This window comes from Sciurus carolinensis, chromosome 6 (genome assembly GCF_902686445.1).
Source record: "Sciurus carolinensis chromosome 6, mSciCar1.2, whole genome shotgun sequence".
NCBI lineage: Eukaryota > Metazoa > Chordata > Mammalia > Rodentia > Sciuridae > Sciurus > Sciurus carolinensis.
In genome coordinates this window covers 40,046,747-40,335,104 of record NC_062218.1, presented here as the reverse complement: position 1 = coordinate 40,335,104, position 288,358 = coordinate 40,046,747, and the positions used below count along the sequence as shown (strand labels likewise).

General features: G+C 36.9%; 1 protein-coding gene, 1 non-coding gene and 1 pseudogene across 5 annotated transcripts; 2 read left to right on the top strand and 1 right to left on the bottom strand.

Moving 5' to 3' along the window:
• Nucleotides 1–55,245: 55,245 nt before the first annotated feature.
• Nucleotides 55,246–55,317, top strand: Trnav-aac (transfer RNA valine (anticodon AAC)). Its single transcript has one exon. It is a non-coding gene; the product is annotated as a tRNA-Val (tRNA).
• A 25,254-nt stretch (nt 55,318–80,571) lies between these two features.
• Nucleotides 80,572–258,746, bottom strand: Parp8 (poly(ADP-ribose) polymerase family member 8). 4 transcript variants are annotated; one of them, XM_047555098.1, is made up of 27 exons: nt 258,199–258,743; nt 258,010–258,111; nt 257,018–257,072; nt 158,123–158,160; nt 149,181–149,270; nt 148,537–148,607; nt 146,995–147,072; nt 145,700–145,794; nt 137,208–137,268; nt 136,711–136,801; nt 128,749–128,815; nt 123,675–123,800; nt 122,613–123,177; nt 121,019–121,069; nt 120,820–120,915; nt 108,989–109,081; nt 103,974–104,099; nt 102,930–102,995; nt 100,073–100,140; nt 98,450–98,498; nt 97,205–97,317; nt 96,911–96,983; nt 95,495–95,564; nt 92,765–92,838; nt 91,595–91,664; nt 90,648–90,732; nt 80,572–82,264 (listed from the first exon to the last, which is right to left on the bottom strand). In XM_047555098.1, exons 1-27 carry the CDS (start codon nt 258,302–258,304, stop codon nt 82,162–82,164), a joined length of 2,682 nt encoding a protein of 893 aa, XP_047411054.1. In that variant the 5' UTR covers nt 258,305–258,743; the 3' UTR covers nt 80,572–82,161. The 4 variants fall into 4 exon arrangements, with proteins under 4 accessions (XP_047411054.1, XP_047411058.1, XP_047411057.1 ...); XM_047555102.1 differs by having other exon boundaries at nt 258,517–258,743; XM_047555101.1 differs by lacking the exon at nt 90,648–90,732 and having other exon boundaries at nt 258,199–258,746.
• LOC124986622 (40S ribosomal protein S2-like) lies at nt 176,590–177,478 on the top strand (annotated as a pseudogene).
• Nucleotides 258,747–288,358: the final 29,612 nt, after the last annotated feature.

Here is a 288,358-nt window from a genome sequence, read left to right as displayed (position 1 = left end):
TCTATTCTATTCCATCAGTCAATTTTTTTTGCTTTTTTATTTTTATTTATTTTATTTGTTTATTTTGCCAATAATATGCTGTTTTGATTACCATAGCTTTGTAGTATGTCTTGAAATCAGGCAGCATGATATTTCCAGTTTCTTTCATTTTGCTCAAGATTCAAGGGCTCTTATGATTCTATATGAAGTTTAGGAAATTTTTTTTCATTTCTGTGTGAAAATGTCATAGGAATTTTGATAGGGATTGCACTTTGGGCAGTTTGGATATTTTAGCAATATTAACTTTTCTATTCCATGAATATGAGATTTCTCCTTTCATTTGTTTGTGTCTTAATCAATAATGTTTTATAGTTTTCAAGTATACAGATCCTTCACCTTCTTGTTTAAACTTATTGATAAGTGTTATTTTTATTTATTTATTTATTCTTTTTGAATATACATGACAGCAGAGTATATTTTGAAATATTATACATACATGGAGTAAAACTTATTCTAATTAGGATCCCATTCTTGTGGTTGTACATGATATGGAGTTACACTGGAAGTGTATTCATATATGAACATAGGAAAGTTATGTATGATTCATTCTACAGTCTCTCCTGTTCCCATCCCCCACCCTTCTCTTCATTCCCCTTGGTCCGATCCACTGAACTTCTATTCTTCTATTATTTTTAAACTGCCGTAAATGAGATTGTTTTCCTCATTTCTTTGTTCGGTGGTTTATTGTATATATACTACTAACTTTCATATATTGCTTTTGTATTCTACAACTTTAGTGAATTATTAGTCCTAACATTTTTTAATGTTTTTGGTGGAGTCTTTAAAATATATATATATATTTATATATTATATATATTTATATGTATATTATATATATGATATTAAAAGTATATTTATAAAGTATATATGGTATTAAAAGTATATACAAAAAGTATATATAAAGTATACATATATATATATATATATATGCAAACAGAAAATTTTACTTCTTTCTTTCTAATTTGGGTGCTTTTTGTTTTTTCTTTATTTCTGTTTGTAGAATTTCCCAAACCATTTGAATAGAGTGAGCATCCTGCTTGTTCTTGATCTTAGATGAAATGTTTTCAACTTCTAACCGTTGAGTATGATGTTTACTGTGGGTTTCTTCATATATAGCTTTTATCACATAGAGGCGTGATCCTTCTATGCCTAATTTGTTCAGAGTTTTTTTTTACCATGAGAAGTTTTATTTTTGTCAAATACTTTTATTACATTTACTGAAACTACCATATGATTTTTACCCTTCATTCTATTAATTTGATGTGTCACATGTATTATTTGCATTTGTTGAAATACCTTGTATCCCATTGAATTAGAGTGTGTGATCTTTTTAATGTGCTGTTGAAATCATCTGATTGGTATTTATTTCATTGAGGATTTCTGTATCTATCATCATGAGGCATACTGATCAATCATTTTCTTTTCTTGTAATGAACCCATCTGGATTTGGTATAAGGGTAATGGTAGCCTTACAAATGAGTTTGGAAATGTTCTCTTCTGTTTTTTGAAAGAATTTGAGAGAATTGATAGTGATTCTTCCTTAAATGTTTGGCGAATTCACCAAAGAAACCATCAGGTCCTTCCTTTATTAGGGGATTTTCTGCTACTAATTCAATGTTCTACTCATTATTGGCATGTTTAGATTTTGTGTTTCTTTATGATTTAGTCTTGGTAAATTGTTAATTTGTATGAATTTACCCATTTCTTCTAAGTTACCTGATTTGTTGGCAAATAATCACTCATGATTCTTTTTATTTCTGTGGTGTCAGTTATGATTCTTCTTTTTTATTTATAATTTCATTTTTTGAAACATCCCTATTTTCCCATATTCTAGCTAAAAGTTTGGCAATTTTATTTTTAAAAACCTAACTCTTACTTTCATCAATCTTTTGTTTTTATAGTTACATTTCATTTATTTCTGCTGTGATCCTTATTATTTGCTTCTTTCACTGAGCTAGTCTGTTTTCCTCATTCTAGTTCCTTTAGGTTTAAAGTTAGGTTGTTCATTGAAAATTTTCTTCTTTCTTAGTATGGGTGTTTCCTGCCATAAACTTCCCCCACAGATTTGCTTTTGCCATACCCCATGTGTTTTATAAGTTGTTTCCATTTTTCATTTGTGTTATGATGTTTTGATTTCCCTTTTGATTTCAGGATGTCCAAAATGTGTAGTTTGGTTTTCATAAGAAGAGTCTCCAAATGATAACAAAATCTCATTCTTCATCTCTTGATTTCTCAGTGGTGCATTTTCTCATAATTACAGACTATGATGATAATACTTGAAAAACCTCTTTCCCACAAGAAAAATTAAGTAAAATGAATTTCAATTAAAACTGTAATTCATTTAGAGTTGGTCTGCTTTGCCTTTCTTTTACATCTCATTCTCCTGGAAGTTCTTCTCCATGTTCCAAAGGAACGGGTGTAAGATTTATGTAGCATGTTGAATCTGGACAGTTAATGCGTTTTTGCATCTGTTTACATATTTAAAATAAGTAGATTCACTTAAGTTCATGTTACTTGAAGGGATTGATGGCACACAATCCCAACTACTAACCTCTTAGGCAAGAGAAGAAGTTAGGAAACTATGCTTATCACTTTCCAGATGGTGAGTTCCCTGTATCTTAGAAAATAGTTCATCAGCTCTTTCTTGAGGGTACAATTTGGGAGTGGATAAGAAGGAGTAATCAATAGGACAACCAACGCCTACAGGGATGACAATGGACTACTCTGGAGACTGTAAGTGGAATGAGGACGCTGTGGATTCATAATTTTGCATTTTTATACAAAGTGGGTGTCCTAGATATTTCTTGAAATTGGCTAAATTCACATTTGTTGCAGGCTAATCTCTCTTGCAGTCTCCTTGTCACTACTGTGGTAACTCTGCTGTGAAATACACAATGCTTCGTGTGTGTGTATGATAGCATTTCCTATGCCAAGGTATACAGGGAGATATTTTTACTTTATCTGTAGTAATATGGGCGGAGAAACTGAGTTCTGCTCAACAGGATGGCAAAAGAGTTGGTACACACTTCTTGAGCAGAAGCCATGGACGCCACCCTTTCTATCAAAGATGCATTTCTTTTAACCTTTAATAATATTTGTTTGAGAAGACAAAACAGCAAGATGGAAGCAACCTAGATATCTTTGTTATCAAACAGATAGATGGCATCTGGGGAGTAACCTACTTTACAAATTTTGTGAATGAGAAATAAACTCTGTTGTGGAAAACTGGAAAGATTTCAGGATTTATATATTACCACAGTATAAACCATCCTATCTTGAATAACCTACTTGCAATCTGTCTTCTACTTCCTGATCCACAAACTCGTGTCTTTGTTGATAAAGCTCACTGGTTACGCTTTCAAAAGGTATTTGCATCTCAATGAGATACTCAAGAGGAGTCCAATATTATCGAACCGTAAAAGAAATGAATCTCTGATAGAAAAAAATTGAGAACTGTATACGAAGAATAAGAGAATCTCAAAAAGAGAGAGAAAGAGAGTTCAAAGGAAACTCATTTACAGAAATACCTTCTGAGAGCTTCTGTAGCTGTATCATTTACACCAGCATTATTTAGACTGTCCTTTTAAAAGTCATATTTATTCCCCATGTTTCTATAGTTGCTTTCTCTTAGTGAAGTGCTATTTTAGCAGGGGACAATAGAAGGAGAAATAATACTTTTTTTTCCAGTCTGAACATTTTTGACAGTTGTAATTCTTTCAGAAGAAAAGATTATAAAGTGATTTATTCTAACAGGAACATGCACCAAATAACTTAGCTTTCTTAAAATAGTTCACATTCAAATAATTTATATAGTAGGCATTGTGTGAGTTTGGTATTATGTTCAGAATCCTTTTGTACTTCTCCCTTTGACAGAAAAGTTCTTACAAACAAAATTCCAGACATCAGGTCACAGTCTTTTGAATTGCATTCTCCATAGTTCCATTTTTGCATCCACAATTTTGCAAGACTGTTTATTTTGTCTTAATGGACTGTAAGAGACATTGGCTATAAAAGTGTGGAAGCATAAGGGTTTTGACATCAGATCTTCGTTTAAATACCATTTCTGTCTCTTACTATCCATATAATTTTCTTAGAGTGAGTCTACAGTTTTGATTTCTTCATCTGTTAATATAAGGAGAAAAATACTTATTCCATGAGAATTTTTAAGACCATTCGTACATATCACTTATAAAGGCACCAATGAAATACCCAGTGTAGAATAGGATTTCAGTATATGACAATCAATTCATTTGAGAATTGTTTTCTGTTTCTATATAAAAATGCACAGATAAAGATTTTGATAATTCCATATGTCATAAAACCACCACTCAAAACAAGATGTGGAACATTTCCATGACTTCAGGAAGTTCATTGAAATATTTCTCCAGTTTATTCCACTACCTCCTACTCTCTACCCCAACCTCCCCAAATTAGGCAATCACTTTCTGATTTCTATCATCATATAGTTGCCTGATTTGGGCAAATTAAATAACAGTATGTGCCTAGCATCCTTTGTTTAATGTAATATTTGTTTTTGAGATTTATTCTTCCTGTTATATGCAATAGTGTTTTTTCTTGCTATATAATATTCCATTGGATGACTATAACACTTTTTTTTAATCCTCTAAGATGACAATAAGCATCTGAATTGTTGTAAGACTGCAATGAATATTTTTGTACAGGTATTTTGTGAATTTGTATTTTCAATTTTACTTTATAAATATCTAGAAGTAGGTATTCATACCTTCTGGGTCATGGAGCAGATGTGTATTTAACTTTATAATAAACCACCAAACAAATCTCTATGCTAATGTATGATTATTTTAGTTGTGCTATAGCCTTGCCAATATTTAGGTTTATCAAGGTGGTTTTTTTCTTCTTCATTTAGTCATTCTAATGGGTGTGAAATGATATTGCATTGTTATTTTAGTTTTCAGTTCCTTGACAATTAATGATATTAAGCATTTTTCCTGTATTTATTGGTCCTTTGTCTCTGGTCCTTTTATAAGTATCTATCTACATTTCCAACTTTTAATCGAGATGTTTGCATTTTTAAATTTTATTTGCAGGTAGGTTTTAAATGTTCTGGATACAAATTCTCTACCATATATATGCTACAAATAAGTTTCCCAGTCTGTGACTTGCCTTCTTTTTTTGTAGTGACTTTTGATTAGAAAATTTAGCTTTGATGAAACTCATTTTATTTTTTTGCCTGTGTAGTTATCACTTTTAGTATTTTGTTCAAGAAATCTCTATCTACTCAAAGTTTTCTCCTGAATACAATATGATACTGAATTTTTTCATTTAGACATTTGATCCATCTTGAATTAACTTTTGGGCACAGAGTGAACAAGAGAATGAGTTTTATTTTTTCCACTCAGATAATGGTGATGATTTAACTCTGGACAAGTTTGAGTCTTATTTTTGTGTTTTAATACTAAAGGCAAGGCACAATACATTGTGCTCAAAGTCCATGAGGTAATATTAAAAATTTTCAAATTTCTGAACCAACCTTCTTATATTAGTAAAATCTCTTCTCAAAAATGTTTAAACAATGGGGCTGGAGCTGGAGCCTAGTGGCAGAGCTCTTGCCTAGCACGTGTGAGGCACTGGGTTCAATCTGTAGCACTACATAAAAATAAACAAGTAAAATAAAGGCATGTCCATCTACAGCTCCAAAAAAAATTTTTTAAATGTTTTAACAGAACCATGTTTATGCAAAATTCTCAAGTGAGTGACAATTTCCATGGAAGTTACGGCAACCTCCCCCCACGGCCAGTTTGTTTATCCTCCAACTTTTAAACCTTCCTGGCACTCAAGTACCAGAGCACTCTTGCCTTGTCTGGTAATTCATCTGGATCAGTTCTCCACAGCATGGTCTTTGTTCCAAATATTTCTCCTTTTTGTACCAGGTGACAGCAAATTTAAACGATAATAGAAACAAATGTGTTCACATTTTCCACCTCATTTAGCTAACATATCTCTACATAAATAAATCATATTTTCCAGGTATGATGTCAACTCCAACAACAGAATTTGATTATGTAAATTTCAAATGTTGATGGGAAAATCAATTTGGGATTAGCCAACTCTTTGATGATCCTCAGAACCCTGTTTCTTGCCTTTTCCTCCCTCTCACTCCCTCCTTTCCCCCTTCATTTATTTTTCTTCTTTATCTTTTTGCTAGTCCATTATTTGACTTTGCCTTAACCTGGTTCTGATGTTTTAATATAGAATCTCCTTTATTCTTGTCCATGCATTCACCACAGACAGTACTTCTCTTGATTTGATCAGAATTCACACTTGATTACATATTACATCACCTATAGTAACTTCTACAAGGGCCACAACCTTGCAAAATGAAATGTCTATTACTTTGGCTGAGTCTATAAAGCTAAAGAGAATTCAAGGTCTATTAATTATATCCTGGTTGCTTACTATGTGGCTAATATAAACACATAGAAAGTCAATCTGTATTATTTTGTACCTGTGCCAAAAAATGAAGTTCTAGGGCTGGGGATGTAGCTCAGTTGGTAGAGTGCTTGCCTTGCATGCACAAGGCCCTGGGTTCAATCCCTAGCACCATCAAAAAAAGAAAAAAGAAAAGGATTTCCAAATTCAGTCAACTTCAAAAAGCCTGTTATGGGAATATTATTTCTAAAATGTTCACATTTATCTTCTATACAATCTTGATTTGTTCACTACTATGACCTTAAATACATATGGTGCTTAGTAAAACCAAGAATATTGTGCAAATTTTAACATTTAATATAGCCCTTACTAAACTTCCAATGCCATCTTTCATTGTAGTTTGAAAATGATTTTTATAAATTTGTTACTGTTTTATTGAGGATATTTTCTTCTTCATAAGCCTAGACTTTTCAAAATTCTTCACCTTCTGCACATTCACTGTTGCATTTTTATTACTCCAAAGACTAATCAGGCAGCCATTTCTTGTCAACAGCCTCTTTTCCCATTATGAAAAACTCAAATGAACACATGCATTTGTATCTCCATTGCTGAGGGAAGACATCTACCTTGGGTATTGCTTCTTGCAGCATTCTGAAAAATGTTTCTATACATCAAATTCTGCCACTGATTCCCTACCCAAACATTTTTGCAACTGTTTGCAGTAAGGAAAGGACAAAAACAACACCTTCAATATTTTCAGTCATTTGGATAAAATCCAGTCAAACTTTAAAAGTAGCAGTGTTTGTTAAAAGTAGCAGTGTTTGTCAATTTCCACATATTCTTTTTTGCCTCAGATTCTGATTTTATTCTATCTATAGTTCCTGCTCCAATACCCTGAAATCCAGTTTTACCACAATCTTACTACTAACAAAGGAAAATAGCCTGATAAATAGGTTCACATTGTAACTTTGGATATTACTACTACTGAAACAAGAACAATACGTTTTTAAAACTCCTACACAAAGCCAGCCACACTTTATCCATTCTAATTATAAACAAACACAACTATAATCTCATTTATTATTTAGACCCTGGGTATCGAACCCAGCGTCTCATGCATGCTAGGCAAGTGCTCCACCACTGAGCTAGACCTGATTTTATTATTATCATGTTAGTAAATAATTCTGCTGATATTATGTTGATGATGCTTCTGATCATAATAATTAAAATAATAATATTGGAATCTTACACTTATTCATCAGTTATTTTGTGTCAAACATTATTTACAGAGCTTTTGATGTATTCATTCTTTTATCCTCACAATAGCTGTGTAAAGCAATTAGTATAATTATGAACATTTCATAAATAAGGAAATCAAGGCACAAAGTGATTAACTTGTCTAAAGTCACACGCACTGAAATGAGTGCTTTCTGAACATTATGTCCTTTGGTTTCATAAACCTTGTCAATAGTCACTAGAGGAAACTGGAGCTCAGAAAGATCAACTCATTTGTAAGTGGGAAAAAAAAAAAATGGAGCCAAGTGTGGTGGTGCAAGCCTGTAATCCCAACAACTCCGGAGGCTGAGGCAGGAGGATCACAAGTTCAAAGCCAACCTCAGCAACTTGGTAAGTCCCTAAGCAACTTAGTGAGACTCTGTCTCAAAATAAAACAAAAAGGGCTGGGGATGTGGCTCAGTGGTTAAGCTCCTCTGGGTTCAATTCCTGATACCATTAAAAAAAACCATGGAACCAGAACCAGTTCTGTCTGGCATCTGCTTATCCTAATTATTATGCTGCTTCACAATCTTGTATGAGATTACTGTTTTTTTTTTTTTTTTTTTTTCTCTAATTTAAGAACAGGAAATGGAAGTTTTGTTTTGGGTCCATAGAGGACAGTATTACAGGATCATCGTATGAAGCACATTCTTTTTATTTGACTTCTCAGTGTGAATAGGCTTTGTAGTTACCATTGTAAATATGCTCCCCCAAAATATCCGTTGTCTCAGTGAGGAGTTTGCTTTAGGATAAGACAGAATCAGTACAAGAAAGGAAGTATCTACAATGAATAGGACAGGAGTCAAGGAACTTCACCACCACTGCTCAAAGCCCGGGGTTACCTCTCCAGCCTAACATAAAGGTAAAGATGTTCAACCTCCTAGAACAAAACAGAATGGAATTCAACCAAGGTCATGGCCAAGAACGTAGCCATAGGAGCCTAGTGTAAATAGGTCAGCTTGAATTGAGCAACAGAGAAATTTTCCCATCGAGGCTAGAACTTGTTATATGAGCAAATGTTATTTTTCAAAAATACTTTTCCTTTCTAAGTATTGACACCAGTAAGATGCATAAGATGATTCAGAAGCTCAGAAAGCTAAGCATTAAAACATGTACACATATATTTGGAACTGGTACAAAGTCCAAAATACTCTGATTTTTTTTTTCACTGATCTTTTAACAGAACATTTTCTTTTATAATTATTCCTATTTTTTCTAATTTTCTTAGAACATCAGTCTCTGAATTAGGAACCAAAATCACAATGTGTTTTACTCTCCTTCATGTTTTAAGGTAGAATTATTTTCAGATTATCTACTTAATAATCTGAATTATTCAAATGCTTGGCTTACTAATTTTTCATTGTTTATGATCATTTGTTCTGATTTTGACACATTTTGCATTTAATACCTGAGGTAATAAGTTGTAGTAAAGACAAATGTTCTTGTTTTCTCTGATTGTTTGGGGCTGGGGGAAATTACTTTTAGTCCTTTGAGCATTCTTTCTAGAAATTACGGTATCTGTGTTTTTAAGAAAACCTTATTCTTAGAGCCACATACTGATTTCTTTAAAAGTTAGTCATGACTCTATGAGGCCCTTGCTTAATGCTTTATTTATTGATTGAATCTCTTCACCTTGAAATATACAAAACATGAAGCAAAAGTTCTCATGTATTAAAAAATGAAGTACTGAGGAATCATAAACATGCTTTTTATTAGTAACAATTCTTATTGAATGAGTTCAAAGAACGTACCTTCACATATACTTTTTCTGGGATAAATTTTTCATTTTCTTTTTCTTTTTAGGTTAATGGAAAGACTCAGATGTAACATTATTCTATTTCACTCACTATTTTAATTCCTTTAAACTTCCATTTCCTCATCTTTGAAATGGAAGCTACAATACCTACATTGCTGATAGGCTATTTTGGAGATCTGGCATAATCTTCAAATTGCATTTAACACTATAGCACTACTGCCAGAGTCTTCAGCTTATATAGTTACTCATCCATGGCTGTCCCATGGCTACATTTTTCTTTTCAGAATGGAATCCAAATTATAGAAATTTTTAAATCATAATTTCCTATACGTGACCTGGGTTTGTCATTACAAAGCACCACAAACTGGGTGGCTTAAAATTAGGGGAAAAATTTTATTCTTTTACAATTCTGGAGGATGGAAATTCAAAATTATGTCATAAACAGGGCCAAGTTTGCCCTGAAACCTGCAGGGGAGACTCCTTCCTTGCCCTCACTGGCCTCTGATGACTGCCAGCATTCCTTGGCAATTTCTAGCTTACAGCTGCAATGTGTCAATCTCTGCCCCCGTCTGTCATCACATGGCACTCTCCCCTTGTATGACTGTCTCTGTCTCTTTTCCTCCAGGACACCAGTCACATTGGGGTAAGGACCCATCCCACTCCAGAGTGACCCTTCTTAACCAGTTACATTCTTAGTGACCTGCCCAAGTAAGGCCGCATCCTGAGGCACTGGGAGTTAGGACTTCCATGTATCTTTGGGGGATACACAATTCAACCCTTAATAGAAAGCAATAAACCAATCCCACAAATGTTTAAGTTTTAGGACACCAATCACTTTACTTTTAGAATACCTCTTTCACAAAAAGAAGGATTCATAAGACACATATTTCTTTTTGTGCAGTTCTTTCTGTAAAGACTTTCCTCCCTTGGGGCTTTTCCCCACTAAAGTCCTAACTCCACCTTACATCAAAATCATGTTATGACTTTTCAATCTGTTGCCATCTCACAGAAATCAAGGTTTCTTCTAATATAATGTCCTCTTGTTGGTTGATTTTCTTATCAAGTGTCCAACAAATACCTGACCCTTTCTGAGTCCTAATAGTTCATCGCAATCAGTGGTATTACTTTGAGTTCACAACACAACTGTAAAAATTGGATCAGCTCCTAAGGTCTGGAGTCTCTTCAGTAATTGCTCACCATGTTCTACATCCCAATCAGACTGTGACCTCTTTGAGATACTTTTCTATGTTTTGATTATTGTTTATAATATGAATTATACGAGCTGTTATAATCAAAGTAATGTAAAAACATGTTTTAAAAACATACTTTAAAATATTACTTGTAGTCATTTTAGTTGTATTTTACCTCTTAACTTCATTTCACCTCTAACTATTTACAATCCTTTTTGACCTTCCCCTTACAACGAACACCTTGGAAAAGTTGTCTATACTCAATACCTGGGATTTCTCTCCCCTTCCATCATATTCTCTTCTGAACACTCTTCAAGTTTTACCCCCATTATTCTAGCATAACTGATTGTGTCAAGGTCATTAAAAAAGAATCCTGTGTGTTACTAAACCTAATGGTTGTCTCAGTCCTCACAGTACTCAGTCTAGTGTTATTTGGTGTGGTTAACTACTCTTGCCTCCTTAAAATAATTTCTTTCCTTGATTCCAAGATACTGTTTGCACCTGGATTCCCTCCTTTAATTCTATTTCTGCTCAATATCCTTTACTAGGTTCTTCGTTGTTTCCCTAGACTTTAAATGTTAGAGCATGCCAAGATTCAAACCTTGGAGGTCTTCTCTTTTCCATCTACACAAAGTTCTTAAAAGACCTTATTTCATCTCGTGGCATTAATTATCATGTATGTGAGAATGATGTTCAACTATTTCACCAACCTGAATCTCTCACATATATCCTGACATCACTTGAATGTCCTAGGCATTTCAAGTTTAATGTATAAAACTGAAGAACTGAATAACATGCCTGAGGGTGGGCTGCAGATGGGAACTTTCCTCTGCTGTAATTTTTCCCATTTCAGTTAAACAACAAGCACCTACTCTAAAATGATCAGCCCAAAATACTAGAGTCTATTTTTATTCCTTTCTCTAAATCTCTGTGTAAAGAATGTCACAATATTTGTATGGAGTTGGTCCCATACAAATGTTGAAGTTGACTGCAGTTTCAAAAAAACTTGTTGATGTCTCCCATATGACCACCACAAACAAAGCCAACATCATCTCTGAACTGAACAGCTAAAGTGACCTCCCAACTAATCTTCCCGCTCTTTCCCTTACCACACTGCAGCATATTTTAACAAAAGACTGGGTGGGGTGGCACATGCTTGTAAATCCAGGGGCTCAAGAGGCTGAGATAGGAGGATCTCGAGTTCAAAGTTAGCTTCAGCAACTAAAAAAAAAAAAAAGGCCTGGGGATGTCAGTGGTTAAGCACCCTGGGTTCAATTCCCAGTTTAAAAAAAGAAAAAGTATATTTTAACAATGGACAAAATAAACCTGTTAAATCATAAATTATGTCATCTCACAACTCAAAAAATTTCAATGACTTCCCATTCCTTTCAGTGTCTGTGATGGTTGGGATGTGAAATGTCACCCAAATTCTCATGTGTGAGACAATACAAAAAGGTTCAGAAGAGAAATGATTGGGTTGTGAGAGTCTTAATTCAATCAGTGAATTAATCCCCTGACAGGGATTAGCTGAGTGGTAACTGAAAGCAGGTGGGGGGGGTGTGACTGGAAGAGGTGGGCATTGGTGGTGTGCTTTCGGGGTATATATTTTGTATCTGGTGAGTGGAGTCTCTCTCTCTCTCTCTCTCTCTCTCTCTCTCTCTCTCTCTCTCTCTCTCTCTGCTTTCTGATCATCATGTGAGCTGCTTCTCTCTACCACACTCTTCTGCCATATTGTTCTACTTCATCTCTGAGGAATGGAGCCTGCTGTCTGTGGTCTGAGACCTCTGAAACCATGAGCCCCCAAATAAACTTTTCCTCCCTTAAAATTGTTCTTCTTAGGTCTACTAGTCACAGCAGTGAAAAAGTCACTAACTTAGGGCTGTATAAGGCCATCTACAATTACAAAGGCATTAACTCCCCATTAAACCCTAACTTTATCTCCCACCACAACCACCATACCGACCATCTTGTAATTGTGAGAACTCTTTGAACACAATCCTATTTGGGGGGTTTTCTGTTTTCTTACTGACTTTGCCTAGGAGTCCCTTTACTGAGACAACAGATGACCCCTCTCTAGATATCAGATATGCCTACTTCTTTCAGATGTTGATTAAAATCACATTATCTCAGTTTTATACTGGCACCCTATATAAAATTTTACATACATACACACACACACACGTGCACACACACACACACACCACTTTGCTTTGTTTCCTCTTAGCACTTATCACTAACAGAATATACATTTTAGTTAGTTAAAATTTTTCTCCTTGTCAACTAAAAAAATAAGCTCCATGAGGACAGAGAATTTTTTTCTTTTTTAGTCCATTATGTACTCTAGTACCTAAAGTAATGCCTACAACATAATCATGGCCAAAAATGTTTTGAGTGATCTACTATATTCAACATTGTATTCCCAGAATTTAGAATAGAACCAAACACATAGTAGATGCCTAGTAAATTTTTTGAATGAATGAATACCCTAAAATACCTAGTGCCTTGTCTTGTATTTAGTAATCATTTGATAAGTATTTGCTGAATTATTGAGTTAACATCTTAAAGATTTTTAAGGCTTAAAAAAAGATTCTTAAAGCCTCAATTATATTTAATTAAATAATAATGGTTATTTACTTAAAATTGAGTTTGAATACATTTTTAAGTAATCTTAGATAGCTTTCCTCCCTATTATTTTGTATGGATCATTAGAGTATTTCTTTTTCCTAATCAATTAATATACTTAGAATATAACTATATTTTAAATATTTATTTTATTAAATATATTTATATTTAATAAATGTTATTTATTAAATATATTTAACATATTTTAGAATAATTTAACAATTATTATAAAAGCCAAATATTTATATTAAAATCACTTAGGTAAAGCAATGTTATTATGTGACTATTATGTTTTGAATTTAGATTTTCTCCCCAAAAGTTCATGTGTTGAAATTTTGTTCCCCAGTGCCACAAGGTCCAGAGCTGGGGCTTTGGGGAAGCCATTGGATTATGAGGGCTCTGAGCTGTCAGTGGATTAATTCATTCATATTGGATAGAATACTGGGCAGTGGTGGAGACCGTAGGCAGGCTGGGCGTAATTAGAGGACTGGAGATGTACCAGTGAGGACTAGACCTCCTCCACCCCTTTATTCCTGGCTGTTATGAGCACAGCTGCTGTCCTCTGCCACACCTGCCTTCCATGATGTTTTGCCTCACCTCTATCCCAAAGCAGTGGAGCCAGCTAACCATGGACTCAGGCCCATGAACCAAAATAAATCTTTCTTCTTTAAGTTGTTTGTGTCCGGTGTTTGGGTCACACACACAGTGACATTAAGAAGAAAAAAGCTATGCAATTTCAGTTTTAAAAAAAAATCATTGGTAAGACGGTAGAATGAATCAGACATAACTTCCCCATGTTCATATATGAATTCACAACCAGTGTAACTCCACATCATGTACAACCACAAGAATGGAAAATTATGCTCCATGTATGTATGATATGTCAAAATGTATTCTACTGTCATGTATAACTAAAATAAACAAACAAAAATAAATAAATAAAAAATCAGTGGGTTTGGGATCATCATCTAAATGAGATTTCTACCCAAAGAAAATCCATATTATCTCATTTTTTGGTAATATTACCATTTCAAGATTTTTACTAGGAACAACGGTATTTTAGATATATTTACAATAGCTGATCTAAAGGCTTACAATAACAAAACCTAAGACTAAAATAAAATAAGTAGTGTTTTCTTCTTTAACTAAAAATCCTATTTATATAGAACAGTGAATGCCTCAAGACATTCATTTTCCATTTTATTGTGCTTCTTATTATGGGAATCATAAGTAAAATATGCATTGATCAGATTTGCCATTTCCTATATAAAAATGCACAATTCATTCCATTGCAGAAATGTCTATTCTGGAAACATCACTGTAAATATTCAGTAAAACAAATACACTCAATCTACCAACAAAAGTTTATTTGGAGATGGTATATAGATAAGATACACATGTGATTAATGGTCACTACTGAGTTTCTATCTTGAGAATTTAGTGCTATTCCCAATTTTTATTTAATCTCAGTGTTCTGGTATTTTCATTTTACAAACCTTTTCTGTAGGAAAAGATGCAAAATAACCAAAGCATTCTATCTAGTCAGAGAGGTATCTCTTTTTCAGGGGGTGTTTTATATGTAAAGCTAGAAACAGTGATGACCTAGAAACAAGGAAAAGAATTCTAAAATGCAAAGTCAAGAATGTGTCAAAGGAGCTAGACCATTTTCTCAAGGATCATACATCTTTTTTTCAATTACAAAGTTAATACCAAGTCATTGTTTAAAAACCAAAAAGTGCAATATAGAATTATGTATAGAAATAATTAAAATTTTCTCTTCTCAAGTCCTGTACCTATCCCCATTCCTTATCCAGAGCTATCGTAAACCATTTATTTTATACTATTCAAGAACTTTCTCTATGTATATACATTATATATCTTAGTAAACAATTTTACACTATTTACACAAAAGCAATTCCCAAATAATTTTAAAGCCAAAAAGAAGAAAGAGGTAGATCTCAAAAAGCAAATCAGCAAAATAATTTACATCTATATATATATGTGTGTGTGTGTGTATACATATATATGTGTATATACATATAAATATATATGTATATATTTATCTTTTTCTGAAAGAAGGCAGCAGTGAAACATGAACAATGTTACCTGACAATCAAATTGTCAAAAATAACATAGTTTTTAACATTTAAAAAATTCATCAAAGTCTTCAGGGTAAAGAATTGCATGGAATAAGAGACTGCCTCAAGAATCCATTCCAATGGATAAAGAAATGAGGCATATATACACAATGGAGTATTACTCAGACATTAAAAAGAATGATTTTATGACATTTGTCAGTAAACGGACGAATCTGGGGATTATCATGCTAAGTGAAATAAGCCTGTCCCCAAAAACCAAAGGTCAAATGTTTTCCCTGATATGTGAAAGCTAACCCACAATAAGCAGGGAGAGGGGAAGAACAAATATTTAGTAGATTAGACAAAGGAGAATGAAGAGAAGGGAGGGGATCCGAAAAGGAAAGACAGTGGAATGAATCTGACATGACTTTCCTGTGTACATACATGAATACATGTATGTGAATCTCATGTAGTGAATCTCACTATTGTGTGCATCCAGAAGAATGAGGTCCTAATTAGCATAAGATAGGTTCCATGCTCTTATTTTTTTTATAAAAATGGATTCTAGTTGTATAACTAAAAAGAACCAATTTTAAAAATCCATTCTAAATGCCCAGCACTTTAACAAGCAAAGAGTGAGACTTGCCTATGCACCTGTACAGCACACCACAGACTCCTGTAGTCCTCACAGCTTGGGATGTCGAGAATAAAAAACACCCAGGTTTGTCCCTTATCAAGTGAAATATTCACATAATGTTATTAGGTACATATTTGGAAGAAATAAAAAGAGCATAACTTTCTTATGTATATATATGAATATAACACAGTGAATCTCAACATGGTATACATCCACAAGACTGGGATCCTAAATATACTCCCTCCTTGTATAAATGTTATGTATAACTAAAAGGAACGATTAAAAAAAATTTTTTAAATCTCTTTTTATATGAATATCCTATTGGTTCTGTTTCTTTGGAGAACCCTGGCTAATATGCCAAGATTCTATATGGAGGCATGGAAATGACAAAACTCTTCCAGACCACCAGATAGATCTATAGAGATCTAAAGCCTTCGGTGATAGCTGCTAAAAATTGTCACGTGTTAAATAGGAATCAGCCAAAAGAATTTAAAAAGTATCTTCACACATCCACACACACAAATGTTCATAGCAGCAATATTCACAATAGCCAAAAAGCAGAAATAATCCAAGTGTCCATCAGTTGATGGAATGTTTATCTGTACAATAAAATATTGTGCAGCCATAAAAGGAAATGAAATACTGATATATGCTAAAGCATGGGTGAACTTTGTGGGGGGCGGAAAAAAAACTCAACTACAAAAGACCATGGATCATATGATACCTTTCTATGACATGTCTAGAATAGGAAAGTCTACAGAAGCAGAAAGTAGACAGTGGTTGACTACAGCTGGGGCAAGTGACTATTAATGGATATACAAATATAAGATTTTCTTCTGGGGATGTTCTAAAATTAGATTATGGTAATGGTTGCACAACTCTGCAAAACTATTAAAAACCACTGAGTTTTATGCTTTGATGTCACCTCTGCTGGATGATTAATAGACTATGTGCTAGATGCTGAGGGTGAGACATTTCAGAGGAGCCACAGGAGGTTTTCCCAGCAAGACCAATGCTCAGTACCTGTATTCCTGAAGAGTTGCTGAAGGACCTAGCAGATAATTTGCCTCTCACTTGGCTTCCTAGGATTGGCAAGAATGGTACTTGATAACAGCAGAAGTTAGGCAGTCTCCTAGAGCTGATCAGGGACCTTCAAGTCTCTCTCTATTCTTTCCCTATGATGTAAACTTTGGATATTTGGTACTCAAAATATTCAGGTTCATTTATTTAAAAGCAATCTGTTGGCTGAACTTATCTCAAGTTTATTTTTGAAACTCGAAGTGAGCAGTGAATGACTCAGCAGGTTTACAATATAGCCATACCCTGAGGCTAAGGTCTACAGAAAACTTCTGACCACTGCCTGAATGGTAATAGGAATTTCGAGAGGCTTGTGATGATGAAAATTATGGTTATCCTGTTGGAACAAAATATTTGATTATTAAGTTTACTAATCAACTGATAAATTTCTATCATGGTTTCTTGAGAATCTGTTTCCTGACTTGGAGATAGCCTGATTTTAAGGGTGGCTAGGATGGGGTTTTTTGACTCCAGTTCTTATTTATATCAAGGAAAAAAGATACATTGTATAGACTTCTTAACATAACACTTTAAAGTGAGATGTAATGATACCACAGCAAATAGAAATTCTCTTCCAGTTTTTCTTCTCATTAGGATGCAAATAAACCAAGTACTTTTATTCTTCTGTTCAACCATTAGGTTTCGAGTTCCTGGGGAGCAGCAATTCTGTCTTTTAGAGCCTGAATAATTATCCCTAATGCTTAGATGGTATTCAGAAGAAAGGGGCTGCTATTAAAGGTTACTGCCTTTTTAGCTAATTAACCTGGGCCATAGAATTCCTCTAACAACACACACTAAACAACTTTTTCTATATTTGCTTATTTATTGCAAAAAAAAAAAAAAACTTTCTTTGGAGCTATTTTTAATATACATTTAAGCCAACACTTAAAAAAAAAAAGTAAAGTAAAAGAAAAAAGAATAGTTCCAAAGTTTCAGAAGACTATGCTGTTTAATAAAAAAAAAAAGAACTCATTTTCCATAGAACAAACAGTCACACTAAGTAATAAAAGCACAGCAGTAATGAATTACATAATGTTTCACTCCCTAACTGGATCTTTTCCTTGCTATTTAAATCTTCCCTGTTTTTAAACAAACAAATAAAAATCTCATTGACCTCATTTCTCCTCAAGTTAGTCTCTCCATCCTTTTTCACAAACTTTCCAAAACACCATCTATGTTACAATATTTCCATTTCCTCCCCTCCTTATCTCATTAAAACTGTTCCTTCTTGAAGTTTGGGTATAAAACTAGCATCTTCAAGCCTCATATTATTTAGCTTTTTAGCACATTTGTGCTTACTCTGTACCATTCTTGATAGGGAACACACAGACATGACATTAAGGGAATAATTCTATAAACTGGGCCCACTGTGCTGACCCCTACATGCATTCTCTTTTCTCAAAAGCAATTTACCTGCAGCCCTGCCTGGCTTAAGTGAACAGGATGTGTTACATACCTCAGCAATCTGTTATCTATAGGAGAGATGGAAGTCTGAAACGCCAATAAGAATATAAATTACCCTGAGGGAGAGACTTGTGATCCTTACACAGACCAGATTCAGAACTCAGAGAACTAAGGGAGAAGAGAATAATTCCTTCTAATCATAAAATATGTAAGAACAGGATCCAATTAGAACTGGTCAGCACGGGCCTTAATGACCTAGAGTTGTCATGCCCAGTGGGGACTTGGAAGTCTGATGTCATCCTGCTGTCAATCAACAGTTGAGAGGTGGACCTGGTTGAAGCTCTCTGGAAACTTCCCTGGGACTCCCCACTAAAACTGGAGGTCAGGAGGGCACACTGTCCTTCTCCTCTCTGACAAGACCCCATCTCTCCCTTGAGAGTGTCACCTTTTCCTCTTTCCTGTCCCTTCTAACTAAACTCTTGCCTGCTTCTCTGATCAACATGCTTGACATCTTTCTGGCCTGTCACAAGAACCAGTGGAAAGGGGTCCTCTGCTGCGGCCTCAGCTCCATGCAGCAGGCCCCTGCCCCATAACAGTTCCCTTCTTTTCGAAATTCTCTCTTAAAACATTCTTCTCTAAGCTTCTTTGACGCATTTTCTTCCCTTTTTTGCAAGATTACTTAGTCTTTTGGGCAAGATTATCTTGCAAATACTAAGAGTTGAAGTATTCAATATCTTGGATTATGTCACACATGCTCACTGTTTCGATTGCCTTACAGGTCAATGAGTCTTTGTCCAGCAGAGACTTATTGTCTTAACTTTGAATGGGTTCGTGCAATGTTACCTGATACCTCCATGTGGTTAATTGTCTCTAAGTCTCCTCCTAAATGTTTTTCAGATTTGTTCATTTCTAGATTTCACCAGTACCATCCAAATCTATACTGCCTACTTATTTCTCTGTGACTACAACATTGCATTTCTAACTTGTTTGCACACTTACTTTTGCCCTCTTTGAGACCATCCTCCAAATTGAAGTGACAAAATCTTAAACAATCTGATCATTTACCTCACATCTTTCTCAATCTTGCTTCAATGGTTAAAACCTTTCAAGAGGTCTCAGTGCTGCTAACAAAATGCCCAAATATTTAAGGGTCTGACTTCCTATTCAGCCCCACCTTAATTGATTTTCCTTCTGAACCAATGGTACTCTTTCAGCCCCTTGAATTCTTCATGTTCCTTTTCCTCACAGGCATTTGGGCAGCCCCCCTATCATCTGGGAGAATTCTTCTCCTTCTTGTGTCATTTCCAGAGCATTTTTTTATTCTGCTGGCTAACCAATTACTGCAAACAGAGAGGCTTGGCTCATGCCTGTAATACCAGCAACTTGGGAGGCTGAGGCAGGAGGATCAAAACTTTGAGGCCAGCCTTAGCAACTTGGTGGGGCCCTCAGCAACTTAGACCATTTCTCAAAATAACAATAAAAAAGACTGGAAGAACTGGAGATGTAGCTCAGTAGTAAAAAGGCCCTGAGTTCAATCCTCAGTACCAAAATTTTTAAAAAATATAGAAGCTTCATTTAACACACATGTATTATCTCATAGTTCCATCAAATCAGGGGTTTTGATACAGGTTAACTGAGTCCTCTGCTCAGAGTCTTACCAAATTGAATTAAGGTGTTGACATGTACAACCTCATCTAAGGCTCAAGATGCTTTACTTTTCTGTGCTCATTCAGGTCATTGGCTGAATTCATTTCCTGTGGTTGTAGGACTAAGGTTCTCATTTTCTTTCTCTCTTTAATTTCAATAGGTGAATGGATTAAACAAATCATAATATTGAGTTGAATATGACTCAGCAATAAAAGCAGTGAATTATTAATACACACAATAACACAAGGGAAACTCAAACTAACCATTCTGAGTGAAAATAAACAAAAAAGAACACATATAACACTATTCCATTTGTATTGTGCATGTGGGGGAATTAATATCTTGTCCTCAACCTTGGTGAGGCCCATGTCTGAGACCCCTATAAAAAAGACAGAGGAACAAGAGAGTATTATGTGATATGGGAGCCTTCAGTGACAAAGACCCAAGGAAAGGATGAAGTCCACATACTTTTATGCTTAGGTTTGATGAGAGTGGGCAGTTGTGCAGAAGATTGGAGAAAGAGGATGAACTCTAATGGGAATCAACTGGGGGAAGCAACTGGAGGAAACTTAGCCAGGGCTGTTGTTTGGTCAGATACTCATAGGCATCTGTATCTTCAAGGATAAGGATATTCCTTTCCTCTAGATGTGGAATATAAATAGAGTACTTCCGGAATAAGAGTCCTATGACCTACTTTAGAAGTCAGCTAGGCTTTATGGCCTGCATCAGGGGAGAAGCGTTAGGGCAAGGTGAGAGTGACCTTCCTGTTTCTGTGGCATTCTCAAATGCTAAAATACCACATTTTGGGGTAGCATGTCCTACACCCTACCAATATAAACTGCTAGAGAATTCATTCTATCAGTACAGTAAGCAGATTGGCTTGGGAATGGGACAGCTGAGAAGTGAAAGGGAGAGTTACATAGAGGCATGAGGAATCTTTAAGAAGTAATAGATAGTTCATGATCAAATTATAAGCTTTAAGTATGTGCACTTTATTATATATTAATTACACATTTTTAAAAGCTGTAAAAAAGAAGTAGAGAAGAATCATGGGGTGCTTTGTATGTTTTAAATTACTGCTCTATTTTACCTGACCTTAGGAGCCCCAGAACTTCTTTTGAGTATCTAGCTTTTCTCAGACCCCAGGACATCATCTTGGGGGTACACTTTTCCAGGTGGCCAGCCTTTGTATGAAATCCCAATTAGAGTGCTGGCAAGCATGGAGCCTAGGACAGTTTGCAGAACTGAGTAAGCCTTCATCTTTACCAAAGAGTCATTTTATGTAGACTTTCAAACCAAATGGCACCTTGAACCAAAAATAGAGAATACTGAAGTTTGCCGAAGGTAGCAATGGAATTAAATTCAATTTATAAAATTATTTTGTAGTCACCAATAAATCAGTTCAAACTAAGCTAAAGGTATTCCCAGTATGTGCCCAACAAATCAAATTTAATTGAAGTCAAAGTTACATGTTTTCTGAAACCACTGAGAGGAAAAGAACTAGAAATGTTCAATGCAACACCCAAGTTTATTTGATTCAGGTGGTTTAGGTCTTTGCCCTGACTTAGTTCCCATCGTAGGTAAAATAATGCCCATGGTTTGTAGACATCACAGTATAATTCCCATTGGGCGATATCTTGGTGGAGAGAATTAATGTAATTCCCCCAAGGTGAATGGAATAATCAGTATAGCTGATTAAATTCTAGTTATAGACACACTGGGCTTCCAAGTACCACAATTAGAGTACAGTTTCACCTCCCAAATCTGAAGAAAAATACCTATATGGAAGAAAACTCCAGTTACTGTCAACCACATAAATCAAAGTACTTGAATACCACAGCATGTATACAATTAGCTAATAAACTTCAACTCAATAATTATCTGAAATTAGGAAAGTAGAAAAGAAAGAAAGGAATGTTCTGCAAACCAACTCCACATTTTCCCCTAAAAGCATTGCTTTCCAGTGGTGACAGTCACAACATGTTTGGGAAAATGTTATTGGACCTCATGGAGTTAACAATATAGTGTGGCTTTCAGCTAGGAGCAGAGCTTTAGAGTAGAGTCATAAGAATATTGTGGCAATTGTGTTCAACACCAGGGAAAAGAAGTAAAACAGCAAGATGTTGAAAATAATACACTTTAATGGAAAGAAACATAAAACAAACTTCACAATGGTGCCCTTTTAATGTACTCTCGATAGCTGTTAATTTTGAAAAGGTAAGTGGACTGTTTATAACATATTCAGAAGTAGAAGGTAAATGTTAAGAAGGACTATTTGGGAATAATAGAAAGTATGGTACTAAATCTTAAAGTAGTGGCTACTTAAAATCTTGCCATTTTCCAAATTTAGTCTGTGACCTAGAAAACTTGAACAGCTCGATGCCTGTGAGCAGCCTTATGGCAGATCAAAGAATCAGCTATGCATTTGGACTTTTAATCAGAATAATGGATTCTGCACAAGTTAAAGACATCAAACCTTGAAAACAGCAAATTATTCAAACATGAAATGAACTGAATGATAAAAAGTCACAGAAGTTTAGAACTGGAAAATCCTTTACAGATAATCTAGTGCAATTGCCTTTTCATACAAATGGAAAAAAACAAGTCTCAGAAGATGACAAGCTTTGCTCATCAAAAGCACCTAGGAGAAAACTTTTACAATCATGGCTTTTTTTTTTTTTTTTTGCACCAGGAATTGAACCCTAGGGCCCTTAACCACTGAGCCACATTCCCAGTCCTTTTTATATTTTATTCACAGACAGAGTCTCACTAAGTGGCTTAGGTCCTCACTCAGTTGCTGATCCTGGCTTTTTTTTTCTAAATTTTTTTATTTGTTCTTTTTAATTACACATGATGGTAGAGTGTATTTTGACATATCATACATACATGGAGTATAAACTCCCATTCTTGTGGTTGTACATGATGTGGAGTTACACTGGTCATGTATGCATATATGAACATAGGAAAGTAATGTCCAATTCATTCTACTCTCTTTCCTATTCCTATCCCTCTTCCCTTCCCTTCATTCCCCTCTGTCTAATCTAAAGTACTTCTGTTCTTCCCTCCCCCAACCCCTTATTGTATGTTAGCATCCACATATCAGAGAGAACATTAGGCCTTTGATTTTGGGGAACTGGCTTATTTCACTTAGCATGATAGTCTCCAACTCCACCCATTTACCAGCAAATGCCATAATTTCACTGTTCTTTATGGCTGAGTAATATTCCATTATATGTATATACCACATTTTCTTTATCCATTCATCTGTTGAAGGGCATCTAGGTTGGTTCCCTAGCTTAGCTATTGTTAATTGAGCTGCTATAAACATTGATGTAGCCACATCACCGTAGTATGCTGATTTTAAGTCCTTTGTGTTGTGTATGTACCGAGGATTGGGATAACTGGTCAATTGGTGGTTCCATTCCAAATTTTTTGAGGAATCTCCATACTGTTTTCCAGAGTGGTTGCACCAATTTGCAGTCCTACCAGAAATGTATGGGTGTACCTTTTATTCCACATCTGCTGAGTCTGTCTTTGAACTTGCAATCCTACTGCTTCAGCCTCCTGAGCCATTGGGATTACAGGTGTGCACAACCATGTCTGGCTAGTCATGACTTTTTAACAAATGATTTAAGTACAGGATGCTCTCAGTAAGTATTTGCTGAATGAATATATAGGTAAGTACCTGAGCCTTTCAAAACCTATTTAAGATTTAATTATGCATATCTGTATATTAGGCAATTGATATATATTAGATGCAAGATGCTTTGTCATTATGCATAGTAATGAGAATTTTTGAAATGCATGATACTGTTTAATTATTAATTTTAAAACATAATATTTGTAACTAGTGTGGACAAGATTAGGGTCTCTAAATAGAAGACCAGCCACCTACTCTCTCTAAAACCACTAAGGGAAACATGCCCTGAAAATAAGGTGTTCTTGGGAACCAATCCCACTGCAGTCTCTTCATGAACTGTGCTGATCGTGCCCAGGTACTGAGCATTCTCCTGCCCTTAGTGGCCTGTCCTGTGCTCTCCTTCCCAAGTTCTCGACTAACGTGATGAAAGAAGTCAAGAGTAAGATTCATTTCAAAGAGTGCATGTCAGGTGGACTGTAGAATAGGAGAAAGAAGTAAAAATCATCAAAGCACATAGGACTGATAGCTATTTGTTAGTAAATTGAACAGTCTGGTTTTGCTGAGAGAGAGAGACAGAGAGAGAGAGAGAGAGAGAGAGAGAGAAAGAGAGAGAGAGAGAACCATGAGCATTGTGTCTTCAAGTTCTCAATGCACTGACTGATGATATGACCTAAAAAATATGGATTTTGGAAAAGCATTTGTTTGCCAGGGCTACTATAATAAAAATTCCATAAACTGCGTGACTTTAAGAACAGAAATGTGTTGTTTCATAGCTCCAGAGTCTAGAAGTCTGGAATGAGATATCAGTTCCTTTGAGAGCTATGAGGAAAGGACCTGTCCAGCTCTCACCTTTTGGTTAATAGACTGTCAAATTCTCCCTGTGTCTCCATATCATCTGTGTATCTGTCTTTATGTACAAATCTCTCCTTTTATAAGACTTCCTGTCATATTGGCTTAGGGCCACACTAATGATCTCATTTAATTTGCTTATATCAGGAAAGGTTCTAATGGTGAGAATCTTGCTCAGAAGGATAAAGAGGGATCTGCCAACAATTTAGAGTGCCTTAGTCAGTTTGGGCTGCTATAACAGATTCCCATTCACCAGGTGACATACGAGCAACAGACTTTCATTTCTCACCATTCTGGAGGCTGCAAGTCTAAGATCAGAGTGCTGGCGAGGCCAAGTTTTGATGAGGGCTGTCTTCCAGGTTGCAGACTGCTGACTTCTCATCGTATCCTCGTATCCTCGGGTGATGGAGAGCAGAAGGAAGCAAGCTCTCGGAACTCCCACGGGAGCACTAATCCCATCATGAGGGCTCTGCCCTCCGAGCCTCATCTAAGCACAGTCACCTCCCAAAGGTCCCGCCTCCTGACACCATCACAACAGGAGTGGGAAGGTTTCGTTGTATGAACTTGGAGGAGGGAGCAGAAATATTCAGTCCCAGTCCATAACAGAGAAAATAGAAAATTGACAAAGTGGTAGCATACTTACTCAAACCTTGACAAAAGGGTCAAAAACACACATTGGAGAAAAGATAGCCCTTTTAACAAATGTGCTGGAAAAATGTGATAGCCACATGTAGAAACTAGATCCTTGTCCTCACCCTGTACAAAAATCAACTCAATGGACCAAAGACCTAAATGTAATATCTGAAAACCTGAAACTGCTAGCAGAAAACATAGACAGAGGCAATGACTTCCTGAATAAGACTCCCAAAGCCCAAGAAATAACAGCAAGAAACAACATGGAATGGTTTCTGGTACAGCAAAGGAAACAATTAACCAAGTGGAGAGACTGCCCACAAAATGGGGGGAAATCTGTGCCAATGACTCTTCCTACAGGTAATTAATAACCAGAATATATAAAGAACTAAAACAACTTAACACCAAAAAAAAAAAAAAAAAAACCCAATCAATAAATAGGCAAAGGAACTTAAGAGACACTGGTCAAAGAAATAAGTTAAAAAATGGCTAATAATTATATGAAAACATGTTCAACATCCTTAGCCATGGGGGAAATGCAAATGGAAACTACATTGAGATTCCATATCACTCTGGTCAGAATCCATGAATACAAAGGTCAAAAGTGCAAATAGTAATAAATGCTGATGAGGGTACAGGGGAAAAAGAACCCTTACACACTGTTCATGGGACTATGAATTAGTACAGACACTTTGGAACTATGTGGAGTTTCCTCAAAAAACTAAAAGTAGGACTACCATATGATTCAGCAACACCACTCCTGGTACATACTCAAAGAAATGGAAGTCAGTATGTTATGGAGATTCCTGCTTACCCATGTTTATCACAGTATAATTCACAATAGCCAAGTTTTGGAACTAACCTAGGTGCCTGTCAATGGATGAATGGATAAAGAAAATGTGGTATACATACACAGAGGAGTATTACTCAGTAATAAAGGAGAATGAATCATGCCACACGCAGGAAAATGATTGAAACTGGAGATAATCCTGTATTAAGCAATAGAAGCCAGATGCAGAAGGACAAGTATCAAGTGTTTTTTCTCATTTGGCATATGGAAAAAAAATATGACATGAAAGTAGAAAGGAGACTCTAGAGAAGAGTAAGGGTCAAATTAAGAAATTAAATTTTTAAAAGGTCAAAATAAATGAATGAATAAATTTGAATCCAACATCATATTAATAAAGTTTTAAAATATTTTTTTAGTTGTAGTTGAGCACGATATGATTATTTTATTTATTTATTTTTATGTGGTGCTAAGGACCAAACCCAGCACCTCACACGTGCTAGGTTAAGTGCTCTGTCACTGAGCTACAACTCCAGTCCCATATTAATAAAGTTTTAAATTTTAAACCTTGTGAATCAAAGGATACTCAAAAAGAAAACAATTTAGAACTAGATTCATCTCACTTTTTGTAAATTTATGTGGAACATTATTTGGGTTATTAATTTATCCCAACAAAATATTCATAGTTTCATTATAGGCAAGATTGACCTTGCTACCCTCAAAATTTATTCATAGCCTATTAAGTTAATTTGTAGATTTTCTTTCCTTTTTTTTTTTTTTTTTTTCCTTTTGTACTGGGGATTGAACCCAGGGACACTTAACCCTTGAGCCATATCCCCAGCCTTTTAAAATATTTTATTTAGAAACAGGGTCTCACTGAGTTGCTTAGGGTCTTGCTAATTTGCTGAGGCTGACCTTGAACTCAGATCCTCCCGCCTCAGCCTCCCAAGCCACTGAGATTACAGGCATGTACCATTGCACCCAGATAATTTTCATTTTTAAACTAAATCTACTCCCGTGCTTAAAAAAATACCAATTATGTAAGTACAAACAGTGTGGCTGAGTAATGTAAACATACCAAAAAAATCACAGTTCTTACATAAGCTAATGTTCAGCTATATCACATGGTAAAAACAAAAACAAAAGTATTCTTTTTAGAACTACAACTAATAACTTGAAATGCTTTTGAAACCATAAGTGAATGGTAACCCCACTTACATAGCACAGATAAAGATACAGATTATGGCTTTGCCCAACAATAGAGAATTACCCTGGGAAAAATTCTCTCCAATCAAAGCAAACACCTGGCTGTGCTGAAGAACTTTTAAGAAAGCTTGAAGATCAGGAGAAGAAGCAAGGTTCCTTCACTGACTGTTTACATGGAGGAGGCAGAGCCGGTGACCAGTCAATAGTTGTGGATTCTTCATGGGCCCTGAGTAGAACCAGTTTTGCAGTGATAAACACACAGGACTCTCAGCAGTCAATCCCTGGCTTACGTTTCTCACTGGGAAAGAATTCTCCGATTTCACCATTAACAAAAGCTCTATATGAAAAGAGAGCTATATCCATTAGTCACATTTCCTTTTTAATTATAATAATTTCCTCAAGCAACACATGAATCATTTTTACCTAGATTATCAATTTGTGGACAGTCACTCATGTTCACTTTTCAAGTAAATCTTCCTAACCCATATTTCCCTATTTTATTGATAACTCCTTATTGCAAGCATAATAATTATAAAATGATATATTTCTAGAAATTGGTTTTAAAAATGATTTTGTCCAACCCTTTCATTTTGCTAATGAGAAAATTGATATCCTGAAAGGTTAAGTGATTTCCTGAATGTCACATATTTAGTTTATAGCTAATGAAGGCTTTTTGACTTCCAGCCCAAAAGTCATTGAAGGGTAATAAGTCTTCAGAATAATACTAACATGCATTATATTAAACTACTTAACACTGAACTTCTAAAAACTTCTTTACTTAATTTTCTACCAAGGAAGAAGATTCCCTGAGGTTAGCTATTGGAAATTAATGTCAGCACTGACACCTGTTTTCTTAAAAAATCTTCTTTCACAGTAAGAACTTGCAAATACCTATCCTATTGGCACATGAACAAGTACAAATGTTCCTATCCAACCTAAATTTAAAATTAAATCACAGTAATCTTGGTTTCTTTAAAAAGCAAAGAGACCTCTAAACTAACAGTATAGCAAAATGAAATTATGTTGATACTTGAGTCCTTAGCTAAATTCAACTGATTGATCAATATGATCATCTTACTGAAAGATACAGTAAAAGACAAGGATGAAGGGAAAAAAAAAAAAAAAAGACAAGGATGGGTTTTAAGGTAATAAAATCTGTCCACACTGACTCCTCTCAGAGACAGCCAAGCCTACAATGCCTTGCATTATTTCTTTCTTTGTTTTCGTAAATAAAGAGATTAAAAAGAAATTGATGTGATTTCTATTGATAAGGTTTCTAATGATTCTCACAAGTCAACTTTCCCAAGAGTTTTCAGAGTTTCCCAGAGTTTTCAAGAGAGATTCTTGAAATGATGAGAATCTAAGTAGGACGCCAGTGAGCGGAAGCATCTGTCCTTCTTTGTTGGGAAGAAGTGGGTAGGGGGGAGCTGTCTGGTCTTTGTCAAAGATGTGCTCCTAGAATGTGTGAACTGTTGGCAACCCAGGTGCCTTTTCCAGTATTATGGGAAATGCAGAGGGAAGATATCAACAGAGGAGGTCTGTGGGCACTAACAGGAGGTGCAGAGGCAGCAGTTCAGTCAGAGATAGTGTAAGAAGGTGACAATAGTGCAGGGGTATCATGTCACAGGACTGATTGTGGACTTACAGTTGGGAATGGGTACATAGGCAAACATGTTAGGGAAATCAAACATTGAATGAGGAAAACAATTTGCTTTTGTAAAATAAGAGTTCAAATGGGGGCATAGAACACCAATTGATTTTATCTCGCCATTTTGGCTGAGCTTGCTGTTTGCCACATTTTCTACAGACATGTTCATAATGAATGAGTAGACCCAGACTAGTTTACAAGTGTGTTGGCCGTGGTCAAATTTTTATCACAGTGACCAAAATACCCAGTAAGAACAACTAAGAGGAGGAAAAGTTTATTTCGGCTCATGATTTCAGAGGTTCATTCTACGGTGGTCCAAGTCAACAGCTCGGTGCCCAGAGTGAAGCAGAACATCATGGTGGAAGGACAAGCAGTGGAACACTGCTCTCGGTAATGGGACCAGGAAGAAGAGAAAGAGGAGGGGTGGCTGGAAGTTGAACCCTTCCAGAGCATGCCTCCAGTGACCCACCTCCTCCAGCCACACCCCTTCCTGCCTACAGTTGCCACCCAGTCACTAAACTGGGAAGGACTGATTAGATTATGACTGCCGTGATCTGATCATTTCACTTCCTGAATTAACACAGGTGCTTTGGGGGAACTCGTCGGATCCAAGTCATAATGCAGAGCAACAGACATGGAACGTGACTCTTTAGTTGTAGGTATATTAACTTTAAAAAATGTAGGCCGATGCATGTTGATCGTTGAATGGAAGATCTTCCTAGATAACCTCCCTATTAATTTGGTCTGGTCGTATTTCAGACATGAAGCAACTATCTTTCTGTAACACTATGCCATGTTTATTGAATATATTCTTCCATCATTTTTATTCATTTCATTATTTTGTTGGAGCAAATATTTTATTTTATTTTATTTTATTACGGTAAGAACACTTAGTATCAGATTTACTCTCCTAACAATTTTTTATGTACTATATACTATTGTTGACTATAAGTACAATATTGTATAGCAGATCACTGGCGCTTTATTCTATCATGACCAAAATTTCATGTCTGTTGATTAGTAATTCCTCTTTTCCCTCTGCTTCCAGCCCCTAGCAACCACCGTTCCACTCTTTGGTTCCCTGAATTTGCCTATTTTGGATATCTTATAAAAGTAGAATAATATGGAATTTATCTTTCTGTTACTGGCTTATTTAACTTAGAATAAGTTCATCCTTATTGTTGTTTATGGCCGAATTTCCTTATTTTTAAAGGTCAGATAGTTTTCTATTATGTATCAATGCCACATATTCTTTATCCATTCAACCTAGGTTGTTTACATGTCTTAGCTATTGTGAATAGTGCCACAGTGAAAACAAGAGTGATTTCAACTCTTTTGGAGAAATAGCCAGAGTAGGACTGTTGAATTCATGGTAGCTCTATTTTTAATTTTTCAAGGAACCTCTGTACTGTTTCCATAGCAACTGCGCCATTTTGCATTCCCACCAACAGTATCCAAATGTTCCAATTTCTCCACATCATCATCAACACTTGCTGTCTTTTGATTTTTGGAGAACAGCCATCTTGATAGATACAGGTGATAGCTCATTGTGGCTTTGATTTGCCTTTTCCTGATAGTAACAGCACATTTTTTATATACCTTGTGGATATTTACATGCTTTCTTTTTCTAATAGTTTTAGTTGTAGATGGACACAATATTTTTTATTTTATTTATTTTATTTTTATGTAGTGCTGAGACTCTAACCCAGTCCCTCACACATGTTAGGGAAGCACTCTACCACTGAGCAACAATCTCAGTCCCTTATATGCTTTCTTTTTTTTAATTTTTAAAAACATTTTTCAGTTTTGGATGAATACAATACCTTTATTTATTTTTATGTGGTGCTAAGAATCGAACCCAGTGCCCCACACATGCAAGGCAAGTGCTCTACCACTGAGCTACAACCTTAGCCCTTTATATGCTTTCTTTCTTTCTTTCTTTCTTTCTTTCTTTCTTTCTTTCTTTCTTTCTTTCTTTTTTTTTTTTTTTTTTGGGCGGGGGAGGGAGAGGGTGGAGGGTTACCGGTAATTGAACTCAGAGGCACTGGACCACTGAGTCAGGTCCCCAGCCCTATTTTGAATTTTATTTAGAGACAGAGTCTCAGTGAGTTGCTTAGTGCCTCTCTTTTGCTGAAGCTGGCTCTGAACTTGACATCCTCCTGCCTCAGCCTCCTGAACCTCTGGGATTACAGGTGTGTGCATATGCTTCCTTTTGATAAATGTTTATTCATGTCTCAGGCTCATTAGAGAAATCAAAATTCCTAATTTCAAAATACATTACCAGGTGACAGTAATCAAAACAGGATGGTACTAGCATAAAGTCAGTCATATAGACCAATGGAACTGAATAGAGAGCCTAGGAATAAATTTATACATATTTGGTCAATGGATCTTTGACAAAGGTGCCAAGGATATACAACAGGGAAAGGACAGTCTCCAACAAATGGTGAAGAATGCAAATACAAAGGATGAAATTAGACCCTTATCTTACGCCACCTACAAAAATCAACTCAAAATAGAGAAAAAAAATTTAAACACAAGCTTGAAACAGTAAAATTCCCAGAAGAACACAGGAGGAAAGTTGCAGGACATTGATCTTGGCAGTGATTTCATGGATATGACATCAAAAACTCAGGGGGCAAAAATACAGACAAACAAGTGGAACTGTATGAGTCTCAGAACCTTCTGCACACCCAAAAACAGAGTGAAAGGCAACCTATGGAATGGAGGAAATATTTGCAAACTGTACATTTAATAAGGGGTTAACTTACAAAACATATAAGGAGCTCCTACAATTCAAAATCAAACAGAAACAACAAAAAACCTCTTAATAACTCCATTTTTTAAAGGAGCATATCTTCTAATAGTTACCCATGAGCAAGGGGATATGTGAAGTTTTTAATTTTTTTATTTTTAGATCACTTATGGGTTATGTATTTTTTACAACTTTATTGAGGTATAATTGATATGCAAAAACTGCCTATATTTAATGTATACAATTTGCTGACCTTGGACATATGTATGTGCCTGTGAAGTCACCATGACAATCAAAGTAATAAATAGATCATCATTTCCAAATGCTTGCTTGCTGCATCCCTTTGCTTTCCATGTGTGTGGTAAAAACACTTAACATTAGTTCTATCCTCTTAACCATTTTTAATTGCACACCACCATATGTAAACTATCGGCACTAAACTGTACAGCAGATATCCAGAACTCATTCAGCTTGAAAGACCATTTGTATCATAACATCTATTTCTTTAACTTCATATCTGACCAATAACTTAGTTGATCATAGAATTCCAGGTTGGATTCATTTTCTTTCAAAAATTTGAAGACTGTTTTATTATGTTCTAGTTTCTATTATTATTGCTGAGAAGTCGGGTGTCAATTTGATTGCTGATCCTTTCGATGGGCATATTTTTATTCTCACTGGAAACTTTTGAGATATTATTTGCATCCCTACTGTCTGAAATGTCATCACAACATGAGTTGCTGTGTGTCTTTTCTCACTTCTGATGTTAGGGTCTCAGAGGGTTCATTCAAGCTGAAAACTCATAGCTTTTAAATCAGGAATATTTATTATAATAATTCTCATCATTAAATTTTCCTATATTATTTATTTTTCTGGAAATCCTATTATTTGAATGTTGGACATCTTGGATAATTGATAATTTCCATGTATTTGGACTCTTCTATTTTTAAAAAGTTTGGGGTTTTATTTTTTGACATATATCATCCTCAATATTATATTCCAAAACTATATTTAATTTTTTATATTAAGTGTTATGTCTTGGTTTTTCTAAATTTTTTCTCGTAATTTGCTCATTTCTTTTTTAAATGGCATTGTATTATTTAATAGATGCAATAGCTTCTTTTATCTCCCATGCCACTGATCATTGCTCTGAAGTTTCCTTACATTCCAAACATTATTTCTCTGTCCTTCAAATTCCTTTAAGTTTCTCCAGTTTTCATTTCTCTCTTTCAAGGAGGGACTTTTACAAAATTAGCAAAATGATGATTGAAAACCCTATTCGCTTGGGTAGGACTTTTCAACTGGTAGACTTCATCATAGGGAAATTCAGCAGAAGTCTGGTCATTTCATCAAGGATTCTACAAATTATTAGTATCAGTCAATATTTTTGCCCCTCCCCCTTGGGAATTGTTTTGTTTCTCTAGAAAAGAGTTTGTCAGTCCTCTTTCTGGGATATGTGATTAATTCACAATAGTCTTGAAACTGAGAAATGCTGAGTGACTGAAATTCTCTCAGAGAATTTAATTTTATTTTCAGGATGGTGCCCCTCCTTGGTTAGGTGCTCCCTGATGTAGACATTTGAGCTTAATTTTTCTACAGGATCCCCAGTGTTCTCCTTGGGTGAAGGATCAATAGCATGGGACATAATTGAACTGTTGAGAAACTTACAAAGGATGTCTCTTATTCCAGCCTCCTGCCTAAACCCTGCTGCACTATCAAATTAATTAATTGACTTCTTTCTTTTTTTATTCACTTTGCAGGCAGCACAGTATGGTTTTTTTGAATTCCTACATTGGTTGAATACATCTAATAAGTTTTCATATAGAACATGTGTCTTTAGCAAGACTTGAACTTAAGTTCAAGATTTGAAATAATGCAGTGAAGGGAAAGAGAGCATCGTGTGGAAGGATACTCCACTAATAAATTCAAGCAGCTAGAAGGAATACAAGCGTTACATACACACCACGAGTGGGAGGGGGGATTGCAAATGCAATGGGAAAGCAAGACTGACAGAAAAATAAGAGTTACTTTGAGAAACTAAAGAAGATAGTTCAATAGGAACCTGCAATTGGGAGACTTCAAGACTGAGTTGCAGAACCTGAAACAGGTACAGATTTATATAAACTTATATCAAGGCTGCCAGAAGAGAAAATAATTGCACATGCAGAAAGACTGCCTGAATATAGCCAGGTACCAAGCATAGAAGTAAAGATGAAATGCTTTTATTAAAAAAAAAAAAAAAAAAAAAAAAGGTAGGTATGAATGCCAGCTTAGGAACTGACTTCCTTAACAAGACTCGTAAAACAATAGAAGTAAAATCAAGAATCAATGAGTGGTGAATTCAGCAAAGTAGCAGGATATAAAAATCAATATCCATAAATCAAATGTATTCCTATACATCAGTAATGAATCCACTGAAAGAGAAATAAAGAAAACTATCCCATTTATAGTAACCTCAAAAAAATAAAATAAAATATTTGGGAATCAATCTAACAAAAGAGGTGAAAGACCTCTACAATGAAAACTACAAAACACTGAAGAAAGAATTGAAGAAGACCTTAGAAGATAGAAAGACCTCCCATGCTCCTGGATAGGCAGAATTAATATCATCAAAATGGCCACACTATCAAAAGCATTATACAAATTTAATGCATTTCCTGTTAAAATCCCAATGACATTCTTCATAGAACTAGAAAAAGCAATCATGAAATTCATTTGGAAAAATAAGAGACCCAGAATAGCCAAAGTAATCCTAAGCAGGAAAAGTGAAGTAGGAGGCATCACAATACCAGACCTCAAACTATACTGCAGAACTATAGTAATAAAAACAACATGGTACTGACCAAAACAGACATGTAGACCAATGGTACAGAATAGAAGACACAGAGACAAACCCACATAAATACAGTTTTCTTATACTAACCAAAGGTGCCAAAAACATTCACTGGCAAAAAGATAGCTTATTCAACAAATGGTGCGGGAAAATGGAAAGCCACATGTATCAAAATGTAATTAAACCTTGTCTCTAACTCTGCATGAAACTCAACTCAAAATGGATCAAAGACTTAGGCAGTAGAACAGAGGCCCTGTGCCTATTAGAAGAAAAAGTAGACCCAAATCTTCACCATGTCAGCCTAGGATCTGACTTCTTTAACAAGACCCTAAGCGTAAGAAGTTAAATCAAGAATCAATAAATGGGATGGATTCAAACTAAAAAGCTTCTTCTCAGTGAAGGAAACATTCAATAACATGAAGAGAGAGTCCATAGAATGGGAGAATATCTTTACCACATGCACATCAGATAGAGCACCAATCTCCAGGATATATAAAAATCTCAAAAAACTTAACACCAAAAAACAAGTAACCCAATCAATAAATGGACTAAGGAACTGAGCAGACACTTCACAGAAGAAATATAATCAATCAATAAATACTTAAAAAAAAATGTTCAACATCTCTAGTAATTAGCGAAATGCAAACCAAAACTCTCACCACATGTCCAGTATGGGCGAGGGAAAGGATTTCTGTTGGAGGGATGGGCTGGCTGTAAATTAATTGCTAAGAAACTTATTTAATAGGAAACAATTATCTTTGAATCCGGGGGTGGGATGGATTGAGACTTGGTAAGATGTGGCTCTAACAAAGATGGAAGAGTCCACCTTTCCTTTATTTATAGCCATAAGGTAAAAGGGGGCCCAGGAGGAGTTTCTTCCATGAAAAACAGGATGGGGCAGAGTTAAGGAAGCCATTTTGCTCTAGCGGCTCATGTGGCATATCTAGGACAGGCAGATTCTGGGGGTGAGCCACTCTGCACTGAAACCACATACTTCAGGCCATCTGAAACAATCTCTCATGACTATCAGTTCCTGAGAGCCAGATTTCCGTGTCTGATGGCTCCACCAAGCCTGGTTTTATTTGCTAGTCATGGTTGGCGCTCTGCACAAAACTACCCTAAGATTTCATCTCACTCCTGTAAGGAAGGCAATTATCAAGAATACAAGTAACAATAGATGTTGGCAAGGATGTGGGGGGAAAGGTACACCCACACATTGCTGGTGGGACTGCAAATTGGTGTAATAATTATGGAAAACAGTATGGAGATTCCTCAGAAAACTTGAAATGGAACCCACAATTGAACCAGTTATCTCACTCCTCTGAATGTACCCAAAGATTTAAAATCAGTATGCTACAGTGATGTAACCACATCAATGTTTACAGCAGCTCAACTCACAATAACCAAACTATGGAACCAAACTAGATGCCCTTCAACAGATGAATGTGGTATAAAGAAAATGCGGTATATATACACAACGAAATATTACTTAGCCATAAAGCAAAATGAAATTCAGGCATTTGCAGGTAAATGAATGGATCTAGAGACTATCCTGCTAAGTGAAATAAGCCAATCTCAAAAAACCAAAGGCTGAATGTTCTCTCTGATATGTGGATGCTAATTCACAATAAGCGGGGATGACTAGGGGAAAATAGAGGTACTTTGGATTAGGCAGAGGGGTATGGGGATAGGAAGGATAGTAGAATGAATCGGACATTATTACCTTATGTGCAGATATGGTTACATGACTGATGTCACTCTACATCATATAACTAGGAAAATGAGAAGTTATACTTCATTTATGAATGATGCATTCTACTGTAATGTATGACTAATTAGAACAATTTTTTAAAAGGTAGGTATGAGAAAAACAAGGTTAATTCTCAAAAAACTATTAGTTTTGAGTGGATTGATTATTACTATAGTTTTAGACATAGGATTATTAGCCAGTAATTCTTATTTGAGTATGAATAAGATTAAATTAATAATTATGGACCCGTACTGGTTTTGCCAGCACCAAAACAGTTTTGAAGTTAGGCATATTTAATAAAAAAGGTGAACAATTATAGGAAGATTTTTTTTCATGAATTTTTGTGCATTTGGAGGTGTTTAGTCAAAAGTTCTAATTCAGGTATAAACTTGTACATTCTTAAAATACATTTTTGCTCCAGTCAAACCAAAGCTTTGCTCCTGAAATTACAATGGTAATTTAATCAGACATGGTGTAATCACTAAGTTAGCATTTGGTGGGAACATTAGGACCAACAGCTCAGCCCCCAGGGAAAATAACCCTTGGTTATTTATGGACCTAAGTGCAGGTGCTCAATTTAATCTCATCTGAAAGGCAGCAGGTTCAGCAATTTAGCATCTCTTGCCACCACAGCAGGGCGTTGATTAGTTTGGTACTGAAAAAGGAAATGCCATCTACAGAATAATCAGTTCTATTTCTTTATTGGTGGGTAAGAGGGTATGGGTATCTGCTCTGTGCCTGACTTCATGAGGAGGAGAAGGTCAGGTCACTCCCTGTTCTTTCTACCTGCCTGTTGTCCCTTCTTCTCCCCACCACAATGACCAGACCGGAATTCCGGGCCAGCTGCTGCAGTCTACTGCCTGGGGAGTGAGGAGGAGTCAGGGTCAGGGTGTCTTCATTCTTAATCGCCTTGGACACAGAGTTACGTGTAACTTCACTGCTACAGAGGACCTGGAAGGAAGCGTAGATGAAGTCAGGTAGCACTATCACCCCCAACTTCTACTGAACCCTCCTTTGTTAAAGGAGGTATCTAGTTCACATTTTCATCACCTCAAACCTTTTTTTCTTGAGATTTATCTTTTTAAAAACATCAATATGATCATTTTACTAATTGGCCACAGGTGTCCCCTCACTTACAGGAGGTGTTATCACGGACTGGAATACCCATGTGACGCCACCACAGGTGGCCAGCGCAACCTCATCCTCCATCCCTACCTACCGCAGTCACTCTGCTCAGGCTAGGCAGCTTCTCTGGGTAGCACCAGCTCCCGGGCTCCTTCCCGCCCTAACAGCTTGCAGCGACTGCTCTCTAAGTGGAAAACAGCCCTGTCCCGCTTTCACCTGCCTGACTCTTACTGACCCTGGAATCTGTTATGCCACTTCCCAAGGAGGTTGTCTTTCATGGCCAAGTTCAGATTTATTTCTACTAATGTACCTTCTGATACACTCTATTTTTCCTTTGTGCACTTAGTAAATATGTTGTGAAATAGTTTCTGGTAGGTAGTTTGTTTTTGTTTTGTTTTGTTGTTTTTTTCTGTCTCTCTCCTACTGAAATGTAAGCTTCATGACACAGGGATGGGATCTTCTCTGTCACCACCATAACCTCAAAGCTCACACATAAGCAATGCTGGCTAAGTACTTGGGGAAGGTAAGATTCTACCAATTCCTTACATTTCCTTACCAGGACCTGAAGCAGTAGGAATATTGTTAGTATACAGAAATACTCTCCCACCAAAGAAGGTAATGCCCAAAATTCCATTTTGAATGGCTACTTTATTATTCTGTCATGACAGCAGAGGGGAAAGTCTAGACCGGAAGTCATTTAATGACACTCACACTGTCCTTCCAGCATATAGAATACGTATTTGAGAAATTTAATCAATGATGGTTTGTAACCAATTTGCTGAGAAATAGAGTTGATGCTTCCTATGTTATCATACTCTTTTGGCAAACACTGTGGATGTGAGAACATCCACACTTTTGGTAATTTGTGTGTGTGTGTGTGTGCAACATTAAAACTGCAGACTGCTGGGTGTAGTGACACTCACCTGTTATCCCAGTGGCTCTGGAGGCCGAGGCAGGAGGATGGCAAAATCAAAGCCATCCTCAGCAACCTAGCAAGGCCTTAAACAACCTAGAGAGACCTTGTCTCAAAATAACAAAAAATAAAAAGGACTGGGGATGTAGCTCAGTGGTTAAGCACCCCTAAGTTCAATTCCCTGGTACAAAAACAAAAACAAAAACAAAAACATGAAGTCTGTCAAATCGACTCAACCTAAACAGGTTTCAACCAGAAAGACAGGAGCAAATTTCAACTACATCTTGGTTGTCTATAACTAACAAACTATCCAACGTTTGGTGACTTAGAACAATGATTATTTGTTTTGCTAGAAAAAAAATCATAATTTGGACAAGGTCCCACGTGGACTGCTCACCTCCACTCCCCTCAGCAGCTGCCAGAGGGATCTTACCAGCCCTGGAGTTTCCACCTCCCAATGGCTCATCCGCAGGGCAGCAAGTTTGTGCTGATTGTCAGCTTGATAGTCTGCTGGCACTTTGAGCCAGGGCCCTTGGTGGATCTTTCCCTGGGACTGCCTGGGATTCCAGGTGAAAGTTCTAGAAGACTGAAAGCAGATGCTGCATTCTCTCAAAGTTCTGGCCTAGAAAGTGGCACAGTGTTATTTCTGATCTATCCTGTTGGTCAAAGTCGTCTGGGCTTGTCTCTGGAAAGAGGCAGCTGAGTAATCCAGTACCTGTGCTGGTCTCCTTGGCATTCAAAAGAGAACCAGGGACTTGACTGTCACTCACTGCTGGTGTTGCTTTTGTCTTGTTTTCCCCTCTCTTTGGAATTTTCAAGAATCTTTTGAAGTAGCTGTTAAAAAGAATTGTCAACAAGATGAAAATGGATCCTGATTACACGTAGTCCATCACTTCATCACCTCTAGGCCTAATAAAACTAACAGCCAGAACAAAATGATGTTGTACTTTTGCTCTCCCCAAGCCTTTTGCCCCAAACAATACATATTTAATCTGGACTTGCAGAGAAATGAGTCAAATAAAAACCTCATCTCAATGGTAGGTTTTACAAAGTCTGCAGCAAGACTGAAGACGTGCCTTCAAAAGTTAGCCAGGGCCCCATCTGTGTGCAGAGGAAGAGTGCAAAGAATAAAATATGACTATCAAGACCGCGCCAGGCTCCTGGGTCTCAGTAAACTAGGAAAGAAAGTCTTCTTGAAGCAGCTGAGGCTTGGATTAAACCTCGCATGGCAAGAGGGCAAGGATTTGGACAGGTGTAAAAGAGGGGAGAGGCAGAGGTTATTCTAAGCAGTGGGGTGTCTAAAATTAGAAAAGAAGTTTTGGCCTAAGCACAAAGTTCCCACATGGAGAGGGAGACAGACTGGGGAGGAGATTGGGGTCAAATTGTTGAGGACCTTGCATGGAAGTATAGAGCTTCAGTACAGTGACAGTAGCCGCATCCATCCCCATCCCCAGGAAGTGGAATCAGGTGCCTGGCAGGCATATGGACTGAGCAACAGAAGCAAAACCAAATGGAAATGGATATTCAAGAAGGGATCTAATGACAACTGAGACTGCACCAGAGTCAGGTGGGTAGCTCTTGAGCGGAGATCAGATGTGGAATGGCATTAAAAAGGGATCTGAAGGCCAGACTGGTCTGTTACATCATGAGACAGCCCCTCAGAGAAATGCCTAGATAGTAAGAGTGGAGAAATGGGAGTAGGAAGGACCTGTGTGACACTGTTGAAGACTCTGCCGCTGGCTGATGTGGAGTTTAAATCATTCTGTGACTTGTTAGTAACCAGGCTTGGGAGGCCTCAGGCCTTTCAGATTACCTCCACCAAGCAGTGAGGTTCTTCCCTGCTGCAGAGCCTAAAGCTGCTCTGTTCCCTGCTATAAAAGGGAGGTATATAGTAGGGAAGTGGCAAGCTAAGAGTTTTCCTTCAAGATTAACCATGTGATCCAGGTCCAGAGGCACACACCTCTTAGGTGGCAACTGAGGAGGCTGAGACAGAAGAATCAAAAGTTTAAGACCAGCCTCACCTTCTTAGCAAGGCCCCCTCAGCAACTCGGTGAGACCCTGTCTCAAAATAAAAAATAAAAAGGGCTCAGTGGTAAAGTGCCCTGGGTTCAATTCCCAGTTTAAAAAAAGAGTAATCATGTGAACAGACCATGAGTGACATATCAATTCTGAATAAATGAGATCTTACATCACAAATCATATAGAGGTGTAAAGTATTTTATATATGGAAATAATGCAAGGTATCTGGAAACTCACAAAAATCTGATTAAACAGTTAGAATCAGTATGAGTCATTCCTTTGGGCCGAGGAGGAAAATGCAACATTGGCAGCATAAGAAGCTCGTCTGAATACTTCACATTAGTAGAGAGTACAACTCTCTAGTTCTGATCACTTTTTATTCAGCTATGATTATTTGTAGATATACCTGAACTCTTGTGCAGTTTGGTGCCCATCAGCTTCGGGAGTATACACAGATCAGTTGGGGGACAAGATGGCTCTTGGTTAGAGTGAATCACCTCCAGTTTTTCCCTGCTGCAGAGCCCAAAGTTGTCCTATCCTCTTGCACAGACCCGAAACCTCAATAAAGACCAGAGGACTCACCAGCAGCCAAGTTCACATAACTACCACAAAGATAATTAAAATAAAATACCTTTCTAGAATAGTGATCCCAGAAGCTCTCAGGTATAGCTGAAAAAAAACATAACAGTCATATAATTTCTCACACGTTATAGTCCCTTCATTTTATAGGAAAAAAATACCATACTAAAATCCAAAGGTAGAGAAATGCAAATTAAACTACACTGAGATTCCATCTCACCCCAGTCAGAAAGGCAATTTTCAAGAAGACAAGTAACAATTAATGTTGGCAAGGATGTGGGGGTAAAGTTACACTCCATATGTTGCTGGCAGAACTGCAAATTGGTGTAATCACTATGTAAAGCAGTAGGGAGATTCCTCAGAAAATTTGGAATGGAACAACCATTTGACCCAGCTATCCCACTCCTCAGTTTATACCCAAAGGACTTAAAATCAGCATACTACAGTGATGTGGCCACATCAATGTTTATAGCAACTCAATTCACAACAGCCAAACTATGGAACCAACCTAGGTGCTTTTCAACAAATGAATGGAAAAAGAAAATGTGGTATATATACACAATGGAATATTACTCAGTCATAAAGAAGAATGAAATTATGGTATTTGCAGGTAAATGGATGGAACTAGAGACTATCATGCTAAGTGAACTAAGCCTGTCTCAAAAAACCAAAGTCCCTATGTTCTCTCTGATATGCAGATAACACACAATGGGGAGTGGGGCATTAGGGAAGAATAGAAGTTCAGTGGATTAGAAAAAGGAGAATGAAGGGAAGGGAGAAGGAATGGGAATAGGAAAGACCATAGAAGGAATCAGATATAACTTTCCTATGTTCATATGTGAATGCACAACCAAAGAAACTCCACATCATGTATAACCACAAGAATGAGATCCTAATTAGAATAAGTTTATACTCCATGAATGTATAATATGTCAAAATACACTCAACTGTCTTGTATATCTAAGAAATTTTAAAAGTGAAAAAAAGATCCAGGGAGGTTAAGTGAATTATTTAAGAGTTCACAACTACTTACTGGTGGATCCAAGGTTAGAATCAAGGTTTTCAGGGCTGGGGATATAGCTCAGTTGATAGAGTGCTTGCAGAGCAAGCACAAGGCTCTGGGTTCGATCCCCAGCACCACAAAAAGACAAAAGAAATCAGGGTGTTCTGTTTTAAGTTATGGTGTCAATGATGGGTCTTTTAAATTTTTGCTTATTCTGTCTGTTGGGAGGTTTGGAAGGCCAGAAAAACAATTCAGAATAATTCTTTATTGATCCTGTAGATCTCCCCTAGTCTAATGGCATTCTCTGATTCTGTAATAGTTACCACAATTACAAAAGTTACCATTTCCTGACTGATTTGCTTGAAAGAGTCCTATAGATTAAGATCTAGTTAAAAGAGCACATCAAGCCACCATAGATGATTATAAACAAATTGGCCCTCTTGACCTTCCTTTGGGAGTTCTATAAAGTCCAGAAGATTAAGACCATGACTTTTGTGTTTTTCTCTTACCTTAATGGCAAGTTTATTGGAGATACTTGATAAACACTAACTGATTGATTAAGAAGCAAAAAGCCTCCCTGAAAAATCCAACCCTGGAAAATGCAGTTGTAAATAGGCGTCCATCCTGATCCAAAGACCTGCTTTCCAATGTTCTGATCTATGAGCTGACAATAGGGGCATCAAATATGGTATGAGTTAACCGTCCCTTGAGGTGGTGGTGTGGTTTTGTGAACTGTGTGGAGAATGAAGGATGAGGATATGTTGAGGATGAGGATGCAGAGCATGGGGGTTTTCCAGAACTTTGGAATTTATTTTGAATCATTGCAATGACCTGAGATGGGGTGGGTGTGGTGGCACCTCTAAATCATCATTGCAGGACTATGTCCTGACATTAAGTCTCATCTCAAATTTTCCGTGATAGAATTCACTCAGAGACTAACTCAGATCAATGTTAATGGAACTGGAGAAAGGACTCACTCCAGAGACAGTACCAAGAGGGTGATGATATGGCATTTCAGTGCCATGAGACTGGCGGCCTCAGAAGGCGGGATGAAGAAAGGAGAAAGGAGATGTACAGCAGTGGAATGTCACTTTCATTCTTCCTGGTTTTGGTCTGAGTTCTCTGATCAAAATTCCAAGCGTGTTAAGGTGCCCTACACTCAAAGTCTTAAAACTTGGGTTTACTGCTTGATCAGCTATGACTTTTGGCAAGGGACTTAACATTTCTGCCCATTGGGTTCATCACATGTAAAACGGGCTTAACAAAATCTACCTTGGATGTTTGTTTTAAGGATTAAATGAGGGGCTGGGGAGATAGCTCAGTTGGTAGAGTGCTTGCCTTGCAAGCACAAGGCCCTGGGTTCGATCCCCAGCACCCAAAAAAAAAAAAAAAAGGGGGGGGGGATTAAATGAGTTAATGGGTAAAGAATGCTTGCTTTGGGACCAGCAGTATATGACCAGTGAAGCAGAACAGAGAGCCTGGAAGTAAACCTACGCATCTAGAACAAACTGATGTTTGACTAAAGTGCTAAGAACATGCATTGGGAAGGAGCAGTCTTTTTAACAAATGATGTTAGGAAATTTGGATATCCTTATGCAGATGAAACTAGACTCCCGTCTCTCACCAGCTACAGAATCCACTAAAAATGGATCGAAGACTTAAACTGACCTGAAATTATGTAAGACCTGAAACTATGAAACTGCTGGAAGAAAACATGGAAGATGATTCAGAACATTGGAATGGGCAAAGATCTTTTTGGAGAAGACCCCTAAAACCCAGAAAACAAAAGCAAAAATAAGCAAATGAGGTTATATCAAACTAAAAATCTTCTGCAGAGGGAGGAAAACAATTCACAGAATGAATTTTCTCCCAACCTACAGAATGGGAGAAAATATTTGCAAACCACACATCTGACAAGGGGCTGATAAGTAGAATTTATAAGGAACTCCAAAAACTCAATAGTAAAAACAAGCAACCTGATTGAACACTGGACAATAGAACTAACTAGAAATTTCTCAAATGAAGACATGCAAATAGGACAACAGACATATGAAAAAAATACTCAACATCATTGTATGTTTTCAAACTTAAATGTCCCCAAAGCACCATAGGCTAAAGGCTCTTGGTTGTCAGCCTGTGGTGCTATTGAGAGGTGGTGGAACATTTAAGAGGCAGGGCCTAGTGGAAGGAAGTAAGATATTTGAGCTCCCATCATGACACTGCCTTACTATAGGCCCAAAGCAACAGGGTCAAATGAGCATGGACTGAATTCCAAAACCATGGTAAATAAAAATTTCCTCCTTAGAAGTTTTTTTTTTTCTTTTTAATCTCAGGTAATTTGTCATAGGTACTGAACGATAACTAACATGATCACTAATAATCAAGAAAAAGCAAATCAAAATCACAATGAGATACTACCTCACCCTTGTAAGAATAGCTTTTATTGGACTGGATATGTAGCTCAGTGCTTACTGAGCATGAGTGAGACCTCGGTTCAATCCCCAGTACTACCCAAAAAAAGAGGCTATTATCAAAAAGACCAAAGATAACAAGTGCTGGTAAAGATATGAAGAAAAGGGAACACTTACACACTGTTGGTGGGAGTGTAAATGAGTACAGTCATTTAGGAAAGCAGAATGGAAGTTCCTCAAAAATTAGAAATAGAAATACCATATGATCCAGTAATCTCATTTCTGGGTATAGAAGTCTGTTTATCAAAGAGACATGTGCACTCTCGTATATATGGCAGTACTATTCACAATAGTTGAGAAATGGAAACCACTTAAGTGTCCATCAAATGATGATTAGACAGAGAAAATGTGGTACATACACACAATGGGATGCTACTCAACCATTAAAAAAGGAAATTCTGTCATTTGCTGTAGCTTGGATGGATCTGGAGAACATTCTGCTAAATGAAACAAACCAGGCACAGAAAGGCAAATACTGAGATCACATGTGGAATCTGAAAACTTATTACTGCTGGTTGTCACTGCTCCCCTTTGACATGACATCACTTTGGAAAGAAGGAAACTGATGCTTAGAACAACTAGCAAATGTGGTGCCTCTGATTCAAACCCACACTTTGTTTACTCCTCCATCCAAGTCCTTAACCAATATGTGATGTCTCCAATGACACTCAGCATTGTTTTAAACCTCCACTCTTCTCTAAAAGGATGGGCACACATGATTCTCAGAATTCAAAGTAATATCTTTAATGGTAAAAAATAAAGTCACATTTATAAAGGTTTCCAGCAGAGTTCCTGATACCTCTTTGGCATTCTAAATTTTCCTTCTTTCTCCTTCTCTTTCCTTTCTCTGTCTCCTTCCCTTTCTTCATCCACTAACTTAATGCATCTAGCTCCTAAACTGTAACTGCATCTGTATTTCTATAGATTATATGAACAGTGTGGTTCCATCAAGGACAGTAATTAAAAATACTGAAGAACTCTTATCCTACAGCAGAAGTTGTGATTTTGCAATTCATTTTCAAACTGTGTCCATGCTTCTGGGACACAAACACACACACACACACACACACACACACACACACACACACAAATTACGTCTTGGAAAGAAGTCCTATAGTACTTTGAGTACATTACAGATAGTCCCACTCTTTTGCCTCCCTCCTCCAAGGCTTTCATAATGCCAGTCCTAAACTGCCCTTTGATTCCATGTAGAGAGCCTTTTATGTGATTTCTGATTCATTTTGTTTCGCCAGTGGAAATCAATCTTTCTTTCTTTCTTTCTTTCTTTCTTTCTTTCTTTCTTTCTTTCTTTCTTTCTTTCTTTCTTTCTCTCTTCTTTTTTTCTTTCTGCACCCTTGTGTCTCCACTTTTGTTTTCTTTTGACTCTTTGGGCATGCCAGGATTTATGAAGGGCATAATGTTCCAAAGGCTCTCAGAGATTTAGGTGAATTTATGACCCTCTTTCCTCCCCTGCTCTCACCAGTCTTTCATTTTTCAGGCCTCTAGTGGAGCACTTCCACTGCGGGTAAGAACTTCAAGAAGGTTTCCATGCAAGGGGCTCCTGGAGTACTTCAGCAAACACAAATCAGATTTTCAACAACAGCTAAATTACTTCTTTCCAATGTTGAGCCACTGACATGTACCAGAGGAATGTTTATAATAGCTTTCAGGACCCATACCTCATAGAGGAAAGATTCATTTCAGCACACTTCTTTTTTTTTTTTTTTTTTTTTTTAAACATCCATAGTAAAAAAGCCCACTCTTTTGAAATCCTCTCTTAGGAAAATTGTTCCCTTGCACTTCAGTTTATAAAAAAAGTTGTAATGCATGTTGATTTATAATAAAATACATAATAGAAAATAAATTCTAAGCCTGGAGAAAACACAAATAAGTGAAATTAGCTACCAAGAAATACTTTTGTGAATGTTTTGGAAGGAGAACAAATATAAGACATTCATAACTTCTCAGAAATAAAAATTTCAGACCCAGAAACACCACATGAATCATCTTGTCCAGATGCCTCATTTTACAAACAAGATCTTGAGAAGGCAACTGATTTCACCAAAAGTTGCCAAAGTTCCTGGGCAGTTGCATGACATTTATTCCAAAACACAAGTACCTCTGAATGAAAAATAATCACTGTACTTTATCTTTGGTTACCATTTAACAAAACAATTGCCCTGGAAATGTAGCCCCTTGTTTTTACATGTTTGCAAGGATCTTAAGCCCAACTAATCGTGGGTACTAAAGGGATCACTACAATATCAGGAACTCAAAATTCAAAATACTCTCCTCATCTCATGGATGCAAATCTTATGTCTTGAGGTCTTCAGGACACTCATGTCAGTCTGTGGACACCATCTTCCTTTTGGCATCTACTGACCTGATACTCCAAGTTATTTCCTAATATTCTTGAACTCTGTCAACTACTTGCTGTGCCCTGCATGAGAGTACTGCTATCAGTGCCAAGGGTGGTTCCACATTAAGAACTGAACTGCCTTTCTCCTTTCTAGGTTGCCCTTTGTTACATAGGTTTATAACCTGTGAGCTCGGATTTTTGGTGTGTCTATTTCACTCTTCTTTCTCCCTTAGCTAACCAGATTTTTTTTAACATGGCAGACTACATTGCTGTGACTACAACTCAACAATTTATATGATTCACTCCTGGAGAAACTTCCCTACTGCCCTGAAATCCCTTCAATTCCAGGTTCTCATAAAAATCAGAAGAACCCGTGTTGTCTAGGATGTCCACTTCAGTCCAAAATGATTGTTTAATACAAATGTTTCTGCAAGACAACAGCCTTTGGGGAAATGGAACTAACTTCCAAAGAAAGGGAAATAGCTCATGGGCTAGGCAGAGATCCGAACAGGTCCACTGTGGGATTCATGTCTAAGTCAGACATCATGATACCCATTCCTGTCCCCATTTCCTCTTTTTCTACACAAATATTTTCCCCTGTGAGAATTAAAGTAGGTGAATGAGTAGAAGACATTCCTGAACATTTCTGAATATCAGTAGTGAGCCAAACTTGGCCTAAAGCGTATACTTTATTGTATAAATTAGCTCACCTGCCCATATTTAAAATATGGCTGCATAATTCACCCAGAAGAAAAATCTCATCCATTATAATAATCTGAGCATAGACTTAATTTTCATGGTTTAACTCTCTTGAGAAAATACCCAAAGTCAATAGTGATTATATGTTGGGTAATAAAGTTACCCTTTAGCCACACTTTCTCTAATCTACGACATCTCCTATAAAATCCCTGTCTTTGAACCATGCATCTGAGCCACACCTTCTCTCCAAAATACTTAAAATCCTTAAGTGTTAATTGAACTGGTGTTAAACACTGGTGTGTAATTATTTACAAATTAATTATCTCATTTATTTACTGGGGAAACATAACTTGTGTTCATAGACTGAAAAAGGAAATATTTCCTTCAACTCAAAATTTAATTATCCATGATAACTTTGTATTCTGACTTCCTAGATTTGAGACAGACTTCTTTCATTCCACTCAACCCACAAGGTACATACCCGACTGTATAGCTCCCAAAGGACAGTGCCCTCACCAGAGGCTCACAGCATGGACTGACTGAGGCCAAGTAGCCTCTCCAAAGAAGAACAATTTGCAAAAAGACTCATCTTGTTTATTGTAAAGCATGAAAATGCAATTGTGTAATTTGCAATTAAAATGAGTCTTCCAGTCTTTAAATTTGAATTGCTGAGTCCCTTAACATATTGCCTGATATATTTTGTATTTCCTGTGATTATATCTCCTCTTCCCTGTGATGGCAGAGTCCATACATTAAACTTCAAATCCTCCACAGCTATTTTTATCTTACCTTATGCATTGCAACATCAACTGCCTATTGACTTAAACTGGGTGCAAACCACTTACATTTTAATTGCATTTTTAAAATTAAATTGGATCCTCCAACTGAACTCTGAAGGGCATAAACACAAAGCTATTTACCATTCTTTATTTTCTGAGAGTTTATTTTGGATTTTAAGTGATGTTTATAAAATACTAAACCTTCAGCTTCCTGTCCAATCAAAGTTATTTGAAATAAAAGATAAAAATTACATCATGACTAAAGCAAAAGTTGCAGTCAGCAGTCTTAGGTTCTGTTACCAGTTCCCGAATTGATCACTTCTACTGAAGTAATCTTCTCTAATTGGAAAGATCTTCTTAGAGGGTAAGTGGAAACACCCACCAAGAGGTACTGATACAAACTTCTTCAGGCTAAATGCTACTGAGGTAAACTCTTGGTAGAAATGATGTCACTGAAACTCAACTTAGTCACTCAGGGACATTCTCTTCTTGGGCTTTCATCATCAGAGTGCAACAGAGGCCAGACCAGCACTCTAGAAGAGTCAGACAAGAGTCAGAGGGAAGAGCCAGCATCTTCCTGCAGAGTCTCTTATACTGAAGACCCTGTCAGTGATGAATCTCTCTGTTCATATCATCCATTTTTCTTTGAGTAGAAGAAAGAGTACCAAGGAAATACCAGGGTTCTGACCAGTGATAGGAAAGATGAGAGGGTCTGCTTACCAGGGCTCCATTTATATAACTGTCCCCTTGACACTTGATGTCAGTTACAGATATTATTTGAGTCATCCTTCAAGTTGGGCCATCAACAAAGACCTCTAAAATCTGCTGCCTCTCTTCATTCATTGGCAATACTGCTTTGGGTCCAATCCTTCTTTATAGAATACTTTTTAAAAAAATATTCTGCTTCTAAAGAAATCTACTCTTCAAGGACCAGTAAGCACCTTGCATTTCCCATGGCATTTTCACTAGTTAAAAGGGTAAAGAAAGCTCTCCTTTCCACACTGCACTTTTTTGTTGTTGTTGTTGTGCTGGGGATTGAACCCAGGGCCTCGTGCATGCAAGGCAAAGCATTCTACCAACTGAGCTATCTCCCCAGTCCTCCAGACTGCATTACTATAGCTAATCATGGGCTTTGTGATTTTAAGTCTTATTCCAAATGACATCATAACACTGTCATGTATATCTAATCTCCTCAATTAGAGCATACATTCCTGGTAGAAGGGAAACAGATCTTGGGTGGTTTTGTTATCTGTTGCTATTCACTATAATGTTATGTTTAGTATTTAAGAAATAAACTTTTCCAAGCTTAAAAACATTAATGAACACACACACACACACACACACACACACACACACACACACACATATTTTTTACTAAAGTTAAGAAAAATTTATACAAATAAAACACCTAGAAAACACATAGCCCAAAGCCCTGTCCTTTCAAAATCCCTTTGTAATGGTTACACTGCATCTCTGCACAACTTTCTCATCATTTTCAGGCACCAAAAATAAAGTTTCTTTTGAAGATTTTTTGGATGATGATATTTTTAATAGACTAGAAAATTTGTTTTCAGAAAACTGAAATAATACTTTGAAGCATCCTCCATGTTGTATCCCAAGAATTCTTGTTCCCTATGTCACTCATATAAACCTCATTCCTGCAATTTCTATAAATAGAAAAGCCAAAAAGAATGTTAACACAAATGTAATAGTTGCTTATTTTAAAACTACTTTAGTTGCTTTAAATTTCTATTCTGCAGGTGATGCTGAGGTCAAGGACACAGAGACCAGGCTAGCTGAATTAGCCAGCAAAGTAGTAGAGATCCCGTGGATCACCTCCACATCCCAAATCACATGCCTTGGGGATGGAGGGCCTGGCGTGCATCCTCCATTCACTCATCCCTTCATTCATTCATTCCATGATTTTATTGATCATCTACTGAATGCCAGAGAAACTGCTAGATACTGGGCATACAATGATGAGTAAAAATATCCACTATTAAACCTAATGGTACTTTCCTATTTAGTGGGCCAGTCAAGCAATAAAGAAGCAAATGGGCAACTATAAATAAAAATTGTGAAACTAGGGGTGGAGCTCAGTGGCAGAGCATTTACCCAGCTTGCATGAGACCCAGGTTTGATCCCCAGCACTGCCAAAAACAAAATGAAACAAAAAACTGACTAGTTTGGGCCTTGAGGAAACCTGTGTTAAAGACAGTGTGGTCGGTGTTAAGAAAGTACAGATAAGTTGTTACCTGTAGGATGAACAGTCAAACACACGGTGATGATTGGGAGGAGCATTCCTGGGACAGGTATGAAGGCTATTAAGTTCAGAATCTTTGGGGATGGAAAAGAAGCCAGAGAGCTGGCGCCTGGACTCGAGGGTGTGTTGCAGAAGTGAGTTCAGAGCAATGGAGAAGAACAAATCCTAGGGTTCACTTAAACCATGGCAAGTTGCTTAGATTCTTTTTTTTTTTAAACATGAAATGAAAAACTAGTGAAAGTTCAAAATAAGGAAATAATTTGAATCAATGTATATATTTAAAAGATTTTAAGGCTGTTTTGCTGGGGTCAGAAAGACAGGAAGGATGGAGCCATCACAGTCTTCAAGATGCAGGGGAGGAAGGGGTTGAGGAGCCAGAAAGAAATGGATGGGCTTGAGGTGTATTTTTCACATTCATGATGACTGACTGGTATGGTCTGAAAGTTTGTGTCCCCCAAATATTTGGGTTGAAATCCTAACCCTCCATATGATTGTATTAGAAGGTAGGAGGTGATAAAGCCTGAGGAGATGTCATGAACACAAGTGCCCTTACAAAACCAGCCCTAGGCAATTATCAGGAATACAAGCAAGAAAAAATGTTGACGAGGATGTGGGGAAAAGGTTCACTCATACGTTGCTGGTAGAACTGCAAATTGGTGCAACCATTATGGAAAGTAGTATGGAGATTCCTCAGAAAACTTGGAATGGAACCACCATTTGACCCAGCTATCCCATTCTTCGGTTTATACTCAAAGGACTTAAAATTGGCACATGCAGCTTAACTCACAATTGCTTACTATGGACCAACCCAGTGCCCTTCAACGGATGAATTGATAAAGATAATGTGATATATACACACAACGGAATATTACTCAACCTTAGGGAAGAATAAAATTATGGCATTTGCTGGTAAATGGATGGAGCTGGAGAATATCATGCTAAGCGAAATAAACCAATCCCAAAAAACCAAAGGTTGAATGTTTTCTCTGATATGCGAATGCAAATTCACAATAAGTGGGGGTGGCTAGGGAAGAATAGAGGCACTTTGAATTAGACAGAGGGGAGTGAAGGGAGGATAGGGGGTATGGAGGTAGGAAGGATAGTAAAATGAATCAGACATTATGACCCTATGCACATATATAGCTACATAACTAGTGTGATTCTACATCATGTACAACCAGAAGAATGAGAAATTATACTACATTTGTGTATGATGTGTCAAAAGACATTCTACTGTCACATATAACTAATTAGAACAAATTTTTTTAAATGCTTTAAAAGCTTTTTTAAAAATATAAAAAAGAAACAGGCCCCAGGGAGCTTGCTGTCCCTTCCACCTTGTGAGGCCGCAGCTTAGAAGCACACTAAGAAAAAAAAAGTGCAGCCTCACTAACCTGGAATTTGCAATTACTTGGATTTTTGAATTCTGAGACCTCAAAACTGTGATAAATAAAAATTTTTTAAACCACTCAGTTTACTACATTTTGCTACAGCAACCAGACTGAGACAGTAGAATTTGTGTCCCAGTAACTTTTTCATACAGGTACAGACACACAAAGATGCATAAACGTGAATACAAGAAAGATTATCTTTTATTTCATCCTTGAAACAACAGAATTATTTCCTAATGGATTGTGTGTGTGCCTTTCACTACAGCACAGCATCTCAAGTCTTGGAAACAGGCACTACCACCTATTTCCTCTTTCATAAGGAATTACGCTGGAGATTGAACCCAGGGACTCATGCATGCCAGGTAAATGCTCTACCACAGAGCCACATCCCCAGCTGCTCTGCGTGCTTTTTATTACAGAAATCTCAGAAAACTTGGCTTTTTAAAGACATGGTATCATTAAGAGGAATGTAGTACAATCCCATGTTGAAAATGTCCATATCCTTAAGCCCATAATATGCCTGTGGCAGACATTTATTAAGTGCTGCCTTGTTTTCCTTAAAATTTTGAAATATCCTGCTGTACCCCTAAGAGTTCCTTGAGGTTCCCTGGGGCCCCTAGGCACACAGTGTAGGAAATGCTGCCCTAGAGGGCTGCAAGAAATTTTATGTTATTCTTAATCCATTTTCACAGAGCAAAGAGAATTCAGAATAAGCATGGGCCATAGTCCATTTCTAATCTTTAATCTCCTCCTTCTCACTCTGTGGCACCAGGTTACCATGACCATTTGTTTTTCCAAAGTCATTTCCATGATAAACTTCCCACACTCAAGATCCTCCTGTGGGTTCCACTGATCTTGTTGGATTTAAGCACCAAACTTGGACGGACTTGTCTCCTCCATCAATTAAATGTCCCTTCCATTCTTCTCCAGTTCCCTGCTCCAGCTCTCCATGAACCCCCTCATCCCTGCCCAGGACATCTTTTCCCAGCTATTGGGAATTGTGCTGAGGGAAACTGAGCTTATTCACAGTACAATCTTAAATTACCTGACTTCCTAAGCTTCTGTTTCCTTAACAGTAAAATAGGGAGAATGTCACCTACCACAGAGGAATATTGGGGGGATTAAGTAATGTCTTCCTATACAATGCTCAGATCAGTGCCTGGCAGGAAAGAAGAAGTCAGTCACTGTCAGTCACAGTGGTTATTGTTGTTTTCATTTTTTCAGTTATAGATGATCCCTCTTGCATGTGCTTGCTTTTCTGCAAATACAGTGAAGGTGCCTTCTCAAAGGGAGGCACCAAATTCTGATGTTGGGCTTTATAAGGAAAATAAAGCCCTTTCATAAACAACTGTAAAACAACCATGTAACTGAATGCATTATTTAATCAGCATTCTGAGTTTTATGTAAGTTGTTTTCCCAAACTTTTACCTATACTGTATGCTGAAACCTTTTAAAAAAAAAAAAATGTTAACCAATCTATTTGGAATCCTCTGAAATGCTTCTGTGTCCTCTTTAAGGGGCTGCTGGATATAAATTAAATTAGTTTTGATTCATTATCAGCAACACATACATTCATCACTAAGCAGTGATTCTGCCTTGTGACCTCCCCACCTCTGTCCTCTGCCATTTCTCTCCCCACCATGTTTCCCTGGAACTATCTATTCCATAAGTCAAAGGAAGGAGACCTAAGAGGCTATTTAGTTTATAGCCTCACTTTTCAAGCAAAAGGCTGGTTCACTGCCACAATATGTTATGGCCTGAGAAGGCACATAATTGGGCTTGGTGAATGATAGAATAATAAGTTAGGACCAATAAGGCCGCACATGGTGACTGAAACAATGAAGCACAGTTCATAAAGCAGGTGCTTTGCAGTAGCTACTTAAAATTATCAGAGAAAAGGTAATTTTTTTCATGGTTTTGTTCCGAAGATAGGATATTACCAGTAGGTAGACTATGGAAGAAACAGGCCTTTCCATATATTTACAGAGTGGTGTGTTGCAGTAGTGCGGGGAGGGCCAGAATGAAGAAGCCATCTGTACCGGGGCTCTCAGTGCCCCATTTCATTATCCCACATCCAAGCATTTCATCTGAAAAACGGGGTCAGAAGCCCTCTGCCTCTAGAATGCGAAGCTACTGCTTCCAAATGAGGATGGGTCAGAAGGCACGCCTTCCACTATGGACGTGGATTTAAAAAGTCAAGTGAATGCCGAGAAGGGTCGTGTGGCCCTGCAGCTCAGGAGGCGGGCATTGCTTCACAGAGCGTCTCCATTCCTAGTGTGGCTTGCCTGCGTGTCGGCACACGTGGATCACTACGGGGCTGTTCGTCTCCACATGAGCACGGCTGCACGACAGCGGCGGTCGGCACTACTAGGTCACATGCCCAACAGCGCGAACCTGAGCTGTGCCACGAGTTGCCTCCGTGATGTTGTCAAATCCACCGTGATGACATATCAGCTCGTCTGGGCTTGGTACCCAGTAGTTTGGTCAAGCAGCAGTCTAGATGTTGCCATGAAAGTATCGCGTAAATGTGATTGACGCTTAAATCAGTAGTCTTTGAATAAAGCAGACAATCCTCTAACCAGCTGAAGGTCTTAAAAGATTGAGGTCCTCTGACGAGTGTAGGAATTTTTCCTCAGACCACCTCTGGACTCAAATGCAACCTCCAATCTTCTCTGGATCTCCAGTCTGCCGTCCTGTCCTGCATAGTTTGAACTTTCCAACCTTTACAATCATGCAAATCCTCTCTCTCTCTCTCTCTCTCTCTCTCTGTACATATATATACATACACACACAAATATAATATATATTATACGTATGTATATATATGTATCTCTATATACGTAAAATATATATAATTATATATAATTGTTATATGTATGTCATATATATATATATATACACATATATATATAATTTACATAAACACACACCCCACAACCTTATTGATTCTGTTCCTCTGGGAAACTGTTTGAAGTATGTACCAAACCTAGCTACTTCCAGTCTGGCTTTTCTCTCTGGTTAAGTGTGGAATATTTCTTTTCAACACACCTTTTCTGATGGGTTGTGTATACCCAGAAGACCAACAAGACTTCAATACCTGACCTTTAGCTGCCTCCCTCCATGGGTTGATTTTATCCTAAAATGTTATCATTATTACTTAAAATAAATCAAAATGGAAACATGGTACCCACGTTCCCCCTAGATGCATTGAGTAATAATCCATCCTAGGTCAAAGGGAGAATCCTTTCTGATTTCCTGCGATGCCACTTCTGCCTTACTCCAGAGTAACGTTTCAGTGTTTAGATGGGCGATAACCACACCATGTGAGAATAGATTCATTGTGGCTACCTGATAAGGGTTCTGTGTAAAATGCAGAAAACTGAAAATCCCATTTCAAACTCTAGGCCTGGAGATGTAGCTCAGTGGTAGAGTGTTTGCCTAACATGCACAAGTCCTGGGTTCAATCCCCAGCACCACAACAAATAAAAAAGATAATAAATAAAACTCTTTCTTTCTAGAGCAAGCAAGGTTTTTCTGGCTTTTTCCCCCAACAAGAGTTAAAGTGGCCTTCTAGTGAAGTCTTGATAATCTTTTCAGATGATGGAATATTCAGGCAGATGCATTTTATTTCCTCATTCTTCAAATTGCATTTCTTTGGAACAAAAAGTAAGAAGAACAATGTGGAGAGAAGTTCCTGTTCCAAAAAGTTTTGCAGCTACCCTGAGAATGTACAGCAGTAGATTGGCTGAAGGAATGTTAAAGAGGTAGAAGAGTGAAAAAGAGAAATTAGAAGTGAGAAATAAAGATAAAGTTGTAATAAGGACACAATAATTGATATCTGTTTTAAAATTAGGCCTATAAGCATTGGTGAAACTTGAAATAGTTTTGGTTTTCTTGTGTCAGATCAGCAAGTGAGGTCATATTTTTTCTTACAAAACAGAAGCATCAGTTTCGTTATAGATCTTCAAACTCTGCAAGTAAATGGTTGGGTGAATTTCATTTAATCATCTAAGGGTTTAAGCTGAAATTTACTTCAGGCAATAAAGTAAGGATATGTCAAATTCTCCAGTGGCTCATGATGAATTCTTAGAGGATGAAACTATTCTGTGTTGTTTGTAGATAAGGACTTTTCAAAGTACTCTGTGCATTTAAGTAACAAAGTGAATGGAAATTTTCTCTAAGTAGGGCACATTTCTGATGACTAAGATTAGTACATGATGTCTACTCCAAACTAAGTCAATAATGGATTGTTTCCAGATAAGCACACAAAGAATGGTTATAAGTAACTTAAAGCAGACATAAATTAGCTAATTTAGTTCAATATAGAACTGGTCGAAGAAACCAAAAAGTAAAAATTCCCCAAAGACCTGAAAAATAATTGACTGGGACATAGCATGACTTTCATCAAGAGATCACATTAAGGTCATTAATAAGTGCAGGAAATGACTAACCCATTCATAGTTTCTGTGGAACAGTAAGTGGTATGGAATCTGAATCGCATAATGCAGTTTATCTCTCACATTTTCTTTTTTTTTTTTTTCATGATCCAAGTGAAAAATTGAGCAATCATTATGTGAAAGTCAAGCTACAGAGTGTGTTATAAATTCACAGAGAGCTGTATTAGAAAGTACATCTTGAAAGTGGCACCGCTGTGATTGATGGGGGAAAGTTCTTAAAATCATTGTAAACAATTTTTCATTAAATACTTTATACCTTGCAATTTTGTTTTCAACAAAAGTACTACTGTTTTCGAAAGGGTCTCAGAGGATAGGAGTTTAAATAACAACTTTTCCAAAGTCCAGAGAAATCAAATTCAAACATAATTTTATCTGAAATAGAAATCAGCATGTAATATCCCATGTTTTGCCTCCTTCCATGAGCAATCCATGATAGTAGGTTCATGCCTTATTTTTTTGTGTTTTAAAACTATAAACTGAACATCTCAGAGTTTTTCTAAGTATAATTAAAACCAAGAAATAGAAGTGAAGGACCACAGCCTTCCTCTCATGAAAATGGTAATTATAACTTATCAGAAACTTGTTTCACTTAGAAAATATAACATGTTTATTGACATGAAAAGGGAAGGTTTGGAAGATTCTTGAGGGGAAGGGGGAGATGGAAAGTGGACCAGAAATAAAAATACAAGAGAATTGTTTCTTCCGAAAATATTTTGTGAAAATACATTTTGGGCCACTTAGTAAGAAACCCAATACCTTGACTATAATGCAAACAACCCTGGTGATGAGCCCAAACCCATGCCTTGTGGCTCTGTCTCTTTTATTGCTAGTGAATTCATGCCCATAACCCACATCTCCATGCCTCAATTTTTAAAGTTGTCAAGTACAGAATCTTGTCTAAATATTTTATTGAGTTGAGGAAAAGAAAAGTGAGACACTGTATAAGAAGTAGAGAAAATGCTACTTGATTGCAATATTTTTTATTCTGATTCATCTATAGAAACGACCTCCACTTCAATAGTTTTTTAGATGTTGGAGTTCATTTTCCTTTTCCCACTGCAACAACAAAGCAAATGTTCCATAAACTCCAAAAGAGAAAAGACAACTCCTTTCACAGATTCCTGAATTTGCTACTCAATCATATTCTAATAGATCAAGGTAAAATTGATTCCTACAAGTCTGTGGTCCCATTAAAGAGAAAGAAGCCTACTGTTGGAGTGAGATTTCAGTTGGTCAGAGGGTTGTGTTAATGTTGAACATGTGTAGATCTTGCATACACATAGAAAATTCTCCCCATCTTCACTTTGAATCTTCATCCAGCCTCTACCTTGAATCCATTTGCGGTCTCTCTTCAATCACAAACAGAAATCAAAATTACATTGTCTTAGTGAAAGCAGACACAATTTTTTTATGAAAAGCCACTGCTCTTTTGTCAAGTTATGGGCAGAAGGGACTTCAGCAATCATCCAGTCCAGTGCTTCCCAAATGTTTTTGGCATAAACTTTCTTTGATCAAATGAGTTCTTACCCTGCACTCTGATCTGTAAAATGATCTGGAGTAGCTCTGCTTGATTGACACAGGCAAAGAGGAAGTTCACCCACCCAACCCCCTCATTTGTCCCTTGGGATCACTGTCACATCCACAGAACCATGAAACAATGGAGAATGCAATCTGAAAGTCACTCATCTCCTTTCTCATTTTACCAACAAAGGGCAATAATTCACTTTTCTGGTGGAGGATCCAGAGACCACATCTCTAGGCTGCATCTTGATGCTCATTCTATTACACTGGCTCTTCTTCACTTCTTCTAGTTTCTTATTTCCCTTGAGCACAATCAGTGAAGCCTCTATGGACATAGTCCAGGAAGGAACTTGGGACAAGGGAAGAAATAGAGTTTACAGACAAAATAAAAGAGATCAATTTAATGTATTCCTTATAAATAAGATTGAACCACCCAAAGGTAAAGCACACTGGAGAAAGAACAGATTAAATGAGAGTCAAGGAAACTCAAAGCAGTGGATCACAAATTTTTGGCTTCACTTTAACAAGGTCAAAATTATTGAGTACTCAAAAAGACTTTAGCTCATCTCTTGATATCTGGCCTAAAAATAAATAAAGCCGAGAAATTTAAAAATGTGTACTAATTCATTCACTTTGATATCATGTCACTAAACCATTGTTACTGATTTAATTAAATAGATAATACATTTTAAGAAAGTAACTCTGTTTTCTAAATAAAAGAGTGGGAAATAGTAGCATTGTTTTGCTTATTTGCAAATTTCTTTAATGGCCAGCTGAAGAGAAGAGAGATGGATCCTCACATCTGCTTCTGCATTTGAGCCATTGTTCCATCACATCTTGTGCAGCCTTTGTGATCCCACCATAGGATCACAAGAGCATGAGCCCAAAGGCAAATGGCATTCTAATAGTGATATAAATAATGTTGGTATCATGGCTCCCTGAAAGAGTCTCTGGGATCCAGACGAGTCCTCCAACCACAGTTTGAGGAGAGTTAGAAAGCACAGATACAACATCATGAGCATCAGGTCAAGTCAGATAGGAAAAGATGGCACTTCTGAGTTCATCTTTCACAGGTCTCCTCTTGGAAACAGATCAAAGCCTCCAACAATCAAAACTAAAATGATGTTCAATGCCGAAGAAACCATTTTACTTAAGGAAAGAGCAGACTCTAAAGGTCTTTGTAGTTTGTCATAATGTGAAGTGATTTTTATGTGCTCCCAGAAATGCAGGTAGAATATGAATCATTTTTGGAATGACTTACATGTCTTTCAGTAGGGACACTCTAGATCGAACAATAAACATTCTATTTCTATTCTCTTTCCTTTCAAAAATGGATGCATGCCGAGCTAATCCACATGTCACTGTTTCTTAATGTGTCTTTTGTGTGTTCCACATATCTAAATTCTCAAGCAGTACACAGCCATATGCCCCATAAGACAACGTAGGAGGTCCCTGCCGGGGCAGAGGGCTTACAGGACTCAGCCAGAGAACACTGGACTCGTCCTTAAATGGTGACAGGCTTAACCTGAGCATTCTTTTTGGTTTCATGGAAAGGATGTGTTCCAAAGTCCCACTCTGCTGGAAAACAACCATCATACATTTTAAAATCTACAGATGAAGATGTAGCCTCTTTTTCTGAGCAAATGGCCAAGAGAATGATCAAAAGAATGATGTATTAGAAATTCAACTTGTATCTTGCTAGATACCTATTTAAGGTGAAAATTGCTAACAGAAATAAAAAGGGAGAAAAGTAGTAGAGAAACTACATAGGCAAAAACTTCCTGAAATTCAATTTTCTCTTGTTTCTACCCTCTCTTTGTAAAAACCACTTCAAGCCAATAGAAATATGAAGACTTTGAAGTTGAAAGAAGGTTAGAAGTATCTCTTTGATTGCTTTTGAAGCTTCAAGACACCAATATTTATTTTTATGAGTTGAATTTTCCTGTGTCAGAGACAACATTAGTATTTGCAGAATTCAATAGAGACACAGTAGAATAATATAATTGCATGCAAATAGAATGTCATAACAAGAAGAAAGTGGCAGGTGAATAGTGACACATACCAGAATACTGCTGGCATTTAGGGATTACTGTAATATGGAAAATTAGTGAGGCAGGCAGGGAAAAAAAATAGGTAGGCAAATGTTTCCTAGAGAAATACTGACCTGGAAAATTTCATTACCCTTTTCATTTTTCTAAACTAAAAATATATAGTGTAGTTTTACTGGAAATTTTTGTATGCATATTTTTAATAGGAGGAATTGGTTTGCCATATAAATTACCCATCAGGGAACAAAATAAGAAAACAGCTATAGAGTGAAAATGACCTCAGTGGAAGCTGACACAAGACAGAGGTGAGAATTTGCTGTGTTCTGTCATTGGTACCCATTGATCAATACCAGAAGACTGTCCCCTCCTGGGCTGGTGACTGGAGCTATGGCACCAGACAGGGCTTTCTAAGTGATATTTAAGCAGCTGAGAAAACGTGACTATAAATAAGTTAAACCCAAGTTGAGTTTAGGGAAGTAGAAAATTTGGGCTAATTCCTAGCTAATGTGAGTCTTTCTTTTTGGGGTTCCAATCTTTCCCTTTCTTCTAGAAGGATCATCCTGTTTTCCCTGGGCATCAGTTCAAGAATGTGATAGTTTATATAACAATATCACAAGTTTTTATAAGGCTTTGTTAAAATCCTTAACTAAGACTTGTAACCAATAGGATACTTTTCTTAGTAAATGTAAAATAAATACATAACCTCTCCACTGTTTACATTCAAGGACTTTTCACAAGGTACTAAAAATGTCTGAGTTTAGTTGTTTTTCAGATAGAATCGATCAATGTTCTCTACCCAGAGCAATGAGAACAGGTCTAGGACCTAGTAACATTTTCTCCCTGTTCTCACCCCCTTCTATTCTCCCTTTATATATTTTTAAACTCTATTCTGGCTCCATGGTGCTATTCACTTCTGTTTGTCAAATAGCCTTTTTTACTTGCACCACACCCAGCTTGAGCTGTGTGTGTGTGTGTGTGTGTGTGTGTGTGTGTGTGTGTGTGTGTGGCCAGTATCAGTATTTGCCTTTATTTTTCATGTATTACCTATGAAGTTTCTCTCTGCTGTCTTGCAACAATTTATTGCAAGCCTTTGACTAACACTTGGGCTTTGCTGTTTCTGTAGTGAAGTGAACAACTCAACTTGCCCTGGAGTCACACACAGATTGCAGATAAGCCTTCTGTCTGCACCAAAACTTGCCCTCAGGAGAATGCAGTGCTGCTGGGGTTTTCTTCCCAGCAAATTCTTGGCGTGACTGAAGTCTCTAGCTGTCCCCAAAGAAATTCTGTCTCCTGGGTTTCCTGGCATAGTGCCTCTGTGTAAAAGACACCACAAGGAAGCAAACCTACCCTGCTGGAACTTTCTGGTTTCATTGGGTTTAAACATCCCTGCCACAGCTTAGAGAACAGCAATGGTCTCCTCTGGGAAATAGCAGAAACTCTTTTTATCTTGTGTTCTCCTCTGTCTGGACTTTGCTTAGCAAAGAATGCTAAAATTTATAAAGCACTATAACATTTGACTTATTTTTAATCCACCGTTGGGTTGTGTAGCAATAAAAATGCAGGCAATGATGAGGCAACTTTCAAAAAAACACTATTTTATTGCTGCAGAACTAGGACACATGAACCCTACTCTAAAATCAGTAGGACTATAACTCCAAGGAACTAACAACAAAGGACATTAAAGTAATATCCTCTTTTATATAATCTCCTCCTTTAATTAATAAAAACATAAAAATGTGATTTTTAGATATTTTCTAAATGTGCAATATTACATCAAGTTTAGAACAAAAAAGAAAAACCACTTGAAAGTTACTGCTATCATAATTTCTGTTTATTTCTTAATATGGTGAGCATACTATTTTGCCTCTTGATTTGGATCACTTGGTGGGTCCTAGAAATATCTTACAGCATTCCATGGCTGCTTTATAATTGTCCCACTTCAGCAATGAGATTCCCTGTAATGGTTCCATTTCTGAGTTGAATTACAAATTCTGTCTTCTTTACCATGAATTAGGCAGAGAAGAAATACTGTTTTATTCAGCCTATGACTTTGATGAAGACTTAAAAGCATGGAGGAAAAGCAATGGCAGAGAAGGACTTTTTAGTAGTATATCTGCTACCATGTGATTCCTTCTAGGTATCTCAAAATGACAGGACCACGCTGGCCCATTGTATCTGGGAAATGGTCACAGCATCCTCTAGCTTCCAAATAAGTGGCAAGAAGAACTTTGGCCCACGGATGGAGTACCTAGAAAAAGCTACCATTTGCAAGGGAAATCAAAGGAGCCATAATGTATCCTTGTATGTCGGATCTTGCCTAAATTTGAAGCAAGGTGCTTGAAGTAGATCACTTCATTAATAGTTCAGTGAACTATTTTCTGTTTCTGAGCTTGGAAGGCAATGTTGAGTGACAGGTGACTTGGCAAGATGCCTCAACCTATATACTCTGGTATTCCAGGTCAAGGCATCCTTCACCATCCACCTAGGCTTTTCACTACCATTTATCTAGAGTGCTGAAGCACAAAACCACCAGCTTGTTCATGGTTCCCTCCCCTTTGAGCTAAGTACACATATATAGTTGGGAAGGACTGGCAATGTTGATTCATGTAGTAAATAACAGACAAAATCCCTAGTTACTTCAGCAACATTTTGAACTGGATTGAGGTTATTTGGACATTTTCAAGTTTTTAATACAGTCAATAATTCCTTCCCTGAAATCATGGTTCAAAAACTCTCTCCCCCAAAAATCATAGGGCAAAATTAATTTTCAGATGGATAAAAGAATGAAATGCAAAAGAAAATGAGTCATTTTTATAACTGAAAAGAAAATCTGGACAAATGGATAGGGAAGGATTTTTTTAAGCTTTGTATAAAGGAAAATCACAAAGGATTTGTCTACATAAATATTAAACTTCTACATAGGAACACTGTGAACAAAATTCAAGTCCATCAAAAAGCTGATAAAATATTTGCAACCAATATAAATTGTTAATGATCTTGTACTATAGTAAATAGGTAATGAAGTAAAAATAGCAATGATAATCTGATAGTTAAATATGTAGAGATCATAAACAGAACTTTTTTGAAAGAATAGAAACAAATTTTTCACACAAATGGGAAGGAAATGGACTTTCACTTCCCAGAAGATGGAACAGACATGTTGTCCCAATTCCTCCACCAAGTACAACTAACGATCCTGGATATTATTCATAAAGCAAGCATAAGAAGTCTATGAAAGATGGAAAGAGAAAGACTAGAGACCTAGGAACCGAGGGGACAAACGAGTTGTTAGTTTTCCAGATTTTCTTTTTGCATCATATATTCTAAACTTGCAACTGAAGAGGTCAGGAGCCGGAAATCATCAACGGACACAGACTAGAAAAAAACTAAACAAATGCCTAGTGTTTCTAGTCCAAGGACCAGGAGAAGGGCAATATATCAAGAAAGAGAAGTTTACATAATGACGCTCAATTCTAGCCAAGCAACACTCCAGAAGGGCATCATGAAGAACCTAGACTTCCATTCTCACTCCCTGTAATGAGGTTTCCCATCCACTCTCTATTGGGGAGGTGCCAGGGGATCCCCATTTGACTAATAGATAAGGGCTTCCATCATTCCCTGATGGTGATGAGAACCAACCCTTTCTGTGATTTCAGGTGAAGTCATGTAGGGAGCAACATCATGGCACTGCTAGCTTCCCGGCCAGGGAGGCACAAGTGGAGGCCTCGTGAGAGCCAGACTCACACCCAACAATAGCTAGGAGTCCATCTGCTTGGAGGCCATGGAGGCCCTGATCTGGCAGTAAAGATGCAGTACTCACCCCTTCCCAAGTAGAGAGAAGAAAGAAAAAGGAAAGAGGAAAGGAAGGAGAAAGAAATCAGGGCAGAGGGAGGAAGGAATGAAAAGGAGGAGGGAGGGAAAGAAGGAAGGAAGGAAAAACAGAAGCTTTAAATAAATCCAGAATCTTTTAAGTCAACACCCAAAATGCCCACATTTCAGTTGAAAAATCTCTTCAAATACAAGAACCAGGAACATCTCAAACTGAATGCAAAACAGTCAGATGTCAAAAATCTAGATGTCAGAGATGTTAGACCTCTCTAACAAAGATTTTAAAGTATCAATTATAAAAATGCTTCTGTGAACATGGTAGAAACAAGTGAAAAAAATAGTCTTACAAAGAAATAAAGTCTCAGCAGAGACACAGAAGATACAAAGAACAATTGAAATGTTAGACCTGAAAAATACAACTGGCATAAAAATCTGTATGACAGAGGAAATAATCAGAGACCTGAAAGATAGAAGACTAGAAAAGACCCAAACTAAACAACCAAGAGAAATAGAAGGAAGAACTAAACAGTACCTCAGGGAACCTCGGGGCTGTAACTGAGATCTCACATTCACATCCTCCAGGTCTCTGAAGAGGGGAGCAAGAGGGCAGGGCTGGAAATCTACTCAAAGAAATCATGGTTGCAAATCTCTCAAATTTGGCAAAAGCCACAGATTTGGCAAAAGATTCTCAAATTTTCAAATTTGGCAAAAGAACTTAAGATGTTTAAAACAGAGTAGTATCCTCAGTGATGAGATCACTTGATGTTGATCCCCTCTGCTGGGACGCTTGACAAGTTTCTTCCTCCTTTGAATTAATGTGCAATTTATCTAAGCTAGAATAAAGAGGAAATCATTTGGGAGGCTGGATATATTATCACTTAAATTCCTTAAGTATTGTAATGAGGAAGTTGAAACTTCCTGGCAGGGATCTCAGTGCAGTGCCAGTAAGGAAACCCCCATGACAAGTGCTGAAAGGACTTAGAACTTGCTGATGTTGAAATTCAAGTCTTTGTGCTGCCACGCTGTTCTTGTGTGTGTATAACATGCGGGATGGCCGAGTTCTGTATCTGCACACAACCATGTATGGCCAGAAACAGCACATGTCCGAAACCAGGAGGTGACGGTGACCTCTTTCCTTCAGTGATCTACAGAAACATTGAGTCAGATTTTGCATTTTCCTAAGACACAGGCCTAGGCATTTCAATCAATCACCTCTAAAGTTCAAGGGCACAAGGAGGCAATCAAATACTTTTTAAAATCCTTTTGAAGCATGTGGTCCCACAGAATCTGTGCTGCACAGATTCAAATCACAATTATTTGCTCTTACTCTTCTATAAGTGTAGGCAATGGCATAGGTTTTTCCTTCCAGCATTTGGAGCTGTAATGTATACTAAGCAAAGGTTCTAGATTAACATATTTGCAAAAAAAAAAAAAACCCACTCAGCTACCTGATAACCCTGAAGTCTCCTTTCGCAGTTTCTAGTCTGTAGATGCCATTCTTGTAGAGTTTTAGGCAACTGTCACATTGCAACCATCTGGCCATCAGGGAAGAAGCACACCTTTGACACTGTAAGTTGATGCATCAGTGGTAACAAAACAAAACAGAAGGTGGCTGAGGTTTACTGTAATGGAGCAGCACAAAACCTGAGGGTATTATCTAATTAGTATTCATAAAAGCATCTTCAAACTGAAGCATCCACTGTCAGTGAAAATCAACCAGGTGAAATGTTACAGAGAAGTGCCTCAAAAATAAGCAAATAAACAAAGTGTACACATTAAACTGATCATAAAATGCATAAAATTTATGTAATTTTCTGGATTCCCATTTTTTATTTGTTCTACTTAGTTATACATGACAGCAGAATGCATTTCAACTCATTGTACACAAATGGAGCACAACTTCTCATTCCTCTGGTTATACACAATGCATAGTCACACCATTTGTGCAATCATACATGTACATAGGGTAATAATGTCTGATTCATTCCACCATAATTACCACCCCCACTTCCCTTACACTCCCTTACTCCCCTCTGTCTAAACCAAATTTCCTCCATTCTTCCCTAGCTCCTCCCCTATTATGGATCAGCATCCACATATCAGAGAAAACATTTGGCCTTTGGTTTGGGGGGGGTTGGCTTACTTCTCTTAGCATGATGTTCTCCAACTCCATCCATTGACCTCCAAATGCCATAATTCTTCTTCAAGGCTGATGATATTCCATTGTGTATATATACCACATTTTCTTTATCCATTCATCTATCGAAGAGCATCTAGGTTTTCTAATAATTCTTCAGGATAAATCCAAACTCCAGTGTGAACATGAGGTCCTTTATAATCTAGATCTGATCATCTTTTAACTTAATTTCCACAATCACCAGACAGTAATTTGATACCAGAGCTGGTCCCTGAACTTTCATGTCTCCTTATCCTTATTCACGTGGTTTCTCACACTTGGAAAGCATGTTACCTACCTACTGCTCCCCTGACAACCTCTTCTTCCAGACACTAAACTCTCAAAACATACCAAGAAACTCTTTTTCTTCCACCTTCCAGAAGTGCATATTCATTTCATCATTTCTAATGCATATAATAATTTGTAGACTCCTCTCTCCAATATACTCATTTGTTCATTTAGCCATGTGATAGGCTTACAAATAAACACATGGTAGACTGTTCTAGGCACAAGAAATACAGCAGTTATATTAGCAGGGTCTAAAGTAGAAAACATTTTTAATATTTACAACAGAAGAGGTTCAACCCAGGGTGTTTGGGGTAAAGAATTCAAACAGGGTGTTAAAGTTCGGATGTGAGGTATTCCCCAAAAGCTCACATATGAGACGATGCAGGAAGTTTCAGAAGAGAAATGATTGGGTTTCAAAAGTCAACGCAATCAATGAATTAGCCCCTGATGGGATTAATTAAAGCAGTAGGGTGTGACTGGAGGGGATTGGAATTGGGTATGGCTTTGGAGTATATATTTTGTATCTGGAGAGTGGAGCCTCTCTCTCTCTGCTCCCTGATGATGTGAACTGCTTCCCTCTGCCACTTCTTCTGCCATGATGTTCAGCTCACCTGGAGCCCCAAAGAATGGAGCCAGCCTTCTATGGACTAAGACCTCTGAAACCTGAGCCCTCAAATAAACCTTTCCTCCTCTATAATTGTGCTGGACAGGTCATTTAGTCACAGTAGTGAAATAGCTGACTAAAGCACAGTATGAGGAGGCTGACCAGAAATCAAGAATTTCAGGGAATCACTAGCATCCCAAGAGAAGGAAGTCTGAAAGGATCAATGTTAAAAGAACCCAAGGGTTGGGACCATGTCCACCTGCCTGCAGGAGGCAACTGAAGACTGGGAGGAGAAAAAGCTCCTGCTGCAGGCTCCACCTCAGGATCTAAGGAAGGGAGACTTCTCCCTGCTCCTGTTCTTCAGTCTGTCCAGAGTGCCTCCCACTGTTCAAGACCGTTAGGAAGCCAGCCAATAAAGGAGCATGAGAAATACACCCTGTAGTTCAGCTCCCCCTGAGATACACCACACCCTGAGACAGAATGCATCTGAAGGCACAAGGACCTGGACTGGCACAATTCAGAAGAAATTTCTGTCCTCATGAATCATACGAGCATCTCATTTTTTTACCTCTGTATTCCTAACTCCTTAATCGTGATTGCACATAAAAGACAAATATACATCTAGATTGTCTTAATTGATGTGCAAGACAAATCATACAAGATAAGATCTTGAACACAAGGTTGACAGCTGGATATCAAGTGAACACAGCACAGCTTCCACTTCACACGTGGTACTTGAGTTCTAGATTCAATACTGTATTTTCTATGATGTTTGCTTTGGACGCCGTAAATCTGCTATCATTCCAAAGTATGAGGACTGAGGCACTGTCATCTTCGTGTCCACTCAGTCCCTAGCAACTGACATTTTTCATTGTTGTTATATTGAGATGTAGTGAAATTCCTCAAGTTGCCTACTACGTCCTATGAGAAAATGCCCTAATTTCCATCAAGGGTAAGAAATACTGCACGTGGCATCTCAGCCTCTAGTTTTTCTCCTAACTCGCTCACTCTCTTTTCACTTCAGCTTACTTTTTCGGGAAACTTTCACTTTCATAGGAAAGTGAAGATAATCTGGGAAACCAACAAATGAGAAAGGCAAATTAAAAGCAAATAGAATGAAATTGGAGAATATCATGCTAAGTGAGATAAGTCAATCTCAAAAAACCAAAGGATGGAGGATCTCACTGATAAGCGGATGATGACACATAACGGGGGGGGGGAGGGGGGAGGGGACAAGAATGGAGGAAGGAAGGACTGTATAGAGGGAAAAGAGGGGTGGGAGGGGTGGGCGGAAGGAAAAAAATAACAGAATGAATCAAACAACATTGCCCTATGTAAATTTATGATTACACAAATGGTATGCCTTTACTCCATGTACAAACAGAGAAACAACATGTATCCCATTTGTTTACAATTTTAAAAAATGCAAAAAAAAAAAAAAAAAAGCAAATAGAAAGAGAGAGAAGCAAAGGAAGACACAAGCCCAGGCCCCAAAAGCATAAATGTCACAGAACGTTGGATTCCTCCTTGCTAATGCTTGCACGCTGTAAACATTTCCACTTGTGTAGTTCCTGTGACTTAGAAGCACCCAAGGATGTCCTTCAGTGGGACCTGCAGGAATATTTTCACACAGGACATAATTCCCAAACAAGCTTAATTACAGCTGCTTAGAGACCTCTAAATTTGATCTTCTTGTTTGCTGGTATTAATTCATGTCTGCATTGTATGACTAGCTGGTTTATTAGGGTGTATTGAGAGCTTACTCTGCAGCAGGCACTGGCCTAAGGCACTCGAGACAGCTGAATACCTCCAGGCTTTGACCTCACAAAACACCAAAAGGCATCATTATAAATAAAGAGATAGTGAGATAACTTTAAACAGAAGAGTTTCCATGTTCTGTGTGAGCAAAGAAGTATGTGTAATGAAATGATCTATTTTAAAATATGTATTTTTTGACTACCTATCTAGTCTTCTTCAAACTCGAACTTTTTCATTGTCTTAAAACTCAATGAACTGGTCAATTCAGTATGCCCATTCAGTAATTACTTATTGAATGTTAACTATATGCTGAACCTTGCATCTAAAATAAACAATGTTGTTTTTTCCCCTACTCTGGACTTCACAAAATAGTAGGCAGAAAAAAATAAAACCCTCACAAAGCACCTCTAAACAGTCCAGCTGATAGTCTGGCAAGAGATCATGGAGCAGGTCCAGCCGAGTTTAGGCCTGCAGGTACAGAGAGGAGATTGGTATGCGGAAGAGAGGGGAAGAGGGAGCAGGGTTCTCTAACAACGATAACTTGGGAACCTCATGAGAGGGCTCATGGTGGGTTGATGGGACATGAAATAAAAAGAAAAATGACAGAATTCAGGGTGGTGAAAGGGAGAGATAATGGCATAGAAGGTTGGATTGATGGAAGAGATCAAAGTATATGGGGACAGTAAATCTTAGGGGAAAAAATGTAAAATGAATTACAGAGTCTAGTGCCCACTGTGTCTAGTATCCCATCCTATACTTTCCAGAAAAACAAAAAACTATAAATGAGAATAGGTTTTCTTTGACAAACTGAACACACTAGAAAGTTCTACTGTGAAGAGAAATTGATGTCATGTAGCCTGAACTCAATATTTAACTTCTTGTCTTTGCCACCTTTATTAAATGGCAGTCACTGTCACTGGCTGTGAGCATTTCGCTTGACCTCTGCCATTGTGAGGTTTGTGGTCACATGGAAAACTGTGCTGGTTACCTGGATTCCTAAGTTGTGTTCACCTTGCTCACCTTTTGTCTGGAGCTCCTAAGATGATGAAACCTTGTCAACAATTCACAACCCAATATGGGCCAACCTTTCACCTTGCCAGCCTCCAGACCGACATTTTAGACAATATGTTAACATATATGCTTGGAGTGTGGCTGTGGAGGTGGGGGTGAGGGCAGAAGCATGGTTATAGTCATGCCCAGGAAAACGCTTATTTATATACGTTATAAATAAAATGAAAAATGGTAGACTAATGAATGTGAATTTTTTGACACAAATAACAGATGAATTGAAAGAAACAGCAGCAGAAATATGGAAAATACCGAGAAAGTTACTGAATGTTTAAACAAAAGTTCACTCTTATGTATAAAAAGTAGCTTGAGAAATAAGTGTGGGTCAGTCAGGACCAACAGAGAGGGCTGAGAAGCCAACTTTTCTCTCCAGACCTGCTGGTTTCAGAGGGCTCCCAGATTACCCAAGAGGCCTCCTTGTTTTCCCTTATCCCCTCACCTAGGAGGCCCCTTTCCTCTATTGGCTGTGTATTAGATGAAATTCGGTTCACGTCCTCCCCAATCTAAAGAAAACAAGGAGCTACACTCGGTTTTCTGAGGATTTTTTCCAATTATTTAAGACTTCAACCTAGTAGGAACCTTTTCCCAATCCTCTTTCTTTTTCACCTACCAAAAAAGAAAAAAAGATGTAGCCTCATGGACAACTGAAGGAAAGAGGTAGCTTCTTTTAATGTCAAAACGAATCTCTTAGAGAATCTCTTGAGAATTTCATAACTGATGCTGAAACAGGACATTTCTACCTAATGAGGATGAGGGGAGGAACCATCAGGGAACCACACAGCTCTAAGGGAAAGCAGAGTTTTAAGGGTTTCCCTTTGCATGTTTATCCTGCCCAACCCTGGCCAGACTCTGATGAGAAACAGATTGTGAGGAAGATATCAGATCACTGTTCTTTCAAGACAAAGTAGGGAACACAGAGAACAACCAGATCAGGCTGGGTTCAATATTCTCAGAGAGAGAGAGAGAGAGAGACTTCCAGTTACCATTCACACAAAAGCCAAATACTTTGCTATACAGAATTTGAAAACCAAAGCATAGACATATTGCTTTCCCTCAATTTACAATTTCGTATCACTGGAGTGGAAGGACAGAAATCATTTAAGAAAATGCCTGTCACACAGAATAGTACTGCTTCACTTGCAAAGTTTTCAAATCAAATTTCTTATTAAAAAATATTTGCTGCTAACTTGCAGTGTGGAGGATACCCAGAAATAAAAATATACATGGTTTCTAACCCAGAGGAACTTCCAGTCTAGCCAAAGAAATAAAACAAGACTGGTACTGTGGCTAGAGAAGAATTTGATGTCCCCATAAGGATTCTGTAATAGCCATGAGATTGTACAGAAAAAAAGAGACAGTTTGTAAAAATAGGCTTCAGAGAAAGGTAAGCTTTCCTCAGATTTTAAATAAAGAATTAAAATCAGTTGAACTGACGGAGGGAATGGGTAGAATTATGTAAGCTGAAGGCCACAGGGCGAGGAAAGGCATAAAATCAAAAGAACACACCATTTTGTGGATTCATGAACTAATGGGACCCTGCCTCAGGTGAAAGTAAAAAGTGAGTGAGCGATTTTATCACAGCTGAATAAAAATGGAGAACTGCTGGATTTCTTCAAAGAAGCTTAAGTAACTAGGCTATGAGGTGTGTCCAAAGAGCAATGGAACTCACAGGGTCTTTTCAGCAGGTGAGTATCTTCACAAGTTCTTCCAGGCTTCCAGTTCTTTATCTAACTGGTGGAACCATGCATCACTCTAAATTGCAGCTGCCTCTTACATGGACTCTTACAGACTGGAGATTCCTTTAAGGCAAGACACATGTCTTGAGGGTGAAGGACCAGTTTCCAGAGAAGACCTATCAGAGGCTGGTAAATTTCATATGAATAGATAACAAATATTATAGATTACAAATATTACAGCTGGCAAATACTCAGGGAAACTGAGTGCATGCGGTGGGTCACGGGCGTGATTTTCAGTCGGATAACTTTAGGAATGGAGGTGCTATGAACAAAAATAAGGTAATAAGACATCAGCAAGCTATTTTGAGGGGGAAATGTCTGCGACTCTCATTTTTAGAATCATGCAAGTTGAAATAGCCTATTTGACCCCTGTAAAGAGATGACATCAGGCAATTATTACAGAACAAAATCAATAGGCTCATGAAATTTAATGTTTGCCTACACATACTTTTAAAACTTTTGCATATTAAAAGATGAACTTTATAGTTGGCAGATGCTTTCTGAATGTCAATATGCAGTTGTGTATCGTTCCTCACATCCGATGGGCAAACAGTTTTTTCCTCTCTGAGCAAATTAAGGAAACTCTCATACAAATGATGAAGATAGTTGTGGATCTGTTATTCATTAAATTATCATTTTATGACATTCAAAGGTAACTCTGCCCTATTACTTCCTCCAAATCATCTGGTGGAGGTAGAAGTGGAAAAGGTATCAAAGAGATACCTTTGGCACCTTCAGTCCAAATTTGCTATTTGTACAACAGTATTAATAGCAATGTGAAAGCTACTGAATTGCAAGGTTTGAAAAAGCTAAACAGCTGGGTTTGGTGGTGCATGCATTGTAGTCCCAGTGACTTGGGAGGCTGAGGCAAGAGGATCACAAATTTAAGGCCAGCCTCAACAACTTACAATAGACCCTATCTCAAAAAAAAAAAAGGAAAAAGGAGCCTGGGGATTTAGCTCAGTGGTAAAGCACCCCTACCCCTGGGTTCAATCCCCAGTACCATAAACAAATAATAAAGAGCATTTTGCAAATTAAATCTATGTAATTAAACATAACGTTAATAGATAATCTGTGGTAGAGAATAGTGCTGAGGAATGCATTTGTTTAAAACACAAAAATCCTAGAAATAGTAATAACTATATATCCTGACTTCAAGAGGATTACAAAAATTGTTGCCAAAATTTGGAGCAGGGAGATACCTTTTGTGCTGAATGATCAAAGAAGTATTCATGTATGTGAGGATACCTGAACTTGACCTTGAGTTATGGGTAGATTCGCAACAGGCATCAAGTCAAGGTAAAAAGATTCCAAATAATAAACTGCAGAAAGCTAAACTACTCTAGGGCTGCTATATAGAATTAGAAAACTGACTTTGCTGTGAACTTCCAACTATTAAGAAATATGCATCCCAGAAGCGAACCAGGAAACACATAAATTATAGAAATGTGCCCAATTACACAGCTGCAAAAATTAAGTTAGAAGTCACAGAGCACTAAGTATAATAAAATTCAGGTTTGTTACAATTTACACCATGATAGAAGAATGCAGTTCCTTTGGAAGGAGACTTATTTGCCCATCGACTTATAATTACAGATAAATTCAATTCCATCACTCATTTATTTTTATTGGTTATATTAGTACTATAGTTTAAAGTACCTCACTTCCCTGTATGTCAAGTAGTTAATGACCTGTAAATGAACTCTGAAATATGCTAGGGAAGCTCATTATTTAATGTAATTATTTAGCAAAGCAACGATCCTTCAGTTATGCAAATCACTGACATTAAATTATAAATTTGTAAGTATCTGGTTTTATGTTTCATTCTGGGACCTCAAAATGACCTTCTGGTCTGGTACTACTTGATCTAAAGTTAAGACAAAACTGCATACTTCAAGGGTGATGCGGAGAGATGTTCCCAAAGCCTAGGGACACTTGTATTTTTGTGCAGTCGAGCTGGAGTTGCACTTCAGGATGATGACGACGAAGAAGAAGAAAATGACTTCGGCCTGCTCTGTTTTTCCCCAGTGGGTATTCATTTAGATTCATGAATATATTGTGCCAATCAGAAGACATATCCTAAATATGTCCACCTTTAAAGTCACTGAGTTTGTCGGGAGGCTGAGGCAGGAAGGTGGCAAATTCAAAGCCAACCTCAACAACTTAGCAAGGTCTCAAAATAAAAAATAGAAGTGAGCTGGGAATGTAGTTCAGTTTTTAAGTGCCCTTGGGTTTGATTCCTGGTACCAAAGAGAGAGAGAGAGAGAGAGAGAGAGACACTAAATTTGAAGCTCATCTTGTCAGGTGGACATTTTATAATTTTGTATGTGTGTATGGCCACCAGGTGCCAAACGTTTACTAAGTGCTGGTTTGGTGGTATGGAGAAACAATGGCCAAGAAAAACAGGCAAAGCAATAAAACCTTTTTCAATATTGTGCACTAAGTGGGGTTCGTGAACCACAGTTCATACTTGGAAAAGATTATGAGGATCAACGTAGTGTGAACTGGGAATACGAAGAAAGGTTTGGGAAGAAGTGAAAGCAGAGTGAGGGTCAAGAGGAGAAGCTGGAGATGGAGAGTGGGGCAGGAGGAAAAATTCGGTGAGGATGCAAGAACAGTGGGCTGTTCTCAGAGCTTTCAAAGATGTACGTGATTCCAAAGCCAAGCGTAAAGATGGTGAAATGAGGTTGGGAAGAGAGAGAGGTACATAAGAGCTAGACCGTGGAGGGTCAAGTGTGGGAAGTTTGGTGAGAAGTTTTCATTGAGTTGAGAAATTGGGAGACACTGAAGATTTTTAGAGGAGTTACAAAATCAAATCTGCATTTTAGATCACTTTAGTTTGAATGTTGTAAAAGGGTGGAGGCTCAGGAAGCGGGTAGCCACCCACATATTCAAAATACCTGGTTGACTATTTTGCAGAGTCCATAGTACAAGAAAAAGTTCCAACAGGTGTTGAGTTAGCCCTTTAGCTACTGCATCTGATTAATACGGAACACAAGGTGTTTGCAATGGTGTTCATACAATTGTGAGTCATACAGGTATCCAGTAATTTACCAATCTTAAACTTGTACTTACATGTTCTAGCTAAATCTGTTCCTGGCAGAGGGTACTGGACTCAGTAAAAGGGAGCCATTTTTTAATATAACTCCCTTAATACCTAACGGGATTCACAGTTAAGATGCACAACAAGAGAAAATAACAGGGTTTGGCTATGGGCTGGATGGTGGAATTGAATAAAAGGGACAATAAGAGATGACTTGTCTCCTGGCTTGAACCAGGTGGATGGTGAGGCCATTCATGAGTTCATTGATAGGCATGAAAGAGAAAAATGGTGAGGAGCAGGGTCACTGGTTGGTTTATCTGAAATTTCTGTGGATCATTGAGAGAGATGTTTGCTTGGTGGTATCTGATCATGATTTTGAAGTTCAAGGGAGAGAGAGGAACAAGAACTGCACATTTAGGGTTCATTAGGCTACAGACTGGTGCTGGAGTCATTCACACTGGTTTGTCTTCCAGGAGTGTAAAAACTAGGATACCACCATTCAGGTAATGAGCCTTGAGTGTTCCCCAGATGACAGTGCAACACACACCACACACGTGTGCACGTGCACACACACACGAATTTGACAATCTCATATAGGAAATGATAAATCATGTTAAGACACGGGACTTACTGGACGACTGCACCACTCTTACACGGATCCCTATACAACCCCGATTTATAGGTGGAGGGTAGGTTCCTTCTCTGACGTCCCCCCTTGTGACTCAAGAGTATCCCTCCTCTGCACGTCTCCACCTGCCTGAATATGTACTTACAGACCTCTTGGTGTAGTCTTACCAGGTTGTTTGTCTTTAACCTTCTTTTCCCTTCTTTGAATACTCAAAAAATACAGGAAAATCCTAGTTGAGCTCCAGTAGGAAAAATTAAGGGGGAATTATTCTCAATTTATATAATTATCTCTTAATATATAAAATGAATTTATTTCCTAGTTGATTGCATTTTTCTCAATCCTCTTCTATCCCTTTTCTCAGTTCCTCTTCTGTTGGCCATTGTTCCTGTCACTTGCTACCTGTCCAAAAATTTTTTTCTTGCTTCTCTCTCTCTCAAATCCTTTCTGATAGCATGCTTCCAAAACCCCATTTCCATGTCATTCATCCAAGGACTGCCAATATTCCCATTGCCCATTATATTGGGTGAAGGCTCCTTTCTTTCCAAACTCTCCAGAATACAATCAGCCCCAGTCCATGCAACAACATTACAGTTCCCTGACAGAACTTTTCTGAGAACCCAATCTCTTCTGGACTTCCCACTAGCCTATTGTAATTCCTACCTTTGTTTTGCCAATGTAGAATCTCAGCAATACATTTATTTTAAAAAGCTCAGAAATGAGATTCAGAAACCCTGACACTAGGTTGGAAGCATAGTGAACTCTTTGGCACGATACTAACATATTTCACAGTGATTTTGAAGGGGAAATTAAACGATCCATGTGGAAGTATTCTTGAAAGTGTTTTATAAAATAAATTCTGACTAGAGCCTTCTGAAGACATTCCAAGGCAGTACGATTTGTGATCTATTTGGAAATCTGTATGGATAATACTTCAAATAAGACACCCTGTTGGTTTAGATTGGATGTTCGCAAAAACATTTCAAAGAATGATAGAGCTAACATCATCTGTAAGTTTTTAATTAGTTTCATCCACTGTATAAAACTGGTTTTCCTACAAATAGGTTTATATATGTGTTGGAAGACTGTAAAGGAATCAGAATGGTTTGTCATGATTTCTGCTTCAGTGACTTTAGGGTAAGTTGAAAGTCCTAATCTCTGGCGCAAAAAAAAAAAAAAAAAAAAAATCCTGTCTAAATTTTCTCTTCTATGAAATTCAAGACTACACTGTAGAGTTTTCAACTATGTTTGATATCTTTTGAAATGTGAGTTTTCTTAGATTCAAGCTACAAGTTATTGGTATTTGAAATAATTTAAGAGGAACCTAGAATTTAAGAGTGCAGGCCAAATTGACAAATTCTCAGTGATTTTTAACACTGACCTTACAATAAAGCAGTCTAGAAATGGGTACTTTTATCAGTCCAGCCAGTTGTCACTAAAGGGTTGGAGTGAGGGTGGGAAAAGTAAATGAATCTAGAGCTCAGAACTAAACACTGGCCAGCTTCTGTGAGAAAAAAAGTAGGCAAGTGTCAGGGAATATGATCCTGCAGAGCAAAAGTGAGCATGACAGATATCAGGAAAACACCAACTATGCCCAGAATCAACAGAAATTTAATACTTCTAACATGAATCATCAACAATAATGGCATCTTGATATCAATTATTTTAGAAATACTCATTAAAAGATCTAGTATGCATCTGGATATTCAACGTAAGGGTTACAGAGTATCGAAACTGTTAGAATTGTGAAAAGCATCAAGTAAACGGAAATTACTAGCACACTACTCAATACTTAAAAATTCAAGACTACTGGGAGTGCAGTTTTCATTTTAACAAATGCAAATACCTAAGAGGTTTTGTTGGTTCACTCAAGATCACTGCATCGTTAAGCCTGTTCCTTGATGTCCTAATCTTCCTTTCTTTGTTTTTCTAGGCCTGAGGGTAGGGCGTCTCTTATACTTGAATGTTCTACTATGCCATGGGAATCTGTGTAGTACCAGGAAGCAGATTAGTTCCTTGCCAGGGTCTAAGCTAGCATTTGTCTTTTCCACTCAGCTTCACTGGCTTTGTGTGATTCTCAAATTACTTTCAAACATTATCTACTTCATTTTCACAAACAGATGGAAGGCTTCTTCAGGGCAGCAGAGAATCTAGCACTTTCTAAGTCCTTACAAAGACTGTGAAAATGCAGAAAAATTCTCAACAAGTACTTCTCAAGTAACTGAAATCAATTCAATAAATAGAAGTTTCTTCTTAAAAGTACCTCTGCTATAAATATATCCTGAGTAAAAATTATTTTATTTCTTATGGGAATATAAAGTTAGCTCCTCACAAATATTTGCCATTAATGTCTTTAGAGAACCGTACATATTTACGGACTAATGTCTTATACTGTTAATGAGATACAGTTTGTAAAAAATGATGCTTTGAAAATCATTTTCCAATTACTAATCAGGTCAGAAAAGCTTGCAAAATTCATTTCTGTTCATTTGAAATGCTCCTTTTGATATTATGCCCAGAGATGTTATAAATAGAAACATAAAAAAATACAAAAATCCTTTGTTGCAATCATATACTCCTTGACAGAACTTGAAATTAAATGGCACTCTCATGACCAATTAAATCTATTGCAACTCTATGAGGAATACTGGTAAGAGCTTTTCCTTTTTTCCCCTCTTCTTTTAAAAAGTCTTTTTAAGTGAAAAGGGCAACATCATTTTTAGAGTCTGTCCAGACCTTCTGATACGTAGTCCCCAGAAGCAAGATTCATCAAAGTAGTATCTAAGGCCTACCCAAGGCTTCAAAATACTGCCCACATATACCATATTTGTTGAACAAATTCAGATTTATTGAAAGTAAACATTTACATTGGCTACAATGTTAGAACTATTACAAAGCTGGATAAAAGAGGCTTAAGTAGCAGTAGAAAGCAAGTGCAATAAAAAGTGAATAGAGAAAATATTTGGCCTTAGTGATCTCTTGGCAGTATTTACATTATATACATACCATTAAATATTTATAATAACTCTAAGGCACCAAAGGCTAAATAGCGGTTGCAATACTATTTTGTGCACAAAAGTCAAGAAATTTATTGTAAAGAAGATTGTGTAGTTAAAGAAACATAGGCATATCTTAATGTTTACATAAAGGAGTGGCTGCATTTTTTTAAAACCTCAAATGATACATTAAATATTGGGCAGATTGAAGAAAATATTTTTAGAACATTAAATTATATATACTATGTAAATAAGCACTATTTCTTACTGACTTGCTGGTAAATGTGTAATGTAATCTATTCTTCAACATAGCTTTTTCAACACTCATGGGTATGTTTTGTCTAAAAACTACTTGAAAGACTTTTGACCTACAAAAACTTATTCTATATTTTATAGCGTATACAAAATCCCCAAGAAAAATTTGCTGGGTAATAATACACATCAAATCTATATATAATTGGACAAAAATTTAGCAGGCATTAAATGCCAAGATACTAGAATGTTCTGTCTGTCATTCTGGCATAGCAGTTAGGTTTTTTTTTTTTTTTTTTTTTTTTTTTTATCCTTGCTCTCTAGACAGGGCAACTCTTTGTGGCTTTAGGTGAATGGACAAAAAGTTGTCCCATGTAGACAACCAATCTTAAAGGGAATTAATTAATTTCAAATTTTGCAACTTGAAACCTTTCGACCAACTGACTGAGTGTTAATGAGTGACTGACATATCCATGACATAGCATAGCTAAGAAGTAACTGACAACATCTATGGCCAGCATAGTCTTACCTGTTGAATTATTTGATGACTACTATTTGTAAAGTTTTATTTCATCCTTACACCGGAAACCCAATTTACCTTATCAAGCGATCTGTCATTTGTCTTGAGGTAGTGCTGTAATGAAGAATTCAGCAAGACTATGGTGTTTTTAAATGTGCTTCAAATGCCACCATATAATTCATATATTTTAGATGGGAGGTGGTCTGAGGTTGTGTGGTATATCATGACGTATTAATCATTCTCTGATGACAGCTATCCTGACTCCTTCACAAGGAAAATGAGTCTTCAAAACTTTCTGAAACCCCATGCTTTAGACAAGTTATGGTTTTAAAAAAATATTTTTATTATATAAAGTACTGCTAAATTCTTCCAGTGACATTTATTTAAAGATTCATAGACTTGCATTTAAATTTTTCTTTTGGTAAAGGTAAGAACTACTGAGGAATTTCTTCTCTGAGTGCTTCAGTTTTCAATGAGAAACATTCATAGCATTATCAGATGTTTGCGTTCAGTAATCTGAAGGATGTGACACTCTTAAAAATTAAATTTTAAATCAAAAAACATTAAAATCCAACATTTGAGATTTACTGAACAAAAATAAAATTATTCCAACATAATGCATTCCATACCACTAGATTATTTGCATATTTTTCCCTTTTCAAATATGAAGTAATTTTCCTCCCTTTTTTATACGGTGAAATAAGACACACTATTCATAGTGAAATGTTTACAAAATCAGCAATGCAGGAAAAAGTAGAACTAATAAATTAAGGATCTTCTACTTCAAGAATGAATGAATGATAGCCTTTGATTGGTTGGTTAATGTCTAGTAGCAATGTCTAGTAGCAATCCAATCATTATAAAACATCGGTGCACAGATTTCCAACAAGAATTAAAATATAATAGCAAATGTCTGAAATCATCAAATCAGTCAACAGATAATACCTTAAGAGAGTGACTGGCATGATAACAAGTGTTTAAATCTCCAATTTTAAGTACCTACTGGATTTTAGAATCATGATATTCATTTACTAATGCTTTTAAAGGAAATTAAATTCTTTAAGAAATAAATATCTTCATCAGTGTCTCATAGTATTCCTAATTTCAAAAAGTCAATTAAAATATTAGCTCTCCTTCAAGTATTTGTTCTGACACAATTTTTGAAAACAAAATCTGTATTTCTGTATTGAAATACAACTCAATTAATGATCATTATATTTTATTTTATTGACATAAAAAATGCCTGTTGTCGTGTTGTATTTAGTGGACACTGAATTAAGAACCACTTTCTTTCTTGGATATGTGAATCTAGTTTATTCTTAAATTGGCAGTAGAGGTTTTTATTATGTCATTTTTACCTCCTCTGAATGTCTCCCTTGAGTACTACAAGTTATCTTCCAGTTCTGATTCTAACACTGTAATTCTTACAGATCACTCAACTGTTAAGTAAAGCCATAATGGATTTGGTGAATGGCTTTTATATGCAGCTGGGAGGTCCTCTGCAGATCTGGAGGTGCCTTAGTAGTCCTAATAGCCTAACAGATGGGGTTCTAAGACGCCAACTCTCAAATTCTGGTGGTATTACATCTTCATATTTATGTCATGTATAGAATGGCCAACAAAATTAATATGAAAAAACTAGTTCTGTTGCCTAAAAATGTTTCTAAAAAGATAGATAGAATGATATGGGAGACTTGGGGAGTCTTGGCAGAAAGAAATAAGTAGTCCTCTTGCCCCAAAGCCCTCTCAAATAACTGGTCACAGAACACTAACTTGGCCTTACCATGTTAACATTAACCCTCAGTCTGGTCCCTAATTCAGAGGCACTAGTCAAAATGGTCAATGTCTTAGGCAGATACTATCAAAATGATAGTATTCCAACCTCTTTAAGACTTTTTTTTTTTTGCAGAAATAAGTGGCTTATCAATTATTTACAGTATAAGAAAAACAAATATTAGTAAATACTTCCTTAACTGCAGCCCTTCTCAATGTGTATGACCTTTTTCTCACCTTTTATGCCAGACAAAGGGAATAAACACAGACGTTATCACATTATACTTGCAAACAACCATACATTGGTATTTTTTATTTCCACATCAATTAAAATCAGATATGAGCCTTGATTCAGAATTAGAATGGAGTGGCAGACTCACTAATTAAACTGCTTTCATGAATGGCCTGATTCCACATACATCATGTAGGAAAATAAACACTGTCAGTTAAAACTTAGAATGAACAAGAACTCTAGGACTCAAAAGAAATATAAAGGTTTTGGATGGGTACATGACTATTGAAAGGGAAATGCTGAGAGCTGGTGTTATTGTTCTCTATAAACTTATTTGTATTCTTTTAATATAAAAGAAGCTTCAAAGTTTGTCTTCTTTCTCAATATGAAAAAAATAAGAAGAGGTATTAAATGAACAAATATAAAAATGCTGGTGTGGTATAAATGAATTTTTAAACATGTTCCATTGTAGAAAATAAAAAGTATACACAATTTCTTTCCATTCTGAGTTCTTTTAAACGTATGATCATTTGAATATAGATTTAGTCCAATGGGGCACTGATGTTGCCCAAAATTACTTTCGGGTAGTATTTTAAATGACTTAAAACTTAACCAAAGGAACATTTCTTTAAACCAATAGGAAAATTGTCTGCAAATACTATTTGTGAATGAATAGTGGTAAATTTGGCTCATATCTTGGTGTTTATTCAGAATTACTACTTACTGAATATTCTTTTTCATCAAATGAGGATAGAAAGGTGAAGTTATGTCATCTCTGTTGTCAAATGTGAATATGCACACACATACGCACAACCACACATCTTGATGTGTGAATCTACATATGTGTACCACATATTTTTGGCAAAACACTGCTCCTAAGACCTGTTTTTTTTTAATAAGGAACAATAGGAGAATAGACAATATCCCTCCCAAAACATTCAAATGTTCATCGACTAATTATACAGCACATCAGAATGTGCAAACATTATACTTATTGCAAAGTATTTGATAGATTTAGATGCCATTATAAAATGTTCTCAATTCTAGTTTGGTACCCTAAAATGTCGGTATATAATACCAAATATCCAATTAAAGAATTTAATATAAAAATATCAGCACAAAACTGTTTTTTCAATCTGTTTATTGTGTATGCAACCCAAACTTCAGTTTACGTGCTGTTGTGATTTTATTACTAGATTCCATACCCCTACAGCTGATAAATTTATACCATTTTAGGTATATAATGAGATACTTAGAAATACTAAGAAAAAAAATCAGTATTCAAAGGGTTAATTTTGTTTATAATAACAACAAATTATTTTATCATCTTCTTCAGTTCAAAATCCAGCTTTGAACACGAGGAAGGCTTTCAAATCATGTTAATTAAATGGTGGTCCTTTAACCAGTAGCAGTTTGATTACCAATTACTCGGAGGATCTCTTTGTGAATGCCCCCTTCCTGTGTGTTAATATTTGCGTCTCCCACTTGGCCATCTTCATAGCTAAAACAGAAAACACAAACACATACAAATATATTAAAAGACGGAAGCATTTAAAAAGGTTTCAAGATGCTATATGACAACAGAATATAGTCCAAGGGAATTAAAAAGAGAAGATAGCAGTTATTTACCAGTTGTATTTAATAATGTGTTCTCTTGACTAAATACACAACCTGTTATTTCATGTCATGCCTTAATTTACCCTTTCCTTCCACTTTAATTTTAACGCGTTCATCCACACATAAAAGTACTGCCTGAGCTGCAAGAAGACCCCCAGGACTTTGGAACTGCAAGCATTTCCCAGAGGAGTTGTTAAGAAGCCAACTGCAAAAGAATATACTGTTTTAAATTGTTCCTCAGGTCCTAGACTTCTTAATCCACTCCTACTATAATAATTTATTTTTTTTTCTGATGGACAAAACGCACTTCACTTTCTACCATTGTTTCTCTGCTATGCCCACCTTCTAATTATTATTCAGTTCTGATCAATGTTGCAAGTTTTACTTATCACTCATTACTTGCTGTTTAGTCTAACTGCAATACATTTTTATCATAAGAATGCAAACCTGCTAAGTTTAGCTTAGCAATAAAAGTGAAGATAGGGGATAAAGGACAGAAACCACTAAGTTCTTTAGAAAAAAGTTACATTTTAGAAAATACATTTCCTCAAATAAATTTAGTTGGGCAATAAGAAGTTCCAAAAAGTGAATTTTTAAGCTTTCGTAGTAATATTGAGAGTGAAGTAAGTGATGAATTAATTTTACTGCATATAAATGATTTCAAGACAGAAGCTTTAGAAAAGTAGTAATTACTTCAAAGCAGACAGAGGCTCAAGCAGTTTCTCAAAGATTAATGTATTCCACTTCTTTTCTGTACCATACTTAAATTCTCCTGAGATAGTACGACATAGAAAAATGAAACCAATGACATCCAGCAAGGAGAACTTGGCTCTTTACATAATTCATAAATCAGTTACCAAGCTTTATTGTTAATTCCACTTGTACCAAGCCTGAACTCCAAGATTATGGGAAAATAAGTTTGCTATTTTAGATATATTCAGAACATCTTTCTCTATAGATGTGTTTAAAGACATTTGCATATATATATATATATATATATATATATATATATATATATACACACATATATATACACATCTCACATTACCCCACAGTCAAACATTACTATAAGATAAAGAATGGACTATTTAGTACACAGCTCAGCTATAAATATTTCAGGAGATCCAACAGTAAGTGTTCTGTTAAGAACTAGAGATGTTAAATAAAATAATTTAGAGTTGCTCAAATGGAATCAGTGTTTGTGGTAGGTTGTGTTAAGGTAAATTTTATTGATTAAGTAAAGCATGTTGGCTTAGTTTTACTGGACCAAGGGCAAGAGCTAAGCCATTTATATTCTAAGCAGAAGGAGGGGATGCAGACTGGTTTGAAGATGCAACAGGTTGATAAAAGTGCTTTACCAAGACAATTAGACTAGCTCTCTCTAGGATTTAGATCATGGATAATAAGACAGACTGTCAAAAACAGAATGGAACAGACATGGGTACATTTCTAGGAGAGAGGTGGAGGAATAGGCCTTAGAATTTTTTTGGTTCTTTATGGCTTTCCAATTGTTTTACTCCTGAATCTAAGCAGGTTTTTCTCCTCTTAAGTGTTTTCATTTTTCCTTCTTTTAAAAAACCCAGTCAAGCACATCATCTCCCTGTGAATGTCATGCTTGTTAACATGACATAACAACCCACATGTAACTTTACACTAAACTTCCCAATTTAGGTCTGCTCTATCTCCATTAATTTCTTGGTAGAGTCAACATACTTACTACACCCTACATATTTTGATAATAATGTTAGGTAAGGCATGCTCAGTCCAACCCATACCTAGTCTATATTCTTCCATCTCTATCTGCCATTTAAAGTTGATGTTAGAATAAGATCTGTCTGAAGATCTCTATAACTTGCCGTTTTTGCTTCCATCATGGGTGGTTCTTCTTCCTCCTCTACTACTCTACTAAAAAGTGCTGACAAAGGTTACCAAGGCTTAGTTGATTAATTCACTTCACAAACAATGGGTTGTTAACATAACAGTAAAGTTCACTTATGTCCAGAAAGCAACAAACTTAATGAAACAAATAGAACAAGCATGACATTCACAGGGAGATGATGTGCTTGACCGGGTTTTTTAAAAGAAGGAAAAATGAAAACACTTAAGAGGAGAAAAACCTGCTTAGATTCAGGAGTAAAAAAAAGATTACTAAAATGAAAAAACAATTTGCTTAAAAATACTAGAGATGATAGAACTTAGCTGCTGGAAATCTCTCAGGTATGTTAGGAAATTTCATTGATAAAAACTTCCGAGGGTATCCACATTTACTCTCAAACTCATAGAGTACTGTGAGAGTTGAGAGATTGGCATGTGTAAATTTGTTTCTGTTTCCCCAAATCCAGAACCCAAAAAACTCTGGTACTGCTTTTCCACAAGCAATAAAGAGATGTTCATTGTGGATTTTGGGGACTAAATGACAGCCAAACTGGTCTAAAGTTCCTATAAGAACTCTAATGTTGTAGGTATACGGTCAACTTCATAGTCCATGCACAGATCATTAATTAGCCCATGTGGTCTTTTGTCAAAGCTTTCATTCAGTATGTATGAAGTACTTCTGTGCAAGTCATAAGATTCTCAAGCATGGAAAGAATATGCACTGAAGAAGGAGAATAGAGAATTACACAAATAACTGTAGGGCAAGGCAGTCTGAGGAGCACAAGAGATTAAAGACTGGTGCCACTTCTGACTGGGAGGTTGGGGAGACCCTGTGGAAAGGATCGCGTCTGAGTTGGCTTTGAGAGCTCTTCTCTACCATGCAGGAGTCCCTGGGTTCAATCCCCAGAATTGCAGAACAACAACAACCAAAAAAATAAAAACAAAACAAAAAGTAATAGCTATAGCCTTGGTGCTAAAAATGAATGAGCAAAGGTAAAACAGTAGGGAAAATAAACTCAAGTCATTTTTAAGAAATAGTTTGGGGATAACAATGAAACAACTTAGAAAATGCTGTCATTTGATCAGAGATTCGTGTGTGTGTGTGTGTGGCTTTTAAGAGTTTTACAGTTATATGTAGCAGTTGGGTTCATTTTGACAAACTCATAAATCATGGAAGCAGATTTCAGTCAGATTGGTTCTTTATATTATCCTGTCCTTCCTTTCCCCTTTCCTTTACTCTAGCTTCCACCTATGAGAGAAAGCGTTCAACCTTTGAGTTTCTGAGATTGGTTTATTTCACTTAGCAAGACATTCTCCATTTCTTCCATTTACTAGCAAATGCCACAATTTCATTCTTTTTCTATGGCTGAGTAGAACTCCATTGTATGTGTGTATCCCAATTTCTCAATCCATTCATCTACTGACAGACACCTGGGTTGATTCCATAATTTAACTACTGTGAATTATGCTGCTATAAACACTGATGTGGCTATGTCACTGTAGTATGCCTATTTTAGATCTTTTGGGATAATACAAAGGATTGGGATAGCTGGATCATATGGTGGTTCTATCCCTAGGTTTAGGTATCTCCATACTGTTTTCCAGAGTGGGTGTATTAGTCTGTAGTCCCACCAACAATGTACAAGTGTACCTTTTCCCCCACAACCTCACCAGCATTCATCTAACCCAGTCAGAATGGTAATGATCAGTGGTTGACACAGGTGGCCGAAGTGAAGAAGAATGAGCTCTACACTGCAAAATGCTGTGTCTTTACTTATTAACTGTTATGGAAATGAATATTAGGAAAACTACTTTAGGAAAATTAACATGGTATAAATAGTGTGATCATAAATTTTATTTCCATACAAAGGTAAGCTCCACACTAGAAGATTGGTTGCAGTTAACTCTAAGAGGGAACAATATGTTAATAGTCTCCTTTTTGTCTTCAATTAATAAATACTAAACGGTATCACTAGGGTAATGATGGTAATGTTTAATGAAAATGGCAGTATACAAAATAGGTTGAGGGTGACGAAACTGGAAGCAGGAAGAACAATGAATAACCTTTTGTGCACTCTGAGGGATAAAATGATGAGTCTATGGGAATATAGGGATGCATGGGAGAAAACTGAAAAGATAAACTTGGGAACTGATGAAGATGATGAGCAAAGAAAGACATTGAAAACTACAGCTCAGACTTCAAGTCTTTTGACATATGAAATCACTGCAGAGATGAAGAAGTGGAGAAGTTGCTTAGGAAAATTAAATAATGATTTTCACTTGGTACATACTGACTTAAGGTATTAGGAGACCCTTTTCAAGAGCAAGCAGCCATCAAGCCATACAACACAGGCATTTCATTCCTCCCTATCTGCCAAGCACTACACTGTGCACCCTAAGACAAATGAGCCATACAACCAATGACTTCAGTAAGTGTGACTGTGATGGGGACACCCATACATAGGAATGAATACCCAACCATAGAAACATGCCCAGGGCATTACACAGTTCATACCAGGAAGGAACAAAAAGGAGTCAAGGGTAGTTTCTGAAAGGAGGAACTAAAGACTAAAAAAGGAGAGGGAATAGATGAATGGGTATGAGAGAGGGAGGGGAAGGGAGAATCCAAGCTGGGTGGAAAACGTAGCATACAGTTCGGGGAGTAGAGCTAATGTCCCAAGGTGGTAATGAGAAACGGTGGTCAAGAGGCTGGGAACTAAATCTCCTTGATGTAACCGTGCAGTGGCAGGAAGCATGAGCAAGGGGCTGGATGAATCAAGTTGTAAAGGCACTGAACTTTATCTTACAGGCAATAAGCAGCTGCTAGACTTCCAAGCAGTGTAGTAATGGGGCAGCTTAAATATTGGAAGAAGTTTGGGGTTAGACTCAGAAAAACTGGATTTAGTGCAAATGGGATGGAGCAAAGCGTCTTGATCCTATCAGGTTTTTCGGGGGGCAGGGGGAGGTGGTAACCAGGCATTGAACTCAGGGGCACTTAACCACTGAGTCACATCCTCAGCCCTTTTTTCCAACAACTAAATGGTTTTTCCTCTAATGTTATAAACAAGTCATCTCTCCATGGTACATGCAGTTGAAGGCTGTCTATCTCTTGTACATTCATAACTAAAGATAACTCATTTGACTTAATGGTCATTATACATTTCTTATTTTCTACATTTTCTTTCATCTGCAAGAACTGCAAAACTTTGTTTTGACCTCAAATTAAAACTATACATAATCCAAAATATTTTCTTTCCCTTTTGCCATTATTTTTATTCATTCATTAAAATTTCACTGACAAGCCACTACGCATTAGGAACTGTGCGATGTGCTGCAGGAAATGCAGAATAGAAAAGGATGGGACAGAGTCTTTGAAGAATACATAGAATTTAAATAGCCTTGCAGCCGTATGTTACAGGAACATCAGGAAGTCAGATCACTTTTGCCTAGGACCATTGTGGAAAAGGAGGTATATGAACTACATCTCTGAAGATAAAATAGATTTTGGATAGACATTCCTGAAATTTATTTAGCACTGAAATCTGCTTGACTCAAGGACCTGAAAATGCTCAGTACTATTTTTCTCAGTTGGAATGTTTTATGTTCTTAAATTTCTGAATTTCCTAAAATGTTTTGAGAAATGGAATGGGTATGCACCCTAAATTTATTTAACAGTCAAAATGTGGAAACAATTCATTAGTAGATTTACCTGCTCTAAACCAAGAGTGAAGTATTATACACAGGTTGTCATGCCTGAAAAAAAAAAAAAAAAAGGCAGAAAACCCAGAGGTTCTGAACCTTTCCTTGATCCCTAGACAGCTTAGCTACAGGATGTCTCCCTCCCTAAAGGAGACGTTCACTCTGGCAGTTATGGGGAGCTGGGGTACCATGAACATCTTGCCAAATCATCAATTTATCTTCTCTTGGTTTATTATTTTACCCAAATTTTAAAAAGAAATCAATATTAAGTTTTCATCTCTACTCCTTAATATTCCTCACTTTTGTTATATGTGGGCTGAATATAATATATATACTACCTTTTTGACATATTCTTGGGTAAGCTCATCTTCTGGTTCTTTAGAAAACAACTTCCCTGTTTCTACATATGGGCCTTACTTTCCTTGGACACATAGTTCTCAAGGTTATTAATGCAGTCAAGCTTTGCTAAGAATTTCTAGACACTAATACTTGGCTGGAATCTGTTCATTACATCTGAAATATTTCATTTTGCCTGGAGCATTTATATTTAATTAGGTTTGTTCATTTCAGAATCGACCAGTAAAATTTTTTCAAACTTATTATCCTATTTTTTTTCCCTGAGAACTTTCATTTCTTCTGATACACCAGTTTACTCCCCAAAATACTTCCCTGAATTTTTCCTTATTCTGTGTTAGTCATTGGAAAGAATGTAATTACGATACTAAATGACTTTATTACCTCCTTGTCTCTAGAAAAGCAGATTAGCACTGAAGTTATTTTGAATTAAAATTTTCACCTACAACAGATTAAACAGAATCACATTAACTTATACCCTAGCAATCAGGCAAAGTCTCAAACATCAAAGATGGCATAATATAAAATATAAAATAAAATATAAAGGGGCTAGGGCTGTAGCTCAGTGACAGAGTGCTTGCCTAGCACTGGGTTCAATCCAATAAATAAAATAAAGGCATGCTATAAAAAAACAACTATAAAAAAATTAAAATACATATATATAAAAATTTTAAAGTTGAGTTTGCCTGATAACTCAGATCATTCTCATCGTTTATTCTTTTCATGGACATTGCCACTCATGAGGCACACCAATAGAACTAAGTTATCGTATTTCTTATAAAGAAAGAAACTGACAGTGTAATTAGAAAGGATTCTCCCTTTGATGTGTTTTGAATTTTATCAGTTTTCCTTAATGAGTCTCTTGTCTCCTGAGGGGGCAAAAAAAAAAAAAGAATAAAATCTCATTTGTGTTCACAAAGGAATGAAAATTATCTTAAAATATTTTCTTCCTTTTTATTATTTGGAAAATGAGTGTAGTCAAAGCATTTTCTATTTTTTTCTTTCTTCATTGGTGCAGAAATTCTCTCCAATAAATGCCCCTCCACATATATATCCCTACAATTGCATTTTATGAACAAAAAATTTCAAAAAAATATTGGAAGTGAACTGCATACTTCCAGTAGCCCATGGCTTCCCTGGAGCCCCGCTTTATGCTCCCTCTGCCCTAGGAGGCTGATCTGCATGGACTGCATTCATACCATTGTCCTCCAGCGAGGCAGCATGGGATTCCCTTCTTTGTCCTTTGGATCTAAGGTGTCTAAGGATTCTGGTGCTAGCAGTCCCAATTTATTACACTAGACCTACGGTTCCCATAAAATCACACCACTGCAAATAATCTAATAGTGGATGATAAAAATTATGTTTTTTCATGGGCTGTTTGCTGTCAGACTTCCAAGTGATACATGTAGGTGTATTATTCTCATTTGACTGACAACATACAGTTTGGCAAATGTCATCTAATAATTTGTATTGAGTTCAGACTAAAACTGTCTGATCATTGGGAGGGCTCTTTTTCCTGTGCTCACTGATAAAAATTATAGCCAGTAAATAAGAAAGCCTATGGTTTTCATAGCATCCAAAATAAAAGCAGGTCATCCACAAAAGTTTCATTGTAAACAATCTGTCAGCAAGTTAATGGAAGGAATGCTGAATGCACAGGGTACCGTGGATATACAGTGTATTAAAACAATCTTGATGCTGTCACTGTGACATGACTTAAAAAATAAACCTGATCATTTTTTTGGTTGTTTTTAGAAACTACAATAATGTATAAAACCAATATATTCAACCCTTCCCTGAAATCTTTTCTGTGCCAAGATCATGGATGAGGTGGAACAGACAGGGGAAAAGGGTTGGGCTTCAAAGACTGGGGTGAAAACTCAGACTAATCTATTGTACCTATTATGTAGGAATGAAAAATAATGGTTTGGTATTTTCACACAAATGTTCTGAAACAACTCTACCCAAAAATAACAACATCAACATTCACTGTATTGACAGATGATAAGGGATATCAATCTTTTGTATTGACAGATGATAAGGGATAGAAACTTTTCATCACTGTCTTCTTCATTCCCAGTTCAAAAAATGTTTTAATCTATTAATAAAGTACACACAGATGGTTAAAGAGACAGTGCTTTACTTCAGGGCAATACTAACAGCTGCCTTTCTTCAGTTCTTCTAAAGTGACAGCATTTAGCCACCAGTTTTCAACCATCACTTTTTCCATTACTCTCATTGAAATAAAACAAAAGCATTACGTTGGTGATGCATTCAATTACCTACTACCTCATCTGTGAAGAGGACAGTAACACACAAATTTGAGCATTTTCACTTACACAAAAAAGAACCGTGTGCAGACATGATCCGTATTTGGGACAACCCATATCTCCCCATGTTTGTGCAGGTCAGGTGAGGTGATCACTGTGAGTGAAAGATAAAATTAAAGAACTACTTTACTCTAAAGGAATGCTAGTCCATTCCATGTAATTATATTCCTTCTCTTTGAAATCTAAAACCAAAAACACATACAACTCAGCATATGAAAAAGAGTTCAACCTAATTAGCTTTTAAGAAATGTGGGGAAAACAATGAAAGGTCATGTAACAACTTTATGATCTGAATGAGAACTGGTATAAGAGGAAGAAAAAGTCATTTGGGTATCATCGAAAACAAACAGGTCCTCAATAAGAATTAGGTAGAGAGCAACTTGGTGTCCTATGGAACCATCAAGTTGAAAACTTAAAACACAGTTGACAGTGGCTACTAGAACTCCTAACATAAGAAGAAAAAAAATGAATTTAAGGTGAAAGTCAAATTTTAGAACAGAACAAAGAAAACTATATGATCTTGCAAATTACCTATCGATTTTTCTGTCCTAAATCCAGAATTGAAAGAATAATTTCAGTGTAGGAACAGAAAGACCTACTGGATTCTCTTTTCAATGTTTGGTTCATTTCTCAAGATTTTCATTGCACCATATATCAAAACACCAACTTAGACAAGAAGGTAGAACATTAACAAAAGAGATAAGCATTACTTGATCAGAAAGATTTAATTTCCATTTTGAACTATCTGCCAGGAATAAAATATAGTACTGTCTGAATTCCTGCCAATTCTGCAATTTGGTTTTAACCTTTAAGATCTCTATTATACTCATTTTCCATTTGGGCTTTCTGAGATGGTCACAAGGAACAATGCTTTCACTGTTCCATCTCGTGCACTTTATAAATGTACTTGCATTCTTAAATATAGATAAGATAAAAAACTAACCTATGACACTTACCTTCACATAAGGCTATGCATTTTAAGTTACGGCTTTGCAGGAATTGGGATTGTTGTCCTTTTTTCTGTGACTAAATTCCAAAACAATTTAAAAATTAGAGTAAAAATGGGGCAGTCACCCTAATGAAAAAATTGTTTATCATTAAGAATTAATAGTCATAAGATGGGGGGAAGTCCTATCTAGACTAGCAACAAACAATATCCTTACACTCTCCTAATGTTCAGCTATTTTTTGTTTTGTCAATTTCCCTTCTGTACATAATCTCTATTAGATTACTCACAAGATGAGTGAACCAAAACAACTCTAAAATTAGAGTTCAATAGTCTTGCAACACACAATTGAAACTCAAACTTATTTTACTTTTAAGTCTTGCATCTTTATTTCCAGGTAAACAAAATTAAATTTGCATGATCTTTTCAAACATTATAATCTATCACTCCAGATCATCTAACTATCTAAAATTGACTCATTTTTATAGCATCATTTACTAAGCCACAGAGGCTTCAAAAACGTATTATACAGAAAATCTGGGGTTTTCTCTTTCGCTTCCGAATACTAAACTAGCTACACTCCTTTTAAAATCACATTATTTATCAATGTATTTTTAATTTTTCTAACATATACTGTTTTCTCTGAAATAACACGATATTTTGCTTACCCTTTTCTGACTAGAATGTTCTTTTCCCAGAAAGACACATGGTCCTACACTCAACATGTGTAAGACTGAACTCAAATGTCACCTTCTCAGATAATCGTTTCTGACCCTCCCACTTAACATGCACGCTTCTCTACCACAGCATTAAATGTCTGTTTTCCCTGATTTATTTTTCTATACTATCTAGCATCCTATTTATCTAAGTATATTTTTAATTTGCTAATAGCCCCTCAGTAGAATACAGGAATGTCTGTCTATTTTGGATCTTTGTTGTCCCCTAATGCCTAGGAGAGTCTCTGGAATTAGAGTGAGAGATCAATAAATATATGCTGAATGATTATTTTATAGAGGCAATTCACTTATTACATTTTTGGGTGAGTTTTATTCCTCTATGAATAATGACCACTTAAAATAATTTTTGCAGACTCAATGAGCCTGAGTATTTATGGAAGTCTTGCTGGTTAACGAGGACATGGTTCACTAATCGTGTGCAGTCACTTGAGTCACTACAACACCTGTGAAGCACTGCTGCTTTTACTGCTCGAAGCTGGCTCGTCCTTGGCTGACACCTTCTGCTTCTTGTTCATCCCTGAAAACATCAGCAAAATGATAATTTAAGGACAAAGCAATGTGAGGAAGCTCAAAGTATAAATCATCTATGTTGCAAACTCTACTCTAGGCAAAAGTCTGATCACATCAGGCCAGACGTGGTCTCAATAGGATCACAAAGGAATACCTGCTGGGCCCTGGAACCTGGGGTGGATGACCACAGCTTTGGGAAGTCCTGGGAGAGCTAAAAAGTCAGAATCTCAGTTTGTTTTGCCTTATACAGAAAGCAGAGACAGGAAATTCTTTTGCATAAAAATAGAATATTCTTAAAATATAATTTTAAAAAGATTAGTTAACTTTCATTGTTGTAAAAGAGGATAAGAACTGGAAAATAAGAACAATGTCAGAAAAAAATATACACTTACACTGCAACTTTGTGAATTGTCACATATTCAATTTTGTGTAGAATTTACCATTTCTTGTAATAAGAAAAATTATTGCCAAGCATGGTGGTGCATGTGTGTAATCCCAGTGGCTCAGGAGGCTAAGGCAGGAGGATCACAAGTTCAAAGACAGCCACAGCAATTTACCAAGGTCCTAAGCAACTCAGTGAGATCCTGTCTCTAAATAAAATATAAAAAAGGGTTGGGGATGTAGCTCAGTGGTTGAGCACCCCTGGGTTCAATCTCTAGTATTAAAAAAAAAAAAAAAAAAAATTTAAAAAAAAGGAAAAAAAGAAAAAAAAATTATCTTAAGTTTTTTGTTATTTGGCCTATTATTTGTGATAGTCACAAGTCTTCACTTAACTTAGTTAATGAATGATTTCTTACCATGAAAGTTTAGAAAAGCAAAACTGAAATATTTATCTGTTTTGAATAGACTTACATCAAGACTTTACAAAGTGTTCAATTTTCTAAACCAACAACTTCGTTCGGATCAAATGCTGGGCCTTATGCATGCTGGGCAAGCACTCTACCTCAACTACGTTTCCTACCCATATACCCATACACTTACCCAACCCATACACCCATACACTTACATTTTTTCAGAAAAAGAGCCCTTCAAGAAGATGATAAAAGCTATTCTCTCTCTCTCTCTCTCTCCAGATAACTGCATACAGACAAAACTGACATGCATTCCCAGAGTACCTCCCAGTCCTTGCTATGAACCTATTTAAAGAGTCTGTACATCAGTATAAGAAGCAGAAATTGACAGTATGTTGAGGATTTATTTATTTAAATTGATGTTTTAGCTTTTCATATTTTAATAAAATTTAGAGTCTGGTTTAAACTGTTTTCTCCTTTAAAATTTGGTGTTTCGTTTCCTATCTCTATACAGTCTTTTATTAGCTGGTATTTATCTCTTGGTGCTATTCTGGCCCTATTATACTTCAAAGATCAACACAACAGTAGTTCTCAACCCATACTTTAGGGTCACCTGCTGGTGTCCAATTCCCCAACTCTTGAGTACAGGGCTTGTAACTGCTTTGACCAGGTGACTTTTGAAAATAGATTAGAAAAGCTATCTGAAATCCATATGCTGCTCTTGGGGCACTCTAGAAAGTTCAGGTAACCTTGGGTCACCACATTGGACAGGCCACTCTAGAAGCTTATGGTGTTTAGTTCTAGTCCATTCCCACCAAGGCTCCTAGCCTGTGCTTGAGCACAGCCCATCCACCAGCTGGGCACCATACAGTGGACACTTTTAGCAGTAAAAGTAGTTCCCATGCCAAAGAAACTGATCTATGAACATAAGAAAACTTGTTTAACCCCAAATTTAGGGTGGTTTGCTACACAGTAGTAGTTACTTTTTTCATGACATTTCTTATTCTGGTTTTCCTTTTTTTCATTACCTTGCAAACGTAAAAATTTTTTTAAGTTTTCTTTCCATTGGCATTTTCTTACATTTTTATCACTGCTATTGTTTTCTTTTAATACTTCCAATTACAAATCTAGTTTCAAGTGTTGTAGTTTTACTCCTCCATCAGTAAGAAACAACTTGCTATGGTTGCAAGAGCATAAACTTTGGTAAATGTTAATTAAGACTAAGGGCCTGGTTAACATTCACCTAAGTATTTTCTCCTATATCACAGGGATACCAAGATTTAAAATTTTAGGAACCATAAGAACAACATCTCCTGAAACTATATAACGAGATCACACGCGCCTTTGCACACGCGCACACACACACACACAACCACACAAGCAAAATCAACTGCATGGGCAGCAGAGTGAATGTGACAGCACTTGGAATAGTAAAGGAAAATATCCCCAACACTGAGGTTATAGGACACTAGGGAAATTTTCATTTGTTACTTTAAAGATTCTATGCGATTTTAATCTCTTAACAAAGAGCATAAGTGCTTTATGCATTTAAAAAGTAGGAGGCAATCATCACAAATTCTGCCACACAAGCAGTCAGTGCTAACAATTTTGTGACCACCCTTTACACATTTTGAGCTTACCAGGCTCCCCCTTAGCACATGTTCTCAATCTATCCCTAAATACATTTTCTCCACAATTTCATCAAAATATTAGCAGATCATCATTTGAACTTCTTTCATTTATCAAATGAATTTAATCCAAATATATCTAAATAAATGTCAGTCAATTAATAGTAAACTGCTCCTAGAGCATATAACAATAAGTAAATAAGAACCTAATTAATTTGAAGACAGAAATAAAGTACAGAATTACCTGAGTAACCAAATGATATGCTTGACATTGGACTTAGATAGATTCCACTTCCATACATTGCACCATGGAGCTAAAATGGGAAGACATGGGGTAAAGAGAGGCCAGTCAACATTTCAGATGTTAATATCAAACACAATAAGGCAATCAGTTTCATGTTGGAACATTAAGTCTTAGAAAAATGATAGTGCTCCTCTTCCAAGGTCTAATTTGAAAATAGTACTAATATCCCTGTACTCTTAAAACTTAAGAGTTGATAACTGAAAAATGACAGCCAGAGGAAAAGGAGCCTTGAGGAATGTTTCCTACCCGATCAGTGATGGTACTCAAGTGGATTTTTATGTTAATGAATCTAAAATTCCAAAACAATTGACTGAAATACATGGGAAGGCATTTTAATTAGTACTCACATGCTAGGATATAAAATCCTCCTCAGATTTTCATTATATAACACTGTCATCCTACCCTTACTGCCTTTTACATTTTTCAAGTTATAAGGAGTTTCATTAATTGAAAATCTTTAGTCTAAGGAATAATTAGACTCCAAATAATCAAAGTCTTTCTTATTATCTGTTCTAAGGCCCTTACACCCTATTTATATGAACTGAATACTAATTCAACAAATGTGTACTTATTTTACACTTAGCTGCATTATTTCAAATATCACTGTATTGTGATGATAATGAAAAATACAGCTGTATCAGAGTGAGTGAAGTACAGTGTGCATGAAGATGAGGACTACAGTCATTAGGATCCTGGTAATGTCAAGTACTATGTAGGATTCTGAAAAGCAGGTACCAGATGGCTCCTTGGTATCCAATACCTACTTTGCCTATTGCTACACTTTCTTTTACTCTTTTTATTCTTTGGTACTATGGATTTAACCCAGGAGCGCTTAATGGTTAAGTCATATCCCCAGACCTTTTTCAATGTTTTTATTTTGAGACAGGATCTCACGAAGTCACTTAGGGCCTTGACAAGTTGTTAAGGCTGGCTTTGAATTTGCAATCCTCCAGCCTCGGCCTCCTGAGCTGCTGGGATTTTAGGCATGTACCACTGTGCCCAGCTCCTATACTTTCTCCTCCAAAAGGATTCACACTGAGGCACAGTACTCAAAAAACATATTTTGGAATAACAGATAAAATATCTATATGATTTTACTTTGTCATGATAATTTTTCTACTTAATTTCAAAGTGTGATTTTTACTGTTTTCTCATAGGAAACTCACTTTTCTTTCCGTATTCATTAGATATAGATCAACTTTGTGTCAAGTATTTTATGAAAATGCACTAGTGTGTATTAGAAATTCTATACAATGTTTTAAAGTTTACATGCCTCCCCTTTTCCAAGTAACCAACAGGTTGTTACTGAATCTCAATACTGAAGAATAATCTTATTCAAGCATTCAGAAACTATACCTGCAGACGTGTATTAGAGGCAACAACCAGGCCATTCCTCAGGATGGAGTGCCAGTTTTCAATGTGTGAGCCACTAAAAAAAAAAAAAAAGGATGGGAAGGAAAGAGCAAATCCAGAAAAATCAATGATTTTTTAAAAAGTAGTTGTTATATAAGTCATAATGCCTCTCTAAGTCCTGAGTTTCTAAGTCAGTGTGTAGTTGACCCTTCAATGTTAATAAGTCAACTACTGATTCCCACACATTTTTGAAAGACTGGGGGGAACACACCTCCATCAACATTAAGCCATACTCACTGAAATGCAAAGGTGCTTCCAAAGAGTTTTTTAGCAGCTCTGAAATTGGATTCTTTGGCTGGTGGACTGCTGAGAAGCAGGAATTGATGTGGAGTGTGCATAAACTTCAATTGCTGCCATTTAAAACAATGACAAATAAAAATGTCAAATTTAACACATAAGCAGATGACAATTTCAAATTTAACTGGTTTGAGAGTTATCCAATTTCAACATATAGTAATTTTACACTAATCACATAAAAAGTTAATTCCTAAATTATATTAAAAAACCATGCATAAATGATAAATCACATGGAATTGCTTATATGACTGATAATTCTGTAGACTAATGGAAAAGAACAGCACACAGATAATCCAAAGTCACTTACATTTATATTTGGAATATTCAATGGAATCATACTCAAGATCTGCTTTCTTAATTTAATTTTTTTCAAGATTTTTTTGATTGACTTTTCTAAATGTATACTACCTATTCAACTGAGGAAATATTTGGGAGTTTACTAAGCAGAAAGTTTAAAAAAAAAAATTTAATTCATTATTTTAAAATAGCAAAAATTACCACTATGCTTTATTTGCATGTATTTATAAAACTGAAAGTTACCTACATTCAAATACAATTTTCCCCTTCGATCATGAAAAGAAAGCAAAAACTCTTTGGATTAATTGCTTGATAAAATGTTCTAACTATTTCCCTTTCACCTAGGAACATATACAGATTTATACACAGAATTGTACACAAGGAAACAGACTGTTAGCCAATACTCTCAGGTGATGAACAGAAATGAAGTCAGAATCCATTAGCTATTCATTATTATTTTTTTAACCATACCTAACATATTATTTTTTAACCATCATACCAGCCTGATGAATAAGAAACTGGAAACAATACCTTCTTAGTCACAGGAAGGTACAATGAACCAACATGAAACTAACAATGATTAAAAAGCATATTCACTTTCCTCTGATAAATCTGCAGATAATACTTTTCTATCACTTGTAGAACAACTATATTATATTGATGGTTGTTTCTGTTTAAAAGATTAAAGCAGTAGCCTGAATTTGCATTTGATATCTTAATTTGTTAAGTTTTAAAGTGATTTCATATGGCAATTTCAAACTGATGAATTAGACTTACCCTGAGTCTATCTCTATTCTTGGAGAGGCTGCCTAAAAATCACAAGGGTCATTTTCCCAATTACTAAGTTCTCCTCCCACATTAGTGTGCATATATGAAGAAATCACTTACCCTGTTAACTGGCAGTTTCACAATATGTGACCTATTACTTGAAATAACCCTGAAATTAAAAAACAGTCAGTTACAAATATATGCCAAATACATGTAAAGTTTTTCTTCTGGGTTAGCAGGTGATTAAAACTTATTTTTCCTGTGCCACATACTAAATTCCATAATACTTTCATTTCATTTGGTTTACTGAGACAATTAAAATTAACAGATACAGTTTTTAATAAGCACAAACTCAAACATGAACGGAATCAGTGTTTCTAGTTACATAGTATGCTCAGATAATGATAATTCCTACAAACATTAGAAGTTGACACATGCATCTCATTCTGCTTCTCTCTACCGTTACCTAAATTAAGAATGAGTTCTTATGGAAATTCATTTTTGTTTAACTATTTAAGGATCTCTGTGAACTGATGTGTGTCATCATTTATATAAGAGTCAACATATTTAGAGATTAAAGCTGAAAATAATTCATGTATCTGAAAAACTTGTTTTATGCTTTTCAGTATATAAAATAGTAAGGTGGGGGGACACTCTAAGGAAGGCATTTTGGCAGATTTTCTTCTCCTTGAAAGAAGGACCAAGAAACTGAAGGTTCTGATCACAATTTAACAGGCTGACTTCAGGGGGAAAAGATACAACTAGGTATTCAAGACTTCTACCTTTATTTTGAATATGACAATAAGAAAATTAACACTGTTAAGGAGACTTAATTTGTCAGAATTTTAATAATAGATCATAACAAATTAAGAAATGTTTCTTATCTAATTTTGTCAAGGTCTTGTTATACTAAGTATGCATTATAAAATTTTAATTAAGCAGCAGTTAAATAAGAATCTTAAAGAAGCCAGTTTTCCTTTGCCAGCATGTATATTTTAAAAAAATCTTCCTGGTTATAAAATGGAATAAGAGTTCATCTCGCCCCATCTCTTATAATCCTACATTTGTTTGCTAGTAGTGGGAAATCCTATATATCTTTGAGGTTTCAAAGAGCTGTGTATACAAAATCCTTATAAACCCTATTGTCTATACTTTGCAAAGGGGAAACAAGAGGGCAAATGATTTGAAGTGAGCATGACAACAAGGTGAGTCCACAGCCCCTCTCCTCACTGCTGTCTGGCTCCTTCCAGAATTCAGGCTGGACTATTGCTCTATCCCCCTTCAGGCTCTCAACAGTGCATCTTCAGCAGTGATCAAGCTAAGGAGTTAATCAAATGTATACTACTGTCTTTGTTAAGGAAGCACGATATACAAAATATACTGACAACATCTTGAACAAAAAGAATTTAAAGTCCTCACTGAACTAGAAAATTAAATGAACCAAAATGCCTTCAACACGTTATCTCATTAATCACATCTTTTGAGACTATAGACAAACTGCTGTCAAATGCATTGTATATCCTGATAGTGCGTGTGGCAGCATTTTCTTCCCCTTGTGATGTATATACGTTTTAATTAAAGTGAGAGTCATTAAGGGCTCCTGGATTGTACAATCACCAGGTCTCATAGGCTTGGGGAACTGTAGCATTGCAGGGATTATAAAATAGGCTCCCTGCCCCCAACTCCAAGTAAACAGTAAAAGAAGATGCTATTTTCATTAAGAGGAAAACTAAAATTTTATACCATTGCAGTAGGGGATGAGCGAGGGGGTCCTGTTTATCCATCTGCTTCTTGATTTCCAGATATGGTGCCTGTAAAAAAGGTCATTATCGTCCTTGATTTTTCTTTAAAATTCATTCTTCCTTTTCTACAATAGGAAAATCAGACTCAATGACGTGCCTAGTCTACTTAAAACGGAAAATCTGTGGCCTTGTCATAGCAATAGCAGCACTCACCCTAGTCATGTTCCCCAAGATGATGGTAACCATGAATTTCCATGTGGCACAAAGGACTCACCTGCCACACCTGCCCTAGACTGTGTTCCTAAAGGTTACCCTACCCAGACCACTTGTTAAGTCCTGCTCAAGAAAATGCAATGCTTCAAACCACAAAATACACATTGTACCCACCACCCTGCCAAACTGTTTTCAGCGATTTTTCCACTTGGCCTTTTCTGTGCTGTTCCATTTCCACATCATCCCCCTACTCCATTCTTTTTTCCCACTTTTTCACTAGCTCAGAGCCCCATTTGGGTTTTTCTTCTCCCTTTAAAAACCTCAGGTTCCTTTGTCTTAACTGGAGGTGAGCTCAGTTTATGCCACCGTCTCTCCCTTGCTGCAGTACTCTGAAGAGAGTCTATCTTGCCATCTTCAATGCCTGTTTTTAACAATGATTTTAACTAACATTAAAACAAAACTTGTGACCGTGACTATTCATGCTCATACCTGGGGATACAGACTGAGGTATGGATCTTTTTATAAGAAAACCATTTACATAAGAACAATACTTCTCTTAAAATAGAAATTTAATTTACCCAAACAATTAACTGTTTTATAGAACAAAGAGAGTTCTGTCTATAACAATTTGGAGTTATCTGTAGGACAGTATAATGTTATATTTATATATTGGAAAGGTTTAAAGAATCTGATGTGATAAAACCTGACAGCATCCCTATGTAGTACTCTCTGCAAGAGGGTGCAGCATTACTTTTTCTACCTTGGCAGCAAAGACACTGAGGCACTAAACAATTAAGCAGCTTGCCCAAGGTCACAAGCCACATCGTTGTGGAGCCAGCTCTACAGCCTCTGACTTCCCAGGCTGACTCCATCGTCTACATTGCCTTCTATTAAAATAGCTTACACATGACCCAGAATACAAGAAGCAATTTTTGGCAGAGAGCTGATTTCAGTTTGAGCTATTTTTAAATCCAAGAATGATCTGGGTCTAGGGTATAGTATAAATACCCTATGCCAAAGTCTTTTTCATGATTAAACATGTTTAACTTTGTGTAGAGACACAGAATCAAAGTTCTTGGCCCACCCCATAGGAACACATTTTATCGTTTTCTTTGGTTATACAAATAAGAAATTCTTGTTTGAAGAATTCAGATAATATAGAAAGGTATGGAAACAGAAAAAGGCATGGTAGTTTTTAAGCAAACATCACTTGTAAATTAAAGGATCTCTTTATTTACCATGGTCTGACACATATCTGTTGAATGAAGAATGAATATTTGACTACATGAATAAATAATGATCAAAAGAACCAAGAATGAAAGTTGGAAATGTAAAGACATACTTTTTGAGCACAGTCTTCAAACAGAAGAGTAGAGGTGACACCAGGTGGAGGAGGAAGTCATGCAGAAGCTCAGGGAGGCCTGGGGCAAGAGTTATTCCTTCTCCAGAGAAAATTAATGGCTTAGGATAAGGCTCGTCACAGGCCCACAAGGGTCAGTCCCTCATGCAGTGCAAGCCTTGTCTAATGGTTTGAGTACGAGGAATCCCACAGTAGTTCATGTAATACACAATGCAGGAATGTTCACGAGTGAAATGATTAAAGGAGAACTGTGACCTCACCAATGGACTACTTCATCTGATGGATTAAAAATTTGAAGAGACTACTGAGTTTTAACTGTAAATAGATAGAATGGGGCTGCAGTGCTTGTGGGAAATATACCTTCTCACCCTCTGTATTCCTCAGCTGCCACAACTGAGCAGCTTTCCTTCACTATGCCCTTCTGCCATGATGTTCTAGCTCACATTGGGCCATTCAATGGACCGTGGACTATACTGCTGAAACCATGAGCCAAAATAAACTTTTCCTCTTCTAAGTTGTTTTTCAGATATTTTAGTCCAAATGACAAAAAGAAGACTAACATACTTTGAAGTTTTATATACAAGCTGTACACACAGTGGGTGTTGCTAATTTGGGATTATTTTCTATTTATAATGAGTTTTAAGCCTCTCTCCAAATCTGTGGAGGGGAAAGACCTCATTAATTCCATGGCATGTGTCTTTCCAAGTGCTGGACAGCATACAGCCCAGGGATGTGTCAGGTCTCCACAATGAACCCTAATCCTCGCTCAGCAAACTTGTCCACCAGAGCCTTGCTAATAACCGCAAATATAAACTTACATTCTCAAGGGAGTCTGGCATTTCTAAAGAAGCTTTAGGTTCTGTGTTATATTGAAAATAGGCATGTAAAATTTGCATCTTAAAGAAAATTTGTTATTTTAACATAAAAAAGTTTTGAACTTACAACTATCAATTAAAATTGACATTATAAGAAGATGGTACTAGATTTCACTTCTTCTTTAAGTATCTCAATGTACCCTCATGTGCTCAATGTGCTTTCCTTTATGTGAAAGCACAGTATTAGGGTTATAATTGTGTACTTACCCTCCCAAAATCACAGCACGCCAAGACACTGATATAGTTAAATAAAACATTACAATAAAAAAAATTTATAATTTTAATTATACCTCATACAATAGGAAAATCTACATTTCACTACATGATCAATACTCTCATGATCAATACTCTTAAAATATGATCGACTCAAGCATACCGAACAGTATAAAGTCACGTGACAGTATACTTACTTGTGTCATTTCTCTGATAGAAGTTATGCTATCCAGTGCTTTCATTACTCTATCATAGTTCTTCTTCTGCATAATGAGAAAAAAACAGAATTCAATTAAAATCTTTGAGAAGCTACATATCACTAGAGAAATACATTATTTCTATACATGAAGTTTCCATCAAAATCAGTGTGAGAGCAATAATCGTTTTATATACATAAAAGGGAAGACTGTAATAAGATGGCTCAAGGATTTATAACTAGATCAAGGGAGGAAAAAAGAAAGCAATGCAATTCCTTATATAAGAACAGAAAATCATATTTAGCTTATGGGGTAAGTTTTAGAAGTACAAAAGCAGACACTGGGTTCTTGATTCACGCTTCATCACTACAACAATGGGCAATAAAGTAAGCACAGAATCCTTCTAAAACACAAAAATCTACTTCAAATCTCTCAACTGCTCTTATTTTCTTTTGATTGGAATATTGTTACCAAAATAGTATGGGACAGTGTACATGTGACAACACACGCCAACTGATAATTCATTTGTAAGCATAACGTAAATATGGTCCCTGCTACCACTTCAAAAAAAGGTGAGTTCTTCCAGGGAAATATTATATAGTTATAAAATGATTCCAAGATGAATAATAATACTATTAACTTTGGCTCTCACGCAATTTGAAATTTTTCTTATTTCAGAAGGATTCTGCCTATGTCCCAAAAATATTTAAAAGACATTTTTCTTGAGATATGCCAGTTCATTAACAATATCAGTTCAGCTTTCACTAATCTTCAGATAGCTGAAAGAGGGAGAGGAGAAGAGGATAAAGAGGTTAAAGTAAAATAAATAAATAAATAAATTTTAAAAACCTAGACTTTTTCCCTTTCATCATGATCCTTAAAATTAAAATGAGGTTACATAAAATCAGAATCCCCCCAAAAAACTAAAATAAACTTTAAGAAATTGTGGATCTGCTTGATGACATAGAACATTCAGAGAGAAAGAGCAAATCTCATTTACTATTATCAGAAACTGAGTGCTGAGGGGTTATGGTGCCTACTTACCCTGGGGTTGAAGGCCAACATCTGAGGATCATTAGGATCCACCACAGAAGGATATGGCTCGAAAATGACAACTTTTCTAGGAGATTCCAATGCAGATCTACACATGGACACCAGCAGATCTACCACCTTGAAGCACACCCATGAGACAGTTACTTTCCTTAGGTTTCAGCAAGCGTTTCACCACTGCTTCTCCTCTCACTGTTCTCCTCTCACTGGTTCCCCTCTCACTGCTTCTCCTCTCACTGCTTCCCCTCTCACTGCTTCTCTCCTCTCACTGCTTCTCTCCTCTCACTGCTTCTCTCCTCTCACTGCTTCTCCTCTCACTGCTTCTCTCCTCTCACTGCTTCTCCTCTCACTGCTTCTCCTCTCACTGCTTCTCTCCTCTCACTGCCTCTCCTCTCACTGCTTCCCCTCTCACTGCTTCTCTCCTCTCACTGCATCTCCTCTCACTGCTTCTCCTCTCACTGCTTCTCTCCTCTCACTGCTTCCCTTCTCACTGGTTCCCCTCTCACTGCTTCTCTCCTCTCACTGCTTCCCCTCTCACTGCTTCCCCTCTCACTGCTTCTCCTCTCACTGGTTCCCCTCTCACTGCATCTCCTCTCACTGCTTCTCCTCTCACTGCTCCTCCTCTCACTGCTTCTCTCCTCCCACTGCTTCTCCACTCACTGCTTCTCTCCTCTCACTGATCCTCCTCTGCTTCTCCTCTCACTGTTCCTCCTCTCACTGCTCCTCCTCTGTTCCTCCTCTCACTGCTTCTCTCCTCTGCTTCTCCTCTCACTGCTCCTCCTCTCACTGCTTCTCTCCTCTCACTGCTCCTCCTCTCACTGCTCCTCCTCTGATCCTCCTCTCACTGCTTCTCTCCTCTCACTGATCCTCCTCTGCTTCTCCTCTCACTGCTCCTCCTCTCACTGCTTCTCTCCTCTCACTGCTTCTCCTCTCACTGCTTCTCCTCTCACTGCTCCTCCTCTCACTGCTTCTCTCCTCTCACTGCTCCTCCTCTCACTGCTTCTCTCCTCTCACTGCTTCTCCTCTCACGGCTTCTCTCCTCTCACTGCTTCTCCTCTCACCGCTTCTCTTTTCACTGTTAGCACAAGTTCATCAGGAAGCCCAAGACTACAACCAATCTCTCACACCTGCAACTCTTGACTTTAGACCAAATTTGGCCGAACTATACTCTTAAATCAAAATAAAAAACATGTGCCATCTTTAATAACTCACATTCTAATAAGCCTCTGTCATGAGTACGTATTATCTGCTAGCTTGTTCAAGGCCCCATGGTAAAGACAATGAGAAAGACAGACTAGTCCATAGGCAGGTGGTGTGTACAGTCTAATGGAGGAAATGCATCGTAAAAACTCAAGTTAAAAAGAATATATGCTTCAGTAGAATTTCTGGTACTTTTAAAAGCTATAAAAATAAAGAGGATGTTAAAGAACAATGCAGAAGGGAGTGCTGTCTTTCAAGGTCAGGAGGGGAGAGATGCAACTATCTGGAGTGAAACTGTTTCAGGTAAAGGAAGTCACACAACACAGGAAGTCTGGCACACTCAAAAAAAACAGCAAATTGCCTGGCATCATCTTGGCTCTTCCTATTCTCCTCTGTCAATGTCTTTTAATTTCTCTTGATTTGTTTTATTCCTATATTATCAATGATCCTTTTGCACAAATGACTAAGAGGCAGCACTTACTACACAGTAGCTAAACTGGCTCCCATCCATGGTTCCCAAAACAATGTACTATATTTCTGGCAACTGGATATAGGAAATTGATACTGTCTAAATGGAGAAATGACCCAAACAGACACACCTAAATGTGGACATTAAAAAGGAAAGCTGTTCCTAGAGTTTTAAACAGGTGTTTTAAAAATGCATAGTAAGAGATGGACAATTTCTGATTCTTCTGTTTCTATTAGGGACATTGTGACCTAATGGCAGTTGCGCTCACTGTTCTCATGGACTCACAGAATATACCCATTCATCACAATGTTCCAGTTACCTAAACTAATTAGTAAGCTTGCACAAGTATACATACATATATGCTCACAAAACTCCTTCAAAAAGCCTAGATATGTAACACCTAATGTTTCCAACACACGATTTCAAACAAAGAAATAAAACTGTTCCAGTGGAATAGGATTTGAAGGCCTGTAATGGTGGTTGTGTTTCATGGACCACAGGACACTATTGTTCCAGCCCCGTATCCTGCAGTGGTGAGGAGCATCTCTATGTCTCCCAGAGCTCCTAAGAGCACCATCAACTGCAAAAGTCAACGAATAGAATGAGACTACTGAGACAGTTTTGTTTTGTTTTGCTTTTCTGTTTGATTCTATGTAATCTTCAGGGTTATGACCAATACTGGATGCATGTTTTAAAAACTATAATAGTTAAAAGGAATGCTCTCTTTTAAGTAGAATAAATTTTCTCATCATGAATACCAATCTTAAGAGTAAAATCAATAAACTTATTTGATCAAGCACTTAAGTTTTCTAACTACCACTAGATATTTTAAGATCCACTTTAAAAACATTATTTTCAGAAATGTAATGATGATGAGAAATATCTCACCTATTGTTTTATTTAACATCCCTAACATTAGCATAATTTCACTTTTTCCTTTAATTAACATGTACTATTTCTAGTTTTCAATTGTTTTATTTGAGGGAAATTTTGCATCCAGCAAAATGTACAAGTTTTAAGTGACTACTTGAGGTCTTTGGGGATTTTTCTGTTTTGTTTTGTTTTGTTCTGTTTTTTTCCTACTAGAAAATAAACCCAAGGGTGATTTCCCACTGAGCTGCATCCCCAGTCCTTTTCATTTTTATTTTGATAAAGGATCTTGCTAAGTTGCCTAGCCAGGCTTTGAACTTGAGATCCTTTTGGCTCAGCCTCCTGAGTTGCTAGTATCACAGGCATGGGCCACCAAGCATTTTTAGTAACTATGCACATAATACATGTAAACCTATGATATAAATATTTTTTTCATACAACCCACTAGGTAAGGTTTTATCAACATACATTAAAATATCTTTTATTTTCAATATTACTTCCAAGGGATGAGAAAAACTTCCACATTTAAAAAAAAATTTTATTAAAAAAAGGAGAGAAAAGGAAATGACTCATGGTCAGATACAGTTTAAAAACTTTCTCAGGATGGACTAGTTAATTTTTTTAGTTTTAGGGATTTTTGAAGCCTTTAATATACAAACCGAATATGCAAGGCATAGGGGCAATAGTAAGCTGTACATATGAAATTTATTTTAATTATGAAATCATTTTTCTACAACGTAAGATCACAGTTCTACTGTGGTAGTATTTTTCATTTATAATTAATTATATAAAAAAATATTGTCCTTAGTATTTCGTCAAACACAGCATCATAATTTGGCTAAGCAGTGAAAGGGCTAGGTACTTAGGCTACAGTGTTAATTATCTACTGTGCATCACCTAGTACAGGGTTCCCTGTCAACAAGATATCCCATATTGAGTGAGTGAGTGCTGCTCTTCTCACCCATCTCTGTGAAGTTCATAAATGAAAGATTGGTAATTCCTTTTGCAATTATCTTCCTGTTGATTTTTAATGAAGCTGAATGTTTCCTCATGTTTCTTTACTAACTACATGTCCCTTTTGTGAATTCATGTTCATTTTCTGTTCATCTGTTATGGCCCTTGTGTTTTTCTTCTCTAAAAATGTTCAGCTTTTATATAATTATGTTTGTGGAAGTAAAGAGCTTTTCATACTTTTTTGGGGGGATGGGGGTTCAGGGATTGAACCCAGGGGTGCTTAACCACTGAACCACATCTCCAGTTCTTTTTAATTTTTTATTTAGAGACAGGGTCTTGCTGAGTTGTTTACGGCCTCACTAAGTTGCTGAGGCTGACTTTGAACTCGAGATCCTCTTGCCTCATCCTCCCCAGAGTAGCTGGGATTTCAGGTATACACCACCGTGCCTGGTTACTTCATTCTTAATGTTCATCATTTCTTCAAGGGAATCACATAATGTGAAGAATGGCATTTCTCCTTAGGATTTCCAATGACAGCATAAATGCACAAGCCTGGTGAACCATCTCAGTTGGGCGCACTCCATTTTACTCTCCTCTAGTCTGCGTATCATTTTTTCAAACTACTCTTTAAGGTATTTGGTATTTGTTTTCATAAACAGAGTACGATAGAGCTAAACAGATTTTTCTCCAATATTGCAGGTTCATTGTTCCTACTTCACTTATTAAATAACCTCCTGAAGTCAACAGCATTGAAAGCAAAAGAAGATGTGATCCCTCTTTAACAATATATTAGATTTATTTATAAGGACTGGCTTTTGGGATAATCTGACATCCTTTTCTTTGCCAATACTGTATTTGTTTAAATTTTATAGCACTCTATGCTTCTGAAAAGTTGGCATCTCTTAATTAACATTTATTCATTTTTAATGTTTTAATTTTTTTCATACATGAATCAGTAATTTAGTTACACTCTACATGAGAAACAACAATTGAAATTTTCATGGAATTGCATGAAGTAATACATTTTGGCATCCTTATCATTTATTTTTTTCCTTTCTAGAAACAGCATGTTTCTTGATTCCAAGCTGTTTCTTTTTTATATTTTTCTTCTTATCTCCTATAGTCTTCTCTAAAATGTACTACTCTTTTATTTTATATTCTTCCCATTATCTTTGAACTTCAGTTTTAAAAATAAACTGATTTCCAGTTTATGGCAGTATAACTTTACAAACATGTTTATATAAAGCATGTATTACCATTTCAGTATCTCAATTTCACCGTGTAAGAATTAAACTAATTCTTAAAAAAAAATTAGTTTAATCTCTCCCCTTGCCAACTGCAAAATGACAAAACACACAAAATGAAAACAGAAAATTTAGTCTATATCTAAAAAATATCAAGTGCCAGTCTGCCAAGCTCTTGAAAATTTCCCACAAAGAGTTACAGAGTGAAAGTAACTAGTGGACTAGCACAAATTTTTGAATCAAAATAAGGAATAATTAGTATCAGTTAGTACCTGAGCTCCAGTTGCTATTTCATCAGCAGCTTCATTCATTACTCCCAGGGTTTGAAAAGCAAAGACACACAGCTCTCGTTCACATACAGTAGGCTACAAAAGAAATGGGAATCAATTACAGTACTTTCCATTTCTCAATTTTAAAATTAAATTGATGACTGTCTACATAATAAACAATGTTAAAAAAAGAATCCATACTATTTTGTTTAAAAAAAAACTGATTCTTAAATTTAGTTAATAATTAATAGAGTCCTTTACTAATAAAGAGTTGCAAATATGATAAGAAATGATCCATTTCAGTTAGTTGCGGGCACTTTCATTTGAAACAATTTAGTAATAAATGAAAATATGTTGAAAAGAAAAATTCCTATCTCTTGAAAATACACATTTGGCACATGAAATGCATTTTTAGAAAAAGTAAATACTAAGGTTAAGATGATAAATAAAAACGAGGTTATACACAAAAGTTCTACAAGACAGATATACGGAGAACTCACTTTTTCCTAGCAAATTTGTTCGGAAGAAATAAGCATGACTCTGCTTACTTGCTACTCAGCTCTTGAAAGATTGGTTTTGCTGCAAAGACTTTGGACTTCAATAACCTCCTGAAGTCAACAGCACTGAAATATACACTCTGCAATTACTTTGGAAAAGCTCTCATCTTTCAAATCTAATATAGTGTCATCTCTTTGATTTATCTTATCTCCCTGGTTACATTGCATTAGGTAGCTGATGAAGCCTAACAGGAGGCAATCCATGGTGCCTCTCCACAGCAGACAAAAGGCATTTGTTAGTGCCCCTGCTCCTGTGCTCACTGCTTTTAGAGGACGGCTGGTCTTTTGCTTAGCCAGTGGGGAAGTACTGCACCACTCTGAACATCCTGTCTGTAGAGAATGAGCCCAGATGTGTGGCTTTATGGACAGAAAGGCTGAATGATCACAAACATTTCTGGTTCACTCTCCCCTGAAGAGAATGTTAGAGGAAAAAGGAATTGATATATTCCTTTCCTTGTCGGCCTTAAAAGTGCAGTCTGGTTCCATTTCAGAAATATCAGAACTGTGGGAGGAAATTAATCTGAAAAAGGTCTCCAGTCACAAGCTATACACATTGCCATATATATCTGGATATGCATATGCATACAACAGGCTTTTCCATTCCACTTCTTTTTCCTTAACTTCAACGTGTAGCTGAATCTTCTGTTTTGTGGGCATGCATCTGTGTGCATGTTACAATCTCAATTTCTCCCAAGGACATTAGACTGTTTCTTTTGTTCACTTCATGAGGCAAAGTGCATGGTGTGATCGAAAGTAACAGCAGCAAATATTTTCTGAATACTGACTATACCCTCAAATGCTATACTGATGTCTGAATAAAACAAAAATATGAACAAACAAAAGTTTCCAGGAAAATAAGAACCTTGAAAATCACAAAGTCTCCAGGAACTTATTCATGTACCAGCTACCCAAAATTCAATGAGGAGGGAATGGTGACAGGGAAGGTTCTTCATTTTGAATCACACTTCTGTCAAACAATGCATCACTGTTTTTATGACTAAAATTCATTAATCCCAAAAATGAGCAACAAGGTAATGCTTATTTAGTGACCTAAGTAATGATTAGTTCCTTTTGAACAATGGACAATCAACTATACTTTGTGATCATCAAACCATGTGTGTAAATATGTACACATGTGAGATATTATATGTGCATATAATCATGCACACACATTCCAGGAAATATAACAACAGAAACTATAGTACCAAATTATATTTTTACAGAAATATAAAATATCATTAAAGTAGATTTAAAGGTTAATTTTGAAAAATTCAACACAAAAAAATTTCAAGGACATGGGGGAAATTATAATAGACACAGTTTTGCATATCTCTGTCACAACACATTATTGCCAATGCTGGGTATTCAAGAATATTCTGACTTGGTCTCCAATGATTTTTAGCAATTTCACCAAGACCTCCCTATTCTCTACTTCTCAGGCCTTTCTAAAATGCTTTGTCTGCACTGTTTAATCCCCTGAGAGACCTCTTTATGCTAACCTCTACAGCTCCAAATCACATGAACTTGCCAAGCGGCCCATTATTTTAAGTAATGAACCTGCACTCTTATAATGAAATGAGGCATTATCACATTATGGACACTCCTTTCCCTTTTTGTACGATTTGTTTGAAAGTAGCATTCCTTCCCAGACCCAAACATGTAAGATTCACTTCTTAGAATATCTTGCTACTATAAGTTGAAAAGGGGCGATTAGGCAAAAATCAGGCATGCTAGAAAACCTGCTGACAGGTCAGAATATACATTACATTCTTATGTAAATAAGTTTATCTTTCCTTCTTTTTTGGCAGTGTTGGGGAATGAACCCAGGGCCTTGTGCTTGAAAGGGAAGCACTCTACCAACTCAGCTATATCCCCACCCCTCCTCCTTTTTAAAATCAACTACAAATATAATAAGGTTCTCATTAATTTATATACCACACCAACGCCACAATAAGTAAATGTGTCTGAGATTATAAAAAAAAAAAAAAATTCTGTATGTTTTGTTTGTTCTTATGAGAAAGTTCAAGGAACATTCAAAATGTAAGATGCAAATTACTTCAATTTTCAAGGAAACATTTTCATATTTATTTACTTTTGTATATTAACAATCCTTTCTTATTTATTCACATTTTATTTGAGAATTCAAAATGTCAACACAAGATGGCGCACTCAAAGAAAATTCTCCAATAACACTAAGTGATCAAGACTAGGTGTCTGCTCACAGAAGGGGCATCCTGTTCAAGGGTGAGAAACTGAATCATTTTTCCTTAGTGAAACATAAGTACTTATATTTTGGATTAGCATTCTCCTGCCATGAAATGATTCCCATCTAACCACCACACCAACCTTCACAAGCTGAGCTATGACATTATCTACACAGAAAACACTAGCATTTATTCAAACCTGCACCATCACTAAATAACTGTTAGCAGGTAAGTGTAATGATGAATTTTATTACCATACTTTCATACAAATTTATGTATGCCTGAATATAACCAAGTGTGTATCATTATTTACTAATTTGTTTTTTACTTTACCATATATCTACTAGTTTGAATTTGTAAAATACAGTTTGCCATTAATGTATTATTATATTGTCTTAAAATAATTAATCCATATAACTTAAAGACCATAAAACCATGGCAAGTCCTCCATTATCAACATAAACATATTTACTACACAATATTCATTATGTACCATTTAAAAGCACAGGTAACTTTCTATGTGTCCCTAAAATATAAATTATTTTAAAAGGTTTCAGCTAAGAAGAATACATTTTTTAATCAGAGAAATTTAAATGCAAAAAAAAAAGTTTCAAAGTTTCTTAAGCCCTAAAGAATATTTTAGAAACTAACTATACTTTAAAAAAGTTGTGTTATCAAAGAATTTAAATTATCCTCTTATCCCTGAAGAGAAATTGCAACTCTACAGAATTTAGCTACATATTTACAAATAGAGATAAACCATCAAGAATGGTTTTCAAACATTTCTGCTATCATCTTTTTGTCCAAAGTATTCTGTGCAAGTTCAATATGTAAAACACATAGAAGTGGAGCCTGCTGCACTTGGAGCACATGTGTTTATCTGATTCCCTAACTGTAATGAGAAGAAAAATAACATCTAGCTGCCTGAGTTGATAAGAGGACCAAGTGAGATAAGGTATGTATGAAATCTCCTTGAGGAATGGAGAGCTGTTTAAGTGTTAACAATATAAGAAACTAGACAAGCTGTCTGCCACAGCTTTAACTCAATGCATATACAAAGGTAAATATTTCATAAAAGAATACTTTGAAGTACATTATGCAGTCTTTTTATTTTTGTATACAGTTTTTTTATCAAAACCTCTCAATTTATTGCTACAATCTTTCTTACAAAAAACAAAAATCGATTTAAATATAAATTCTTCACTTAAAACTAGTGTTTAAAAAATTAGAATTATATTAAAATTTTAAGAGCCCAAACCTATAATCCTTTAATTCTCTGTATTTTTAGTATACTAGTCAATGCTTTGAATTTTTTTTCTTTCTTTTTTTCCTTAGTGAAACATAAGTACTTATATTGTGGACTAGCATTTTCCTGCCATGAAATGATTCCCATCTAACCACCACACCAACCTTCATGAACTGGACATTGATTTTTGTTTTTTGTAAGAAAGATTATAACAATAAATTGACAGGTTTTGATTTAAAAAAAAAAAAACTGTGGATACAAAAATAAAAATGCGGCATAATGTACTTCAAAGAAAAGTAATGTCCACTGGAGAGACAGAAACACCATAGGGACCAAGGCAGACCTCAGGAAGGCAGAGAGACCTGAACAGAGTCCCTATTTGTCTTATACAACAAAGATATTGTTTGAGCATTAAAATCAATGTCAACCCAACTCGATAGGGTATTTTTAAAAGTCATGTTTTTTAACTAAAAGTTTCTGGGAATGATTATTATTTTGTTTTGTTTGTGTTTCAGAACCTGAAATTGGAAGTTCCATATTGGAGGGGAGTTTCCAGAGGGTGTTAGTATGATGCACTTTTTTCATTCACTCTTCAAATACTAAAGTGAGACCTAAATACAAGCTCTACCTAGTTCATTCTTACAAGATGAAATGGGAATACTCTGATTTACCCTCCATGCCCAGTTTCTCCAGGTTTTTTATGGGCATGTCTCAAACTGTGACCAAATTATAACCGAGTGTTATTAATTTCATTTAGAAAATAAAAGTCTTAATTATAAAGACCAGTCTAAAGGCCACAGCAAGGAAGATACACAGAAACATGGATTGTCAGGTTTCTCAGATGACTTTGCTTCAGCAGGATTGCCATTCTGCTCAAGTAAGTGACAGACACATTCAAACATATTGAGAACCACTGGACTAGATCAAACCACTCAGAACAAGTAGCCCAGGACTTTTCCACATGGCAAGAAAAGAGAATGACATCATAATTATTGTTTCATATGTTGATGTGGAAAACGGGGAAGTCTGTTAACCAGGGACACATGAATGAGGACCATGTTATCAGCGACAGAGGTCCAACCCTGTAGGGCCATTGATTCACACAACCACATTGTTTTTATCCAGCATGGTACAAATGCTTACGTGAAGGAGGTGAAAGCACGTAAGACAAAGAAGAGATGTAAGGTCACTGATCCAAGACAGGGGTGTTCTCAAAGTGAATGTAACAAAAAGGCAAGGACACTAGGAATTTAGAGACCTTGGGGCACTAAATTTTTCTTTTCTTTTCAAAACACTTGAAGACACAATATAACATTTTAAAACCCTTTCTAAAGGGGTTTGCTGCATTAACCCTCTACAGAACTACTCCTTTGGTTTTCTGGCAATAATCCAACTGCACAGCCAGTTTGAAAATCCAGGACTCTGAACAATTCTCTTAATGGTGATGGGAGTGTTACATAAAGTGTGCTGTCAATGATATCTATGAGTTTGGTAACGATGAAGAGATGACTAGAGTATTTTTGTGGTACCCAGGATTGAATCTGGGGCCTCAAGCACTCTACCAAATGAGCTACATCCCCAGCCCTCTTGGACTTAAGTATCTTAAGACTTTAGGGGCATTGGGGTTTGGGGGGAGGGTGGGTGTTAATGAGTTTTAAGGAAAGTGAGATGTGGAGAAAAGAAAAAAAAAATATGAAAAAGAGTCAATTTGGAAAAAGAATGATCTAACAAGTGAGAAAATTATTAGAATAAAATTCTAGAGAAAACAACATTTTATCTAATCTATGTAATCACCAATTTATCATTTTGGGAATTTGTTACAGCTGGTAATGTACCAAGTGAGCTGAATAAATAGTCAATGAATCAGTTCACTGGTTAATATCCCAAAAAAAAGGGTGAATTAAAGATTTTCAATATTACTCTTAAATTTATAGCAAAATATATTGCAATGCAAATACTAAAGAGAAATAGAAAAAAAAAAAAAAATGAGCGTGCCCAACCAACTTAGGTAAAGCATCTGTTTAACAGAATCAAGAAACAGATCTTTCTGTTTCACTCTTTCTCTGAACATGAGAAGTTTCTCTGAATTTCATTTCCTAATCCAACTTCAAGTCACTTATCTTACTAATAAGAACATCAAAGTTAAGTTTTCTGATTTTCTTAGATACCAGTCTGCGTCATAAAGGCATTAAACCATCTGGTGAGTAGCTATCTCATATTTATTTACAAAATGTCTTCTCTCTTGCTCACAAAAATACATTACTTCTACAAGAAGCCAGCCTACTTCATTGACACAGACATAAAGTCAAACAAAATTCAGAATACAGCATATTAATACAAACTATATCAATTTTACCACTTGCTTTATGAAGGATGCCAGTCACTAAATCACACAGAGCAAACTCCCAACAATGTGTGCAGTATGTAGCAGGACAAAACACTGTCAGTTCAAGCCCACACGTGAAGAGCAAGAACCCCAGGCTGGTGCCATTCTGCCAGTGTTAAAATTCTGTCTTACTGGCAAAATAACACTGAAAAGAATTACTGTTTTCCTCATTTGTGAAGTGAGGTTGGTAATAATACCTACCTCACGGGTTTTTATGAGGATTTGACAATTCACGGAAAAGTCTTAGAGCACATAATCACTCAGAGCATTTACTACTGATAACACTACTATGATCTTTTGCAGTGGAAAATGCATGACCATGGACCAACCAGTAGATCAAGATGAACACATGGACACTAACAAAACTCAAAGTGCTGCTCCCAGGTGGGGTAGGCTTTGATGACCAGAGGATTTGTCCCAATTTCATCACTGTTACACGTTCCAAGAATCAAAGAGCAGAAACAAAATGGCACAATTATTTTTTTAAAAAATTAGTTATTTTTAGTTAATTTGGATTTCAGAATAACATTATACCTCTGAAAGAAATGCTGACTACCACCACCACCACCAACAACAACAACAAAAACAAACAAAATCAAAAACTGCATACAGGTATGGGGTGGGGTGGGGTGGGCTGGGGTGTAGCTCAGGGAAAGAGCACTTGCTTGGCATGCTGAGCTCCATCCCCAGCAGAGGGGAAAATAAAACATGTGTACTGCAAAAAATAAAGTCTTTCTTCAGATATGCTTTTCTTAAGACAAAACAACTGTATCACAAAATTTGACAGATAATCATATTAATAAAGTGGCTGATTATACATGATTTTAAAATGTAATACTTGACCATACAAAATAATTTCTAATAAAGTTATTGCTATCTATCTAGGCTTTGTGACTTGTCTTTCAAACATGTGCTTAAGAGAAAAAAAAGACTTCTCTTAAAAAGTCTAACAATGAATCTAGCATTGTCCTTTCTACTTATCAAGCCTTCAATAAGTGTCTAAGATGCAGAGCTTTGAAGTCAGAAGTTTCTGGTTGGAAGTCAAACTTCTGCCTACACTACCTGGACAGTGTTTAACAAATTACTTAATCTCTGTGAATCTTAGTGAATCTTAAACTTATAGGCAACAAGGGAGCAAATATACCTAAACCAAAAGAGTTTTGTGAAAATCAATTAAGGAAGCAATATGCAAAATATATCTGCATGCAGTGCCTAGTACATAGTACCCAATAACTGCCTTTCCTCAGCTAACCCTACTAGGTATTGTTTAATAATCACCTTAATATTTACCCACATTTTATTGTTTCTCAAAATACAAAGCTGAACTTTACTATGCACATGTGCTTATTTAAAAGTTCGAAATGAAGGTTGATGTCAGCAAAAATGGCTGAGTAAGAAGCCCAAGTGTTCACTCCTCAATAAAAACCTTATAAATACTGGCAAAAAAAAAAAAAAAAAGAATCAACTTTTCTCACATTCTGGAAATAAGCTTGCAGTCACCCAACAAGCACTATTAAAGAAAAATGGCTGAATCCTGGTAAGAGCTATAAAATTTGTTGTTTAAGCATGCCATAGTTCCATCTCCCATTTTTCACTTTGGTAGTAGTCTTAAAAATTATAGCCTACATTCTTAATACTAGAGCTCATTCAGAAAGAACTGCTATTACTGTATCTGTGGTGGCTTGTGAAGACAAGTCCAAAATAATTGTCTTTATTTCTGCCTGACTTGGAATCTACCCAGTATTAAATCTAATACCCAGAGTAGGGATTGAAAACATTTGCAGTCACAATTTTAGTCACTGCTGTCTGAAGTTAACAAATAATAACGGAGGCAAACAACAAACTAACCAAAAAGCTCAAGGAGAGAGGCTAGGGAGAGAAATGTCCCTAAGGACTATGAAAAGCTTACACATATTCCTGTGAATCTAGAGGGCCATGTGCATGTTTAAGAAAGGCCTAGGAAGGCTTAGAATCTCCCCTCTGGCTGACCTGAAGGTTTTGTATAAACAGGAAATACAGGCTGAGGTCACTGTAAACTGCCTGGCTAGTACTGAAGGCATACCCTGACATTACCCACAGAGTCCCTTGGCAGCAACTGGAAGGGGGTTTTCATGTGCTTTGATGATTAGCTGACCACTAAATGAACAAAACCTGAAGGGTCAAACAAGACCATGAATGGAGACTGCACATAAATAATTTGGGGAAAAAAAAAAATCAAACAAGGAACTACAACAAAATAAATCCTAAGGACAGCAGAAATCTGATTCCCAAGTGACTGCATTATCATATTCAAAAAGTCCAGTTTCCAATAAAAAATGATGAGGTATAAAAAGAAATAAGAAATATATAGGGAAAAGGTAATCAAGAGAAAGGGTAACAGAGAAAGCATAGATATACTTACTATGCTAAACGTTTTACATTAGCTATTTATGAAATGATCAAAAAGCTAAAGGAAACCAAAAAATAAATGGATTAATTAATTTAGAAGAAAAAAAAAAGGAAAGACAATATCCCAACAGAGAACCAACACACAAAATTCACGAAAAATGAACCAGAAATTCTTCAGCTGGAAAGCACAATAACAAAAATGAAGAGGGGGGAAAATCACTGAAAGAGTTAAGAGCAGACTTAAGGAGGCAGAAAGAAGGATCAAGTACTTGAAGGTAGGTCAGCTGAGTCATAAAGTAACAGCAATAAAAAAATCATTAAGAAAAGTGAATGAAGTCTTAAGAGACCTAATGGACATCATCATATACAAAATTACAGATTTGGAAGTCCCAGAAGGAAAGAAGCAAGAAAAGATGCAGAAAGAATATCTGAAGACAGATATTGAAAAAAAATCAATGGTGTTGGGGAAAAAAAAAAAAAACAGCCTCGAATTAATGAAAAATGTTAATCTGTACTGCCAAGAAACCCAATGAATCCCAAATATGATGAGGTTGAAGAGATGTATGTCCTAATCAAAATGCTCAAGACAAAAGACAAACAATAGATCCTAAAAGTAGTGAGAGAAGCAACTCATTACAGAAAGGAGGAGTTGTGTAATCACCAGAAGGCAGTGGGATAGGAAATTCAAATTGCGATAGAGAAGAGAGCTTCAAATCTGCCCCCAGCCCAGAAAACCTATCAACCAAGCATCCTATGTTCAGCATAACTATCCTTCAAACAATGAAGGAGAAATTAAAATACCCTCAGATCAAAACAAAGAGTGCATCACTGGAAGCCAACTTCCCACAGGAAACAAATGGAGTTTTTCAGGAGGAAATAAAAAAGAACCTGGACAGTACACAGAAGGAAATAAAGAACGGGGGGTAAAGTAACCACATAGGTACATAGAAAGGACTGCACAGTGTTTTTATTTTTTAACATTTTGAATTTTCCTATCTAGATTAAAGGGAACTGCATAAAGCAATGAGTATAACCTGTGTTGATGAACCCACAATATAAAAATGTAATTTTTCTCTTTATCCATAATAGTGTAAGGGAGGGAGACTGAAGCTATTTTGGAATGAGGTTTTTATATATTATTAAAATCTAGGTGATAATAATCCAAACTGGATTTTTAAAAATTAAAATGTTAATCATAATTCCTAGAACAATTATTATAGAAATAAATCAGAAAGTTACCTGTAAGGAATTAAAATGATACACTAGAGAAATATCTGTTTAGTATATAAAAAGGGCAATAATGAAGAAAAAATAAAATAAAATGAATATAACTGACCCAGAAAATGAATAGAAAAATGGAAGAAATCTTTCCTTATTAATTATTTCATTTAAATACAGAGATTAGCAAAATACATAAAAGAACAGGATCCAACCATTTGGTATCAAAAAAAGACTTTCAGTTCAAAGACACAAATATGTTTTTTTAAAAGCATGGAAAAAGATATTTCATGTAAATAATAACCAACGAAAAGTTACAGAGGTTACACTGATGTAAGACAAAACATTTTAAAACAAAAACTCAGGAACAAAAGACATGAGAAAAGCCTAGAAACAAAAAGAACATGTAACATTTATAAACATCTGCTCCTAACAACAGGGTTCCCCCAAAAAAACATGAAAGAAATATCGAAAGCACCCAAGACAGAAACAGACACCTCAGCAATAATAACATGAAATTATCATACTCCTACTTTTGTAAGATTGCAGAGAAAAAAAAAATGAAATCAAAAGAGAGAAACTATAGAGAAAAATAGAGGAAACACAGAACCCGTTTTTTAAAAGGTACATAAAATCAGTAAGTTTCTAGCTTGAAAAATAAAGAGATAGTTATGATTTAGATGTTGACATTTCCTGAAGGATTGTATATTGACCGAGTGGTCCCAAGGGAGGTGCTCTTAAGAGATGGCTGAATCTTTCAGAGGTGGGGCCAAGTAGAAGTCCTTAGGTCACTGAGGTGTGCCCTTGAAGGAGACTGAGGGACCCAAACCACTGCTCTCTCTCTTCTGCTTCCTGGCAATGAAGTGAGTAGTTTTGTTTCACCATATGCTATTGGTGTGATGGGTTGCCCAGCTCAGGCCCAAAACCACAAAGTCAATTGAAACATCCAAAGCTCAGTCAAAATAAACCTTTTCTCTGTATAATTTGATTATTTCAGATATTTTCTTGTAGTGATGGAAAACCATCTGACAAACACAGAAATGACAAATTTTCAAGATCAGGAATCAAGCATATAATACTACAAGAACTCCACTGATGTCAAGAAGATAATAAGAGGGCTAGGGTTGTAGCTCACTGGTAGAGCGCTTGCCTAGCACGTGTGAAAGCACAGGACTCGATCCTCAGCACCACATAATAAATAAATGTACCGTGTCCATCTATAACTAAAAATATTTTTTAAAAAGATAAGAGAATATTAAAAAACTCTATTCACGTAAATATGCTACCATATATTTAATAGAAAAATCTGGAAAATTTTTAAACTGAGTAATTCTCCCCCAAAATGCACATATGTACAGTGATTATTACTGCCATATCTCCTTGGTAATATCCCAAATGTGTCAAGCTGGCAATTTTTGGAAATCGTTCTTCTGATTTTCCTAAAGCTCCAGTGTACCTCTTCCAACCAACATAGGGCATACAGTCTCCACCATACAGTATGCACCTTAAATTGTGGAGTTTTTAATAAACACTGTTTAAGTATCCTTAACCTTACAAACAGTATTTCTTAAAAGTCTACAATACATGACACTTAACATCAGGATAGATATAGGTATAAATGGATAGACAGATAAAAGACAAATGAGAAACATTTTCCCAATACCAAACTACTTGCTCTTTCACAGACTCCTTCAGAAATACTAAATCATTTCCGTAAATTATACCCTTTAGTGTGTTAACTAATATTTAAGCTGCATTTCTGATTTATTTTTACATTTCGACACTTTTCATTTATGTTCTAAGTCAACACTGACACTCTACCAACAAGAACTTACCCTAAGCATGGGGCCATTTTGAAACACATGTGGCTCATCACAAACCACACAGTACTCATTCAATACAGGGATCCGCTGCTCAGCAAACTCAATTGTCTGAATAAAACAATAGAAAGAAACAATTCAGTGGTGCTCATAAATGTTTTGAAAGCCCAGTAAGGACTAAAATACTTCTACAACTGGTAGTCTTGACTCATACCTGCACTAGGAAGCCACGGTCTCGTATTGGAATGCATTTTGCACCATTTGGCTATTAAAAAAAATAAAAATAAAAAAGTAAAAGAACCAAGTAATTTTTTAATTGGGAAAATGTATGAATTATAGCATTTAATGTTTTATGATTATACCCTTTTAACTTTCTTTTTAATACAAAAGTGATCTTTAGAAGATCACATGAAATATCACTGATTATGTTATCAAGATTTTACAATTTCTTTGTTCTATTATAATACCCTTTCTGTCATTGCTACTGCAATCTTTACCTAAACTAAATAATAGCAGTATCAATTTCTAATCTTCTAAGTGTTATTGGCATGTTTGCATGATGACAAAAAAACACTGCCTCTATTACTTAGCAGCAAAAGCTCATACCTCCTAATAAGAACGTTTCAATCTTATTTTACAATTAGATACAATTATTCCTCTAAGGAAACATTAGACAGTTAATGTGGCACATCACTAAACTATATATTATACACAGCTATATAGAAGAACAGAACATTTGGACATTTTCTTTCATAGAATATCTGAAATTATCTTTCTTGGAAAAACTGCCGTGGGAAACATTTAGCTATGTAATTATTTAACATCACTTTCTCAAGGTCCTTAAAACTTATCTTTGAATAGAAATGGGTTTTTAGGATGTTCACAGGAAATTATCAACATACATAGATTTTCATAAAGCAAATGTAACTTACAGCATAATTTACAGTTTGATTTTAGAAATAAAAGTCTACAGAAGAATAACTTTCTGAAAGTAGTATCTATTTTTATCAACTTCTTTTATGGCTGGATGTATTCATATTATGGGTCAAAGCTAAACATGCACCCCCAACATATATGTAAACATTATCTAGAAAAAGCAAACAAAAGTTTTTATCAACTATTTTGAGAATGTAAATAATATAGTCTATTTCTTTATCTGAAATGAGCTTAAATGGTCATCATTCTAGAAGTAAATTTTGTTTAAAGAATCTCCCAAAGAACTTAAGTTATTACGATAGTCATCTCCTGGCTCCAGGAGGACCAGAACAGTTTTAATATAATGTGAACACTAAGATCATCTTCAAGGAATGCTCTGGGGTATACTTGTCAAAGTTGCTTCTCGCTACCAGTGACAACCGTCATGTGCAAAATTCCCCTTCTTAACTGGAAGGGGATTATTCTTAATCTAGTTATAAGACAAATATGATCCTCCATGTGGAAAAAAGCAGAGCTTAGATAAACATACTTAATAAAGCACTCAAATCATATGCTTTCCTTAGGCTTTAGGAATTCAATTAACTTCCTACCACTTTTAGTAGCCATTCATTAGTATGGAAGAAATTTGGAATGGACCTAAAATCAGTAACTACATTACTTTTTCCAGAATTAAAACCAACTATTCAGGTGCCAGCTGTAAATGTCTGGCGTGCAAGGACAACATTCAAATATCAAAGAAAATAGCAAAATTTTAAAATAAAATCCACCAATCTCAGTTCTTCCCTCCACCAGAGCTTATGGAGGAAAAAAAAAAAAAATTCCACTGGCCCTCACGCAACAGTTAAGAACTAAAGATGAAAATATTTACGCACAGCAGGCTGGGAAGATGAAGATGAAGATGGTGTTAAGATACCAATAAGCCCTGAGGTAAGAGAGAGCCTCCTGCCCTCTGCATTAGGTTCCTTGAAAAGCTCAGTTTTGGATGACTTGGGGGCATTGGAGTAAGACTTGCTGAGCAATTTGTGATTTTTCAGTCCATACAGCTCTTCCATTCGGAGATTGCTGGAGTAAGACCTGCTTAACAGTTTATGGGGCTTCAAGTTGGTGTTGTGCTCACATCGAGGGTCTCCAGAACATGATCGAGTCAATAATTTATGGGACTTTAGAGTGAGGCAGTCCTCTTGCTTCACAGCTGCAGTGCAGGGACGGTTCAAGAGTTTGTGCGATTTAATTGTTGTCATCGCCTGCTCAGCCCTAGGGTCGCTGGACAGCGAGCGACCAAAGGTCCGGTGCGACTTTGCGGCGCACACGTCGTCAGCCTTGACTGTGCTGGAACAAGTCCTCCGCAGCAGCTTGTGTGTTTTGGAGATTCCATCTTGCTCGGATTTCAGTTTGGATTTGCTTTTGCCACAACCAGGGGGAGGATAACTTGGCGACCTTTGAAATGAAACAACAATCAATACAGGGAAACTCATGGGTTCAAAGGGCCATGGAGAAAACCTGCCATGCTTAAACTGCACCCACGTGTGGTGCTCGCTTACCCCCTCATTTAGGTATAACCTACCTGTTTAAAACTCACATCAAGGATACCTGCAGGGTGATCAAAGGAATTAAATCACATTTTTCCTCAAAAGCTAAAGAAGATTCTACAGTTTTTCTCTGTCCTACCTACTGCAGAGCCCAGTAGGGAAAATTCTGATAGGGAGCTACACAATTAGGAAATAATTTAAACTTAATTGATAGGAAATAAAAACTCTCAACATACACATGAACATCTATGCTTTTTATGAAATAGGTGTAACTTAAACATTTCCTTGAACTCATAAAGAAAATAAACAGATGCTAAGATTATACAAAGAATATAAACTGAATGACAACAGTCTATCACAAACTCATCCTCCAGCAAGGCAACAACAAAAGTGCCTATTACCAACCTGCGCAAGGTAGAAAATAAATGCAGGGGAGACTTCACTTTCTTCTCTGACAGTTTTTTACTATGCAGGCAATTGGACTTTTCTTTGCTTTGTTTCCACTGCTGTGTAACAAATGTCTGCATGATTCTGTCAATTAAAAGGTAATTCTGTTATCACAGTTCTGAGGTAATTAAAGCTAATATTCTATAGTTATTACGCTGAGAAGACACTTATCAAAGGAAAAGCATTCAGTAATCAATGGGTGCTAATTTAGAATCATACAAGATTTTTCATATATAGAAATGCATTATATAGCAAACTACCAAAATGATACAACTATACCATAATAATTCACAATAACTACTCAATATTAAAATAATTAAATTATACTATTGCTATGATTTAACAATCTAAATGACTGATGAATTGATGGAGGAATAAAAAGAATGAGAATAGTCTTAAGGATCAGCAACTTTAGCTTAAGTGGCAAAAAAAATCTGATTAAGTAAAGTCAGTTTCTTTTACTTAATTTTTTAAAATTTTCTTCATGTAAATGAAAACATATACAGAATTATTCTGTGTCCTTTGAGTAGTATAAGTGTTGAGAAAAAGAGTAAAGCTGCAATGAATGATGACTTAATTCCAAATTCACAGTAAATTTGCATTTAGAATTCAGGAAAAAGGGAAATTTTATTTTACACTTCAAGTTTTTTCACCCAAAATTTCAGCAGGATTTAAATGTAAGAGCATTATTAGGATCATTTCCCCCTGTAATGAACAAGAACTCTCCAGTGACAATATTCTTTGGACCAAGCAGATGTAGATTCTTTTCCTCCTATAAAATAATTCCTCTTCCTATACACCATTCTCTAAGAATGTGAGGAAATGTTCCTAATCTGGTTAAATCAAGAGGATAAAATGGCTAAAATTCTCTGACTTTCACGTTATGTTAGCATTATGAAGGGTGACTTCAAAACCTAAAATAAGAACTCTTAAGCTCTCATATTCAGATTACTAGTTTTTCTGAGATGTAACAGAAATTAACTGTTTCTCAGAAGTCATTTAACAATAGTGGTAACAGGAAGAGTATCTACAAACCCATTTGGTGTAATGACCACCTTCTCACATAGAGAACCACTAAAAGATGTAAGTATTCACACTTGATAAAAGATGTAAGTATTCACACTTGAGTCTGGGTTTACTAATGTGCCAGCACCAAGAAGAATTTCTACAATTGCCATGTGCTGATGATAAAAGAGAAAAATCATTTCAAGGTAAACCATACATCTGAATCAGGTGACCAGTAGACAATGTCATGGCTAACTTTGGGAACATAGGTCCCAGGATCACTTAAAGAGAGAAAAGTGAGTACACTTGGACAATATCATGTTGCTGTCAAAAGACCGGTGTTCAAGAGAGTTAGTACTACCCTCAAATGGAAGCAGTGAACTTCAGTAAAGCAATAGTCATCAAATTGAATTAATAGCATGAATTTAAATTTTGAGTGTTTTGTCCTGATTTGCACTTAAATTGAAAATTACTTTTATGTTATAAATATGAGACACTATATATGAAAAAAATTTATCTCTGATTTTATATTGTACACATTTGAGGCAAAATAGGATTTGCAATATTTTCCCCTCATAAACACGAGTTAACTTTGATCAGTGTAGACTCAACACAGTCATACAAAGTTCAAGATCATTTTCACTGTCTCTGATATGCTCAGCCTTCAATGATACCAAAAAAAAAAAAAAAAAGAAAGAAAGAAAGAATGGAAGAAACTCTAGGAGATCCATTGCTGATTCTGTTTCAGATCAACAATGAAAACAAATGTATTTTTTCTTTTAAGCTGTTTTAATGACATCACATTCTCCCACTATTCAACCAGTATCAAACATATATTCCTCATCTCGAAGGGAGATCTAGGTTTATGTAAGCAGCAGATTACCATGTTGGTTAATAGAATCAATGTGAGGTCAAATTCTGGCTCTTCCACTTTTCTCACTTTGTGACCTTAAACAAATTGCTTAACCTCTTTGACCTCAGTGTCATCCTCTAGGAATGTAACGGTAACACTACCTGTTGTACAGACTTGTGATTTAATATAAGTAAAGATTTGGGACAGTGGATGACATATATAATAAGCACCCCTTAGCACTTGCTGGTGTTACTGTTAAGACTCTACCCTGCTGCCAGAAATACATCAAAACAAAGGATCACAGAAATGTCCAACAAGTGTTTCTTACTCACTGAAAACAAACTAGACAATAAACAAATAGACCAGATTCTAAACTTATATTTCTTCTTTTATGTTTCTGGGAAAATAACCTTTTAATATTCCTATTAAGTACTGTGGAAATGAGATGACATTTTTTTTTTTAATTATATAATTTAAGACTAAAAGGGACCCTAAGGATCACAACCAAATCCAGTTAAGGAAACTTAAACACGTGTCAGACTAAACTTTATCAAGGATCATGAAAAATATTCTACTTTATAATAACAAAGTTTCAACATACTTAAGATTAGTCTATGAAAAAAAAGCAACTTTAGCAAACAACCATTTGGATAGGAATATTAAAAAAAAAAAACATGGTACGCATTCTACTAGGAACAGTGGATTATATCCACAATATTTTTTTCCTGAGCCCATCTGATGTACTCAGAAGTCACGAAGGGGTGAAAGTCATTTATTCCTGGACCTCTGGACTTTTATAATTCTTAACCCCATTTTACTTTTAACGAAAAGTAAAGTTCATTTGTGTTAGAAAAGCACATTAAAGAAAAGCACATAAAATAGGATAGCATAAAACAAAGGAAGGGAATTTGTTGAAGAGAAAAAATCACAGAAAGAGTAAGAAACAATGCCAAAGCGTGGTGGTGCCCTCCCTGCATGGGCAGGCTTCATGAACTCTCCAAGACATGTGAAACTTGGAATCGATGCCGGAAAAAAAATCCAATTGATTCAACAAAACCAATGGCACTGAAAAATCATACCTAATCCTAAAACAGGAAACTGAGAATGTCTCCTGGGGGTCCTTAGAAGAGCACATTGCATAATATAATGTGCTGAACATACACTGTAAATTGACCTTAGTTTCAGAAATGGAGAGTTCTAAACATTAAGGATTTGTTAACTAATTCTACATTGTACATATCTAAACTCAATGGGGACTGACAGGAGTCCTCCCTCCTTTAAATGTGATCCATATAGACAAAGGAAAACTAGTCTGTCATTTAAAAAAATAATGAAATCATATCCATGGAAACATCATGCATAAAAGCAGAGATCATTATATGAAGTGAAATAAGGCAGGCACAGAAAGACAAGAACCATGTGATTTCATTCACAGGTGGACTCTGAAACTGTTGCTCTCAAGAGATGTTGAGAGCAGATGATAGAGAGCAGAGGCTGGGGAGAGGGGATGAGTAGGGGTGGTCAACAGCTCTAAGTCAGAATTAGGTTAGAATAAGAAGTTCTGGTGTGTGACAGGGTGACTAGAAACAACAGGTATGTACTACATATTTCAAAAGTTTACAAGAAAGGATTTTCAATGTTTTGCCATTAAGAAATGATAAATGTTTCAGAGAGATACTTTAATGTGATTTAAACATTATATAATGTATACATGTATCAAAACATCACACATACTCCATTAACATGTGTAATTTTCATGTTTACAAATGTTAATTAAAAATCATTCTAGAAAAATGGAAATGCATTTGTGAGACAGATTTAACCATCACAAAGTGTATTTTTACTTCAAAATATTGTGTTATAAATAAGCACAGTGTTATCTGTCAATTTTTTAAAAACTGAAAGTTAATAAATACAGTAAAAATGCCCTGAGGTCAGCACAGGTAATTTCATGTCCTCCTAATACAGGTTGGCTGATCAAGACTGTTTGAGAAAGAAGCCACATTTTCCCTGTGTGGAAGGTCAACAAAGGGGAGCACGGAGACAGCATCATTATTATCTTCAGGAAAAACCATAATGAGCAGAAGCACAGGCTGACAGGCCCCCAGGCCTCTGCCTAGCTCATACCAATAATCATTCGATTTTAGGAAGAGCTGAAAGTCAGCTCTTGTGTCTGTAATTTACCACTATTATTCTGCTCAAAGACATCACTTTTTTCTGCTACCCTTGTTTTTGGTTCTATCAGAGTCTTTGTTTGAGTTTTAATTTTAAAACCAGACATAAAAATCAGAAAACAAAAACAGATTAGAGTTGAACAATGAAAAAACTATCAGTAAGCCTCCATGAGATTTTATGAGGTCACACATAAGAGCTTCACTCATCTTTTCCAGGTGCTCAAAATCTACTGCCATTTATTTCCACTTCAGATCTACTGAAAATAACAGAGTGTGAAAAAAATCCTAGTGACTACATAAATGGGAGTGAATGTGTACTAATAAAGACATATTGAAGAATGTCTATAACTACATACATATTATATTTCTGAAGAACCAAAATCATTTATAAAACATGAACTGTCATTGTATTAGTCAAGATCCAAATGGAAATAAAGAGCTTACTTTCAAAAAGGAATGTTAAACAGGTGCAGGTACAGGAAAGGACTGGTATAGTCTCAGGGCCAGAGGCTGCTTTTCTGTTACCACTCCAGGTCCCAAGGAGGTGGCAGTGGAAACCACCATAGAACCTGGTAATGGACAGTCATGTAAACATTGCATCCTGGAGCCAAACAGGAAGCTGCTGATAAAAGACTAGTCAGCTCAAGGTGACTGGGGAAGAAACCAGGGCAGCAAACATTCCCATCTTAGGCTCTTGTTCCCTCTGTTGGTGAGGTTAAAGACACCAGACCCTGTGTCCACAGGGGCCAGACTTCCTGGTAATAAACTGCAGGGTGGGGAAAGGAACACAGTGGATCTGGGCAGGCAAACAGAAAGACCCTGGACCAGACCAAAAGAGAGCTATGCTAACAATGATGGAAGCAGCACTTGGCATCAGGATGATTTCCTCAATTAAGGCATTCACTTCAAAAACATCTTAGTAAAACACTGAAAATGAGCAACATGAGAATTCAGTTCTCTTGAATAGAAATTCTTTTTCATTTTTCTTTTGCAGACTTACTTTTTTAACTGATGTCCCAATCCAAATCGCTCTTTTGTGGAAATCTGAAACACATCAACAGTGGGCACTAGAAAGGAAAAAAATTTACAGTCAAGTACTGAATTGAAACTCAATCTTCAGCCAGGAAAAAGACCAAAGGAGTAATATATGCATGTATACACAGGAACATAAATAGTGTGCACACCGTTGTATATATTGCTATTTACATTATGTGTATGTGTGCATAATGATAATGATCATTTTTCTCATTATTGATGTAAATACACATGGATGTATACCACATACAATTATAATCTCTAAAGCAACAGCTTAAATAATCACATATAAAAAAAGTCAGTGTACAAATCTGTAAGTGGAAGAGAGACGTTGTTTGTATAGAATAAAACAATGAAAGGAGGCCAAGGCATAGGAGACTGAGTTTTCACTACATACCCTCTCATGTGATTCATATTTTAGTCAGATTTCTTTCTTTAAATAAATAGCCATTTCTTGAAATTAGCAACTCGACTCAAAAAAAGTTTCTAAACAATTATCATTCACTAGTTTAGAGTATTTATCATGCGCCCATTGTGCCAGTCATGATAGATGAAAGAACAAAGGACTGCAATGTATTTCTGCCCCAGGGAATACTGCAACGCAGTCATGGGAGGAGACAGACCAAAAATGCATTAAGAAAACAGACACAGCTGGAGACATGCATAGAGAGAAGGATGGACAAGCAGCGTTTTTGGAGATGGGGACAGAGGACCATGGATGGAGATCTTTGGGATCTCTTAAAGGGCAAAAGAAGTAGAAAATCATTCAGGAACTTCCTGCAAAGACAAGACCTATGGTGGCTTGGATCAGTGGAGAGGATGAACATTTTGGATCCATACTTTCTAGGACAGCTTAGAGATTTCACTGGGTTAGATTTTAGATTCGAGAAATAGAGGAGTCAAGGGAAAAGGCAAAGATTCTAAGCAGGATGAAATTTAGCAATTCCTAGTACATGGAAAACTGCAGGTGGAACAAATTTCAAAAGGTGATGAATTTGGTTACTCAATCTTAAATATTTTAAGTTTGAGATGCTTCTTACACTCAAGTGGAAACATGGGTAACTGGACAGTGAAGGCTAGTACTTAGACATTCAGGTAAAAGAAATATACTAAAGATACAAACTTAAAATAGCCAGAGTATAAAAGTATTTAAAGACATGAGCTAGAGGAGAAGCTACTCAGTAAATTTAGATGGAGCGAAATCTGAGGAGCAGGCTCTGAGGAGCATGCAGAGACCCAGCAGGAAAAGATGCAGAGGAATGGCCAGAAGAATACAAGGCTTCAGAGTGCTCCTGCTCTGAACACAAATTCACAAAAGCTTTGCAAGGACAGGATGAGCAACCATTAACAAATGCTGCTCAATTATGAAGACTTAAAATTGGTGTTGGGGCCATTTAGCAATATTAAAGTCACTGGATACAGAGACAAGAGTAGCATTTGTGAAATGATGTTACCAAAACCTCATCTGACTGGATTTGAGGAAAGAAAAAAGGAAATGAAGTTGCCTAATGAGACAACTCTAATGATGAAACTATAACAGCCAAGAGAAGCAGAGCAGTATGGTATCAACTGAAGAAGAATTTCAGTGTAAGTTGGTTCTGTTTTAAGGTGAAAGATATTTATTTGCCAGTGGGAATCTTCTAGGAGCAAAAAGAGATGTGACAAGTACAGGAAGCAAAGTGAGAAATGTTGGAATGGTGCCTTAGGTAGGTGCAAGGGGATGGAAACCAGTACACAAGACAAGAAATGGGTGTTCCAACAGTGTCAATCACTGTAAGGGTTGGATCAGGAAAAAAAGAAATTACATTATAAATCAAAATGGCATCTGCAGAATGCCTCACTCCCTGTTTTGGCCAGTACTCTGAAATGCAAACATAGCATTGATCAGAGAAAATGTGGTGTTAGTATTACCAGGCAATCAGTTTCTTTCCTAGGAAGAGTCTAATCCTTTTACAAAGAGTGGTGAAATAGAGTAGACATCACTCCAATCCACCTATTCCAAACACAGGGTTATCAGAATTCAAGAAGGAACACAGAAAATCTGATCCAATCAAAAATTCAAAAAATAAGATCATATTGTGCTCAATCTAGAAGGTACAAAAAAAAAAAAGAATTCCAACAATCAACAGTATATTGCTGTTAAAATTAGTGCAATTAATTACAAAGATAGTAATACCTCAGAGAAAGGTACAGAAAGGAAAAGAACTCTATACTATTTTTATTTCTGTACAGTTAAAAAGATATTTAATTAATTTTTAACAATGCTTTTTCAAATTAATAGCTTCCTGCAAACCAGTAATGCTTACTGGGAAATATACAGACCATAAAAGTCTGGTTAAGAAAATAAGCACTCAGGAACAAACACTGAAAATGAGTGAGCTAAGCACTCCCTTCCTAAAAATACAGTACCAATATATGTAACTAGAAATGACAACAGACATTTCTGGTAGGCATAAGAGTTTTGAAACTTTGGAAATGTTTATTCTTCCCAAATTAATTTACAAGTACGAGTTTACCTCATCTACAATCCAGTTCCCCACAGGGTTCATTTTGGGTGGCAAGGAAATAAAAATGTCACAGAACGAAATAAATTTTCACATTTACAAAAAGGTATAAGTTAAAGTAGTCTTATCCTGTAGGCCAGAAACTGGACTGACACATCGGCAATTTTGAAACATACACATATGTATGTAGGCACATAGTGTCATAAAAATCACAACAAATTATATCATGTCTTTGCTTATATTTCCCCATACATGATTTTTAAAAATTATTAATTTCAAAGTGGAAAAACACATGCATTTCTCCAATTCTCCTCATTCTTGTTCATTCTCATATATTGTCTGATTAGCCCTGGTCACATACTATAGTTCAAATCAAGGTTACTCATACATACATTTCCAAAATGCAGGAATAAATGCTTTTAAAAAACATGTTTTACAAGCTTATTTTAATATAAATGCTAATACCTTCAAAGGCACATTACAAAATAGTCCTTTTTATTTGGTTACAACAATCAAAATTATAAACTATGATAAAGCCTAATAATTTCTTCTGGAGTAATAAATTATATGTTCCTTTTCAGCAGCATTATCTCTAATTCTACTCCTATATTACCCATTACTGCCCATTTTAAAACATGCTTTCCCCCTCCAATTATCAACAAGTAAAAAAAAAAAAAAAATAACCTTTTAGGTTATTTACTAGTGAGATGGATGTGAGTAAATACTGATGAACAAGCTCCAATTTAACCAGTGCATTAAAAAAGAGGAGAAAACCACCAAAAGGACCAGAAATGTAGAATAATTCCATCCCATGTAAGAAACTGCCAACAAATTTCACTATAAAGACAACAGATGGAACCAACCAATCTTCAGGGGCACTAAATGGTTGCTCCTAAACTCCCCACTCCATAGAAGAAGAGGAAGCTAATGGCAAACCACCACTAACGCATCTCAAAATTAAGAGGGCAAGTGAACCACGACACAGTATATGCTCCAGCGAGTTTGCTCAGAGTATGGCTGTACAGGGAGCAAAGAGCCAGCCTGAGAGGCCTTCCTTCCTCAGCAGAAGTTGACCCTTTTCCTGACAACTGATCCAGTCTTAAAACTGCTCTCAGAAGAAACCAATAAAGGGATGTGAGGAATGCAAGGAGGACAGAAAAGAGTGGAAAGCTCAGCAAGAGTACAAACTAAGGTAAAGCCCCAGCTTCAACCCCATGCTGTGAGTAACACTGAAGCATAAATTACACATCAACATTTGTCTAGCTTTCAGGCAAAGTAGCTAGGCCACTATACTCCCACTGGTGTTCACACCAAAAGGTTGGGGAGAAGAAAGAGAACTCCCAAGGGTGTAGCTTTTCTTCCAAGGATGAGTGATTACAGATAATTTGCTAAAGACATGAGCAGTTAGCAGCAAAGTGTGCAGGGCTGGAGGATAGGTGCACTAAGCTATATAAAAAGGTGTCTCAGGGAACCAGGGCACAAGAGTTCCCTGTCCATCCCCACTAGCTATCAGATCTGAGAAGTAATGAATCTAATGTAGACTAAGACTAAGAGTAGGATTCTTCCACTTCCTCTGTTTTTTTTTTTTTTATTTTTTAAATTTGCTATTTAGATATACATGACAATGGAGTGCATCTTGGCAGAGTATACATACATGGAATGTAACTTATTCTAATTAGGATCCCAAACTTCTGGTTGTGCATGAAGGGAAGTCTCACTGGTTGTGTGTTCATATATGAACATAGGAAATATCAATTTCTTCTTATTAATGGAAAAAAATCTATACACAGAAAACATGAAATTCTGAAAGGAGTGTACTTCAACTGGAAAACAAAATACTATCCTTAGGAATATGAAAAATCATAGACAATTACTGATTAATGTTGAAAAGATTCAAAATGATATTGAAAAAACAAAATGAAAGCAACTAATGATAAAGAGGGTATAATGTGGAATGAGCAGAAACTGTGATGAAATTAAAAACCCAGTGGGAACATTAAATTCAAGACTGAATCATGAAAAAAATTACTTGGTGGAGTGAAAAACAGATTGGAAAAACACTTATGAAGTACTCAGATAAAAAGGATGAAGAAATGAGAGAAATGCTAAACAACATGGAAATCCAAGCGATTAGAACCAATCTACATACATTAGGACTAGCAAGTAAAGAAGGAACAATAAATAATTACATAAAACTTTTTTTGAGATGAATTAAGACCTATGTTATGCAAAAACAAAGATGTAAAAGAGCATCAAAAAGAAAAGAAAATAGAACTGGGGTTGTAGCTCAGTGATAGAGTACTTGTCTTGAACGTGTGAGATACTAAGTTAGATCCTCAACACCACATAAAAAAGATATTTTGTCCTACTACAACTAAAAAAAAAAAAATTAAAAAAAGAAGAGAGAGAGAAGAAAACAGTCCAAATAAACACAAAAACATGAACAAACCATAATAGGTTTCTTACAAATGAACAAAAGCAGAGATTCCTAAAGCATTTTTCCCTTTTTGGGGGAACCATAAATTATAAATTATACTTGATAAAGTTTGTTTCATTCACAAAACAAAAATGTCAGGCATGAAAAAACAAACTCTCAGATTTCCGTGGCTTACAAATTGCTAAATATGTAAATAAATCAAGAGATTTAAAAAAGGATAGATACGTTATGATACTACTAAACAATCAAAACAATTAAATATGAATTTAAATAATAAAACATTTATAAAACTATGGAAGTGAAAAAACTTTAAAGTGATATTGTGAGGTAAAAATATCTCTAAAATTCAAGATTATATAAACAAAATAGTGATAGTAAGATTACATAAAAGTGACATTTTGATTACACACGGATGGCATTTGCAGAAATACATTGACTCCAATTCATTTCTAACTCTAAATAGAAGAAAAAGTTGAGACTTGAGAGCTTTGTTATGGAAATTCTTTTTAAAATTATTTTATTTATTTATTTTTTGTGGTGCTAAGGATCAAACCCGGTGTCTCACACAGGCTAGGCAAGGGCTCTGCCACTGAGCTGCACCCTACCCCCCCACATGAGAGTTTTAACCACTATAAAAGTAAAATCAGATGGGTACATCATAAGTCACTACAGTGCCACGTGGCAGAAAATATGTAGAAACATCAAAAACCCATATACCAGCCAGGCGCAGTGGCGAACACCTGCAATCCCAACAGCTCAGGAAGCTGAGACAAGAGGATCATGAGTTCAAAGCCAGTCTCAGCAACTTAGCAAGGCCTTAAGCAACTCAGAAAGACTCTATAAATAAAATATTTTAAAAGGGTTGAGGAGGTGACTCAGTGGTTAAGCACCCCTGAGTTCAATCCCCAGTACCAAAACAAACAAACAAACAACAAAAAGAAAGAAAACAACAACAAAACAATACCCTTATACCTACAGGCTGGAATACTGTGTGAACACTACAACTCATTTGCTTATAGAATATTTAACTTCTTGGGAATAATCTAATGACATAGCATTAAGGTGGTTATTAACAAGAATAACCAATACATGCACAGAGAACAAAAACACCAATTGTTTTACAGTTTTCTTAGTATGGAGAGATTATGAGGAATCATTTTTTCATTACCATATTTTATATATTTGAAATAATTAGCATTCATTTCTTCACCATCTAGCATTAAACCCCATCAGTTACTACATGTCAATTTGTACTGAGTTAATTAATTTAGATAGAATGCATCGTATAGAAACAAAACAGACAGCCAATTTTCAAAATAAAAGCTTTCCTGTCCATAAATTTAAAAGAATAAGTAGTTTTCTTTAGTGAAAACGAAAAGTAGGACAAACATGGTGGCGCATGCCTGCAATCCCTGAGACTTGGGAGACTGAGGCAGGAAGAGCTCAGGTTTGAGGCCAGACATCGCAACTTCATGAGACCCTGAACAACTCAGCCAGGCCCTGTCTCGAAATAAAAATTAAAAAGGGCAAGGGGGATGTAGCTGAATGGTACAGTGCCCCTGGGTTCAGTCCCCAGTACTGAGAAGAGAAAGAAGGAAAAAAGCAGGCAGCAGGGTGGGGGGAGAGGACCATCACTGAAAGTAAATATATGTTCCTTGATGTGTCTTTTAAAGAAAAAAAAAAAATGGTGCAGGTACCATATTAGCGTATGTGTGGCAGGTTAGAGACAGTCATATCTTCAAGAGGTGCTATGTACCACCCTCCCTTGATTTTTGGTGGGCTCTGCTTTGATAAACAGAATACAATGGAAGATTCTCTGTGCCTTTTCCCAGAAGCTACCAAATCCTGTCTGTTGAAAAACTTGCTTGTGGACTTCAGTCACCTTGGTAGCACAAGGCCACACCACATGAAGCAATCACATGTGTGGCAGGCACTCTAGTAAGTAATGCCAGCTCGGGGCCAGGATGACACTGAACCAACCACTAGTCATTTTGACATGCAGCATCTTCTGCCTCCTAGCGAGAAGGTCCTTAACGGCCACCAGCTGCACCCACCATCTTACTACAAAGTCATGGAAGACTCCAGGCAAGACCTGCCGAGGTGGGCCCAAGGAGCAACGAGAGATAACATATAATGAAGCCAAGTTTTAGAGTGGTTTGTTATGCAGCAGTAGATAAATGGATTGATATCAATGGATACAATTAAGTGTTGTGTGTATGTGTACACACACACAGTAGTTGACTGGAAGACATTTTTCCCAGGGTGCTGGGGTACCTTGTTGTAAACTGGTATCTGTTAAAATACACTGACATCATCCATGGAGAATTCTAAAAATGAAAGTACTATTATAATTTCATTTTCAAAAAGGAATACTTTATGCCCCCATTTGTGTACAATGAATCAAAATACAGTCTGTAAAATAAAAATAAATTAATTAAATGTTTAAAAAAAAGAATACATTATATTTAATGGGGCACTGGTAATCAAAGGTGGAATAAAGATTAAAATTAAATATCACATCAGAGGGCTGGAGTTGTAGCTTAGTGGTAGAGCATTTACCTAGCATGTGTGAGGCACCGGGTTCAATTCTTAGCACTACATAAAAATAAATAAATAAAATAAAGGTATTTCTCCATTTACAACTAAAAATATTTTTTTAAAAATTTCAAATCAGAAAGAGAATTAAATCTAATATTAACCCTGAATATAATTACTCAGTTTCTACTACATTCAACGTACTTTCCCCCCAAGGTTTTTTTGTGCTTGTTTCACAGTAATGTGTCAAATTTCTAAAAAATCTGTACAACGAAATGTTATATCTTTCTATTTTCACAAGTTACATGGGCAATGAACAATCTTAGACTACTAATTTAAATATCACTACCAAGGTATTTAACACTATGTTCAGAATCACCAAATGAATACCCATCGCTTAAAACAATGTGCAGCTAATTACTATTCAAAGTAATAGAGAAATAAAACTAACCTGGGCCATTTAAGTACTGTGTAAGTGAACAGTGTAGTCGGACAATTATAGGCTCTGTTCGAATGACTTCCCAAGCCACAGCAATCTCCTCCTATAAAAATATACTCAAAGGATGAATCAGTCATCTATTAGAGTTCAGAATGGAAAATAAAAGTTTTAAAAACTTGTATTCTAAAATTGCCTAAATCATGAATGTCTACAAATTATCTCAAAACCCACTCAAGGAAGAGAAGGTCAAAGTACTTGAAACTTCTGCTGTAAAGTATGAAAAATAAACTGAAAACTTGTATCATGAACTACTATAATAAAAAACCATGAACTTCAGAATATATGAAAAGAATTACTGCCAAAGAAAAAAACACGTATCTGCTTCTTTGATCAGTCATAGCAGTCCTTCATAAATCACTAGAGCAAAGCCATGATGTAATTGTATTATAGACAATCAAAAATTAAGATTCTTCCTAGAATAAATATACAGTATAAAAATTGATACTTACATCAAGAAAGCTAACATCGATATGCAGATCAATATCTACATCATCAATAGCTCCATATTCCCTGAAAACAAAGGGTTAACATTAATTGTTTTACTTCCTTAAAAGGTTGTGTACTAAGTTATTTTAATTAAAAATTCAAATTTAATTCAAAATTCAAAAATTCTGATCCCTGATTTCCACTGACAACTCAGAACTGGCCATGGACATAAACTAACTAACTCCATGTAGTTGAGCTGTCGTGTTCTGTGACCTACTTATGCCACAGAGACATCTTTCCATCTTTGTGTACATGCATACTACGCATACATAAATTCAGAGGGTGGCTTGCTTCATAGTTTCAAACATTCCTTGTTCCCAGTGGCAAATCTGTCAGTCTTCCCATGTTACTGCTCTGCTTTACACTCTGAAAATTAAGAGCTATTTCTAAAGGCAAGAAAGGAGTTTCTGACATGAGGAAGGAAGGAGGGGGGGACATATGCAATAGAGTCTATACATTTTCCTTCCTTGTTGGACACTGGTGGTTCAAAAACTGATCCAGTTCCTTTTGCTATTTAAATGTCACTGTGTTTGGACAGGCAGCTCTAAGAGTCTGACACATCAGAACTGAAATAAGAATAGTATATTCCACATGAAGGAATATACTTTTATACTGTTCAGGTGGTAGCATAAAGCATCATAGTTTTCTAAGTTAATGAAAGAAAAGGAAAACAATAATTTTAACATCCTACAAACACACACACACACACACACCTTTTTATTACCCATAAAATTCTGATGTTACAAATATTATATATGGTGAGAATTAAAGCAACAGAAACCACTGAAAAGAGTTAAGAAATAATATTTATTCTACTTAATTACCAGAAATTGTTCTAAGGATTTCATATAGATGTGATCATTTGACACTCAGAAAACTACTGGTGCTGCTATTATCGCCACTTTACATGTATATAAACTAAGGCCTACAGTGATATAGAAACTTATTCACCACTGCTCCGTAGTAGAGTTGGGACTTGAATACATGTATTCTAGTTATTTACGCTTATAACTGAATTGATTCAATATCTGAGAAACTACCCCTTTGAAACCAAGTTAACCATTAACAGAAAATCTTAAATAAGGTCCCCATTATAGCCTTGTGAGGTGGATAATACGTTCATTTTACATAAAAAGAAAATTGAGGCCAGGGAAGTGAAAAGAAGTTGCCAAATGTAAAATAAATCACTGGGGAATTCAAGCAATAAATTCATCCACATTCAACTTCAAAACTATGTACAGAACAGTATCGGGCACAGAGCAAAGATTCAAAAAATGTTGTGTATTATAAAAGCAAGTGGAGGGGAGGGGGGAAGGGAAAAAATGGCAGAATGAATCAAACAACATTACCCTATGTAAATTTATGATTACACAAATGGTATGCCTTTACGCCATGTACAGACAGAGAAACAACAAGTATCCCATTTGTTTACAATAAAAAAAAAAGCAAGTAATATAAGTAAAATACATAACTGGCATTTTTGTGTGGTTCAGAGTAGAAAATTTTAATGATTTAACAGTTTTACGTAGTATAATAAATAAAGGAATCGGGGACGTCATTTCATTTTCTGTTATCTTGACAAAATACGGGCAGTTATGAGAACGCAGCAACATAAAACTCTGGCTTTCTGCATTTTAGCCTTACAAGACATATCAAAACATTACATAAAGAAAAAAGTGGTTAAAGAAAAAAAAGAAGTAATGCCAAAAGACTACAGTTTTGGGTTAACAACTAGGAGTACCATTTTGACCTATTTTATGTACATTCTTATGCACATAATTACAACAACCACGACAATGTTAGTAATATAATGATAATGTGATGAATCAAGTTATTGTCTGGAGCCTTTTAAAAGCATCTCTAAACCATATTCTCAGATATCACTAAAGTTTTACATCTTTTATCTCTTGTTTATCCTCTACTCATATATTATTTAGTAATTCAATAAAATGGTAACTATTAAAAAAAGAAAGAAAAAAGTGAAATTGTTTACGTAGGTATTTAATTTTTAAAAAGCACCACAACAACATAACATCTGTGGTAGGATAGGATAATTGCAAATTTAAATTACAATTGAACAGAAAGGATAACAAAAACAGGACCAAGGAAATGAACCATGGAAAGGGTAAATATTTTAGACTTTTCAGGCTATATAATAGTCTCCATCACATATTTCTCTTCACTTTTTTTGTTTCTCTTCCTCTCTCTTTGTAGCCCTATGAAAAAGCAAAACCCATTTCTGGACCACAGGTTGATTGAAACAGGCCTCGCAGTCCAGAGGTGATATTTGAACACAAGAAAATGCTGAACACAAGAAAATGGATCATAAATGTAACAGATCAATGCCCATTGCTGGCCATGTAAAAAGAGCAATGACAAGGTTCAAGAGACATTTCACTGGGGTGAAGAGGCCTTGACTACACCTACAGGAGTTAATCCTAAGAAAACAGTAGCAAACACCTGCAAACTTTACCTGAATCAACCTGTGCAGCAGCAAAATTGGAAACAATTCAACTGAATATTCAAGAATAAGGAACAGTTGAGGTATAGCATGTAGCTTGTTGATATAATTTATTTTTTAATTACCCAATGCTAAGGAAGTTGATACAAAAATAATACCTCCCAACCTATTCCAGGTTCTTGATACATGCTGCCTGGTCGTTTTTAAAACTCGATGCTACTGTGCATTACACTAGCCAGGTTACCACAGTAACCACTGTCCACATCCTCGTCATCACATTTCCTTTCTCTCATCTTTACCAATTTCATTGGACGAATAACTTTTATTTGAATTTATTTACACTGGCAAGACTTAGCTTACATTTAGCAGCACAAAGGAAGGAATCAGAGATAACAAAAATCAGTAAGAATTTTATCCACAACAAATTCTCCCTACACTTCAGCAGATCATGTCAACAGAACTCGCCATAAAGCTATCACCAGAATGTGACATATCTTATTTTAAAATGTTTAACTGTATTTTAAAGTATTCTGTGTAGAGTTTCTTGAATTTTTTTTTTTTTGGGGGGGGGTTTAGTTTAAAGTTAAGTATTTTTTCCCAATTTCTGAAACTATCAATTTTTCTGAAGTTCCAGGGCCAGCCTCTGCAACTCTGAGAGACCCCATCTCAAAATAAAAAATAGAAAGGACTGGGAATGAACAGGTTCAGTGGTGAAACACGCCTGGATTTAATCCCCAATACTGTACACACACATACACACAAACATGTGGGGAGGTGGTGCAGTGGATATAGAATTAAAAGTGCACTTCTTCATCACAGAATGTGAATATGGAATTCAAGGCAGAAGCCCTGAGAGGTTTGCAATTAGCTGGACTCTGCAGATGTAGACCTGTAAATAAGCGTTTTTAAATTTTTATGTCACATTTTAAAGAATTCACGAAAGAATTCACATAACTGCAAACCCATTTCAGTTATGATACCCTTTCTCTATAATGCCAGAAATTTCACGTTTCCCGCTGTGTGATTACAAAGTGTGATTACAGAGCCCCAGTGATCAAGATCACTTCTATAACTGAATACCTTTCAGTAGCCCAGGAACTCATGAATAGCAAATGCAAAATCAAGGCAAAAGCTTGATATATGAGTCCAACTTGAATTTGGGCTGTGTCCTGAATACAATTTCAAGCTTATAATAACTCAAAATAATTTCACCAGAAAAGATCATATCAAATTGAACAACTTCTCTTTTTTTAAGATGAGGAAAACAACACAGAAATGATCTGAGGCAGCCATTCCACTTTGGAACAGAGGATCTGGAAGAAACTACTACAAAAATGACCTTTCCTGATATTTAGTGAGACTTCCCATTCAGGATGAGCTAATCCTAGAGTCTATGTATCTTAAAATCTGGCCATTGATTGAGGATATTCACATGTGATCTAGATTATTAAGAACATGTACATGAGGAAAATGGGTGGAACTAGAGATCATTATGTTAAGCAAAATAAGCCAAATTCAGAGAATGGGGGTCATATGTTTCCTCTCATATATGGAAGCTAGAGAGGAAAAAGGAAAAGAAAGGAGGGTCAGGGATCTCATGAAAATCATAGGGAGATCAGTAGAGAAAAGGCAGCAGGGGGTGGGAGGTGGAAGAGAGGAAGCAAGTGTTGGGAATGATAATTGTCCAAATTATATTGTTATATTGTAAGCATGTGCAAATATGGAACAACAGAGTCCATCATCATGCACTCATTATGTACAACCATAATGCATCAATAAAAAAATGCTGAGGGACAGGTGCTGTGGGGCTCAGTGGTACAGCACTTACCTAGCATGTATGAGGTACTGAGTTCAATTCTCAGCAACACATAAATAAATAAAACAAAGGCAATGTGTCCATCTACAGCTAAAACTATATATACACATAAAAATGTGGAAAGACAAGAAAAATATGAATGTAGAAAGACCAAAAAAAGGTTCATGAAATAACTTGGTCAATAAACATGTACTTCTGAAGATACTCAGAATTCTTGGCAATTCGTTCTTCTATTTTCAAAGGAACTAATCAAGAAACATCCTCATTAATGAGATTCATTATGTACTCACAATACATTAAATATCAGACCATCTGTATTGGTCTTCCTTTCTCTATAACTTTAGGTTATTCATTATACTACCAAGACATCTTACAACAGTACCTGATCAAAATCAGCTGAGATCATGCTGATATTTTGAATGTCTAATTTTTCCTTTTGAACTGTCAAGAAAATTATATGTACACACATACACACACACACACACAATTCTACCATAGACTCTTAAGAAATAAGCCTCTTGCTATTTCATTATTTGTACTTTCAGCAAGTGGGCAGTGATATTTTGAGAAGATATTCTGTGAAGAAACGTACAGATTCCCGTGATATCTGAAACTCAACAGCTTGCATGTCTATCTCTGCATGCCTACTCAATGTGTGTTTTTGCCCAGTATGGGAGAGATGTTTGTGAATGGGCCAAGAAATATGCAAACTCAGTAGTCAGGAAGAGATCTTGGCAAGATTAGGACATTTGCAAGACTATATCCAAGGTAGCTATAAATTTCTCTAAAAGACAACAGGACTAAGAAGAATTTAAAAATTTAGACAAGAAGGGGATTTGATCTTTTATAAGATAATAGTATATAAGATGTACTGAATAAATAATTGCTACAACTCCGTAGTCAGCTTCAACATCCTTGGTTTTCCTTAAATAAAGTTCATGCTTTGGAAGCAGAGGTGAGTGCCCAGGATCTGAGCATCTGAAGCTCCATCTAGATTATTGCTCCCACGTCTTTGGAAAATACTCTCCCGTTGGTTTCTTTTCCCTATGCCCCTCCTATCATCGCTTTCCTGATTATTGGTGTCAGACTGTTTCTTCCCCCACACTCAGAGGCAGAAGGTGGAGAAGCAATATGCTGGGAAAAGTATTACTAACATCCGATCCAAGATCTTGTTTTGATAAATGACACCCTTCAATGTAGACTAAGTTATGCTGTGGTAACAAACATCTTCAAAAATCTCAGAGGCATAACACAAAAAAAAGATCTGTATCTCACATTACATGAAATAGGTGTTGTGGGGTGATTTGCTGTGATGATTAGGAATCCAGGGTGACCCCAAGGGAAATCACTCTTTCCCACTTTGTGCATATTTCACAGACCATCATAAGTCCTAATGTTAAAGAGAGCAGGGAAATGCAATCAATCCTACCACATGACCAGAACAGGAGAATCAGATGATCTGAAAGGATTCCTGTTACCCACTACAAATGGAAATTAAGAAATTCAGAGAAATTGAAGTGGTCAATTCTGATTTATGTGGTTTTTTATTTCCTTTCATTCCCCTTTCATCTTTCCTTTTTTTTTTTTTTTTAAGGCAATACATGTTTGGTGGGCACAAATATAGTGGTACAGGTTCACAAATCACCCAAAAGTTTCAAGCACTCTTTTTCTCCAACTTAAAAAGGCCTTACTACAATTGTTCATCCACAAAAAGGGATCAAAATACAAATGAGCCCAAATTTTGGGAACTTCCAGCCTCATTATGCAACATTAACAATAAAAAGGTCAGATTCCTCATCAGTTTGAATTTTTTAAATGAAAGATGGCAGATCATAAAGCAAAGCATTTTTTACATGAATAGAAGTTTCAAATTTCAAAAGGAAATGATCGGAAACATTTCTCTCCTAACAGAATGGGAATTTCTGACCTCTAATGTCCTACCATTGTAGAAGTATCAACCCCAAATTCGTCGCAAATGACACTGATCAATATTATTTTACAAGTCTGACAACGGGGGTACATTCATAATGCCTTCTGTTACAAACTCAGGTTGGTCACAGGGTTTCTTCCACAGAGATCTAACTCACTTCAAAACTGTTACCAATCTTCACATGTGTGGGTTCAATGCAAGCAGATTTTTATTTATGGATGGCACTGCGAGGTAGAGCTGTCGCTACATATTTAAGTAATAAATCTATTATGGGTCACTTTTTCTGTGCCTTCTTTTATCCAGTTTTTAAGAGAGTTTTTCCTCCATCTAGGCAATCAGCACTTCCATCTCTCACAGAGAACTCAGATGTGGTTAGCTGCCTTTCTCATTAGATGCCGCATAAAAAGATGACACCAAACAGCCTATTGTGCATATTGAGGTACTTCTGCTCTTCAGACTCCATTAAGTTCTTATAAGCCTCAATTAAGTAAAAGAACAGCTAATTAGAACAGTCTGTTTTCAACAGACTTAGAACTTTGCAAGGAAGATGATTCTAAGACCTTATGCCTAACTGCCACTTTACCCATGTGTCCAAGTCTCAGCATTTGAAGGCAATGCACAAATTCATCTTTGTTTATTTTAAGTAAATCAAAGTAGTCTTACTGTGATTCACCTTTATACCAAAGGCCTCTGGGAAAGCATTTATTCTGGAGTCATCCTTTGAAGCTTGGGAAAATCTAAAGCAGGCTAGAATGTCTTACATTCATTAAGATTTAAATTGTATCAAAGAATGTTATAAAAGCAAATAGGGAAGGGGGGAACTAAACCTTTTATGACTTTGGGTACTTCATTTGACTGAAATTTCAACAGTTAACAAAAACCACAAATACAGATCATCCTAAGTACTTAATAAATATTTGGTGAAGGAACAACTTACGTACATAATAATTTAACCAGGGCATAGAAAATATTAAAATGTGTTTTAGAAAAGCCTTTAACTATAAAAGCAGTCAGTAAGTACTAAGGCTAGCCTATTTGCAAAATATTTATTTTGAATGAATACATATTAAATTCTATGTTGTATTATGATCGTTAAATATATTTCATAGCCTTTTGCTTCAGTGGGGTGGATAAATCACTGTCTTTTTTCTGAGATGGTATCACTGAAAACAGTCAAAGATCCACCATAAATCATGTATTTCACGTACATGCTATGGTACATATGATAATGGAAGAAAGAATAAAAAACAAACAAAATGAAGAAAATAGTACTATCTCAACATTCACAGAATTCAGTCTAGAGGGAGAGAAATAAACTAATCATGAAAAGACAAATGAAGCATAATAAATAAGACAAAGGCCAAATAAATATGTGGGGAATCCAGAAGGCAAAATAGCTAAACTGCATTGAACATTCAAAGGCTCAGAGAAATGGACGTGCAGACGGGCTTGAACAGAGACAGCAATGGGGTTGATGGAAGTATGCCTTGAGGAGAGAACTGCTCTGAAAATGCCTGCAGTTGTGAGGAAATACAGGGCCTTTGGGTTGTCTGGGTGGATAAGGGAGAAACAGGCCAGACTGCCAGGGGAGTGTGGAATTCCATGGAGACTTAAAGACTAAACTACAGGCAAAGAACAGGAATCTACCAGAGTTGACTACTGGAAGCTGCTTTAATGTCAGAGAAGTCTTTTTCTTATATTACAGAAAGAAAAAGGAAGGTAACGAAGGACAATGAGGTCTTCTGAATGACTAAATATAATTACAATGGTCTGGAAATTTATCACCGATTATTAGGTTACTGAAGAACAAAATACATTACCATTCAAACAAGCACTGTGCAAATTTATATCTTCTGTTTTAAGGATCATATCACAATGTGATTTGATTACAAATGGCTTTGCATTATTTACTTTTATTGCTCATAAGGATATGGCCTTGATTTATGATAAAAAAAGGATGAATCCAGCTGACCAAACCTACTACTGCAATTAATTACCACAACCTTAAAACTACTCTTCAATTAAATCTCAAAAATATCTAGTTTCGTTTATGTACTCACTACAATCTTAGAGCAAATGTACAAAAATATAGCATAAATATGCCATTTTCTATAAACACACACACAAAGAAACAATCTCTCAAACATTTTGAAATACAATGTTCCTCAAAAATGAAACTACTCCGACAGAGAATCTCAACGGCTTACCAAATGATTTTAATTTTTATTCACTGAAGTCACTCATTTACCTGAGCGAAACTGCGTGCGGCCCATATATCTCTCTCACAGCCGACAAGTCAGCTTCCAGCTGTGGGTGCTTGTGCAGTTCCCCATCATAATTCACCTGATGAAAGGGAGAATTCAGAAGTGACTGAGGGGTAACAAGAATTACAAGAACCAAATCACTATCTTTTGGACAGGTCACCTGATCTGTTCTGCCATGAATATTTTCAGCTTCATAAATGTAAAAATAAAAATAAAATAAAAAACAGATGATTCACTAAAGTTCTTAGGTCACATATGGCTAGAATAATTACGTTTAAAAGTTAAAATTACACTATTTTGACATAAAGAAAATGGAAACGTTAAAAAGGACTGAAATAAATGCCTGCCAGATGATCTCAAAAACTTCTAGATGAACATTTAACTAAAGCATTTACTTCCCCTTTGTAACAATCAATACTGTAACCAAAAATCAAACTGAGAGGAATTGTTTTGCATGCTGTTCAAGTATTATATTGGTTAAAGAATCTTTTCATTAGGAAAACTATCCCATTACTAGAAAATTATTCCCTGAAGAGAAGAAACCTGGTTTTATTAAGTTCATATTTCCAGTGCCTTGCTTATGTTTGACAGACAAATTACAAATTTTTTACTCTGAATTCTTTTACAGGATAACTTCTGCTTTAATGGCCCTCTGTACTACCCTCTTATTACACTGCCCAAGTTACAAAGCACATTTGATCAAGGGTGTTAAACAGAACATATATATATGCTCATTTTCTAAAAATCAAGTGTTTGGTTTTAAATTTTAACATTACCCTGGAAAACTCAGATGAGATATTTCATATATGTAGCTAGATTATTTTCATATACTTAAATTATGATATAACTTCATACCAATTTTTGAACACTATGAATACAAATATAAATGAATAGGGAAGATATTCAATAATCAGGGACCACGGAATTTTATAAAGGTTAACAATCGATGTGCTTTTGTTGTGTCCTACTTCAAAACACTAAATGCTATATACTTCATCAAAGTAAAATTCAAAAGCATAAGAAAATGTTATCTGAAAAATTCTGTAATAAATTAAGACAACTTCAAAGTAAAGGAATGATTACAATGTTAAAAAAAAAAAAGCAAAGGTAATCTTCTTTCTGAGGGTATGTACAAAAAGAAACAGATCAATTATATAGATTTTTCTAGTTAGTACAGAACCATAATCAACTCCTTAACTCTCAGGCACTGATTTCTACTAGGACAAACATGGCTATCAGAACTTTTGAGACTGGGTATTTGGAAGAAAGGTTTTCTTACCTGTCCTCCATAATAAAATTCTTCAGAATCATTATCACCTTCAGAATCATCTTCCACTGTACTATTTTGTCTTGATTCCTTAAAATAATCAGAGTAAAAAGACAATCTTAACGCTCAAACTACTTTGCCTTCTTTTGAAAATAAAGTTGCCATAATAGGAACCTTTTATGCATAGTAAAATATTTTATATATAAAGCTTTTTTCGTGTACTATTACAACAAATCAAAGAGTACTAAGAGGCAGTTTTGCAGGTGCATTGAGCTCTTCATAAACTATAACTCTTTGAAAAGTTTTCTTTCTCTGATCTTAATATTCATAATTTGGTATCTGATGTATATTAAAAGCTTATGTATATTAAAAACATGTATAACAAATTGTATGTTCCACTCTTCTGATCAAACATTTGGCAAGCTCATACTAATTCAATTTTTATTAACAAGTTTCTTAGTACTGTTTATTCAAGACTGTTCTCACTTCCACTGCTGACACTAAATTTTGAAAAAAAAAAATTGAATGATAATATAAAAATCAAATTATAAACATAAATGTGAATCACATTATGAGGAGAACTTTCAGTATATAGAAATTATTTGTTTTAGAATTTAGAATTCAAAGGGGCATTTAACATGCTTAAACTTGAAGTTTGAGTTTTTAATTAACTGAACAAATTTGTTATGAGGACCAAGTACAAAAACATGAAAATTCATATTGTTATTTCTATTACCAGTCTTATTATGAACAATGTCAAACAAAATGTAACTTCTTTTGGGTACAAGAATTCATGCATCCAATATTTTATGAAATATTCATTGCTAAATTTCAAGTTCTAAAGGAAAATAAAACAACCAGAAAAGGTGACTTTGGACTTTATGAAATTACAGTAACATTTGATCAATAACCAGTTTGGTGCAAGCAACAATTCTCACTGTGGACAGACAAGGGAAGAATCAATGGCACAACACTTAACAGGAATGGAGAGTTGTATCGAGTGCATAGCTTTCAAGGAAAGACCTGCTGTCCTGCTGCACTTACTTTTCTAAATGTCCTGGTATTTATTCATAGACTCAAGTGAATTTTTTTAAAAGGGGAGAAGACATAATTAAAAAAAAAAAAAAAATACTGGACAACAGTAGGACTATACCTATCCTTTATGTTATTTTTTCTAAAGAGATCATCATTTACAAACAAATTCTCAAGGGTCCCATTAAAATTATGTATAGCCAAGTAGAGTTCTATGTGATGTAAACGCTCCTCCATCAGCTACATTATTTGATGAAAGAATATAGAATGAATTGTGTTTAGCATGCATTTTATTTATATTTGAGCCAGATGTTCTTTTCTATCATATTTAAGGGAACTTCATTCTCAGAATTATTTTAGGTCACTCCCCTTACCACACAAAAAGTCCATAAGTCATGAGCTTGATTTTCATTCACATTCAATTCTAATCTAAGTAACAAGGGGATATTAACTCCCAATACATGGTAAATTTAAAACATATGTATGCTGTTTACAAAAAAACAAGAAATATAACTTACATACCTCCCCATTTTCCTTTTGCAGTTTGGATTTTATGGATAAACAACAGTTAATGTCATTTGTTTTTCTTAATTCTGAAATAAAGTTATAAGTTTAAAAATTACTTCCATTTTCAGGACATCACTCACCAAGTATTCATGAGTTTCCATCTAAAACTACCTGTTCCCTGTACTTTGCAAAGAACTAAAGGATATTTCACAATTTTATCATATTGGGGAAAAACCACAAAATGTAAGCTATTCTGATTTTTTCATTGTGCATAAAGATGTTACCAAACTAAAGAAACTAAAGCACCAGTATACAAATTTCTTCAGCTCTCATGACATATTTCACAGTATCTTTTACTGCCATTGAGTATGGCTTCTGTACTTGATTTGTATAGCAGTTCATTATGGAGGGAAATGACTTTATAACAGCAATTGTCAACATAGTACACTTAAACAAGGGTTTTAAACTATTAACTCACGTGTTTTAAAAATTATAACAAACTAGTGCTTTTTAAAATGGAGGTGTACACAAGAGAACCAGATTTATAGATGCTAATGGTGAATATTTGTTACTTCAGTTAAAAGACACAAAGAAACAAAGTTACATACAATTAAGAAAAATCAACCTTGGATGGAAAAAAAAAAAAGTATTACTATTACCTGTTGCTATTCTATGAAAAATTACTGGAATTGGTTCTGTAGTAACTAGTACATCTTCATCATTTTCTGAACTTGACACATATGTATTGTCTGCAAAAAAATATGGATAATTAAAGGCATGATTACCTGAAAGAGTACATCCTTTTTAAAAATAAGAAAGTTCAGATCACTTCAGTTCCAACTGTGATAAAGAACACAACATACTGCTATTATAATTAAGCTCTTAAAAAAAGAAGCAAATTTCAGATTTATGTATAAATGGCCCGTTCTAAGATGTTTAAGTCTCCTTGAAAAATATGGACATTGGATAAAACCTATCCAAATACATTTTTAATATCCTATGAGAAAATGAATCTTTTGGATGTAACCAGTTTTCCTCAACTGGCTCCTGCTATCAATATCTACCACAAGGAGCAGGGTGAGTGAGTGGAAGGAAAAAGCTCATGAACACATGATGCAATTAAAGAAATTCACAATCAAATCATCTAAGATTCTGAGCTGAAAATTCTGTTGAAATCATACCCTCCATATTGCTCTACTATATATTTTTAAGTTGATATAAATCAAGTCTCACAATTATCATTCTTCCCCAAATTAATTTTATGAGTATGGAGCACATTAAAATACTCCAGTTCTTATTTATTGTTTGTTTATTCTGGAAAAATAAAATGTTTATAAGTTCACTACTTTGTTCTGATAGATACATATCTACAAGTATATGGAAATATAATACCCAGGTACTTATTGTCCTTTTCTCATTGCAGACTCCTGAGCATCTGTAAGACAGCTATTTAATGAACAGTTCACAAATTCATTAATGATGATTCTATATTACACCCAACAATGACCTACCAAACTGTATAAATAAAATATTACTAGTGAATAAAAGAAACAAGGATCAATTTCCGCTAAGGGAAATTAGTGTTGAGATGACTGAAGTAGTACATGTTACAAGATCTTTCTAAGTCAACTTTTCATAATATTGTGTCAGTACAGTGAGAACATGATTCTTAATTGATAGTTATCTAAGTCTCTACTTTATTTCTGAAAAAACATCTGTACTGCTTTTAGACTCTGAGAATAAGTCAATGATAGTAATATGTACCTACAGCTTAGCTGCAAAAGACTCTCAACAGACAAGGCTTTATCAGTTATTCAGGAAGGAGAGAGGGTTGGGAGTAGATTAGATCTAAAACAAAACAACTTTGCCGCGTAACTTTAATTAATGCTAATCACAAATATTGCTTTATTTAATGTTAAAATACCATCAAGGAGGATAGGAAATTCTCATGCCTATCAAGTGGGACCACAGATTAAGAAACACATATAATATGATTTATTTTAGTTAATGTTTTAGCATATTAGTTGGGATGTTGACCATTTAACAGGAATCTCTTCTGGCCTTAACCTGTACTTTCAGGTAAACATAAAACCTTTTAATAAGAGCCAGATTTTATTTTCTTTAAGCCTTCCCTGTTACTAATTCAAAGTTATTTACTACTAAATCAACATAATTATGTGTTGTCCTTATGTGGAATGTATTCACTGGAGCAAAGTAAGGAGAAAATGAGTATTAAAAGGGAGGTTTATTTTCCCTACAGCAGTGAAGGAGTTCCTAGAATTAGAGGGGTAAATGAAGTCAGAATTGGGGACAGGCAGTTAGTGTAGAAATAGGGGATCAGTCAAATCAAGGAAATGAAGTCCATGAAAACCATCTGCCTTTGGAAGTCTGGAAGAAGAATGGACTTTTTACATCTCACCTGCAAAACCAACCCCAATCACTTAGGCAGGAAGGAGGGAGAAGGCTTCAAAAAGAACTGGAGAGCAAAAGATTTTCTTATAAAAAAAGAAATGGGGGAATGTAATGTATAAAGCTGCTCCCCTGCCCATCAGGTACAGTCATTTTGCCCGCCTCCCAACCACCTGTCAATCTGTGAACATCCTGGCTAGCTATTGGTTCATCAGTCAGCTTGCAAGTATCCTTCTCCGATATTGGTCCGCTGTTAGCCCGGCAGAATTCAACTGTTTTACTGTAGCTTCCCCACCATCTTTTTCCATTCTTCTTCTGTCTGTCCTACACACTTTTCTCTATCCTCCTGGCTTTCCACTCTCTCTAGCACACGCTCTTTTCGTCTCATTTTCTCTCTTACCCTGCAGGGAGACACTGTTTGCTTAATAAACTCCCTTATGTGAAAAATAAATAAATAAATAAATAAATAAATAAATAAATAAATAAATAAAAGGGAGGTTTAGAAAAACAAAACTTAGAAGCTGACTACCAGCCAGAGGGATGATCTTGAACAATCCATAAAGTTGGCATCGTCATGCAATCCACAGCATTATGATGACAGAGATTTTACTGAAGCCATCAGAAAGCAGGCAAATGAAGATATTCTTAAGAAAGCAAGAAGTTTGGCGGCCAGGTATGTGCCTAGCCCTGGGTTCAACCTCCAACACGATGCTCCCTCCTCCCCAAAAACAGGCAGATTGAATCTTCATGAACTAAAATTGATTTCCAGTATGCATTCATTGGCATGAACCCAACTACTATGTATAATTACTAAGTTCTAAGTCAAAAAAATAGAAAATGGAATAAACAGTGAATAACTTAATTTAAAGGATTTTGTATCAAAATGGCTTATGTAAAGTAATATATACAACTATTCTCTATTCATTATCGGGGGGGGGGAGCGGAGAAAACCTATTACAATATAAAATCCACCAAAAAATGTACAGGTAAACCATAGGACAGTGATTTGAAGCAAGAAAATATAATCTGGTGAATATGTATGTGCTTTAAGATAGCCAAAATCAAGACAGTCTCAGGTTTCATGTCATGAACTATTAAATTACCATTATGATATAACAGGCCTCATCAAATCACAAAGGCACATCCATTTTATTTTTTCTTTTTTTGATTCCAGGGATTGAAACCAGGGACGATTAACCACTGAGCCCACCTCCAGCCCTTTTTATTTTGAGACAGTCTTGCTAAATTGCTTAGTGCCTCACTAAGTTGCTGAGGCTGGCCTCAGCCTCCCAAGCACTGGATTACAGGCATACACCACCACCTCAGCTCACAGAGCATATCCAAGGTGTGATCAGAAATGGCACAGGAAAAAGGACACATGAACTCTAGATTCCTATGTGGGGTTTTTTTTGGAAGAATTTAAGGAGTGGCAATAATTCCATAATTGCTTAACAAAATTCACCTGGTAGGGTTCTAGGTTTTTCTTTATTGAGAAGTTTTGATTACTGATTCCACTTGTCCCTATTAGTTTGTTCAGATTTTCTATTTCTTAATGATTCTGTTTTAATAGGAATTTTTCCATTCCATGTTATCCAGGTAAGCAGTCACATCTGGGCTTGCTAAATAAGATGAAGTAAGTATGTCCAAGAGATGTCCACAGCCACATTTGTACTGTAGCATTATTCACTACAGCTAAGATGCGGAATATCCATTAGGTGACTGGATAATAAAATTACAGTACGTATATACAGTGGAATATTTCCATTTAGGCACCCAAAAAAAAAAAAAATGCAAGCAAGAAAGAAAGAAATTCTGCAACATAAATGAACCTGGAAGATATCATGCTAAGTGAAATAAGTCAAAAATAAATATTCTATTTCATACACATGGACTCATAAAAACAACTGAGCTAGAAAAGGCAAAGAATAGAACAGTGGCTATGAGGACCTGTGGGTTAGGGGGAAATGGAAAGAAGTTGGTCGAAGGGAAAACAGATATTTCTAAAACATTCACCTGTAAAATGAAAACGTTTCAAAGACCTAATATACAGCATGGGTGATGATGGATATGTTAATTTCATTGTACTATTCATTATGCAATATACAAATATATCAAATCATCACATAATACACCTTGAATATATTCAATCTATTTAACAATGTGTTTAATTTTTTAGGAAATCTTGACACTGATACCAATTGTAGTCATGGATTTCTTTTAAACCCCCCACCGTATTAGCTAAAAAGTGAAGAGATTCGAATTTTAGCTATAAAACAAGAAGGTATGCTGATGATCTCTGAGGTTGCAAGAACAGTACTAATCCATTCTGTTTTCTTTTTTTGTTGTTTAAATAATTATAAATCAGCAGGGCCTGGTCGCCCATGACTGTAATCCCAGGTACTTGGGAGGCTGAGGCAGGAGGACTGTCAAGTTTGAAGCCAACCTCAGCAACTTAAGAGAGATCCTGTCCCAAAATGAAAAATAAAAAGGGCTGGGATGAGGCTTAGTGGTAGAGCACACATGAGTTCAATTCCCATCACCAAAAATAAATAAGCAATTAATTAATTATAAATCTTGCTGGGGCTGGAGTCGTAGCTCAGTAGTAGAGTGGTTTTCTAGCCTTTGTAAGGCACTCAGTTCAATTCTCAGCACCACATAAAAACAAATAAAATAAAGGTCCATCGACAACTAAAAATATATTATTTTAAAAAAAATTGTAAGTCTTCCTTGCTATCTATAATATCATCATCATTTAAAGATGGGAAAGTAGGACAAAATCAGGGTTAAGGAATACATTTAAGGTAACAGAATCAGTGACAGAATAAGGATGTTTTCAAAATAAATTTCCTCATTGGAATTCTATTTAACCCCAGAATTGTCAATTTTGTTTTTGTTTTGGATTTTTTGTTTGGTTGGTTTTGGTTTTTCCAGACCTCTGGAGACACGTTGTTTAATGTGTATGTTTTGTAGAGGACCAACAGATCTTTGTTAAAGCTGTTAACAATGTGAGTATTTTCTCTTCATTGCCTACCAAAGAATTCACATATTATCAGAACTTTTATAGACCAACTGGGAAAGATGAGTAGAGACTACAGAAAAGCACCTCTTAAACTACTGCTTTCATTCTACTTCAAACACAGCATAATTTAAGTCAAGTCATTCCATTCTTCACTTCTATGTAATTTAAAAGAAATGACAATTATAATTATAAGCAAATTATATAGATTTGGTATCATCCTAGATATTTGCCTTGAATTTTCTACGTAATTTCAAGTCATCTCCCAAGCAAGTCAAGTATTATTTCTATTTTAGATTAGTAGATCAAGACTGAGATAAAGTCATCTGTTCAAACTGTTTAAGTAATTATACAAGTATTATACAAGTAGAAAGTGATGAAACTCATGTCTTTCTGAATCCAAAAATCAATGCTTTGTCATTTTGTTTTAAAATAACACTGCAATCTTACAAAATATAAATGCTTGTTTAACATAAACACAATTGTACTTGTTTCTAATTTAATAGAGACTATATAGGATTCTAATTTTCACATGGTTTATGCAGAAAGCTATACAATGTTCAAGTATGTGACCCAAGTCAAGACTTTTTGGATTTACAGGAACCAGAGAACCCAGAAACTGACTCCTCACTCTTCTAGATCCTATAGTGAGGAATATAGAAGAGGTGAGAGGGAATTCACTCCCGTCAGTAGGTAAGCCTCCTAATTAAAGGTGGGAACAGATGAGAAGGAGGACTTCCACTGTTTTACTATAGCACAGTCAACCTGTGACTTATAAATATATATATCTGCTCTTTATCCCATTACCTCCAAAAAAGGTCTCCTCTATAAAATCTACAAAGAAATTCAAGACAGGCAGCTGATCTATTCATTCACTTTATTTTGAAGAGTCAACATATCATTTGGTTTCTCATTTACGTTCTTGTCTGTCGGGGTTTCCGGGACCCCCAGCCTTGGGCACGGTCAAGATGGCGCCTGGCGCTGAGCCAAAAGCGGCCAGCTATACAGTAAACAACCAGTGAATTCCAATGATTGGCTAGTTAACGATGTGATTAGAGCATGCCCCCCTCGTGTACCTATTCTATGCCTGCAGCTGTCCGCGCGTTTACCTCGTGTGCTCTCCCCTGATTGGTTGAAGTGTATATAAGCTTGAGGGGTGGGGGAGTAGGGGAAGAAGCTGAGAGTAGGAGTAGAAGCGAGGAAGAAGAGTGCGAGCAAGGGCGAGAGCCGAGTGGGAGAAGCGGAGCGGCCGAAGCAGGCGTGAGCCGAGCAGGAGAAGCGGAGCGACCGGAGCAGGCGAGAGTTAAGCAGAGGGAAAGAGAGCGAGAGAAAGAAAAGAGAGAAGGGGATAGAAAAGAGGGAAAGAAAGGAAGACTGTGCACAATAAACTTCCAAAGCTTCAGACGTTTGTCGTGTCTCTCTCTGCGGGCAGAGGGAACGCGATACTTGTCATTATGTGTGCCTGACTCAATAAAAGCGGAATTGTAATTTTCACAAAAAGGACTATGAAGTAAGTGTCAATAGATGCCACAGGCTAACTAGCAGAGCAAAATTGTAAAATGATAAATCCATCCCTAGGGATATAAGCTAGGGAAACTTAATTCATGCTCTGCAAAATAATGCTGATACATTTGCATAGAGCAAAGAAAATCTCATACTTCCAAACTTAGATAATGAGCTAATCACTGAAATACATCATCACAAAAATGAGAGAAAAAAAATCCTAAAGAACGTTATCAGAAGGAATCAATAAAGGTAATGTTGAGATTAACCACACAAGTACTCAAAACCAACAATAAAAAGAGCTGTTTGTTTGAAAAAATTTCAATAGGCAAATGTTTTAGAAGACCAACCAAAGGTGGAAGAGGACAAGAATATAAACAATCAAAAGGAGAAATAAACACACAGACAGAAGACTTTTTAAACCTCAAATCCTTAAAATACTGTTTGCTAAAAAAAAAAAAAAGAACATTTCAGCAACATAGTGACTTTGAAGAAGAACACATGTTAAAAGATGTCTAAGAAACAGGAAAATAGAACAGCTGTGGTAGAGAAGTTGTCTTGGAACCATCCCTAGGATTTGGACAGATTCACTTGCTCAAATATAACAACTGATTTCCATCAGGAACCAGAAGTCTATCATGCCAAAGAATCTCTCACAACCACATAATCTTTACGACCATTAAGACACCTGGAAAGTAAAGTGTCACCTTATTTTTTAAAAGAGAAAATACACGACACTGTAATATGACCAAGTAAGAAGTTAATGAAGATTTTCTAATCCCTAATTTTTTAAATAAAAAGTGACAAATGAGAAAAGGAATGATACTTGATTATGCGAAAGAAATTGGAAACATGCTAATTTTGAGAAAAGGTAAAAAGCTGCCAGCCTTCATACCTATTATTAAAAATTATTCCAGAACTTCTACCCATGCCAGAAAGGAAGAAAAACAAAAACAAAAAAGGGCACAGGTATGAATATTGGAAATAAAGAGCAAACATAATTTACATAATACTGTCTTCTGAAAAGTCAAGCATGGGGGCTGGGACTGTAGCTGGGGCTGTAGCTCAGCAGTAGAGTGTTTGCCTTGCACATGTGAGGCACTGGGTTCAATCCTCAACACCAAATAAATAAATAAATGTATTCAAATAGTCAACATGACTTACAACTCTTTGTAAACATACACATGGATTAAAATTGAATAAAGATGGAAATGTTATCATATTAATGTTCCCTTTGAAGAAATCTCCACAAAAAACTAATACTGCTTCTTCCCAAGAAGGAACAGGAATCAAAACTGGATTGTGGACTTTTTTTAGTCACCAGATTACATGTCCTTGGGAAATATTATTTAATCTTTCAGCACATTTCTTCAAGTTCAAAGGTTATGACTGCCCCTGTTTGGCCTGCCACACAGACAGGATCACATGAAATTGTGTATGTGGAAGTATTTGGTAAACTGGGCTGTACAGTGTTTTGCTGTACTAGACACATCAACCAATTCACTATTCTGACCCTGTACTTAAACCCCAATGCTCTCATCTCCCTCCTCCCTCCTTGTGTTTCACTGCAGCCTACCTATACCAACTTTTTGATCAAATAGGTCAAATACAGTGTTTATTTACACTCCTTCTCTTTGGGGATATCATTTGAAATTCACTACAATTTTGTTCCAAAACGTGGATTCAGGAAAAAGAACACAACTGATATTGAAAGCTTTGTTCTAAAATTTCAATTTTTAGATACTGATATTTCCAAATGCTTCTGTGAAGTGTGGAAAAAGCCCAATTAATACATCTTGGCCACAAGGGGGAGCTAAGCATTTGGTACACCTGGTATACTAAATGCATCTTCTACCATATATCTCATGCCACAGAATAACTCACTTAACATCTTCAAGTTGGGCTTTTATTTGTGGCATTATTTTGAGCACCTTGATTTAAACTTCTGCCCCTCTCATTACTAAAATCTCTCCAAGATGCTCAGATGAGAAGCACAATCATTACAGTATTTACAGTAAGCAGCAGGTCTTTTATTTTTCAAGCATAATTCATAAACATTCAGCATCCAAAATATATATCATAATAAGTACACTGACTTCATTTCCAGCTATCAAAAAATGTTTCCCCTTATAAATATGTCAGTAAAACATGCCTAGAATGCTTTCCATATTAATCTTTAAAAATAGGCATACCCTTAATGATGAACAACCTCCGCTGTATTACTGTAAAATTGTTTTATAGAATATTACATTTAAAACATATGGAGAGCATCAAAAAATAATTTTAAGTAGGGAAAAGAGAGGAAGGGAAAGAGAATAGTGTTACCTGTATTTTCACATTACGAAAAGTCAAATGATGCCAAAAAACTAACAACTACACCAGTTCAGACAATCTTCAACTGTAATGATATAGCGATACAGGAGGCAGATAAGCTCTTAAGCTCATATGCTCATATGAGTGACTTTTCAAGGCAACTGTTTTGACTCTGGACTCAGATTAACACATGTACTTCACAAGTAATCAACAGAGTTCTGTATTTTTTTTATAAGATTTCCTCTGTTGACACTCCACCACTCAATATACTCATATATATACATTTTATATCTCCAGAAGAAAAATAAATCAAAGAAGTCATGACATGAATATTTGTAATAAAAAGAAAAATAAGCATACCTGGGTAATCTTCAGATACATGTACTGAGTAGGATACACTGTTAAAATAGGAAAAGAAAGGTTCAAGTTATTGTGAAGGCAGACATGATATTACAAAAGCATAACCAACCCAATATTATACATTCATTTACACAGTTTAAAATAAAAGTATAAACAGATAAGATCCTAAAAATGTCATTTATCTGTGACATGGGGAGCTTACAGATTTTTAATACACACTTGCAGAGTTTAAGTTGGTCTTTCAATAACGGTTTTGAAATTTCTTTCTTCCAAGTCATACATTTTCTAGCACAGATAGGTCTTTTTATTTCTGTAATCTCTTAAATCTCATTTATAAACATTTGTTTGGTTTGCTCAGATTTTCATATCAAAAAGCATTTCTCTGCCAGGTGTGATGGCACATGGCTGTAATCCCAGATACCTGGGAGACTGAGGCAGGAGGGTGATGAGTTCAAGGTCAGTCTGTGCCATTCAATAAAAACCTGTCTCAAGAGAAAAGTGCAAAAGGATTGGGTGTGTGGCTCAAGGGGAAAGCCCCCTGGGTTCAATGCCCCAGTAGGGGAGAGAAGCATGTATTCCTTCTATTTAATTCAAGAATTAAAACTTCTAATAGATACGCCTCATCAATCAATCTTTCATCACTACTCTATACAACAAATGTACTACCTCCTATTCTCACAAGGATCGAATTATTTCAAAAATAATTTTTAAATTGCATTGATGCAACTTCAAAACTCCTTTTCTCAGTAACATCATTGTTTCTATGAACTTAACTAATTAGCATATAGGAATTTAGCATATGCATTAGTTCAATTTTTTATGTCAATCAACCAGTAGCCTATCTCTTGAGGTTATGGGCTATTTATACTTGTAGCATAGTCACCTATTTTAGTGCATGACACAGAGCACATACTCAATACTAGCTATTTGAGTGAATCAATAGAGCAGTCACCAGCCACAGAAAAGTCAAAATTCCGTTTGAGTTCAGCAAAATCATCTGCCAGTTAAGGAAAAAAAAAAAAAAAAAGAATTCAATTCTTTTGATACAGCTTTTATGCAAGGTATATCATTCAAAAGTGAACCCATTTCAATCCAAAATCATGTGATCTGTGCACAAAGAGGAAAATATAATCTATAGTCAGATGAAAAGATGATCCAACCCAAGTGATGGAATTATCCCACAATGATGTTAAAACAGTTATGCAAACTTAAGGATGTAAAGGAAAATTCAATCAGAAAAGGAGAAAAACAAACATAAAACAAAGCATCAATGTGAGGCACAAGCAAAAGAGTAAACAATTTGTTTCAGAAGGCCTAGGAAAGAACAAGAGAAGAGACAATAATGTAGGAAAGAAGAGCTTAAAATGTCCCAGTTTGGATGAAAGACAGGTGTGTGGTTCAACGAGACTCAGAAAACCCATGCACAACAGGAGAGTGTAAAGACAATTACACCCAGGCACACAAGTCAAATTCCTGAAAACTAAATATGAGAAAAAAAAATTTAAAGTCAGAGGAAAGAAATGATACATTACATGCAAAGAAACAATGATAAGCATCAGTGCTGACTTTGGAGAGGTGAACAGCTGTCAACCTAGAATTCAATATCAAGGAAAGACCACCTGTCCATCAAAAATGAAGGCAAAATAAACTTTTAGACAAGAGAAAAATCTGTCCACAGCAGAACTTGCTATATCCATAATAAAGTTTTCCTTTTCTCTTAAAAGTTTTTAAAATACAGATGTTTACTTAAAGTAAAAATTTTAATACTTTATCGCAAAATTTCAAGCATAGGTAAATGTTCTATGTATGACAATTATGGCATGATGGCTATATCTCATAGAGGAGTGACATGCCACACACAGTTGCAAGTCCTTGCATGTTATAAGAACTGGCATAATAAAGACCCTAAACAATAACTCAAAGAGAAGTTAAGGATATATAACAGTCCTAGAGCAAACACATTCCGGTACGTACATAGCTACTAAAAAAAAGCAACTGATAAACTAAACTGGAATTTAAAAACTCATTTTGGAACATATAACCCAAATGATGGCAATAAAAGAAGAGAGGAACGAAAAACAGAAGGAACAAATAAAAAGCAAGTAGTAAATGAAAACTGAATCTGACCATACCGATAAAGGCTTGAAACTTTAAGGAACTAGACATACAATGTAAAAGGACAAGACAGCCAGATGGATTAATAAAAAAAAAAAAAAAAAAAAAAGCTGTCTCTAAGGGATCCATGTAAAACAGAAAACCACAGAAAGACAGAAAGTAAAGGATAAAAAAGAGCCTACAAAGAGTATGCATGAGAGGCTGAAGACACAAAGGGACTATAAACTGATTAGGTTAGTTTATAGGCACTGGGTTCAATCCCCAGCAAAACACACACACACATACACACACACAGAATTTTGTTTTTAAAAAGATCAGTTCATCAGAAGAAGGTGTAATAATCAGAAATATCAGAAATATTTATTCACCTAATAATAACAAAGATACAGATTATAGGAAACAAAACTTTACAGAATTACAGGGAGAAATAAACACTTCCACAATCACAGTTTGAAAAATCGACAGAACCAAACCAAAATACAAAGAAAGAAAACAATAAATCATTAAAAAGACACAGAAGATGTGAAACATTTTTCACAGGACATTTTAACTTCAGAATACCAAGAAAAACCATATACCTAGCTACAACAATTCTCAATAAATTTGAAAGGGTAGAAGCACAATTCACCATTGCTCCTCTTCTGGGTATCCTGATTCATCTTTATCTCATGAAGCTGAATCTAAAGTCCTCAAAAAGTTCCTGCCTTTTAGTATGTGCGATTGGATTTAGGGCTTTGAGACTATGGCCATGAGGCAGGGCAACATCCCAGGCAAGTCCAAGCCCCCATGATTCCACCATCAAATTCTTGGCATTCTGCTTAGTTCTTGAAAAAGTTTAGGCAGAGACCAGAAAGACCAAAAACTTAGTAGGGAAGAAGGATGATTAGTAATGAGACCAAGTAGTGATATACAGCTCTTTCCCAAAGCATGTTTTTTCAATGGTTAATTCAAGTGATTTTTGGTAACCTGGAATAAGTCAAACATTCTGTTAACATCAAGTAATACTGAAGTAGAAAAAAGTCAGATGATTTTGGACAATTAATCCAGACAGAAGCACAGAATATGAAATAATGAATATGAGAGACAAAGGAACTTTTTTTTAGTTATCGATGGACCTTTATTTTCTTTATTTATGAGTGGTACTGAGAATTGAACTCAGTGCCTCACACATGGTAGGCAAGGTCTCTTACCACTGAGCTACAACCCCAACCCCAACAGTTTTTAAAAGCACAGCAGGTTTTCTTTTTTAATTTTTAATTTGTTAACTTTTTTTCATTCTTAATTTGTTAACAGAGATTCACAAGAAGTTAACAAAAGTTGTACAAAGAAGTTCCCTTTATCTTTCATCCAGTTTCCCATACTACGTACACATTATATACCTACAGTAGAACACTGAAGCCAGGAAACCAATATTGTGTAAAGTTTGTGTGTTGTTTTATATCATTTTATCACACGTGCCTCACATATCCAACACCACAAATCAAAATACAGAACTATTCACAGATGTCCATCAGGCTGGCTACCCTTTTAGAGGAACACTTCTCTCCCTTTCATCCTAACATTCCTAACATCAGGCAACCACTAATCAGCTTTCCATCTCTACAGTTTTGTCATTTCAAGAATATTATACCAAAAAAAAAAAGAGTATAAAACACATGATTGTAAGGCAGAATTGGTATTTTGAAAAAAATATTCTAGTAGACAGTACTTAGGATAAAGAGAAGAAAATCAGATTAAGAAGGTATCGCAGCAGCAAAAAATAAAAGCAAAAGCAAATGTCATTGGGAAAATATGTAATGGTACTGAGAAGGCAGGAACAAATGGCAGATGCTGGACCCCAGCCAAGATCATAGCTTTCTTTGGGAATCATGGCCCTGAGTCAAATGCCAATAATAAGCAGATAAAATGTCCGTGCCAGTGGTGCCTCAAATAAGTTAGGGGAAATATACGCTCTGACCTCATATGGAATTTATTTTCCCATGGTTCACGTGTTTACACAGTGGAACTGTCCTACGTAGAAACGAAATTATTGATCAGAGCACCCCTTCTGATCTGGCAGTATTATGTGGCAGAAGTCCGGCAGTTTGCCAAAGATTATACTCAGTACTAAGCTGAATTAATTCCCGACAGCCTTCCATCTCAACCAACAGCAGTTGGCTTCGTTTTTCATTCAAATTATGCCTGAAAACAAACTGAAGCCTGAATTCATTCCTTTATCTACCTCCGATTATGCAGTTTGCTGTAGCCTGAGTCACACAAAAAGGAGTCAAATTCTAGCTTTGAGATTTAGTAGCAGAGTGTTATAGGAAAGGTTTCTTCAACACACTCAGCTCCAAATGCTTTTCAGTGAAATGGGTGAATCCATCCCTGTGACTTCCGCACCTGCTGTGATGATTTAGTGGTTTAACAGGTGTAAAGCCCCCAGGACAATGCCAGACACAGAGCAGCAGGTGCTCAGTAATTTTAGTCAGTCCCAGCACAAGTAAATTGAAATTTACATTAGTGAAATTTTACATGAATGAATGTCTCTGGGGAACTCAATTTGCTTTAAAAAAAAATTGTTATATATGTGTGTGTATATTTATATTACATATAACATATATGTATGTTACATTTATCAGAGACCAAAAGTAACATTGAGGATTTTATTGTATGCTAGTATTGTACTCATGATACTGAGAGACATGATCATGTTCATAACCATACCTAACTGTTCAAATACAAGGAGAAAAAAAAGCACTGCAAAATGATTCATCAGTTCCTTGGGCTACAGCGTTTTCTCTGTAGAATACCAGAAGGAAAATCACCACGACTGGAAAATCCTAATCAGTTTCACTTTGTGGCTTACCGGGTTCGAAGGGAAGCAATCCAATACACGCAGACATGCATGATGACACATGAGGATCAAACAGGCAGGACCAAAAAAAGTGCAAAGGGCAAAGCTTAAGTAGTTTTCAAAGTTAGTGTGTGCTGCACCTAATACTAAAAAGCAGGCGAAAGAAATCGTCAAGTGGATGCAAACAAAACTGAGCCTGAGAAGAAAGAAAACCCTGGATCAAGCTCTGTAACTCCTATTCCTGGGAAAGAGGACCTTTGAAATTCTGAAATATGCTATAATATGATTACATTAAGGTGCTCTGACAGAGAAACTCAGGTGAGTCGATAGGTGTTTCATACATACTTACTTGCACAGCACAAATAAGATGTTCTTAAAAATCACATGTTTAAAACTAGACTCTACCAATTATTTCTAGCACCTCAATAATTTTCAAACAAAATGGTTATTTCACCTCTTCTTCCTCTGAAAGCATCTGACATCTCTAGAGAATGAGTTGACCCAGAGGCGGGCTTGGGGGAGCCCTCGGGTGTTCAATATTTACCTGATCTTGCATTTTGCTTAAACAGTACATCTGTTTACTCCTGTAATTGAATTCATTCATAAGGTCATTCCTGTATTTTAACTCACCACTCGCTCCTTTACCATCCTTCTCCTTATGAAATGTCTACAAACAGCTAATAGTTTAGTCCTCATGCCATCCTCAAGTCCTCATAGCTAATTCTTCAACAGCAGGAAGTTGATGGAATATGGTAGTTTTAACATAAAAGATATGCTAACTTGGATTGAAGATGAAGACCTTTCCAGGGGCTACATCAGTGCCTGCATTTTACTAGTGGGATCCACAATGACGTTCTGCCATCCAAACAAAAAACTCCTGGACTCTGAGCTTGTGATTTTTCAACTACACCCAAAGTGTTGCAGAAGGAAGCAAACCCAACATTCTGCTACAAAAATACCTTTGACCTTACCTCCTCTGAAAATTAAAACTTTACCATAAACTACATCTTCACATCTCTTTCTCTCCCAGTTGGATCAGACTTTTAGAATTTACATGAGAAAAAAGCAAGTAGCAGAAGCTAACAAAAAATGACAGCCAATGACCAGCAATCCTCCAGTGTGGCTAAGATGCTTGTTAGCACAGATCTCAATGTTCTCTGTTCACATGCAAGTCAGCAGCTGAAATCTGACAACAGATGAACCCCACACCTCAGCCCCTGACACCCTGCAGCTTACTAGAACATCATCCATGCCAGCACTTAGAAGTCTGTCTGCCTGCTCTTCAGTGCCACAGGGTGAAAGAGAAACTGTCCTAGCCCTGCCCCCTAGACTACCCCCTAGTAATCTCAAACTGCAAGGTGAAATTGAGGAAAGCTAGAAGCTCAGTTTGCTATTTTAATGCCATTCAATGACCAAAACATTCACCTTCATGTTCATGATCACGTTCATTTTCCAAAAACACTTTCTAATTATCCAAATCAACCAACTATAGCGCCCTCATTGTCACCACTAATAGCTACAATCTTTACGTCGCTTACCTAAAATTAGGGATTTCTAGGGCACTCTTGCTCTTTACTAAAAATCTTATCACTACCTCCTATGGACAAGCTACAGTTAAACTGAATACAGTTTCATGGCACTTTCCCCCCTTACCTTTACCTCTCCAAATTCAGGCTACACCTTGGACCTTGGCTTAAGGTATAACTGCTCCCTTTAATCTCAAAGCCCTGCATCCCCTTTCTAACCAATGCTTTTCATTCTCCAGCCCTTATCCCTACTGTCTGACAACCTAGGACCATGCTTTCACTCTTAATGTCTTTATAGGTCTCTCAGGGCTGCAGTTCCTTCTTTATGTGACTGCAGATACCTCGCAACTCTCTCCACAGCACATACAACTCCACTGTGCAGCCCCTATCTTGCAGACCACCTGCCCAATCCTACAAACTCCAAAGGTTACATAAGTCACACTTGTCATTCTCTATCCCTAGACCTGGGCTCTGAATGCTGCTGAAAAGGACAATGGCACAAAGAGGTCTGGTGACATATGGACACACGGTGCTCAATACTGGCTACTAGCAACTTTGCCTAGGAGACTCAGAACCCATTCCTCATAGACTCCTTTTAAGCTTTTCCTTCCCAGTTATTTTCAAATCTTCATATCTTCCAAAATCTAATAACAACCTGCCCTTTCACTACCATTAAATGTTTTATTCCCACATTAAGAGAAAATAAATTACCTTATGGTTACTCCCTCAAGGCATTCCTTCTACTCTTTCTACCCGCAACGACCACATACAAACTCATAGTATTTCTGTAGCCAGGAGGAAGGAAATGTCTGTCCTTCAATCTAATCTTCTATCCATCTTCTATCCTTCTATCCATCTACTAGCTGTATAGATAACATAAGCCCACACTCCATCTGGGATTTTGTTCTGTGAATTTAATCAAGCAATTTCATCATTTGAAATATATCAAAATACAGATTCTGATATATTATGTGGCTCAGTGGTATAATGCTCCTGGGTTCAATCCCCAGAGTACAGCATAAATAAATGAATGAATACACACAATTATAATACTAGGTAACTGAGAAAAAGTAATGAGATGGAAGAACATTTTTTAAAAGACACAAGTGTTTCTGATACATTAAGGTAAATGATTTGGTCAGGTGAAACCATTTCGATTAAAAAAATACATATCTACTACAAGTATATGCCTACATGGTCTGAAAAATGACAAATTTTAACAGCTGTTCTGTCTCTATTAGGGAATGAAAGGAAATGTGACTCTTCATGTACATTTGTATTGTTTCAATCTGTAAAATTGTGCACTGTATGATAAGAAAAAAATGCCAGTAATATTTAAATGATCCATTTACATTATAGCCTTAATTACCAACCAATATCTCATTCGAATGTCTTATTTTTACAAAGAGTAATCTAACCCATTCTCCCAACCTAGTCTTTTGTACACATACACTACAATCTATCTTGAACTCATCCCTCCACCAAAATTCTGCTGCCATGAGTCCCCACTGGTCTCTTATTTTTACTCCTCTTCTCACATAAGCTCTCTGAATGCATCCAATAAAAATTACATTGGGAAAAGCTCCATATCTGAGTCCTTGACACACCACCCTTTCTCTCCCTGGACCCCCTATTGCTTCTAAAGACTCTCTTTCAGTCTCTTTCTTGACTTTTCACATTTTCAATTTTCATGATGAACTAGCATATTTCAGTGCTTTGCAGGCCATGCTTACCCGTTTTCCTACCATGAATAATCTCTGTTATACGCACAAGAGTTTCCTACTAACATAAGCAGAAGACTGAAAAATTCTGTTACTCCTAACCAAAGACACACCTTTTTTTACACATTGCCAACAGGGTACTTCACAAGCAAACTAAATTGAACACATACCAAATACATCTCATAGCCTCCTTTACATTAATTTTTAACTGAGCAAATTAATGCCAAAAAAAAAAAAAATGAGACAAACAATGGTAGTGCTTGCCGTTGGGAATTATAGATCTTTATCAGAACACAATAAGAGGCAGGGAGAATCTGATTCAGACGATCTTGAGGGATACCTAAAAGGGGACATATCGAAAAAGCATTCCAGGAGACTTTGATGAAGACAAACTCTGAATCTGGTTTCCAAAAAACATAGATGAATTCTACAGAATAAAATTGTAAATCCTTCACATGTCTGCTAAAGCTATTGAGGATCTGACCCATAACTACCTCTCCATCCCAAATGCCAGAAATACCCAGACCTTAACTGCCAGCCATTCCGAGTTCCATCATGCTTGGAACATGTCACTTTTTTACGCAAAAGAAACAAGCCAGACTGTCTGGATTTAAATTCAGATCTGATATTACTATTATTACTATGTGACCTTGTGCCAGATAATTAACTATCCTCTGCCTCAGTTTCCTCTTTTGGGGTTCCTATCTCTCACGAGTAATAATATCACGAGTAATAATACACAAATACATGTAAAGCATTTAAGAATAAAACTGACACACAAAAGTCAATAAATAATAGCTGCTATATTAACCATATTATTATTACTAGTCCTACACAGAGTTACTTCCCAGTAAACTCCCTCTCAGGAAGAGGTTCAACTTCAACTACCAAGGCAGCCAAGAGGGTTCCTTTCATGATGTCCCCACTTCACTTGTTGTCCTTCGGCTGAAGAGACACACCAGACATTTTTATCCTCAGAATCCTAAGGTCCAGAAACAGTTAACTTATAACTCAATATGACATTTTTTGAAAAAATGAGCTAATCATACTTTTTTTTCTCAAAATTACTTGAGTGCTGTATCTCTGTAATATGCTGATTTTAAGTCCTTTGGGTATAGGCCAAGGAGTGGGATAGCTGGGTCAAATGGTGGTTCCATTCCAAGTTTTCTAAGGAGTCTCCACACTGCTTTCCAGAGTGGCTGCACTAATTCACAGTCCCACCAGCAATGTATGAGAGTACCTTTCTCCCCACATCCTCGCCAACACCTGTTGTTGCTTGTATTCTTGATAATCAGAGATACAGCCACATCAATGTTCATAGCTGCTCAGTTCACAATAGCCAGATTGTGGAACCAACCTAGATGTCCTGCAATTGATGAATGGATAAAGAAAATGTGGTATATATATACAATGGAATATTACTCAGCCATAAAGAATGATAAAATTATGGCATTTGCAGGCAAATGGATGAAACTGGAGAATATCATGCTAAGTGAGATAAACCAATCTCAAAAAACCAAAGGACGAATGATCTCGCTGATCAGTGGATGATGACACATAATGGGGGGTGGGAGGGGTTAGTGTTAGGGTTAGAGTTAGGGTTAGAGAGGGGGGCAAGAATGGAGGAAGGAAGGACTGTATAGAGGGAAAAGAGGGGTGGGAGGGGTGGGGGGGAAGGGAAAAAATAACAGAATGAATCAAACAACATTACCCTATTACATAATTTATGATTACACAAATGGCATGCCTTTATGCCATGTACAGAGAAACAACATGTATCCCATTTGTTTACAATAATAAAAAAAAAAAAATGTGGTAAAAAAAAATTACTTGAGCGCAACTACCATGACACTCCTTGAGAGGATACTTCCTTCTGTAACAGTCTTTAAAAACTTGGTAACTACAAGCAAAAGCTTGTGCCCAACAACAGTTCACTGGGTGTTCATTCCTCCAGGGACAGTGAGTTTCAGGCTCTCCCGTCACATTCTCTTCACAAGCCTTTTGTGACTAATGGCCAAGTTATATGTGTTCTCGATTTTTTAATTTCACTACATAAAGAGGGTGATGGGTGCATTGTTACCATCCTAATATGTGAGCTAGAATTCACAGCCCTGACACCAGAGTGCAAGATTTCTGCTAGGTTCCAAAGAAAACGGAAATGCCAACTGTTTTCTAATGAAAGACTAGAAACATTAGCATTTCAAAGTGACTAATAATTTTCTTGTCAGAAGTGCATTACAGTTGAAAGTATTTATTTACCCCACTCACATCTTGAAATTGTAGGGGAAGGAGCATTAGTTCTCAACGAAAAAGCAGACTGGTATGTAAAGTATTTGATTAGGAATCTGTTGCAACATCACATATTCCACAGCATGGAATAAACATACTTTAATTCAAACCTTGAATGAAACTGTGCAGAGATATCTAACCTGCCCTCTCTCACAGCCATTCAACACAAACACAAGGGAAGCAGAAGAGCAACACCTCTTTCTCGTCAATGAAACAATCTGTTGCCCTTTACCAAAGATTCTTGCCCAACAAATGTTTAGTTTCTCAATAATATATGTTCCTATTTCCAAAACGTACTGATAACTTTAAGTTATTTTAAAGTTATTCTAACAAGTGAAATAACAAAATCTAAAGTAATTTTTTCCTGTTTTTGTTTTTTTTAGGCAAGAGGCCAAGTCAGCAAATCCTGTGCTTAATTATTACACCACAGTTCAAATGCTTAGACTTCTAAATAAGTCATCTTCTCAACAAGAACGTGGGGGCTGGAGACAGCTTAGTTGGTAGAAAGCATGCCTAGCAAGCACAGGCCCTGGGTTCGATCCCCAGCACCACACACAAAAAAAAAGATTGAATGTGAGAGAACTAAGTCTGATGAGTAACACTGATGCATGCTTTGTGTTATTTTAAGTGAACAAAATTTTTTCTTTTATTCTGCCTTAGTCTCAATCAAGAGTCAATAGCATAAAATTCTATTTCTCTCATTCTTTAATCACAATGAAAAATTAGAGACACTATTTCATTAGAACACAAATGGTAGATAGAACATGTCAAATCACCAAACACCAACACCTTCAGTAAATTAATTATGTAAATATTATTTCCATAGTTCTTCCCCCAAAATTGGACTTTGCATTCTTTGCAGTTAGAACTAATTTAATATTCTTTTGATGACTATTCACCAACGTTAACAGGCCTTTAGCTTCTATGTTTTATATCTGAGTTCAAGTTACAAATGATTCCAAAAAAAGTTTAAATCTGCTACAAGTGAATCACACTGCATATGAAGACTGAAAAATATCCTATTCAGGACTGAATAATTCTATAGCTGAAGTAAGGCTTTATTGAGGCAAGAAAACATGTGCTAAGAAAACACTATAAATATTCAGAGCAATAACTACAATAGATAGTACAATGCCATCTCAGTGACTTTCTCAAATATTTGTGGTATATAGATTGAATTCTTGTGAAGACCCTGGAGGACCATGCCTGTCTGACATCATTGTCTAATACTGCTCTGCATTTACCCTCTGCTCCAACAAAAAAAGACTCCACTGGGTCCTGGAGCATGCCCTGCTCACTCTGCCTGGGATTCCTTCTCTGTATTGTTTCACCCACTCAATCTACCTTTACCCTTCGGGTTCCAACTCGAGTGTTAACTCCTAGAAAAAGCCTTCCCATGCACAGTCCTAGACCTGATCAGAGCTTACTACAGAGCAGTTACACAATTTGTAATTACATACCCATCTGCAAAACTTATTCACATTTGCTTCCCCTACTAAATCTATGAAAGCAGAAAGCACCTGTTTTCTTCCCAGGATAATTTTGGCAACTTCCTCACAAAATTATTTTAGAAATATGAACTAGTTTAAAACCTGAAGAACACAAGAGAAAAAAATAAGAACTCTAAACAGGGCAAGACTGGATTGAGTTCTGCATTTTTTATAGCTATGTGAAACTGAAAAAACTGAATTTGCTTATCACCCTGCTGCTAATTCGTTGAGTTAATATCTACTTCTTAGTACTGTCAAGAGGATCATGTGGAAGATGGTACGTAGAAAAAAGCAGCATTTGTAGTGAGAAGAGGTTATCACTGAAAATGATTTCTCAAATGCTCCCTCCCAAAATTACTGAAAGAACAGAAGCCAAACAAATCACAACCTCTCATCCATAAGGTCCCCTCGGTATCTGTTCTCTCTGCCCTACCTGCTTCACAGAGAAGTCCTCAGGTCAGCAGAGGATGCCCTCTCCCATGTGGGAGAGGAGAGGTGATTGTAAGTCAATCAGAAAAATGGATGCCCTTTCTGTGGTGGCAGGCTACCCAAACTGTTCCACACTTCGGCTTCAGTCATTGGTTCAGAGTGGTCCATTCAGAAGAAAGCTGGGACTTTGAGTAATGGTTGTGCAAAGAGTCACTAGCTACTACTTCTCCTCCTCCAAGTGAACAAGGAAGCACAGGGCGCTAGTTTTCACTTGTGCCCTTCTAACACCCTTGAGAAAGATGGTCTAAGGACGTCCCTGACACGGAAAAGGGTGAAGCTTATTAAAACATCTCAGAGACAGGGCCCTGATCAAAGTACACCTAAATCTCACTATGAATGTTTTACATGAGCAAATAACTTTCCTTTTACTGTTTAAGTTAGCATGAAATATATTTGCCTCATATAACTGAAATCATCCTAATGTTATGGACATTTAATATGCATAATTTAAATTAAAAACTAAGTGTAAACACATAGCTTTGATCTAGTTTTATAATCCTTGCCTAATTAACAGAATGTATTCATGATTTATTTAGAGTTAACTGGTATTTAGAAGTTAAAAATTTTTAAAGAAAAAATTTCAAGTATAAAAGTTGCACATGAAAAAACACAAGTGCCCAACTTTTATTATTTCTCTGCTTGCCAAAGATAAGGTCATTTTCTTTGCAAGTTAGTATTTCTACCTAGTGATTATAGGCTATTTATTTTATTCTTTGACAGGCCCCGATTTATTATTTTGTTTAAATATTATATGTATGTAAAGGGGGATTTGGAAACCTTAACTCCATTCACTGTTTCTCTTGTTTGTTGTTCTTTGGACTCCAGCCTCTGGGAAGTAGGGCCACTTAGCAATGGAGTGGTACTAGTGTCAGACTCCACAACTGTACTTCCAAGAACTGATTCAAATCAATTAGCCTTTCCCTACTCAATAAGTCTTTGAAAAATGTTTTGTTCTCACAAGATTAATGTGAAAGCATACTATTGAAAACATGGGTACTATGCTTAAATTTGACATATTTTGACCACAAAGTTAAATGATTAATATTTATTTAGCAAATGCAATTCAATCTTCTGTCAGGGAATACCTAACTACATGCTTCAATTATAAACATCCAAGATAGCCATGTATTTGGTTTGACCTAAGGAAAGGTGTCAAAACAGCTATAATTATAACACCACTTTTGAATATATGTTGAAATTGAACACTAATGTGCAGATTTTTCATGGGGAGGCAGAAAGTGGACCACTGATCCCAGATCCAATGAAATAAGAATTACATGGGATTGAATGAACTGGCGAGGTTACTCGTTTAGAAATTATTGACATTTTCTTAATATTCTATTTTCTAATGGATATACAAAGAAGCCCTTTATCTTTCTTCTTTTTGAGCTATATTTATGAATTTTGTGGACACAGCTTTTATAAACTAAAATGAAACATGAAATATCATCTGATTCTCCCTGATTAACAGAATTCAGAACTCCTAGTGATGTTCTCATTGCAATCTAGCTGTTTTCATAGATTCAGTAAGATTGTCTTTCTCTTTACAAGAACAGTATTGGACAAATTGATTTATTCAAGGCTATCTCTAGAGTATCACATTTGAAGACCAATTTCAGTTAATCAGAAATGATGAGCAATTATGAAGAGACAGGAATGACTTTAGGTGTGAAATTAAACTCCTCCCAGGAAGGCTGACCTAATAACTACACGGTATGTTCCCAGAATAAACCAGGGGTGAAGAATGTAGCAAGAGAAGCAACTTACAAATTTTGGAGGAGCATCAGTAAGACAAAAAAGGACCCAACTGTATGGTGCTTCCAAAGGTAAAAACTAATAGACAGTGATTCCTAGTTTTGTTTTTCTAGCAGCAGAGAAGCAAATGACAGAAGTTTTTAAAAGTTCAATCAAAGATTTCCTAAGAAAAGTCAGGGAGAGAACTTAATCTTACAGGGCCATTCTTAACAGCTACTCAGTAGCTCAGAGTTCGAAATTTGAAAACTCCAGGAGGCCTGCAGGGCTCCTTTTCACTCTCACTGAAGTTTGTTTAATGAAGAATTGCTTTTGACAATGCACCAATGCAAATGTGGGAAGAGAGAAGTGAAAAAGAATTACTTTTAAAACATATTTATGATCACAAAATAGGGACTCAAAGGAAAAGGTAAAAAATCTGAAAAAGAACTAAGAAAATTTGGGGTATTTTTCCACTGCAATGCTGGGCATAAGCTGGAAAAAACTGGTTTTAATACAAATGATCCCTGTTCATGTCATTACAAATGAATCTGCCTGCTAAAGAATATATATATCTAGGTAACTGAATGTTGACTTCCAACTCTCCTTTGAACAAGTATTAGTACTGAAACACAAGCAAAACCCTAAAATTCATAAATGAATGTCTCATTTCAGACTAATTTAGGTGCTAAACTGATTAAGTCAACCTTATAAATACAGTAGAGACAAATATTTCTGGGTTTTGAAGTTATATATTAACTAAAATGTTTACAAATCAGGATTGGTCAAATAGCAGAAACCATTACTAAGATGCTAAGGTCAAGGGGCTGGGACTGTAGCTCAGTAGCAGAGTGCTTGCCTAGCATGTGTGAGGTATTGGTATCCTTAGTACTGCATAAAACAAATAGAGGCATTCTACCTATCTATTAAAAAAAAAAAAAAAAAAGATGCTAAGATCAATAAGAAGTCACAACACTAATCTCATGAGGTCATAACCCCACTTCTGTTTATACAAATGCATACATACACACAGAAAAGCCTTTCCAGGATATGTATCACCACATCACAAATCACTCTCCATATGGACTTACTGGTACAGGGCTTAGGAGTGGTGGTGGCAGGGAGAAAGGTTCTTGGTTCATTGCTATTGCTGGTGGTATTCGTTTTCCTTTTCTTTCTGATTTTTCTGGAATAAACTTTACTAATGGTGATCAAGTATACTCAAAGAGAAAAACTATTCAAACACTATACTCTGATTCAAATGATAGTTCATTCACTAACAAAATGTGGAAAACCCGTCTTGTGGACTCATTCACTCATCCTTCAGATATTAATTTACATTGCCACTTTCTTAAGCCCTCCCTCTCAGCTTCTACCCCACACTGACTAACTTTACCCAGAGAAAGGTAAATCCCATTACCAAACACTTCCTTAGGGCCCTATTATAAAGCTTTATGAAACATTTTTCACAGTTGTAACTTGAAAGACTTGAAGATTAATGTTGTTTTCCCCACTAAATCTAATATCTATATATCTTATTTGCTGCTATAGCTCCAGATACTCAATATACACATTTTATCTTAAATTTAAGGTGTTCTAAATGCATGATATATTTAGGAGCTATTCATATATATATACTTTTGACTAGCTTCCTTGCCATGTATATTGATATATTGAATGACTATTAAATAATGGTAGATTAAAATTATTTTATGTCTTATCCAAGATAAAACCAATTAAAGTCTAAATTTAATTAAGTCTGTTTATTCTAATTTTAAAAGAGATGAATACACTTGTCTTTCACAGGAATGAATTTTAAACATATAATGTGAAAGAACATAATTTGGTCTTTACTGTTTCTGTATGAAATAAATCACTGTAGTAGAATTTTATTGTACTATATAATATAAAATGAAAACAAAGGAGTCACTGTGTCTATTTATCCATTACACATGGGGAATTCAATCCGTCAATTCAACATTCCCAAAAATCATGAAAATATTACACCTGATATTTGCAACATTGATTATAAAATCTGAACAAACAGCTAAGGGCACTTCAAAGTCTTGAAAAGACAATATTTGTAGACCATGCAAATAAGTTTAAAATAAATTACATAATACATTCTGTTCAGGTAGTATTTCCACACAAGAGAAGCATCCATCAATTTAGCTTATAAAAAAATGTCTTTCCAGCTACCACATACCCTTTTGTCAAGGATGGATTTCTATTACAGCAATATGTTATAATGAGACTAAAAATACTGAGGTTCCAGAATACAGGTTTATCTAGTACTTGATTCTGCATATTAACCTTGTTTCTTAAGTCTAAATTTTAGGTTGGGCAAAAGTACCGCACTGCCTCGGCTTTCTATTCTAGGCAATGCATGGTTAGGTTATAAATGTATGTGTTAGTATCCTTGATTTTAAGCATTAAGAATTCACTGAAGAAAACGGGAAAACTCCAACACCCAAGGAAAGTCACTTCTCTATTTCTAAAAATAAAACACACCTCTATCTCCAGATAATTCAATGAAGAAATTTCTTAGGGCACAGAATGAAAAGAAAAGCAAAGCGCAAGACAGCACCCCTCCACTCTTACCCAGGATGGATCACATTTATTTGACCAGTCAATCTGAGACAGAAAAACATATACCAGCCATCCTGGGGACACTGGCAACTTGGGTGAAAATTGCAAAGTTCTAACAAATACAGAAAGAAACTCAATTTTACATAACAACAGCTATATTACTGACAAATTGCTTTGTTTGAAATGATTCAGTGATTTTCAGCAAACCATTCACCTACATAATTATTGCCCTCTGTTATCACAAAGGGCAACGTGTGATTGTCATGATTTAATCCTCCAGTGACGGCCCCAAATGAGGAACTGTCAATCCACATCAATATCATTCCTTACGCAAGACATTCCTTCTCTTCCTCTTTTCTTAAAAGGGTCAGTGAGCCACAAAAGGAGGCAAAGAGGTAACATTTCCCTCCTGTGACTGTCCAGCCCCAGATCCCTGATAAAATGTTTTGGATTTCCTGAGTACCAAGGAAGAAGCAGAGGATTCAATTGGGATCTGAAATAAACCTCCCATCAAAAAGGAAAAAGCAGCTCAGTGTTAAAAGTCAATACCAGTCTTTTCAACATATTTATATTTAATATGATTAAATCATAGGCTATAGGATTTTTTGAATGCTTCCAGTTGTGCCCCAGCCCCCGTGCTGGGGACTGAACCAAGGGCACTCCTAAGTCATGAAAATATTATTTATAACTACCTATGTCACTTAAATTTATCTTCTCCTTTAGTAAAAGTTGTCAAGTTACTGTTTAGAATGTAGGGAAAATAAGGAAATTCTACATAAACAAGGCCTTGTAAGCAAGGAAACTTTTTGTTGTTTTGAAGGAAAAGTGTACAGTATTTGAGAACATTCCAGAATTTGGTTAAGTAGATAGATCTAAGGAAAAGGTGAACAACTGTAAGAACCAGTTCTGCAGGCAACTGTAGGGAATCTGACTTGTTAGGAAAATAAGTAATCACACCGAACATTAAAATGAAGGCTCACATGACAAGAGAAGATAGATTACAATGATAAGAAATTAGGTTCTACCATAGATATTAACAAAGTGCTCTTTTAGATACAACAAATTAATTGTGAGTATAATGTACAAAGCTGCTCCCCCCCCTTTCCGTTGAGCCATTTCCCCGCCTCCCAACTACTGTGAGTCTGTGAACATCCTAGCTAGCTATTGGTTCATCAGTCAGCTTGCAAGTATCCTTCTCTGTTATTGGTCCCCTGTTAGCCCAGCGGAATTCAACTGCTTCACGGTAGCTACCCCGCCATCTTTTCTCTTGCTTCTCTCTCTCCTATTCACTTTTTCTATCCTCCTCACTTTTCCACTCTCTCTAGCGCGCGCCCTTTCTCTTTCCTTTCTCTTTTCCTCGCATTTACTCTCTTACCCTGCAGGGAGACACTCTGTTTGCTTAATAAACTCCCTTATGTGATTTCCCATGTCCGGCGTGGTTTTTGTGGGATTCCTTACAGTGAGGATGTGAATCCATAATTGATGAGCCATTTTCTAAATTATTCGGTAACCTTGAGTATATTTTAGAGACCTAGATGGAAATACTGCTATCTATAGCTTAACATCTTTTAAAAACTGACTTATTATAAAATACGAATATTAAGTTAAAGTCAATCAAGGAATCATTTTATGAGTTCTTTTAAAAAACCACTTTATAGCTTCTTCTCTGGGAAAACACCAAATGGCGGATGACGCCGGTGCAGCCAGAGGGCCCGGAGGGCCCAGGGGCCCCGGAATGGGTGGCCACGGCGGCTTCTGCGGAGGCTTCGGCAGCAGTCTGCGAGGCCGCGGCTGAGGCCGGGGTCGGGGTCAGGGCTGAGGCCGCGGCGCTCGTGGAGGCAAGGCCGAAGACAAGTAGTGGATCCCGGTCACCAAGCTGGGCCGCCTGGTCAAGGACATGAAGATCAAGTCCTTGGAGGAGATCTACCTCTTTTCCTTGCCTATCAAGGAGTCTGAGATCATCGACTTTTTCCTGGGGGCGTCACTCAAGGATGAGGTTTTGAAGATCATGCCTGTACAGAAGCAGACTCGTGCTGGCCAGCGGACCAGGTTTAAGGCATTTGTAGCTATCGGGGACTACAATGGTCATGTTGGACTGGGAGTAAAGTGCTCCAAGGAGGTAGCCACTGCTATCCGAGGGGGCCATCATCCTGGCCAAGCTCTCCAGTGCGGCGAGGCTACTGGGGGACCAAGATTGGCAAGCCTCACACTGTTCCTTGCAAGGTGACTGGACGTTGTGGTTCTGTGCTGGTGCGGCTCATCCCTGCTCCCAGAGGTATTGGCATTGTCTCAGCCCCTGTGCCCAAGAAGCTGCTGATGATGGCTGGTATTGATGACTGCTATACTTCTGCCAGGGGTTGCACTGCCACCTTGGGCAATTTCGCTAAGGCCACCTTTGATGCCATCTCCAAGACATACAGCTATTTGACTCCCGATCTCTGGAAAGAAACTGTGTTCACCAAGTCTCCCTATCAGGAATTCACTGACCATCTTGTGAAAACCCACACCAGAGTCTCTGTACAGAGGACCCAGGCTCCAGCTGTAGCTACAACATAAGAGTTTTTATACAAGAAAAAATAAATAAATAAAGTGAATGAAACCTGAAAAAAAAAAAAACACTTTATAGCTGAGCATGGGGACAAATGCCTGTAATTCCAGAGACTTGAGAGGCTGAGGCAAGAGGATGGCTAGTTCAAAGCCAGTCTCGGCAACTTAGCGAGATCCTAAGCTATTTAGCAAGACTCTGTCTCTAAATTTAAAATAATTAAACATTAAAAGAACTGGGGATGTGGCCCAGCAGTTAAGCACCCCTGGGTTCAATCCACGGTACAAAAACCAAACACACGCACACGCGCCAAGTACTGGAGTTACTCCACATTTCTCTCTCTCTCTCTTTTTTTTTTAAAGCCCCCGTCTGTCACGAAGTCAGACAAGCAGCATCTATGTCAGAAGTATGTTTTTCACTATTTTAAATCAGTCGTCTATGACCACAGATCAGAAACAAGACAGCATTATTTTGTGAAAACTATTCACAGTTTCATTTCCTGTACTTAAAAAAAAAAGAAGATACAATCTGCTGAGTCAAAGTTATTGTATATCATTAAAATACTTTTACTATTTTGTTTTCAAAACCAAATAACTCAGTAAAATACAGAATGTTTCCAAAGCAGTGCTTTAATTAGTTTTTTATGCAAATCAGCCTGCATATCTACTATTTCTATTCAGAATTTCTTTTAACCATTTTTTTCATAAATCATTATAGAAGTGTTTGTATGTATAAGTTAAACATAAAATTGGTTTTAAAAATTACAAGTAATATGCAAAGTTCTATGGATAAACACTATCATATATTTTGTGTTAAAGGTTCTCCCTCATATGGAGGTAGTTTAATTCTCCAGATTCTAATTTCAACCTTTCTTAGGAGCATTTTTTATTGTACAATATTTTATTTCCACTGATAGCAATAATGAATAAGAAACCAATGTTCTTAAGATAGAATTAATGATGATAAAATTACCATTTTGCAGATCTCTGATATGACTACCATAAATCTTTGATCCAAAACCAAGGGGTCACATGTCTTTCAAAATTCAGAAAGATTTTTCATATTTTAGAAAGATAACAGAATGCCTACTGTACACAAAAACCTCAGAGAACCCTTGTCATTTAAAAAAATTATTATATCTGCAAGGATATGTATAAATGTTCCCATTATATGACTTAAAACAAAAGATGAATAATTTCATGTTAGATCTTTTTGTCACTAGATATGTTTGGTTCAAATTTACAAAGTGATTGTTTCAATTTTTAGAGATGTGGGATTCAGAAATACTGGATAATTATACCCAATCTAAAACATTTCAAAATGTATTATCTAAAAGATGACTCACAAGGCCAAGTTCTGTAATGGAGCAAATTATAATTCATTATAGTAGGAAATCAATAAATACAAACCTAAGACTTGAATCCTGTACCTTATGCTTTCCCAGTGACTGTACCCAGAGGAACAATGAACACCTCTCCTCATACTAAGACTGGGATGAATGTGCATCTTTACAATGGAAATAACAAAATGCTGTGTTCTGATTGTTTATTCAGGTTACCAGAAACACATCTTCTTTAGCATATAAATAAATGAAGGAACTCTACCAGAATTTCTAGATGTACAGGAGCCAGGTCTGTACCAGTAAGTAAACACTCCTGCGAATTTCATATTTTGCATTTTCACTGAAGTTCAACCGACCAACATCCTCATTCTTTTGGAATAAAAAGCAAAAATGAAAACAACTGAAAAAAAGAAATTCAAAATGGAATAAGTTTTGTTTTAATTTCACTCTCTGAAGGCCAACCAAAGCATAAAAAGTTTTGGAAATGGGGAAAAAAAAAAAAGATATTTTATGATCTTAATTTCAGTGGGTAAGCTGGAACAAAAGAAAGAAATCATTCTGGAACCTCCCCTTTACTTACAGATGGAGAAGCATAAATTTGCCAGGCACAGCAGTGCACAGCAGCTCAGGAGGCTGAAGCAGGAGGACAGCAAGTTCAAGAACAGCCTTAGCAACTAAGCCAAGCCCTAAGCAACTGGACAAGACCCTGTCTCAAAATAAAAAAAATAAAAAGGGCTGGGGGATGTGTCTTAGTGGTTAAGTCCCCTGGGTTCAATATCTAGTACCCCAAAAAAAAAAAAAAAGCATAAATTCAAAGACACTCATTTAGCTCCACATGGAACCACTGCAGAGTCAGGATTCCTGACATTTCCTCGCTGGTGCTTGGCCTTTGGTGATTTTTCACACTGAGCTTTGCTATGGCAAGGAACTTCTAACTGCTTTGGGAAAGACCTTATCTTTCTTACTCAAGTATTTCTGAATACAGTCTACCCATAAAAGCACTGCCACAGATGAGTCCAGCCCAGTTGGGTAACCCTCCTCACAGTTTACTTCCCTACAGAGTCTTCTAAACAGTCTGCCTAAGTTTAGGTAGCAATCGTTTTTATCTGTTATGCGTCACCTTTGATCATCATTGTTTAAAAAAAAAAAAAAAAACCCTCATATTGTGAAATTTTTAAAGGAAATCACTTAATATATATAACAGAAATATCTGTGATTTTTTTGCACTAAATAAATATCTCAAAGGAAGTACCAGTTAATAATCAGCATATAAACTCAATTTGTTCACACCAGCTTTTTACAAGAAATGAAAATTGGTTTGACATTTATAAAATTACATAGATAAACAAATTTAAAACCTGATAAAACTCAGCTAAAAGAAAATCTAGTTAAAATACTCTTTACCATCTAAGCTAAGAATTCTTAAATTTCCTACTTTTTTTATATACTAAAATTTTAGAAAAGAAAAAACACCAGTTGCTTGCCCTAATTTACTAATATTATGAAAGCAAAACCACTTTTTAATACCTTAGTCAATATATTTCTGCATGTGCTCATTTTAAGCATTTAAAATCTGGTTGATCTCAAATGCACAGAGCTTCTTTCTTGCATTCTGCATTAAACAAATTCTGTTCAGACAACGCACATTTAATAAAAGATAGATAGGAAATGTGGTTTCAAGGTCTATCTTAATGGTTGTACTATATACTTTTTTTCCTTTTAAAACCAATGAGTATTTTTATGTTTAAAGTCTGCAAGGTGACAAGAAGAATACTTAAGTTGTCATCAGTGTCAAGAAGAAGTCGAAATTTATCGGTAAGAAAGTGAAGGAAAAACATTTGAGACAGCTAATCTGCAAGAGATGGATGAAAGATGCCTGCAGGAGATATTCATACCCAGCTGAAGAAAATAATTCAGAAAGAGTAAGCTTTTTGGACTGCAAGGAGAAATAAAATTTACTCTTATATGACTCATAGAATTACAGTTATAAAATGCACCATGTTATCTATTCCTCTTATTTTGCAGGCTTTTCCCAGAATGTTCTATCAGTTTACCCGAAGTCACACAGCAGTTGGTGTGGAACTTAGGTTTCTTTGTTTGATTAAAAAATATTTGGAGATACATGACAACAGTTCATGGTTAAGTCACAATTTAAACCAGTCCTAAAAATGCATTTAACTGTCAAATGTGAAGAAAAAGTTTTTTCTCTGGATATTGTTTTCTTACCAAAGTAACTTTTGTAAAAGGAAACACTAATTTTATTTGGCTTTAATTCTGCAAAGTGATTGGTTATTGAAGCAGACTTCCTATAACAAAAGATGACCTTGTTTAAAGTCATTTTAATCTCGGTCCATGGTTGTTAAAGCAGTATACTTTGAGAGGTAGTTCTGTTCATGAGACTCAGAAAAGGAAAGGCAACTTTCTGGGAATAACTGAAAGTCTCACTTGGGTGCCAAAAAAGTCTGTAATCCTCAGAAAGTGAGAAAACTATAGGAATTTAATTTTGAAAATAGGATTCCTATGAAAACAAGGGTCTGGCATACAAATAGACTGATAAACTGCAAAGGTGAAGCTGACATAACCATCAATTAAATTGCACTTGGAATATCATAAAGGAAAAAAAGGGTCAATTTTAAAACATCCTAAGGAAATATACAGTAATACTGAAAATTTTATCAAAACTCAAAACGTTAAAATAAATAGAATCATTTTTAGCAGATTCACAAAAAAATATAAAAATTATTTGAAGTCATTCTATACTGACTCTGATATCTAATAATTCTGAAACAAAGCTTCTTACTGAATGTTGCCATTTAATAGAGAAAACAGGATAATGGCTTAGAAATATTCATTAGAATTGAAAGGAAAACACAGCCTAATTTACTTCCACTTGGAAAAATGACACAAAACTAATGGCTGCTGGCAATGTCTGCCAGGATGCAGCCAAGACCCTCCTCCTCAAATATGCACCTCCCTGCCCCTCCCCAGCAGTCACGCAAGGGACTCTGGGGAAGCTCTTCAAAATGGTTATCCTGTCATGACTGAACTACTATACAAAGAAGGTGATCTTTCACAAGCACACTTGAGAAGGTTTATAAATATGATAAACACGAAGCCCTCGGAAGAAATGACACATGTAGGATGAAAGCAAGAAGAAACTCAACTCAGAGCTATCGAGCTATCAACAGCCACTAATGAGCAGGACTCATCTATTCACTCAATAAATCACAGAGAAAATCACTACTGAAGACCTACTCTGTGCCCCCACAACTGGTGAATAAAAGAGTCAGTCAGGGCCCTAAACTCTGTCAGTTTCTAGTGGGGAAGGAAAACACAAAATATCAGCCAGTTTTAAAAAATTACAATTGTTATTAATGCCCTTAAGGAAAACTACACCATAAATCAGAGCATAAAATAACAGCAAAAGATTTACCAAGGGTTATGGTGAAACTGTCCTTCAAAAAGTGATAATCAGGCAAAGATGTATAGAAGAAGAAAAGAAAAGAATTCAAGAATCTAATTTCCCCACATTTGTTCTTCAAAATTTTTCATTTGTTAGCCTAAATTCCAAATTAGAACTTAAACCTCTGTGTGGGCACAGACTGCATTTTATTCCTCTGTGCATCTGTAGCCCCTAAAAAGTGGGATGCACACACCACAAATGGCCTTAACACATGTAGTTGAACTGAAAACAAGCCTACAAATAAAGTGATTACCTGAACTATTTTAGTTTTGAAAAACAGTTCACATCCACCTTGACCAAAAGTCAGGTTGAAGCATTTGACACAATACCTAAACAACAAAATAACATGAAAAGAGGGACCAAGCTGGAGTGGGTCAACATTCATTTTTCCAAGGTCAAAGGATGCTGGGGATGGGTGGGAAGCCAGCGTGTGGGACTGTGGTGCACTCCAACAGCTGAAGGGAGCATCTGGCACCAAGAGCCAGATCTGACTCAGGACCATCTAAATGTGCGTGAAGCTGTTTGTACAAGGAGGTGTCTCAAATGTTCATCTAGAAAAAGGGGTAGGAGGAGTCACAAAAATACTATAGCTCTACTGAGAGGTGCAGGCCAAAGGTAACATGATGACCCAAAGGTGTTATTTGAGCTATACACTGTCACTCCGGAAACACTACTACACAAAGGGGTTGTAATTTCTCTCACAAACCTCAGAAACTCTGAGAAATCTCAGATGGTTTTGATTTAGGACTGCAAATGCCATTCTTACTGTATAGCACAGGATTACCAAATCTTCAAATGAGACAGTAGTTTCTAATGACATATTTGGGGATTTCCACAAAAAGAAATACTATAGGAAACAGAGGGATGTGTTATGCTAAGATGCGACTTCCCTCCATGCTTTTTCACCCTCCTCTCCAAAAAAAGGACTCTTAACCTTTTGGGCAAGCAGAGGGGCTAGTTTCTGCCCGTTGGGAAGGGACTACAGTAAATGAGATCCACAAGCCCCTCTGGACTTGCATGTGATCTGCCTGCACGTTTTCTGCCCTTCTCAGACAAAAGTAAGGAGCCAACAAGTCTACATGAAACCAATGTGCAAAACAGCTCCTATGTGGGTTTTCTTGCAGGATGGTGAGGGAACTCTCAGTCATTGTTGCACCCATGCCAACTTTATTAAATACGGTTCTGTTCCCAGGGGATTTTTTTAACCAAGACATCACTGGCAATATATAATATACTTTACAGTGGTTAGTGATGCTAATCAAGGTGGTTAAACAAGAAAAATCAGCTTCCCCTCTCAGGATCTTATATCAAAACTGAAGTACTCATATCAATAAAAATATATTTATAAAACTGGAAAAGAACTAAAACTTGAAAAGCAGACTAAATCAAAAAAGTAGTCAGATCACATCCATTTAATAGATTTTTACTAAACCCTATTTATGAAAAAAGCAATTATACCGCTTACTAAAACAACATAAATTCACTATTACTATACAAATGAGGGAAAAGATTCCCAAGTCTAGAAAAACTCCCAAAGTCACTCACTAAGCTACAAAGGAAATAAAAGAGAAGCTTCAAACCCAGGTCTATCTAACACACAGCTAAGAATTTTTTTTTTTTTTTTTTTTTTTTTTTTAAGAAAAGCTAGGAGGAGGGCAACTTGGAGCAACATAGCATAGCTGTGGAATAATCACATGTAAGGCAATCAAATTGTCAGCTTTTGAAAATGAGGCATCAAAATACCATAGGAGTAGGTGGCATAGCATAAACAGCTCTGCTCTCAGGGATGCTTCTTCAGTCTTGACTTACAGGGAATCTTGCATATAGGTGCACAGAATTAGAAGAAGTAGCTTTGTATACTATTTAAAACCTTACTGCTTACAAACTGATAATGCCAACATTAGCAGTGCCATTTTAAAATACAAAAACTAACAGTCAAGAGCACCCTGACTACATTTCCAAAGACTAATTTAAGATCTGGCAAATCTACTGCTATTGCAATTTAACTAAACTGAAGACACTTGTCCTCGCATGGTGTGGTGTACTACGACAACCATGGTAAACTCCTGCCACATCCAATAATTAATAAATTAATAGAGTACCTTTTAACTTGCATGATTTAGCCCACTAATTTTCTTTAATTTTAGACATATTAGCAGTAAACACAAAATGATGTTTGAATTTCATAAATATGCCGTGGATGCACATGAATACATCTCAGGAAGTGATACTTGGCCAACACATTAACAATGAGGAGCAAAACAAAAATTTTTTGAATGTGTCTTGTTAAAAATATAAATAGATGTAAAATTCACTGATTGTTTCTTTTTTACTTTAGAAATTAGTCAGCATTTAACTCAAGCTAGTACATACACAAACATTATGTAAGATGGTTTATGAAAATTAGTTACATTTATTTAACTGGTAATAAGCTACTATACATCTAACAGTTCAGAGATACCTTATAATTATAACAAAAAACATTAAATTATGTTACATTAAGAGTATAACAGGCAAAAATGTAGTATGTACTGCTATTTTGAAAATTTTTTTTAAAAATTGCAATCTTTTCCATTAAAAATAAATAAACTATAGACAGATGGCTACAAGAGAAAAGAATTATCTAACATTTTACCATGTGTCATGAGCAGAATTTGTGACAACCTGTGATTCTTATTCAACTACACGTCAAGTCATAGTAACTGCAAATTCTTTCCTAAACCAATCACAGTTGTTTTCAGTAAAGAATAACTAAATTGAATTTTTTTTTCTTTGGCTGTGCTGATAAACACCTTCATTTAAAAGGAGGTAAAGCAACACATTTGATTAGTCATAATTTATTTTAAAGGCATCTGCTGAAAAGTTAGCAATTTGCATGCTTAATAAGGGAGGTAAAAGTAAAGAATCAATTTTCACACTACAATATAATTTCACTGAGCTATATTTGTTTGTTCATTCCAAAACCAGAAAGCAAGGGCATGTAATGTGAATAGACAATCATATTTTCAAGAATTTCTACAGTTGGTTCTGAAGAATATTTATAGGCAAGTCATTGCACAGATGGAGTTAGCCTGAAAAGAATAATTTCTTCAAGAGGATTTCAAGTTCCTACTTAAATTTTAAAAGGGAAACAGAATTTATCCTAAGTAAATTTAAAAAAAATATTTCAATGTCTCAAGAATTAAAAACTTTGACTAAATAGAAAATTTACAAAATTTCCCCGTTTTCCTAAAAAGCAATTTTAAAAAATCTATTAAGAAATAAAAACAAATCTGTTGGGATTTTTCCTAGTGTTCCTTTATTTTTCTCACTTAGGTTTATCTGGTATCGCACAGTAAGAAAGTGTCAAAACTAACACAAGAATCTAACGGATCCATAAACAAAAACTGTACAAAGAAAATATATAAATCAGTCAAGGAAAAAATAAGCACTTCTAGAAAAGGCCTATTCTGGCCTTTGGTACCCACTCATACTGTAATCATCATCATCATCATCGCTCCAAGTCATGAGAAGGAAATAGCTTGATCTTGAAAGACAGAACAATCTATTCCTGGTAGAGAATACACTCAACACCTCCAACAAGCTAGCCACCTACCCTCTGCTTCCCAACGAAGTGAAGACCAGACTTCACTTCAGAGCACTAAAGAAAGTTAAGTTTTTTAAATCATCAGATAATCAAAGAATCAAAATTTAAAATTTTAATTTATCATTTCATTAAATACATCAAGGAAAGGAATCTGTTGCTTACTTTTAAACTAAAAATACTTGCATGTATAAAAAGGTTATTATCATATTTAAAAGGCAAAAATAACACTTATCATTCATTAAGTGAAAAGGCTGGGCAAGAATTACTAACTCTTTAATCAGTAAATTATTTCAAATGGCATCTGATAACTGGTCACTGCTGCCAAGATGCATTTCAGATCATTCCAGCAAGCTGGCCATAAAACAATACAATTACTGAAGTTAATTATCTGCTACAGAAATATTCATGCTCTAAAGTGAAGTGAAATGGATTTTTGAGGTTGGGGTGTCCAAAACATTCCTGAGGAGTATACAACTCACCTTACACTGCAGAGTTAGGCAAGAGCTTTGCTAGTTATCTACACAGAATCTTTATTTTAAGCACATAAAACCTTCATGTCTGAAAATTTTGACAAAATACCTCTGTTAGAGTCAACACTCTGCATTCATCAAGTACCATCTGTACTTCCTTCAGATCACATGACTGGATTCCATGGTCTGAAGGGGCCTGGGAAGAACAGACTTTTTAGTATCGATTCTTACATAAAGGAAGGTAAATATTATAATAGTCTTAGATTTTGGGAGCTAATACAATCAAGGTTGACTGCTTCTTCACATCACAGCATATGGAAAAGTGAGATTGACTATGCTCTACAATCACTGGGGGAACCCGACTTACTAAGTATCATGTTCAACCATCTGATAAAGTGTGTGGTTCCTCTACAAGCAATACATGAGCAGAAAACTGAACATGGATGACAGAAGCATTTCACGGGACAAGAAATCGCATGACCATCTTCATGATCATTTTCACCCTTATTCCACTTCCTGGAACTCAGGTAGATAATCTGACCTACTGGGAAGTATAGTCTAGCTGTGTGCTCAAGGACAGCAAGATTCAGTGAACACGCAGAAGTTGGCACCATATCCATTAGCATTACTCATACATTTGTTTTACTGTAAAATTTAATTACTTTGAAAACTCTTTCCTAAACCATAGAAATTCAGTTTTCAGAGGCAGAGAAAATTCAGTTTTCAGTTTACATAGGTAATTTAAAGTAGATTTCAGTAATAAAAAAAACTTGCTCATGAACAACTGTTCAGTCCAGCTGTCCCTCATCCTTCAAATACTACACTGAAGCATTCACTAAGAAAACTGTTGTGTATTTTAATTGGACAGGAACAAAAAAAAAAAGGAGCAGCTTAAGCATGGAATATAAAATTTGATTTATCTACTTAGTCACGTTTTTAATACTATTACAAAGAAAAATTTTTAGAGCACTATCTAAATATACAGGGAATGTAAAATACATAAAGTTGAACGGAGTATCTTACAAAAACTGTCTCAAGAGAGAGAATATATCTTTAGCAGTTTAAGTCATTACATTTTACATACAAAGGCAAGATTTCTTACCAACCAATAAGAACCCTTTCATTAAGGAGAAAGCTTTTCTATGAATTCATGCATCCTTTCTTGCTGTGTAAGATATTGTTGTGTTCAAAAAATATCTAAAGACGCCAGACATACAGGTGCATGCCTGTAATCCCAGCAGCTGGGGAGGCTGAAACAGAAGGACCCCAAGTTCAAAGCTAGCCTTAGTGAGGCCTAAGCAACTTAGCGAGAGCCTGTCTCAAAAATAATAGGGCTGGGAATGCAGTTCCATGGTTTAGTACTCCTGGGTTCAATCCTTGGTACAAAAAAAAAAGAAGAAGAAGAAGAAAGACAGCATCTAAAAAGAGCTGAGCTGAGAAAGAGATTCAACTACAGAATATGAGCAGTCTTCTTCCCATATTCGTACAGGCCACTGCAGCTATACTCTGCTCATCTGAGCTAGTCAGCCACAAAGGAAGGCACACAGTGGTCACTTAAGAAGTCACAGGCACTTAACTTCTGGAACTACAAAAAAAGCAAAAAAATGGAAAGGAAAGAAGATTCACTGAGTTGAATATTCTCTCTCTCAACTATGTCAATGCTGTATGGCTGTGATAAATTACAAAATATATCAACTATGACAGAACCCACAATTAGTCTAATGTTTCTAAAATACCCATCCAGTTTTTTATGTTCCAATAAATCATGCATCAGGCATGGCTGCATTACAAATGCTAATTCTACCTCTGTGGGAAAAACACTAAGTAATCTCCTGCATGCATTGGTCTTTAAATGGCATATTCTTGAAACAGGAAAAAAACCACTGCCTCAACCTCCTAACAAAAATCATACTGAGAAAGACTTCTCACAAGAGCAAGGACACTGCTATTGGAAAGTTTCACCTGGAGCGATATTAAAGAAAACAATACATTAGAGCAAGGAAAGAGGACTGCCATGTGTGGCCGCGTCTAGGCTTCACAAGGGCTCCAGGCTGAGGGTTCCCGAGGGATCATTATTTAGTCTACACTTTGCTCAGAAAGACTTGCAGCACAGTGTAGCTTGGTGTGGAGGAAGAGATGCCATTTTTTTCATTCTCAAGGATTCCATGCCAAACAGCTATGCTGAGTAAAAAAGAAAGAGGAAAGACATCTCAAGAGTGTGACATATTTCAAGGAATGCAGTACCTTGTGGTATTGGGGTTGGGTGGTATGGCAGATATTGCTCCTGACCGCAATGTATTATTCACACCCTATTCCATGTAAACCTGGTGTTTAGCTTGCAATGAATCAGCTATGCTTCCAAGCCACTCTGCTCCACAGAATGAGATATAGTCAAATTCTGGTAAAAATGGCACAAACACAAACACCCTGCAAAAGACAGTTCCTGAGATCCTCCTCCAAGATCCATCTAGCAGATTTTCATTTGAATTCTTCTTCCCCCCAACCTTCCTCCTTCTTGTCCATAACAAGAACACCATTTTGACCTTAAGGAAAAGATGAGCTGGAAGGGCCTGGGTCCCCAAGCAGGGGGATCAGACCAACCCTGAAATGCCACTTGGAAAAAGTTTTCATTGAAGTATTACTATTGGCTTCTTATGAACACACGTGAACTGAATCTGACTATATCACAGTTCCTTGAAAAACACAGTCTTGATTCATTCAGCCATATCAGAAGCTAAATGCTCTGCAGTTCCCTTTTTTTAAATTTTTTAACCTCAATTCAAGCCACCATTATCTTTTGCCTGGAAAACTGACTACTCAGTCTTCTAACTTCCTCTTTGTTTCTCCAAATAATCCATTGTGTGAAGGAAAAACAGAATATTTAGGAGGCTGAGACAGGAGAATGGCAAATTCAAAGCCAGCCTCAGCAACTTAGGCCCTATGCAATTTAACAAGACCCTGTCTCAAAAGAAAAAACAAACAGGGGCTGGGGTTATGGCTCACTGTAAGAGCAGTTCCCTAGCACGGGTGAGGCCTGGGGTTCAATCTTCAGCACCTCACAAAAAATAAAGAAATAAATCGAATAAAGTTTAAATTCTTTTAAAAAAGGGGTGGGATGGGAGAGAAAGCTGGGGATGTGGCTCAGTGATTAAGCACCCCTGGATTCAATCCCCTGTACCAAAAAAAAAAACCTCCAATGGCCTTCTTCAAATTATTTATATGCCCTGCACAGTTTTCCACCTGCCTTATCTTGCCTTATTCACTGTTAATACAGCCTTAAAAACAGTGGCTAATACATAATGAGTGTGCAATCAGTGTTTGTTCAATGTTTTAATGAATGGAAAAATGTAAAACACAATAAATTTACAGCATGTTGATTTCAACAGTTTGCATTATTGTTAGCAAGAAACCAAATATTTCCCCAAATTCCTGTAACCTGAGAATTTTCATGTTATCCATTCAACCCTTTAGTAAGCAAGTTAAAAAAAAAAAAAAAAATCATACTCACTGTATTAACACAGGTATGAAGTTCTGTTTAATAAAATTCACAAGATGCCATGTTTTGAGCTAAGTTCCTGCACTAGGCCAAACACAAGTCAGAACCAAGTCTACTTATGCCAGGTGCCATGTAATCAAACTGAATTTTCCCAAAAAAAAAAAAAAACCAAGAGAAAGACACCTAGTCTACCTGAGGTAGCTCAATAAAGAAGTCCCCTCTGCTTTAACCTTATAAGGAAAGTTAACATTGAAAGCACTGGTTCACTTTTTGTTCCTAATTCAGTTCTTTCCTGTCTTTAATGGCAAACCTCTTTGCATAGCTCAGTGCAATGCCTTTCTTATTTCATAGGTGGGAAGCTGCCCAGTTCATGAATTACTAATAAAAGCCAATTAGGTCATTAAACTCAATCTGCTGAAATCCCATTCTTTGGTAATCAGAAGTACCTTAAAAATCATCTCTCACTCATAAAGTTCTGTGCCACATCACCAAGCTACCTCCCTCTGTAATCTAATGTAAGGAAAAAGCAGCCTCTTTCTCACTCCACAGAAGTTTTCAGGCTGGCAATTCTCAGCCTCCATGTGGAAACAAAGAAGCCTAATATGATCATTGTAAAATAGCAAATGTGTGGGGGGGGGGAATACTCATTTTGATAAGATGTAATAAATTCAGGATTCTTGCTACAAGATTGTTATGGTTTGCATATGAGGTAATCTGTCAAAGCTCCCCTGTTAATACAGGACTGTTAAGAGGCAAAATGATTAGCCTTAGCCTATGTCAGCTATAAACTAATCAGTCCACCCCAGTTTGAAGGGACTACTCTGTGGAAACTGTTGGCAAGTGGCAGGCAAGGCTATCGGAGCTAGGTCACTGGGAATGTACCCTGGGAGGGTTCATCCTCCCTGTGGTCCCTTCCCCACACCTCTTCCTGGCTGCCATGAGCTAAGCAGCATTCCTCTGCCATGCCCTTCCACCGAGGGCCCAGAGCAATGAAGTCAGCTGGTCATGGACTAAACCTCTGAAACCCCGAGCCAAAATAAACTTTTCCTCATCTAAGTTGTTCTTACTGAGTATTTTGGTCACAGCAACCAAAAGCTGCGTAACACAAAGATCATTTCATTTATTCAAATTTACTTTTTGCAAATGGAATTCAAAGAGGAATGGAATAACAGTTCCTCTAAGAACTAAACATGTAAAATAAGGATACAATAAAGTATTTACCATTCACCCATAACAGATGAATAAAGGAGAATGCAAGACCAGATGAGAAGAGTTTGCATTATTCTTGAGCAATGAAGGACGACGACAAAGAGGCTCCACGACGACAAAGAGGCTCTGAACATATCTGTGTGTTAAGACCTAATAGTTACAAGTTACATACAAACATGGGAATTTGGTAAACATACTGTGCACTACAATTTAAATAAGAGTTCAAATACAGATTGTTTACATTCTCTTAATATTTACTTGTTCCTTTTATTACTTGCTTGGGGCACTGAGGTCTGAAAAATACCTTTTTAAAACCCCAAGTCGGGCTGGGGTTATAGCTCAGTGGTACAGCGCTTGCCTGGCACATATGAGACACTGAGTTCTATCCTCAGGAAGGAAGGAAGGAAGGATTTCTTTTAAAAACCCAAGTTTTAAAATTTTGATCATATTTAATCAGTTCCTTATCAAATGATCAATTTTGGCGATCTTCATCTGCAATATTCCCAAGCTTTATTAAAAAGTCCTAATGAATGGCACACACTACATTTCCAGAATCATATTCACTGCAATTTCCTTTCTCTCTCTTCAACTATGGGGAAGGAATTATTGAAAGTATGAATAAATTTCCAGAACATTCATGAAAGTGCACACAAATCCATAGGAAACTATCCAAAATGAGGCAGGAAAAAAAGCTGGGGTAGGCAGATAGGAACTTGGGCCCCTCCAAGATCAAGTGTTCTGTGTAACTGGGCTGAGAGACCACAGACTCAAGTCAGACTTTAACAAAGTCATGCCAATTCCTGACTTCTATGTAAGCAGAAAACTTAACTCAGAGTGAGACATCTGTTGCCTAGTGTCCAGAGTCTCCACAAAGGGCATAATAAACTGACTGGACCAAAGAGCGCGTGAAGAGCACATGGATAGAGTGCCTTGCCCAAGACTGATCCGGGGCTAATTTCCTTAGCCCTGTAGACTCATATTCACCCTTAAACAACAGACACCCATTGGCAACCTTTTCATGGGACCCCTTTGCTCTTAGGGAGCTCAGCTTTCTTTCTACTACTCTAATAAATCCTGTTACTTTGCTCTCACACCCTGTGTCTGTGGATTTCAACCATCGAATTCACAAGACAAAGAACCAACCCAAACAGGCTTCATGGTACACAAAATAACAAAACATCATCACATCTACTTTGGAAGGTCATGCAGAAGCATTCAGCCTCCTGCTTTTTACCATGAAAGTCATGAGGAAAGATTGGTAAAAAGAGAAGCACTGGTTCTTTCATAAACTCATTTTGAGACACGTCTCCACTATGGAGATCTTGCTGACTGTTACTGTGTGCAGTCTTTGAGGGTACAAATGTGAGAGGAGGCACTGCCATGAGTCGAAAATGAATATACCGCGTGGCTGAGAGTGGCTGGCTAAGCACTGATAGATGTTTCCTGATGAACTAGCACTAAAATGAGAGCAAAGGAAGAGAAAAATGAAACAATAAGGAAGACAGGAAGAAGAGAAGATTAGTGGAAAAGAAACTGCTAACACTTTTAGGAAAAGAAAAGGAGTTATAAAAGTATTAGGGGATTAATGGGAGTGGAAAAGCAATGGTGGACTGGCTGCAAGGCTACAATCCTAAGGAGGAGACAGACCATTTGTTGCCTTAAGGCCTTGCGGAGGCTCAGGTCTAAACATACACAAAAGCTACAGGAGGCAGGCCACACCAGGACTTGGGGGAAGGCTGCACAGAGCTGTAAGGCCCCCGTTCCCTTCCTGGGTGGCTACTTCCATCCTTAGATCTACCATCCACACACCTACCCACATCCCAGAGTTTCCAGTAACTGCCAGTAACTTAACCTCCCATAGTTCATTCATTTCCTTATGCGTAAAATGGGAATAATACCTACCTGTATTTGTTTCCTACTGCTACTATTAAAACTCACTACAAACTTGGTGGCTTAAAATGGCACATATTTATTTTCTTACAGTTCCGGAAACGTGAACTGCAAAGTGGGCCTGAGTAGGACAAAGCCAAGTGTCGGCAGGCCACGGTGGCCCCCAGAGTCTCCAGGGTGAAATCCATTCCTGTGTTTCCAGCTGCTGGAAACTCCCACACTCTTTACAGGCAGAAGCACAGCATCTTCAGACCTGACTCTGACCCTCTCCCAGCATCTCCTCTACTCTCCTAAATCTCAGAAGGATCCTTCTGATTACACTGGGCACACCACGGTTATCCCAGTGATCTTTCCATCCCCAACTCCTAATGTCAGGTTCCTTTTGGCCATGTTAAGAAATATATTCATAGGATTCAGATGTGTGCATCTTGGAAGCCATTGTTCTGTATCTCCACTGCTTTATCAGATTATTGAAAAGATTAAATGAGCTTACTGGGCACTCACTCATGTGCAAGCCCTCTTTTAAGTCCTTTAGAGAATAAACTTCCAAAACCTCAAAACAGACCTATGACACACACAAGACTATCATCTCCCATTCTAGACATGAGAATTAATACGATGAAATCAAATACCCAGCAAATATTTGATGGAAATGAGAAGTCATGCAGTCTGAGTCCATTCACTCTCTAAACCACGATAGTACAAACCAAATAAATTTTAGTTATTATCTATCTCTGCATTGAGTTTATCACACTAATCTTGTGCTAATACAAACAACTAAAAGAAATTGAAGCATGATGATGATGAAACTCAATACTGTAACAAAATGTTAAAAAAAAAAACAACTCAAGTTTCCTATATAAAATATCCCTTACACCAAAATATCTTTCTTCCCCCCCACCCCATCTATACTTGGCTCCCATGCTCCCTGCAGGGATATGTGCTGTCCCTGACAACACTAGAATATACCACGCTGTCTGCCTCATTCTCATCCCTGTTCTGTTAGCACCTTCAGGACAGGGAATTTTCTAGACTCGGGTGACCTGCAAAGCCTGGTCATCAGTGCTAACCAAATAACTGAATGAAGAAAAAATAAGCTATAAGAACTTAAAACCCTAGCAGGTTGTTTTGCCAAGAATCTTTACAACTGTTACAACTTTGTACACTTCTTACAATAAAAACTGCTGGATATTAGCATGAAATCAATACAAAGTTGAATAGATTCTAAAATGTTCCTGTTCATTTTGTTTCTGCAATCAACGGTATAGTAATGGAAGCATGAAAAACAAGAGCAGTTCATTTTGTTGTTTCACAGGTGCTTCATGAAACAGTACATACTCAGTGTGGAAAACAGAAGACCCTTTCTCGGAGTTTTTTCCTTTAATAAAATGCCAAATATCTATTTTTAAATATGTAGCTCAAGGAAAAGTCTACAAAATGGTAATTCAAAAGCCAAATATCAGCATAGTTTTTATTATTCTAAAGGTAATTTAGTTTTTGCCATTCCTATTACAAATCATTTTGAGTACAGTGAAGATTGATAAAACATATTCCTCCTTAAACTGATTTTTTTAAAGATCATATTGTAACATAAATATTTGTCAGAGATGAAAGAGGTGATGACGTCCTTTGGAATACAGACAAATCAATTTTGCAGAATAATCCTTCAGATTTTTTATTTTGCCAAAGTTTCATTATTATCACAATAATGCTAGACAAATAACCTCGCCTTTGACAAACTCCATCCATTTAAAAGCAAAAGAAGAGTTAACAGGTGTTAATCACTACAGAAAACTGAAATAAAGGGTAAAGTAATGTGTTTTAGCAAGAATGCTTTTTGCTACAACTGTCATAAAATTGACTTTTAAAATACAAAATTAGAGTGTCTTGGGGATGGCACACTAATCTCAGAGACTGGGAGGTTGAGGCAGGAGGATCACAACCTCAAGGCCATCCTCATTTCAATTTATTGAGACCCTAAGCAATACTGAGACCATGTCTCAAAATGAAAAGGCTAGGGCTGTATAGCTTAGTGCTAATGCATGTGTATCAGACGGAAACCCTGATTTCCTCATGTAAATTCAGAAATGTGTATTGTGGTGCAGAGTTGACAGCGCTCCCACAACTGTTTAATTCAGCAGCTTCAGTATGTCATCAAAAACTCAAGTTGTTGCCCAGGTGCAGTGGTACACACCTGTAATACCGGCAGTGTGGAAGGCGGAGGCAGGAGGATCAGAAGTTCAATGCCAGTCTCAGCAATGTAGCACTGCAAGGCCCTAACTAGCTTAGAGAGACACCATCTCAAAGTAGAAAATAAAAAGGGCTGGGATGTGGCCCAGTGGTTAAGCACCTCTGGGTTCAATCTCGGGTAATCCCCACCCCTACCCCAAATTGTAGTTCTTCCCATCTTTTCTTTCTATCTCTTAGCATATTAGTTTATATTAGAATAGATTAGTCTGACCTCCATCTTAACTTCCTACTTGGAAGATGGATACAACATCACTTCCAGTTATGAAATGCCCAAAGCAGAAGAGGCTTCCAGCGTTTCCATCTTAAGACGGTGGGAGTCAGTTTCAAAATCCTCACAGTAAACTCCTCACATCTCAGGCAGGGTTGAGAGAGGAAAGTGGGGGCTAGAAAGGTAAGTCAAAGACGGTCACAGCACCAACAGGTGATTTCCTCAACATAATGGTATTCCACCAGGGGCTGTGGTGCACCTGTAATCCCAAGGGCTCAGGAGGCTGAGGCAAGAAGATTGTGAGTTCAAAGCCAGTCTCAGCAAAAGCGAAGCACTAAGCAACTCACCCTGTCTCTAAATATACAAAACAGGACTGGGGATGTGGCTCAGTGGTTGAATGCCCCTGAGTTCAATCCCCAGTACTCAAAAAAAAAGTGGTATTTCCTTTGCATGGCAAGAGGTGGGAATGAATGACCAACAACAATATTTGAAAAAGTGAAGGTGAAGAAGAGTTAACTCTATAGTAATCTGCCAAATCACTAACCTTTGAGAAGGCAGCATGAAGGCAGAAAGGTTCATAACAACAGTTGTGCTTACCAATTTGCAGATGAACGGTAACATCTAATAACACACTTCTCAAAAGTTAAACACATTAAGGCAGGAAACATATACATTAAGGCTAGGAAAGTATTAAAACATACAAGCTTGAATATATACACACGCACCTAAGTACATTTATGTATGTCCAAATAAAAACAAATACATGAATATAAAGGTACAGACATACCGAGTCTAGGTAATAAGTCAACAGATACCCATCACTTTTAATCAAATATGTAGGTTGCAGACAAGGAAACAAAAATTGTGTTCTTTTTCAAAAGTCAATACCAGAGTTACACTCCTCTCTCTTCTATTTAAATATTGATACTTTGAAAAAGGAAAATGAAATTCAAGAAAATTCATACCAAGGAACAGACACACAAAAACAAACTGCTACTTATCTTTCTCTGAAAACATATCTACCAGAGCAGAAATAAGAATTAACAGAACCCAGTGAAGTCCAAGTACAATCCGTGATAAGCCCATACTAACCTCTGATTCTTCTAAAGAAGGATAAAGTTTAAAAAGGTCTTTATTGAATAGAAACCAAAAGGTTTCTTTCTAAATAAAAGGAATACAGGGGCTGGGGTTGAGCACTTGCCTAGCACATGTGAGGCACTGGGTTCAATCCTCAGCACCATATAAAAATAAAAAAATAAAATAAAGGTATTGTGTCCATCTGAAACTGAAAAAAATTTAAAAAAAAGAATACAAATAAGAACAATGAGAGTACTATTGTATTACTATGGATGATAAAGTTATAAGACAAAAGCAAACCACTGCCTCTTAAATCACCTCAAAATACAGATAAAAATCAGTAGAAGATGGAAACTGAGATCCATGAAAGTACCAAAAAATTAATTTATACTTCAGAGTGAATCAGACATGCAAAAGAATCTCTCTGTGACAACAGCAGAAAGGTGCATATAAATAATGAGATAATGGAAGGTTCTCATTTTATCACCATTAAAAAACTGAAAAGGGTATTTCAGGGTAACGATGTGATAAAATGTAAATATAATAAATTAGACCCAAGAAAATTACTAACATGAATTCTCCCTCTTTACGATTTTTTTCTAGCCAATATTGGAATAAATGTTCTCTCAATTGATAGGACATAAGTACCCTTCACAAACATATATTCTCATTCTACTTTGTATTTTTCTTTCTACCCCTACACATACCCAAACACCCAATTCATTCACCTCCAACTCTTTGCCTATATTTTCATTCATCTCTAACTCTTTGCCTATATTTCTCTCTTTTGGTTTCTCTCTCTCTCTCTCTCTCTCTCTCTCTCTCTCTCTCTCTCTCTCTCTCCTGGCGACTGCACAACTCAAGACTGCATGTGTGTTAGGCAAGTGCTCTACCACTAGGCTACACCTCCAGCCCTTCATTTTATTTTGAGATGTGGTCTTCTGCCCCATTCTTCCCTTCTTTCTTATAATTTGTAACAGCAGTAGGCTTAATGACACTGGTGTTTTTGTGTGAGGAGTCCCAGAGATGACAGTGGGGTTGTTGAAGGATGACATCCTGAACCTTGTGGCTACTGCACTTAGTGTTACTGATTAATTTTGGCCTCAAACTATGAAGCTTCATACTATTACTAAAACATTTTTTCTTGCTGCCTTACTCTTAAAGTGAATGGGCAAAGAAAAATAACTGTACCTTTGAGGAAAACTTCCAATACAAATGTGGAACAACAAAAATAAGAAAAACTTTAAAAATATAGGAAAAATTAAGAAGAAATTTAAATTGATAATAGATGCAGATCACCAGAAAAAAACTGAGCAAATAAGAACAACAGTCTCTGAAAGAATTTTCAAAAAGAAAAGATAAACCAGGTGTGGTAGCCCATATCTGTAATCCTAGCAGCTTGGGAGCCTGAGACAGGAGAATTTCAAGTTCAGGGCCAACCTCAACAACTCAGCAAGGCCCAAAGCAACTTACTGAAACCCTCTTAAAATAAAAAAGTAAAATAAAAAAGACTAGGAATGTGGCTCAGTGTAAAGAGTACCTCCAGGTTCAATACCCAGTATCCCCATTCCCCCAAAAAAAGGAGAAGATAAATTAAGAACTAAGAGCCCTTTGAAATTTCAAATGTTTTACTGAAAGCAGAATAAAGGGATAAAGAAATGGAAAACATAAAAGTAAAAATAAGTAACAGGTTCATTACAGGGAGTTCAATGGTAGATCCTAAAAAAAATGAAGGTGAAGAAATATTATCAAAGAGAGAGTACAAGAAAATTTTCAAGGACAGACATGTCCACACTAAATGCTAAGCCTGACAGATATTTTTTCAAAGTATATACCAAGCCACATCATTATGAAATCTCAGAATGCAGAGGATATAGGAATGATCAGAAAATACTTATAAAGACATACAAAGTCAAGTTATACATACAGAAATCAGAATCAAAAAGGTAACTAAATTATTCAACAGTGCTGGGTGACAGATTATTACTGAGCAATATTTAATTAATTATGAAGGATAATGAGTTTTAACATAGAATTCCATACCTGCTCAATTATTAAAATAATAAATATTTTAAACATGCACAGGTTCAAAAAAATGACTGTCAGTACAATGTTTCTTTGTTAGTTAGTGTACATTTTGACAAAACAAGAACCACAAGGTATCCAGAAAACCCAAGGCTATAGTAAAAGAGAAGAAAGGCAGATTATGCCTACAGAAAATGTGGTCCCTATTCAAGAAAAAAGAGAGTTCTGGAAAGTTCTCTAGAATGATGGAGGAGGAGGAAAAAAAGTGTTCTGGATAAATTATTTGATGTATTGAAACATTTGGAAAAATAATTGAGAGCTAGAACAAATGTTCTGAAATTAGTGGGAAAAACAATAATTAATATGTATAAAATAAAATTAATGAAAAATTATAAGCAATTTTTAACTCTAGGCAAGTTAAAATATGTATACTTCTGGTATTACGGTACAGTTATATGGAACCACTGCATATTGATGCAACCAAAACCACCAAAGGCTATGAGACACGCACTGGTGAGGTGCACACCTGTTGTCCCACCAACTCAGGAGGCTGACACAGGAGGGTCACAAAACCAAGGCCAGCTTGGGCAACTTAGCAAGACCCTGTCTCTCAAAACTCATGGCTGGGATATAGCTCAATGATCGATTTATATCCCTATTATAGTTCATAAAACAAACAAACAAGGTCATGTAAATGATTGTAAGTAAGGAAATGTAAGAGATGAAGACTCACTGATGGAACAGGCTTCAACAGAAACCATCTAAAATTGATATGAGCAATAAAGAACCATGTAAGCATATTACTTTAAAATGTGCTGAATATAGTTAGTATAAGCTTCTTACTATTGTTTGGTTTTCCTTCTATGTATGTGCTTACTTGAATAAATAACTCCCTATTGATAACAAGGAGATCCAACCACATAGAAGCAGGATAATGTCTGCATTCATTCAGGTCCCGAAGAAGCAGTCAATATAGTGAGCTCTCAAAAAATAAACTTGACAAACAGTATTTTCTTCATAGCATAGCGTGTCCCTGGGTATTGCTCTATCTCTCTCTCTATCATTCTCCTACCCCCATTCAGAACATTGCTTTGGAATATCTTCCTGAGGGTAAACTTTCAAATCATTCAAATATTTATTTTTAGATTTTAAAAGGCAAGGTCTAATGACTTAAGAAGTTAAATCAAACCTTAACAATTTGCCATATACTTTTGAGAAAATGATTATGCATTTGGGGAAAATGTAAAGTCAATTTAATAGTTAACTGTGAAATGAGCTTTTAAAAATCTAAATTCAAAGCATCTACAGAATCCAAAAGCACTTTGGAAGAATTATCAAATAACCAACAACTGCAATTTCTGTGTATCAAACAAAGTTTCTTTCCTGCAGGCATTGGGCCTTGGAAGATAAACTACTGATTGATTATATATTTATGTTAATTGAATGGTGATTTATGTACTCTGTCCAAAAGAACTATGCTTACATTATACATAAACAACAATTTACACTGATGCAAGTCTGACAAGCATCTGATTTATTAAATCAATAAATGCTCTTATAAATGTGTATATTTTCCATCAGTTTACAAAGAATTTATTGATTTAGTGAACTACATAAATATATGCAAATCTAACACTTAGACAAGAGTACCCAATAAAAAAGTAGCTGTATAGATTTTTGTGTAAATTATTAAACCCTTGAGTAGTGATTTCATAAGCAAGACTTATAAAAACTGCAGAAGTCAGTCCCTCTATGCTACCATTGGAATGCTCTATAAAAATCTGAATTAGGTAATGCTCATATTGACCAAGTTTTGCTTAAGTAAAAGCACTCTGAAAACAAAATATTTAGCAAAATGAACATTGTTGGTGATATGCTTTTTGTGTTATTACTATTTCAAGTATTATAGATACAGTTCCCAGTTCTTTGAAATTTACATGTGTGTTTGTGTGTTATAGCATATTATTCCTATTTTGAAATGAGGAAGATTAACCTCCCCCAAGATCATGAATAACCTAGATTTAAACAAAAACTTTTGAACTCTTAAAACCTTGATCTTAACCACTAAAATTACCATTAAGTAGACTTGTTTCTAACATTAACCATCACAAGACATTAACAATCAAAAGGTTCCAGATAAAGTCAAATGAGACAGGAAAAAAAAAAAAAAAAATCGAATAATTTTTCAGGTTAAAAAAAAAATTCAGAACAGTCATGAGAAGTTTGATATTCCATAAGCCAATTATCCATAATATAATTCCAAAAATTTACAAAGAAAAATATTTAAACCCCCATAAAAATATATACAAAATGTGGTTTTACAGATATTAAATAAACTTTGAAAATGCTTATTAATCTCATTAGTTATCAATAGACAATTTTTTAAAATATGGGATATAATTTAACACCATAATACTGATAGAAATTTTAAAATGTAATGTCACTTATTGTAAGAATGAATAAAACAGCACATTTCTACCTAGAGAAGTTAAGAGAACTGATTTAGCAAGCATTTGTCAATTATGACAGTTTCTTAAACCAATGATTACATTTCTAAGTTTATCCTAGAATCCAGCACCATGAACAAGGAGACATGCAAAGACCTTCACTGAAGGACTGTGCATGATCACCAGAATGGGTACATAAATGGTTTATCTACACAATTAAACTGAATGAGCTAGATCTACATGAGAGTTTTAGACAAATCTCAAAAGTACGCTAAAAATGTAATTTGAAAGAAAGGACATACAGAGCAAAATTGTTGATGTAAAAACTAAACCACACAGTCAAAACAATAAAATGTTTTATTTATGAATACATGTATATATAATGAAAGTACAAGACTGCTTAGAAATGACCTTCAACTTGAGGACAGCAATTTCCTCTGGAGAGAAAGGGAGCTGGAGTGTTTGGAAGGCAGGGTATCTGTAACATTTGTATCTGCAACATTTGACTTTTTAAGAAAGAAAAAAAGACATCTAAAACAAATATAGAAGCAATACTAACAACTACTTACTCTCCAAAATGTGAAATTATTATTTTCAATACATTATTTTTCTGTAAGCTTGGAATTTTTCTTGAACAAATTTTAAAAAACAAAATCAAATATATTAAAAGGTTTACTAACAATCATATAAGTTCCTAACTTCAAGTAACCATTGGGATAAAAATTCTCCTATAACAAAACTGACCTAAGGTCATTCAATGATTTAAAAGTAAATATTTATGATGCTTTCTGGAATAATGTGTTCTTTCTACACTATATTAAAATGTTTAAATTGGGTCCTCAGTTTGAAAATAAAATGCTAAAACTCTTTAAAAAACACTCAGTAAAGGACAGTTTTATTACATGCCAAGAAGACACAGCAATGTGGCTAATGATCCTGATTTTTGTTTTGTTAAATAGCAGAGTCACTGAATTAATAAGCGTTCTAAATCTAAAGTAAAACTCGAGATGTTGAAGGTTACAAACATGTCTCTGGTCTAAACTCAAACAAGCATTTCTTGAAGATTCAGAATTCAGCAAATCTTAAAAATATTAACATTCCAAAAACATGAACCTAACTTGGAACTCCTACCACTCTCCTCTCTATTCTTTTTTCAGGACCTACCAAAGCACTTACTAAAATTACCCAGAAGATGCAAACTCTGTGGCTCTCAGCACCTTTGTACTTAATTCTTGGGGTCTCCTGAAATGTTCCACCTACTCCTCCAGGTCAGGCCTACCCACTTCCTCTTTCAAAATCTTTTTCCTCTGAAAACTTCCCCAAGCATCTCCCCATTTCCAACAACCAGCAGAATCCCCTCTTCAAGCTAGCTTTTCCACTCCTCTTTTTCAGTACTCATTATTCCCTATCACAACTGTGTTTACATGTTTTCTATACCCAGGCCTTGAAATTATTAAAAGCAGAGATTTTGCTTTTATTCATCCTGGAACTGTCTCTCTCAAAGATATACTTGGTGAATATGCAGACATGGCTAGAAAAATAGATCAACAGATATAATAAACATAATGATAGGGGAAACGAATGCATGGCTTCAGAAAATTTAAAAGAATATTGAAACCATAAATTTGAAGTTCATCCAAGCAGATTTATAATAGGACTGTAGGTTGATTTTTAATATTATTATTATTATTAATATTACCACCTATATACTACTACTACTACTAGTATTCTATGATTTCAGTAATCATTCCATTTCAACTTGGAATTAATATAGCATCTAAGGAAGCTATTCTGACATAAACTAGCTGAAAAATTCTAACAATAATTTGATTCATAAAGACTATAACTAATCTCTCAAAGACCATACCTGCTTAAGTCGAACAACCTCATTCAGCCCCACTGTATCAGTCATGCTATAGTTGTCAGGAGAATAAGCAACAGAGCCAGATTGATAGCTCAAATCCCTGTCTACTACTTCCCACCTATGCTGCCTGGAACAAACAATCTATTCTCCAGTTTCCTAATTCTAAAAGGAAGGATAACAATAGTACTTAAGACTGCTGTATTAAATGACAATATTAAAAATCAGGATACCCAGCTAAGTACTCACTATGTACTACATATCATTATCACACTTCTATATAATCTATGCATAAAATTTACACTATTTATTCTGTAAGTTACCAGAAATACTTCTCAGTAAAATATATTAAAAGGTCTTAGGCTGGGGATATAGCTTAGTTGGTAGAGTACTTGCCTTGCATGCACAAGGCCCTGGATTCAATCCCCAGCACCACCAAAAATAAAAATAAAATAAAAGGTCTTTATGGTGGGCAATGCTATTTGCTCATAATGTGCCTTCTTTGTTCTTAAAAGACAAATTCCAATTTTTTTTCCAAGTCTACACTTCTCCCTCTTTCAAAAACTTAAAGAGAAAGATGACCCTATCCCAGATCCAAACTGGCCTAATGAGAACAAGGATACAGAGCTAAACTCCTGGTTTGGACAACAGATTTCTCCTTCCTCTTTCTGTTGAACTTAAGGAGGCACAGCAAGGGCAGGTCTTTAATGGCGGGTATCATGAAAAGCAGGAGTGGGGTGGAGGGGGGTAGTCAGCCTCAGGACAAAGGCTGCATAACCAGGTTCTTTTGAGGATAACATTTACCACTGATTTATACCCTGACTGTAATTTACTGTTGCTTTTAAGACAATAAATATCCTTTCTATTTAAGCCAGATTAAGGCCAGGTTTTCTGCTATTTGATGTAAAATAAATAAATAAATAAATAAAAATTAAAAGAAAAAAAACACACCAGGAAAAAACATACTTTGTGGGGCATGTGCTGCCCACAGTTTTGGCATCACAAATGTCAAAAAAAGACTTGCTTAGCACCCAGGGTTGGAAAGTAGATTTTTGACATCATACTGTTAATACAGAAATAGTTGGTTCCCAACCGGCACTATCATAAATACTTTGTAAACCCAGTACTACGCTGTGCAGGGCTAGCTAGAATTGTTTATCATACCAACACCAATGAACTTTTACTACATATCCACTTTACTGATTGCTAAAATGTTTTACACGTAATTACGTATGTCAAAAGATTGTCCTAAGCAACTTAGTGTGACCCTGTCTCAAAATAAAAAATAAAAAGGGTTGGAGTGTGGCTCGTTGGTACAGTAACCCTGGGTTTGACAACTAGAACCAAAAAAAAAAATTTTTTTAACCAAATGTACTCTGACACACCTTTTAAGAGTTGTCACTTTTACATTCTCAAAATTCCACCGGGAAGCAAGTCAAAATACAGATTTCCAGGCATCAGGAAAATTTTGTTCAGTTGTTCTGAGGTGAAACTTAGAATTACAACTTGCATGCATTTCAATAATTCTGATGCATGTATGAATATGTAACAAGTCTCATTATTATGTACAAATATAATGCACCATTTTAAAAATGTAAAAAAAATCAATTAAACAAAGATAAAAGTCACAGAAAGAGAAATTAGGAAAACTACCCCATTCACAATAGCATCGAAAAAAATAAAATACTTGGGAATCAATCTCACAAAAGAGGTGAAAGACCTCTACAATGAGAACTACAGAACACTAAAGAAAGAAATTAAAGAAAACCTTAGAAGATGGAAAGATCTCCCATGTTCCTGGATAGGCAGAATTAATATCGTCAAAATGGCTATACTACCTAAAGTTCTATACAGATTCAATGCAATTCCAATTAAAATCCCAACGATGTACCTCGCAGAAATAGAGCAAGCAATTATGAAATTCATCTGGAGGAATAAAAAACCTAGAATAGCTAAAGCAATCCTCAGTAGCAAGAGCGAAGCAGGGGGTATTGCAATACCAGATCTTCAACTCTACTACAAAGCAATAGTAACAAAAACGGCATGGTATTGGTACCAAAATAGACAGGTAGATCAATGGTACAGAATAGAGGACATGGACACAAACCCAAATAAATACAATTTTCTCATACTAGACAAAGGTTCCAACAATATGCAATGGAGAAAAGATAGCCTCTTCAACAAATGGTGCTGGGAAAACTGGAAAACTATATGCAATAGAATGAAACTAAACCCCTATCTCTCACCCTACACAAAACTCAACTCAAAATGGATCAAGGACCTCGGAATCAGACCAGAGACCCTGCATCTTATAGAAGAAAAAGTAGGTCCAAATCTTCAACTTGTTGGCTCAGGATCAGATTTCCTTAACAGGACTCCCATAGCACAAGAAATAAAAGCAAGAATAAACAACTGGGATAGATTCAAACTAAAAAGCTTTCTCTCAGCAAAGGAAACTATCAGAAATGTGAAGAGAGAGCCTACAGAGTGGGAGAATATCTTTGCCAACCATACCTCAGATAGAGCGCTAATTTCCAGAATCTATAAAGAACTCAAAAAACTCTACACGAAGAATACAAATAATCCAATCAACAAATGGGCTAAGGAAATGAACAGACACTTCACAGAAGAGGATGTACAAGTAATCACCAGATATATGAAAAAATGTTCAACATCCCTAGTAATAAGGGAAATGCAAATCAAAACTACCCTAAGATTTCATCTCACCCCAATTAGAATGGCGATTATCAAGAATACAAGCAACAATAGGTGTTGGCGAGGATGTGGTGAAAAAGGAACACTCATACATTGCTGGTGGGGTTGCAAATTAGTGCAACCACTCTGGAAAGCAGTGTGGAGATTCCTCAGAAAGCTTGGAATGGAAACACCATTTGACCCAGCTATCCCACTCCTTGGCCTATACCCAAAGGACTTACAATCAGCATACTACAGAGATACAGCCACATCAATGTTCATTGCTGCTCAATTCACCATAGCCAGATTGTGGAACCAACCTAGATGCCCTTCAGTTGATGAATGGATAAAGAAACTGTGGCATATTTATACAATGGAATATTACTCCGCAATGAAGAATGATAAAATTATGGCATTTGTAGGCAAATGGTCGAAATTGGAGAATATCATGCTAAGTGAGATAAGCCAATCTCAAAAAACTAAAGGACGAATGATCTCGCTGATAAGCGGATGAGGACATATAATGGGGGGTGGGACGGGCTAGCATTAGGTTTAGGGTTAGGTTTAGAGTTAGGCTATGGAGAGCAGTAAGAATGAAGGAAAGAAGGACTGTGTAGAGGGAAAAGAGGGGTGGGAGGGGTGGGAGGGGTGGGAGGGGTGGGAGGGGTGGGGGGGAGGGGAAAAAATATAATAAACATCATTACCCTATGTAAACGTAAAAAAAAATAAATAAAAAAAAAAGATACAAAAAAAAAAAAAAGATAAAAGTCAATAAATCAAATCGTACATGCAATTTATGAAGAAAACCAAGTCCTCCTTCAGTCCCACCAATTCCTTTTAAACTCATTTTTAGTTCTCCTCTGGTTATCTACGTTGTTTCTATCTTCTCTTGTCACCTTTACAGTTTACAGCCTATGTGCACATGCGTTATTACCTTTTTAAAGTTTTTGAACTGGTTTGCACCTCAGTGCCTTGAAACAATACGCCTCTGTCCTTATTTCATCAATTTCGGTCAGTGACCACCTGACTCCTCTACCCTTCACAGTGAGGCCAGACACTGGAGTTAACTGTCGCTAGGCCAAAAGGATTATCATGTTCTTTCCATCTCTTTAAAATCACAGCTTGAGCCATGTTGCCTAACAAAGATGAACTGTCTTAACCAGTAATCTGTTTCTGAAAATTATAAAAATATTTGTTTTAAAAACTCTTTCAGGCTGGAGATGGATGTAGCTCAATGGTAGAGCACTTGGCTAAGATGTGCAAGGCTTAGGTTTAATCCCTATCGCCATCTAAAAACAAAAACAAAAAACTTCATTTTCATTATTCTCTCTCAATTATGTTTCCAATTTTCAGATCCGTTATTGCAGCCTTTGTCAAGCACCATTATTAAATTAGTAATTTTCTTTTCTCATTTGTGTGACAAAAAAAAAAAGCAAGCTAATTAGCTACTGTGGTTAGTCTCCTTTAATCAAGTGAGGAAAATAACTCAAGTAGAAACCCCTTGATTTACTTTAGTGTCTGGAAGCTCATCAAGCATAAAATGCAAAAGAAACCCCAAAATAAGCTCATTCACATCAAACCAAAAATGTAAAGTAACACTTTAAAAAATGTTTAAGATAAATTTCCACCAAAACATTTCCCATATAATCAGGATGGCAACAAAAGAACTGCTTTGGCCTGTGTGAAGTTTGTCCATTTGTAAATGTTATATCCCTCCCATGTGAATTATTAAAATTTTCACTAGCTCTACAAAGAAGCAAATTATTGATCATGAGGTAGTTCTTCTATATTTACATATCATGCTGTCCTAATGGAATCTTGCAAATAGATCAACAAATTCAGGCTTCTAAAGCCATGTTGAACATTCTGTGCACACATCTATTGTAAAGCAGGGCTATCCAAAAGAAATACATAGCAAGTCACATTTGTAATTTTAAACTGTCCCATTAAGAAAGTAAAATAAAGCCAGGTGCAGTGTAGCACGCCTGTAATCCCAGCAGCTTGGGAGATCGAGGCAGGAGGATCACGAATTCAAAGCCAGCCTCAGCAAAGGCAAGCAACTCAGTGAAACCCTACCTCTAAATAAAAAACGCAAAATAGGACTGGGGATGTGGCTCAGTGGTTGAGTGCCCCCGAATTCAATCCCTAGTACCAAAAAAAAAAAAAAAAAGGAAAGAAGAAAAATGAAATGAGATCAAATAAATATTAATATTTTACTCAGCCAAATATATTCAACATATTATCATTCCAATTTGTGATCAATATGAAAATTATTAATGAGATATTTTATATTACTTTGATTATCCTAAGTCTTTAAAATCTGATATCTATTTTTATACTTAGAGCATATCTCAATTTGACCATATTTTCAAGTGCTCAATAGGCACTAATGGCCAGTGTTTACCATTTATGCAAATGCAGATAAAAGCAATAACTTTCAGAAATTGAACACAGAATTTATTACTCCAAATCCTTAGAGGTGGATATACAGTGACTAAAATTCAAATAAAGTAAATGACTATTATGTTCACCTAGGTAACTATATTTTCCAAATAATTTTTCAAAGCCATTAGAAAAACTAAGCAACATTTTGATTATGACCTGAAAGAAGACAGTTAAATGGCCTTTTTGAGCATCAAAGGCCTTTGGTAATCAGAATCTCCAAATGCCAAGAGGAATTACTGGAATATCTATACACAAGAGCCAGTCGCACGAAATCAATAAGTAACAGATCTCCCAGCCAGAGGGATAAGGACTTTGATGTGCCTGAGTCTCAAAGGCTAAATAAAGCAGACCAGACTCTCCTGAGGCAAACTGGACTACCTCTCTGCACAGTACACATGCCAGGCAATTTCTAAATGTAACAAAAATATTAATGTGACCTAAGATAGCAAATAAACAATGTTAAATACAGCTCAAAATAACAAAAGTCAACCTTAACCCTTACTTTCCATGGTAGATACTTTCTATTATAATTCATGTTTACATTTAGAAAATTAATGTTTGAAAAATGAGTATTCAGACAGTTGTGAGGAACAAGACTGAATCAGCCCTCCAGGTTCACTTGCTTTTTTTTTTTTTTTTAATGTTTTAAGTTGTTGATGGGTCTTTATTTTATTTATTTATATGTGGTGCTGAGAATCGAACCCAGTGTCTCATACATGCCAGGCAAGCGCTCTACCACTGAGCCACAACCCCAGCCCCGCTTTTTTTTTTTTTTTTTTTTTTTTTTTTAAACTCCCTTTCAGTTGACTTTAAAAAGTCATGCAGCTGAGCAATATTATTAATCTCCCACTAGCTTTGGTAGAGATAACACCTGTGACACGTGGGTCCTAACAGTTTCCAATGCTGCTTTTCAAAACACTTGAAGGTCATTTTTGTTGAAACCAAACACTACGTTTTTCAGATTTTAAGACGTCAGAGGGTCAAAATCTCCACCCTTAGATCGTGCGAACACTCCCATTTTCTGAAGAGGCATCTTATGAGGAACCATGAAGCTGATCATGCATGTGCAGACCCCTGATGACTTCACCTCCAGTCATCCTTCCCCACCCCTTCATCCTGCTTCTTTTAGTCCATATCTCCAAACCCTATTCTCCAGGAAGGGGATTAGATTTTTTCGGGGGCTTGGTGGGACGGGATCCTTTCATATGCTAAGCAAGTGCTCTGACACTGAGCTACATCCCCAGTCCCAGGAGGGAAATTTGGGAACTGCTCTCCTGTATTGACACTTTATTGCCTTGTGAATAAACTCCTTCTCTTTTGAAAAACTAATTTCAGCAATTAGTCTATTGTGAACTGGGCAAGAAAAACAGGAGTTGTGAGATACTGAGGTACCAACCCATGGACAGCAACAAATGTATTGCTGTTATTCCCAATTGTTGATTGTCACTGAACTACACTCTTAGTGTTGTGAGAAGGGGGTCACAATTTTTATGTTGGCTGAAATGTTTTAAGCATGAAAAGCTTCAGATAAATATTACCATAGCAAGTATCATGATGCATGTGATGACAGCCACCCAAATAATGCTCAGCCCTAGATATTCCAGTAACAATGTAGAATTTAGTAGTGGGTTTGACTAACAAGTGTTGAGGCTCAGGATCAAATGCTTTGTTGGCCTTATTACCCAGTAATCCAGTTAAGAAAGAAAATCCAAGTAGAAAAGCCAACTGGCTAACTAAACTGGTCTCCAAAATTCTACTATGAACAGGCTTCTGAATGTTCATTTCACCCACCAGACACACTAGAACTGCCTGGGGCTCTCCTACAGAATGGCTACCATGCTAAGCCTGTCAGCACAGCACCAGAGCTCAGAGCCATTCTCCAGAGAGAAAACTCAAAACCAATTCAAGAAAAATGCACCAAATCTAGGCACAGCAGAAATGGATGTCCTGTATACCCAGAAGCACTTCCAAGATTTTCAGAATTGAAATCAGTTTGGAGCATTTATAGCACTGACTTCTTATCGCAGCTTTTCTGTGTCCCAGATTTGGAAACTTTTCTACACTTCTACCAAAGAGTCATCAGGTGTTAAAAATTTAGAGTTATCTGACAATTGTTTACTGAAATGGAACAGTAATTAAAAGACTGACAGTCTAAAGGGAGAAGACATTCTATTTGGAAAATGACAAAAGCAAAATCTTAATAAAAGCTATAGATCTACAATGTGTTCGTAAATGACTGTGTGTGTGTGGTGGGGTGAATGTATGATGATTTTCTACCTCAGACAATGTTGGCAAAATTTATGAAAATTTAAAGAAAAAAGGTGCTTAAAGTATTTTATAAAAAAGAAAAGCAAAAACTTACTCAAATGCATTTTAGTTCATGTTACCTGAAATAATCACTGGTAATAAAGTTAGTTTTTAAATTACTAGAAAAAAAATAGGAATGTCTTCAGACCTGTCAATTAGAAGATCGAGGCATGGTAGTGCATGCCTGTAATCCCAGTAGCTAGGGAGGCTGAGGCAGGAGGATTTACAGTTCAAAGCCAGTCTCAGCAATTTAGCAAGGCCCTAGGCAACTTTGCAAGACCCTAAGCAATTTTTACAAGAACAAAACATAAAAAGGGTTGGGGATGTGGCTCAGTGGTTAAGCATCCCTGGGTTCAATTCCTGATACAAGGAATGTTTTGGTTTAACTAGGGATTGAACCCAGGGGCACTCTAGTTGCCCAAGCTGGTCTCGAACTTGTAACTATTCTGTCTCAGCCTCCGGAGTTGCTGGGATGACAGGTGACAGGCATGTGCCACCATTCCCAGCAGTTTGAGTCATTCAAAGTTAAAATATGAAAACATTAATTACCAAACATTACCTCAGGTTAATATAATGTCGAGGGAAACGAAGTACATGTGAGTCTTAATTTTCAATGAAAAATTGAGGAAACGCATCTAGAAATTATGAATGGTGAATGCTGATAAAAGAGTTCACAAGGCTTGCACTGGTCATCACTAGAAATCCCAGCTACGAAGGTAAAAAATTATAATGAATATCCGTAAACTACTAGAAATTAGAGGGAAACTGCATGCAAGGAAAACAAGGCATGTATTAAAGAAAGTTAAGGAGGACACATTTTTGTTTTTTAAAAAGGTTATAAACCATGTACAGTGGTGCCTGCCTATCATCTCAGCTTTTAGGGATACTGAGGCAGGAGGAGCACAAGTTCCAAGGCAGACTGCCCAACTTAACCGAACCCTGTCTCAAAATACAAAATAAAAGGGGCTGGGAACATAGTTCAGTGGTAGAACGTTCCTAGGTTCCATCTGAAACAGGTTGAATTAGGGGCCCTCGCATCAGAAGCTGAGTGGAGGCTGTGACCCTCCACCCTGAGAGGTGCCGTAAGAAGATGGGGGTGGAGGTTGCCTACTCAGTCCTAACACAGGTCAATTAAATCTGCAGGTGAGCATTCCCACCTTTGTCTCACCAACCTGCCTGCTTCCTCTCCTGACTCCTCCCCCTACAAGTTCTTTAATTTCCAGGGATTTTGGCAAGGAACTTTTGAAACAATTTAAGTTTCTTCCATCTTCCTTCAAAACTGGCTTTGAATAAAACCTACTTTCCTGCCAATTTGACTCTGAATAATTCTGGAGAATGTAATGGTCTAGCCTCTTTCCTCCCACAAGATCTCACCTGATAACACATTACTAATACATCAGGGAAAAAAAAAGTTATAAAAGTTTTGTGGAAGTCTTATCTTGCACAGTCAGAGTTTACCGAAATTGGGCAGATTTATTTAAAAATATTTTAAGAAAATTAGCATTAGCAGTCTGGGTCAAATACTGATGCAAAAGTAGAAAGTGGCCATCTGTTAAATGACAGCATTTTCTTGGAATATTAGTCTGAGAGCATAAAGGTTTTTCTTTTTAAGTATTTGGTTCAATAAACAAATATTCAGTGTGTGTGTGTTTGTTTTTAAATAACTTCTTAGCTGGGGCAGTGGCACATGCCTATAATCCCAGCAACTCTGTAGGCTCCAACAGGAGGATCTCAAGTTCCAAACCATCCTTAGCAACTAACTTAATGAAATTCTGTCTCGAAATCTTAAAAAAAAAAAAAAAAAAAAAAAACCTGGGACTATAGATTAATGGTCAAGGGCCTCTGGGTTCAATCTCTAGTGAAAAAGGAAGGAAGGAAGGAAGGGAGGAAGGAGAGGGAGGGAGGGAGGGAGGGAAAGGAAAGAAAGGAAGGAAGAAGGGAGGGAGGAAGGGAGGGAAAGTTTTCTTATGTTTCTTTTATCTTCTGTTAGGTTTTTTATTACCAAAGCAAGTCTCAATCAATATTAGCGGAGATAAGTTTTTGTTCACAACTATGCAACCTTCTATATTTGTCTTTTAAATCCTTTACTGTTACTGATTAAATAAACAACCAAGACTATATGTTACATTAAGAGTTTGAAACCTTTTAATATCTTTGAAAAACTTGCCAAAATTTTAAAATAAGGCTTTTGACCCTGAATTAACTCTGGAATTTTCCAGTAGGGCCTGGGAAAGCCCAAAGGATGTGCCTCTCATCTTGTAAAGATGCTAAACTAATTGAACTTACTTGATATATTTCATAATATGGAAAGCCATGTCAAAAATTGATGCGTTCTCCAGAACTGGTATAAAATTATCAGAAATTTTAATATATATCATTCATAATTTTGATTATTATTAAACACTGTATGATACAGAAACTGAATTTCCTTGTGAGTTGCATCATTATCATAATGAACTTTATCAGATATTTTAATCATTGTCACTCCAGGTCTTTGTCATCCATAGTTATTTTTCTCATTCTTCTCTAAAAGTATTCGCTATCAGATTCACAGAATTCAGTCATCACAAATTTCACATCATGCAACTGTGTACTGGGCAAAAGAAATCTCCAGAGTTTTAATGATACCAACGGGTTAATGAAATTGCTATCTAAAGATCAAACAGAACAAGAGTTTATTATGTGAGACTGAATAAACTGATGACTACAATTTTTATGGCTTTTATCTTGCAATATTGCTGGTGCTTTGTTTTGTTTAATAGATGTAAAGAAACTCCCCCCACCACCACCACCAAAGCTGTCTAGAGCTTGCAGCAATTTGGTAAAGTATACATTGCAAACATAATTAAAACATTTACTTTCTCTCCCTACTTGATCCCTCAAGAATTCTAATATAGTTATCTACCTAAGTTCAATACAAATCTATTATCCATGTAACCAGAGACAACTGGAAACACTGGTTTTATTACCAAGGCTTTAACTAGAATGAACTATTTCAGATATAATCAGATAGCTTTTAAAAATTAAGGTTGACTTTATGAAGTCAATAAAGTCTCCCTTGGAAGAACTGGCTTGGTTCCTTGAATATATGATCACTTGGTTGCCTTACAGGTGAATAACTTCCTGGGAGGGCCAGGACCTCAAAGCAGATGATGGCCCTTGGCTTGACTTTCAAGGATTTTTGTTTGTTTCCAAAGCCCAATCTGAAATTCCTTATAAAAAAGTTCCGGGCACACACCCACAATCCTAGCAACTCAGGAGGTTGAGTTAAGAGGATCATAAGTTTAAAATCAACCTGGGCAATTTAGCAAAACCCTGTCTCAAAATAAAAAAAATAGGGAGGCAGGGGAGGATGCAGCTCAGGGACAGAGAACCCTGTTGGGGGAAGGATGGCCCAGCAAGTCAAATAAAAAGCCTACACAGTCACTTACATGTCTCACTGAACTCCTATAAATGATTAGGCCAAGTTTAACTAGACTAAATTTATTTTACCAATAAAATGGTTTTTCTTTGATTATTTCTGGAAGAAATGGGAGAGCCTATAGACATAAAAAAATATGTCTCAAAACAAACCTATACTGTACCTGTTAATTGGATTCTACCTTTTTTCCTGGGGGGGGGGGTGTATATGTGTAGGTTTGTCATATATCTGAAATCTGAACTGGATTCTTAATTATTCTACTTTCCTCCACTATCTGACTGCCTACTCTCCAAATTAAGTTTTTCAATTATTTCTCCCACCCTTTGGCTTAGAATCTCTAAAATTAAAGTGGTCCTTTTCCTGAAGATCGGCAAGCTGAACTTGTATGGCCTGATACAGGGTTCAAGAAATAACCTCAAAATCTTTTTTTTTTTTTTCTTTTGGTACTGGGGATTGAAACCAAAGGTGCTTAACTACTGAGCCACATCCTTAGCTCTTTTTGTTTTATTCTGAGACAGGGCCTCACTAAGTTGCAGAGGCTGGCTTTGAATTTGTGATCCTCCCCATCTCAGCCTCCAGAGTGGCTGGGATGACAAGACAAGCTTGTGCCATCACACCTGGCTAAGAAATAACCACAAAATCTATTTATGAATAAGCTCCACGCATGAAGTTCGCAGGGATATCCAACGCAAACTGCAGTACAATCCAGGAGAATCTGTGAGACTGCCACTGCCTTAATCCGAGTGAGTTTCAAACCTAATATCTGAAATCCTGACTGACTGCAGTCTGAAATCAGAGAGCCTGGTGCTGTGGTGCATGCCTGTGATCTGGGAGATGGGGAGGCTGATGCAGGAGAATCAAAAGTCTGAGGCCAGACTCGGCAACTTAGTGAGGTCCTCAGCAAGTTAGCAAGACCTTGTCTCAAAATAAAATAAAATAACAAGGACTGTGGATGTGACCCAGGGGTTGAACGATCCAGGGTCCAATCTCAGGTATTAAAAAAGAAAAAAGCTGATTCTATAGTTTGTTCTAATCACTATCTTAGTCTTCCTTTGTTTCCACAGAAATGCCTCTTTTTAAATATCTAACGGCTTATGCCATCAAAGCCTATCTTTGATGGAAGTTCACCTATAACACCGTCTCCTGAAATGAAGCTACTACCTGTTTTACTAGACTGACTTATTCTTAGGACTGAGAAACTGGTTCAGCTGTTTGACACAACCCCCAACCCCTTTAGGGGGTGGTGAAACTTCCTGGGGGAGGTTCAGACCAGAAAATGTTGGGACTTAGAAAATAATACCCCAAAGTTCTGCACTCTGACATGCTGAGTAGTTTGAACTAAAGGAGAATGAAACACTACTATCAACTACAGTCCCCGTGTTATAGGTGCAGTCTATACACCTGTTCTTCCTGCGTATCTGCTCTTTTTGTCTTACACCTCCCCATTTACTATCAGTCCCCCCTCACCCCAAGTAACCGTTATTCTACTAAAAAATATGACATACACAGGAAAAAAAATTTTTTTTAAATGAAGGATACTGGAAAGCCTCAGAAACAATCTTGGAATCCAAGTCTCTTTGGGACCTTCTCCTGCACTCTGGTTTTCTACCACTGTTTCTATCACAAAGCAATCAATGGAAACCAAAATCTGTCTTTCACAAGTCAGTTCATAAAAAACAGAAATGTTATTCTAATTTTCCCCTGCCTCTCTGTGTGAAAGTTGGCTATTAAGAGACTCTCCCACCTATCACGCAGATCATCTTGTTCATAAAAGGCATGAGACTCTTCTGCGACTGGTCTTGCTCCATCCGCACAAGGAGGAATGCCAGAGACCAAGAAGCAGCTGAGAGACAGGCCTTCTGGGCTCCCCTGCCAGTCTGCGCCATGAGAGCCTACCCTTTCATCCCAATCACACTTCCACACAGCTGTCCTGCACCTATGTACAGGAGAGTTTTTCCTAAGTCTCTGAGAATCATCTCTGAAGGCTCCTATGTCACATAAAACACTGATTAAATATATCTGCTTTTCTCTTGTTAACCTGGAGTGTTGGCCATGACCCTTCAGATGGGGAGGAAAAGTATCCCACTTTCTGTCTCTACAGATGGCTATGTAAGACATGCTATAAATACAAGCCTTGAGCAGTTAATAGACTTTGAAATTCAAGATAAAATCTAGGAAAGCTGAAAAAAATGGGGAAAAAATTGCCAAAATGAAATGCAAAACTAATTAAATCTTGCCTTATTTCACTTCTCAGCTAGTGTTTTGCCACTGCAAATAAATCAAATCTAAGCCCTCTATGTAATCTTGCTGCAGCTATAGTTTCCCCTTCAATAACTCTATCAATATAAGAACCCAAACCATAAGTTTAATTTGTGCTTACCTTTTAATGGTTTCCAAAATAAAAGTTGAAGAAATTTAAGTCCATTTGGTTATTTTTTATTTATTTGTTTATTTTACAATAAGCGGACTCCTTGGTTTAAAAGGACTGGGAGTAAAGGAATTGTTTCTTAGAAGTGTTCTCTCGCAAGAAAAAGGCATGTAGGAAAAAAAAGTTCTGATGAGAATGTGGCTTCACACTTTGGGCCCTATGTCACCACTGAATCTGTGTCATCAGGGTTAAAGTCCTGTCTCTCTGAACCTCACATCCTCACCTGTCTACACAGCACGTATCTCTAGCTCAAACGCTCAATCGAGATTCTTCTGCCTTCTCCTCAGAACACAAACATGAATAAAAGAGAGAACAAAGAAGTCCGACTGCCACAGCACACCAGACTTTCGACAAGAAACGAGAAGCTGAAGCCAGGTACATTAGTGCACGCACGCCTCCAAGCCCAGTTCCACAGGACACAGGCAGGAGGATGGCAACCTAGCCAGATACGGGCTCAAGACAAAATTCAAAAGGAGATAGAGGTGAGGCTCAGGGACAAAGGGCACAGCATGCTCAAGGCCCTGAGATCAACCTACAGTCACACACACACACACACACACACAATCACACACACAGAAAAGTCAAAGCGGCACTTTGACAACACCAATTTGGAAATTATCTAACAGGAAGAGCCAACAGTATTAAAATACCTGCCAAAAGCTTTTTAAAATTGTTTTCTCATTATTGTTATTACGTTGGAATTTCCTTAAATACATTAATTATATAAGAAGCTCCTCCAGCATGCATTATTCATGGACGCACCATGTATTTTGGTACTTCTCATTTTAACTACATTCCTAGTATTAATGAAAAGTGAAAAATATATTACCTACAAAGTTTAAGTAGTTGAACATATTTTTTTAAGAAATTCAAGCTCAAAAGTATCCTGGTGTAATGGAGCACACCTATAATCCCAGTGGTTAGGGAGGCTGAGGCAGGAGGATCACAAATTCAAAGCCAGCCTCAGCAACTTAGCAGGACCCTGTTTCAAAATAAAACATAAAACAAAGGGCTAAGGATGTGGCTCAGTGGTCAAGTACCTGTGGATTCAATACCAGTACAAAAAAAAATAAAGTTCAAAAACTGAAAATGTTACCTGAAAATATATATATGCACATGTGAGCAAGCATAATTGTCTGAAACAGGTGTGTGCAATACATGTTAATCATTTTTAAAGTGTTACTAACATGGGTGCAGTGGTGTCATACATGTGAATTTGAAATTACTTACAGGAACTATATATACACCTGTATGTATCCATTTGTGTATTGTATGTATGTGATCTGAAACGAATCTGTGTAATTTAAGACAATCTAACATGCTTCCATGTTCTCAGGACAACAATGTTTTGTTATCTGAAAACTTCTGAACATATCTTCAGCAGACAAAATGGAATTGAGGCCAGGAGTGGTGGTACACCACTATAATCCAGGCCACTTGGGAGACTGAAACAGGAGGATCCCAAGTTCAATATCAGCCTCAGCAATTTGGTGAGAACCTGTCGTCAAAATAAAAAAGGACTGTAGATGTAACTCAGTGGTAAAGTGCCCCTGGGTTCAATCCTCAATACCAAAAATAAAGTGTCACTGACATCTTCCTTGAAGCTTTTCAGATTTATATTCATCTTTAAAAATCCAAGTACAGCATTCAAGACTTCATTTCCTTCTTTTTTGAACTAGGGCAATACATATGTAGTCAATACCCTCCAACACTCAGGTTACTTTAAATTTCTTCACTCAACAGTCTGATCAACTCTCCCTGATTACAGTTTGTTTGTTTTTTTTTTTTTGGGGGGGGGTTAGAGGGCTTATACGGGGTGCTTAAACACTGAGCCTCACCCCTAGCCCTTTTTATTTTTTATTTGAGAGAGGGTCTCAGTAAGTTGCCTAGAATGGAGCTAAATTGCTGAGGCTGGCTTTGATTTTGTGATCCTCCTGCTTCAGTTTCCCAAACCTCTAGGATTACAGGCGTGAACCGTGTCACCCAGCTACAGTTTTCTTAAAAACAGTGATGATACTAAAAGTTACCATATCACCACCATTAGACCCAGCTATCCCACTCCTCAGTTTATACTCAAAGGACTTAAAATCAAAATACTACAGTGATGCAGTCACATCAATGTTCATAGCAGTTCAACTTACAATAACTAAACCACAGAACCAACCTAGGAGTTCTTCAACAGATGAATGAATAAAGAAAATGTGATGATATATATATATACACATACATACAGACACACACACGTATGTATATGATGGAATATTACTCAGCTTTAAAGAATGAAATTGTAGCATTTGCTGGTAAGTGGATGGAGTTACAGAATATCATGCTAAGCGAAATAAGCCAAAACCAAAGGCCAAATATTTTCTCTGATATGCAGATGCTAATTTGCAATAAGGTGGGGGGAGTACTAAGAAAGAATAGAGTTACTTTAGATTAGATAGAGAGGAGTGAAGAGAGGGGAAGGGGTATGGGGGTAGGAAGGATAATAGAGTGAAACAGACATTATTATGTCATGAACATATATATATGACTGCATGACCCATGTGATCCTACAATATGTACAATCAGAAAAAATGAGAAATTATACTCCATTTATGTACAATTTATCAAAATGCATAAATGAATTCTGTCATGAACTAATTAGAACAAATTTTTAAAATAAATAAATAAATAAAAGTTACCATATCACATTTTCTACAACAGTATTGAACATGTGTCACTATTCTCTGCCAGACTGCATAATGAAACTAAGAGTATTCATTATACTTGTCACATTCCCAGCACCTAGCAAAGCGCCTGCCACACAGTAGATGCAATAATACAGTAAAAACTTATTGAATCAACAAATCAGAAATGCAGAATATTTTTTTCTAGAAAGTTCTGACAATGTATTTTTTTTCATAAAATATAACCTCAATAAAAACAAAACCTCATTCCCTAGGTTTCTATAGTTTGAAATTTCAGTCTCTTGGCTAAATAAATATTTTTTTAAAAAAATAAGAGTCTTAAGGCAAGTAGAAAAACAACAAATTCACTGACTTTTCATATCTGACACAAAAATTTCAAAAGGAAACTAATTGGGGGGGGTGATAGAGATTGAACCCAGAGGCCCTTTACCACTATGCTATATCCCCAGGTCACATTTTATTTTTTGTACATTAAGACAGGGTCTCAGCAAGTTGCTGAGAGTCTCACTAAATTGCAGAGGTTGGCCTCAAACTTGGAATCCTACTGCCTCAGCCTCTAGAGTGGCTGGTATTACAGGTGGGCACCACCACACCTGGCTCAAAAGGAAATTTCACTGAGATGAGTCTCACTTTAATAAGACTGTTGCACAATGGGGAACGTCTATAATTCCAGCAGCTCAGTAGAAGAAGAAGAAAAGAGACTAGAGCTAGCAAGTTTGCTGTGTGATGCCTTCCACCGTGTTATAATACAGCAAAGGCCAATCAGATGCTGAGCAGAGGCAATACCACGCTCTTACTTCACAGCCTGCAGAACATGAGCCAAATAAAATTCTACTTCTTATAAATTACTGGTTTGGGGTATTTTGTTAGGGCAACAAAAAACAGACTAAGACACCAGTCATGAGCAATTCCAAAGTCTTATTCTGTGACCCTTTATTTCATTTTCCCAAAAAGTATATAAATGTAAAATCAAGTTTCCATGGTGAATTGTCCTAAACTTTTCTCTTAGAAGAATGACAATTAAAGGCTGTTGTCCCCAACCTGCGTTTTCTAAAAGGAGTAGAAAACAAATGGCAAGTTCAATGAGATAAGGGGATTTGACAGTTTTGTTCCCAACAGTGAGAACAGAGCAAGAAATAATGGGCCAGGGTTGTAGCTCTGGGGTAAAGCACTTGCTTAGCACAGGTCAGGAACTAGGTTCCATCCTTAGCACCACATAAAAACAAAAAATAAAGGTTAAATTCTAAAGAAAGGAGGAAGAAGAAGAAGAAGAAAAGCAAAGAAAGAGGTGCTAGCTTAATATTTGTGGAATCTGCTTCCACAGCACCATCATCCTCAGCTGACTTACATAAATGTTATTCTGCCTGCCAGTTTCACTTTGATGACAAGCCCCATGAGGACAAGGCCATTTGGCCTTGTCACTAACACAGCCACAATCCTGGCACACAGGAAGCACTCAAGGAGCAATTACATGAATGACACAGGTACTCTCCTCTCTCTTTCCTCTTCTGGGGAATTAATGTGTTCACCTAATCCTTGTTTTTGCACTTAGTAATATTTGGCACCTTGGCTGCCCTTGTAGGAGATTAAAGAATAAAAACTCTGATACAATATTAGTTAAAAAACAATTCCTACCAGTTTTGTTGAAAAGAGTAGAAAGAGGAACTGAGGAAAGAGAAGAACAAGGTGGAGCAATGAGACTCTGGATTGCATACATTTTCTTGCAGATCTCTGAGATTAGTGAGATGTCAAAAGCAAGTGTCTCACCTACTAAGTTCTTACCTTTGATATGAATCAAGGTTTCTTGACTTAAATCAACCTAAGGTACTTTTTAAAAAATAAAATTATTTTACTCCCATGTTTTAACACTGACCACCGATCAAGTTATTTATTGTTAAGCAACAAATAGATTTAATTACTGCAACAGTACAATCACGTTTAGTATTATGCCTGTTTTTTAACAGAACTTAATTCACTTCTCAAAAATATTAAATAAAATTCAATTCATGGTTAAAGGCTATTTCTGAGCATTAAGGAGCTTTTTTTTTTTTCCTGAAAAGGTCAAACTTGAGAATATTTATGCAAACTGTACAACTAAAGATAAACATATTTCATCATCTGCCAAATTATATTATCTGTAAACTAGAATCAAATGTAGAAAAGCTAATTGTATGTCATTTTATTAAAAGGGTCAGTTGTCAAAACAAGAAAAACAGATTAGGTTACATTTCCAAATTAAAATAATCACAACACCAAAATTAGGCCCAGCATTTTCGTAAGTCAGAACTATAAGAACAGCATCAATTCTTAATTTTTTAAAAAATATGATTAAGACAAAAATAGTTCCTGTGATCCACATAAGAAAATAAGTTCTAAATGCTGTGTATGATCATGTCATTAAACAATAGAAAGTCTACAACATGCACCACCTCTGAAGGACCTAGAGCAAAGCAAGATCTTCCCATTCCTAGTATGTGGCTCTATCTATGCAGGAAAGTAAACTAGATAATCTCATAAATTTTCTAAATTTAAAAGGACAGATCGTATTAACCAAAATCACTTCTGAAACGGACACTCAAATTTAAAATGTAGATACATAATTAGAATATCACATATTGCACATACTTATGCAAACTATGCCAACAAAAGCAAATTAACAGTTAATGTATTCAGATTAAGAGCATATTTTTAAGAAGAATTAAAGGTTTCATAAGCCAGTAACCAAATTCAATCATGACTCCAGCTTTGTTTGGAGGACTTAACCTTAATCCGCATCCTGCACAATCAATCAACATTAAATACTGCTCGTTCTGCCCTAACTCAGCCACCCATTCTTATGGTCATTACTACAACAACCTCCTAGGTACCAAAAACAGAAAGACAAAAACAAAAAAATACATATAAAACATTAGCTTCTATATTATGATTCATCTAAGAAAAAAAATTGACTTAGGCTATTGAATCTTCAATGTGTAGACACCAAAACTGAAAATCTCAAATGTAAATTCATACCAGGCATGGATATCGTACTTAAAATTAGAAGAGTATATTCAAACAATGTAAGACTTGAATATAAATTCTAATACAAGAAATTCTCCTTGGCATTACCTGAGGAATTTCTATTGTCTCATAAATAGAAGAATTCAGAAACTCTCACAGCATCCGAAGTGTTTCAATGAGTACTCAGATGAATCTGGAGTGCTGCTTGGAGGATTATCTGGTGACCACTTCAAGCGTGAGAGTGAGGATTACTAAGTGTAATGATTAGACTGAGGGAAGGCTTTTGCCAGATTGAAAAAAAGACCTGGAAATTTACAAAATAGTAGCTGAATTAGCATTATCACATTAACTTAATATAATACTCATAGGGAGAAAGCTATTTTGAGAAATGATGCCCAAAATAAATATTCAATTATTAAGCATAAGCATTGGTGAAGAGAATGCAAACAATTAAAGTAAGAGAAAATGAAGTACCTGGCCGAAACTTTTTGGACAGCTGCATCCAAGAAGACCTTATGCCCTAGAGGAACTGGCTACTAACTTGATGCTACCCAAAATAGGATCCACAGTTCATCTAGGAACTTTCTGAAAATAAGCCCCTTCCATTGTGGCCTCTCCATACCCACTTAACTGACTCTGCTAGTCAATAGATGACCAGGTGATTCTTGTGACTTTCAATTCTGAGATTTAATGCATAGCACACACGTTTTCATCACACAGATATCAAAAGCGGCACTGCAATCATTTCAGTGGCCCACACCTGTCTTTAGAACTGGATGTTGGAGGCTTAAGTAGGCGAAGATGCCCTAATGAAGATGGGTTAGTAAACAGCTTTCCCTCTGCGTTACCTCTTTATACTGCTCTCTTCAAGCAGATTGGGAAACTGATGCATCCATGAAAATAAAATTTACCTATAAACAATGAAAAGAATGCTGGGCACAGTGGTGCACGCCCATAATCCCAGTGAGTCAGGAGGCTGAGGCAGGAGGATCGAAAGGTCAAAGGCAGCCTCAGCAACTTAGCAAGGCCCCAAGCAATGCAGCGAGACCCTGTTGCTAAATATAATATAAACAGGGGCTGGGGATGTGGCTCAGGTGTTAAGTGCCCTTGGGTTCAATTCCCAGTACAAAAAAATAAATAAATAAAAAAATTGTAAAGTCTATATTTCTGAAAACTCCCATCTACCCCAAGATCCATCTTCTTTAGGTAATGGACTTAACAAGAGAGAAATTCAAAGTGTTTCTTGGTTTTTCATGTTGTCATTTAACACATGTGTATTCAGCACCACCACCTAGCACCACGCCATGTTTTGGGTGGAGAGGAAGATATAGACAAAACTCTGCTTGAATGGGAACTGACACCAACAGGGCTGTAGAAGAGGTGTTGCCCTCTTCCCACAAGATACCCAGCATCCAATGATACTACTGTGTCCTCATTTCCCGAACAAAGGGATGTGGGAAAACATCTTTTAAATAGAGTTTAGGAGGCAAGATTGGCAAAACAAAAAGAAAAACTTTTTGTTTGGGGAGTCTGTTTGTTCTGTGAAAATAAGTAAAAGCCTACTCTCATCCTTCCTAAAGAAGAGGAACAATTCTAAAATGCATTTACTGCTACATTTTTAACTTACTAGTTAAACCCTAAAGCTCAACTTGGCTGGAATATTTTACAAAATATATGGTTTTTAATGTTTTTCTTTCCATCAACTCTTTTACGGAACCCTGTCTCCTCCAGATTCCTTTTGAGATCTTTGTTTTCCCTTTAATTCCTCCAGTGGGTTTTCCTTTCATTCAGAGAAGTGGCCAACAGATATCTCATCAGGATGAAGAATTCTTCGATCGGGTCCCGGTGTCTTTCCTGATCTCCACTTTTTCTCCATTAAAAAAAAGGAAAAATTGCATCCAATTTCCACAACGATTCTGCTGCATATTAAACTATCAGGTGTAATTTCTGGTTTCAAGTAAGGTAAAAAGGTCACTTACCACAGTAATAAGAGGTGCTAATACGCTAAGGAATGAAGAGATATGAAGAAACTTTTGAGAGAGGATTCATTGAGGTTATTTCAATTATAATATACACAGATGTCCTAAGAGTCTCAGGAAGCCCTGCTTTAGTGGTAAATGAAAATCAGGAAATATTTCACCCACTTTATCCTCTATGAGATTCTTACCTACACCTCCAAGTTAATCATGAAGTTATAATTTGTTTATTTATTCATGCATTCAACTAAAAACTACTCCCTGAGCAACTACCATGTACCATAAGCCACTCACATGACACCCAAAGTTCACATAGAATTCACAGTGCAAGAAAGAAATTAAAATGTGATTCAATAGCCTTATATAAGTGAGAAGTGCAGTTGTAAAAATATGAGAAAACTCTGGTATGGGATTTAACCTACCCATTCAGGCAGTGACCAGAGGATATAGGCTCCACTGGTACAACACTGTGGTTGTTTTCATTGCTAGTCAAATTGATCAAAGTGAACAATAAGCATGTTTGTACGCCATACACTAAAATACATTACCAACGGCAAAAGAGAATATTATTCAAAAGATGTAATTTTGAATATCCCCTATTATCACCAATAGTTATCAAGAAAATTATAAAACTAATTGTGGGTTTTACTCTGAAATTAACAAGTCTTTTGAATTGAATCAATACTGATTTTCTTCTTTTAAAACATTGTCAGCCAAGACTTGAAATGTAAGAGAATTTCAAGAGAAGATTCTGTCACTCTATTCAATAATTTTCCAAAATTCCTAGAATTTTTTTACCCAGAAAAATATGAACATGTTTTCAGATTCGTCTTTCTTAATGTCCCACTGAGTGGCAGTTGTAGCAAGGCTGGGTCTCTCTCTTATAAAGAATAGAAGCACCAAATCAAGAGCAGAACTTCCAAGAACAGAGAAAAGGAAGTTAAGTCCTCAGGGGCTGATAGTCAGCTGAGTTGTGAAAGAATAAGGAATTACAGCCTAACTACTTGGGAGGCTAAGGCAGGAGTATCATAAGTTTAAAGCCGACTCAACAACTTAGCAAGACCCTGAAATAAAATAAAAACTAAAAAGGGTTTGGGTATACAGCCTGGTCATGGAAGAGTCCCTGGGTTCAAACCCCAGTACCAAAAAGGAGAGAGAGAGAGAAAGAGAGAAATTACAAGAACCAATTAAGAAATGAGGAACAGATTAAGGACAAAGCAAATGTACGAAGAAGTAGAGAAACCAAAGACAAGATTAGAGAAACAAAACAAAGCAGAACTATGAAAGGAGATGGTAGCAAAGTCAAGAGAGAAGGCACTTTTCAAAATAAAAAGGTAAACCAGGTGTGATGGCACATGCCTATAATCCCAGCTATTCTGGAGGCCAAGACAGCAGGATTGCACATTTAGGCCAGCCTGGGCAATTTGGTGAGACCCTGTCTCAAAATAAAAGTAAATACATGACTTTGGTGGCAGAGAGTTTGCCTAGCATATGTGAGGCCCATGAAGGAAGCCATGGGTTCAATCCCCATTACTGCAAAATGCCCTAATCTTGTAATGCTTAAGTGACCTAGCTAAATCTTTACAGTGCCCTAATTTTGTCTGTCTTTGAGGTTAGGATGCCTATGATCCAGAAGTTCCTCTTCAGGTGGGCTAGCCAAAACCAACTGGATCTAAGATGGTTGCCAAAGTGACCATCATACAACCTCTACATCTGCGCGCTAAATGACACACATCCCCAGCACCATGACAGCTGACAACACCAGAAGATGACTCAGAAAGAACCATAAAAGGAGCACCAAGAAGGGACACCAAAATTCCCAAGAAAGGCATGTGTATTCCTGCCCTTCACTACCTTATCCTTTACCCTCATTTCTTTCACCCTGCGTCAGTAACCTCTGGACACCAACAGGTGGAGAAGATCAATGAGTCTTTCTTCCTGCTTCTACTGTTCTTGACCAACAATAAACCTTCCTTCCCTGCTCAATCTGTGCTGGGTCTTATTATTGGTTCCACAACTCCCAGAGGGGAAAAAGAACCCCATATGGGCAGAGGGCAGATATCAGAGTAAATGGAAATAAAGAGCATATTACTCAGAAGGGGGAACAAGAAAGGGAAGTTGCTGGTGGGTAACAGAATTCCAATTTGTTTTTAGACAAGCATGGCTGCCTTACAGTTTTCATCCTTTCTAACTCAGGATTATGGCTAATTATTTAAGATATTTATGATAAAATATGGTAGCCTGGATAATCAAATTTAATTTAAAATCGAGGACAATTTTTCCATTACTCAAGTTTTAAATTAATCTTAAAATAAAGCTTTTAGTTTTCACCCACATAAAACTTGAATGAATTCTGATTTAATCTATTTTCTTCTTGCTATTTCTGTAATGTCATCCAGTCTAAAAAATGACTATAAAAGATATATTAGCCCACAGAAGGAGCTATAGTCTTGACTCTACTTAATCCCTGCCTGCATTATATGTGAAATTAGATGTACTGTTTCTCTTTTCCTCTTTTTCTATTTACACTCTCCTTTAGAAGCATTAAAATATGTCTTATAAAGTGCTGGTGTACAGATTTAACTTATAAGATTTACATAATAACTAACAATAAAGGGCACATATTTCTTTCATCTAAATCATACCTCTGTTAAAAATAAAACAAAACAGTAATTCAAATGTATGAAGATAATGCCATGGTGGAGAATGCTTCTGAATGCACCAAGTGAAACTCTGAAATTCGTAATTCCCGTGGCAACTCTAAATTACAAAAACATTGCTCAAATATACTAAAGCTCAAATTTTGCATATTCAAAAATAAAATCAGATTGTAAAACTGCAGGAAATCTGTATCTATTGAGCTATTTTTACAATGAGATAATTTATTAAGGGAAAAAATTTTAGAAACAATCCATTGCTGAACTACACAATAAAACAAGGACATAAAAACTGAAAAGAAACTAAACAGTAATCAAAGGAAATAAATGGTCACATTTATTTTTTAAAAAGTCATGAATGATTAGCTTATACAAATGCTTGGTCTTTTATTGACAACAATAATAATTAATTTATCAGTGCAAATTACCACCACAAATTCCAGAACCCACTCATTTGCTTTTATGAAGTATTCAATCAGTTGAACAGGTCAGTCTGCAACTAACATTTACAACATAGCTCACTGTTAGAAAGCGTGGAGGATTAAGCATAAACCTGAACAAGGTTGTTACTTTTGCCATTTTCTGCGTGCTAGAAATGCCACACCAAGTCCAGAACACACATACAGTTCAGCCCTACCTGAGCTCTGACGATTCAGTGTTGTCAAGGCACTTGTCAGGGAGGGAGGGAGGGGAAGTTAAATATGTTAAGAAAGGAAGAAAAGAGGGAGAGAGGAAGAAATGGAAGGAAGTCATAAGATTCCCTAAGGAGACTTTCATCAAACCTAGAAAACTAATGACAGATATGGGGTCACACACCTATAATGCCAGCCTATAATCCCACTATTTGAGAAGCAGAAGCAGAAAGATAGCAAGTTCAAGGCAAGTATGGACAATTTAGTAAAACTTTGCCTCAAAAAATTTTTAAAAAGCTTGGGGTGTGAGTGCATGTGTGAGGTCCTAGGTTCAATGCCCAATGCTGCAAAAAGAAAAAGGAAACCGAGGAGAATAAACATTAAAACATTCGAATTTACTATCAATTCAAGAAATGCAAATTAAACTATAATGAGATTCGACTTTGTGTCCATAGAAAGATTTCTAAACCGGGCCTGATGGCACACACCTATAATCCCAGTGACTCAGGATTATAGGGTAGGGCAGGAGGATCCCAAGTTCAAGGCCTGCCTCAGTAACTTAGCAAGGCCATACATTTAGTGAAACCCTGTCTCAAAATAAAAAATAAAACGTACTGGGGATGTGGCTCAGTGGGTTCAATCCCTGGTAGCAAAAAAAAGACTAATATTCTGCATGAACTAAGTCATGAGAGTGCTAGCAGGAGTGTAAACTGATGTCACTTCCATAGGGCTACTTTGCACAAGACTCACACTCACTTTGGGGAATAAATTATGAGTAAATAGGCAAGTAAAAAAATATGTAAGTGCAAGGATCCTCGTTCAATGCAGGATACTGAAAGCAACAAAAAATGTTCACAAACAGGTGTATAAGTATAGGAGTACATAAAGAGGTTGCAGACAATTATTACTGACATTTTTAAGTGGAAAGCCTGCTCACAAAAAAAAAACACCTTTTACAAATTTATAATACTTTAAAAACAAAAGTGTGAGACAGAGGATAGCAAGGTATGTGTGTGTGTGTGTGTGTGTACAGTAAAAAAAAGGTTGAAAGTATATATCGAACTGTTAACACATTATCTTTTGTTGCTGAAATTATAAAGTTTTACTTTTTTCATATCCTGCATTGCCAAGACATTTTAGAAAAAGTGCATAACTCTAAAATCCTAGGCAATGCAGACGTGAATATAATAAGCCAAAAAAGCTTAGAATTATTCTGTAATATTACCCTAGACTCTGAACATGGTCTTCTTATAAATGTAGCTATGCTCTATCCCGAGATAGTGTGACCTTCTAAGTCAATCAGCATAATCAGTAACACCTGGACAGATTTAATTTCCTAATGGCTTCAGAACAAGGCTCAAATTCAAAACACTGGCTAACTATAATTGATCCTATGCCTGGGAATACTTTGAACCACAGTGCTAAATGAATAAAGGGTGAGAAAAGGCTGGGCCATAAGTCTTCTCACTCATTCAAATTTTATTTGAAATATGCCATTTAAAAAATCAGTAGAGGAGGATGGAACTGGAGACTATCTTGCTAAGTGAAATAAGCCAATCCCAAGAAACCAAAGGCCTAATGTTCTCTCTGATATGCAGGTGCTAATACCCAATGAGAGGTAGGGGGAAGGAAGAATATGAATTCATTGGATTAGTCAGGTATGGTGGCCCACGCCTGTAATCCCAGTGGCTCCAGAGGCTGAGGCAGGAGGATCTGGATTTCACAGCCAGCCTCAGCAACAGCGAGGCACTAAGCAACTCAATGAGACCCTGTCTTTAAGTAAAATGCAAAATAGGGCTGGGGATGTGGCTCAGTGGTTGAGTGCCCCTGAGTTCAATCCCCAGTACCCACACCCTCTCCCAAAAAAAGTAGTTCATTGGATTAGACCAAGGGGAATGAAGGGAAGGGATGAGGGATGGGAAAAGGAAAGACAGTGGAATGAATCAGACATAACTTTCCTATGTTCATATATCAATACACAACCAGTGAAACTCCACATCATGTACAAAAACAAAAATTGGAAGTTAAATTCCATGTATATATGTCAAAATACATTCAACTGTTGTGTTTAACTAAAAAGAACAAATAAAAAATAAATTTTAAAAAATCAGAAGAATTTGTAGTTACTTGGGATAAATAACGGCACACACACACACCATTTAAAATACTCCTTTTTCCCCAGCACCACACTGAAAAACAATTTTTTCATAAAATACTGCTCTCATTTATTGTCAACTGATGACCTGGCTTAAAATCTACATATGGCATTTAATTTGATAATCACTTTGCTAACTCTGATATTTAACTATGGGAAGAATTCCTAAGGGGAGTCCCAATACCCTACAATAGAAATATTAAGTTCCTCTTTTTTCTGGGCTACTCATTTAGAAATACATAGTCCTGCTTCTAAGAATTTAAAGTCAAGAGATGAATACAAGCAGGAAAACTAATTACAAACAACTGTTTTAACCAGGTGTAGTGGCCCATACCAGTAATCCCAGTAACTGGGGAGGCTGAGGCAGGACGCCATCTTGGGCAAACTAGCAAGACTCTGGTTCAAAATAAAAAGGGCTGGAAATGTAGCTCAGTATAGCACTTGCCTGGATATATTTAAAGCCCCAGGTTCAATCACCAGTATCATACACAAATAAAGCTTTAGGTGCTATGACAAATAAGCACCCAACAAGGTGCCAAGTCAGTGTCTCTAAGACAGGGGAACTGGCCAGGTGGAACTCCTTAAGCTGAATTTTAAAAGACAGTAAGTAAGATTTGGTCCTATGGATTAAGAGAGAACGGGTATTATCAATTTTCACAAGCTCATGGAAGTAAAAACAATCAATCATAGGAATGAAAAAAAAAAAAAAAATTCCATCAGTAGTCTTCTTGTTTAATAAAATCCCAAAAGCATTTTTAAGGTTTGGATCTAGAAATGTACACCGAAAAGCTCATATTTTGATACCATGATTCCCAAGGAAGAAAAGTTCAGAGGTGCGACTTTTAAGCAATGCTGAGCGCTTGTCAATGGACTAATCCAGTTGATGGAATAATAATCTGAGTAGACCACAGGGTGGTAACTGGAGGCAAGTGGGGTACTGCTGGCGAAGTAGGTCAGTGGGGGTGTACCCTGATGGTTACATCTGGCCCCTGGCTCCTCCCACATGTGCAACTCAGCTACCAGAATACCTTGAGCTGAGCAGCTTTCCTGTCACGCCCTTCTCTCACGATTCCTCACCTCAGTCCCAGAGCAATGAAGTTTCCAACTATGAACAAAGAAAACTTTTCCTCCTCTAAGTTGTTCTTATCAGGTATTTTGGTCAGAGCAATGAAAAGATAACACAAGCATTCATTCCTTCATCCAAAAAATTTGACTGCAAAGCACTGTACTAAGTACAAAGAAACTCTTCCTGCCCTGAGGAAGCAGTCTTACTCTGTTTTGTCTTTCTCTAAGAGAATATCCAAGATGGGTGATTTATCACAGTACTAAAAGCTGAGATATCTACGCATGGCACCTGCCTCTGGGCAAGGGCCTTTGTCCTGCATTATCCCATGGCAGAAGGCAGAAGAGCAAGAAGACCAAATCTGCTTTCTAACCAGTGCTCTTTCAGTAAACATGTGACTCTCAAAATAACATTCAGGAGGGCAGAGCCTCTTAAAAGGTCCCATCTCCCAACACTGTTGCCAATGTTAATTAAGTTTCCAACACATGAATTTGGGGGTACCATTCAAGTTACAGAATGAGTATAAAAGACAGTCACAGAGAATTTGTAATGTAATCCCTACCCCCAGGCTATGGAATTACCAAGGAGAGATACTTAATCTAATTTTGAGGGTCTTGGCAAGACTTCTGAAATAACAGAAGGAACTCATGCAAGAAAGAAACAAATATTTTAAATTAAAGATAAAGATGTGGGAATTGGTGAATTAAGACTGGAAAGGTCAAGAGATGCCAGATCACAAGGGCAGTTTTGAATGGCACAATGAAGAGCTTATTAGATTTCATCTTGTGGTTGGGAGAGCAACTGGGTAGGGCTTACAGACAAGGAAGTAATGATTAGATTTATCCTTAAGAAAGATTATTTTGCTATGGGTTAAGTGGAAAGGAATGAGGCAAAACTGGATGAAAATAGACTAATTTGGAAAAAGCTTTTGGAATAATAATCTGGAAAGGTTTTGGGGGGTGGCTGGAATGAAGACAATTGTAAGGGAAGTAGTCACCCTTTGAGTAAAAACCATTTAACGGATATCAAAAAGTTAAAATAGATAACAATGGATCAATGTATTTAAAGAATGTAGGAGACAAAGGCATAATAAATGGCACCAGGTGTTTGACACGGGTAAACCTGATGCTTAATGGAGTCATTCACTAGCACAAGGAACTTGGGAGAAGGGTAGTTTCATTTTTAATTAAAATGTTTAAAACTTCTTCAAATGCCTACGTTGTGATGTCTATACAAGTATACATGCAAAACATAAACCTAAGTTTAACAGATTACAGAAGAACAGAGCTAAAAGGAGTCAAGAATTTGGGGGATCTCTGAGATGTAACCTAGATAGCAAAAGAACCCAAGAAAGTTGGTGAAGATTTCCTAGAGTACTTGAAGTAGGTAATGATGGGGGAACAGAAAGAAACCCTAAATTACACTAACATTTAACAAACTGAAATAGAAGGCAGAGTCCTGTAGAAGCAAGCAGCCATAGAACAAACCAGGTAACCTGCCCAAAAGGCCAAGGGAGGAGAAGACACAGCAAGCTGAACCCTGTCAAAGGCTATGTTCGACCCAGTGAAGGAGAGGAAAAGCTGCTTCAGTGCAGTCCTAGGCTGCCAGACTACTGCTGAGCTAAAGAGAAAACCTGAGGATGAAAGAAAAGAACAAACACCTCTGTCAGAATCTGGCTTTGGAGGGGAGAAAGCAGGAACAAAAGGAGGAGGTAACAAGGGAATTTTATAGGGGTGTGTGTGTTTGGTCTGTCTTTTTTTTTTTTTTTTTTTTTTTTTTTTTTTTTTTTTTTTTTTAAGACAAGCCAGTGGCAACAGGATAAACAGAAGAGTGATAAATCAGGGAATAAAGCCCAGAGCACAAAAGCAGTGTCATGCATGAGTCCAAGTCTCCTAAGCAGTGAGATCTGAATAAAGGAATAACAGCTCACTGGCATGTTAGGGTTGTAGGTATTGGGCAAGAAGTAATGTTACCACCTTCTGATTACTGATTTTTATGTGAAGTTTGATGTACCATCATCTGGCAGAAGATAAAATGTTTATAAAATATCTACTATAGATAAGAGAGAAGACAGCTGTACAAATATTTCACATTTTTTCAAACATCTGTAAGTCAAGTGCAGAGGAGCAAGCTATCTGTAATCCCACCTACCTGGGAGGCTGAGGCAGGAAGATCACAAGTTTGAGGTCAGCCTCAGTAACTTAGTGAGGCCCTGCCTCAAAAAGTAAAAAGCACTGTGATGTAGCTCAGCGGCTGAGTGCCCCTGAGTTCAATACCCAGGAATGCAAAAAAAAAAAAAAAAAACACCATTTGATATGTGAGGGCTGAAATGAGGTTGGAGATCATACACTTATAGGAATATTAATTACCATTGCTGAGTTTCTACTTCCAGAAATGTAAATTAGCCTGGGCATTAGGAGTGGAATACAGGGATAAATCTTTAAATGTAGGTTTGCTAGATGATCCAATAAAAGGATAAAAGGACAAGGAAGTTGAGAGGTTAGTGACAAAAGTCTTCAAAGATGGAACAGATCTAAAAGGAAAGGGGTAAAACAGGGAGAAGTTAACAGAAAAGTAGGGCTAGGGTTGGGTTTGTGGCTCAGTGGCAAGAGTGCCTAGCACACATGAGGCACTGGGTTTGATTTCCAGCACCACATAAAACTAAATAAACCAAAAAGTCTTGTGTCCATCTGCAATTTAAAAAATATACATATATATAAGAAAGAAAAGTAAAAGGCTGGAATGAGTGCTTTCAAAATGATCCTCCAATAGAAAACACCTGCAATCCAGGTGCACAGTGAATCCTTTACTTCACTTAGAAATCTAATTCCAAGAGCTACCTCTATCATATGGGAGCAAGGAAATAAATCAGTCCCTGTCAACCTCACCAAATATTCAGTAATTGCAACATTTTCTGGATAAGAAAAAAATATATCAAGTATTGTAATGCCCACCAAGTGTTCTTTTTGCTCCCCTTCGCTGCAACCCTTACAGTTGTACAGGTGTATTTGAAGAATATGAGCCCATGAAATGTGATAGGTATGGTATGTGTCACTTCTGGGCTGAGGTACTGAAAGACCCAGTAGAATTTCCAGTTTCTCCCTTTCTCTGAAATGGACACCAAAGAGGGAGTGTTTCCAGATAATGCACAGATAAGATGAAGACTCTTCAATCTGACTCCCCAAGGGATTATATGGAACAGAAAGTCCCCCAGCAGGGGTGTTACACAGTAAGAGAACAATAAACCTTGGAAGAATTAATGGACTCTCACTTCAGAGTTACCTGCTTGTTGCAGCACAGCCCCAGGTATACTCAGTAAATGTAGAAAACATCCACATTAACCAGGAAAATCAAAAACTGTGATAGCTAACAATGGATGGGGTGGGGAAAAAATGACCAAGTTGCCAGCATACAATTTCAACGAAAAATCTCTTCCTCTGAGTCCAGGTGAGCACCCCTATAATCCCAAGGCTGAGGAGACTGAGACAGGAAGATCCCAAGTTCAAGACCAGCCTCTGTGGAGAGTGGTGACACAGGACAAGACAGCAGTGACTGAGATTGAGGGTCTCTGATAACTTCATGGCTGTGGCAGGCCCGGTGCCTGGGAAGGTTTCTGTGCAAGGGCACAGGATGCTTAGCTGCTATGGCAATGCCTTGCAAGAGGAGGCACTGTGCAAGAGTCCGATCAGCTCTAACCCCAATCTCAGTCACTGCTGTCCCATCTTGTGTCACTGCTCTCCACCAACACTTGATTCATCCGCAGAACTTACAAATTACAAATGATGTCTTACATATTATCACAAGTTATTGGGAAATTTCAACAGGTTAAAGCGTAGCTTACAATTACCTACTGCAGATCTGAGTCCTTTATTTGATATATCATGTGGAGGTGCCTCTCTGGTCTCTCCCAACAGCTTACCACAGAAACACTCCCAGCACCCAGCATGCCACAGCCATGAGGTCATCAGAGACTTCCAATCTCAGTCACTGCTGTCCCATCCTGTGTCACTGCTCTCCACAAGCCTCAGCAACTTAGCAAGGCCCTAAGCAACCTAATGAGACCTGTCTCAAAATAAAAAATAAAAAGAGCTGGAAATGTAGCTCAGTGGTAAAGTGCACCCCTGGGTTCAATCCCCAATACAAAAAAAAAAAAAAAAAACCTTTCCCCAGAAAGCCACAGAGTCAAAAGGGCAGCTTAAGTTTGCTCCAGAACTTAACAGTATCCCCTGAAGAACTGAGAAAACTTAATCATATTCAAATCTTTCCAAACTCCACCCCATCCTCTATCAAAAAAAGAAAACAGTTCAGAATCATGTTATCCATCCAAGATCAAGGACACCTAAATCATCATTTAGTTGTCTTGAATGCTTTGGGCCACAACCCAACCAATAATATCATGATGTTCTTAATTCTTAACTGACAAGAATATATAATGAAAAGAACGAAATGAAAATGTATGTAACTGTTCATCATAGATAAGTGGTTTTCTTTCAATAAAAAATGTAAATGCTACTTGAGAGTCAAGTTAGAGACTAGGTGCAGTGGTAAGCAAGCACACATGATCTCAGCTACTGGGGAGGCTGAAGATTATGATGGAGGACCACAAATTAGAAGCCAGCCTGGACAATTTAGAGACTCGATGTAAAAATAAAAAATAAAAAATAAAAAATAAGAGGAGCTGTTTAATAGAGCTCAGTGATCGAGCTCCCAGAATTCAACCCTTAGTACCAAAAAAAAAAAAAAAAAGTCAAGATAAAATTGACTCTCTAGGCATTATATAGTTATTGAGAACTTAAATAATTACATTTTACAGATACAAATTATCTGATTCATTAATCCCTACCATAGTTATAACACACTTTATGTCATCTACATGGATTCAAAACCTTCATCAATATCATATAAGCTCTAAATGAACTTTAGAATTATCCAAAAAATGGAGTGATTCATTATGCCATGTTCCAATATACTTCCCGATGAAACTCTACCTTGTGTGAAGCTTCCTTTTTTGCAGTGCTCCTCACCAAGAATCTTAAAAGTTCATGGCAGAAATACTGGCATTGGCTACACAAGCCACCCCAGAGCACAACTGAATCAAGGAGTGTATTTTGTATGGCATGTGCACGATTAAAGTGAACTTACTTAACATAAGTCCCTATTTTCCCCTAGATTTTGAGGCCAAGTAGAAAAATAAATTATGAAACAAACGGAAAAATTTTCACTCTGGTGGATTTTGAGGTTGCTGCATCAGTACCTATTCCTTCGTGTGTGTGCGTGCTAAAGACTGAACCTAGGGGTGTTCTACCACTGCATGCATCCCCATCCCTTTTTATTTTGAGACAAGATCTCACTAAATTGCCTCAAACTTGCTATCCTGCTAGGTGTGGTGGTGCACAACTATAAATGCTCCTGCTACTTATTACTATATCATATCTTCCTCAAGATAGCTACTTTGGAAATCGCTCATTTTATCCCTGACTCCAGACTCTAGGGATGTGACATGGAATTAATTTAAGACTAAAATAATCAACTTCTAAGAGCAACTCCACTCTCTGGACATGGGAAAGGAAGAATCCCAGGAGTTGTATGCAGCTGTCCTTCAATCCCATGGGGAAACAACACTGTTGGAAAGCAATAGTCATTTCCAAAAGGAAACCATCCTTAAAGACATGTTAAGCCTTGAACCAATCAACACAGAAAGCCAATTTACCAGTGAACTGAGAATTAAGTAAACAAGAAAATCCCCTTTTATTTAAGCCAGTCTGAGTTGAATATTCTGTCATCAGCAAATGAAGGTATTCTAATGTGCACAAATATCAAGACATGAAAGCTCTTCTGTGGCTGTTCATGTGCAGGGACAGTGACCTGACATTCCAGTAACCCTGCTTACTTTGCTGCCTCCATTCTTTAATCAACTACAAACAACATGTTTAAACAAAATGCAAAGGGAATGATTAGTAATTTCCTAAAATTTGCACTTGGGAGAAAGCAGCTTGTAGTTAAGTGAGTCTACAGCAACAGTTTTATAAGTGGGACAGCTGAAGCAACAGACAGTAAACAACTTGACCATCTTCGCAAGAAGAACTACAGCTGAACCAGAGTGCCAACTGCCTGACAAGCACACCACCCACAAAGAGACCATAATCACTCATATCCTACACCCCACTCCAGGGAAAGAACAGGAGGCAAGAATATAATAGATACCATCTGTAACACTTCTAAGCTCCTGGCTTTCAAAGTAGCCATCTTGATGATAATCATTTTTAAAAGTTCATGCTATAAATATGCAAGTAAAGTGAGTCTGGGAAATCACTCCAGACACTGGATCCCTAAAAACATTAGTCTGACCCAAAAATATAGCCCTAAGGTCCCTGATAAACTCATGTGACTTATACAGAAGTTGGATCCTGAAGTTGTCAAGACTACATTTTGGCATTTTATCATTTTGATGATATTAAGTTGAAAAGAAATAGAATACATGAATGTACGTGAATCCTTAGCTGTCACGTAATTCTCAATACAGCATTTTTCAGCTAATTTTCATGTAAATTCAGAATTCTTACATCTTAACAGATTTGTATGTAAGACAATATGCCTAACTATTGTTTTGTATAACCAATAGCCTCCTGCAAAAAAAAAAAAAAAAAATTGTCTACAATATTGGGCAGTGACAAAGGCTACATATTCTTAATCAGGACTATTGTTTTCCTTTTCTATAAGCACAAACCCAGCAGGGTGTGGGGGTTCAAGATTAAAATCCTAGCTACTCAGGAGGCTGAGGTAGAAAGATCACAACCTTGAAGCCAGATTTTGTAATTTAGAGACCCTGTCTCAAAAAAAAAAAAAAAAAAAAAAATCAAAAAGTTTTGGGGATTAAGCTCTGTGGCAAGGAACCCCTAGGTTCAATCCCCAGTACTGGAAAGAGGGGGAGGGAAGAGGGAAGTGAAGGGGAGGGAAGAGTAGAAAAAAGAAGAGACAGTTGGGCACAAACCCAAACTGAGAAATAAATCAAGGAGAGAAATTATCCTCCTTTAGGAGCACAGTCTTTACTTTTTTTTTGGCAAACAGAATAAATTCAGATACACAATATGAATTTATCTACTTTCACCTTGCTCAGTCTGAAAGACCAACATTTTCAGGCAAATAGTCAAAATTGTCCAATACTTACTATTTAATAGACTCCAAAACCAACTAAAAAGTCACCTAAGCTAAGAAACCTTCACCAACTTTCCTTGGAAACAGTCTGTATTAATCTAGAATAGCACTATAAATATTAATAGAAAATGTCTAAATGTCTGTGAGTAATTCAATCTGTGGACAAATGTATATATACTTCTTATATTAGTCAGCTTTGCATCACCGCAACCAAAACACCTTCCAAACACAACTTAGAGGAAGAAAGGTCCATTTGGGGCTCTCAGTTTCAGAGGTTCAGTCCATGGTCAGCCAACTCCATACCTCTGCGCCTGAGGTGAAGCAACAGATCATGACAGAAGGGAAGCTGCTCAGTTCACAGCACCCAGAAAGTGGAGTGGGGTGGGGGGGAACACAAAGAACCAGGGAGGATATACAGCTGATGCCATGCCCCCAGTGACCTACTTCTCTAGCTCCAACCTACCTGCCTACAACTACCAGTCAGTAATTCATTACATTATTAAACTATCAAGTGGATTAATCTAATGATGAGGTTAAGACCCTCAAAATCCAATCTTTTCACCTCTGAACATTACTACATTGCCTAATACATTCTTTAACATGAAAATAAGAATGTTAGAGGGATTCCTTTTTAAAATATTTGACTTAGTGATATTTTCACAAATATGAGGCTAAAAAATCTGAATGTGTCATATAAAATAGACATACTTTAATTGTTCAGGTGGGAAAAATAACTAACCAAGTATTGATTAAATATAGGAAAAATATGGAGCTATGCTGTGTATCTAACTGTACAAAAGTTCTAAATTTAGAAAGGAAAAGTGAATATACAAGGTAAAAATATGACAGAGATGTTAGTCAAAGATCAACTCTTGCTGAGACTAGCAATATTATATCCCAGTACAATTACTCATTATGATGAGAGTGTTAAAAATATGAATGCATAACATAATGAGGGCAGAAGTTACCCTAATCATTCATCTTTGTATTCCCAATTAGGGCACCTGGTACAATGTCTTCATTATAATTAGTATTCAACAAATATTTGTAAAATGAACAAATAAAGAATGAATGATGAGAGAAATGATAAACAGCTCTATCTCCTGGGAGTTCACTGCACTACTTTCTTTTAAATTTAATTAATACTCAACATCCTTGTAAAATAGCCAAAGGGAAAACGTATTTACATTACTCTGAAATTGATGAAATCTATGAGAAGGGTTAAACAACTTCCTCAAAGTAAATAAAACATTCACAGTCCAGGGAGGATCAGGGTATTTAAATCATTTCCTAGGTGGATGGTTTTCCATTTGAACCCCTGCTGCATTAACCACAGGGACTCTCCTCAATCTCTTCATGATGGATCCCTGAGTTTTGCAGCTAATCTGTACTCTACCATTCCACAGCTTTTTAAAACTCCTTCTCAGTCCTTCCCTCTCCTAGTCCACAAACGCTGGGACCAAGGCTTTCCAGGTCAGTCCTGATTGGAAGCATTCTCTCCTGCCCTCCCAAAATGTACTCACACACACTTATTAGACCACATGTTCCAATATTAGTTCAGGAGGAAAAAAAGGTCATCACACTTGTATACAAGAGATCAGAGAAAACCAGTTTACTGAAATATCATTACTACTCTGTGTTAACCTCTGGTCCACAGATGAACAATTAATAGGATATAAATATATCTTATCTTCACTATGCATAAGGATACTATTTATGAACTGGAAGTCCAACACAACATTTATGTGACCTAATTTGAAAATTAAAATAGTGTAAGGCCTCTAGGCTTAATTTTATAAGGCAAAGATTAAAGGAACACAGCAAATATTATCTCTTTGCTGTGGGGCACAGGCAATGTTTTCAACTTAAAACATGTGATATTTAAAATGCCAAAATTCCACATTTTGGCAGTAACAAGGTGGTTATCATATTGAATACCACTTCCTTCTCTCCAACAAGCAGAATTAGTATTACCACAAGAACTGAAAATGTTAAGTAACTATTTAAAAAGTCCAAATGATTTCATTAAAATTTAGGCTAGCAAAATGTTAGTTTCATATTTCTGGAAGATGACCTTTTCATTCATATTCAAATGAACAATTTACAAACAAAGGAAATGCATCAAATGTTTGACATCCCTCATGCCCCACGTGTATTCAGTTATGCTCTCTGCTCAGATCTGGGTTTATCCGCTGAATCCAGAATGTAGCCACACAAGAAAATAAGTTCCCAATGGCACAGCTTTGATCAAAGAGCAAACTTTCTATGCATTGCTGCCAATATAGCAAGCGGTACTGTGTAGGACACTTACACTTAGTCAAACCTCTAAGTCAGACATGAAATAACTATAAATTAAGAACAGAAAAAAACAAAAAGGTATTAAACCATCAAAAAATGCCACAAGACCATGTCTTTTTATACTCTCAGGTTCTTTAAGAAAGTCTACCATTTTGAACAAAAATTCTAACAAGCTTTGTTTTCTGTTCACATCATAATACAAGCAGTAAACTGGAAAAACAGAACAAGGTACAGGGAAAAGGAAGGACCAAGAGTGAGGTGGTTAAGTGCTGAAGTGAAGTGTCCCTTAACCAGCTTACAGTAACCATAAGGAATAGTCTTTCCTTAATGATTACATGGAGTGGCTTGGGGCTGAGGATACAGCCCAGTGATAGAGTGCTTACCTAGCACATTTCAAGTCCTTGGTTCAATCCACCAAGCTGCAAAAATAAAATAAACTTTCTTTTTTTACTTAGTCCTTCAACTCAAAGAAACTTAAAGTGGTTTAAAGATACTGTTCTGACTCGAATCTCCTCTACAACTTCAAAGAGGAGTTTAATTTTAGTTTAGACCAAGTGCTTCACAACTACTTGAAAATGGAAATATATTTTATATGAAGCTCTTAGACAATTTAAAACTTGTAAAAATAATGAATCACATGTAAACTTGTGGCGTGGATATCAAATCGGATTGTGTACCATTCCCCCTTTTGAGTTTACCAATGCTAAACATTTCATTTTAAGCATAAAGAATCTCAAAAACAATGCCTTAAAGTCACTAACCACATCAAAGATGATTAAACAGTTGTCTCACAGATCAGTAACCCAACGCACCTTCAAGAATTAATGAAAGGGACTCAAAATCAAATTCACTGAATTGTAAGGTCAAAAAAGGAGTGGGTACTATTGGGGAGACAGCTCAGTTAGTAGAGTGCTTGCAAGGCCCAGCAGCTCAAAAAAAGGGGTGGGGGAGGAGTCTATAAATAGTGGGAGAACAAATTTGAATTGCTCAACTGTATTTTTGAAACAATCTTTTTAAATGACCAATACTTCAATCATTAAGTTCTTATTAAAAATTTTAAGAAACAGGAGTGAAGTTCAGTGGTAGAGTGCTTACCTAGCACGTGTGGAAGTCCTGGGGTTGATCCCCAATACCGCAAAAAAACAATAATAATAATAATAATAATAATAATAATAATAGCAATAACTTCTAATGGGATAAGATATATTTATGATTCTTCTGTGGTGATACCCATAGTAACATATATTCTTTTCAGTTGGAACTAAAACCTACTTATGTTCTACTAGGAAAATTATCTATGTAAATTAGTTTGTAAGATAACCAAAGTTTCTCTTTTGAATTTACAAGCATTCATAAAATTTCAACCACTGGCAATATTTCTAATACACTTAAGATATCCATGAGCCATCAGGCACCAAAAGTAATTTCTGCTTGTTTGTTTCCATGGCAATGCATTGATTTTTATGAAAATCAGGCATGCCTTCAGGTCCTGACAAAGTAGACAAGGCTACCTGAATGTGTGCAAATCTATCAGGCTTTACTTTTTTTTGAAACTCATTTATAGTTCTGTTCCATTTCTTACTGCATGGTTTCCAATATCACTTAGAAACTAACCCTTAAAAATGGGAAACCTAAGTTAATGCTATATCCAAGGCTTACAAAAATGAAACAATGTCAGTAATGTTTTCTTTACTGAGTGTATGGGATCAATACACTAACGTAAGCATTGGGAGCAACAAACTCATGGATTTGCTAATAGGTATTTCCTTTAAAAAAGGAGATTTCCTCCAGATTATAATTGTAATAACAGTTGCTCTGTGCCAGGCACCTTGGTACACACCTGCAATCCCAGTTACTCAGGAGGCTGAGGCAAAAGTCAGTACGGCAAATAAGGGAGACCATGTCTAAAAATAAAAACATACCAAAAATAAAAATAAAAATAAAAAGGGCTGGGGACATACAAAGTTCAGTGACAGACCACTTGCCCAGCATGTGCAAGGCTCTGAGTTTTAATACCCAGCTCTGCAAAAAGAAGAAATATAGACGTGTGTGTATGTGTGTATTTTTTTGAGACAGGGCCTCACTTAAAGGCTGAAGCCGTCTGTGAACTTGCAACCTTCTGCCTTCTGAATGCAGGGATTACAGGTGTCTGTCTCCAAGCCCATCTTGTGTGACACTATATCGCAGACAGAGAGAGAAGGAGAGTGAATGAAGGAGCACTAAACAGGCGGTTTACAAATAATCTCAGGCTCATTCGCCCTTCCTGTTTCCCACCTCACCTCCTGCAACAACTCCACAACCACCATACATTGTGACTGAAGGAAAAAAACCACAAGCTTGTGGAGATGTGTACGGTATGAGTAGGAGGGAGGGAGTTGAAAAAAAAAAAAAAGGAAAATAAAGGGTATCCATCAGCAATCCTGGGTAATGAAGGCAATGAATGCCTGGTCCCAAAATTCCCTCTTCTCATAGAATCTGAACACTTTTCTTTTTATCACACTGCTTAAAACAATTCAAATTATCAAGTAGATATTTTACTTAACATGTAAATGTTGAGGCAGTCCAAGCTATCGATGTGCATGAAGATTGTTCCAGCTACCTTTTTTCCTTCTAACAGCTTCTCCAGATATTCTATACTCACAGTAAATGAGAAATCTGCTGGGAAAAATTTCAGAGTAATTTAGAAGCAGGAATTAGGAAGTGTGTGTCTCTTTTGCCTATTCCATATTAATTGTTCAAGTAAGCATTAATTTTTTTCCTGAAATAAACATCAACTCAGTTTTTACATTTTCTTATTAAAAGATTCATTGTTTTCTACCTATATATGTCTAAATTATGTATCAAAAGAAATTTTCTCCAGGGGCTCAGGAGACTGAGGCAAGAGGATCGCAAGTTCAAAGCCAGTCTCAGCAACTTAGACCCTAGATAACTTAGCAAGACCCTGTCTCAAAATAAAAAATAAAAAGGGCTGGGGATGTGGCTCAGTGTTTTAGCACTTCTGGGTTCAATCCCTGGTGCCAAAAAGAAACTTCCTAACCACTGGAAGTTGTCATCTTTATCTATCATTGTCAACAAAAATGAGAATCACCATTTGCCTACCAGTTAAAGTTACAACACAGCCCTGAAATAAAGATTCTCTAATCCTTTGGAGAGGATTATCACATGTTAGGCAATGCAAGAAAAGCCAACAGAAACTGCAAATGCATCAGAACATACCCAGCCTCTCTAAGGCTGGGGGCAGGTCATGAGAGACCTGCCAAGAGAATGGCTCATGGCCCTGAAATAGGTTTTGATTAACTTTCCAGACATACTATTTAATTTTCAATGATATATACCTCAATTAAAGAAAGGAAAAAATACAAAATTAACCAAAGAAGAAATGTAGACCAAAAGCAGAATTTTTCAAACAAACAAAAAATCAACTATGTATTCTAAAGCTATAGGTGAAGGTGAAGACCAGTAACACAGAACATGAGAAAGAAAAAGCATTATTCCAGGAGTGCTGCAGGAATCTGATAAAGGCTAAAAGTGAGTCTGGAGAATCTTCAGACTTTAAAAATAATAAAGGTTTCAACTTGGACGTTGAAACACTGAAAATTAAAAAAAAAAAAAAAAAAGCAACTAAAATATGAATGCTGTTGATTTATTTTACTTTTATGTACATTTAATGTAGTTTTTTAATAATGTCATTATTCAATGATAGTGCACCTAACATTTTAGTACCAACCTAAATTGAGAAAATTTTCTATTTCCAAATCAGGGTGAATGCTCACAAAAGGGCAATTATTTTTCCCTTATTCTCTTGCCCACGTTGTCTACAGTCTCTGGGAACTAGAACTGGGCTGGTGCTGAGAATAACAAGTACTGCCCTCTTGGCATGGTTCTGTGCTGGACAGCATCTGTGCAGGAAAGGGTTAACTCAGCAGACCTGGGTACTCACACCCTGATACCAAGAAAGGGCTGTCTTCAGGACTAGCCTTTTTTGCCAGCTCCTAAAAAAATGAGCTATCAGTTCTTGGGATATTCTTACTGGTAAGAGTGGTTTTGTTTGCCCAAATTCTGGGCCACACACCACCAGTCTGATCAGACAGTTTGTGCTAACAATGGTGGTTTACAGTGAAAACTTGTTTCTGCTCTGGAAGGCTGACGTGTGAAGAGCGAGTCAGTCACAAAGGTGCCGCATGCCTGGCTGACCCCCAGTAAGAAACCTGAACACCAAGGCTCCTGTGAGGTTCCCTGGTTGACAACGCTTTGCTCATGCTGTCACACTTTGTTGCTGGGAGAACTAAGCACATGTGTGGCTCCATCGAGAGGACATCTGCAAGCCTGTGCCCAGTTTCTCCCAGATTTTGTCCCAAAAACATTTGTCCTTTGATGATTTTAATTTCAATCTTCTGCTGTGATAAACAGCAGCTCTTTCCGAGTCCTGTGAGTCCTTCTAACTGAGCCATCTGGACTAAGAGTCATCCCTGGCTCCCCCATACCCAGTGTACTATCTAGATCAATTCCTGAAAGTCTTGCAAAATTCCTGCCATTTCTCAGATGATAGTCAAGACTCAGTGAGATTAAGTAATTTCACTGACTGACCGATTAGGAGAAATCATGATATTAGAGTGCTCCATCACTAATATCATGAATTATAAATAATTTTTAAAATAATCTTAAAACTTAACCAACATCTGCAACTTTTCTTTTGGAAAATATGCAGTGCAATTTCATAAGCCCTGCAAATTGTTTTGACTATAATTAACCAGTAAACTCAGTCCAATTTATATTCATTATGAATTTTATGTAGCTGGGCCCAGTGGCACATGCCTGTAATCCCATCCAAGGAGGTTGAGGAGGAGGATCCCAAATTGGAGGCCAGCCTGGGCAATTTAGTGACATCCTGTTTCAAAATCAAAACCAACAAGAGCTGGGGAAGCAATTCAGGGGTATAGAGCTCCTGGGTTCAATCCCCAGTACCACACACACACACACACACACACACACACGTGTATATACACACACAAAAACAACTCTGTAGGTACAGGGTGGTTTAAAAGTGGTAATGTGGTATCACAACTACCAAGAAAATGCAGTTTTGACACCTCTTTCCCAAAAAACACTTCTCTTCCCAAAAAAAGTATCTCCAAAGTCATTCAAATAATTAATGCTTCCTACATCTGGGATCTCGAATCTCCTCTCTTCTTTCGTATTGTATTTCTACCTATGCACATCTACATATCTATCCAGATATATAGGTATACCTATATATTACTAATTATTAATTATACTCAAGGTCTGAAAATGTAGTGTAGAATGTTATCTTTGTACTTTTGCGGGGGAGGTGGGAGGGGGCAGGCACTTAAAACACACTGCAACATCCCCGATACCACAAAAGGGGTAGGGAGAATTAGTAGGCATTGAATTTTTGTAATAGTTACTAACATTTCTTGAAATACTAAGTAACTATTACTTAGTTTTGTTTTAAAATCTACATCTGAATAAAACTGATGGTAGATTTCTATAAATATAAAATAGAAATTTGCTTCCATGTATTTAGATACATGCCAAAACCATAATATTGGTTTTATCCATTTTAGTTTTGTGCCAAGGCACTTTTACTTAATAAAAAGAATTAGCTAGGGCTGGGAGATAGCTCAGCTGGTAGAGTGCTTGCCTAACAAGCACAAGGCCCTGAATTCCATCCCCAGTACCGCAAAAAAAAAAAAAAGAATTAGCTAATTTTACATTTATCTGATTCAAGTTTATATGCTTAAAGTTAAAAAAAAAATACACTTTTCTGCAGATCAGAATCCTTATCTAGAAGTTGAAAAAGTCTTGGCCAGGGGCTGGGGTTGTGGCTCAGTGGTAGAGCACTCACCTGGAATGTGTGAGGCATTGGGTTCCACCCTCAGCACCACATAAAAATAAGAAAGATAGTGTCCACCTACAACTAAATAATATATATTAAAAAAAAAAAAAAGTCTTGATCTTAGACCTTTAAAGTACACTTAAAATGTAACATTTCCATCCCAGAGGCTAGAAATATCATTTCTCTGTTTACATAAGAAGAAAAAAAAAAAAAAAAATTAGTGAAACTACTGCCATAAACAAGATTTTTCCCTGCCAAATACCTACAGTTGAAAGAATTCTGGGCATATTAAACATTAAGAATTAAAGATACTGGAAATATTTAGTTAAAGACAGAAAGTCAACAATTAAGCTCATTTTAAATCAAACTAGTATGATATCAAAAAATTGTTTAAAGTTTTTTTTGGCCCATGTTTCATCCATTTGGAGCTAAATTCAACCAAGAATAGCAGTCTTACTGAAATCACCTAATTAATACTCACTGAAATCACTATCCTAGGCTGGTTTCCCCATAAGGATGTACTGCTCCAGAAAAACACAAAGAAAAAAAAAGAGAAAAGAGAAAAAAAAATTAAAAGAATTTGACTTACAGTGAATTATTCAAACTTTTTTCTCAGCTACGTAAAAATAAATCTGACCATTCACTACAGAAATCATTTCAAATTCTGTGGTGATAGTAAAGTAATAACTGTTTTTCAGCTGGAAGACTTTTTTTTTTCCCTGCATGTCTAGCTGTGGTGCATTTTAATGAGAAATGATGACTGCATCAGCTTTTATCCATTGGGCAGATTTTAGCATTCAGCTTAGGTCTCCCAGTCAATCTAAGACTCTGCTTTTAAGAAGATCAATGACGTGTGCTGGGCACAGTGGCACAGGCCTGTAATCCCAGCGACTAAGGAGGCTGAGTCAGGACTGTAAATTCAAGGACAGCGTCAGTAACAGTGAGGCCCTAAGCAACTTAGTGAGACCCTCCCTGCCTCAAAGTAAAAATTAAAAAGGGGCTGGAGACAAAGCTCGGTGGTAAAGCTCCTCTGGGTTCAATTCCTGGTTCAATCCCCAGCACCAAAAAAAAAAAGAAAAAAGAAAAAAAAAGATCAAAGACATTGATACGTATGGACTGACATGAGCATTATCTCACAACAAAGAATTCATTCAGTTAAGATTCTGCACACTGCCTCTCAAATTAAGAAACCTAGACTGCCGGGCAAGGTGGCGCACACCTGTAATTCCAGACACTCAGGAGACTGAGTGAGGCGGGAAGATCACAATTTGAGACCAGCCTCAGCTTCTACACAAAATAAAAAATAAAAAGGGTGAGGGGCATATAGCCACATGTACCCACCCCTCAAAAAAATTAGAATTTACTAGAGGTGCCCCTGGTATCCCTGTGAATCACAAAACTGCAAAGCATTCCCATAAGAACACTTTTACCAAGACTGGGGGTTTAGCTTAGTGGTAGAGTGCTTGTCTAGCATGCACAAGACCCCAGGTTCAATTCCCATTAACGGGGGGAAAAAACTCTACATTATAAGGAATCATTCAAAATATCTACCTCACCTTGGGTCATTACGTTACCCAGGGAAATGTAATGACCAACACTGCCTAAGAAAAAGAAATTTGCTTCCTGCCTAACACTGAACAAGTCTGAGAAATATTTTTAAATCCCTCACGAAATTTCTCACTTGGTCATTTAAGGGAAATGATTTTACCAAACAGATACCCTCGATGATTTTTTTAAATGTAATGTATCAAAGAAATGAAATATTTAGACAAATTCCAGACTTCCCTCACTATGAAGTTCTCCAAAGTATATTCCATCACAGACTGCTAAGAAACTACTGCAGTCAAAGTGACAGAATTTAAGAGGACATAATGAGTACTGATGCTACACAGAGTCATTATCTATCTAACACTTCCTTACGAGTCTGACTTCTAATCATGCTGCAAAGAAGGCTCTGCTAACTTCAGGGTTGATGAGTAAGAACAGTTGAGAGCCCTTATCACAAATGAATACAGCAGAACTGAGGGGAGAGAGCGAGAGAGACCCAAAGAAATGAATTCTCCTGGAGAAGTCAGCAGCATGAAATGCCAAATGCATTTTAACCAAAGCCTTCCCTGTCTTCAAGCAACTTCTATAAATATTGCTGAAAATAAATTCTTCAGTGCTCAATAAGAATCAGTAATTTCCATTTCCATTACACTGTTGTTTACCCAAAAACTATTTTTAATGAATAAGACTCAGCAGAGTTTGCCAAAGTGTTTTCCACAAAACAACTCTCTTGAGATGTCCCAGATCTGTAATCAAATAAGGCTGAAAAACACTGATATTTCATTCACCTTTTGGATATGCATAATGCATACTGTTACATAAAAGACTCTTAAAAAACCGACCCATTAAAACTGTTAAATATTGTTTAAGCATTTCCCTGACATACTTGGCCACAACCTAACACCTAATTAAACACTTTGGGAAATGCTGTCACATAATATAGGAAATATTACTCCATGTAATAAATATTATAAAATATTTACTATATATAAGGCGTTCTGATAGGAACTAGAATTCTAGTCTCTAAACAAAATACTGACATTAAAAATTTGACTTTCAATAACTGAGGCTACGTGCTTAAATTTTTTTGGTTTGCTTTCCTTTTTTGAATGTACTTTTTTCTTCATAGATGTGAAAGGTTAACAAATGTAGCTACATTATTCTGCTCCTTGGTTCTATATATTAAATACAGTCAATGTTTTACAAGTGATTCTTGAATCATAAAAACCTGTATTTGTTTTTTAAATAAAACGACGAAAATGACAACTACAGCACTTCAGAGCTGGTTGACAAAACCATCTTTTCAATCTACATCTAAAAATGTTTAGAAATAAACCTTGAGAGAAGTCAACTGGCAGCTGGCTTTCTGCTAATTCCTGTGCAGGGAAAATTGACCTGACTGTACACAAATTTCAGTAGATGTCTCCCTTTTAAATTTAACTATTTGTCAATTCTCTGTTTAATACCGAGAAGGCCTCAGTCTCAAACTGGAGATCACAGATATGCAAACTACAACCCAGAAAAATTCTGCTGTTTTTGTTTTCGTTAATATGTAATGGATGGGGACAATCTGCTCACCCCTCATCCCATCTATCCTCAGACTTCCCTAATTCTCACCTCATTCTACTCATGTTCTCACTCTATCCTTCTTAATCACAAATATATTACACATTCTAATAAACGGAAATACATTTGTGGGCAAGGGAAAGATAAAATGAAGTGGATTTTATGATAATACCAACCAAGATCTTGATATCCCAAATAACCATATTGTACAAGGCAGATGTTATCAATAAACCTTGAACAGCTGCATGCTAAATTAATCAAAGTGCTGTTGAACAGAGAGGGGGAGGTCAATAAGCAAACAGAAGCATACTGATATCTGGTAGCCTGAGAAACAGCGATGAATGGGTAGGGATGGTGGTTCTTACAAGCCAAGAACAGGAATTTAAAGTCAATGTGGAGAAAACTATGGTCACATGTGAAAGTTCAATCAAAAACAGTGGCTGGGGAGACTGAGACAGGAGGATCACAAGTTCAAGGCCAGGTTGGGCAATTTAACAAAACCCTGTCTCAAAATAAAAAGGGCTGGGAATGTGGCTTACAGTTAGAAAGTTCCTGGGTTCAATCCCCACTACCAAGGGAGGGAAAAAAAAAAAAAGAGTTCAGGTATAAATGATCTGGATGGGTCAGAAGTTGCAATCTCAGCAATTCCAGAGGCTGAAGCCTCAAATTCAAGACCAGCCTCGGCATGGAGGTCCTAAACTACTTAGGGAAACTGTCTCAAAATAAAGTATCAAAAGGGAAAGGGGTGTGGCTCTGAGTAAAGCATATATGTGTGTGCATGTGTACATACATACATATGTGTGTGTATATATATATATATATATATACACATGTATATGTGATGTATATATATATATATACATACTTTTTTTTTTTAAAGACAAGAAGTTAAACTGATTGACCTAAGACAGGGCCAATGGGGTATGGACTCAGTATTGATGTAGGAAGGGACTGCAACGCTGCCAACAATGATCAGTGAAGTCAGTGGGACTGGAGGAGAGAAGAAGGTGCCATGTGAAACTTGAGACTGTGATCCCCACATCTGGCTTGAGTGATATGAGACTGACCAGGGACAGGTGGTGGAGAGAAGCTTCCTTTAGAGAGGAAATGAGGGTATGTTTGGACATGACAAGTTGAGGGAAAGATGACCAATATTCAGGTGTCTGTGTCAAGCAAGTAATGAGATAACTTAAAGAGAAAACGTAAATGAAGTCAAGAAAATAAAATGGGAACATGAGTTTTATTAATTAAAAAAAACCTCTCTTACTAGTCTTTCCTATGGCAGATGGAAAAATGGAATTCCTTTTAAGAGAAAGAAAAGGATTACATGTCAATAACTTGACTAAATCAGTAGCAGTTATCTTAAAGTAAGATTTATCTACAAAGACAATCTACAAAAACAAATCTGGGCCAAGAATTACAAAACATTTTTAAAATTGATAAAATTTCACTTAGATTTTTTTTGTAAATGCTGGAGAGAGTAATGATGGGAATTTAAATGGATTAGCCAAATATTTGCATAAGGATTCCACAGCCAGGGTACATAATTTTTCAGCTATGCATAGCACTGGTCTCAGAAAGTTCCCTTGCCAACCAGTACATTTTCAGTACTGCCCTTGGTAAATACCCACTGGCAATCTCTCCCCATCCCCAAACATTTCCAACTATTCTAGTCATGCCAGTTAAACCAATGCCCCTTAAACCTTGCATAAACATTGACTTTTACTGCAATATATCCCTACTCTGTTACTAACTCAAAGTTACATTCATTACTCTGGCCTCAGTTTCTTTAGCTATAAAATGTGTATTAGCTAACAAAATGCCTCTTTGTCTCGGAAGCCAGGAATGAGGTAATGTAGACAAGAAGCACAAGGGAGATGATGCTCAATAAATACCATTAGTGGTATTACTTTCATCCATGAAATAAATGAACTTTACATTTTGTTAATATATTAGCTTTAATAAAGCTATACCTAGGTTAAATTGGTGGTTACTTTAGATCAGTGGTTTTAAACCTCATTTAACAATGAAACCCTCTTTAAAAATTTATACAGAACAGAAAAGAGAAGCTGTAATTTAAAAATGGATATGAAAACCCAGTTCCTCACCACCTCATTCAGCTTCCTTCACACTCCCTTCCCCAGTCACCCAACTTATGAGGTAGCTTTCCAGGGCTACAAGGAAGACACTTTTTAAAAAGTCAGTATTTTGGGTAACTAATATAACAAATTTATGATCAGCAAGTCCCAAGTGCCAAGAAGAACATGTTGATTTTTTATTTTAAAAAACTAGCACTCTTTTCATTCTGACACCTTGAAGAGCACTTGATGATTTCAAAATAACACATATTCCAAGACTTCTAGAATAAGTATTTCTACGCTTCTTTCATAATGAAATTGATAAATCTTTTTAAGACGATGAAATTGCTTCTTTCATTTTCCTGGTCCTATTTATCTTGGCTGCAAACCCAGGGATGGGATAATGTAGACAAGGAGCACAGCACAGAATTCTCTACCCTGTGTGCACATATACTTCTCCTTTCTAAGGAAGTCCAAAGAAAACAAATGCCCTTTACCTGACTCTCCCAGTGGTCTCCCATAACGTGTAGAATTAACACACAGAAGGGCCAAGATGGATCAGAGCCCCTAGAAAGTTTACTTGACTTATAATTTTTTCAAAAATCAAATTTTAATACTTTCAACTGAATGAATTATATTTACAGTTCAAACTCACCAGTGTGCCAAGGTACCAAAATGTTCTATTATTTTAAACAACTATTATTATCTGTCCCATCTGAACATGAACCCAAAGAACAGAATTTATAACCTGTCTAGGCAACTTCTGTCACTATGGATCACATGAAATTCTGCTGCAAGAAGCATCACCAGATTGAGGGCTCTTTGGGTCATTTAGTTTAGGAAATTCCTTGCTGCCTGCCAGATTCTTTAGCATTCATTTTATAATTCATTCAATATCTACTTATTGAGAAATAATGTTATATTAGGCAGTGTGATAGAGGATGGAGAAACCATAATGAATAGAGTTCCCATCCCTAATATGGTCAAACTCAAACAGATGTAAACAGAAAATTACAATACAGACAGTTACTGACATGAAGTTTCCACTTACAATTTTTCTACTGTACGATGATGCAAGAGTAACACAGATTTAGAAGAAATCATACTTTGATTTTAAAATTTTGATCTATTCCCAGGCTAGTGATATGCTGTGTGATACTCTTACAATGCTGTGTGGCTCCCAATCATCACTCAATCACAAAGGGAATCAGCACTCTGCAGTGTACTGTGTTGCTAAGGGTGGATGTATCCTGTGCTTTTGCAATGTACCGTATTTTCAAACTTACATGGGTTTAGCAGAACTTAAATCTCTTCACATGTAGAGAAGCATCTGTACATCATGACAACATAGTTTTAGAAATACCTAACAGGGGCTGGAGATGTGGTTCAGTAGTTAAGTGCCCCTGAGTTCAATCCCCAGTTTAAAAAAAAAAAAAAAAAAAACCCTAACAGAATTACATGGGGTGGTGGGGATGCCAAAAAGGACTTCTCAGAATATGGATTAGCAAAGATCTCAACAATCAATAATGACTGACTGTTTCAGTGTTTCGGAATGTGGAAAGGTCCAAGAGAAAGAAGTAGCAAGTGTTTTGAGGAATTCTGGAGTACAATTAGTGTCACATCTGATTCTCCCAAACATTTATCTGGACAGACAGGAGGACACACTTCAAAGGATGCCAGTATATACACAATCAAATGGAAGAGTGTCTATTCACACAAAAGAAGAGTATACACAAGCAGATAGCCCAAACATTCTGCCATCCTACATTTCAAATTTTATAATAACTTCAAACTACTGACTTCTTATGATACACTCACACTCCTTGACTTGGAAATTCTCAATTTAATAAATGTTTATTCTCATATCCTTTCTAAAAGAAAAACATAAATGTTAGATGGTGAAAAAAGTGAGAAGTCTAGAGGTTACAATATAGACTTTAGATGCAAGTATTTCATATGCGTGCAGAATTACAAAAATTTCAAAAGCATAAACTCTAATACAGAGAGGAACTGTGGTTTTTAAAATTTCTTTTTCTTTTTTTTTTTGATACTGAGGATTAAACTCGGGCACTTTAACACTGAGTTACATCCTCAGACTTTTTTATTCTGAGACAGGGTCTCACTAGGTTGCTTAAGGTCTCACCAAGTTGCTAAAGGTTGGCCCTGAACTTTCGATCCTCCTGCCTTGGCCTCCTGAGTCTCTGGGATTATAGGCGGCACCACTGCACCTGGCTTTTTCCCTCAAAGTTCCAATTTTAGAATCTGTTCCTGGCTGACTGCTCACAATCAGGGAATCCCAGAGAACTTCAACCTCAGAACCACAGGGTCCCCCCTCACTGTTACCTTGACTTTGGTAACCACTGGCCCCAGGCACTAACTTTTCCTATCCTCTCTTCAGCTGACACCATCTATCTTAATCCCTCCTATTTCTTCTACCACTAACTCCATGTCTGACTACAAGTGAGATGAAGAACCAGAAACCCAAATCTTTGGAATTTTAAAGAGTTTCCTGTTAATCAATAAGGGAGAAAGAAACAAGAGATGATAAATATCACAAATTATGAGGGGAAAAATGAATTTTGCATTAACTTTCAAATTGTGTACAGTTGAGGTCTGTTCTTGGCAAACCTCCTGGGAGAAAGAACCAGATAAAAACCATGACAGTCTCTGTACCACTAATGGCTGTGGAGTTATTCTAAGGAATTTTGGAATCAGGGATGTTATGAGGTCCACTGCTAGAATGAAGTAATCTTACTAAATATGCACAATTTTTCAAACTAAGAGTGACACTATTAATAAATTAATAACATTTAACCACCATTTTCACTAAGTATTTTGCAACCAACGAATATCAAAATTACAACTCTCAACTAAGAATCTGCTTAATTTTTTTTTTATTGTAAACAAATGGGATACATGTTGTTTCTCTATTTGTACATGGCGTAAAGGCATACCATTTGTGTAATCATAAATTTACATAGGGTAGTGTTGTTTGATTCATTCTGTTATTTTTTTCCCTTCCCCCCACCCCTCCCGCTTAATTTTTTGATGTTAAAGTTATGTGCATGCTCAAAAAGGTTAAGAAATCTTGTGTACACAGCAAGAACCACAGGTCTCAGGAGTACTATACAGCAGGGATACACCATGGCTCCATAATTTAACTGAGTGAATTCCACCATGCATGTTAAACTCTGAGCCTCAGTTTGCACATCCAAATCTAAGAATAGTAATTCCATGAAACTTCCCATTGGAGAAAATTAGATTAGCTCAGTCTTTGAGCTGATCATTTCCTCCCCCTCATTCCTCACCTAAAGTCCTAAACAACAGCTAATGTTAACAGGCACCTTGCCCTTCACAGGACCACCAAATAAAAGGTCAACTTACTAGGCCACTGGTCAGCCCTAACAATAATCTCTTCACCATTTCCTTTAGCCACAGAAACATTTTAAAAAGTAAACATTAAACATTTTTAGAAATTAATAATACAAAAAAACAAAATACTAAATATTTAACAATTAATAATACAAAACTTTTCTGTTTTTTTTAGTATTAACATGAAAGATCAAACTTTATCTTTATAAGATGTGATTCATAGAAAGTATGAGAGCGGAAACGGGTATATTAAGTTTTATCTACAACTTGAATTAAAAATTATTTTTGAAATATGCTCTTAATGGTTCAGATGAAAAGGCAGTTTAATGCGATTCAAGATATCTCTCCATAAAACTCTCACGTCCTTCAAAGCTGAACTAAGTCTTTTTACCTGAAAGGACACTATTAATCAATGTTAAAAGGTGGCAAGCACACAAAACACAGAACCAAAATACAGCAGGATTATTTTAATGTAAAATGTATGGTGGGGTAGGGGTTGTGGCTTGGTTCAGTGGTAGAGAGCTTGCCTAGCACTAGTAAAAGATTTATACGATCTGAAGAGAAACCAGAGTATTGCCTAGCACTAGAGAAGCACTGGGTTCAATTCTCAGCACTACATATAAATAAATGAATAAAATAAAGATCCATCAACATCTAAAAAAATTTTTTTAAATAAATAAATAAAATAAAAAGCATGGTGGAATTCACTCAGTATGGGAAATAGATAATAGTCTTGTTTTGTTTCTGGTGGTGCTGGAGATTGAACCTATGGGCATGCTACCTCTGAGCCATGTACATTCCCAATCCTTTTTTCTTTTATTTTGAAAATAAAATAGAATAAATTAAAAACTTAGGGTATCCCTAAATTGCCCAGAATTTCCTTGAACCTCCTGTTTCAGCCACTTGAGTTGCTGTGATTATAGGCAATTAGAGGTGTGTACCACTACACCCAATTAAATATCTATTTCTAATGTAGGTAATGAAAACAGTAAATTTTTTTTTTAATTTTTAAGAAATACGAAGTGTCTTTCTGCCCTCAAGTACAAACAATAAAGGGATTATCTAACATATTACATATACTAAAGCAACTTTTGATGTTGTATTATAGAACAAGTTTTGAGAAGACAACAATCATGCATTTTCACCAGTCCCAAATATTTCAATTCAGGACAAAAGCAAAGCATGAAACCTTATGAAGATTACATAGAAAAGGAAACACTTCTTTAAGAACAACCACAGTACCTGTTCCTACAGTCAAAACTGATGTTATCTTGATTAGTTAATTATTAATCGCAACATGCTGGCCTTACTCCTGAAAGCATCCATACCTTCTCCACCTCCCAACTATGTGAACTGCTAGTTTAGTAACTTGCTGATGAAGAATCTTAACTGCAGTATCTAACAGATCGTAGAGATTAAGTGTGTGCTTTACCCCCTCATTGTACAGACAAGCAAACTGACACCAAAAGAACTAAAGTATCTTACAATCAGAAAACTGATTAGTTAAAAAGCCCACTCATTCCTGTCCACACATTCAACTAGAACAGCTACAACCCTGACAACAGACAACCCAGCAAATATCCACCCGATCGCGTCAAAATGTTTTCTGTGGGCCACAGAGCACGTTTAAACTGTTAAATTAAAACAAGAGGACATCACTCATTTAATATTCTCCTTTGGATATTAAATGTACAAGGGGCATTAATTTAATCAAATATACTCTAATTTAACTTTATCCACTAATTACAAAAATGATGGCACACTCCAAAATTTAATCAAGTAATTTTATTCTCGCCCAAAAAATAGCTGAAGTTCAATGATTCACTGCTGTATTTTCAACTATCAAATCAATAATACACCAATCCTAGGGCTTAGATATACCATCTACATGGGAAACATGATAACCTTTTCCATTAGAGTTTTTTGAGATGTAGAATACAACACAGATCCTGTTTTAAAGATTCAAATTAATATCAAGTTTTTTAAAAGTATTTACAGAAGAAAACTTTTTTTTTTGCAATTTTTATGTTTCCATTAGCTAAGAGAGATTTTGGAATGTGGTCAAAAGATATTGAATGTCAAGTCCTAACAGCAGGGCTGAGATGAGGAGTCCCAGTTCTCCTACATGGCCACTGCTTTTATAACCAGGGTTGTCCCTAAAAGGATTAGGAGAAAATCCTAACTTCACAGATGAAAACACCAAGGTATATTCGAATAGTTACCTTTCAGTTTAACGACCTCCTCAATAAAAAACTGGATTTGGGCTTGTTTCAAACTGTTGACAATTTACTATTAAAATGTGAACCTCTCATTCTTCCCCCATATAAAGAAGTCATTCACTCCAGTTACACATAACTCTCCGAATCCTTTCCTACAACTAAATGTGAAAACCAAAATACCTCTCCTTAGAAAAAAGAAAGAAAGAAAGCTGTATGGAGAATTGGCAGGCTGCATGTTTATGTCAAGCTTTAGAAAACATGAAAACCTACAGCCCCAACTCACCAGGAAAATCACCACGTGTGATCAAACTATTTTGTGATATTTTATGTCTTTTATGCATTTCACTTCATACCCAGCATTCCAGTTTTACACCGGCTCGCCTCTATCAACCTCAAAACGCCTCAAGAGCAATCTACTACTACAGCAGAACAGTTTTAACCGAAAGAGTTCTGCTCACTGCCCGTAGCGTGGTTTTAGAAACACTTGAATCAAACCTATTTATTTTCCCTTTGCTACTTAAAACGTGGGGACATCAGACTTAGGACCTGGCTACAGAAAATCAGCAAGAATTAAATAAACAAGCAAACAAAATACCATAGCCGAACACGGAATACGCTAAGAACAAAGGAAACACAAGCGTGTGAACAGGAAATGAAGCAACTCTATCCACATAAATACCTTTTGGGGCCGCCAACGTAGGTGAAAGTAAAGGTGGAGTCTGAGTATCTGAAATCTGAAACGGAAAGTCCTGTTAAAAGCTATCCCTCGACTGGATTTCTTTTAGCTCCAATCCTAACTTGAACCCCTTATTTACCGGAGCCTAGGGGAGGCCTGGACCCGCGGGAGGCGAGGGCTGGAGAGCCGCGAGGTCCCGGCTCCCCGTCGCGCGGGAGGGGATGCTGCGCACCCCCCGCCGGGTGCAACGGGAGGCCGCCCCCCGCAACAAGTGCCGGGTGCCATGGCAACGGCGGGAATTTCCCGGTCGGGCGGCCGGAAGCGGCCCCCGCCGGGCTTCGGGCTGCGAAAGCAAAATCTGATCCCTCTTTCGGGGGAGCAAAATGGACGAAAGGCGACCACCAAGCTGGAGCGCTGTGTGCCTCGGAGCCCTAGTAATCACTTCACTTTCCGGGGCACTACCTTGCCAGCCGGAGAACCCAGGGAGCCGAAGGGGCCGGGGATCCGGCCAGCGCTGGCCCCGAGGGGCCTCGGCGCCAGGCGCAGCAGAGGAGCGCAGCGCAGCGCAGCGGGCTCCATTCCCGGCCACCGCCGCTCAGCCCATTGCGCAAACCCGGCGGGTCCAACCCGCCCCGCTCGGCCGCTACTGCTGGAACCCGGGAGGCGGACTTGGACGCTTCGGGTGTCTCCAGGGGCTGGAATACAACGCCCGGCCCCTCCGCCTAGACCCCTGCTCCGGCCACCCGGGTTCTGCCCCCAAAGCTGGTGGCTGCCCTAGACTTGGGGGGAGGGGGAGAGGATAGACTGGCGCCCCTTCCCCCTGTTGGCTCCCACTCTCGTTGCAGCAGCTGTTGCCAAATGAACCCCGGAATGGGGACGTGCAACCCACCCACCCCCAGCCACACAAGTCGCGGTCAGAAAACTGGGCAGGAGGGCGGCGGGCGGGCAAGAGGAGCTGGCTCTGGGTCCGAGGCTCTGGAGAGGCGAGAACTCACCTGCAAACAGGCAGTCTTTCTCGGCTCTGGACTTCTGGATCACGACGTCGATATCCTTCTGAATTCGCTCTTGCCTTGAACACATCCCCATGAAATAAATCCCTGGAAAAGAAGCAGCCGCTATTTCCACCCCACCCCACCCCCCTCGCACGCTTCCAGCTTTCGTAAATATTCAGTTAAAAATGAAACCTCTGGCCGAGGCAGGGGCTGAAGGCGAAGTGGTTTCGGAAGTGATCCCGGGTGAGAGAGGAGGAGGTGGTGGAGGAGGAGGAGGAGGGGGAGGTCGGCTTTGCATTCCCAGATGTGACCGCCCAGCTGCTGCTCGCCGCTGCTGGATTCCAATTTCCTCCCCTCCTGACAATGGATGGTGATGACACCGAGTCTCACTTTCTCCCTCCCCCGCCCGGACTAACGGCCGTGGGGGGCCGAGGGTGCCGGGGACCGCCGGAGAGCGATCACCGGCGGGGCGGCGGGCGCCGGCGAGGGGCGAGCCCCGCTACGACTCACGCGCGCACACCCCTCGCGGCCCGCACGCCGGCCTTCCACACCCGCGCACACTCGCGCCCGCGGGCGGCGGCGGCCGTGCCCAGGCTGCTGCAGCGCCGCCCGCCCGCCGCAGACCCTCCCGCGCCCGCCGCCGGGTCACCCAGCCCGGCCGCGCGCCGCCGGGGCTTTAATAGTATCCGCCATCCCCAGCGCAGGCTGGATTTCCCCACCCCCGACCTCCACTCGCGCCGGCAGCTGAGTGACAATGTAGGTAGTGAAGATTCCCTGGGGCTCCCAGCGTTCCCTCCCCCCTCCGCCACTTTTATGAATTCGACTCCACTTTCAAAAGGAATTATGAGTCATATGGAAAACCCAAACCGGAGTGGCTGGGAGGGAGAAAGGCGGGGGGGGGGGTCTTTAAAAATTAAAAATTAAATAAATAAAGTGAACAAATCTTTCCTTGTTGCCACATCAGGCGAGATGGAAAAAGCCTTGAAATTACTCCAGACACGCACCCTCCGACTCCATGCCCGAGTTTATTTATTTATGTACTTACTTATGTACTGATTTATTTTCTCCCAGGTCGAAGTAGTTCAGCACACTTTGGGCGCCTTTGTGAAAAGCAGCCCCTTTTGAGGGACTTCCTCCACTTCCAAAGACTCGCTAATTCTTCCCTGTGGTTCATTAAAAAAAAAAAAAAAAAAAGCCAGAAACAATTAGAATGTGCCAGGGTCGCCCAACCACGTGAATATCCGCTTGGCTTTTAAAAAGCCACCTTTTTGCCATCTAGTCTAGGGAAAACCCTGCAACCATGTTCTCTTGTTTAGAAATGAGACTAGAAAGGAGACGCTGCTCAGAACCTCACTTCTTGTCCTGCCTGAGGACACCTTGGGCTGATGTCTTTGGCCCACCTTTACTGCCACATGTAATATGAGTAAGCGCCCTTGTGGACTTTTCTCTACTGAGGCACCCCACCCCCACTTCTGCGGACAATGTCTCGTTTTGTTTTGCATTCCAAGTGCCTTGTGCAGTGCCTGGAGTACAGGAGGAAGCTCTAAATGCTGACTGAATGCATGCATGGATGGATGAGGGTTCCTTGCAGTCTTTCTTCACAAGTACCCCAGTTTCCATCAGCTTTCTCATCAGCATAAGTTTCCAAGAGTTGACAAACTGGCTCAGACCCTTACTCAGTCCAGTTCTGATTCTGACATTGGCAACCATGATGTTTAGGAGAGTAAGAATGCCATACCAGAAATATGCTTAAAATTCTAGCAAAACAAGAGCAAGAGAAAACGGAGGTTCTAATTCCTTCATCTTGCAGGAAAGAAAACATTAAGAAAAGATTTGTTGTACAGCCACGCTCACTGTGAGTTATAAAGTACCTCTGCATCCTCTAGATCCACTGCAGCTTTTATTTCGGCTCAGTCCTCTCCTGAAATGCTTCCTGACTGGGGAGGGACAGGTTCAAGTCCTTGGCTGTGCTGGTTCATTTGGGCCCCTGAACCACCAAAAGCACTTTCCTCTTCTCCACATCTTCACCGAGTTTCCTAAGTATGTTCTTTGTCCGTCATGTTTTCTACCTTCTCTACAAGACTGAAAATTTATTAGCTTTAAAGCTAAAAAATGTTTTTGCCTGGATCACCTCTTAGTTTACTACTCACTCCATAAAATAGACCTCCCTGTGAGCTGTCCTATATCTGATTTTCTTCAAGTTTAACAGGCTGCCCTGCTTTTGTTAAACAAAGCTAACCTCACCGTTCTTGCCCTTAAGGTGTGATATATTTAATTTTTTTTTAAGTGTTCAAGGGGGGTAACATAAAAAAAATTAAAAACAACTTTACTATCTATATCAATTTTTCAAGGTCAGCTTCTCCCATAAACCTGTATCAAAACATCAGCGCCCCAGGCTAGATCTTTATAGATCTGCCCTCAACCAGGGTCCTTGCTCCATCTCAGGCTCTTATTTAAATATTAAGCTTCCTGCTGGGTGTGGTGGTACATGCCTGTAATCTCAGTGACTCAGGAGGCTAAGGCAGGAGGACTGCAAATTTGAGGCCAGCCTCAGCAATTTAGCAAGACCATAAGCAACTTAGTGAGACCCTTTCTCAAAATAAAAAAAGGGTTTAGGGATGTGGTTCAATGGCAAAGTGCACCTGGGTTCAATCCCCAGTACATACATACATACATACATACATAAATATTTAGCTTCCTAGTGCTTAAAAACTCCTTTACTGAAAATTATAATGATTTTTGAGATGAGACAGTACTATCCCTGCCTTTATCATTCATATGCACATATACGCTTACTTGCAATCAAGAACATAGCATATAATAAGCCTTCATTGGCTTGTTAAAATCAACATTCAGGATGAGGGAGATCTCTGGTGGTGTCCCATAATAAATTAAAGATAATAATTTATATGTTGGGTCATAAAGTCTAGTTGAAAAACTCATCCACTTAGAAAAATGATCTCAAGCCAAAATGTAAATTTCTTGCCTATGCTGAAAGACCCAACTGCAGAAGTATAAGGTAATGGTCATGTAGCATTAAGTTCAACAATGTCATGTAGGTGTGTAAGCTATGTGATGTAAAATAGGTCCAGAACTTAAGTACCAGGTACTGCTCTAAAAGCTTTACAATATTAATTCATTTGACCTTGACAATAACACTATATAGTAGCTGTTATTATTCTTCACATTTTACAGTAGAGAAGATGGAGACACAATGGGGTTTAATCAACTCCTCAAAGGTAGGACAGGGCCTTTCATGAATGTTTTCCTCTCTCCAAAACTTTTAGCAGTTGAACTGAACTTAAGGGAGATAAGTGATCAGTAATTTCACTGGAAAGTAGCCAGGTACAGAGGTACACACCTGTAATTCTCCCAGTGATTTGGGAGACTGAGGCAGGGGGATCAAATGTTCAAGGCCAGCATGGGCAATTTAGTGAGACACTCTCTCAAAATAAAAACTGGAAAGGACTGGGGATGTAACTCAGTGGTAAAGCACTCCTGGGTTAACACATGCCCCCGCCCTCATACCACAAAAAAATAAAGTAAAAAGAGAAGAAATCTCACTGGAAATTAAACTGGTCCTGCCAATGGCCACAGGTCAAAAGTGAAACTAGTGAGACCATATAATAGATTCTAAGGGAGGCCTAAGGCCTGTGTCTTCTGAAAATAGTCTCTGCTAGCGGCAGTTTTATTTCCCTTTCCTGTATTGCACTTCCTTTCTCAAATGATCCACCTCTTAGTAAAGTCTTAAGGAAAGAACCTGACCTCAGCTATTCCAGGGGAATTGAGAAAAGAAGAGAGGCTAAGCAAAGGAGGCAGGATTATAGCATCTCCCAAAAGCAAGACAATGTCATGAGCTGGGAACACCCAGCAGCCAGGGTGCCTGGTAGAAAGAGCCCTCTGTAGCAGAATCAGGGCAAGAAAGGGTGGGTCCAAGGCATCCTGGTTGCAATCAACCACAAAGGGCCTTTCAACCAGGTTGAGAAATGGAAAGCCACCAGATCTCAAAAGTGCTTTTCAATTACTGGATTTATGTAATTTCTCCTTGAAGTAGTTCTTTAGTGGAAAGAAATGCATAAAATTCAAAATGCCTGCTAGGTCCAGTTGGCCTCTTCTAGTTCTTTTTCTTTTTCTTTTTCAGGGTATTGGGGATTGAAACCAGGGCCGCTCTACCACTGAGCGTTCCCAACCCATGGCCTCTTCTAAATAGAGTGGGCTTACTTTTCAATACTACTAGTACTTTTGTGTTTTGTTTTGGGAGAAAATAATTCTGGTTTCTTTGTTTCGTTTTGTTTACCTCATTGGATAAGTCTAGTAATCAAAGTATGAGCAAATCAAAAGCAGCTGTGAATAAATTTGAAAAATTGAAGAGTATTTTAGGTGGCTTAGTGTGAAATTTGTCATGTCACAGTTTCATTCTTACCATACATCCTAAGTTCAAACAGGACAACACAATGACGGCATTGAAGTTTTATGCCCTTTTCTAGCATTTTACTGGACCCTACTAATACCAAAACTACATCATGAAACCTGAACTCTTTCTAGTTCCAAGTTTTTCTTTAATGTTGACTCATTTTTCTTTCACTACATGTTATTTCCCCTTCCTGCCCTACGTTAGAAATACTGGGGTGCAGCATGGAAGCAAACACATGCTCAAAGGTAGCTTAGCAAAACTTTACTTGTACTGAAGGGTGTGCTACACAGTGCCACACAAGCACACTTGGGTGGGCAGTCCACCTGTGCTTATCCCTAGCACAGGACTACCCCTTGCTCTGGTAGGAGGAACTCAGGGTTACAATCTATGAGATTGGTTCATTTTAAAATTGGGCTGCAGTTAAAATAGCTACGATTGGATCCAGGTTGGGAAGCTCAAAATGGCTATGATTGGATCTAACATCACAATGAAAGCTAAATACTGTACACTGAAAATGGACCATGGAACTTTGTATTTCTGACACCTAGAAGCATCCTTAGTCCTAGATAGTGTAGACCACCCCCCTGCATCTCGTGTAAACAAACTCCTCAGTTTATACTACTTTATATATATATATTTTTTTTATTTGAATACATCCTTCTCCTTTTCTTTCTATCTGATACCAGGAGTTGAACCCAGGGCCTCATACATGAGCTACATTCCCAGTCCCTACCCTTTAAAAAAAAAAAGCATTTATTTGTTTTTTAACTGTAGACAGAAACAATACCTTTATTGTATTTACTTTTATTTTTACATGTTGCTGAGGATCAAACCCAGTGCCTCACATGTGCTAGGCAAGCGCTCTACCACTGAGCTACCCTTTCTTAACCTTATTTTGAAACAAGGTCTGGTCATGTTTCCCAGGCTAGCCTTGACCTTTTTGCAATGTTCCTTCCTCAGCATCCTGTATAATTGAAATTACAGGTGTGCACCACTGCACCTGGTATCCTTTATTTTGTTTTTTAAATACTTTTTTAGTTGTCAATGGACCTTTATTTGTTTATATGTGGTGCTGAGATTCGAACCCACTGCCTCACACATGCTAGGCAAGCGCTTTACCACTAAGCCACAACCCCAGCCCCAGTATTCTTTATTTTTAAAAGTACATAAATACTGCATGAACATATTATCAATACAAATGATTTGAGACACATATTAGTACATGGAGTCAAATGTCAAAATTCCCATCCATCCAAATTCCTAATTCTTTTTTTTTCTTTTGAGAAAAATGAAAATTAAGGTTTATTGCTTTGCTAGCAAAAGAGAAACACAGGGGACTCCTGTCCCAAAGGCTATGGTTCCACCTGTGAGCAGGAACAGGGGGCTTTTGTTGAAGAGGGGATTCAAAGGCTACAGCCCACGTGTTCTCTGTTGGAGTTGTATTTCACGTTTTAATTTGGGAGATAGTCATTTCGGAGATCTTCTGGTACTATCCGCAAAAGTTGGATTTCTTGTTCCTATGGGTGTGTACTCAGGAACAGATAACTCTGCCTAGGATGGGGAAGAAAGGTCATCCTGTTTCCCCTGAGATTAGGGCAGGGGAGAGATTAGGGAGGAGCAGGGAGAGAGGAAGAGAAAGAAACATGTCCATTTTAAAAATAAGTTGCAGTGGCAGAGCAACAAGGATTATATTTAAAGCATAAAGTAGACCACCATTTCAATTCCCCACTGTCAATTTCTACATTCCATTTCTATGGGAAAATGGGCGATAACATCTCCAAACTGCTTCCTACTGAAAGGGCACAAAGTACACATATTTATACTGTATTGTGGCTGTGATCAATCATCTTGTCATGTCCGCACTATTGGGACAGTTGGGAAGATTTGACTGGGAATGTGAGCTTTCTTTAGTTACAAAGGTACTGTAGTACTGGTTTTGATTGGTTTGGTAGTAAATATGTGAAACATTTGAAAAAGAAAAGTGGGGGGACAAAGTCAGGGGAAGTAACCCAGAGTACTTGTTCTCTATCAGGTGGGGCGTGGACAGTTAAGGGCATTGAGCATCAGAGCAGTCTAGAGGTCCACAGTGGCAGATGGCATGTGACTGGACAAGGCATACATAGGGCAGGGCTCCGGTAAATGGCCAAAGTTGTTTTCACTTGCCTGAGTTCAGTTTCCTTTTACTCAACGTGGACCATAATGGAGTAACCTGTACCATCTCCCAACCCTCTTGCAGTTGACACTCAAGTTTGCCAGCACAATGAATCCTCAGCATGGAAGTGTGGTTCCTTGGAAAGTCAGGCCTGCCCAAGAAAGCCAGAGTGGGTGCTGCTTTCGGGTCCCATCTGGGTTGCCAAATTTGTTACCGAAAGCTCGGTCCTTGTCCCCGATGCCAATCCAATAATGAGGATATGGTTTGGAGAAAAAAGAAAAAGAAGATTTAACGCTTCGCTAGCAAAGGAGAAACACATGGGACTCCTGTCCAAAAGACTGATTCTCCCAAACTCCTAATCCTATTCCTCACCCCAGCAGTAACAACTATTAATAATTATTTAGGAATCTTCTCATCCTTGCATTCATACAGCCCTACATGAGTATAAATATGTTGATAGATTTGTGCATATAACTTTTAATTTATACAGAACCAAACAATACACGTTGTTCTGCAACATGATGTGTCTACTTGTCTTGAACAACTTGTCCACATCAGTGCAAAGAGATCTACCTCATTCTTTTAGTCACTGCAGAGAATTGTAACAAATGAACGCACCCTAATATATTTTAACCAGGCCTCTGCAGTCATGATGGCCTTTCCAAAACGTTTTGTGATTAAGACAATTTGCAATAAATGCACATCTTTATGCAGTTTCAGCAGTTTCTTTGGGATAAATTGTTAGAAGTAGATTGACTAGATCACAGGGAACTGGCGATTTTGATAGATACAACCAAATTGTTCTCAAAATTGCTTCTTCATTCTATACCCCATCAACTATATTTTAGAACACCTAATTCTCTGCAACATTCCTAGCAGTAGACACCATCTGTCTTTAATATTTTTTCTAAACAGCTGAATGAAAAAATTCATCTTATTTTTATTTGACTTCCCTGTTCATTAGTGAAATTGGGCATTATTCCAACTATTAAGTGACAATTTGTATAATTTGTTTGTTTGTTTGTTTGTTTTGATACTGGAGATTGAATCCAGGGGCACTCTACCACTGAACTATTGCTCCAGCTCTCTCTCTCTCTTTTTTTTTTTTTTTTTTTTTTTTACTGCTGATAGACCTTTATTTTATTCTTTTATTTATATGTGGTGCTGAGAATCAAACCCAGTGCCTAACACGTGCTAGGCAAGTGCTCTGCCACTGAGCCACAACCAGCACCCCTAGCCCTTTTTATTTTATTTTGAGACAGTATCTCACTAAGTTACTCATGCTAGCCTCCAATTTGTGATTCTCCTGCCTTTTCCTCTCAAGTGGCAGAGATTGTAGGCATAGGCCATTCACAATCAGCTGTATCATTTCTTTGTATGATCACTTGTGGTAACTTTTCTCTATTTCCTACTGAGTTTTCTGATTTTATATTACAGTATTTATTCATAAGAGGTCTTGTAGATTCTGGGTAGCAGTCCCTTTTCTGTTGTATTCTTCAGTCATACAGAAGTTATAAATTTTTATTTACCAAAAATTTTAAAACTCCAAACTAAATAATTTTAAATTCCGAACTTCAAAGAAATTCTTTCCTGATTTCTCCAATTCTGTTATCTTCCATATTCCTGAACTTTCCTTTTATATACTGTAAGTTCCTTCAAGGCAGGAATTATTGTGATTCACCTTGGTAATCACCAAATGCTATATAATAGTGATTATTTTAATAGAATGCACAGTAGTTCACTGGATAAGTATTGGGTTGATGTGAGGTCTTAATTATTGTCCTTTATTGTTGTTGTTTAAATTCCCATAAATTTAGATTCCTCTTGTTACTTATTCCTAAGTAGCCCTTAAGACAATACTAAGTACATTGGAGACACAGAGCACAGTACTCATTGATTAACTGATTGACTCTCTTTTGTACTGACCTTCAGCATTCATGCTTTCTTTACAACAGAAATATTTCCCCAAGAGTACTGTAGGCGATATTAATTTGTATTATATAATGAGATTTCCCTTCAAGATGATTTGAGGTTCAAGTAGATTTGGGGAAAAAGTAGATTGACTAAAGTTAAATCAAGTGCTCTCTAAATAATTTTGAACCTGAACTGTGCCAAATGTGGCACCTCTAGAAAGTTTTAGATGATTGAACATTTGGGTTTGTTTATCATTTGTCCCTCGCCCCACTTGGCAGTATTACATTCAGGAATTACATTCATGTAATTTCAATAATTTATAAAAATTCAGGTAAAGTTTCCATTGTATATTGTTTTTCTTTTTCGGGCTATCAACTATGAATCAATTTTTTTTTTTTTTTCTATTGGAGATCAAACCCAGGGACGCCTTGCCATTAAGTTACATTCCCCAGCCCTTTTTATTTTTTTTGTTTTGAGACAGGTCTCACTAAGTTGCTTAAGGCCTCACTAAATTGCTGACGCTAGCCTGGAACTTGTGATCCTCCTGCCTTAGCCTCCCAAGTCTCTGGGATTATAGGCATGTGCCACAGCATCTGGCAAGGTTGATTTGTCTTCAGCAAAAAAATACAATAGAAATTTTTTCACCCAGCAACTGTGAAACTGTGAGTTTCACACTTTGTCTGGAGAAAGACTCTATGACTGAAGTTTGGAGTAAAAGTCTCAACTTCTGACTCTGCAGCTTTCCTAATACACGAATTTGGGTGAGATGTGCAATTTCTTTTTGTTGTTGCCATCTCTCTTTTTATTCATTCATTAATTTATTTATTATATTTTTCATGCTAAGGACATTGAATCTAGGGCATTGTTCATACTAGGCAAGCGCTCCACCTCTAAGCTATGCTCCTCACCCAACACAATTTCCTATTACATAAAATCGCAGTTTTCTCATTTGAAAAATGGGAGGTCAAAGTCTTCTGTCCCTTAGCAGTTATAGGAGAAGATTAAATGAGATAAACACAAAAATACAAAAATTGTTTATTGGAAATTATTATTGAGGAGCCCAAGGGGGCATGCCTGTAATCCCAGCATCTTGAGAGGCTGAAGCAGGAGGATTGAAAATGCAAGGCCAGCCTCAGCAAGTTAGTGAATGCCCTAAGCAATTAAAGGAGACCCTGTCTAAAAATATAAATAAATAATTAAATAAATAAATAAATAAATAAATAAATAAAGAGCTGGGGATGTGGCTCAGTGACAAAGCACCCTGGGTTTCTGGGTTCAATCCCTACTACCTCCCTCCGAAAAAAGAAAGAAAAAAGAATTATTCTTAAGAAATTAAGGAACTACTTTTACTCTCTCGTATATCCTGCTTAGTAATTCCTCCTTTCCCACCCAATTTATCCAGTCGTTTTCTACTCGTATTGTTTGAATTTGTCACAGCTGTAATTCCCTGACTAGGGACTTCCTCTTCTTCATAATAGTAAGTCCAGTGCTTGGCACTATGAGGAATTCGGACATACTTCTGGCAGACAGAGAAGTGGAGGGAATTGTGGAAAAGCTGCCTCCTCCGAGATCATTTTCTTGCTAGCAGTCACGATCCAGTCCTGCCTTCTCGAGGTGGTGTGCAGGGTACTGTATCAATCCGGGAACGTTTGGTTCCATGACAAAACCCTAACACGCACCTCCAGAGCCTATACGTGGTTTGTTGGCTCATATAACTGGGAAGCATGCTTGGGTGGCCTAGCAAATCAAAGCTAAGACTAAAGGGCTCAGAGGCTGGAGCAACTGAACAGGGCGCTCAACTCAATCAGAGCTTATAATCTTCCATTGCCACTTCTGCTTGGCATTCTCATTCTTTTAGGTAATGGGAAAACAGTTCTCTGCTAATCCCAAACCTGTACCATTGTGTTTTATTAAACTCAGTGGGGAAAGAATAAAACACACACACACACACACACACACACACACACACACACACACGGGATCCACATACTAATACCGGGATTAAAGTAATATAACAAACTGCTCACTTTGGACCAAGGGTCTATCCACTATGCCAAATGGATGAAGGGTTATGATTTGTTAGGCCTGGGCCCAAATATCCAGAACCTTCTCCTGTATTCCGGGACAGAGTGGGGAAAGGGTGAAGGCAATATCACTTTCTGATATACAGCAGTTCACTCCATGTATCTAAACTACATCTAGTTCTCTAAACTCATCTATCTCTTTTGGGAATGAGTCAAAACATGAAAAAGATGATTTTATTCTCATAGTGTAATAATTTTAGTTACAGGCTAAAATTGTTATTTTTGGGGGGTGGGGGCGGGGGTACCAAGGATTGAACTCGGGAGCACTCAAATACTGAGCCACATCCCCAGCCCTGTTTTGTATTTTATTTAGAGACAGGGTCTCACAGAGTTGCTTAGTGCCTCGCTTTTGCTGAGACTGAGGCTGACTTTGAACTCGTCATCCTCTTGCCTCAGCCTCCCCAGCCACTGGAATTACAGGTGTACTATTGAGGCTATGCTTCTTATTGTTGTCTCTACTCTGTGCTTTCTCAGTAATAACACGTCCCTTACTGTGTGTCTTCCTTTCTTAAAAAGCTAAACCCTGTGCTGAGAGCCTGGGTAATTTGCTTTGTCCAACAGTGTTTCTCCTATACTTCCACTAGTATGTGAAACACAGAACACTCAATAAATACTTGTTAAAACAAAGACGTATCATACCCTTTCACAGGGCAAAATAGAAATGCAGAGGAGAAGCATATAACTCAGACTGCTGGGGATGGAGTGAGGAGGTGTTGGGGAGTCTTGAGTTTGGAAGGAAGAGTAGGAGTGAAGAAAGTGAAGAAGGACATTCTAGGCAGTGGGAAGCCTTGGACGCAGTGGTGTGCTGGAGTTGGCTTGTATAAACAATTGTGTGCTTCCCTTCCCAGCTCCATGTCCAGTGATTTCATGTTGGTATCTTGAAATCAGCCATAAAGGGATTATATACAAGGTAGAAATTGGAATCACCACTAGGCACGGTGACACACACCTGTAATCCCAGTGACACAGGAGACTGAGGCACGAGGATTCCAAGTTCAAAGCCAGCCTGAGCAACTTAGCAAGGCCTTAAGCAACTTATTGAGACCCTGTCTCTAAATAAATATGAAGAAGGGCCGATGATGTTGCTCAATGGTTAAGCACCCTTGGGTTCAATCCCTGGTACCAAAAACAAACAAACAAACAAAATTGGAAATTGTAATCACCACAAGCAGAACTTCTGTTTTTTGTTTGTTTGTTTGTTTTCTTTTGTTTTTTTGTTTTTTTTCCACCAGAGAGCTATGGAACATTTATCATGCTATGGCATGAAAGCAGAAAAGGGAGAGGAATTTTGCTATTGATGAGACTGTAAAGGTACTCCAAAATTAAATCATGGAGGAATTTATGTGGTAAGCACACACGTCTGAATTTCTCAGGCATGGAAAGATTGTGCAAGGGAAAGCACGTGATACCACTTGCTTCATCTCTGCTGCCCAGCATCTTCGACAGTAGTTTTGCATGGCAAAACTGGTAGAATGTGGCATAAATTGTCACCCTATATGAAATGCATGCAGTTTTAGAGAAGTTATTGCCTGTCCGAGTAAATCAATCTTAGCCTACAGCTTACCCTGGAACTATGCCAGACCCAATCTCAGTGTGATTCCAGCAGGACCAGGTGTGGCCACGACAGCAGCACCACTTAAATCAGCACAAGCAGTTCATATATCCCAGATGGTACGAATCTATTTCCTCATGCCACTTGGCACACCAGCCTCCCGAAATGTGGATATTAGCAAACTTCCAACAAAAAGGTTTCCAACCCTTGCCATATATTTTCTTTTCTGTCTGGGTTATTTTAGGTGTGGTCCTGCCTAATGCCAGAGGTACAAACGAAATAGGTTTGCACATTGCTTCCAAATATATATACATATATGGAGGGAGCGGGGGTTTATTCAAGAAACAAGGGAGGGAGGGAGGGAAGAAAGGACTAGAATGCTTTTGAACAGAAAGCATCCCACATGTTTAAAAAGTAAGCAGTGTTCTTTTCATGGCTGTTGAAATGGAAGCTCATAAAATGGTGAAAGCAGCAGCAGCACATGCAAGTTGGATGACTTGAGAAATTACATTGGAACACTCTTGTCAAAGTCATTTTTATTTTTCATTCAGGGTTCTATGCATATAAAAGCCTGAGGGCCTCTAGACAGGCTTCTGCAGACTTCTCATTTGGCATCAGAGCCTTCCCCTTTCTCCAGTTTCTGATCCCTAAAAACAGCCCACAGAGCTCTAGTTGCCCTTAATCTGACTCTCTCTTCTCTTGGTGCCTTTGACTTTTCTACTGCCCTGTGCAGGGAATGCTTTGTGTTTACAATTATTGCTCTACATGTTCAAACTTCTGATAGTTTACAAAGAAATTCTATAATAGAACCAGGAATTAGAATGGTATTGTTATCAGTTGTTGACATAGAAAAACAGTTACTGAAGAAAACCCATTAAAACCTTATTTTTCTTTTTTTATCTTATGAAATTGAGTCAATCATGAAAAAAATTGTCATAGGGTAAATTTTGTTTAGGGAGGTAGCATCAGGGAATGAACCCAGGAATACTTTACCACTGACAGCTCCATTCCCAGTCCTTTTTATTTTTTAATTTTGAGATAGGATATCACTAAGTTGCTGAGGCTGGCCTCTAACTTGCGATCCTCCTTCCTCAGCCACCTGAGGTTTATGTCTGGGTTTACAGACATACACCACTGTGCCTGCCTATGAGAAGTCAAATTTTTGTGAATCAGAATATAATTATATTATATTAATAGTACATAATTTCTTCAAGAATTTATAAAGCAAACTATACTTAATGTTGGTATTGAGAATGAATTGAAAAGATTACATTATTCCTCAAAAATTCTCTTCCCTGCCAATCTACATGGGAAAGAATATGCTTCTTATGGTTGTAGGATGTGGAACTCTTTGCCTCATGCCAGGTGGAGACCACATTGCTGCCCCTTGACTTTGGTTTATCCACTGGCTGTGTCAACTAAGAGTTTGTTTGCAGATGCAAACCACGTATGAGCTTGAATCATGATTGTGTGGTTGGACTTGTTCTCTCTCACTTCTGTATCGCCATTAAGAAAACATAACTTCAGTAATCTGCTAGTTCCCAGAAAAACAAGAGAGATGGAAGGCAGACCTGGATCCTACCTGTAACAGAACCAAGTCTAGTCTACCCCGGCCTGACACAGAGTGAGAATTATTTTAAGTCACTGACTTTCGAGTGGATTTGTTACCCAGCACTATTCATAGCTGACTGATATAAATAATGAAGACCAAAGAAATCAATAAAAATGATGCAAAATGTCTATGAGACCATTGCTGGTATAAACAAGAAAATTGTGAGTTTCTAGAAAGGAAAAACCAACAAAAGCAGTAGTGCATGGCTTTAATCCCAGGGAGGCTGAGGCAGGAGGAAAATTACAAATAAAGAAAAAATAAATTAAAATATCCATAATGCTAAGTTCAAAGCCAGCCTTGGCAACATAGTGAGACTTTTATCAAAATAAAACAAATTTTACCCTGTGACAAACATAGACTGGAAGTCCTTTATTTGGAGACAAGAGTCTCACCTAGCTGCTGAGGCTGACCTGGAAATTTCTATGCTTCTGTCTCAGTCTCCCGAGTTGGTAATACAGGTGAGTGTCAATGCATGGGCTCAACAGACCTTAATGACTACTTCTCATCCTCCATCACTTCACCCATATTTCCGTTTTTCCTACTCAAAGCTAGTTCAAAAGAAAAATTTCTTAAAAGTTACTTTAAAGAGCTAATTGGCTTTTTCTAGAATGTCAAGTTTCCATAGAGCTAACACAGGACCCCTCTTTGCTGGCTCGGGTAAATGGGGCATCTTCTATAATACCTGCTATGTCCTATTTCTTGGAATATGACACATTCCAAATTGTCATGCTACAAGGCTCCAGGAACTCCATTCTGCTCCAGTCAGTCTGCATGGCCTCCCCTAAACTGGTTTCCCAGTCCTCAATGCCGTACAGCATAAAAAGCCCTTGAGTGTAATGTCTGAGAAATCCCAATTTCTAAAAAATCCCAATAAAAGTGTCTTCTCCCGCCCCCCCAAAAAATATATTTTTTAAAAGGACCTGTGGATGTGGCCCAGTGGTTAAGCATCCCTGGGTTCAATCCCTGGTACAAAAATACAAAAAAAAAAAAAAAAAAAAAAAAAATCACCAACTTTTTACCTATATTGATGCCTTTGAACCTTCCAATTTGGCTTCCATTTTGTCACATTCAGTCCATGGCTTTTAACCTGAAGCAAGTGTCTAAAATAAAATTGAAATTTTATTTCAATAATTTGTAAAATGAAATTCTTGAAAAATAATAGTTACATGATATAGTGTGCCTGGACATTATACCAAAATGTTAGGAGTTATTATTTCTGGGTGGTGGCATGATGGATATTTTAATTTATTTTTTCTGTATTTGTAATTTTCCAGCAATACATAGATTAATGGCATAATTTGAAAACATTTTGGTTTACTACAAAAGAAACAAATTTACTCTGATTTTCAAATTATACATTTAAAAATGATTACTTATGACCCCAAATTGGGAATTTCAGAAATGACAAGAACAAAAGGTAAAAAATCAACACTGCTACATTTTAATCGGTATGGTATTTATTTTACTTTTATTCTATTTTCTTAATTCTTAAAAAGAAATTTTTTAAATGAAGTGCTACAGAATCCTCTAAGTACACAGTTACCGCTTTCCTGACACCAATAGAATATAAAACAGAGGAGTAGGTTTCACCAGGGTCCAAGTGCAGGGAATGGCTCTTCCATTTTAAACTTCCTACACCCTTTTGTCCAGTACCATTTTAGGGGTGTCATTAATCACCCCTTGGGCACTGACAGGAGTTACTTTTGTTCCTCAGGCATGAGGCTACTACCTGCTGCTAAGAGGCAGTCTGCAGAAATCCTGGAGGGGAAGTTCAGTGTGCCTCACTGCTGGGTTTAGGCTGCATATTCTGCTTGCCAGGGAAGGCTGCGTGCTGGCTGAGGCTCAGCTCTCTTGGGCCCCCTAACAATACCTCTCACTGTGGGTCTTTACTGCTTCATTCCTCATTCCTCTCAGAGTGGCTTGCTTTCTTTTTCTGTTTTATTTTATTTTTTTTAGTGGCACTAAGAACTGAATCCAGGGCCTTATATCTGCTGGGCAGTTCTACTACTGAGCTACATCCCCAGTTCCCTTTTCAGTTTTCTTTTGAGATAGGGTCTCCGAGACTAAATTGTTCATGCTGGACTTGAATTTGAGACCCTCTGCCTCAGCCTCCCAGTTGGCTGGGACTACAGCTGTGTGTCATAGTGGCCTGGCTTCAAACTGGTGGTATTATGGATATTTCCCTTTTTTTCTTTTCAGTCTGACTCTTCCTACTTCCATTATCTCCCAACCCCCACTCCCCACCCTGGCACCTGCTCTGTTTTTTTTTAAACTAAAAGGATTTTGGGTTTTAGTTTTTGTATGTGTATTTTTGATTAGAATGAGAAGCCAAGGAGAAACCTTCCATCTCCTTGTCTGCCATCTCTTCGGCTGGAAAAGACCAGATGATTTCTGGGATGAGCTGTTTTGGAAAACACGTGGCCACCATTCCATCAAGCCCGCCTTCAGTGTGTCTCAAATGAGGAAGGCAGGCATCTGCCTTCTTTTCTCGTATGGCATAATTCTCCACCGAAAATTCCTACTTTGTCTTACCTTAACCCAATTGGAGTCTTTCCAGAAAGACCTGGCAGGCTTTCTGCAGCACCTAGAATTTTCCTTCACTCCACGCTCAGATTCTTTTCCATTCCCTGCTGCCTTCAGATCTACATCGTTTAACTTTCATCTAGGAAGCCCAATCTCTTGGAGTCATATTCTCCTTTCACATAATGCAAGTTCTACTTCATTGTAATAGATGATTGCAATGGTGTCAGACCCTCTGAGAAAAGAGTGTTTTACAGAAATAAAAGATAGAATCATGCTTGAGCTTTTCTCCCGCAATTGCTCACACTTCACACATTTCTCACCACCAATTTTCAAAAAATGATCTTTTCTCTCCCATGCATATTATTTGTTTTCTGTGTGCCACCTCACATGCCATCTGAAAGCATGATCAAAGCAGTTATGTTTGTGAATACCTTTAGTTTGTCTTGTTGGTTAGAGGAAAGAGGAGTTAACAATAGGTCTCTAAGTTTCCGGAGACAGCCAAGGAAAATATTCTCCTAGCAGTATTTATCTACCATTCTCCATTTAGGTCTAAAATATTTTATAGAGAAATGTGCCAACTGGCAAGAGAGGAACATACCTTGTAATCCCAACTACTAGAGAGGCTGAGGCAGGAGACTCACAGCCTGAGCAATTTAGCGAGACCTTGTCTCAAAGTAAACAATTAAAACATAAAGTGTGGGGGATACAGCTCAGCGGAGCGGAGAGCACCCCTGGGTTATATCCTCTTCCCCCCAAAAAGAAAAGAAATGCATCAACCAGATAACTGCTGTCATACACTTAAACCAAGTTTACTGAGCATAATTCTGTTTGGTGACAATACAATAATTTAATTTTTTTTTCATTTTTTTACTGGTGCATTATAGTTGTTTCATAATGGTGAGTTTCCTTGTTTCGTATTCATACAAACACACAATATAACAATATAAATTGACCCATATTATTCCCTGTAATTCCCCTTTCACTCTGCCTGATCCCTTTCCTTTACTGATGTCCTTTTGATTTTCAGGAGATCCTTCCCCTCACCTTTTTTTTCTTTTTTCTCTCTAGTGTCCACATATGAGAGAAAGCACATGATTCTTGTTTGAGTTTGGCTTAAATCAGTTAACGTAATGTTCTCAAGTTCCACTCATTTTCCTGCAGATGACATAATTTCATTCTTTCTTATGGCTGAATAAAACTCCATTGTATATGCATCCCATATTTTCTCTATCCTTCATCCATTGAGGGACACCAAGGCTGGAATAATATAATGATTTTTGAAAGAGACAGTCATAGAAATATCATAACTGAAGGAGAGGCACTGTGTCACGTTTATCTGCATACACAGAAGCAGGGCATAGAGACCAATGCTAGAACCAAAAGAGGTTCTCCACATGGCTTCTTCTGAAGTTGGGTGACTTTGGAGAAGAATCAGGCTCTCAGGTTAAGTGGGAAGCACCACATGTTCAATGAGGACACACAGAAGAGCTTTAACTAATACCAAAAAGCATGTCAGAGATCCATTTATCATATCTCAGACATCAAATATACAGTGAGATCTTTAAGTTAAACCTCTAGGAGTGTTCTGATAGTACCCTTAATCCCTGATCCTTGAATGAAACTTTACTTAGTTGTGGAATTCTAAGTTCAACAGGTAATTTCCCTCACAACTTGGAAGATAATGTTCCCCTATTGCATATTCTTATTGTTGATGAAAGGAAGTTGTCCTTCCTTTACAGATCATCTGCCTTGCCCCTCTGGGTGACTCTTAATGATTTTTTAAAAAATTTTGCCAAGGATTGCTTTAGCTATTCTGGGTTTTTTATTCTTCCAGATGAATTTCATAATTTCTTGCTCTATTTCTGTAAGGTACATCATTGGGATTTTAATTGGAATTGCATTGAATCTGTATAGAACTTTTGGTAGTATGGCCATTTTGACAATATTAATTCTTCCTATCCAAGAACATGGGAGATCTTTCCATCTTCTAAGGTTTTCTTTAATTTCTTTCTTTAGTGTTCTGTAGTTCTAATTGTAGAGGTCTTTCACCTCTTTTGTGAGATTGATTCCCAAGTATTTATTTTTTTCGAAGCTATTGTGAATGGGGTAGTTTTCCTAATTTCTCTTTCTGAAGATTCATCGCTTATGTATAAAAATGCCTTAGATTTATGTGCATTGATCTTATATCCCGCTACTTTACTGAATTCACTAATGAGATCTAAAAGTTTTCTGGTGGAATTTCCTGGTTCCTCTAAGTATACAATCATATCATCAGCAAATAGGGATAGTTTGAGTTCTTTTCCTATTCGTATCCCTTTAATTTCTTTGGTCTGTCTAATTGCTCTGGCTAGAGTTTCAAGGACGATATTGAAAAGAAGTGGTGAAAGAGGGCATCCCTGCCTTGTTCCAGTTTTTAGAGGGAATGCTTTCAGTTTTTCACCATTTAGAATGATATTAGCCATGGGCTTAGCATAGATGGCCTTTACAATGTTAAGGAATGTTCCCACTATCCCTATTTTTTCTAGTGTTTTGAGCATGAAGGGGTGCTGTATTTTATCAAATGCTTTCTCTACATCTATTGAAATAATCATGTGATTCTTGACTTTAAGTCTATTGATATGGTGAATTACATTTATTGATTTCCTGATGTTGAACCAACCTTGCATCCCTGGGATGAAACCCACTTGATCATGGTGCACTATCTTTTTAATATGTTTTTGTATGCGATTTGCTAAAATTTTGTTGAGAATTTTGCATCGATGTTCATTAAGAATATTGGTTTGAAATTTTCTTTCCTCGATATGTCTCTGTCTGGTTTAGGTATCAGGGTAATATTGGCTTCATAGAATGAGTTTGGGAGGGTTGCCTCCTCTTCTATTTTATGGAATATTTTGAGGAGAATATCATGCTAAGTGAGATAAGCCAATCTCAAAAAACCAAAGGATGAATGATATCGCTAATAAGTGGATGATGACACATAATGGGGGGTGGGAGGGGTTAGTGTTAGGGTTAGAGTTAGGATTAGGGAGGAGGGCAAGAATGGAGGAAGGAAGGACTGTATAGAGGGAAAAGAGGGGTGGGAGGGGTGGGGGGGAAGGGAAAAAATAACAGAATGCATCAAACAACATTACCCTATGTAAATTTATGATTACACAAATGGTATGCCTTTACGCCATGTACAAATAGAGAAACAACATGTATCCCATTTGTTTACAAAAAAAAAAAAAAGAACTAGGATTTCTCCCAACAGAAGATTAATGAAGCAAAGGGTAGGAATCAAAAGTGAGATGGGAGGGTGAAGAAAAAAACTGTCCTCTGCTAAGATGACCTTTGAATGGAAACTTGAATTTAAAGACACCCAAACCTTCGGGAAATGTGTAAAAAAAATTGAAGCGTTGTGCACACATTTGCAAGGGTGCCAACTGCTAGTCCTGCAGTAAAAGTACAGAGTTGTTTTTCTCCTGAGGAATCATATTTGGATATGCAAGCGATAAGACAGAAACCACAAGAAACCTAACTTTTACATGTTACTTACATAGATTGTCAACCTAAAAAATATAGCCACATTTTGTTAAAACAAGGAACTTTTGTGAAAAGTAATTCATTATTCTAGATACCATTATGTCTCTCATCAGATTTTTGGGTCTTGCATTCCCAAGCATATAAAGGAAAAATATAATTTACAGGGAGAAGGGGCAATGGGAAGGAGAAAAACATTTGATGATAATCATGAATGAACATCCCATTTCCTTGAATTCTGAATAGAAATGCACATATATCTGAGATAGCATTAATCATTTTTTAATGAGCAAGAAATCCTTTTAGTTGATTCCTGAGAACAGAGTCAAGGCCACAAATATATCTCAGTGACACTGAACCTGCAGAGTTAAGTCACAGTGTGTTTGTTACAGAGAATGATTTAAAATGCAATTAAGTAAACTCAGCATTTACACAACTCAAAAAAAAATTTTTTGTATGTTAGGCATTTCATTATAATGTGCCTTGGTGTGGATCTGTTGTGATTTTGTGCATTTGGTGTTCTGTAAGTCTCTTATATTGATTTTCCATTTCATTCTTCAGGTTTGGGAAATTTTCTGATATTATTTCATTGAATAGGTTGTTCATTCCTTTGGTTTGTATCTCTGTGCCTTCCTCAATCCCGATAATCCTTAAATTTGGTCTTTTCATGATGTCCTATATTTCTTGGAGATTCTGTTCATGATTTCTTACCATCTTCTCTGTTTGGGCAACTTTATTTTCAAGATTAAATATTTGTTTTCATTATCTGAGGTTCTGTCTTTCAAGTGGTCTAGTCTGTTGGTGATGCTTTCCATTGAGTTTTTTATTTGGTTTATTGTTTCCTTCATTTCAAGGATTTCCGTTTGGTTTTTTTTTGAGAATCTCTATCTCTTTGTTGAAATGATCTTTTACTTCCTTCAGTTGCTCTTTCAATTGCTTATTGGAGTGATCATTCATTGCCTGCATTTGCTCTCTTATCTCATCCTTTGCTTCACAAATCATTTTAATTATGTATATTCTGAACTCCTTTTCTGACATTTCTTCTATCATGCTGTCACTGGATTCTATTAATATAGAATTTAGGTTTGTTTGGATCATTTTCTTCCCTTGTTTTTTTCATGTTGTTCATGTATCTTCCCCTCTAGCAATGTAGATCTGGGGTATTGCAGCCCTCCCCCATAGGCTTATAGTGACCCTATAGGTTCCCAAACCTTTTCTTTAAGGGGGAGATCAATATTAGCAGTGCCCAGTACAGACAATATGCAACCCTAAACCAAATAGCCCCTATGAAGACATTAACAATATTGTCATAATAAACAAATTGAGTTCAATTATTATCTACAATATAACAAATAGATTTGCAATAAGGTCTGCAGTTTCCAATGGAGGACAAAGAGGATGCAGAGGGGTGTAGGACGTAGCTTTAATGGGATAAGCAAAGAGTATATAGAAGTTCTAGATTGTAGAAGGAGTAAAAGTGTAATCAAAAGAAGTTGGTTGTTAGCATGAGAAAATGGAGAAAGAGACTCTGAGGAAACAGGTAAACAAAAGGAAAATAGTGAGAAAAGTAAGAAATAAAACTTAAAAATCTTCAAAAAGGAGAAAAAAAAAAAAGAAAGAAAGAAATACACTATAACAGTCATATGGTATTCAGTAGCCTGATGCATGAGAGGAACCTGACAGTGAGCTTCCAGTTTCCAGCAGGCATCTCAGGATGGGATTTGCTCCACCTAAAGATGGGAGATAAGGCTTCCAGGATTATCCAAGATGGCCGCTCTGGCTTCCAAATGTGTTGGCAAATGGGGAGCTGCAGCTTGGGGTGTGGGTGTGGTCAGCTGGAGGTCCTGGAGACAGGGTGCATTAGGTCTGGTTGAGGAATCCTGGAAGTGGGGTGCAGTCAGTCATTCTGGGGGTCCCGGAGGCAGGGAGTGGTGGATCGGGGTGAGGGGTCCTGGAGATGGAGCTCCGTCAGTCTGGCCAGGGGTCCTGCAGGTCCTGGCTGTTGTCTCAGAATGGCAGCAGCCACGTGTAAGCAAACCTGCAGGTACTGTGACAGTGGACTTCCAGGCAATAGCAGGCAGTTGGTGCTCCACTGTTGGTCGAAGGTTTGTCTGCTGGCTGCTGTCGGACGATTGGCAGGTGAACCTCCTGTGGGTGATGGGTAGGTGAAAGGTAGGTGATGGACAGTCAAGAGGCAGGCAAATGGCGGATGATAGGCACCAGTCAATGAGCAATCTGCACTCAAAAAGTAGTCGATATGCTGACAGACTGCAGGTGATCACAGTAGACAAACGAGGTAAACAGCAGGGGATTGATATGCAGCAAAAACAGCCTCACGGAGAAACAGATATCCTCTGCTTGAAACCTGAGTTATGGAGTTACAAGGAATGCAGCCTCCGTCTATCCTCCATCTTGGATCTCTCTCTCAACATCATCCTTGAAACACTAGCCAGAGCAATCAGACAGACCAAAGAAATTAAAGGGATATGAATAGGAAAAGAAGAACTCAAGCTGTCACTATTTGCAGATGACATGATTCTGTATTTAGAGGATCCAAAAACTCCTCCAGAAAACTTCTAGACCTAATAAATGAATTCAGCAAAATAGTAGGATACAAAATCGACACACATAAATCTCAAGCATTTTTGTTCATAAGTGATGAATCATCTGAAAGGGAAATGAGGAAAACAACTCCATTCATAATAGCCTAAAAAAAAAAAAAAAAAAAAAGGAAAAGCCTGGGAATCACTAACCAAAGAGGTGAAAGACCTCTACAATGAAAACTACAGAACATTAAAGAAGAAATTGAAGAAGACCTTAGAAGATGGAAAGATCTCCCATGTTCTTGATAGGCAAAATTAATATTATCAAAATGGCCATACTTCCAAAGGCACTATACAGATTTAACGCAATTCCAATTAAAATCCCAATGATATTTCTCATAGAAATAGAGAAAGCAATTATGAAATTCATCTGGAAGAACAAAAGACCCACAATAGCCAAAGCAATCTTGGGTAGGAAGAGTGATGCAGGAGGTATCATAATACCAGATCTTTAACTCTACTATAGAGCAATAGTAACAAAAACGGCATGGTATTGGCACCAAAATAGACATTGGTAGACCAATGGTACAGAGTAGAGGACACAGAGACATACCCATGAAAATACAGATATCTCATACTAGACAAAGGTGCCAAAAACTTACAAGGGAGAAAAGATAACCTTTTCAACAAATGGTGCTGGCAAAACTGGAAATCCATGTGCACTAAAATGAAATTAAACCCTGTCTCTCACCCTGTACAAAACTCAACTCAAAATGGATCAAGGATCTAGAAATTAGTCCTGAGACCCTTCACCAAATAGAAGAAAAAGTGGGCCCAAATCTCCATCACATTGGTTTAGGACCAGACTTGCTTGACAAGACCCCCTAGTGTAAGAAATAAAAGCAAGAATCAATAAATGGGATAGATTCAAACTAAAAACTTTTCTCAGCAAAGGAAACAATCAATAATGTGAAAAGAGAGCCTACAGAGTGGGAGAAAATCTTTTCCACACACACTTCAGACAGAGCACTAATCTCCAAAGTTTATAAAGAACTTATAAAACTTTACACCAAAAAATACAAAGAACCCAATCAATAAATGGACTAAGGAACTGGGCAGACACTTCACAGAAAAGATATACAGATGATCAACAAATATATGAAAAAGTGCTCTTCATCTCTAGTAATTAAAGAAATGCAAATCAAAGCCACCCTAAGATTTTATTTAACTCCAACTAGAATGGCTATTATCAAGAACACAAGCAATGATAGGTATTGGCGTGGATGTGGGGAAAAAGGCACATTCAAACTTTGCTAGTGGAGTTGCAAATTGGTGTAGCCACTCTGGAAAGCAGTATGGAGATTCCTCAAAAATCTTGAACTGAACCCACCATTTGACCCAGCTATCCCACTCCTCTGTTTATACCCAAAGGACTTAAAAATCAGCATACTACAGTGATGAAGTCACATCAAAGTTCACAGCTGCTCAATTCACAATAGCTAGATTGTGGAACCAACCGAGATGCCCTTCAATTGATGAATGGATAAAGAATATATATATATACACACAATATACACACAATGGAATATTACTCAACCATAAAGAACAATAAAATTATGGCATTTGCTGGTAAATGGATGGAGTTGGAGAATATCATGCTAAGTGAAATAGGCCAAACCCCCAAACCCAAAGACTGAATGTTTTCTCTGATAAATGAATGATGATACATAACGAGGGGGAGTGGCAGGGGGTGGGTGGAGAGAAGACTGAAGGAACTTTGGATAGTGTAGAGAAAAATGGGATGGGAGGGGATGGGGGAAGGAAAGATAGTAGAATGAGACAGACAGTATTACCCTATGTATATATATGATTACATGAATGGTGTGAATCTACATTGTGTACAACCATAGAAATGAAAAATTCTACCACATTTGTGTACAATGAATCAAAATGTAGTCTGTAAAATAAAAATTTAAGTTAAAAAACATTTAAAAATATATATATATAAAAATCCGGGGATGTTGCTCAGTGGTTAAGCACTGTGGGTTCAATCCCCAGTACCAAAACAAAACAAAACAAACAAAACAAAAAAGCAAGCAATTATGCAGGGATTAAATTTCTCCAGGCACCAGGGATGAATCCACAGGCAGTTAAGCACTAAGTCACATGGCCATTCCTTTTTATTTTAATGTTTTTATTATGAGTTAGGGTCTTAGTAAGTCACTTAGGGCCTCACTAAATTGCTGAGGCAGGCCTCAAAGTGGCCATCCTCCTGCCTCAGCCTCTCAAGACACTGGAATTGCTGACCTTAATTTTTTTTTTTTTTTTTAAATAGGAAAATAGGTTTTACTCAAAGGCATCTTTGGAAGAAATGTAATTATTTTATAAGTTCTATCTCCCCAATCCCTGAAGAATAGAGAATATTTTAAAGGGGAGGAAACAAGGGGAGGAAACAGTGAAGGGGGCGATGGTTAGTGAGACTAAAGGTGGGAATGCACACATGCAGATTTAGTTGGCCTGCATTAGGCCTGAGTGGGCAACCTCCCGCCAATCTTCTTTGGCACCTGTGCCGGAGTGGGGTTGACATTTCGGGGGTAGCAGGGATTACAGCCCCACCAGCCTCCACTCAACATGAGGAAGCCATTCCCAATTTCAGAAGGAAGGGCACTAAACTCCCCCATGTAGTTCATACCCTCAACCTTGAGGGAAATGGGACTTTTACATCATCTGGTTGTCAGCCCACTGCTGGATTGGTGCGTGGAACTCAAATATAAAAAGGTCAGATGCTTATTCCTAAAGGAGGCAAATTCTGAAATATTTAATAGTTTTGCCTCAGGGAAGGGCTTTAACATTAGTTTGCCTAAGAGCTCTCGTTCTGTGATCTCCCCAGCTGTGCATTTTTGGGGGGTGGTTTGATAAGTGATTCCATGAGACTTTCCCATTTGTTTCTGAACAATTTCCTCTGAAGACTTTGATGATCATTTGCCAAGAATCTTGGCTTCCACCTCTCCGGGAGTTTTTGTCCCGCACCTGAAGGAATGTGACAGTCTGAATCTGCATCAGACCTCTGTTCAACTAATTTTAAATAACAGAAGCTTTTTCGAAAGATTTGGTCTTAGACCAGAAATACATGAACCATTAACTAGAGCAAAGCACTCCAATCTGTCTAATAGATTTGAACAAATAAGTGCAATCTCTCTAATTTTATTATCTTCACCCAAAGAAAAGCAACTTGTCTACAGAAAGCAATGCAGTCAGGTCTGCACTAGATGAGTGCCTGTTAGCTGGAGTCCTGCTTATGCAAATTGAGGTTAAACACCCTCGGGGTAGAAAGCATCTTGAGAATTTAGGTAGGTTTTAATTTCTTTGAACACAGGTTATAAGAATGCCATTCCATTAATTAAGAACATACATGTACATTAAAATGTACTTTGTAAATTAAGTCACAACACAATATAAACAGTTTAATTGAGGAAAAACCCCTTCTTAAACCACGCATAGTGGCACACATCTCTAACTCCAGTAATCAGGGGGCTGAGGCAGGTGGATCACAAGTTTAAGGCCAGTCTCAGCTATTTGGTGAGACCCTGACTCAAATAAAAAAAATAAAATAAAAAGGGCTGGAATATAGTTCAGTGGTAAAGCATCCTTGTGCTCCAACCCCAGCACCAAAAAGGAAAGAGAGAGAAGACAGAATCTCCTTTTAAAATAGCCAGTCTTATACATATCCTATAGTAAAATGTTTAACTTCAAACTTTTCTTGAGTTGGAAGATGAACAAATGTCCCTTATTAATTAGAGACATAGGTAACATTTTGTAGAAATGACTAGACTACAGACAGTAGAGAATGTTACCAAAAGCTTGGTCCTTGTCCCTGATGCCAATGCAATAATGAGGACACATTTTTGAGAAAAAGAAGTTTTATTACTTTGTTAGCAAGAAGAAACACAAGGTACTCTTGTTCCAGAGGCTGCGATTCTGCCCATCAGCAGGAACAAGGGCTTTTAGGGTCCTTAGTTGCAATTCACTTGTTATTTTGAGAGATAGTTATTTCTGAGATCTTTTGGTACCATCCCTAAAGTCTGAATTACTTTGGTCCTGCGGTGGGTGTGTGGCCCAGGATGGGGAAGAAAAGTAATCCTGTTTCCCCTGAGATTAGGGGACAGGAGAGAAGAGGGAGAAGGGAGAGCAGAAGAGAAAGAATCGTGTCCGTTTTAAAAATGTCAGGGTAGCAGAGCAGCAAGGGCTATATTGAAAGAATAAAGTGTACCACAAGACGGCATTGTTACTTAGAGAACTTAGCAATTTAGCAAAACAATTTAATGTCCTCTTTGATATGTTAAGACAACAATGATGATTTATAGCATTATATTGGGACCATCAGATTTTTTTTAAAGCTTTAAGAGTTACAAACCAAATAAGACTTTGGAACAAATGATTTTAACAAATCTTAACTGTTGTAGTACTTAAATTTCTTTTAAGCAATTAAAAGATAACAAAATCAGCAGAAATCATCTTGATAAAACACAAAACTTTGTTCTTAGACCAGTTCTTTGTAAGCTTTGCCAAGAATGGTTCAGGGGTGCCAAAACTGTTGGATCTATGTTACAAAAGTAATTTTAAAGTTACTTTATGTTCCTCTAGAATTTAAGCATTACTAGACTTTTGACATCAGAAGTATCACAATATTCATTTAACATTTCAATAAGGTGGTGGAGCACCTTGCTGATTAGAATAATAAACCCAAGGAGTTCGTACAGAAAATATAAAACCATAGATGGCAATTACTGGAGTTGTTCGTTGAGCAACATCATATCCTGTATATCAACATGAACCTTGTCTAACAAGGCAGGCATGAAAATGAATTTAAAAGAGGCAAACTCAGGTAGGAGTTCAGGACACCAAGATGGCGGAGGAGGCAGGGCATAAGAAGAATGCCACTGGAGGACAAGACAGGGAGACAATCATGTCACTGTTTACTATGACAACTCCCGCCACAGGTTCAGTATTTTAAAATGATCAATGGGATACATTGGACAGTATTCTAATTAGGTTTTCTAAAGTAACCAGTGGGGAAAATTGGACAATATTCTAATCAGGTATCATAAGTAACCGATGGAAGCAACAGGGTAAGGGCCTCAGTCCCATCCTTACTGGGCATGCCTCAGGGCTCAGCATGTAAGACACTAATTTCCAGACATGGGGCCTTGAGCCTCTAGCACAGCCCACTCTGCAACAGCTTAGGGTGCTACTTCCACCCTCACCTTCAGTAAATTTGTACTTGCCTACTACTTGAGTGTGTCTTGCTCAGCTTTTTGTTTGGGACACCAAGGATCTGGACCCCAGTTGGACGCTCAGATGATAACAGAACTAGTTTTATAACATTTAGGCTACTGAATGAAGGTACAGACAGACTGATGGTTAATTTCTGAAAGTACCGCTATGATTTATAATCAGTTAGCAAAAATTCCACAATTTTAGCTCATGATAAAATGAAGTCATTTCAAAAATTAGAAACAAACCGTACAGAGGTTATTGGCATTCTAAGTCACTGGTTATTTCCTTTGGCGTATCTCAAGCCTGGTACAAGGAAAGAAGACTCACTTGTGAATTTCCAAATCAACTGAAAAATTAACATTTTAGACACAACATGCATGTCATATAGAGATAAGTATTACACACTTCATAGGAGAAAATGGAAATTTATTAGCTGTGAAAAACCTAAGACTTTTATGTCTGGATTAAGATTTTCTTGTAAAAACTAAACAATTTAAATAAAAAGCAACATTTTTAAGAATCCCAAATGGCTGTCCTATTTATTTATTTAATTTATTTCAATTTAATAGCTAGGTTACTCATGGAACTTAATTTTTTTTTTTTTTTTTTTTTTTTTTTTTTTTTATTGCAGGGGCTAGGTATTGGGGATTTAACCCAAGGGCAATTTATCACTGAGCCATATCTCCAGTTCTTTTTATTTTTATTTTGAGACAGGATCTTACTAAGTTTCTTAGGGTCTCACTAAATTGCTGAGGCGGGCTTCGAACCTGTGTTCCTCCTGCCTCAGCCTCCTGAACTGCTGGGATTACAGGTGTGTACCACCATTCCCAGATTGACCACACTCTTATTAGGCAGCTTCAGGATGATCTGCCCAAAGTTCTTTCCACCCCAGGAATGAGATACATTCTTCTGAAATGGAATTCCCGAGGCTTGTAGATATATGTCTTGCTGCAGCCATCAGAGCATAGTCTGTCAACAAACATATGAAACAGTTGTACTAAATCAGCATGCACTTTTAAATATATAGGCCATAATGCAATCTTTCAAAACAAAACTGAACCAAAGAGCCCTCACCAAACCAATATAATTGTTGGAAAACTTCTACATCCTCTAAACTTTCTCTTACTCACTGGAATCCTACAAGCAAGTGACTTAGGACAGCTCAAGCGCCAAGCAGCTTAAGTTTCACTTTAGTTCTACAGTTCACTCTAGCCCAAAGTCAGAAAGCCACAAGATGAAATCCTCAGTGTGCACCCTGATCATTTCCAATCTTATTTTCCTCACTAGGGTAGTAATCTTTGGAAGGCAAGTCTGCGGTGGGACAGAAAGGGATACATCCCCAAGGATTTGAGACTCTCCGGGCCCCTGTAGACCCTTCCATGGCATTCCGAGTGCAGGTTCAGCACGTTGCAAGGGCCCTCTCCTCCTTGGAGATTGCTGCCAGCCTGAGCTATTGCTCTCCAGGGCAGGATTTCTCTCCTGGAAGGATTTGCCAAAACTGTTCCTGGGCGGCACGAGAACCTGTCCTGGGAGGAAAGAGTTCAGGCCATAATGCTCTTTACTCCAGTCAAATTGGTAGAAAAATAGGTTTTATTCAAAGCCAGCTTTAAAGGAAGATGGAAGAAACTTCATTATTTCAAAAGTCCCATCTCCCACTCTTCCCTGATCTTGTACTGCCTGTGTGACCCGGCTGAATTTCTACCCTGCCCTAACCTTGTTTCTTTTTGAGGACAGAATGTCTGTAGGCAGTAAGACCCTCTTCAGGTGGGCTCCTCCTGAACTGGCTGGATCTAAGATGACCGCCAGACTGATCCCAGGCAGCCTGAACTCCTTAGGATCCCATCTGCAAGCTTGTTGATCCCCTCGGGCCATGACAGTTGACAATGGCCAGGACAGCTGGCAGGAACTGTAAGGGGAGTGAAAGGAGGTGGGATCTGAACTCCTGGAAATCTCTGCCCATTTCCAGAAAAGACATCAGCGTTTTCGCCCTTCCCTAGCTTCACAACAAGTTAGGAAGTTGGTCTAGGAGTTTATCTCCCACTTATACTTTTGGCCACAAATAAACTTTCCTTCATTGCTCTACAGACTATTGCTATTGTTTTTGGTTCCACAATTCCTAGAAGGTAAGAGGATCCATTTTGGGGTCAAAAATTGGCAACAGTAGGAATATAAAAGATGTCTTTTCCCTCCTGGGAAATAGGGTATAAGTGTCTGACTACTGCTTCTGTTTTTTTAAATTGGTGCATTATAATTATACATAATAGTGGGATTCACTATGCCACACTCATTCATGCACATAATATAATCTGATCAATCTTATTCCCCAGTACCTTCTCTTTTCCTCCCTTCTTCCTTCCCCTGATTGATCCCCTTGCTCTACTCAACTGGTCTCCTGTCTATTATTATTATTTTAATTAGTGCATTATAGTTATATATAAACGTGGATTCCATCCACATCCATGTTTATAGGAGTTCAACTCACAATCGTCAAGCAATGGAAACAACCTAGGTCTCCTTCGACGGATAAATGGATAAAGAAAATGTGGTACATATACACAATGGAATATTACTCAGATAAAGAAGAATGAAATTATGGCATTTGCCAGTAAATGGATGGAAGTGGAGAATACCATGCTAAGTGAAATAAGTCAATCCCAAAAAACCAAAGACCAAATGTTCTCTCTGATTTGTGGATACTAACCCAAAACAGAGAAGGCTGGGGAGGGGAATAATAGAAATAGATTGGACTGGACTGGGGGTAA

Bases quoted from the DNA above. Each gene is read 5' to 3' on its own strand.
- Parp8 (XM_047555098.1), bottom strand. From the start codon at position 258,304: ATGCAAAGCCGACCTCCCCCTCCTCCTCCTCCTCCACCACCTCCTCCT. The intron at 149,271-158,122 runs GTATGCTTATTT...ATTTTTTTGCAG, and splicing joins TGTATCTGAAGATTACCCAG to ACAATACATATGTGTCAAGT. The intron at 95,565-96,910 runs GTATAGTTTCTG...TTCCCATTTTAG, and splicing joins CCTCTAATACACGTCTGCAG to CTCCATGGTGCAATGTATGG.